This window comes from Bos taurus, chromosome 20 (assembly GCF_002263795.3).
Source record: "Bos taurus isolate L1 Dominette 01449 registration number 42190680 breed Hereford chromosome 20, ARS-UCD2.0, whole genome shotgun sequence".
NCBI lineage: Eukaryota > Metazoa > Chordata > Mammalia > Artiodactyla > Bovidae > Bos > Bos taurus.
In genome coordinates, this window is record NC_037347.1 from 32984045 (window position 1) to 33272402 (window position 288358).

Here is a 288358-nt window from a genome sequence, read left to right on the forward strand (position 1 = left end):
GTTGACAAATCATGAAATCCAGAAGCATAGAAGTTAAGCTATGTATGTATACACAAAATACGTAGATAATTTTCCTAACTGGTAGAGCTATATGTCTGACAGATTCTGCAACTCTTATTAGTATTCTGGGGCACACACGCTTGAGATCTGGAGCTATAAAGCTAAGGAATACCCTAACTTACATAAAGAAGTCTAAGAAAGATCCTTTGTCAGGAAAGTGGGACCTGTTAGAGGTGGACCTCAGCTCTCTGGTTGTAAAAAAATAGATTATTCTTCTTTTCATTCAACACAAACTCTCCCTCATCGTCAATAATTTTTGACTTAGCCCAGTGTGAGATTTTTCTCCCTTGTATAAACACCGGTCTGATTTTACAGGAGAAATCTATTAAAGAAGGTAATTTACAGAACTGTGCTATACTTGTAGAAATGCTTAATTCTACCATTCTGTGAATCTAGCTGCAACTTAATCATAAAGTAAGGATGTGAGTTTTATCAATGAGCCCAGCTATTCTGGACTGAAACCTCACAGAGGAAGAAGGGATGATTAATTGGGCAAGTAAAAATTTCCTGCTCATGGCATCCTCCAACTGTGTGTATAGCAATCATTATATTTTAACATGCTGGGAATACTCGACTTGATTGAGTGTTAATCAATAAAAATTCCCTTTAAAAGGATTGCTGCTGTGGGGTCTGCTCTTGTTTCCTGGAGCTGCAGAGACATACTGAGAATTCAAAGTAAAGCATACTGCACAATATTTAATAAAGTGCTAATAAAGTACTCAAGGGGCACCGTCCCTTGTTTGCTAAAAATACAGTAAATTTTCCTGAAAGTCATGTTATTGTTTCCTCTTTGAATATTTCCATTAGATCCAAGGTAGACTGACATGATAGAAATGATGAAGTGAAAATTATAGTTATCCATTGGATATCAGAAGAGAAAGAAGATAAGAGATTTACAATAAAAATAAAACTCGAATTCAAACTCATTCCATTTTCAATTAAAGCACACATTTAAGCATGAGGTTATGCAGCCTTAGCAGATGAGTTGAGCTAACTTATAGGTATTTAATCAATTCCACAAGGTAGAGTCCCCTGTTGTTGTTTTGTGAATGTAATTTACATTGATATGTAATGTAATATAATTTACATTGATAATCATAAGGCTAATTTAAAATAATAAAGGAGACCTACATGAATACAGTAAAGCCAATTCTCTCTCAGACTCCAAATGGTCCGTATCAGATTGTGAAAACTGACCCTAGTATTCATCAACAACTTTACCTGGGACTTCAGGTGGTAGGTGAACAGGACAAAAAGAGAGGAAAGAAAAATGTAGCAAAATGTATTTTTTTTGTTTTCTTTGGGTGAAGAAATCTAGAATGTCCTATTTCCTTTTTATCATCCTGGCTGAAAGCAACATAGAGCCAACTCAAAACAGCATCTCGTCTAAAAGACATAGACTGCTGACCAAGCAGTGAATTCCTCAATTCATATTAAGCGATGAGGGTGAAAGAGGAGACTGAAAAAAGCTGCCTTGAAATTCAACATGAAAAAAACTTAGATCATGGCATCTGGTCCCATTATTTTATGGCAAATAGAAGGGGGAAAAGTGGAAGTAGTGACAGATTTTATTTTCTTGGTCTCCTAAATCACTGTGGATGGTGACCGCAGCCTGAAATTAAAAGACGCTTGCTCCTTGGAAAAAAAGTTGTGACCAACCTAGACAGTGTATTAAAAACCAGAGACATCAGGTTGACAAAGGCCCATATAGTCTTTGCTTTGCATAGAAAAGCTATGGTTTTTCCAGTAGTCATGTATGGATGTGAGAGTTGGACCATAAAGAAGGCTAAGCACTGAAGAATTAATGCTTTTGAACTATGGTGCTGGAAAAGATTCTTGAGAGTTTCTTGGACTGCAGGAGATCAAACCAGTTAATCCTAAAGGAAATCAACCCTGAGTATTCATCAGAAGCACTGATGCTGAAGTTAAAGCTCCAATATCTTGGCCACCTGATGAGAAGAGTTGACTCATTGGAAAATACCCTGATGCTGGGAAAGATTGGAGGCAAAAGGAGAAGGAAATGGCAGAGGATGAAATGATTAGATACTATCACTGACTAAATGGACATGAATCTGAGCAAACTCCAGGAGATAGTGGAGGACAGAGGAGGCTGGTGTGTTGCAGCTCATGGGGTCACCAGGAGTCAGACAAAACTTAGGGACTGAACAACAACAAAATTTTTTTCAGTTCTCATGCATTTCTCCCACCCCCAGCACAGACACATATTTTTTTTTCAAAGTTAAAGGCCATCACATAACTGTTTTTCCTCTCTTTAAGAGCTGACTATAGAGTTTGCTCAAGGATCAGCCCACACAAGTGACAGAACTGAAGGATTATGGACATGTTTCTGATCTCCCAACAGCAGGGAACAACTTTATTGAGTTCAGTGAGCACTTTTCTCCTGGAAAAAAAAAATCTATTAAACTCAAACTTCTTAGAGGAAGTGATGACCGCGTAAAAAGAGATATTTGTTAGCTAACAATATTTACTGAGCACCTAATTGACAGTGTCTGTACAATTTTCTCTAAGCTCTATCCTGCCTGTCTTTGAAGAGGGAAATAGAAAGTATCATTTTCTTAATTGTCATGAGTTAAAATTCTGATTATGAAATATAAGAGAAATGTTTGGTAGATTAAATACATTTTGAAAAGAATGAAAACTTCATTCACTACTCAGCAGTGTATACTTAAAATCCAGCACCTTATTTACTGCTGTTCAACATCTTTAAATATTTCTCTCAGTCTTCTACTTCTTTCTGTCTCCTCTTCTGACTCTGATGCTCCTGTACTCCTCCTGGACCCAGCCAGATAACTCAAGATAATCCCCTCATCTCATCCCCTTAACAATGCATACATCTGCAAGGTCCCTTTTGCCATGTAAAATAATATATATACAGGTTTCAAGGATTAGGATGTTGATAATTTTGGAGGAGCCATTATTCTGTCAACCGCATATGCTAGTTGCTAAGCTGTTTTTCTTTGGTGACAAACCCACTTTTCCATTTCTTTGATTAGAGATAATGGAACTTTGCAAACTGTGTTTTTGCTTTAGTAACTGGTTCTATGTTAGGTTATGCCAATAGGGGGCATTAAAGGATATTGGAAGACCAGAAGAAGGGACTGAATTCTTTCTGTGCATCTTGATGCTGTCACTGGCATTGCGCCAGCAATGGTCCTCACTGGCAATAGCAGATGATACAGAGCCCAGCCTTTCTCCAGATTCCCAGAATGGCCACACTTTCACAGTCAGTCTCATTACCTCAGACTACCCACAGAAGTTGGGCAATGACCTCTTGAGCGATTGAAATCTCCACTCATTACAGCCACTGCTCCAAACATCTGCGTTCTCTGATAACCTCAAATTACTTTATTTGTTTCTCCAACCCTAAAGATGACAGCAGTTTCTTGCAATAATTACCATAGCATTCATTTTTAGACTTTTCAGTTCTCCAACATCTGTTTAATCATTTCCCTACATTAAAATCTCTTGGTTGGAATACCCAATATACTTTTGATTCCCTGATACATTTGCAGTATAATCAGATTTTCAAACCTCCTAACAAATGGGTACAAAATTTAAGAGTGATAATAGCCTTAAAAGAAATGAATAAGAATAGCTGTGAGGGAAGACAAATGTTCTCAAGTTTGACTGATGCTGATTGTTTTGTAGGATACATTATAGTAAAGAAAGAAAAGTCTATCTTCCCAACAAAATCATTTCACAACATTATAAGGTTAACATTTTCTTTTTAATATGAAGCAACCAAAATCCAAAAGTCATTCACACTGGTTTAGATTTATTTGAAAGTGAAAAATCATTTAAAGAAATACAATACAGGATTTATAGAAAGTCTTGATCCATCTTAAAGCTTAAAATATGCAAAAAAAATGGTTTAGTTTGGCAAGATTTAATTCAATACTTATGTGATTTTTAATACCAGTAGTTTAATGATTCTTCTCAGTGAAGTTACTAATAAAATTTCACAGGCACACATATATTTGTGCACACAGGCATGAAAAAGAGAGAGATTTATAAATTATAATGTCTTATAGTCTTGAAACAAGCTGCCAAAAGAAACAATCCATTTGAATTTCTAGATTGTATTATAGTAAAACCACACTCACAATTTATGACCTCATTTACATTATCATATGTTTGAACATCCTTTAGATTACACTCTTGCCAGAGATAAATGCACTTGACATAAAATAGTAATGTTTCAATCATGGAAATGTGATCTTAATCCTGTTTAAATCTGCTTTTTATACTCTGACATTAATTAGCAATCCAGAGCCCCTTCTAAGCCTCCACACCCAGTCTTTGAAGCGGTTATTTATCAGATAGGAATGATGTTTGTCTAAGAGTGCACTTCTCTTAATGGACCTAATATCATTATTTTTAAAATATCCAGATCCTGGCCATTTCCCCTCTCTCCCCCACCCTCTGCTCACCTCAATGGCCTGTTTAGCTCTTTGAAGTCATTGAGACACTGGGAGGAGATGAGGTGATATCAATCTAACAGAAGTCAAAACAATCCAGTGCATATGCAATAAAAAGACAATACTCTGGGGGCTGGGTGGAAGGAGTTTGGAACCTAGAGCCAGTTCCGTGGAGGGCTACCATATATAAAGATGGGTTACATGAACAATGGAGTTTAAGGGAAAAAGTATTTCCCAGAAGGAAAAACTGAAGTGGCGTGTGTATGTATGCATGTTTATGTGTGTGTATAGACCAGACCTTTTAGAACTAACACCCAAAAAAGATGTCCTTTTCATTATAGGGGACTGGAATGCAAAAGTAGGAAGTCAAGAAACACCTGGAGTAACAGGCAAATTTGGCCTTGGAATACGGAATGAAGCAGGGCAAAGACTAATAGAGTTTTGCCAAGAAAATGCACTGGTCATAACAAACACCTTCTTCCAACAACACAAGACAAGACTCTATACATGGACATCACCAGATCGTCAACACAGAAATCAGACTGATTATATTCTTTGCAGCCAAAGATGGAGAAGCTCTATACAGTCAGCAAAAACAAGACCAGGAGCTGACTGTGGCTCAGACCATGAACTTCTTATTGCCAAATTCAGACTTAAATTGAAGAAAGTAGGGAAAACCACTAGACCATTCAGTATGACCTAAATCAAATCCCTTATGATTATACAGTGGAAGTGAGAAATAGATTTAAGGGCCTAGATCTGGTAGATAGAGTGCCTGATGAACTATGGAATGAGGTTCGTGACATTGTACAGGAGACACGGATTAAGACCATTCCCATAGAAAAGAAATGCAAAAAAGCAAAACGGCTGTCTGGGGAGGCCTTACAAATAGCTGTGAAAAGAAGAGAAGCGAAAAGCAAAGGAGAAAAGGAAAGATATAAACATCTGAATGCAGAGTTCCAAAGAACAGCAAGAAGAGATAAGAAAGCCTTCTTCAGCGATCAATGCAAAGAAATAGAGGAAAACAACAGAATGGGAAAGACTAGGGATCTCTTCAAGAAAATCAGAGATACCAAAGGAACATTTCATGCAAAGATGAGCTCGACAAAGGATAGAAATGGTATGGACCTAACAGAAGCAGAAGATATTAAGAAGAGATGGCAAGAATACACAGAAGAACTGTACAAAAAAGATCTTCACGACCCAGATACTCACAGTGGTGTGATCACTGACCTAGAGCCAGACATCCTGGAATGTGAAGTCAAGTGGGCCTTAGAAAGCATCACTACAAACAAAGCTAGTGGAGGTGATGGAATTCCAGTTGAGCTATTCCAAATCCTGAAAGATGATGCTGTGAAAGTGCTGCACTCAATATGCCAGCAAATTTGGAAAACTCAGCAGTGGCCACAGGACTGGAAAAGGTCAGTTTTCATTCCAATCCCAAAGAAAGGCAATGCCAAAGAATGCTCAAACTACCACACAATTGCACTCATCTCACACGCTAGTTAAGTAATGCTCAAAATTCTCCAAACCAGGCTTCAGCAATATGTGAACCGTGAACTTCCTGATGTTCAAGCTGGTTTTAGAAAAGGCAGAGGAACCAGAGATCAAATTGCCAACATCCGCTGGATCATGGAAAAGGCAAGAGAGTTCCAGAAAAACATCTATTTCTGCTTTATTGACTATGCCAAAGCCTTTGACTGTGTGGATCACAATAAACTGTGGAAAATTCTGAAAGAGATGGGAATACCAGAACACCTGATCTGCCTCTTAAGAAATTTGTATGCAGGTCAGGAAGCAACAGTTAGAACTGGACATGGAACAACAGACTGGATCCAAATAGGAAAAGGAGTTCGTCAAGGCTGTATATTGTCACCCTGTTTATTTAACTTCTATGCAGAGTACATCATGAGAAACGCTGGACTGGAAGAAACACAAGCTGGAATCAAGATTGCCGGGAGAAATATCAATAACCTCAGATATGCAGATGACACCACCCTTATGGCAGAAAGTGAAGAGGAACTAAAAAGCCTCTTGATGAAAGCGAAAGAGGAGAGTGAAAAAGTTGGCTTAAAGCTCAACATTCAGAAAATGAAGATCATGGCATCTGGTTCCATCACTTCCTGGGAAATAGATGGGGAAAGAGTGGATATCATGTCAGACTTTATTTTTTTGGGCTCCAAAATCACTGTAGATGGTGACTGCAGCCATGAAATTAAAAGGCGCTTACTCCTTGGAAGGAAAGTTATGACCAACCTAGATAGCATATTCAAAAGCAGAGACATTACTTTGCCAACAAAGGTTCGTGTAGTCAAGGCTATGGTTTTTCGAGTGGTCATGTATGGATGTGAGAGTTGGACTGTGAAGAAGGCTGAGCGCCGAAGAATTGATGCTTTTGAACTGTGGTGCTGGAGAAGACTCTTGAGAGTCCCTTTGACTGCAAGGAGATCCAACCAGTCCATTCTGAAGGAGATCGGCCCTGGGATTTCTTTGGAAGGAATGATGCTAAAGCTGAGACTCCAGTACTTTGGCCACCTCAGGCGAAGAGTTGACTCATTGGAAAAGACTCTGATGCTGGGAGGGATTGGGGGCAGGAGGAGAAGGGGATGACAGAGGATGAGATGGCTGGATGGCATCACTGACTCGATGGACTGAGTCTGAGTGAACTCCGGGAGTTGGTGATGGACAGGGAGGCATGGCGTGCTGCGATTCATGGGGTCGCAAAGAGTCAGACACGATTGACTGGTCTGGTCTGACCTGATAGATTAGAAGGTGGATATATCTTCCCTAGAGCTCAGTCAGTAAAGAAACTGCCTGCAATGCAGGATACCTGGGTTCAGGTATTCTGCATTGGGTTTGGGAAGATTCCTGGGTTGGGAAGATTCCCTGGAGAAGGAAATGACAACCCATTCCAGTCTTCTTGCCTGGAGAATCACATGGACAGAGAAGCCTAGCAGGCTAGTCCATGGGGTCACAAGCGTCGGACATGACTTAGTGATTAAACCAAACCACCACCAATATTCTTGCATTCCAGTCTGAGGTCTAGTGCTAGTCGTAAGAGACCCGGGGACTGTAACAGAGGTTCAGCTGTATAGATTATTTCCCACTGGCTGCTGCTTGAGGCACTGCCCAACCTTGAACTGCACCCTCCTCCTTAAAGCTCAGAGCCTCACGGTTAACAGAGTTTTCCTTACCAATAAGAGAGGCTTGTTTACTGAGAATATAATTGGGCTTCCCTGGTGGCTCAGAAGACAAAGAATCTGCCTGCAGTGTGGGAGACCTGGGTTTGATCCCTAGGTTGGGAAGATCCCCTGGAGGAGGGCATGGCAGCTGTCTCCAGTATTATTGCCTGGAGAGTCCGCATGGACAGAAGAACTGGGGGCTATAGTCCATGGGTTCACAAAGAGTGGGACAGGACTGAGAGACTAAGCACAACATGATAAGAGAAGTTATTCCATCGCCTAAAATATTGACCCACCATAGAAATGACTTGACAGTCTGATACTATGCAATGTAAGGGATTCATAATGTATACTAGTTAGAAAAGAAAGGAGAAGTTGTATGGATAAATATTAATTTTAGTTTGAAAATATAAAAGTAAGAAAAAAGACTGTCCTTGGAGTTTAAACTCTGGAGGAATAGTTTCAAACTTGAAAATATCTGGATTCAAAGGATGAATCAAAAGACTGAAGAGCAAAACCCATTACAAATTAATTTTAAGTTTATAAACCAGAGCCACGATTCAAAGCTATAGGTAAAGGTCTAACTGCCAAGCTTGGTGCTGGGCCCAGATTCCAATAACTCCTTCACCTTAATATTATAAGACAGTGAGCATGGGAAAAATGAAATTATTGGAATAATATTTATTAAGGGATATAAAAAGGCTATGGTTGTGGAAAGAAGATTTGAGGATAATTATAGCCAAATGAAAAGTCATTTTGAATGGTTATTAATTTATTCATTGAAATTTTTGCATTTCTCTGATGACTCAATTGAAAGTTCAGGCCTACAGAGGGGTCCTTGGGCACTGATGGGTTAATGCATTTTAATCTTCATGTGAGAATCTAACAGAATCACATACATAATGTGTCACTTAGCCTGGTGCCTACAGTATGTACTAAGGACTCAGCATGGGTGCGTGCTAAGTTGCTTCAGTAATGTCCGACTTTTTGCAACTCTATGGACTGTAGCCCACCAGGCTCCTCTGTCCATGAGAGTAACTGTACATAACATTAGTGTGTCTGTAGTAAATAGCAACCCACTCCAGTATTCTTGCCTGGAGAATCCCAGGGACGGGGAAGCCTGGTGGGCTGCTGTCTATGAAGTCACACAGAGTCGGACACGACTGACGTGACTTAGCAGCAGCAGCAGTCTTCTCCGGGAGTGATTTTCAGAGAGTAAATGATAGGGAGCCTGAAACACTGAGTGAAATGTAGTTGATGAAGTTCTCTTAACTATTGCCAGATGAAGGTATATTTTCCAACACTATTTTTAAAAAATTTTTATTATTTTTAAATATTATCTTTCATTCTCTCTTGCCCTTGTATGTGTCTTTGGAGATTAAACAAAAATTTACCTCTTGTGTGTGATTTCTGTTCCATATATATACTGCCAGAATACCTTAATGAAAAAAGAAAAAAAAATTAAACCTTACTAACAGAGGCAAAACATCTGAATAATTGAAGGAATCACCCCATTTTCATCTGGGTGTTGTATTATATGGTAGTTTTAGGCACAGCTACACAATAGAAAGTGAAGAGGAACAAGCTAATTTGTGTTGTCAAATAAACAGAAATCTAGAGGTGCCAAATTTGGTATCTTCATCCAAATAATCAGTCAGGGTTTTTACAGTCATTGTATTAACTGATAATTTTCAAATTTCATCTAACTTTTGTTTGTCTCTTCTTTGCTTTCCCTACTTTTAGCACATAATAGTTTCTGCTTTTCTTCTTCTCTGCTCATTGCTTGCAGTATAGATTATACAGACTTGTCTATAGCCTAGACTTCAAATGGTTAATATTTATCAGTGACAAATACTTAAAATTATCCTATGTTAGTCTGAAACCATTGTGCCATATTACTAATAAGCTGTCCTGACAATATTTACTTCACATTAAAGCTATCTGCATAATTTCTAAATCATTTATATTTCAATTACCCCTATAACTATTAACTCCAGCAAATATCCTACCATCAAATCAAACCACTAAATAACTGGAAGTGGAAATGTGCTTATTTCATATTGCCTTACTATCATTTCCAACAGATATTTTGTATAGTTTAATTTAAAATCATTTTTAACTAGGTTAAGGATTCCCAATCTCCTTTAGAGCAATTGTAATAAACTGTAGACCATTCAAATGCAGTCTTTTAAAATGCTGAATTTTCCAAACTCTGTGTCTCTTAGGTATAAACTAGGAGCTGTATCTCAGGGTTTTGTTTTGTTTTTTAATATTGGTCAAATAAAATAAGAATGGCATGAATAATCATAATAGATGTATTCTTTTAAATCTTAGTAATAAAATTTAATAGTGAGGAATAATGAGTAATATCTTTTGGGAAATTATACCAACAATTGCCATGTGTGAAGAATTTAAGTTTTGTAACTACACAGAGTATATGATAATGCTGGGTTATAATTTCCTTGCTATAAATTCTTTTAAGTAGAAAGTAACTTACTTCCCTATTGCTAGCCCATGCACACTGGGACATTCTTTCTTAACAGCCTGCAGGTGTCCACATTACTTAGTCATAACTTTATTCATTTTATTGAAGTATACTTGATTGATAACATTGTGTTAGCTTCTGGTATATAGCCAAGTGATTCAGTTATACATGCTACTGCTCAGTCGCTTCAGTTGTGTTCGACTCTTTTGCGATCCTAGGAACTGTAACGCACCAGTCTCCTCTGTTCGTGGGATTCTCTGGGCAAGACTACTAGAGTGGTTAGCTATTCCCTTCTCCAGGGGATCTTCCCAACCCAGGAATCAAACCCAGGTCTCCCGCATTGCGGGCAGATTCTTTACCAGCTGGGTCACAAGGGAAGCAGTAGCAGATGAGATGGTTAGATAGTGACACTGACTCAATGAATTTGATCAAACTCCAGGAGATAGTGACCAACAGGGAAGCCTAACACGTGGCAGTTCATGGGGTTGCAAAGAGTCGGACACGACTTAGTGACTGAACAACAACAGTTTATATCTGCTAATCCCAAACTTTGGAGAAGGAAATGGCAACCCACTCCAGTGTTCTTGCCTGGAGAATCCCAGGGACGGGGGAGCCTGGTGGGCTGCCCCGTCTATGGGGTCACGCAGAGTCGGACACCACTGAAGTGACTCAGCAGCAGCAATCCCAAACTATTAATTTATCCTTACCCCATCTTCCCTCTTTGGTGACCATAATCTTGCTTTCTATGTCTATGAGTCTGTTTCCATTTTGTAAAGTTCATTTGTATCTGTTTCCTTAGATTCCACATATAAGTGATATCACATGGTAATTTGTCTTTCTCTGTATGATTTGCTTTACTTAATATGATCATCTCTAGGTCCATTCGTGTTGCTACAAGTGGCATTATTTCTGTTTTTTTAAATGAAGAAGTGATATTCCTTTGCATATAAGAATCACATCTTCATTATACATTCATCTATTGATGGACATTTAGGTTGCTTCCACACCTTGGCTATTGTAAATAGTGCTGCTATGAACATATAAGTGCATAAATCTCTTTGAATTAGAGATTTTTTCAGATATATGCCCAAGGGTGGGGTTGCTAGATCATATGGTAATTCTATTTTTAGGTTTTAAAGAAATTTCCATACTGTTTTCCATGGTGGCAGCACCAATTTATATCCCCGCCAACAGTATAGGAGGGTTCCCTTTTCTCCACTCCTTCTCCAGCATTTATTATTTGTAGACGTTTTGAAGATGGTCATTCTGACCAGTGTGATGTGATACCTCACTGTAGTTTTGATGTGCATTTCTCTAATAATTAGCTGTGTTAAGTATCTTTTCATGTGTCTTTTGATAATATGTATGTCTTCTTTGGAGAAATGTCTATTTAGGTCTTTTGCCCATTTTTAAAATTGGGTTATTTATTTATTTTGTTATTGAGTTATATAAACTCTTTGTATATTTTGGAAATTAATCTCTTGTTCGTCACTTTGTTTGCAAATATTTTTTCCCAGTCTGTGTGTTGTCTTTTGTTTCATTTATGATTTCCTTTGCTGTGCAAAAGCTTAATAGTCTGATTATGTCCCATTGTTTATTTTCAATTTTACTTTTATTGGCTTGGGAGGCTGTCCTAAGAAAACATTGTTACTATTCAGAGAACGTTTTGCCTGTGTTCTCTCCTGGGCATTTTACGGTGCCATGTTTTATATTTAAGTCTTTAAGTAATTTTGAATGTATTTTTGGGTATGGTGTGAGGGAATGTTGTAATTTCATTGATTTAAATACAGCTGTTAAGTTTTCCTAACACAACTTGCTGAGACTGTCTTTTCTCCATTGTATATTCATTATATTTTCAGTCATAAGTGTGTTCCCTTCGGTAGCTCAGCTGGTAGAGCGGAGGACTGTAGATGCCTGTCTGTGGCCATCCTTAGGTCGCTGGTTCGATTCCGGCTCGAAGGACAAAGGTTTTATATTTATCAATGGAACAGAATAGATAGCCCAGAAATAAACCCACATACCTCTAGTCAATTAATCTTTGACAAAGGAGACAAGAATGTACAATGGAGCCACAACTTTAAATACTGCATTTTTGAATTTCCATGCATGATTAGTCTTATGACTCTTTGTGTCTGCAACCCAGCATTATTTACTTTGAGAACTGTGCCATTTTTCAGTGTTCTGATTCCATGGGTTTTCTGCCAAACCCATTAATTTGGAGGTTGCATGCTTATTAATTTTTCTATTTTAGGAAGGTAGCTCCATAATTTCCTCATCCCCCAGTGATATTTATGTGGGGTGTTCATTTGGATTGTATTTCTTAGCTCCTATTCTCTTCTTTGTACTTTACAAATTAATCACTCAACCTGGGAAATAAGGAATCCAGGTATTTGTAGTGTCCTTTCAGAATTTTTTGTCAGTTGCTATGTGATTTATTATAGATTTTGGCGTTCATCTCTTCTTGGTCCACAATTGTCTTTGTTGGGCCAGGAAAGACATTTTGTGTTTGGCTCCTTAGCCATTTTGTGTTAATTATAAGTTTGTTTGTATTTGATATAGTATACATTTTGTAACACTTTCTGTAGGGCATGTAAAGGCAAGTTTATATGCATGTTTTTCATACAAGCTATCAAAGATACTCTGACTCCATATATAGCCATTTAGTGCTCAGTACAAATATTATATAATTATTAAATAGCATGCATTCTTATATCTTAGAACTATGCTATTTATCTATAGTAACTAAAAAAGTCCTTATATGTATTTTCAGAGATATCTGAAAATGTTCTTAGTATTTTGGTCAAATGACATTTCCAAACTATATGTAATAATGAAATGAAATTTTATTATTGTCTATATGGGAAGGTAAAAAATATGTCTTGTACAAGTGTGATACATAATAAAGTAATTAGTCATCATTTGGTTTTACTTAGTGTATAGTAGCAGAGAAGGCGATGGCACCCCACTCCTGTACTCTTGCCTGGAAAATCCCATGGATGGAGGAGCCTGGTAGGTTGCAGTCCATGGGTTCGCTAAGAGTCGGACATGACTGAGAGACTTCCTTTTCACTTTTCACTTTCATGCATTGGAGAAGGAAATAGCAACCCAGTCCAGTATTCTTGCCTGGAGAATCCTAGGGACGGGGGAGCCTGGTGGGCTGCCATCTATGGGGTCGCACAGAGTCGGACATGAATGAAGTGACTTAGCAGCAGCAGCAGTGTATAGTAGATAAAATGAGGCCTAGGTCTTAGGCTTGACTTTTTAAATCAAAGAAGTATGCATTTTCATTTGCTTTTTCCAAAAAGACTAATGTTTTGATCAAAAAAAAAAAAGAACACAAGCTTCAATCCTTTTAAAATATCTTTAGGCTATAAAGAATAAATTCAGTGATTATAATATATATATAGATTCAAGGAAATCAATTTTATCTTCAACATTGTATTCACATAGTAATTGCAGAACCAGAGGGTGTGGTTACCTTTAACTTAGGACAGTATATGTTTGTGAAGTTTTAATTTCATTTTTTACAATTTCCTTACAAGTTGTATAAATAAGTGCATATATATTTCCCTACATACAACTTGAGTTAAGAAACAGAATTTAAAGTATTCCATTTATGCTGTATCTAGGATACTAATCAGTAAGTTGAGAAAATCTCAGTTCATTCATTAATTGGTGATTTTTAAAATCTGAATTGATTGATTGACTATATTAGATATTAACTTAATATATCAAAATATTTTGTATTAAATATTATCATACATGGAATTTGCTCTAAAATCATTCAATTTGAAATAGCAGTGTGTAAAAAACAAAAGTTTCCCTTGAACTGATAGTTTTTGAGTCTGAATGATGATTATGTGAAGGTTTATTTACTGTTCTCTACACTTTTGCAAGTGTGTGAAATTTTTCTTGATAAAATATATTAAAAGACATCAAGTAATAAGATAGCTGTGACTGCAAATTACCAAAATATTTGTTGTTTACCACCTGAGAAGTATAGGTTTACAAAAGCTGGCCATCATAAACATACACTCAGGGCAAATTATGAATCTGTTCACGTTCAGCACTAGAGTTGTGGACAGCTACTCTGAATGTAGTTTATAGCTTAGATACAGGATCTTGTAAGTTTATGCATTTAATATGCAGGTCAGGAAGCAAGAGTTAGAACTGGACATGGAACAACAGGTTGGTTCCAAATGGGAAAAGGAGTACATCAAGGCTTTATATTGTCACCCTGCTTATTTAACTTATATACAGAGTACATCATGAGAAACGCTGGGCTGGAAGAAGCACAAGCTGGAATCAAGATTGCTGGGAGAAATATCAATAACCTCAGATATGCAGATGACACCACCCTTATGGCAGAAAGTGAAGAGGAACTAAAAAGCCTCTTGATGAAAGTGAAAGAGGAGAGTGAAAAAGTTGGCTTAAAGCTCAACATTTAGAAAACGAAGATCATGGCATCTGGTCCCATCACTTCCTGGGAAATAGATGGGGAAAGAGTGGAAATCATGTCAGACTTTATTTTTTGGGGCTCCAAAATCACTACAGATGGTGACTGCAGCCATGAAATTAAAAGACGCTTACTCCTTGGAAGGAAAGTTATGACCAACCTAGATAGCATATTCAAAAGCAGAGACATTACATTGCTTACAAAGGTCCGTGTAGTCAAGGCTATGGTTTTTCCAGTGGTCATGTATGGATGTGAGAGTTGGACTGTGAAGAAAGCTGAGTGCTGAAGAATTGATGCTTTTGAACTGTGGTGTTGGAGAAGACTCTTGAGAGTCCCTTGGACTGCAAGGAGATCCAACCAGTCCATCCTAAAGGACATTAGCCCTGGGATTTCTTTGGAAGGAATGATGCTAAAGCTGAAACTCCAGTACTTTGGCCACCTCATGCCAAGAGTTGACTCATTGGAAAAGCCTCTGATGCTGGGAGGGATTGGGGGCAGGAGGAGAAGGGGACGACAGAGGATGAGATGGCTGGATGGCATCACTGACTCGATGGACGTGAGTCTCAGTGAACTCTGGGAGATTGTGATGAACAGGGAGGCCTGGTGTGCTGCAATTCATGAGGTCGCAAAGAGTCGGACACAACTGAGAGACTGAACTGAACTGAACTGAACTGAAGACAAATACAGGATTTAGCCAAAGGTGTAGTCTTAAATGATGCTAGAATGGTAGTCAGGAAAGTGAACAAAAGCACAAATAGTCATTGAGTCTAATTCTTTGTTTTTCTGTGCTGAGCATTTTTCAGAACTCCTAGAACAGCTAGATACTTGTCCTGCCTGTGTCTCACACTGTGTCCAAATTTCTGACACTATCTCCCATTGCTGATCTGTAGTTTTAGGGCTGAGGCTAGACTGAGAGCTCATTATCTGACTTTTCTTCTCAGAATCTCTTTCTCTAAGGTGTTACTGGTGTCCCACAGCATTACCTTTGCCTGTCAGACAGCCCTAGATATAGATGATTGCCTTTGGGGTTTGCAAGAAGAAACTGAAAAGAAATGCAAATTGAGTGAGTTATTCTGCAGCAGGGATTATCATTACTTCTGTGTACCTTGAGAACTATTCAAGAATAGCAGGATAGAAAAGGTTTTGCAAGGCATACATGTGCACGAACACTCATGAGCTTGTGCATGCAGGCATAAAAATTGCTTTATTGCATCAATCTGTTCATGCCATAAAATGTAAGTGAAAATTTTACTGATGAAGAGTACATATCAAAGTTGTCAATGTCGTTAATCATTTGCAAAGGTCTACTAGACTAGTACTCTTAGAGCTCCAAATAAATTAAGTTGGGCTGTGTCCTTCTACTTATTGGTGGGAAAGAAAAATAGTCCCTGACATGTAGGATTTCTGGTAGTATCAGCCATGCCTTGGTGTTCACCTGTTAAACATAAACACACTCATGGAACATTGACACTGGACAAGGCCACTCCAAGACCTTGAGCAACCGCAACAAATAAGAACATGAACCCTCTGTAATCATGTCTGAAAACAGATAAAACATTATTAGTGCATATGTCACAAAAATGATCTGATATACCCTATTCTAATGAGTTACTCTTGCTTCTTTATTTCTTATAGCTCTAGCCTTAGTCTAGTATCTCCTCCTTATAGATAGGATTTATGAAGATACTCATTGAATTACTCCCTACACCTCTTCCTGACAGAATCCAAATCAAAGCAAAGCCCAGCTTCCTTAAATCTTTCCCAAATCTCCAAATATAAGAGAAAGTCCTATAATATGTACTTTCTAACACCCTCTTACTTATATGGCCCAGGGTTCCCGTGATGTGGATTCTTCCTTACTACAAAAAGCTATAAATCCAACTTGTATAATTTCAGGTATGTTCTTGGCAATCATTGGCTAGAGGATAAACTATTATTAAGGGGTTACAATGGGAACCTTATAATTGGTGAAGCAAGCATGGTTCTTCTGTCCAACCATCATTTGTCATTAGCTTTTAAAATTGTGACAAAATATACATAACATAAAATTTACCATCTTAATTATTTTTAAGTGTAAAATTCAGTGGCATTAAGTGCTTTCACATCTTAATGGTAGCAGTTGTGCAACTGCTACCATTATCCATCCATCCAACTTTTTAATGATCCTAAACTGAAACTCTGTATCAGTTAAACAGTCCTCATTCTCCACTCTTCCAGCCCTTCATAGAACAGTTCTACTTTCTGTCTCTATGACTTTGATTATTTCAGGTACTTTACATAAGTGAAATCATAGAATATTTGCCCTTTTATGTCTGGCTTGTTTCATTTAGTATAGTGTCTTCAGAGTTCATCTGTGTTGTCGCAGGTATCAGAAGTTCCTTCCTTTTCCAGGATGGGGACTTCCCTGATAGTCCAGTGGCTCAGAATCTGCCTGCCAATACAGGAGACATGGGTTTGATCCTTGATCCATAAGATCCCACATGCCTTGGAGTCACTAAGTCCATGCTCTACAACTACAGAAGCCTAGAGCCTAGAGCTGAAACAAGAGAAGCCACTATAATGAGGAACCTGGGCACCACAATGAAGAGAAGTCCTTGCTTCCTGCAACTGGAGAAAGCCTTCACACAGCAGTGAAGATGCAAGGCAGCCAAAAATATATAAATTAAAAATAAAGGCTGAATAATATTTCATTATATGATTATACTACATTATATTTATCCATTCATCTGTAGATGGATATTTGAGTTGTTTCAACCTTTTACAATTGTGTATAATGTTCCTATGAACACTGGTATAATTATGGTCATATATATATGTATATATATATTTTAGTAATAAAAAGTAGAATAGTTTCAGGATTTTTTTCTGACTCTACATGTAAACCTAAAGCATTCTCCCTCTTCCTTCTCAGGCTAACCTCTACCCTCAGCAATTTGCATGCTCTGGGAAATCAAACATTTTGAGTGATGACCCTTGGAAATCTAGAAGTGTACATCATGTTGTTTTCAAGTGTGACCACTGACTTTACCAAGATAGAGATAAGGATGGAAAAAATTAGAGGAAAAGAGTTTAGAGAGGCAAAACAATTTTTATTTCAAAATATATTTCAAAACTAAGTTATGATGGAAGATGGCAGATGAGTAAGATGGGGAGATTGCTTTCCTCCCCACAAATACATCAAAAATTCATTTGAATATGGGACAATTCCTACAGAACAACTTCTGAACAACAGCAGAAGACCCTAAACTTCCAAAAAGGCAAGACAATCTCCTTAGAATGAGGCAGGGCAAAAGATAAAGACATAGAAAGAGACAAAGGATTTCAGGATGGGGACTTGTTCCCCAAGGGAGAGAGTTGTGAAAGAGGCAAATTTTCTGCGTATTCATAAACCCCCTTATGGGTGGGGATGGGGAGAACTTTGGAACCTCAGAGTTAAGTGAAACAGTGGGGGCTCAAGGGCAAAACAGAAAATGCATCACAGAAATCGCTGCTGAACAGCACTTCTTAGCAGAGAAGTGGCTTGCGAGTCTCAACCTGCTGCAGAGGCTGGGGGTGGGGTGCTGAGGCTCAGGCACAGGTGTCAGATCCCAGGGAGAAGTTTGGGGTTAGCTGCCATGAGGATACTCTGTGCGGGTTGCTTTGATGCAGTGGAGGGAGTCCAAAGAAAAGACTGAGTGTCTCAGAGTGGCAAGAAGTCATTGTCGCCAGGATACTAATGCCACACTTGCAGACAGTGGCTGAGTGCCCACCGGCAGCCACCAAAACCCAAAATCAAAACTGGTCAGAGCACCAGTTGCAAAATTAGATGTAACTGCCACTTCTAAAGCCGATGCAATCCTGACCCCAGAGGTGGCAGATACCACCAAGCTGTGAGCAGGCACAGGTTACTGCCCACACCTTCCTGGGAGCTTAAACAGCTAGATTCTTACTAGGGTTCCACAGCCCAAGGCCAGTTCCTCTGGGAGAGCACAGGACCTGCCTCAGATTGTCACAGCATCCAGCAGTTCTCTAATGCTGCAGGTACATCCCAATTGTGCCACAGGTACATCCCAATTGTGCCACAGGTACATCCCAATTGTAGCTACCATATTCTCCCTTTTCCCCAGCTCAAGTGAAGAAGTGAAGCTTAGTAAGTCTTCGCCTTAGCCCCCTTGTATCAGGGTGGGGAACAGACTGTGGACTTTAGGGGCAACTGTGAATTTTAGGAGCAAGTACAAGCTGGAATAAGGCCAGATCTGAGACTGAGCTGACCCCGGCCTGCCCACAACAGGTCCGGAGACCTTCCTAGAAATATTGGAGGATGTTGGTGTGAATCTCGCTAGTGTTCTGGACTGTTGAGTATTGCCTTCACCAAGAGTCTTGGGGTTTTGTCTTCTGTGCTGCGTGGTTTGAGAGGTCTTGGAGCCACAGTAGAGGTCAGGCATTAACGCCTGAGGTGGGAGGCCTGAGCTCAAGACTGATCCACCAGAGAACCCCTGACTCCAGGGAACATTAATAGGTGAGATCCCTCCCACAGGCCTTCATCTCAACTCTAAAACCTAGCCCCACCCAAAGGCCAGCAAATTCCAGTGCTGGATGCCCCATGCCAATTCTTCAGCAAAACAGGGACACAACCTTGCACATTAGCAGACAGGCTGCCCAAAGCCATACCAAACCCACAGACACCACAAAACACACTACTGGACATGGCACTGTCCTTCAGAGAGATACGATCCGGCCCCAGTCACCAGAACACAGGCACAAGTATCCCCAACCAGGAAACCTTCACAAAGCGCTGGTCCAACCCCACCCATGGAGGGCAGATTCCACAATCAAGAGGAACTACGACCTGCCAGCCTACAGAAAGGAGACCTCAAATACAGTAAACTGAACAAAATGAAAAGACAGAAACATGCAGTAGATGAAGGGACATGGTAAAAACCCAGCAGACCAAACAAATGAAGAGGAAATAGGCATTCTCCTGAAAAAGAATTCGGAGTAGTGATATTAAAGATGATCCAAAATCTTGAAAATAAAATGGAGACATGGATAAATAGACTGGAAGCATGGGTCGAGAAAGAAATGTTTAACAAGGATCTAGAAGGATTAAAGGATAAACAATCAATAATGAACAACATAATGTCTGAGATAAGAAATATACTAATACTAATATATAATACTAATACTAATATATAATACTAATATACTATACTAATACTAATACTGTTGGAGAGAACCAACAGTAGAGTAACTGAGACAGAACAGGTAAAGGAGTCAGAAGATAAAATGGTAGAAATAACTGAAGCAGAACATAATAAAGAAAAAAGAATAAAAAGTAATGAGGATTGTCTCAGAGACCTCTGGGACAACATTAAGTGTAACCACATTGACTCATAGTGATCCCAGAAGAAGACAAAAGGAAAGGGCATGAGAAAATATTTGAGGAGACTATAGCAAAAAAGTACCTAAAATGGGAAAGGAAATAGTGACCCAGATCCAGGAAGCCCAGAGAGTTTCATACAAGATAAACCCAAGGAGAAGCACACCAAAACAAGTTTGATATTAATCAAACTAACAAAAATTAAACACAAAGAATAAATATTAAAAAGCAGCAAGGAAAAAGCAACAGATAACATACTAGGGGGTCCCCGTAAGGCTAATAGCTGATCTTCAACAGAAACTCTGTATGACAGAAGGGAATGAAAGGATACACTTAAAGTAATGAAACAGGAAGATTTACAACCAAGACTACTCTACCCAGCAAGGATCTCTTTCAGATTTGAACAGGAAATCAAAAATTTACAGATAAGAAAACTTAAGAGAATTCTGCACCACCAAACCAGCTCTACAACAAATACTGAAGGAGCTTCTCTGGACAAGGAACACAAAAAGGAAAGGCATACAAAACAAATCCCAAAGAACTGGTCAACCACTTGTAAAAGAATGAAACTAGAACACTTTCTAACACCATACACAAAAATAAACTCAAAATGGATTAAAGATCTCAACCTAAGACCAGAAACTATAAAACTCCTAGAGGAGAACATAGGCAAAACACTCTCCGACATACATCACAGCAGGATCCTCTATGACCCACCTCCCAGAATATTGGAAATAAAAGCAAAAATAAACAAATGGGACCTAATTAAACTTAAAAGCTTCTGCACATCAAAGGAAACTATTAGCAAGGTGAAAAGGCAGCCTTCAGAATGGGAGAAGATAATAGCAAATGAAGCAACTGACAAACAACTAATCTCAAAAATATACAAGCAACTCCTACAGCTCAACTCCAGAAAAATAAATGACCCAATCAAAAAATGGGCCAAAGAACTAAATAGACATTTCTCCAAAGAAGACATACAGATGGCTAACAAACACATGAAAAGATGCTCAACATCACTCATTATCAGAGAAATGCAAATCAAAACCACTATGAGGTACCATTTCACGCCAGTCAGAATGGCTGCGATCCAAAAGTCTACAAGCAATAAATGCTGGAGAGGGTGTGGAGAAAAGGGAACCCTCTTACACTGTTGGTGGGAATGCAAACTAGTACAGCCACTATGGAGAACAGTGTGGAGATCCCTTAAAAAACTGGAAATAGAACTGCCTTATGATCCAGCAATCCCACTGCTGGGCATACACACTGAAGAAACCAGAAGGGAAAGAGACACGTGTACCCCAATGTTCATCGCAGCACTGTTTATAATAGCCAGGACGTGGAAGCAACCTAGATGTCCATCAGCAGATGAATGGCTAAGAAAGCTGTGGTACATATACACAATGGAGTATTACTCAGCCATTAAAAAGAATACATTTGAATCAGTTCTAATGAGGTGGATGAAACTGGAACCTATTATACAGAGTGAAGTAAGCCAGAAAGAAAAACACCAATATAGTATACTAACGCATATATATGGAATTTAGAAAGATGGTAACAATAACCCTGTGTACGAGACAGCAAAAGAGACACTGATGTATAGATCAGTCTTGTGGACTCTGTGGGAGAGGGAGAGGATGGGGAGATTTGGGAGAATGGCATTGAAACATGTGTAATATCATGTATGAGATGAGTCGCCAGTCCAGGTTCGATGCATGATGCTGGATGCTTGGGGCTGGTGCACTGGGACGACCCAGAGGGAGGGTATGGGGAGGGAGGAGGGAGGAGGGTTCAGGATGGGGAGCACGGGTATACCTGTGGTGGATTCATTTCGATGTTGGGCAAAACTAACACAATATTGTAAAGTTTAAAAATAAAATAAAATTTAAAAAAAGAATAAAATAAATCATAACAAGATCATACATATTGATAACTACCTTAAATGTAAATGAGTTAGGTGCTCCAACCAAAAGACAGAGATTGGCTGAATGGATACAACAGTAAGCACCCTATATATGCTGTGTATAAGAGATCCACATCAAAACTAGGGACATACACATACTGAAAGTGAGGGGCTAGAAAAAGATATTCCATGTTAATGGAAATCAAAAGAAAGCAGGAGTTGCAGCACACATATCAGATAAAATAGATTTCAAACTAAAGATGGTTACAAGAGACAAAGAAAGACACTACATAATAAACAAGGAATTAATCCAAGAAGAAGATATAACAATTATAAATATATATGCAACCAACTTAGGAGCACCTCAGTACATAAGCCAAATTATTGAAGGGTAAATCAACAGTAACACAATAACAGTGAGGGACTTTAATACCCTACTCACGTCAATGGACAGATCATCCAAAGAGAAAATTAATAAGGAAACACAAGCTTTAAGTGATATACTGCACAAATTAGATCTGCTGCTGCTAAGTCGCTTCAGTCGTGTCCAACTCTGTGCGACCCCATACACAGCAGCCCACCAGGCTCCCCTGTCCCTGGGATTCTCCAGGCAAGAACACTGGAGTGGGTTGCCATTTCCTTCTTCAATGCATGAAAGTGAAAAGTGAAAGTGAAGTCGCTCAGTTGTGTCCAACTCTTAGCGACCCCGTGGACTGCAGCCTACCAGACTCCTCCATCAATGGGATTTTCCAGGCAAGAGTACTGGAGTGGGGTGCCATCGCCTTCTCCGAAGTTAGACCTAATTGAGATCTACAGGCATTTCATCCAAAAATAATAGCTTTCACTTTTTTTTTTTTTTTTGCAAATGGAATATTCTCCAGGAGAGATTACATCCTGGGCCACAAATCAAGCCTTGGTAAATTTTTTAAAAGTGAATAATTCAAGCATCTTTTCTGACCACAATGCTGTAAGGTTAGATATCAACTATAGGGAAAAAAACTATTGAAAAACACAGACACTTGGAGGCTAGACAATACACTTCTGAATAACCAGCAGATCACTGAAGAAATCAAAGAGGAAATAAAAATATTCCTAGAAACAAATAACAATGGAAACTTGACAATTCAAAACCTATGGGATGCAGTAAAAACAGTGTTAAGAGGGAGGTTTCTAGCAATATAAGCCTACTTCAAGAAACAAGAGAGCCATCAAATAACCTAATCTTACACCTAAAGCAAGCAGAAAAGAACAAAAATCCCCCCAAAGGAGAAAGGAAGAAATCATAAAGATCATAGCAGAAATAAATGGAAAGAAATGAAGGAGACAATAGCAAAGATCAATAAAACTAAAAGCTGGTTCTTTGAGAAGATAAACAAAATTGACAAACTGTAAATCAGACTCGTTAAAAAAAAAAAACTCAAATGAATAAAATTAGAAATGAAAAAAGAAAAGTTACAACAGATAACACAGAAATACAAAGGATTATAAAAGACTGCTATGAGCAACTATATCAATAAAAATGGACACCATGGAAGAAATGAACAAATTCTTAGAAAAGTATAACCTTTCAATACTGAACTAGGAAGAAATAGAAATTATGAACAGACCAATCACAAGCATGGAAATCAAAACTGTAAAAAAAATCTTCCAACAAACAAAAGCCCAGGGCCAGATGGCTTCACAGGAGAATTCTGCCAGAAGTTTAGAGAAGAACTAACATCTATGCTGCTCAACTCTTCCAAATAATTTCAGAGGAAGATAACTCCCAAACCCATTCTGTAAGGCCACCATCACCCTGATACCAAAACCAGACAAAGATACCACAAAAAAAAAAAAAAAAAATTTACAGGCCAATCAGTGATGAACATAGATGCAAAAATCCTCAACAAAATTCTAGCAAACAGAATCTAACAGCACATTAAAAAAGATCATACATAATGATCAAGTACGCTTTATCCCAGGGATACAAGGATTATTCAATATATGCAAGTCAATCAGTGTGGTACACCATATCAGCAAATTGAAAGATAAAAAACATATGATCATCTCAATAGATGCAGAGAAAGCCTTTGACAAAATTCAATACCCTTTTATGATAAAAACTCTCCAGAAAGTAGGCATAGAAGGAACATATCTCAGCATAATAAAGGCCATATATGACAAACCTACAGTAAACATTATCCTCAGTGGTGAAAAACTGGAAGCATTTCCTCTAAAATCAGGAACAAGACAAGGGTGCACCCTCTCACTACTATTATTCAACATAGTTTTGGAAGTCCTAGCCACAGAAATCAGAGAAGCAAAGGAAATAAAAGGAATCCAGATTGGAAAAGAAGAAGTAAAACTCTCACTGTTTGCAGATGAAATGATTCTCTATATAGAAAACCCTAAAGATGTCACCATAATATTACTAAAGGTAATCAATGAATATAGTAAAGTTGCAGGATATAAAATTAATAAACAGAAATTCCTTGCATTCCTATGCACTAACAATGAAAAATCAGAAAGAGAAATTAAGGAAACAATCCCATTCACCATTGCAACAAAAAGAATAAAGTACTTAGGAATAAATTTACCTAAAGAGACAAAAAGACCTATATGCAGAAAACTATGACACTGATGAAAGATATCAAAATGACACAAACAGATGGAGAAATATATCATGTTCTTGAACTGGAAGAATCAATATAGTGAAAATGACTATACTACACAAAGCTATCGATCTATAGATTCAGTGCAATCCCTATCAAACTACCAATGGTATTTTTCACAGGACTAGAACAAATAATTTCACAATTTGTATGAAAACATAAAAGACCCCAAATAACCAAAGCAGTCTTGAGGAAGAAGAATGGAGCTGGAGAAATCAAACTTCCTAACTTCAAACTGTACTACAAAGCTACAGTCATCAAGATGGCACGGTACTGGCACAAAAACAAATATAGACCAATGGAACAATGTAGAAAACCTGGCGATAAGTCCATCCATGCACCTACTGGCACCTTATTTTTGAAAAGGGAGGCAGAAATATACAATGGAGAAAAGACAGTCTCTTCATTAAGTAGTGCCAGGAAACCTGGTCAGTTACATGTTAAAGAAGGATATTAGAACATTTCTTAACACCATGCTGCTGCTGCTGCTAAGTCGCTTCAGTCGTGTCCGACTCTGTGCGACCCCATAGACGGCAGCCCACCAGGCTCCCCCGTCCCTGGGATTCTCTAGGCAAGAAGACAGGAGTGGGTTGCCATTTCCTTCCACAATAATAAACACATAATATATTAAAGACCTAAACATAAGGCCAGAAACTACAAAATTTTTAGAGGTAAACATAGGCAGAACACTCTCTAACACAAATCACAACAAGATCCTCTATGACCCACCTGCTAGAGTAGTGGAAATAAAAACAAAAATAAACAAATGAGGCCTAATTAAACTACAAAGCTTTTGCACAGTAAAGGAAACTATAAACAAGGCAAAAAGACAACCCTCAGAATAGGAGAAAATAATAGCAAATGAAACAACCGACAAGGGATTAATTTCCAAAACATACCAGCAGCTCATGCTGCTCAATACAAGAAAAACAATATCAAAAAAAAAAAAAGAAAAGAAAGAAAGAAAGAAAGAAAAACAATCAATCCAATCACAAAGTGGGCAGAAGACCTAAACAGACATTTCTCCAAAGAAGACATATAGATGGATAATAAGCACATGAAAAGATGCTCAGCATCGTGCATTATTCAGATCAGATCAGATCAGATCAGTTGCTCAGTCATGTCCGACTCTTTGTGACCCCATGAATCGCAGCACGCTATGCCTCCCTGTCCATCACCAACTCCCGGAGTTCACTCAGACTCACGTCCATCGAGTCAGTGATGCCATCCAGCCATCTCATCCTCTGTCGTCCCCTTCTCCTCTTGCCCCCAATCCAGAGAAATGCAAATCAAAACTAGGATGAGCTATCATCTCACACCTGTCTGAATGGCCATCATCAAAATGCCTACATGTAGTAAATGCTGGAGAGTGTGTGGAGAAAAAGAAACCTTCTTGCACTATTTATGGGGATGAAAATTGATACAACCACTATGGAGAACAGTATGGAGATTCCTTTTAAAAAAACTAGGAATAAAACTATCATATAACTCAGCAATCCCACTACTGGGCATATACCCTGAGGAAACCATAATTGAAAAAGACACATGTACCCCAATGTTCATTGCAGCACTGTTTATAATAGAACATGGAAGCAACCTAGATGTCCATTGACAGATGAATGGATAAGTAAGTTGTGGTACATATATATAATGGAATGTTGCTGCTGCTGCTGCTGCTGCTAAGTCGCTTCAGTCGTGCCCAACTCTGTGCGACCCCATAGACGGCAGCCCACTAGGCTCCCCCATCCCTGGGATTCTCCAGGCAAGAACACTGGAGTGGGTTGCCATTTTCTTCTCCAATGCATGAAAGTGAAAAGTGTAAGTGAAGTCTCTCAGTTGTGTCTGACTCCTAGTGACCCCATCGACTGCAGCTTACCAGGCTCCTCCATCCATGGGATTTTCCAGGCAAGAGTATTGGAGTGGGTTGCATGTTATTCAACTATAAAAAGGAATGCATTTGAGTCAATTCTAATGAGGGGGATGAATGTAGGGCCTATTACACAGAGTGAAGTAAATCAGAAAGAGAAAAAAAATTGTATATTAACACACACACACACATATATATATATGGAATCTAGAAAGATAGTACTGATGATCCTATTTGAAAGGCAACAAAGGGCATGCAAACATAAAGAGCAGACTTTTTGACACAGTGGGGGAAGGAGAGGGTGGGATGTTTTGGGAGAATAGCACTGAAACATATACATTACCGTATGTAAAATAGATAGCCTTTGGAAGTTTGCTGTATGATGCAGAGAACCCAAAGTTGGTGCTCTGTGACAACCTATAGGAGTGGGATGGGAAAGGAGGTTTGAGAGGGGTTCAAGAGGGAGGGGACTTATGGCCGATTCATGTTGATAGATGGCAGAAACCAACACAATATTGTAATTATCCTCTCAGTAAAAATAAAAATGAAAAAGAAAAGATTTAATGAGATCCTCCATCATAAAATTGTCCCAGCATTTTGACAGCATCCAATTTATAAGAAATTCCTGCTTCCTTAGACCTTACCCCTAAATCTCTCAATTAGATCCTGAATCTTTTATTAAGTCCTTTCTAGCATCTTATTATTGAGACACTCTGCCATTCCCTTTTCCTGCTCTCTTGGGTTCTTCCTCTAGGTAACTTTAATAAATTCCACTTGTTCAAAACAAAAAACAACTAAGTTATAACTTGTTTGCTACATTGTGAAGTACAGAAAAACAGGGATGCTAGAGGAGGGCTTTTGACATTGAGGCCAGAGATCCAGCCAAGTAATTTATTTATTCAGTCATTAAGATATCATTTGCCCCTTTCTGCCTGGAACATAAACTCAGTGAGTTCTGTCTTCTCTAAGACAAAGCACTTAATAGACACTCAATAAATATTTATGAAATAAGTAAGTGAATGATTATAATGAGTCCTTATTGTGTCTTCAGTTCAGTTCAGTTGTTCAGTCGTGTCCGACTCTTTGCAACCCCAAGAATCGCAGCACGCCAGGCCTCCCTGTCCATCACCAACTCCCGGAGTTCACCCAGACTCACGTCCATCGAGTCAGTGATACCATCCAGCTATCTCATCCTCTGTCATCCCCTTCTCCTCCTGCCCCCAATCCCTCCCAGCATCAGAGTCTTTTCCAATGAGTCAACTCTTGGCATGAGGTGGCCAAAGTACTGGAGTTTCAGCTTTAGCATCATTCCTTCCAAAGAAATCCCAGAGCTGATCTCCTTCAGAATGGACTGGTTGGATCTCCTTGCAGTCCAAGGGACTCTCAAGAGTCTTCTCCAACACCACAGTTCAAAAGCATCAATTCTTCGGTGCTCAGCCTTCTTCACAGTCCAACTCTCACATCCATACATGACCACAGGAAAAACCATAGCCTTGACTACACGAACCTTTGTTGGCAAAGTGATGTCTCTGCTTTTGAATATGCTATCTAGGTTGGTCATAACTTTCCTTCCAAGGAGTAAGCGCCTTTTAATTTCATGGCTGCAGTCACCATCTGCAGTGATTTTGGAGCCCCCCAAAATAGTCTGACACTGCTTCCACTGTTTCCCCATCTATTTCCCATGAAGTGGTGGGACTGGATGCCATGATCTTCATTTTCTGAATGTTGAGCTTTAAACCAACTTTTCCACTCTCCTCTTTCACTTTCATCAAGAGGCTTTTTAGTTCCTCTTCACTTTCTGCCATAAGGGTGGTGCCATCTGCACATCTGAGGTTATTGTGTCTTAGGCACTGTGAGAGGCATCATAGGGTATCAAGTATCACTATTCTCTCCACTTAATGCTTGAAGGTGAGCTAGGGAATTAGAATCACACTCCAGGATAGCTATAAGCAAACTGTAATGGGTGTGTAGGAAAAGGAGAAGCTACTTCTACTTACAAATAACAGAATTTCTGAAGATGAATTAGAATGGAAAGGATTTTTTCAGGTGAAAACATGGAAGTGTATTCCATGTGGAGTTAATAGCATGAGCTAAGGCATGGTGGTTGCAAGAAGCATAAACTATATTTTATTGAGCTTCCATTCTGTTCAATACACTTTAGATTCTTCACTTAATTTAAGTTTCATAGCACCTTCCATTTCCCACCTCCAGGAGGGAATAATCATTATCCATACTCAATTAAGGAAACTGAGAAACACATAGTAAGTAAATAGGGAAACCTGAATTTGAATCCAGGCTTTCAGATCCCAAATACCAGATGGTATTTAGTGAGCATTAATCAGCTTATTTTGGACTGGCATATAAGATGTAGATATAGGGGAAGAGAGTGGGGTACAACTGAAAACTCTAAAGGGTTAAAATGTAGTGAAAGTTATCACTCTTTTTTCTATTTTGAATTTAAGTGTAAAAAGTAAGTATTTTTATATACTTTAAATACAGCTAATTTCTGCTGAAATATCGGTATTTCATGATGTAGAGAATGATTGAGAAGCATTGATTATTAGTAGTTTTTACAAAGATTCTTTATTCCCCTTTTGTATGTTTCTTTAACTGTAACTCTATAAATACATATTTCTGAACACCATGTTTTTTAATGATTTGACTGAGTTATTTCAAACAGAGCCCCTCTTTTTAAACATTATTCATCTGAAAAGTGTTCTAAAATTTTCTGATCTATAAGAATTCTTCTTTTGAGGAACATAATTCAACATAAAACTATATATCACCAACAATTGAGAAATATGAACTAATGAAATAAATACATAGTAAGAGCCATGTATTTTTAAGGATAGAGGAGGATATGAAATTAAAAAAAAAATGTTCCAAATGAGTAGCATGTTTATAAACTGCATAGTGTGGTTTTGATGGACAGCTGAGGATTACATAAATAAGTTTTAATAGGGTCAAGAAACCACAGCAATGTCATTCTCCTCTTTCCATTTATGCTTAAAAATGCTTAAGGTTGTCTACTCTCAATACTACAATTAAAAATGATTAGCATTTTTTCATCTCTGTTGTAATGGTAAAAATGTTGATCCATACCTTGAATACTCTGAGTTAAAAAAAAAAACTAAATATTTTCGTTCCTCCTTTTGCTATTACCAGCAACTATATGCACGAGAAATAATCATAAAAGAAGTAGAATGGTGGAATAATAGAGACAAAAGAGAAGATCAGTACAATTTCTAGTTTAGTTTGTCACTGGGTGTGATGGTTAATTTCCTGTGTCAACTTGGCTAGGCTATGACCCTCACTAGTTTTGTCAAACACTAGTCTAGATGTTGCTGCAAAGGTATTTGTGGATGGAATTATTTGCATGTGCAATTATTTGACTTTGAAAAAAGCAACTTACTTTTTATAATGTGGGTGGGCCTCATCTAATCAGTTGAAGGTAGTAAGCGCAGACAGGTTTCCCAAAGAATTTTGTTTCAAGGCTGAAACACAGAAATTCTACCTGGGCTCCCAGCCTGCTGACCTGCCTTTCAGATTTGCCAGCTCTCACAATTATATGAGTCAAGTGCTTAAAATAAATCTTTCTATACATCCTTATGTTAGTTGGCCAGTTAAGGCCAACTCTTTGTGACCCCATGGACTGTAGACCTCCAGGCTCCCCTGTCCATGGAATTCTCCAGGCAAGAATACTGGAGCGGGTTGCCACTCCCTTCCCAGGGGATCTTCCTGACCCAGGGATTGAACCTGGGTCTCCTGTATTGCAGGCAGATTCTCTACCATCTGAGCTATACATCTGTATCTATATTTATATCCATATTTCTGTGTCTCTTGGAAACCCTGACTAATACAGTGGGCAAACTAGAGAACAGAGAAATTATATGATATTCCTAATATCATTTAGTAAATAATGACAGAGGTATAACAGAGAGATGGGGAAACTGGGTCATAAAATTGCCTAAAATACTGACTGTAAGTCTGGGAAAGAAATTCATAAGCTATCCACTTTCATCACTGTTTTTTCTAGTGGATTGCATGCAGTGAAATGTGGAGTTTCATGGAAAACCAATACATTAGAAAAAATCTGAAGTTTGAAGCAGATGAAATAGAGGAGGGATTGCTTATTTGCTTTACAAAAGATAAAGTGTACTTTTATAAATTTATTTTTTAATTGGAGGAAAATTGCTTTACAGTGTTGTGTTAGTTTCTGCCATACAACAATGCAAATCAGCCATAATTTTACATATATCACCTCCCTCCCCTCCCCCACCCCACCCCTCTGCATCATCTCAGAGCCCAAGGCTGGACTTGCTGTGTTATATAGCAACTTCTCACCAGCTATCTATTTTACCATTCTTGAGAGAGGCAACTTTTCTCAACATTTAAGGTGGTTTCATGTTTTTTTTTTTTTTTTTTAATGCCAGGTTCCTCTGTCCATGGGTTTCTCAAGAATACTGGAGTGGGTTGCCATTCCCTTCACCAGGAAATCTTCACAACCCAGAGATCAAATCTGGGTCTCCTGCATTGCAGACAGATTCTTTACCATCTGTGCCACCAGGGAAACTGTAATAAACATAGATCACACATTTTACATGACGCTTTGCTGGTAACAAAGCTCTTTCATATGTACTCTTTTCTGGAAGCTTCACTGCAAATCTCTGAGTTACTGTCATCAGTTTATGATGGAGACAAGCAAGGCTGACAGAAACTAGGGGACTTGCCTAAATGACTCAGAGCAGCTGATTCCCAGATCTGAGCTCACCTCCTTGTCCGGCAATGATGCCTATGGAGCATCAGCATTAACCTGAAGGGTGATGTTTGTAGGTCTCTTGACCAGGAATTCCATAGTGAGCTGAATTCTTACACTAATCAAAAGGATATGTGAGTTCTACTGCGCTAACAGGAACATTAAGATTTACTTTGGAAGAAAAAAAATCCCAATATATCTTCCTCATTCTTAAAGATATCCCTATCACATCCTTTCTCAACTGTGAATTGATTCTAAGGCAGAATAGAAAATCTGATTTTTTTTCTTTTTAATGCTATCTAGTTTACTGAAACTGTTTATTCTCATGTTTTATAGCTCTTTCTCCTACCTGGGTTTTCATTTTCCCAACTTAACAGAATGTACTTTAAGAAAAGGACTTTGCATCACTGGATCAAAGAACAGAGGCATCTGTATTACATCTACATTTACTGGGCTGCTAAGACCCCACACATTTTCAGTCTGTTGCTTATCATACCTACCCAGGCCACCCCTGGATTCATCACATTTGTAAGATTTGATTTCTCTCCTGTTTCACATCTGAGAGCAGGTGGACCAAGACAGTTCTTTGGAGGCTCGACAAGTGATTTCTCTTGAGAGAGGTGCCTCTCTCTAATCTGCCAAGGAATAAAAATTCAGACAATCACATAGATCATTTTGAATGGTGCCAAATAAATTCCACCAAACGCAGTAGTATTGCCAGTAGGCAATAATTACAACATGTCACTGGGAAATGTGGTGATTTTCTTCTAACATCAGGCTTTAGTCTTATCCTCAGTGTCACAAAAATGACAGAGAGAGGACATAAACAGTTTTCTCCATAGATATAGCACGCATTTCTCATATTCAGGGAAATGGGGGTGAAGTGCTTCTTTACCTTGAAATGACTGGAACAGGATGCCAGGGATTGAATAGGTACCACCTAGAACTTAACTGATCTCTTCTGACAGCACACTTGTCAACTACTCCAAAAATTAAGCAAAGTGGTGAAGAAAGACCACCATTTTGTTGTCAGCAAGGCTCTCGGCCCCGGCTGAGGAAAGAAATAACCTGTTGTAGCTTACGAAAGGAAAAGCTCTTCAGTAAGAATGGAAAGTCCTGAAAGCAAGTATGAGAGTCTGCTCGGGGGAGGTAATAGCATCCCAAAGTCTTCTAGGATTTTAGCTTCAACCAGAAGATTGTCTTTCAAACATAAGCAAGACCAGGAAGTCACATTAAAGGGCCGAACAAGATCGTGGGCGAAACAGCTGTGTGAACCAAGTTTAAAAAAAAAACAACACATAATAAATAATAAGAAGCCAAGGAATGCTGTAGAAATGGCGAGAAAAGACAGAGACGCATAGGAGGGATAAGAAGGGAGGAGGGAGTCGGGGAGGGAGCGGAGAGAGGAGAAAGCTGAGCGCGGACGTCAGGAACAAAAGCTCCAGCGGAGTCTGGCGGAGGCACTAAGGGAGCATGGGGTGTTTTGAATAATTATTAAAATTAGCATGTGTCTGCGCCATCCTGTGGGTGTGGCGCACAGCGGAGTGTAAACTCTAGCGGGGCTGGGAGCAAACACTGGATTAGCGGCAGCAGCCTGCCAGCCTGCCCGAGGAGTGTGAGGACCAGCGCGCGGCACACCGACCGCACGATGGCCTCGTCTCAAGGGAAGAACGAGCTGAAATTCGCCGACTGGATGGCAACTCTGCCGGAGAGCATCCACAGCATACCCCTCACCAATTTAGCCATCCCAGGTAGGCGCTCAGAGGCTGCCGCCGGGGCGCTCGGCGTCCGCTCCACCTGCCCCGCCCTGCTTTATCTGCCACTAAGTGGTAACTTGCCAAGATGCCCACTGGAGGCAAACTCGTCTCCACGGGTGGGTCTCGGACCAGGCGAGCGCGTGCCCGGGCGCCTCCGGCCTCCCAGCGCTTTCCCAAACCTCTGGGGACCGTGGCGCGGGGAGTCAAGGTGACTGCTTTTCCATGGGTTTTTGAAGCAGGTTGTGTTGAGAGGGCTGGAGCAGGGGAAAGGCTTGGCTCTACGATGGCCCCTCGTACCCCAGCGCCCCGCCTCCACAGTGTTCCCCCCGGAGACGGGTCTGGGGACGATTTCTGGGGCTGTGGGATGATGGTGGTCTGCGAGCGCGAGCCGCTGTCCTAAGGGCTCGGCTCTAGCCCGTGGACCTCCGACTCCATCTCTGTCACGGGATCAAGAGAATTTGGTGGATTTCTCGGTTAGAAGCTACCCGAGTCATTAATATTCGTCCCTAGTCTCCTTTGAAGAGACAAAGCGCTTCCCGAAGAGTGATGAAAGTTCAGGGACCGCAGGCTTGATCGATGCCCTTGACCTGGAGCTGAAGGGGGGAGAGGAATGTAGGGAGCCGTTTCCTGATCTGCGTGGACCTAGAGGGCCTGGCCGGGTGGTCACCATCTGGACTCTGGTCCAAGGGCAGTGAGCAGCGTCCAGCGCGCGGGTCAGGAAAGCAAACCCGCGTGGACCGTGCATTTGTTGCTCGGGACAGAAACCAGGCAGGGGAACCTGCGTGAACTGCGGCGGAGGGGTGGGCTTCACCGGCAAATCTTAGGAAAAAGATGATTGCGCTGGTGTCCAGAGAGGCTAGAAAGAAGGAAGCCTCGGCAAAGCGAGGAAGAGACTGGAGGGGTCGGACGCTTCAACGTGAAGCGCGCGACTTGGACCAGAGGACTGGGCAGGTTTCTGGGGGACGGGGCCGCAGCAGACCCTAGTTCGGATGTGCAGGGGCAGGGTGGTTTCAGGACGGTATACCACGGTGACAGCTGGGTTCACAGCCATACTTCGTTGACTTTTCGCTTGGGCTGAGAGTGCAGAGTATCTCCCTGACCCGCCTGACCCTTCCAGGATTCGGCTAGAGGGCAAAAGACCGACAGGTAGTTCATCCCTCGCCTTGAGCTATGCCTGGTTATCAAGTTCAACCTTCTGGTCTACCTTCTCTAGCTCTTACCCATCCGGCGCCCTCTCTCAGCCACTGGGGGAAATCATGCTTAAAAATTTTTTTTTTTTTTTTTTTTAAGGGGAAGATGGGTTTTCTTGAAAATCTCTAACCAGTAGCACTGGAATTGATCAGTAACTGAAATCAATGGTCTTTAGTCAAATGGATGTTTGGCGGTTATGACAGACACAGGCTCTGAGTGCCAGCCCTGGAAGGGAAGGGTTTGTCCCCTCTTGCCCTTCTTCAGGAGGGAATTTCCCAAGAGCCCAGGTGTCTCTAAGGAAGAGAACAAGCCAGCTTCTCCGTTCTGCATTTACCCTCCTCCCGGGTGAGCCTAGGGATTGCTCTTTTGAAGGAGACAGTAGAAACTACAGAACTTTGTTGGCAAAATTCCACTCTCACTTCCACAGGCATTGCTATCCACTTTTCTTCCTTTTTATTTGGTCTTTAGACGGGTACTTTCACATGGTTTTACCTGAGCATTTATGGAGGCCTAAAAGGTAAGAAGGGCAAGGAGTCTGATGCCAGCTTCCTGACAGGTGACTCTCCAGAGACACAGGGAGGTTAAAAGCTCAAGCTCACATTGCAAGTTCTGAGGGATGGCATGATATCATGTCTGAATCTAACATACATTTTTATAATACTTCACTTTTCAAAGCCCTAACATATAACCCAGATAACAGAATCCTTCCCCAAACCTTGTGAAGCAAGTGATGCTGATAAGTATTAACTCCATTTCACAGATACGAAAGTTGCATTTCAGTGAAGGGAAATGACCTGCTATCAGTTCAGTGATATGATCTTTAAATATGGTCCTTAGAAAAAGTATCTAGGAATTTTGGAGAGAAATGCTTTGCGGTTTGGATCTGGGTGATTCCGCAGCAACAAGTACTAATCAGGCTGAAAGGACAAGGAATTAAGGCATTGGCAGGAGTGAGAGGAATTTTCTTTTCTTCCCACAGGACAAGGTGGAAACCTGTGTTCAGAGGCTTCGATATTCTGATAGTTCTACAGTAGAGACACAATGATAATAGCACTCGACACAGTGGGAATTTCCACTGCTTGCCTAATTCCTCTTAGTTTTATACTCAAAGTGGATCCCCTGCAAAGCTTTCCATTCTCATCCGCAATAATTCTGAGATAAAAACCCTATTTTGCCCCTCTCCATCCCTCAATTCCCCTGTGATTTTGTAATGTAGGTTTGGCAGATCTACACATGTAAATCCAGGTTTAAAAATGGCTTTGGTACCTTACTGTATTACTCAAACTGTGAGAATTTTTGGAGGAAAAAAAAAAGATGTTCAAACTTCTATAGTCAGGGAACACTAATTGGAGACTATTAAACGCTAATGGAATAATTGCCTTAAAATCATGCTAATAGCTTCCTGGCTGCTACATGTTTACTTGGCCAGTTGCTACAGCTTGAATTAAGTAATTATCTCCACCATTTAAAACCACTTCTGATGTACCACACAAGGGTTTCTGTAGAAGGGAAGGGCTGCTCAGTCATCCTCTAAGCTTCAGGTTTTCTTAGGTGGAGCAACTGGAGAGTGAAGAGCTGTCTAATTATGAAGCCATCTTCTTGGGTCAGCTGACCTGCATTACCCAGAGCTAGTGCAAAGAACCGTCTGCAGGTGTGTGATATTCCCCCAGGTGTGCAGTTCTGGCATCTTTAAACTGTTTCTCAAGATGTCTGCATATTGAATACTTTCATAACCGAATTTCTGTGTCTGTTTTGCATTTAAATGGCATCATGATTTGGTATTGACTGGCCTAAAGAATTCAGTTAGTAATCGGTATTAGTAGTTTTACTTTGATTTTATTTTTCAGAGGAATGGTACTGTCAGAACGCCCTGACAGTTACTCAGATTTCAGTCTCATTTGTCTTTTCTTCCTATCTCTGATGACTCCAAGCTGAGTTTTCATTCGTACATGCTTGCTTAACAGTATTCTGGCATTTTGGACTATGAATGATGCATCCTCTTACCATAAACAGGTTAGAGAGGGTAAACAGGGATGGAAGCTGGGAGACAAAGTGTCAAGTTCAGGTGAAGGTGAGTCTGATGAATTTCTGGCATCTTCAAAGCCGAGTTTAACTTTTATAATCACGGTGCTGCCAGAACCATTGTAAAAGATCCATCATGGGAGCAAGCAAGCTGTTGCTTAATCTGGGTAAGTTGTTGCTGATCTGGATCTATGACAAGGAGTCATTCTGTCTGAAATCTAAAAAATCAGGAAGGGTTTTTATTTTAATGGGAAGGGTCTGTTATGCATTTGCTTATATGTGATGAAAGTCTTCTTCACATAATACAGTAAGTTGACCATGTAATACTGAAAGACTGGCTAGTGTTATGGGACTAGAACCTCAGAAGGAGTGTATGTTTCCTTGGTGTCAGAGTTGTTTACTGAGTTGACCACCAGTTGGCCTGTGAGCAGGACCTGGGCAGTCAGTTTGCTTACCCTCTCCCCTGTCCTTGAAATGCACTTTTGGCCCATCATTTCCACAGTGGGAGCCATTTTCAAGGAAGCAGCCTTGAGAGAGCAATGTGTTATTGAGACCATCTGGCCAGTGTATGTGGCTGAACCTTGTTAAGGCCTCCGTATAAACTTTTAAATAGGCACAGAGATCCACTTATCTTGCAGCTGCTTCCAAACAAGCTTCCTATGTAAACTCCCTGATTATGAAACTTACCTACCAATCTGGAAGTCATCTGCCTGCCTTTGGTGTCTCCTTGCCAGTTTTCAAACCAAAACTTGAACAGCAATTGTTGACTATACTTTAGATAAGGAACACAGAAACGCTTCAGAAATCAATGTTCTTGCAGATTTTGTACACTCTTTCAGGAAATGCTAACACCAATGAAAAAGGGCAGTGTTACTTAGGGAAACAAGATGTGTTTAAAATAGCTCTGACTTCTGTGATCCTGTGTTGGCTTTTATTAGTTTTTAATTTCTTTCCTCACAGTGATCTCTTCTTGTTGTTCCTGGAGCCAACTGTTTTCCTTTTCCTTGTCATTTACTATTTCTATTTTGATTAGGACGGGATAAGATTGTCAGGGTAAATCTGGAACTGGGTCTAATTGTACAAGTTTCTTTTAGGAAGCAAGGCATTTCCCCCCATCATTTTAGTCCTTATAGTGATATGGAAATTAATCTTATTCAAAGCAACAAAATTGTTTAAAATGACTAGCTTTCTTGTGCTGCCTGTTCAATTCCCAGTTTTGTTTTTGATTTTGCTAAAAAGAAAAAACTTAAATATCTGGAACATAAGTTTTACACTTTTGAAAATTTTTAATTGGAGCATAATTGCTTTACAATATTGTGTTAGTTTCTGCCACACCTCAACATGAATCAGGCATCAGATCAGATCAGTCACTCAGTCATGTCCGACTCTTTGTGACCCCATGAACCACAGCACGCCAGGCCTCCCTGTCCATCACCAACTCCCGGAGTTCACCCAGACTCATGTCCATCAAGTCAGTGATGCCATCCAGCCATCTCATCCTCTGTCGTCCCCTTCTCCTCCTGCCCCCAATCCCTCCCAGCAGCATCAGAGTCTTTTCCAATGAGTCAACTCTTCGCATGAGGTGGCCAAAGTACTGGAGTTTCAGCTTTAGCATCATTCCCCCCAAAGAAATCCCAGGGCCGATCTCCTTCAGAATGGACTGGTTGGATCTCCTTGCAGTCCAAGGGACTCTCAAGAGTCTTCTCCAACACCACAGTTCGAAAGCATCAATTCTTCGGCGCTCACCCTTCTTCACAGTCCAACTCTCACATCCATACATGACTACAGGAAAAACCATAGCCTTGACTAGACGAACCTTTGTTGGCAAAGTAATGTCTCTGCTTTTGAATATGCTATCTAGGTTGATCATAACTTTCCTTCCAAGGAGTAAGCGTCTTTTTTACATATGTCCTCCTCTTCTTGAACCTCCCTCCCATCTCACCTCTCCTAGATTGTCACAGAGTATCAGGTTTGAGCTCCCTGTATCATACAGCAAATTCCCATTGGCTATAAATTTTATACATGGTAATGTATATGTTTCAGTGTTGCTCTTTCAATTCATCCTTCCCTCTCCTTCTTCCATTGTGTCAACAGTCTGTTCTCTATGTTTACATCTCCACTGATGCCCTGGAAAAAGGTTCATCTGTACTATCTTTCTAGATTCCATATATATGTGTTAATATATGTTTGTTTTTCTGACTTGCTTCACTCTGTATAATAGGCTCTAGGTTCATCCACCTTATTAGAACTAACTCAAATGCACTGCTTAATTTATCCTATTGGGGCTCTTCTTGTTGAATTGAACTGAATCATCACCTATTACTAACTAATATAAAGTGATACTTGTGACATTTTTGAGTTTGCAAAGTGTTTTCTCATGAACACACATGCTTTTCACATGTTCTATCAATAATCTCCTTGCTACTCAAGGCCTGAGGAGATTATTGATCCAGGGGCCAGCAGCATCAGCGAACATGGGTAGAAATACAGCATCTCAGACCCCAGCCCTCAGACTGATTTAATCCCAAGCTGTATGTTAACAAGATCCCCAGGTGACTGCATACACATTTAAAGTTTGAGAAACACTGCTTACCGTATCTCTAAGGGAAACCTTTATGTAAGTGGCAGAACCAAATTTAAATATGCTTCTTTGATTGAGCTCTTTCTAATGGACCATGAAGTCTATCTGTGAATGTTCAAATTTACATTTAGGCTTAGAGCCAGAGCCCCATATCTGACTCAAGGCTAATGGCCCAGGTTGGGAACATTTCTGATAACTGACATTACAGTTCATCATGCACCTTGAACAATAAAAATGAGTTAATTGCTATTTAAGTGTTCAAATTGGGTCACTGTGATAAATGTAAAACCTTCCTCCCCATTTCCTTAAAGTCCTGATGCTCTTTGATACCAGCCATCAACAGCACTTAAATTCAGCCCATCTGGCAATGCTAGTGGTCACTAATGACAATTTAGGAGACACTCTGTATTGGTTCTTTGTCCATTTGGTATCATTTTTGTTGTGTCATAGGACCAGCTACTTTTGTTGTATTTATAGGCCGCAGGTTTGTTCACCTTATCTATAAGCTTCCGTGGTGGCTCAGACAGTAAAGAATCTGCCTACAAAGTGGGAGACCTGGGTTTGATCCCTGGGTTGGGAAGATCTCCTGGAGGAAGGCATAGCAACCCACTCCAGTATTCTTGCCTGGAGAATCCCTTGGACAGAGGAGCCTGGTGGGCTACAGTCCATGGGGTCGCAAAGAGTTGGACATGACTGAGAGACTAAGCACAGCACAACACAAATTTCAAGCCCCTTTGAAGTAATAGTGGCATCATAAATGCAAACTGTAGTAATAATCAGCACCAGACAGCCATCAAACACAAAGGTAAATGGTGAATTGTTTTTTAATAGGAAGAAAATGATCAGTCTTTGTATTTGTAAACCATACCTCATTTATTTAAATCATGATTTACGTGGATTTGAAACATGCATAACTGTGGTTGTAACTCACTTGATTTTAATTATTTAGCATAATCCAGGCTCTGAAAGAGTTAAATTTTAAAAAAGAAACTTCAGCTTGCTAAAATAGATACATTTATATGTTACAGCTCACACACTTTACTCATATGAAGATTTCTCATATCCTTATGTAGAGTTTATTTTCTCCTGTGTAATTCTAACCCTGCCTAATCAAAATAGAAAGAGTAAGTTACAAAGAGGAAGAGTAAAGCTGTTGAGTGACATATATTGGCTATAAAAATAGGCAATATTTTTGAAGGAAGACTAATAAATAAGGATATAGGTATCCTTACATAAAAGGTAATGTTCCCTAAATTCTAAAATTTCCAAAGTAAAATCAGAGTCATGTTAATTGTCAGTTTTGATCCCTTCCAAGTACCTCCTTCATGGACTTCTGAATAGTTCTAGAAATCTCTGGACAAATTCTTAAATTGTTTTTTTAAACCAGTTTCGTGGGCTATCGCACACTGCAATTTTCCTTCTTTCCTGTTTTGGGGAGGTTACGGGGAGTTGTCATTTTTGCTGCTCTGACATGTAGAGGAACTGTACTTCTGTAGTTTTACACTCAGAACTCCACTGCTGTTGGCAGTCCCACCAGAGCCTGTGCTGTGTCTGCAAAGGCCCAGCGTTGAGGATGTTAATGTGTAAAAAGGGCCTTGGATAGGATTGCACTGTGGTCAAAGGCTCCCAGAGCTGGGTCCCCTGCTGTGGAACATGTAGGTGCCAATCCTACGGCTGACTCTGGCTGCCATCTCCACTGAAACCATGAGTGCCAACACTGCCGGATCCTATCAGTCCTTTTGCTTTGTATGGATGCCAGCAAAAGAGTTCTTTGATTTATGTTGATTCTTTTGGTGCTGCCACCTTGCCCTAGGACTTAGAAATGAGTTTATGAGAGCCAGGCAGAGGACAATATGTAGGATACATTTTATTCTGTACTGTACATCACTCTCAGTGTTAATTCACTCTCTGCATGCACATATACATATGCATGTATGTGTGTGTGCACGCCCATAGGTGTATCAACTTTCTGTTAAGATAACTTCTTTTCTGAGAACCTTCTGAATAGATCCTGTAAGTGGGCCTCTGGGCCTACCTAATTAATCATTCCTCCAGGCAGATCCAGGGTAACAACACAGCTGGATCCATACTGTCCCCAGTGAGCAGCCTGGGACAGTGTAAATAGAGCCAAATCATCTGATAGACCTAAAGTAATTACTAACACCTCCATTGCTTTAAAGCACATAAATAAGTAATCGATGCACTCTGAACCTTCAAGAGAAGGTTAAGTCTCATACACACATAGGCATGCATTTTAATTATCAATGGTTAAAGGGATCAGCTCCGTTAATATGGATATTTCACCTATTAATGTTACCACCAATGAGACTTATCCATTACTATTGCCCATGTACACTCAAGGAACTTCTGGGTACAATCATGTAATTTATTATCCTCAAGAAGCTTATAGATTCTATTACCTGTCTCTCAAGGGTTAGGATCAGTCTCAGAAGATTGAGGACCGGGAAAATATGTAAATCATATACTCTAAAAGGCAAGAAAATGTGAAAGAGAAATTTACCCTGGTTCAGATGATATCCGGCAACCAGACACTTTCTACAGTATCATATGCTTTTATTATGCTCTGTTAAGAGAGGAAAATGGGTCAGGAAGACAGGCAGGAGGAGATAGTTAAACGTCCTTGAGAAACTGCCAGGATTAGTCACCTCCGGAGATCAGGTACTGAAACAGATGGCCCACTGCTTTGTTAGATGTGCTCTTGTTTTGTGTCTATTTTTCATTATGGATCCTGGGAGTGGACAACTCTTAGACCACTCCATCTTTAACGTCAGCTAATTTTATGTTTTACATAGAAGAATTCTTCTTTTGAATTAATTTTTATGAAGCAGTCATGTTTATCCTTGGTCAACATTGTAAATGATGGTTGTGTTCCTTGATTCACTTGGAGAATTTTTATTTCATGAAAGAAAGTGGACTCCAGTGAATGAATGACAGTCTTAGTTGCCTGGGAGGCTTTCCTGTAGGTCTCCTTTGACTTCTTGGCTGGTGCAGAGGAAGATGTACTTGAAGGAGTCCTCATGGGCAAATGGGAACCTATCTCAATGCACATCTCTGACTATACTTCTCTGTTACCATGTGGAGGAGGAGGAGGAAGGAGGAACTAGGCTGCCTTAGTACAGAATTAATCCAAGCACCCTCCTGCTATGACCTGCCCTGGGCTTTTCTGAAAGAAAAAAAACTGGTCGAGGGGTTGTAAAGATTCTACTTTGAGAGTTGCTAGAAGGGTAGGCTACATAACTGTCACCCCTCGTGTTCTCATTTCCCAGCATTAGAGTTTCACTCTTGAAAATGTCCTTAATTCTCTTGTCTTACTCTTTTCTGTTCTGCTTCCTTGGAAAAAAGTCCAACTTAGTCAAACTTTTTTTTTTTTTTTTAAATCTATTCCAATCCTAGAAAACTTCAATGGTTAAATATTACTGAAGTACACAGCCTGGATGGTTCCACTAACTAGAAATTTCTCACCATGAATCTTACACATCAATAGTAAATTCAGATTTTTACTCTCTGAGATAATAACTTCATACTTCTTCTTACTTCTCAAATCAGTATCTCCTTCCCACCCCACTTTAAACTTATGACTTCACCTCTTATTTTACAGGAAAAGAAATAGATTCAAACAGACATGAACTTTCTCAGTTTCCCACCATTAACCCACCAACCTACTTGCATCTATTTCTGCATATTCTGCATTTTCTTTAGGTAAGAAGTCATGGATCTTTTTCTGCCTGAATCCATCTTTTCTACTTGTGGTCTGGATCCCCTTCACTCAGATCTCCTAAGTTTTACCCCCAGTTTATTCCCTCCCCTCCATAATTATTTTTCTCTACCACTTCTGGATCATTCCAGTCACCACACAATCATACTTTATTACCCTTCTTAATGAAAAAAAAATCTCTCTTGACTCCACATCTGTGCCTCTATCCACTGCGCTATTTCTCTAGTATTTGTGAAAGCATTACCTCTGTCTTCAGGTTGTTATTTCCTTTCCTTGCCTACCCCATATTAATGTTATTTCACTACCACTGCACTAAAATTGTTTTTTATCAAGGTTGCCAGTGATTTTTTTTTTTTTTTTGGATAAAGCTAAGGAAAGTTATGACCAACCTAGATAGCATATTCAAAAGCAGACACATTACTTTGCCAACAAAGGTTCGTCTAGTCAAGGCTATGGTTTTTCCTGTGATCATGTATGGATGTGAGAGTTGGACTGTGAAGAAGGCTGAGCGCCGAAGAATTGATGCTTTCGAACTGTGGTGTTGGAGAAGACTCTTGAGAGTCCCTTGGACTGCAAGGAGAGCCAATCAGTCTATTCTATCCTGGGTGTTCTTTGGAAGGACTGATGCTAAAGCTGAAACTCCAGTACTTTGGCCACCTCATGTGAAGAGTTGACTCATTGGAAAAGACCCTGATGCTGGGAGGGATTGGGGGCAGGAGGAGAAGGAGTCAACAGAGGATGAGATGGCTGGACGGTATCACTGACTTGATGGACGTGAGTTTGAGTGAACTCCGGGAGTTGGTGATGGACAGGGAGGCCTGGTGTGCTGCGATTCATGGGGTCGCAAAGAGTCGGACACGACTGAGCAACTGAACTGAACTGAACTGAGTGAGTAATTAATTCTTTATCATTTTATTTGACTTTTCAACATCATTTGATATGACTGACTGCACTCTTCTTGAAACGTTTTCCTCTTTCGGCTTCTTAAGACACGTGTGTATGAGTGTGTGTGTGGTTAAAAAACACATGACATAAGATTTACCCTCTTAATGATTTTTTAAATGTTTAGTATTCTTAGTTCTAAGCACAAAGGTATATAGAAAATCTCTATAACATTTCATCTTGCATGACTGAAATGTTATACCCATTAAACAGCAACTCATCATTCCTCTTCTACTTTTTACTTTGATGAAATAGCTACCTACGTCATATAAGCAGAATAATGTAGTATTTATCCTTTTGTGACTGGATATTTCACTTAACACGGTGTACTCAAGGTGCATTCATGTCGTAATATATAGCAGAAATTCCTTTCCTTCTTCACAGATGGGTAAGGTCCCATTGCACATATACACCGATTTTGTTTATTCATCTTTCAGCGCACTTTGAGGTTGTTTCTGTATCTTGACTATTGTGAATAATGGTGCAATGAACTTGGGGGTGCTAACATCTCTTTAATAGCCTCTTAAAATTCTTTTGGTTAAATACCCAGAAGTAGGATTGCTGGGTCACATAGTAGTTCTATTTTTAACTTTTTGAGGACACTGCATTATTTTTTTCTGTAGCAGCTACATCATTTTACATTCCTACCAATAGCGAAAAGTTTCCAATTTCTCCATATCTTCACCAATACTTATTTCTGTTTTTTTTTTTATAATTACCATCCTAATAAGTGTGGATTTATATCTCAGTGTAGTTTTGATTTTTATTTCCTTGATGATTCGTGACTTTGAACAGCTGTTGATGTACCTGTATTTGTTATCTTGCTACTTGGTGGTAAGACTTAATGATGTATTTTGAAAATTAATCCCTTATAGATATATGATTTGTAAATATTTTCTCCCATTTTATAGGTTGCTTTTTTACTCTATTGATTGCTGCTTCCTTTGCTCTGCAGAAGTTCTTTAGTTTCATATAGTCCTACTTGTCTATCTTCTATTTTATTTCTATGCTTTTTATATCATATTCAAGAACACAACATCAATGTCAGAAGCTTTTCCCTCATGTTTTCTTCTAGAAATTTTACAGTTTTAGGTCTTACATTTAGATCTTTAGTTCATTTTGAAATTATTAGTGTATGGTCCAGTTTCATTTTTCTGCATGCAGTTACTCATTTTCCCCAACACATTTGTTGAAGAGATGAACCATTCATCATTGTGTGTTCTTGACACTTTTCTCAAAGATCAGCTGACTGTGTTTGTGTGAGTCTACTTCTGTGTACATTTTGCTCTGTTGGTCTATATGTTTGGCTTTGTGCTAGCATCATACTTCTTTGATTGCTTTATCTTTGTAATATGCTTTGAAATGCGAAATGTGATGCCTCCAGCTTTGTTCTGTCTCAAGACTGTTTTGTTTATTTGGAGTCCTTTGTGGTTCCACAGTAATTTTAGCATTGTTTTTTTTCTATTTCTGTAAAAATAAAATGCCATTGGGATTTTGATAGGAATTGCTTTAAATCTATTAGATTACCTTAGATAATTCGGGCACTTTAACAAAACTAAGTCCTCCATCCACCAACAAGGGGTTTCCTTTTATTTGAGTCTTGTTTAAATTCTTTCATACATGTTTTCTGAGAACAAGTCTTTCACATCCTTGGTTAAGTTTATTTTTAAATATTTTATTCTTTTTGATGCTACTATATCTAAGATTGTTTTCTTAATTTCCTTTTGGAGTGCTGATTTTTAGTGTATAGAATAAAGGTGATCTTCATATGTTGATTTTGATCCTGCAACTTTACTAAATGCATTTATTATAACAGGTTTTCATTGTTGTTGTGTGTTAGTGTACAGCGTGAAACGAACAAATGATAAAGTGAAATAAGAACAGTGAATTTAGGCAGAGGAGATCCTTTAAAAATGCAGGCTCTGGTTTCAAATACCTGAGGTTTGTAGCCTAGCTTTGACATTTACTAGCTATGTGCCTCAGTATTCTCAGCTAAAACATGAGGATAATAACAGTACTTCATAAGCTATTATGAGTACTTCATGGGTATAATACTTCTTAAGTTGTTGTAAGGATTAAATGAGGATATGTATAAAGTATCTAAGAAGGGCTGGCATACATGATGTTACCTACTCATGTTTCACTTGTGATTTTCAATCCCAATGAATAATCTTCAGAGCAAAATAGAAAGTGAACATGAAAGTCACTCAGTCCTGTCCAACTCTTTGTGACCCCATGGACTTAGTCCATGGAATTCTCCAGGCCAGAATACTGGAGTGGGTAATGTTTCCCTTCTCCAGGGGATCTTCCCAACCCAGGGATCGAACCCAGGTCTCCCACATTGCAGGTGGATCCTTTACCAGCTGAGACACAAGGGAAGCAGAAGAAAATAAAGAAGATTGTAATAAAAAATGTTGTCAAATGTGTGTTCAAGCTTTTGTGCCAAGGCAATGTATATCTCTAGGTACTAAAGAGGGGAGATGATAAAATATTACAGAACTGAGCAATCATTTCTAGAGATTGTGAAAATGGAGATATAAAAATAATGCAAATGTCACAGTGTCCAAAAGAGGAAAAATAGACCCCAAGAAATTCATATGGTAATATCCAAATGATGTGTAAGTGAATAAAAAAGGAAGTGATGATAAGGGCTCACCCTTCCTGTGAAAAGTGAATCAGTTGGGAGGCATGGGACCCTGACTGCCGTCCTGGATCCGCGACCAAGTGCTGGACAAGTCAGTTAACTCTGCTGGTCCTGTGGTGTTAACATCTGTAAAACTGCTCAGCAGTTAATGTTGTGGACAAACTTGCCTCAAACCATGGCTCTGCTGTTTACCAGCTGACTCAGGGGAGCCACTGAAAACCCTCTGAGTTACAATTTCCTCAGTTCCAAAATAGAGATGATAGTACCAACCTCACATCCTCTGTTGTGAGGAATCAATAAAATATATAGTATACTTGTCACCGGAGAAGGTGATGGCACCCCACTCCAGTACTCTTGCCTGGGAAATCCCATGGACGGAGGACCCTGGAAGGCTGCAGGCCATGGGGTCGCTAAGAGTCGGACACGACTGAGCGACTTTCACTTTTCACTTTCATGCATTGGAGAAGGAAATGACCACCCACTCCAGTGTTCTTGCCTGGAGAATCCCAGGGATGGGGGAGCCTGTTGGGCTGCCATCTATGGGGTCGCAGAGTCAGACACAACTGAAGCAACTTAGCAGCAGCAGCATACTTATCACAGAATAAATGGTCAATAAATATAACTCTTTTTTTTTTGTTGTTATCATTCCATCATGTATAATTCACTTCATTTATTTGCTAACAAGGTGGTTCTTGTCTTTGTAAGATCCTTTTCCCTCACCTCCCTTTAGTCACAGCTTGTTGACTTTTTCCTTTGTAGGCTCAGCCCTGCCTTAGGCTCCAGACCCAGTCCAACCCTTGGATAAGGGAATGTGAAGAGGACTGTTTCATTTCACCAGTTTTCTTCTTGCATCTAGAACTCAGCTTCTGATACAGCTGGATACTGAAAAATCAACTGTCATGGGAGGGGCACACATGAGCAGCCCAGAGCAAGGAATGGAACTTCCCACAGGTGGAGATGTTGGCCAGGTAGACTCAGTGGCAAGTTATTGGGAGAATATCCATATCCAGAGAGGACAGTGATCAGCAATACTTTTGATCCCGCACAGGGAAAAGGGTCTAATATATGGACAGAGACCCTTAAGAAACCTACAAGCAGATATCTCAGAAACACAGGGAAACCTCAGACACACTGAACTTCCTCATATGAAGTTTACTTATCCAAGTCAGAGCTTTGGACACCATCTTAGACTTTCGCTCTAAGATTAAGTTCTTAGTCCCAGGCTATACCCAGATCCTAGGAGAAAAATTCTGTATGATTCTTCCCAGTCCCACCTGGTCCCTGAACACCTTGTGCCTGACTGAGCTCTCTTTCACTATGATTGATGAGAAAACTCCCGGTTGTTACAAGTTGATACATTATTAGGCAACAGAGCCTAAATTTTAAATTGATTTTTAAACATGAAGATTAATTAGAGCTATTTTGACAAGCTTTAACAAGAGTGAAACTAAAAAAGTTTTGAAATATAAAATATGTAAGAGCAGGTCCATAGAAACTTGACTTAACTGTGGTCTGTGAGAAAAAGACCTAGGGCATGTAGTCAACAGGGAGCTGTCAATCAGTGGCAGAGCACACAATAACGTGTGTGCACAATTGGGCTGCTGTGCCAGATGTAGTTCACAGAGCAAGGGGTGTAATAGCCTGGCTGACCCTATACTGGGCAGAGCCATCTGCAACATGGAGCTCTGTTCTGGGCTTCAAACTTTCATGGATACTGTGGAAAGTTGCAGAGTTTTGGGGGAGCAAGGGGTTGGGATTGTGGGGAGGGTTTTACCAAGCCATTGACTTTGAAGTTTCTGGAAGCCACCTTACATGGGAAATATAGCCAGCTCTCTTCAGGCACACGGAGAGGTCTATGAAGTTCTAAATTAAAGCAACCACAAAATAGAATTTAAAGGGATGACGCTTTTGGAAAGCTAAAAGATAAGGAGAAACCTTTTATCAATGTGATTTTTAAGCAGTGAACTTAGCCTCTCTAGGAGAGGTGTGTAAAAAGAGGCTGATTGGTTATCTTCCAAACATCTGCTTTTATTAATACAAACCATTTGATCCGGATGACCTCTAAGGCCTTTTCTGCTTCTATGACACTGTGATAATGGATAGGTTGTTGTTGTTTAATTGCTAAGTCATGTCTGACTCTTTTGAGACCCTGTGGTCTGTAACCCTCTAGGCTCCTCTGTCCATGGGATTTCCCAAGCAAGAATACTGGAGTGGGTTGCCATGCCCTCCTCCAGGGGATCTTACTAACTCAGGATTGAACCCACATCTCCTGCATTGCAGGCAGATTTTTTACCCCTGAGCCACCAGGGATGCCCCACGGATAGGTTACTTAGTGTCTCATAACATCAGTTTCTTATATGAAAACAGCAGTAAGAATTGTATTCATTTTTATGATTGTATGAATCAAGTCACTGATCACTATTTCTCCCTTAACCCATTTTCCACATGTAGCATGTTTCTGGTCTTTTCCCTTCATTTTTCATAAAAATTTACTTATTGTTTTAGTTGCCTAGTAGAATTTAGCACTCTCTCCTAGCAGACAGGATATAAACTGAAAATTGAATATAGCATGAAGAAAGCCCTATTTAACACCTGACTGTTATTTCCAGGGCCATTAGATTAAGAATAATATTTTGGCATATCAGTAGATAGAACTGATTTTTCTCTAGTGTCAGTGTAATTACTTAAACTGACCGCCTTTGACAGAGAGGTGCAGACTCCCAGCTGCAACCATTCCATTACCCTTACATAGATTGGGATCCCCCAGGCCTTTCCTGAAGTCAAGATGCCAGAATGACCCTAAGGACCTGACTTCCATCAAAGCTCTTGAAGGCGAAAACAACAAGCTTGAGATACAAAAAGGTTTTAAAGAATATTTTTTTCCTTAAAGCTAGCTCACTCTCCGGGCATTTCATTATGTTAACGGACTGTTCATCTAAGGACTGTTTCAACGATGCAGTGGGGCGCACTATAGAATATGGCAACGGTAAATATCAAAGAGTAGAATAATGGTTGCCAGGAGCTAGTTGAGAGGAGGGAACACTGGAGAGTTGTTTAGTGTAAATAGAGTTTTAGTTTTTCAAGATGAAAAAGTTCTGGAGACCTTTTGCACAGCAGTGTGAATATGCTTGACTGTATTGAAATGTACAGTTAAAAGTGGTTAAGACTGTAAGTTTATGTTTGCTTGTTTTTTTTTTTTTTTAACTACAATTGAGAAAAAAATTTGCACAGTCAGATCAAGTTTTATAGTTTTTGACATAAGTGCCTGGAGGCTTGCTATACAGTTTTCTGCAGTGTTTGTAATTCTTTAAGGCTCTAACATCAAGAAAAAGCATTGCTCCTGGCTATGAGGCTAATAATCTTGTTTTTCCCTCTTTGTATTTCATTCATGATTTCACTGATTGAAGATGGCCAAATCATATTAACTTCTTAGGTCTCTGTTTCTTTAGTGTGATATTAGACTAATGCACTTTGTCCTCTCAGGTACCCTGCTGGTGAGGGTTAATGAAATAATATATGGATGCTTTCAAATTCCTTATATTGGAAACATCTTCCTGGGTTTGTGAAAATTTAGGATTCACATGGCCCAGAGTTACCTGCCAAGGTCAGTTTCTCTTCTTGGATGGAATCGGTGGTACCATATTTTAACTTGGACAAGATTAGGATTCATTCATTCAGAAATTCATACTAAACACGGAATATGTTCCAGGCTGTTCCGTTGTTTTTCATTGTCCAGTTGCTAAGTCCTGTCTGGTTCTTTGTGACCCCATGGACTGCTGCATGCCAGGCTTCCCTGTTTCCCAGAGTTTGCACAAAGTCGTGTCTGTTGAGTTGGTGATACCATCCAACCATCTCATTCTCTGTTTCCCCCTTTGTCCATAGAATTCTCTAGGCGAGAATACTGGAGTGGGTAGCCATTTGCTCCTCCAGGGGACCTTCTCAACCCAGGGATCGAGTCCAGGTCTCCTGCATTGCAGGTAGATTCTTTACCATCTGAGCCATGAAGAGGGACACCAGTGGTTTGTTATTGTTGCTTAGTCACTTGGGCATGTCCAACTTCTTGTGACCCCATGGATTTTAGCCCTCCAGGCTCCTCTGTCTGTGGGATTTCCAAGGCAAGAATACTGGAGTGGGCTGCCATTTTCTTCTCCAGGGAATCTTCCCTGAGCTAGGGATCAAACCTGCATCTCCTGCACTGGCAGGCAAATTCTTTACCACTGAGCCATCAGAGAAGCCTTTCCAGGCTGTTCTAGGGGCTGGAAATAGAGGTAGGACAAGCTTGACTGGGCAATTACATTCTAGTAGTAGACAGGAGATTGTAAGCAGCCCCAGAGAAAATGACCCTTTTGTAGGATTTACCTAAACCAGAGGAATCATATTGATTTTTGTTAAAACATCTGGGATCTAGGTTGTAATAAGTTCCCTTGGAGGACTCCATTTTTTGTTTTCACATTAAAATGTGGATAACGAGCACAATCGTGGGGACCCATCCTATACTCCCGAAGTACTCTTAGGCTATTGTTCACATGGAGTGAGAGCCAATTAAATGGTGTAGATTTCAGGGTTTATTCTAGAGAGTCTCTGTAGCAGATGAAGGCCTGACCTTACCATCTTCCACAGGGATGTTTTTGTAGACTTATTCCCTTCTCTCCATGCCAGAACATAGGAGAAGGGAGGTGGGCTGTGGCTGAGGAGCTCATCGTAGAAGTATTTCTCTCTTCCTTTAACCTTGTTCCACGTGCCTCGTTTCTTATACCACCTCCTTCCAGGCCTCCTGAATTTGCTTGCAATCATATTACACTCTTGACTTCCTTTCAGGCTCAGTTTCAGGCACTGACCGAGGTAATAAAATAGTATTTATCCTTTTTCCTGGCCCTTTGAGAAGCTGTTGATCTAGTTGGGGAGCATTTGCTGAATTTTAAGGTCACTCTGCATCATGGAGGAAGTGAGAAAGTTCTTTAAGAGGTAAAAGATAGTTGTTGGTTTTGCTTTTTACCTGTGAATCCAGAAGTATAATCCAATTCATTTTCAGTAGGCTGAAAAGCTCTCCCACAGGCAGAACTACAGTTTCAGGAGATGCAGCTGAAAGTACTATTCAGTAATATCATAGGAAAAGATCATAAGAATAACTACCATTTATCAAAGGCCTGTCTTCTGACAATAACTTACACATATTAACTCTAACTCTTATGATAACCCTGTGCAGTCAATACTGTTCCCATTTTACAGACATGTGAACAGAGAGATTAAGTACTTGTGTTCAAAGATGTATTAGGTGATGAATACAGAGAGCTGTCAGGTTTTAAAGCCTAAGAATTTTTTTTTTAATTAGGTCTTATATCCAGAATAAAACTCCTAGGTCTTGAGTAGCAGTCTTCATTTTTCCAAGATTCTCTTCACTGACAATTATAAATGATCTTTTTCTCTGTTCTTTTTATTTAAGCACAAATTTATTTGAGCCCTTTCAAAAACAATTGGTATTTGTGGATTTAAATGTTTTAACTTACCTTTCCATTAGGCAATAAACTTTAAAAATGTACTCAGATATTTTCTTAAACACTTAAACAAGTGTTAATGTACCCAGATATTTTCTCAAACACTTAAACAAATAAAATACCAAGACTAATGGAATTCATTCACTCATTCAGCAAGGTGAGATTAAATATTTGCTTTATGCTTAAACCCCAAGTTGTGTTTTCCCTTCACACCTTACCCCTGTAAAATGTCATCATACATTTTCCTACAATGAGAAAAAAGCAAATCCTGTAAGTGGAAAAAAAAAAAAAAAGTTCAATGAGCCACAACAGACTCTTAAAGGCCTAAGTGGGGCTTCAAACCCCAACGTTGTATTCGAAAGGACACCGCTGAAGGCCTCCCAATGGGTGAGACACAGGGCCTTGACCCTGGGAGATGGCATTTTGATTTTGATTGCTTTTCTATTGAGAGTTTAAAGACATTCTCAGCATATTGTTTTCAAGGGATTTTTCTTGGCTCATGTTTGGGTAAAAATTATTTTTGTTCCTGCTGAAAGGCCTCTTTTCTACCAGAATTCAGAATAGAATATGACAAAGCTTTGGCTCCTGTCTGTTTGTGACATTGCTGACCGTCATAACAAATACACTTTCCCAAACTTTATGGCATTTTAATAGGAAGTTAAATGAAAGAAATCCATTTTACTAGATTTTTTTCTTCATTAAAAAGGATAACTTGTGGAGACAACAGTTAACAATTGGTTTCTATAATTCTAGGGAGGGTGTTAGATGTTTTAGCAAATATTGGCTAACATTTATATTAATGCACTCATGGCGTCACTTTTTTAAGTTATAGAATTTGTCCCTCTAAAGATAATGCCATGATTAATTTCAAATATTTTGAACAGTTGTTTAAGGACCGTATTTTTTCTCTCTCTCTCTTTTTTAGCAGAGTACTAAGGACCTGTATAATTTATCCAACTTATGATACAGGATTATGATTATCATTAGCATCGTTTATTAAACTACATACCATACAGAGATATTTAGAAGAAGCCATTGGTATGTTCACAGCTGTTGGTGCATATCCCTGCTGGACCGGACATCTATATTTTTAAGTTTTTGTGTTTGATTTTTAGGGTTTTTTTTGATTTTTAATCTTTTAACACGACATTAAAGTTACCATTTTAACCATTTTTAAGTGTATAGTCTGTAGCATTAAGTAAACTCACATTACTCTGCAAACTATCACTACCATTCATCTACAGAGCTCTTTCCTCTTCCTAAACTGAAGCCCATTAAACACTGACCTCCCCCTTCCCCTCTCTTCCCATTCCCTGGCTATCGCGTTCATCCTACTGTGTCTATGCATCTGACTACTCTAGGGACTTCATATAGGTGGACTCGTATAATATGGTCCTCTTTTGAATGGCTTATTTCACCTAACACAATGTTTTGAAGGTTCGTCTATGTTACAACATGTGTCAGAATTTCTTTGCTTTAGAAGGCCGAATCGTAATGCTTTAGATTTATATACCACATTTTGTTTATTCATTCATTTGTTGGTGAATACCTGTGTTGCTTCCACCTTTCAGCTATTGTGAATAATGTTGCTATGAATATTGTTGCACAAATATCAGTTCATGGCCCTGCTTTTGCTTCTTTTGAATATATTCACAGAAGTGAATTGCTAGTTTCTATGGCTAGTTCTATGTTTAATTTTTTTGAGGTATCTTATTCTTATAGTTTTGATCTCTCACAGCCTTTTTATTATTCTTATTTTCAAGAAACTTTACCTAAGTAGTTACACCTCTTTCTAGTTTGCTGTTTATTTTCTTTTAGCTGAAGAGGGATTTAGCTAATTTGATTACAGTTGTGCTAGAACAGAAGTAAATAGACTCTGAGGGACATTGAATTCAAGTTTATCAGCTTTAGTATATAAATTTTATCATATATACTTTATCACTGAAAAGTTTTATATACATTCAAAGTATATAATTGAGAGTGTTACCAATGGCATTTTAGATAATTAAAATAGTAGAAGTGGTGATTTCTAGATAAGTAAGATGCTATAGTCACTTGAATTAAGATGTCTTAATGAAATTAAAAGATGCTTACTCCTTGGAAGGAAAGTTATGATCAACCTAGATAGCATATTAAAAAACAGAGATATTACTTTGCCAACAAAGGTCCGTCTAGTCAAGGCTATGGTTTTTCCAGTGGTCCTGTATGGATGTGAGAGTTGGACTGTGAAGAAAGCTGAGTGCCGAAGAATTGATGCTTTTGAACTGTGGTGTTGGAGAAGACTCTTGAGAGTCCCTTGGACTGCAAGGGGATCCAACCAGTCCATCCTAAAGGAGATCAGTCCTGGATATTCACTGGAAGGACTGATGCTAAAGCTTAAACTCCAATACTTTGGCCACCTCATGTGAAGAATTGACTCATTGGAAAAGACCCTGATGCTGGGAGGGATTGAGGACAGGAGGAGAAGGGGACGACAGAGGATGAGATGGCTGGATGGCATCACTGACTCAATGGATGTGAGTTTGAGTGAACTCTGGGAGTTGGTGATGGACAGGGAGGCCTGGCGTGCTGCCATTCATGGGGTTGCAAAGAGTTGGACATGACTGAGCGACTGAACTGAACTGAATCTAGATATTTGGCTTTCCTGGTGGCTCAGTGGTAAAGAATCCACCTGCCAATGCAGGAGACTCAGGTTGGATCCCTAGGTCAGGAAGATTCCCTGAAGAAGGAAATAGCAACCCACTCCAGTATTCTTGCCTGGAAAAATCCCACGGAGAGAGAAGCCTGGTGGGCTACAGTCCATGGGGTCACAGAAGAGTCATGACTTAGCTAAGACATGACTTACCAACTAAATAACAACAAATTTAGATACTGTGTGTGGTTATATGTTCCAGTAATGAACCAAACATTGGATGATATTCATAGCAGAACTTCCTTGGAAATTCATGAATTATTACTAGTTATAGATGCTTATTATCTATCTGTGTGAGTCCCTAAGCACAGGTCTGGATTAACATGTGGGAATACTGAGTGAGTCTAGATATTGAGTATAAAATGGAAATATAAGCCTTTGTGCATCTGTCAAAACCCAAACAAAGCATAATTTACTGGTAGTACAAATGGCCTTAATAATAGCCAGTGATTTCACTCAAAATAAATAAATATTGATAAATACCATGGCCACATGGAAACGGAATATAATCATCAGTTTGTCATGATTATCAAACATCATTTTTAGCCATGATATATGTAAGCCATGATATATAAGAAATTAGAGAATTTCTCAATGGTGTGGTCTTCATCCTCAGACTTTTGAGAAATTACCATTACTAATCACTGCAGCATTTCAGCAAATGGTCTTCCCTGAGTCCTTGACTTTTCTAGGGAAGCCAGACCCACCCAGCCATTTCCTTCATACTCCAGCTCAGATCAGGACATTTATCTTGGCTCCTGGTTATTTTCCTTCACTCTCACACTCCCACTCATGTTCTGGGTCCATTTTTCCATCCAGAGTCTACTTGGATTCTAACCCATTTGGCTTTATCTCTCATTTCCACTTGCCTCTCATACTTGATGACAGAGAAAAACAGATCTCTGCAAAATAATACAGGAAGAATGATCATTATCTTCATTAGAAACTTCATAGAAAGCAAAACCAAAATAAAAAAGGTCTTCCTTCTCTTGAAATAGAGAAGCTACTTTTTTGAGGAGTAATCACAGAAAATCAGTATGTCCCTTCTCCCTTTACTCATTCAATGACCACTTATTTACCTTAAAGAGCTTTATTAGACACTGCTAGGTTCTGTGCCCACAAAAAATAAGATCACATCTATTCCTAAGTAGTTCATAGTTTCTTGGCAAAAGCACACATATTTAAAATAATGGTAATACAGTATGAACAACACGAAAGTAGAGATACACTTAGCTTCTCTGAAATGTATTAATGTAAGTAGTGAGGAGAGTAGACAGAGAAGATTGAACCATAAGAAGCAATACTGAAATTGAGTCTCAAATAATTTGTTTTCTTGGTACAAAAGGAAGTTCGGGGCAATTCCAGGCAGGAAGGGTCAATATGTGCAAAAAGCATCAAGTTGTCAAGTAATATGGCACAGTCAAGGAATCATTAGTTGTTTGACGAAAGGTAATTTGGAGATGAAATAAAGCTGTTAACAAAAGCTCAAGGAGAATGAGAGCTTCAGCTGGAGGTGAGAAAGAAGCATCTCTGCATTTATGCCCAGTTAACAATTAAAAGGTAATATGAAAATATCACAGGGTGCAAAGAGCTGCCATAGAAGACTTCATATTAGAATAGTACATTACCATGTGTAAAGTAGAGCTACTGGGAACCTCTTATAAGCACAGGAAGCTGAGCTCAGTGCTCTGTGATGACCTAGAGAGTGGGATGGGGGAACGTGGGAGGGAGGTCCAAGAGGGACGGGATATATGAATACATATAACTGATTCACTTCACTCTACAGCAGAAACTAACACAACATTGTAAAGCAATTATACTCCAACAACAAACAAATAGAATGGCTGGAAGTCTTGGGAGTCCCATATCACTGTGTCCTTTGATCTTTGTTGTGGCATGCAGGATCTAGTTCCCTGAGCAGGAATCGAACCTGGGCCTTCTGCATTGGGAGCTCCACGTCTTAAACACAGGACCACCAGGGAAGTCCCTTGCATTCTTTGATCTTTGGAACTGGGACCTCTAAGGCTCCCCTTTATAGTATGCCCAGCTCCAGGTACTTCATCCAGTGCTGACTCTGAGCAATAAGCTATTGCTTAGTTACTTATTTTTAATTTAGCTTCATTTTCTTGTGTACTGATTTTTTCAGTGTAAGAGTGGCTTTGGATAAGTTTCACAGTCCAATTGGTGACCTCACTCCAACTTTTTATATGAGGTATAAAAAGTCTTCTTAATACAGAATCCCAGAGTTAAACTGGCTTACCCTCAGGAACTCCAAATGCCATCCCCTGGTAGAAAGGGATGCATTAATACGTTCTCTGGTAGGCTGGGGTGTCCACTGGGAATTCTAAATGTGATCATCATTCCTGCACCCATCATGGGAAGGACTGCAGAAGTACATGGAAACAGGCCCAGAGCCTCAGAAGTGAGGGAGGAAGTTTTCTCCTCCCAACACTCCCTACTCAACTTACAGCTTCATGTTTCCCCCTAATCTTCCAAAGGACTTGCTATGCCTTGAATCATAGTTCTCATGATCCATCCTGCTATCCAGTTAGACACCAGAATACTACATCTATCTCAGCTTTCTTTTCTTGTTTTCTATTTAAACTTCCCCCTATTACCTTCTGGTTTGTCTCAGCTTCATAACTTGTCAACAAAGCCTAACAGTCAAATATTGTTTATGATGGGTGATTTCATTCAATCTAAGCTCTTATTCATTTAGAGGGAAGATCATGGTATGCATGATTCATCAGGATACCAAAACATGGTTTCCTTGGGCTAGCTGCTATTTAACTTGTCTGATATTCAAATTCATGTCTTTGAAATTTCAGAGTTGGACTAGATGATGCCTAGGATCTGGGAGACTGTTTTATCCTATGACTCTGTAGTAGCTTGAAATGTTGGTCCTGGATCTTCACCCCCTCCTATATCCACTTGGCATAGTTTCATATGAATAGAGAATACTTTCTTACCCCTTGATTTCAGAATTGGCCATATGACTTCCTGAGAAAAGGAACAGAAGGTACAGTATTCCAGTTCTGCGTCTTGAAGAAGCCTCCTTTTTCAAATTGGCCAAAATTTTGTTCAAGTTTTTCCTTCAACAGCTTATGGAAAAACCCAAAGAAACTTTTTGGCCAACCCAATATTTCTGCCATTGTTGTGATAATAGTTTTCCCTGGGTAACCTGCCGGTCCCAAGAGGAAGCAGAGAGATATGTGGGGTATAACCACACAAGCCACTGCTGTCTGAAGTTGAGGCTTCTCAGCCACTTGACATTTGTGAACAAGAAGTCAATGCTTATTGTTGTGTGTCACTGAGATTTTGAAGTTGTTATGAAGTATTATTATGGGAATACCTAACAACTTCAGCCTCCATGGTAGGAATGTTTTGCATGTAGTAGACTTGATAAAGGCAATAGCACCCCACTCCAGTACTCTTGCCTGGAAAATCCCATGGATGGAGGAGCCTGGAAGGCTGCAGTCCATGGGGTCACTGAGGGTCAGACATGACTGAGCGACCGACTTCACTTTCACTTTTCACTTTCATGCATTGGAGGAGGAAATGGCCACCCACTCTAGTGTTCTTGCCTGGAGAATCCCAGGGAGGGGGGAGCCTGGTGGGCTGCCATCTATGGGGTCGCACAGAGTTGGACACGACTGAAGTGATGCAGCAGCAGCAGCAGCAGCAGACTTGATAAGTACTGATTGAATGATATTGTTACTGAGAATTGTTTCATTGTATCTGTTTCACATGAAACATAAAGGTCAAAGTAAAATGTCTTCTGGATTACAAATATTATCTATCTAAAGTGCAGTGGCCAGGGATTCTTAAAGCTTTTCTGTAAGGGAAAGTGGAGTAGTAAAAATATATTTTGCCAGACGTTTCCTAAAGTACTGTTATTCCTGCAACCACACCCAACCCCATGCCTAGCCAGCACATGTCTGTCACCAATTCTTAGAGACTCCACTCCATGCAAGTCCCTTCAGAAGTTTTTCAAGTGACTTTGTAATTTTCCCAGCTGGTTGTATTGGGCCATTCTGACCTAGCTCATTTGTGGGAGAAAAGAGAGGCTACTAAAGAGATGAGGCTTTTAATGAGACTCTTTCACTGGAGTCTTCACAAATTAGGTCAGTTACAATCTGATAAAAGCAAAAGTTAGTCTGTAGTGGATAATTAGGAAATTGCACTGAGATATAGTACAGCCTCTTCAAATTGACTTCTAATACCTACACAAGTTTTTTTTTTTTTTTTTTTTTGAGCAAATGACAATGTTGAATAACCCAGAGTTTAGAAGCTGTTGTGGTACAAGGAGGCTGGGTATTAGGGATCATGGAAGAGACATCTTGATTGTGAGTTCCATTTCAGACCAAGGATCTGAGAAAGGATGTACCTGATTCTTTGAAGTGCCCTTCAAGGAGAAATGGGTAATGTCACAGGTGTGTTTAGCAATAAGGATGCTGAAACTCAGAAAAGAGAAGAAATTGGCAGAAATTCTCCCTATACCAATCAGTAACATGCTGGCTACTTTCTATATTACAGTGCGAAGAAAGTATTTTTTTAATTGATCAGCTATAACAAGATCTGTACTATACTAAAAGATTAAAGGATGGTTGAATATTATAGAAACTACTACTAGTAGCAAGTATGATTTCATGAGTTCTTATCATTTTCAATCTATAGTATTTCATTTAATTTTCATAATTTTACTATGATTATAATATTTTTTCCATTTTTCAGATAAGGAAACTGAAGTCCAGGAGGAAAAAAGTGATTTTCTTTCACATTCACAGGAACAGAGACATCAAACATGTCTCTGTTTCTAAAGCGCTAGCTTTTAGAAAAGGGAGTTTTCTCAGGATAGCTGATTGGAAAAATGATATGTGGGAGATGAGAACAATATAAGTGGCATAAGGTCAGCTAGGAGAGGGAAGACTTGACCTTGAAGGGTCTAGAGGGGGAGTCTCAAACTTTTTCTATAGAGGGTTTCAAGGACTATATAATCTCTGATGTAACTACTCAACTCTGCCATGCAGTATGAAAGCAATCACAAAAATGGACATGGATGGTTGCAATGAAACATCATGTGCTCAGACTCTCAGTCATGTCTAACTCTTTGTGACCCTATGAACTATAAACCACCAGACTCCTCTGTCCATGGGATCCTCCAGGTAAGAATACTGGAGTGGGTTGCCATACCCTCCTCCAGGGGATCTTCCTGACCCAGGGATTGAACCTGTGTCTCCTGTGACTCCTGCATTGCAGGCAGATTATTTACCACTGAGCTACTGGGGAAGCCCAAAGCATCATATGTGGACACCTAAATTTGAATTCATCAGAATTTTAATATCTCAGAGTATTATTATTATTTTTCCTTTTTAAAACTAAAAATATAAAGCCATTTTTAGGATGCAGGATGCACAGAAACAGGTGGCGGGCTCAATTTGTCTTGTGATTTGCAGTTTTCTGACTCCTGGTCTAGTGTCTAGCAGTACATTAGTGTACATATGTATATATTTAATGAGTGAATTAATTAAATTTCTCTAGTAAGAAGTGGAAAGTACATTGTCACTGAATACTAGTTAAACAGGGAAAATCAATGGAAACTATATTTTGTATCTGTGTCAGAATCAGTAGAAGATAAGGGTATGATGCACTGTCATATCCTACAGAATAATTTTTGATCTTTACTAAAAGCCTTGATGAAAACTTTGAGATCTCCATAATCTTTTTTTAATATATTTTATTTTTATAAATATTGTTTGATGTGGACCATTTAAAAAGTCTTTTCTGAATTTGTTCCAATATTGCTTCTGTTGTTTATATTCTGTTTTTTTTCTCTGCAAGCCATGTGGGATCTCAGCTCCCCAACCAGGGATCTAGCCTGCAGCCCCCCTGCCTTGGAAGATAAAGTCTTAATCGCTGGACCACCAGGGAAGCCCCTGAGATTTCCTAAATCTTTGTGTTCTTTAGTTTTCTCCTGATGTAATGTGGATAATGAGAATACTTACTCTCTGTGTCAGGTTCCCTGAGACTAGTGTGTTAGTTGCTCATTCGTGTCTGACTCTTTATGGCCCCATAGACTTCCTCTTCCATGGAATTCTCCAGACAAGAATACTGGAGTGGGTAGCCATTCCCTTTTTCAGGGGATCTTCTTGACCCAGGAATCAAACCTGGGTCTCCTGCAGTGCAGACAGATTCTTTACTGTCTGAGCCACCAGGGAATGACAGGACTCAGGATATGCTCATCCTCACAGCTATAATTTACTCTGGTAAAAAGACACAAAGTAAAATCCTAAAGGGAAAAGGTGCATGGCACAAAGTCTAGGAAAACCAGGCACGAGCTTCCATTTCTCTCTCCTAATGGAGTCACACAGGACGTGCTTAATTCTCTCAGCAGTGAGTTATGACAACACATGTGAGAAGTTGCCCACTGGGGAAGTGAATAAGAGCCTCAGTACCTAGGCTTTTAATTCGAGGTTAACATAACATGTAGATGTCCTCAGCCTGGCATGCATCAAGCTCCAGACACCCAGAAGGAAAGCAGATATTCCACATAAACAGTATTGCATAAGCAATTCAGGCACAGTGAGCTACTCTTACCAATTCTGGAAATAGTGGGAACCCTCCTAAAATCCAAGTTCCTAGGTGCCAGTCAAGAGTGAAACTTATAGGTAGACCTTTCAGAGAATAACAGTCAAGAAGATGCCTAGTAAACTCTTCCACATACTCTCCCAAAGTGGGGAGGATTATGTGAAATAATGTATTCTGCTTAAATTATGCTTGGCGGAGAATGAACCCACAAAACAGCGTATTTTACTCTCAGCAGATTGACAAGGAGGTAAAGAGGGGGATAAAGAGAAAGTTTCACAGAATTGCAGACATGGCAGGATCTTTTGTGGATATATTTGTGTATTATGAATTATTACACACCCATATAACCACATGGGAAAATGTCATTAATTCCACCTGTCAAGCTGTAGCAATTAAGATATGACCTCCCTAGGAATCTCTTGAGCATTATGCTTTATTGCCCAGATACTTAGGTTTACACACAAGAGACAATGTCATCCTGATGTACAGAATTCCCGTGACAGTAGAGGATACTCATGCCCCATGGACTTCTATAAATTTGAAGATTTGTTTGAAATTAATGAAGAAGAAGGAGCCTCTTGCTCTAAATTTCCACTGAAGGGAGCATCCAAATCACTGTACAAAAGTGATTGACAAGTTTACTTCTGTGGGCTCTTTCTGACTATGTACCTTTCTCTCTACCAAGGAAGGCTGAATATGGAATGGCTGTACTACTGGCTCAGTCATTGTATTGCTCATACCTGGCACCAAGAAAGGATACAGATGTACTATTACACACTTATTGTGCTTTGTATGAGGGACTAAGCCAGTACATTGTTTTGTGCTATAGAAAGTCCATTGATTCTAAATTGATTCATTAAAGGCCCAAGATATCAAAGTTCCTCCTTTATTCTGTTGTGATATTGCTAATCCTCAATTACCCGCCAAGGCATTTTTCAATTTATGGCTACATTAGATGCTAATTTTTGATATCAGGCAGATTTTCTCCTGCCATCAGAATATTTTCCGTCATGTTCAAATTTTTTTAGACAATAGAAAATGCTTTAGAAAGTAAAATATTTAAAAATAAAGATTTGGCATAAAATATCATGCAAATCATTAACAAGATAGACAGAAGAGGCTTATAGTTTTATTTATTTATTTTGATTATCCACCGTCTTGATGCTGATTTTTGAGTCAACCATGAGTTTTTTCTAAAAACAGGCATTCTTAAAGGAAAACAAAAAAATTCTGTTCTTTACACTTAATAAACCAATTATCCTTTAATAACAGAGATGTAACTTAAGATTACATTAGTATTTGCAATGAACAGTTTTTCCTTCTTTGGTCAGCTAACGAATCTCCTAAATGTTGAGAAATTGATACCAAACTAAAGATCATCAGCTCTCTAATAATCCAGTACATTTCTGACAAAACTGTTAATTTCCACACCTTCACTGCTTCTTAGAAGGCAGAGCTTTAAGCCACTGCACTGTTACCTGTCAGAAAGATAGCAATATGGTCCTCCTGTCCTGGATGAGATTTTGTGTTGTTTTATTAAATAACAATTATGTTCTAGATTGCTAATTATTTTCTTTTTAAGAGCCTGCTTTAATTATTTATGGACTTTAAAAAAATCCACTTGAGTGAAGACTCAATAACATAGCCATTTCTAATGCTATGATGTACAATTTAATGTAGTTTACATGCTTCTTCATCATCTTAAATCTCTTACTGAATTGTAGGCAAGGAGATCTAATCATCAGAAAAATAATATTTGATTAGACAATGAAGAGAATAAATTATTTATCCAATTCTTAGACTATACTCTACTTACCAGATGGTTCAAAAACCAGTCAGGGCAGCTTGGATACAGCCAATAATGCTTATAGAAATAACTACTTGTTCCTGACATGTACAGAATGACAGAAGCAATGCAATTTGAAAAATTAAGAAGCAATAAACAATAAATCTTTTGTAACCAGATAGGGCATCCTTTAAGCAGAGGCCTGCATATGCATATCATTTAACTTGAAAATTTCAGTTATGAACTCATTATATTTAGCAACTTACATTTTAAGTGGGAAGTAGATCCAGATTTTAACCTTGTGACATTGTTCTGAGATTGGTCTAGGGACTTGGAGTCTTGCTTGTCAAGGGAGTAGTGAAGGAGATGTGATAATCATTCAAACCCAGCTGTATAGAGAGGGCAATAGGAAGTAAAGCAATGTGAAATGGATGTGCCCTTGGGTGTAAGAAAATAAATTATATTTTAGCTTTACTGACAAATATTTCTATATGTAATAATAGGAAAGGTCATTTTGGGGTTTGACAAATGATCATATCAGTATTTAACCTGGGTTATAACTGACAGATTAAATCCCATAGGCAAATTGAAGGTCAATTTCAATACCAAAACCTTGGTTAGTGAAGTAGAGAGTGGTTTCATTTATCTTCAAAGATGTACTTAATGAAGTGTTCCTAGCTTATTGATTTAACTAGATTCAAGATCAAACTCATTTTATTAAAGTCCATGTAGGTTTGTTGCAAATGTTCACTTAGTTATCCAATTAAAATCTGACATTAGGTTATCTGTCACTCTCAGCATGAACACTCAAGACTTGCTTTTACTAGAAAGTCCACTTTTCGGAACATATCCTGATATGCTTGCACATTTGCGAAGTGGTATATGTAGTAAGATGTTTCAGTGTTTGCAGTAGTAAATGACCGAAACGTGTGGCAGGAGAGGTCTGTTTAAATAGTTCATGGTGCAATGAAATACTCTTCCAGCATTAAAAAATACTTAGACAGCTCTATATGTCCAACATGGAATGATTTTCATAATATTTTAAGTGAAAACTATTATGCAGAAATCTGCCTTACATTCAGCCATTTGTGTTCAAGTCTATTTTAACACTTATGTATGAATATATACATGCTCAGAATGCATAGAATATCTTTAGAAAAATACACAGTTATTGGTAACAATTATTAGCCCTTGGGAGGTGAAAAGTTGTTGAAGACCAAGGAAGACAGGGAGATTGAAATTTCACCATATATGTTATTTTAGCTCTTTTGACTTTTGTAATGTGTATGTATTATCTATTTAAAACATTGTTTTAAGAAAATTTACCTGCCTGGGAAGAGCAAATGGACTTGTCACCTGTTCTCCAGAATACTTTCTTCATATTTGTATCACCACATTTACCAAACTGTCTCCTGTTAAGGATTTTCTGTTGAATCCCATTGCTAGTGTGTGAGCCTCTTAAGCCTAGAATTGTTTTATGCATTTTAGCACACTCAGGATCTACACCATCTGGCATGTGGTAGGGGTTCAATAGTGTCTGAATGAAGGTATGAATTTTTATATGCCTTGGTTCTCTTCAGTTACTGTTTTTAATTTTTATTTTATTGTTTTATGATAATTTATAAACAAAGTTAGAGGAGGAAAGGACAACCCACTCCAGTATTCTTGCCTGGGAAATCCAATGGACAGAGGAACCTGGCAGGCTATAGTCCATGGGGTGGCAAAAGACATGAGCAGACATGAGCAGCTAAATAACAACATAAAGTAATAGCTTTAACTTATATAGTACGAAAGCATATACCGAAAAGCAGAAGTCTTTTATGGCCATTCTGTCCCTTCTTGTAGAGAAAACCACTCTTCCTTTTAGCTATATATTCTGATATTTACCTCCATATCTCTAAATAGTAACCTTATACTGATGCTTACTGATTTGCGAGTTTCAGTCACCATCTGTTGACTTCTTGGTATAGTACTTGAGGACTACTTACTCACTGACTCCTACTGATTCCCATCTCCACCCCTTTTTCTCATTATAATTATATTACTGTCTTCAGTTAAATCAATTAGTTGCTATTTACATTCCTATGACTGCTGCTGCTGCTGCTGCTAAGTAGCCTCAGTCGTGTCTGACTCCCTGTGACCCCATAGACAGCAGCCCACCAGACTCCCCTGTCCCTGGGATTCTCCACGCAAGAATACTGGAGTGGGTTGCCATTTCCTTCTCCAATGCATGAAAGTGAAAAGTGAAAGTGAAGTCGCTCAGTCATGTCCGACTCTTAGCGACCCCATGGACTGAAGCCTACGAGGCTCCTCCATCCATGGGATTCTTATGACTACGTAGCTATTTTTTACTATGGAGTTAAGTAATGATATGATTATATTTTACACAGTTTTTATTTTTTACTAAAGTTAAATTATTTTAGTTTGCAGTTTTAAAAGTTGTTTTTCTTTATGCTTATGGATATTATATTCCAAATGCAAAGATTTTGTCATCTTCTTATAATAATTTTTCTAAATTTTCACAGTTCCAAATAGTGCATCAGATCTATTTCCCCCTGGACACCTCAATCCTGAGCCTTCCAACCTCCTGCCCTAGTATGGATTACTCTCTAGATTTGATGTGCAGCTGTCATCTGAATTTATGCTTTCTGACCCTGTGTAGAATTTCCTATATCCTGGATAATAAGCCCATATCTTCCATGATATTCCATGATGATAATGATATTCGGCACTGTTTACATGCATGGACTCACTGAATGCTTGTGAGGTAGGTACTATTATTATCTCCATTTTACAGATGAGGAAATTAAGGTATATAACAGTTAACAATTTTCATGACACACAGCTAGAAAGTGGAAGAGTCAATATTCAAATGCAGGATTCTGATTCCAGGATCTATGCCTTGTATCATTTTAACACGCTGGCTCTCATTCTCAAGATATGTCTTAACTACATATTAAAGAGCATTTAGAGGGTGTATGTCACCTCTAAATACTTTTTGAATCCCTGCATGTCATAAAATGTCATTATATTATGCACATGATTGATTGATATATTAACTGAGTATAGAATTTTGTTTTGACTCAGAATTTTGGAAGTATTATCATTTAGCATCAATGTTTCTTTTAAGAAATAAAATGCCACTGACTCCATGTGTATGACCTGTTTGTAAATAATCTTTGTAACCTCTTAGAAACTCCTGTTTATCTCTTGAGTTTTGAATTCTGATGATGATTTCCCTTCATTCATTCATTTTTTTGGGTAATTAGTGGCGCTTTCAATCTATAAACTTTATGTTTTGGGGCCTCTGAATTTTTCCTGTATTTATTTATTTATTCTATTTACTATTTTCTTCCCTGTTCTTTTAATTTAACTCTTTCTTCATAAAAAGTTTTGTTAGTCTATGTCCTTAGAGATTCCTTTTCTTATTTGTTTGAGTCCTTCTCTTTCATGCTGGAGGCTTTGTTCAAATGTCTGATGATCTTGGATGTCCATTCATATTTAAGGGTGAAGGAACAGATAGAGGTTTATTGGAAGTTCAATGATGATGATGATCATGATGCTGATATGTACTGAAGGGGGCTTAGGGATGAAGCTTATCAACCCTTAGAATTTACTCCAAGGTGCTCAGTCTATTCACTAAGGTAGATGCCTCCCATGGTGCTTTTGTGGAAGAATTTTTTCCTTTTTTTTTTTCAGAAGCTCTGCAGGTTATCTGGAGAATATTCTAGTCTTTTGTCTGTTTAGACTCCTAACACTAAGGGGATGGGCTCAGTAAGGGAGCTGGGATTTCCACTGTTGAGTGACATTTACCCACCTTCAGTTTCTACCATATACATGCCCTTTCCTGAATAAATTTCTCCAGAGAGTAAATCTTTCTTATTCTTCCACTGAGGGAAGGAATCCTTGCCCAGTTGTATGAGAGAGGAAGAGACCTAACTACTCTGATTCATAGACTTTTGACTAATGCTCCCCTCATATCCAACTTGTCTCCTCATTGCATCTTCCATGATTCTTGCACTTCTAAATCTTATACTTTTTTCAGAGTTCTGTGGAATGATTGTCTTTTTTTCATCAGTATCCTCTCTTCAGGACCTTGGGTTTCAGCTCCCTCTGCTCTTTTAAGTTATCTATAATTAATTAATTCATTTACTTTTAGTCTTCCAGATACATATTGATATCTCAGTTTCCTTTCATATTCTCGTCATTATTATAGTTTAAATCTCTCATACTTTAGGTTGGGATGGGGATAGAGATCAGCACATATATTTAATATAAATCATTTCACATCATGTATTTTTAAATGATGTCTTGGCTAGCAGAGTCATTAGAGCTACTGGTATGGATCACACGAAAGAGGCCATTGTTGAACTCTTTCCAAACTAGCTCTTATCAGCCCATTATCACTTTTGGCCCCATTATTCTCATTCTTCATCTTACTCAAGAGAAGCAAAGTGTTTAAGAAGATAGAAACTGTGGATAAACTCTGCTGGTGTCTAAGACCTTTCAGTTAAGTAAAAGAATATGGTAGGTGAATTTATGACTCACATCACTGAGAAAAGTAATGAAAACAACATATGTTCTAATACAAAAAGAACATCTTCCTACCAAAATGATAAATTAGTATGGCACAGATAAAAATACACCCTAATTTCTTCTCACTTGCTATTTCATCGATGGTACATTTTTTTTAATGATCATAGTTTCATAAAAATGAAACTATAGTAAAAATTTTATGGTACCTATGGTTTTTCTTCCCATGTTGCTAGATTCAATTATGAAATTTGTAAGTATTTTTAGTTGTGCTATTTCTGTCCAGTGATCAAATTTCTTATATATTTGAAAATACTTTTATATGAAATCTTTAAAAACAATTTTGTGATCCTTAAAACATTTACATAGTATTTTAAGATCAAATTCTTATTAAAGTTTTCATTCAATGTGGGGATTACAACACTTTAGAAGATTAGAAAAAGTGAGCATGAAAGAGAGCAGTATTTAAGTGTTGGCTAATGCGATTGAAGAAAGATGAAAGAAATTAGTTCCTTTTTGTGTCTATAGAAGGATGAGGGGAGAAAAGGAAGGAAAATCTTAATTTGTTAGTTTTTTTTTTTTTAATTCAAGGTCTTGATTTTGTGGGATAGGAAAATTTGGGGCTTAAAAACTCTTAGCCAATTTCATAGCAGATATATTTTCAAATTGAATTGAGGGGAAAGGTCTTCTGAGGTTAGTAAGAAGCATCCATAAGTGAGCTGAGACAGCAGCTTTTACCCCAGGCTATTTCAAAAATCAAGAGCAGAGCTAAGAATAGAGGTTCGTAATGGCCAGTCCAGTTTTCCGACCACAGGCACATGCCCTCTGGTCCCCAAGTCTGCTTAGAGCATCATTTTAAAATATGCAGTGGTTGAATATCTCTAAAGAGACTGTGAGTCATTTCCATACTCAACCACAATTTTTTTTTTAATTCCCCTGGTTGATTATTAGATTGAAAGCAAAGCTGAGGCAAAGACCAAGGACAAGGTTTCTGATTCAAGGTGAATAGAGAATTGAGTACATGTCAAATCCTCTCCCATCTGGTCCAAACTCATTAAAAAATACTGGATACTTATAAAAATTTAGAAAACACATAAATATTTCAAACTCTGGGAAAGGGAAATCTCCAGAGACCACAGGTAGAAATGTTGTTTTAAAAAGAGAGCAATCTATGGGAATAAGTAGGAACTGAACTTTAGAAACATTAAATAGCCTGAGTTTCCCTAACAGAGCCTGAATACTGGGTGCCACACCACCGATGCTGGGGCCTCCACGAAACTACTTCGGATTTACACAGATGATGATCTCTTGGGTTCCTGAGAAGACTTAGGAATCTACACTTCCCAACACAGGAATCATTGACCAATCTGAAAAAAATTAAAGCAAATACTTTTCATATCTTTTAAAACATAAAGAATTGAATGGGAACACCAGAAAAGTACAGGGGATAATAAAACAAGAAATAGTGAAACAAAAAGCAGGTGTATTGAAAATTGCCATTAAAGTTCTTAGAGCTTAGTAAAACAGTTATTGAAATAAAAAGGAATGCAGTTATATGCATTGAATAGTAGACTGGAAACAGTTGTGAGAAGAGGCTAATGAACTAGAAGAACGTAGTCCAAAGATATAGAAAAGAAAATGTGAAAGGAGACACAGATTTAGAAAGTCCACCATACATGTGCTGCAAATTCGGAAAGGAGGAAATATAGAGAATGAAAGAGAATAGTACTTTAAAAGATTATGGTTGAAAATTCCCCAAAATATAATATATAAATCTAAAACTGGAAGCAACTTCTGGGTACTGAGCTAGAAAAATGGCCAGCAAGGCTAAAGGAAAAATTTTTGAAAGTAGAGACTAGAAATAAACATGATTTTACCCATGCTTTTTAAAAAATTTCATGGTTTTACCTCTATTTTTAGCATGTTGTTTAGAGCAAAGCCTATAGCATAATTGCTAATAAGACATTTATATTAAAGTGTTGTCACTGATTTTGTTGAGTTCCCAAGGATTTAGGAAGTCTAATTCTCTTTGACAGGACAAGTATCCAAAGAGGAAGGTTACTCTGAAAGTGAATGCTATGATGGGTGAAAAGAAGAAAGCCCAGGGAAAACCATACCTGAGAGTGGTTAATGCCAATGCACAATTCAGAGAAGCTTGGCACCAATAGTGCAGCAGCAGTAGAGACACCTGTCATAGTCAGGAATATAAGCCTTGAGTTATGGTACTTTAATTCGGGGGAAAATATGGAGTCTGCATCCAGATAGCAAGCTCTGGAAAGAAGCATAAAATGCTGCAAATATATATTTGAGATAGAAAGCTAGCTAGAACAAAGACCAGAAATGTGAATCTCCTAGTAGCAGCAGAATCAAGTACAATATCACAAATTTTTTTTTTTGAGGTGGGATTGGTGTTTAAGTGAAACCACAGTTGTTTTGAACAATTGGTTTTAAGACGCACAATATATAAACTTTCCTCAAAGACAGCTTAGCTCAGAGTTCTACGCACATGCTGTTTCCTGACTTTGACTCTCTGTTCTTTTTCTTACTCAAATCAGTCTGGCTGATGTCCTCACCATTCTAATTCACCAATAACTTTTAAAATCAGCATCTCAACATCACTTCACAAAGTTGAGCACATCGTGTTTATTTAAGAGGACCCTTTATTCTATAGGCTTCTGCTACATGGACCTTTCATCGATTTTCCTCCTACTTATTGAGCCATTATTCCTCAGCCCTCCTCTACCATCTGATTTTATTTGGCAAGTATATGTATATACTACTAAACTATAGATAGATATATAATTATGTATATAAAGCTCTTATAGATATGGCACATAAATGCAATGTCAAATTCAGGAAATGTATACTGTCTAAAGAATGTGTTTGGTATATAAGTTCTTTCTTGAGATGTTAGGATAGCAGCTGAAAACTCTACAAAAGGAAAAATGATAGGGATATACAATCTATGAATTTTAGAAAATACGGGGAAAAACCCTTAACATTTTATTCAGGAAATGTTACTTTTAAATATTCTTACTTTAATCAATAAATATTAAATCCAAGCTGAAAACTCATGTCATATAAGGTTTTGCTAACATATTCAAAGGGCTTCCCTGGTGGCTTAGTGGTAAAGGATCCTCCTGTCAATGCAGGAGACACAGGTTCAATCCCTGGGTTGGGAAGATTCCCTGGAGGAGGAGATGGCTACCCACTCCAGTATTCTTGCTGAGAAATCCCAAGGACAGAGAACCATGATGGGCTATAGGTCATGGGGTTGCAAAGAGTTGGACACAACTTAGCAACTAAACAACAATAGCATATTCAATGTCACAACCTTTCCTAAGTATTAGATTTGGGCTTTGTCCTGGATCCCTCTTCTCTCCTCACTCTGTATTCTCATTCTAGATGAGACTGTTGAACATTACCTATATATAAGTAGCTCCCCAATGTATATTTCCAGTCAAGAGCTTTCATCTGAGTTCCAGGACTGGCCAGCTACCAACATGCCATCACCATTGAATTGTCTCACAGGTGTTGCAAATATGTTCAAAACTACATTACTGCAGTTAACTCACTTCCCTTGCTGTGTCAGGATCTGACCTGTGGTTAACTTGCTAGCTTTGTTCCACTGGTAACCTGATCAGGGTAAAATGTCAACCAGATTTTTAGGCAGAATTGCTTATGATAAAAAGACCCTGGCCTCATGAGCTGGCTCTTGCTAGGGGCAACTCTACATACATACATGATGTGGACATCAAAGCTTTGGGTGATCCTATTATGATGATTCCTGTAACTGGACATGTCCCCTGCAGGACTGTGGCATCTACTGCCTGGAGTTACCACATGTGACCCTGAAGCTCACAGGCTTCTGGGAGTTTCTAAGGACTGCAAATACAACAAAATTATCAAATATGAAGCACTTACTTCTTCAGTGGATTTAGTACCTAATTTAATATTGATTCTGTTAACAGAAAACAGAAATATGGGAGATTAAATTATCACAATTAATTTTCTCACGAGTTGTCCCTCTGATGGGAATAGGATGCAGACATGTTGGTGTCAGCCTAACTGGGTGTTGATGTGAACCCCGCTGGGTTCTGACCACAACCCTGAGTTGGTCAGCTGCCATCCTTTGGGTACAGAAGACGCTGCTTCATTCTCTCACATGTAAGCAACTGCTGTGACTGGTGTCACCATCCCTTTTTCTCTCTCGATTGTCTTATCACTTAATCATTTGAAAGGTGATCAGATACCTCTGAAATACTGTAAAAAAAAAAAAAACACAGGATCAAAATATAAATATCTGTGTAGGTTAGCAAGTAAGGCAGTCATGAAAAATGCTTCTGTAGTCTAGTGCCTTTTTTGTTGTTTAGTCACTAAGTCATATTCCACTCTTTTGTGACCCCATGGACTGTAGCCCACTAGGCTTCTCTGTCTATGGGATTTCCCAAGCAAGAATACTGGAGTGGGTTGCCATTTTCTTCTCCAGGGAATCTTCCTGACGCAGGGATCAAACCTGCAGGCAGATTCTTTATTGCTGAGTCACCTGGGAAGCCCCAATGTAGTGTCTTAGAAAGAAAGAAACCACCATGGTTTTTTTGTACATTTTATGGAGGAGAAAAAACTAAAATCCTCAAATATATGTGAAACAGATTTCAGTGATTTAGTGGAGAGTTATTACTTTAAGAAAATCACATTATTCCTCCTTCTCTTTTACAGATTTTTGAGGCAGGAGTGATAACTTCCTGATCTTTTGTAAGATATAGAAAAAAAAAGGAAATTATTTCAGTCATGTGTTACACTGTTCCTCCAGGCTTCTCTAACAGAATCCTAATCTCTTCATTCTCAATCCATAACACACTTATATATTCTTTCTGGTTTTGTCTGTTGAGTCAATTTATGGCAAAGTCTGTTTCAATATCTGGAAGAAATATTTTTCTTTAGTTTATTTACTAATAAATGAATATAGTATACATCAAACTTAATTAGATTATACATTTCAGTCTCAGATGTAGTCCAGATAACTTTTGGTCCTTTCAGAAAATAACAAGTCAGTTGTTAGAAGACAAAGAATTTATACTACTGAGAATATTTTGAATGTATTTGCTGATTAAAATATTTAAAAAATTAATCATATACCAAAAATGAAACCCAGAACTTATTATAATTATTTTGATCAAAGACAAAATATTTAGGCAATGACAACAGCAACAAGGGAAAAACTTAACAATACCTAAACAATCAAAGGACACACTCATAAATGAGTTGCAAATTACTTCCAGATACAGACTGTAAGCCGTGTGCTAATAATACATAAAATCTAATTATCAGAGATTTTTAAATGAAATATTACTTTATAAGTACATAAAATATATACTTTATAAATACATAAGCAATATAATTTTATAAATACATTATAAACATTTTATTTTATAAATTTTTCATAAATATAGCAATGAATCTTTCAATTCTTGCAGAGTCATGAGAACTCACTAGGTGGAATTATTTGTGTGGAAACACGTTTATTTTCTTGGTTACCCAGAGTAAATGGCACTAAGGTAGAAGCATGCGTCAGTTGCTTGTTTTTTTCCATGTGCCAGAAGGTACTTTGGTCCAGGTGTTGATGAGTTGAAATAAAGCCTGGAATTTCCATGCTGGGATTTCATAGCCCTCACTCCAAAGTTTCTTCAAGTTTAAAAAAAAAAAGTAATGATGAACCTGTCTTAGTCCATTAGGGATGCTATCATAAAATATGGTAGACTGGGTGACTCAGAGCAATTTAGTTCTGGAGGCTGAGAAGTCCATGATCAAGGTGTTGATCTGACAGACCTTTGTCAGCCAAGTGATGTGTCTGTGTTTTAGTATACTATCTAGGTTTGTCAGAGCTTTTCTTCCAAGGAGCAAGCATCTTTTAATTTCATGGCTGTAGTCACAGTCTGCAGTGATTTTGGAGTCCAAGAAAATAAAATCTACCACTGTTTCCACTTTTTCCGCTTCTGTTTGCCACGAAGTGATAGGACCAGATGCTATGGTCTTAGTTTTCTGAATGTTGAGTTTTAAGCCAGCTTTTTCACTCTCCTCTTTCAGCTTCACCAAGAGACACTTTAGTTCCTCTTCATTTTTTGCCATTAGAGTGGTATCATCTACATATCTAGGAGAAGGTAATGGCACCCCACTCCAGTACTCTTGCCTGGAAAATCCCATAGACGGAGGAGCCTGGTGGACTTACAGTCCACGGGGTCGCTAAGAGTCGGACACGACTGAGTGACTTCATTTTCACTTTTCAGTTTCATGCATTGGAGAAGGAAATGGCAACCCACTCCAGTGTTCTTGCCTAGAGAATCCCAGGGATGGGGGAGCCCGGTGGGCTGCCATCTATGGGGTCACACAGAGTCAGACATGACTGAAACGACTTAGCAGCATCTACATATCTGAGGTTTTTGATATTTCTCCCAGCAATCTTGATTCCAGCTTGTGATTCATCCAGCCCAGCATTTCACATGATGTTCAGTTCAGTTCAGTCGCTCAATCGTGCCTGACTCTGTGACTCCATGGACTGCAGTATGCCAGGCTTTCCTGTCCATCACCAACTCCTGGAGCTTGCTCAAACTCATTTCCATCAAGTTGGTGACTCTTCATATAAATTAAATAAGCAGAGTGACAATATAAAGCCTTATCATACTCCTTTTCCAATTTGGAGCCAATCTGTTGTTCCATGTCTGGTTCTAACTGTTGCTTCTTGACCTGCATACAAGTTTCTCAGGAAACAGGTAAGGTGGTCTGGTATTCCCATCTCTTTAAGAATTTTCCTCAGTTTAGTGTGATCTACACAATCAAAGGCTTTAGCATAGTCAGTGAGGCAGAAATAGATGTTTTTCTGGAACTCCTTTGCTTTTTCCATGATCCATCCATCTTGGGTGTCCCTGCAAGCCCCTTCACCATTACAAGGCTGTGATCCATGAAGAGGTTATCTATACATATCTTTGTTGGGAAATAGAGGCTAATTAAGTCTTCTAAACTGTAGTTGCTTTTCTCTCTGCACTGCATAGTTAAGCTCTTTGTTATATGAGCTTGAACTGGGATTGTTTCTTAAAGCTACATCTTGACCTTTAACATTAGCACTTTGCAAAGATTTGTGTTGATGTATCTAATCATTCTTCCTTCCTTTCTTTTCCATGACACTGTAGCCTGATGATAGGCACAGAATAGATGCTCAGTCAATACTTGTCACTTACTTGATTGTATACTTGGAAGTAAGCCTTAAATTGGGCACAAAAGAAGTTGCTTGGTTATCTATTTTATACATAATACCAATAGTTTATCTTTTCACATGTTTATTGGCCATCTTCATGTCTTCCTTGAAGAAATGTATTTTTAGGTCTTCTGCCCATTTTTTGATTGGTCTGTTTGTTTTCCTAATATTGAGCTGAATGAGCTGCTTATATATTTTGAAGATTAATCCTTTGTCAATTGTTTCACTTGCAATTATTTTCTCCCATTCTGAGGGTTGTCTTTTAATCTTGTTTATTGTTTCCTTTGCTGTGAAAAAGATTTTAAGCTTAATTAGGTCACATTTGTTTATATTTATTTTTATTTCCAGTACTCCAGAAGGTGGATCAAAGAAGATCTTATTGTGATGTATGTCAAAGTGTATACTGCCTATGTTTTCCTCTAAGAGCTTTATAGTTTTCTGGCTGTACATTTAAGTCTTTAATCCATTTTGAGTGGTTTTGTGTGTGTGTGTGTGTGTGTGTGTGTGTGTGTGTGTGTGTGTATGGTGTTAGGAAGTGTCTTAGTTTTATTCTTTTGCATGTAGCTGTCCAGTTTTCCCAGCACCACTTATTGAACAGGCTGTCATTTCTCCATGGTATATTCTTGCCTCCTTTGTCAAAGATAAGGTGCCCACAGGTGCATGGGCATTATCTCTGGGCATTCTATCTTGTTCATTGGTTCATATTTCTGTTTTTGTGCCAGTTCCATACTGTATTGATGACTGTAGCTTTGTAGTATAGTCTGAAGTCAGGAAGGTTGATTCCTCCAGCTCTGTTTTTCTTTCTCAAGATCGCTTTGGCTTTTTACAGTCTTTTGTGTTTCCATGCATACTGAAATTTTTTGTTCTAGAGGGGAAAAAATGGGATGAATGGAGAAAGTAGCATCAGTATATATATACACAATCAGGTGTAAGATGGATAGCTGGTGAAAAGTTGCTGCGTAGCACAGGGAGTCCAGTCTGGAGCTCTGTGATCACCCAGAGGGAAGGGATGAGGGGAGGGGAGGGGAGGAGGGGAGGGAGGGAGGAGATGTATGTATGCATGTATACTTGCATAAATGCATGTATAATTGTGGCTGATGTGCATTGCTGTATGGTGAAAACCAACACAACATGGTAGAAATTTGAAAAACAAACAGAAAGAATAAATATATAGCTGAGTCACTTTGCTGTACACAAGAAACTTGCATAGCATTGTAAATCAACCATACTTCAATAAAATAAAATTTTAAAAATAGTGTATATAAGATAAGTAATGAGAACATAATATATAGAGAACTCTACTTAATGTTCTGTGGTGACCTGAATGGTTAAGGAAATCCAAAAGGGAGAGGATATATGTACATGTTTGGCTGATTCATTTTGCTGTACAGGAGAAACTAACAATATTGTACAGCAACTATACTCTGCTGCTGCTGCTAAGTCACTTCAGTCGTGTCCGACTCTGTGCAACCCCATAGACGGCAGCCCACCAGGCTCCCGTCCCTGGGATTCTCCAGGCAAGAACACTGGAGTGGGTTGCCATTTCCTTCTCCAGTGCATGAGAGTGAAAAGTGAAAGTGAAGTTGCTCAGTCGTGTCCGACCCTCAGCGACCCCATGGACACAGCCTTCCAGGCTCCTCCATCCATGGGATTTTCCAGGCAAGAGTTCTGGAGTGGGGTGCCATTGCCTTCTCTGAACTATACTCTAATATAAGTTAATTTTAAAAAAGAAATTGTAAGGAAGAGATCAGGATCTGACAGGTAGACTGAGAGTGATGACTGAAGATTCCAGCAGAGAAAGAACTTAATGGTAGACTGAGAACTTGTACTGGGGAGTCTCTGATGGAATGCAGTGGAATGTGTTAGGAAGCAGTAAGAGATAAAGCCACCTAACCGATTGGCAGTCTTGAAGCCAGGGGCTATGAAATTTTGTTATTAACCTTACAGATGTGGTATTTTAGAAATATTAACTTGACATTTGTGTGCTAAAAGGACTTGAGTCATGTGATGCTAATTGGACATGCTCCATTCTTTCAAGAATTTACCATTCTTTGAAAATTATCATGATCAAGATGAACTTAACAGTATGTATTCATCATGGCATTATTATCTGGTCCCAGGTTGTGTTGATTGATTCCCCCCCCTCCATTTATAGCACTGGAATGTAATTGAAGGGCTTTTAAGCAAACTACTCTGCCATATTGATGTGGGTAAATTTTTATAGCATTTCTGAAATCCTGGAGACTATTTTTTCCCTTTTGTCTAGTCTGAATGTCATTTACATTTGGAAGAATCCAGACACAAAATCCTCCTAACCTATTCAAACATGAAAGTGGCTGCAAATGTATTTTTGTCATTTGTCTTCTTAAGGCATATTTTCTCCATAGCCTTGAACCTAAGTGAAGAGACTCAGAAAGAGAAGAGAACATTTAATCAATAACTTTACTATTTTTCTATTTAATCATTTGAAAAAGTACTTGGCCTTTAAGGGAAAAATTCTTCTTAAGAAAAATTAGTTAAGAAAGCAAGAAGAAAAATCAACCAATACTCTTTGGAAATGTCTACAAAAAAGATTTTTTTTAAATAAGGAAATAAGTTGTAGGACAGAAACTCTGAGCAAATATAAATATACCTTATGTGAATACTAAAATGTGGTCATACGTTGCATGTGTCTACATAATACCATTCAATGTTTCCATGTAAATTACCTTACAGGGTCAGATAAGGTACTTTCCCTGTTAAATGTGTGTATAGTTCTTGAAATAAGTGCAATTTATGTAGATGCCTTTGAACATTCTTCCTCAGAACCCTGGGTTTTCACTTTAGCCAATTCTTCCAGCTTTAGCTTTCTCTGGCCTCACAGTGCAGAGAAAAGCATACTGATTTCCAGGGGAGTTCAGTGTTACTCTGAAATGACCCAACCCTTGGCTCTGGCCATTTGCTTTATTGCTATAGAAGTAGGTAGGTAGATAGATAGATAGATAGATAACTAGGGGGTAATTACTTTACAATATTGTGATGGTTTTTGCCACACATCAACATGAATTGGCATTGGGTATAGGTATGTCCTCTCCCTCTTGAATCCCCCTCTCACCTCCCTCCCCATTCCACCCTTCTAGGTTGTCACAGAGCACTGGCTTTGGGTTCCCTGCATCATACATTGGGGGCTTCCCTGATAGCTCAGTTGGTAAAGAATCTGCCTGCAATGCCGGAGACCTCAGTTCGATTGCTAAGTCGGGAAGATCCATATCAAATATTGAATTTCCACTGTCTATCTATTTTGCATATTGTAATGGTAGCTCAAATGGTAAAGGATCTGCCTGCAATGCAGGAGACCCAGGTTCGAACCCTGGATGGGGAAGATCCCCGGAGAAGGGAATGTCCATTTGCTTTAAATCCACTGTTTTGACTGCCATTTCAGTTCAGTCGCTCAGTTGTGTCCAACTCTGCGATCCCATGGACTCCAGTATGCCAGGCTTCCCTGTCCATGATCAACTCCCGGAGCTTGCTCAAACTCATGTCCATCAAGTTGATGATGCCATCCAACCATCTCATCCTCTGTTGTCCCTTTCTCCTCCCACCTTCAATCTTTCCCAGCATTGGGGTCTTTTCCAATGAGTCAGCTCTTCACATCAGATGGCCAAAGTATTAGAGTTTCAGCTTCAGCACCAGTCCTTCCAATGAATATTCAGGACTAATTTCCTTTAGGATGAACTTATTGGATCTCCTTGCAGTCCAAGGGACTCTCAAGAGTCTTCTCCAACACCACAGTTCAAAAGCATCAATTCTTTGGTGCTCAGCCTTCTTCACAGTCCAACTCTCACATCCATACATGACCACAGGAAAAACCATAGCCTTGACTAGACGAACCTTTGTTGGCAAAGTAATGTCTCTACTTTTTAATATGTTGTCTAGATTGGTCATAGCTTTTCTTCCAGGGAGCAAGCATCTTTTAATTTCATGGCTGCAGTCACCATATGCAGTGATTTTGGAGCCCAAGAAAATAAAGTCTGTCACTGTTTCCATTGTTTCCCCTTCTATTTGCCATGAAGTGATGGGACCAGATGCCATGATCTTAGTTTTTTGAATGTTGAAGTTTAAGCCAGCTTTTTCTGTTTCCTCTTTCACTTTCATCAAGAGGCTCTTTAGTTCCTCATCACTTTCTGCCATAAGAGTGGTGTCATCTGCATGTCTGTGGTTATTGGTATTTCTTCTGGCAATCTTGATTCCAGCTTGTGCTTCATCCAGCTGGCATTTCGCATGTACTCTGCATATAAGTCAAATAAGCAGGGTGACAATATACAGCCTTGACATACTCCTTTCCCAATTTGAAACTAGTGCATTGTTTCATATCCAGTTCTAACTGTTGCTTCTTAACCTGCATTTCCAGCAATTAGCTCAGTGCCTGGCACAAGACTGGCATTCAATTAACATTTCCTTCTCCAGGGGAAATTCCTGATCCAGGATTCAAACCCAGGTGTCCTGCATTGCAGGCAGATTCTTTACCATCTTAGCCACCGGGGAAACCCAGTTAGTTAATATTTACTGATTGAAAATTTTTAGAACTCTTTATATTTGGTCCAACTTTCTTTGTCACTGAAAAATTTTGCTCTTCAAGGTAAAATGACTATTTAAATGTATTATTCATCTTGGTCACATTTCGCCTTCTCTCTTAGTAACCAAATAGTGTTTTTATTACTTTTGGTTTTATTTTCAACTTTATAGTTTCAGTTTCTAACCTATAATTTTCATTTAAGCTTCTCGGGCCGTTCACCAAATCTTTTATCCTTCTATATTCAGTTCTTTAAATTAAATCCTTAAAGTTTCATCTACTTGGATCATATCTGAATCTGTTTTTAAAAATATGACACTCACCCCTCTACTCACTCACCTCTGACCAAACTCATCTTTACCACCATGAATGTTCTGTAGAACAGGGTGAGGGAGGAGAAGCAATATATGTGATTAAACATCATTCCAGTGACAATTCATATTTATTCTCTCCCTTTTAAAATTGTTGCTGTTTCTCAAACACATTGCATGTGTAATGATGACTGATTTTTTTCCCAAGTTAAATTTGCTGCTTCTGTTGGTTCTTTCCACTCATCTAGCTACACTGGCCTTTCTTTGCATCCATATACAAGGAGCCCTATATTTCTGTGGTTTATGAACTACTTTCTTTCTTAGAACTACAGAACATTATGGGCAGGTGGGAGAATGAGCTGAAACACAATGGTCCACAGAGGACGGGGAAGACACAGTCTTCTTGCATCTCCTTTCCCAACTTTGTCATGTCTCAGGGGGTAATCTGTTATATCATGAGTTTTCACGTGCCTCCTAAGAGACCTAGTCCCATGAGAGAGTTCTGAAACAAAGATAAGTAAAAGGAGTTTATGTGACTTGTTTTTTAAAGGGCACCATTTTGAAAATTTTCATACTTTTCTGGGACCAAAATTAACTTGAACATAGTCAGCTTGGGTTATCAATGTCCTGCCTATATTACACCCAGGGACAAATACAAATTCCCCAGGAATAAGCTATACCAGAGAAGGCACACTCCTGGGTTCCCGTTATCTGAGAGGAGACTGGGCACTCCCTTGACCAAGACTAAGCCCTAGTGTCGGCTTCTCTGAGTGACTTGCCATCTCCCAAGTGTGTGAGCTTCATGTAGATAGCTGATTACATCCACTACTGTCACTTATATGTACAAATATCTCCCTCTATTATTAGTAGGCTATTGTGATGTTGCATTTAATTTTCCTGTCATTTAAAAAAGCCTAATGTTCTCAGAGTGTCATACCATACAGTTTCTAATGACTGTCTGATGAGTAGACAAGGATAGATACCAGGCTATACAGGTGTCAGTAGGCCCTTAAGTTGGTTATCCAATGAAATTGAATTATATATTTCAAGTATTTATATGGGTTTTACTTACTTTTATGCTTCTGAAATGGCAAAAGCATTCCCCAAATTCATTTTTGCAGAAAGTTCTTGTGTCTTATTGATTTGTGTTGCTGGGTATGCACATTTTATCACTAATGCTAATGTGTTCTCGTAGTACACCATCCACTTTTCTCAGACAATAGAAAAGTAATCTTCCTTAATAAAATGTAAGCCACCTGGGCTTCCCAGGTGGTACAGTGGTGAAGAATCTGCCTGCCAATACAGGAGATGCAAGAGACATGGGTTGGATCTCTGGTTTGGGAAGATTCCCTGGAGGAGGAAATGGCAACCCACTCCAGTATTCTTGCCCAGGAAATCCCATAGACAGAGGAACCTTACAGGGTACAGTTCATGAGGTCACAAAGATTCAGACCGACTGAGTAACTGAGCACACAATATACCATCCACTTTTCCAAAACAATAGAAAAATGATCTTACTTAATAAGATGGATAACTGCCATTTTTGAGAACTCTTTTTTTTCAACATGAATGGCCATTTTATGTTTCATTTATCCTTAGAAGAATTTTTTCATCCTGAATTTCTTTCCTTTAGAAAAAAATCACTTATTGCATGAAAGTGAAAGTTGCTCAGTTGTGTCTGACTCTTTGAGACTCCGTGGATTATACAGTCCATGGAATTCTCCAGGCCAGAATGCTGGAGTAGGCTTTCCCTTCTCCAGGGGATCTTCCCAATCAAGGATAGAACCCAGGTCTCCCACATTTCAGACAGATTTTTTATCAGCTGAGCCACAAGGGAAGCCCAAGAATACTGGAGTGGGTAGCCTATCCCTTCTCCAGTGGATCTTTCCAACCCAGGAATTGAACGAGGGTGTCCTCCTTTGCAGGCACATTCTTTACCAACTGAGCTGTCAAGGAAGCCCATTATTGCATATCACTGTATTTAATACTGAGAAACACATCGCTTATTTTGGAACAATAGGTTTTAATGACTATCTAAATTTTTGTTTGCTAGGTAATTATGTACAGAGATCATAAAAAGAATCAGGCAGCTTCCACAAAACTAAACAGAACCTGGGATGCCAGGAGAATTCTAGGGTTATTGAGGACAATAAACAACTGTTTATTGTCTAACTACAGGGATAAATCCAGTACTTCTTTCAGATCTCTGCTCAAATATCACTTTCATTATGAAGCCTACCCTACCATTCCATACAAAATTGAGCCACTCTCCCTCAGCTCTTATCAATTCTATTTATGTCACGCTACATAGCTTAATAAGTGAACAGTAGGATTTGAGTCTCTATTTCCCTGACTCTAGACCACATGTACCTAGCTGCCTAGTTACCTAGGAGTAAAAGACTGGGCAAGTAGCAGTAGTAATATCTCATATTTTAAATCTTTTTACAGTTTGCAACACATCTTCACATGTATTATTTTTAAAATGATGATACAGAACAGTAACTTTATGTTTCTCTTTCTCTCAGGACCTGCACTGTTATATTTGAAACTGTAGTAGAGGCAATATAGTTCCTGAGATTCCCCTTGTGAGCTTATTATAAGATTGATAATGATTCAAAATGGTTTTTGAGAATCTGCTAGAAACAAATATTCTCAAAATATGAACAGATATTTTAAGACAGGCATTGTATCTTTTCAGAATGCATGAACTCTCGTATGGCAGGATTGTGCCCTTTTGTACTTAGATTTATTTTCTGGAGTCTGTATTCCTGCACTTTAATCCCTGCAGGTCTCCACCTAACTTTTCTCCTTCCGTTTCCTCTTCCCATCAGAGTTGTTTCTTTTCTCTTCTGATTTTGGACTCTCCAGTGCTGTTCAGCCATTGCCTTTATGGTTAAGGCGTGCCCCTTACCTTCTGCCTGACATTTGATTTCATTGTCCTTCTGGGAGAGCTGGACTAGGCTTCCTTATTTCATGTCACTTGTAGTTTTCAGTCTTGTTCAAACTGAGAAAATGGTGGTTTAGGCTGTTGATATTGGGAAAAGAGAGTCAAGTCATAGAGTAATAAGGAAAAAAGAAAGACTTCATGGATTAGATTCCTAGGGTTGCTGTAACAAATGACCACAAACTGGATGGCTTAAAGGGGGCTTCCCCCAGTGACTCAGAGGTGAAGAATCCACCTGAAATGCAGGAGATTCAGGTTCAACCCCTGGGTTGGGAAGATTCCCTGGAGGAGGGCATGGCAACCCACTCTAGTATGATTGCCTGGAGAATCCCATGGACAGAGGAGCCTGGTGGGTTACAGTCCATGGGGTTGCAAGGAGTTGGACACAACTGAAATGACTGAGCATGCACACATGAGTGGCTTAAAACAATAGAAATTTATTATTTTCTGTCCTGGAAGCTAGAAATCTGAAATCAAGTTGTATGCAGGAGTGGTTCCTTCTGAAGTTTCTGAGGGAGAATCTGTTCCATATCCTTCTCCTATATTCTGCTATTCCTTGGCTTGTAGATACATCACTCTAATCTCTGAGTCCATCATCGCATAAATGTCTTCCCTTTGTGTGTATCTCTGTGTCTTTACATGTGCTGTGCTTAGTTGCTCAGTTGTGCCCGACTCTGCGACCCCATGGACTGTAGCCTGCCAGGCTCCTCTGTCCATGGGGATTCTCCAGGCAAGAATACTGGAGTGAGTTGCCATGCCCTCCTGCAGGGCATTTTCCCAACCCAGGGATCGAAACCAGGTCTCTGCATTGCAGGCAGATTCTTTACCCTCTGAGCCACCAGGGTTGTCTTCACATGGTCTTCTTATAAGGACACCAGTCATGGTTTTAGGCTCACCCTAATCCAGTGTTTCCCCTGATTCTGGGAAAGATCAAGGGCAGAAGGAGAAGTAGATGTCAGAGGATGAGATGGCTGGACAGCATCACCAATGCAATGGACATGAACTTGGGCAAACTCTGGGAGATGGTGAGGGACAGGGAGGCCTGGCATGCCGCAGTCCATGGGGTTGCAAAGAGTTGGACACGACCGGGCAACTGAACAACAATCCAATGTGATGTCATCTTTATTTAATGATTTACATCTGCAAACACCCTATTTTTGAACCACTCAGAACCACATTCTGAGATTCGGAGTAGACATGAATCTGGGAGAGTAATTATCTAACCTAGTATACATGGTGATCTGTTTCTGGCTTTCAAAAGAGTGCTGGTATTATGAGGTGTTCCTATCTGTGATTGAGCAGATGCCTTGGAAGTCTATACCCATGCCAATAAAGATATTTTTCTCTTGTCAAATGGAAATAACATGTGCAGATTTAGGTATTTGGAATATGGAAACATAGAAGCCTAAAAGTCATGATCATTGTTTGGATAAAGCCTATGAAGGACGCATAATCAAACCAAGCCTTGTGTATTATAACTGAATTTTCTCATTGTCAACAGCAGCACATAGAGTGAATCAGGAAACATGATGAATCAGGAATCTAGGAACTAGAGACCAGCTGAATGACTCTGGGCAATTCAATGGATGTGCCTCTCTGAGTGACTGAGACAAACATTTCCTGCATATGAACTTATTCTCCTGTCCTTAGAGTCTGAGGTTATACAACTCTGTGCAGAAACAGCATTTGTGTTTCATTGAAGAAATATATCTAGCACCTGCTACATGCTGGGTCATATGATGGATTCTCTATTAAATGTAAGTAACTCGTTTATTTCTCAAAACAGAGGTGTATGATACTTATTACCCCCATTTTACAGATGAGGCAAAGATACTGAGAAAGTTTAAAAATATACCCAAGATAAATAGTCCTAATGAGCCACTGAGCCAGAATTTGAGCCCACATCTGTCTATGCTTATGTCATACAACAGAAGCAAAACCAAATGGATAAACTTTGGGTGAGTGGCTGGTTGAGGGGACATGCTTATGAAAGAATAAAATTATCTAGCAGAATAGTTCCCACATGGTACAGAAAAGAAAATAGGAAATAGTCAGCAGAGTTGCAAAACATCCAGTCAAGAGTTGGTGACACTTGCATCAGTTCTTCGGCATAAGAATATTGATTGTCTTTGTTGTTTAGTTGCTAAGTCATGTCAAACTCTTTGTGACCCCATGAACTGTAGCCCATCAAGCTCCTTCTGTCCATGGGATTTCACAGGCAACAATAATGGAATGGGTTGCCATTTCCTTCTCCAGGGGAACTTCCTTCCCCCCGGACTGAACTTGTGTCTCCTGCATTGGCCAGCAGATACTTTACCACTGAGCCACCAGGGAAGCCTAAGAATATTGATAGGCTGTTTCAAAAAATGAAATAGCACATGGTTTTTGAGATCGGAGTTAGCTATGGGAGCATGAAAAGTGTGTGTGTTCCTTTACATGCAAATACTTTTACATTTCTGGTACTGGCTGGGCTGGCCAGCATTGTTCAAGAAAATCACTAATCGTTGTTTAAATAAATGTTTGTGCCCACAATGACCTTGAAGTAGACTATACATGGATGTCTGTGCGGGCAGCAGTTTGAATGTGTATCACTGCTTGTGTACGTGTATGTCTGCTAGCTTTTGAGAATTTTCATTTGGAGGTCATATTTGACACTATCTTTTGTTTGTTTGTTTGCTCTGCAGTCTATGGCATGTCTCCTTATCGGCAGTTACCCAGGGCTCTTGGACTTGGTTTCACCTGCTCTGGGAGATCACTGCCTACTTATTTTAGGTGCTGTCTTGGATGACAGCCTTAGAGCCTCTATTTATAAAGTTTAGAGCCTTTCAAGCATGTCGTCTAAATTTGGCAAAAATCTAACCAGCCTCATTTTATGTATGCAGATTATTTTTCTTAGATCATTTCTCCTTTGCTCTTCCTTAATACTTATGAAAATTCTGCACTTTGAAATCCTGATGGTACAGTGCTAAATAAAACCAAAGGAAGGTCGTCTTGTCCAAACTTGGACAAATGATTTAATAGGAGCCAACATCTGCGATATTAGAAAGAGAACACCAAGGGAAGGACAAATTTGAGAGACAAAACCAGGGCGGCTCAGTTTGATTTTCCCATCAGACTCCTCCTTTAGGAACGGATACCTAAGATATTGGTTGTATTTCAATAAGGATCATAATTCCCATGAGAAGAAAGGAAAATGTGGCTGACAATGTGACAATCAGGATATCACCTTTGTCCAACACAGCCACAAAAGTGTCTTCATCAGAAAGTTGGGTAGATATTCTACTCCAAGTGTCCAGAGTCAGGCAGGCATTGGGAAGCCTCCATAGCAACAAGAAGATGATATTTTATCTTACTGTTCAGTGAATCAGTTGATTACATTGTTTAAAGAAAATTGCCATCTGAAGGCTCTTGAATAAAGTGACAAATGTAAAAAAAGGAAGACCTCCCATGCGGAGTCAGCTTCTAGGGCACAGACTCCCTCCAATGTCTTTCATTAGGTGAGTTCATCTGGTCCTTTGCTGACAACAAGGATTTGGAGTTGATGCCCGGGGAAAAATAAGCAGAACCCAGGTCTACCTGACAAATAATCACTTTTCCTATTCTGAGGTGTTTCTCTCAAATGTCTTTGGCCAAGAAGTACTTTATTCCCCCCTGTATAAGCGTTTGGAGCATGTCACCTCTGTTATCTCAGTGGTCTGTACTCCCCTTTTCTGCCCGACTCTGTCCTTCATGGCATCAGTAATGATTTTGTGCTCACTTTTGCAAAAATAGGCACATGGATGTCTGTCAAATTGAGTTGTAAATACAATCCCACCATGTCCCCCCTCAAGCAGAGATCTTTATAACATTCCCTAAAGACCATCAGATGGCAAATATTCTGTGCATATGTTTTTTTCTATCTAGAAATTTCACTAACTTTCAAAATATTCTATGTGTATAGCTCAGGAGACAAAAAAAAAAAACAAAAACAAATTTAGATTTACATTTCTGCCTTTAATTGAGATGTCTCAGGACACCTGAAGGTGTTTGGAACCCTTGCGCCTTCTGTATCTCCTATTTATCTGTTTAGCAGTGCTGGGTCTTGGTTGTGGCATGTGTAATCTTTAGTTGAGTCGTTTGAACTCTGAGTTGCAGCAGGTGTGGTCTAGTTACCCGATCAGGGATGAAACCCCTGCCCCCTGCACCGGAATCAGAGTTTAAGCCACTGGACCACCAGAGAAGTCCCCTTTCCTCAGTATCTTCTGAAGTCTCCCTTAGAGTAAAATTCTGTTCAATATGTACTGAAAGAATGTTGCTTTTCCAGATTCCATTAATTTCATCTGAAATATATGTAAGGATAACTGCTCCTAATATGGAGATCTCCTCTAGACCAGAGATGAGGACACAGAGCTGACTCCAGGGTCCCAATAATTTGGCATAGAGGCAGCAGGAGACTCCAGCTCCAGCTTTCCTAATTGACCTCCTATTCCTTTTCATATATATATATATATTTTGTCTCTGTCCTCCCCACTGTTTGCTGCAGCTCATCTGTTTAACCCTCTTCTTATTGCCCCCATTCTCTCTGTTCATCTCCATCTGGGAGATCCCTTGAACAACAAAGAGAGATTCAGTTGCTGTCAGACCCTCTACATTACTCATGGAGCGGGATCTGTGTGTTGGTATCAGAGGTATCCTGCATGTAGAAAATGTGTCACTGATAAGGAAATTCTGTAGAAAGTCTTAACAAGTAAAGCATTCTTAGGAAGACAAGGGTTAAATGGGAAAACAGTAAATTAGCCTCTCTCTCTGTGCTGCTGGAGAGACCTGAAGTTAGGTATGTCTTTTCCAGAAACTTGCATCCTGCTTCAATCAGTGCTGTCAGTCTTGTGAGCTATGTGTAAACTACCAGTCCCTCTCTTGACAGCCACCTTTCCTAAGCACCACCCAGGGGAGCTTCATCTTTAAACTATTGATGAATAGAAGGTTAAATTTTAATTCTCTGTCATTTGCAACTTGCTAATTAAAATTCCATGTTCTTTTATCTCAGAGACCTTTGAAAAATGGAGTATAGAAGCTTGTCTAGAGATAACATAACTACCACCTGACTTGAAGCTTTTGTGCCTAAGATGCTATAAATGTTAATTTCCTATCAATTGAAACTTGCAAAGAAAATCAGCAGGTTTTCTGCTCTCCTGGCATCAATTATTTTTTATACGGCATCTTTCCAGGGCGTCCTTTGTCCCTGCTTCCATCAGCCTCCTCAACATTTTGATCCTGGGGAAATCAAGCTAAGACCAAAGGCAGATTTGAATTTGGAAGAAAGAATGAGGTGCCACAGGACAGAATCACTTTCTTTTCTTTCAGCTTGTTTTCAGGGTACCATTTCTATAAGTAGACACACTTACTATATTGTTGCTGTCTTGCATACTTCTCCAAAGAATGCCATTGACATATCCTTTAGGATTAAAATATAAAAGTATTTGGTTTCAACACCATTTCTCTGGTGAGGCTTGTAATTATGCTTTAAGATATACAGTAGAGCAGGCACTGTTGGTGTCCTTGGCACTCCCCATTCCCGTGCCTGCCAATGGCTGCTAAACACAAGGCAGAGGAACAAAAGGAAGTTGATAGATAAATATCCCAGCCTCCTAAACCCCTGGTGAAACAGCTCTGAGGCATATTCAGTATGATACCCTAGACATTCTCACTGGGAGAAAGCCCCAAGTCTCACAGTGATGTCCTGCTCATTAAGCCTTGCATAGGCTTCTCTCCCTTTCCTGGGTCACTTGCCCAATATCCTACTGGTGCTTCAGGGATCGCCTCTCAAAGAAACTACTTGCATTAAAATCTTAGGCTCAGCATCTACTTTTGGGCAAGCCAAACTAAGCCACAGACAGAAACAGTTTATTTTATTCCTTGAACATGAAAATGTATGGTGTCACTGATAAATACAAATATCTGCATACAGTTTAGAAAATTAGAAAGTTATTTCAAAATTAGACCAGGGCCTATGCTCTAAGATTTCTGTGTTATAATCTCAGCACAATCTTGATTAGTCATTCATTTTAAAACCAATTTCTGAGTTCTGATAGGAAGGGCATTAATACAAATTGCTATGAGGATAACAGGAAATCTTTTAAAATAGAAGTCTTTTTCTATTTATAAAAATATTAGTTCATTTGAAGAGAATAGGGGAAAACATACAAAGATAAAGATAAAGATAATAGATAAAGTACTATGCAGGTTGCCAAGCAGGAAATGTCAAAATTTAACATGAAAATGGAGACAATATATACTGGAGAAGTTCAGAAAAGAAGGCATTTTTAGGAAAGGGTCCTGGAGAATGAGATAGAAAAGGCTCTCTGATGGCTAGAGGAGTTTTACAGGAATAGAGAGGACAAGGTGTGCACGTGTGGCATTCTGGGTCTGCCTGAAATGGAAGATTCTTTTAGGGAAGCATTAAAGTTAAAGACATGAGGTGATACTGTCCTTAGGTTAAAATCAATCTGAATGTCAGGCTAAGGAGTTTGGAAGGTAAATATAATTTTCTTTTTTTACCTTTTTTTTTTGTTGTTGTTGTTGTTGTTGGGAGGACAATTGCTCTACAACATTGTATTGGCCTCTGTCACTCAGCAACATGAATCATACGCAGGTATACGTATGTCCCCTCTTTTTTTTTCTTGTTTTTTAACAAAGTACTAGCATTCATTCATTCTCTCATTCATCTGTTTCATTAAACACATACTAAGATCCTGCTCTATTTAAAGGCAATATACTGGGTGTTGTTACCTGGTGAAAAAAAGACAAAGAAAAGGAAAAGATGATGACGCAGAAGGGGGATGACTGAAAAGTTAGGGAAATTAAGGCAGAATTGATTTTGGTTTTAGAGAAATTATGTATTTATTTATTCAATTAACTTCCAGAAATATTTAAGGCAGGCCATGCAGAACCCATATATCAGCCCTGAATGGTTTTACCCAGTGAGACATCTTACAAAATTTTATCTGATTCTAACCATTTTCTCAGTTACTTAATTGGTACCAATTCTCAAAGCAGTATTTCAAAAGGATTACTGTATTGACTAGTGGCCAGTTTGTGAGGTGGGAAGTAAGAAGACTCCAGCCCAGCTGGTAAATGCACCCCAAGGTTGACCCCAGACCTCCTCTATTCAAGGGTAGGTGGTCTTTTCATCCTTGGCTCCTAGAGGTCAAAAGGATTCCTGGTTTGGACCAGTTCTGCAGGCTCCAGGAGTGAGGGGAGAAATGGGCTCCAGGTGCCAGGCAAGCGCATTGATTTCATCAAGTCTTTGATGTCTGTTTTGGTCCTGAAGATCTGGAGAAATATGATCTTAGAGTTGATGTTCCAACTCTATATGGCATTTTGAGAACCATTTATGAGGCTTTCAGTTACAGCTGCACCAGTGTCTGAGTGTTTTACAGTAGCCTTTTCTCTTTCCTCCTCCTTTCTGCCCTATTGTTTTGGTGTATGAATGATCGGTGGTGTTTGTACTGTTAAACTGCGTATCAGCCAACAACAGCCAGAATGCTTCTGAAAACGAATTTAATTTATTCACAGCACAGTGTGCAGCCAGATGATGATGGCAAGTTAATGGGCTTTGCCTTAATGAGATAACTGTTTGCCGCCCAGGTTTAGAGGTTTATGGTAGTTTTATTTGTCAGTCTTCCCTGAGTGCAGAGAAGGAAAAAATTGTAGCTTTATGCTGATATATTGTCAGGTCCATTTGCAGAGAGAGACAGATGTTATGACCTCCTTCTGCTTCTGTGTTCTTTGAGCCATTTCAAGTTTTCTTCTCTATTCTTGGCAATTAAATGCAACATCCCTTGTTGTTCACCCATGTGGCTTAGATGAGGAGGCTGTTCAAGCGGCATAATCCATGGAGGTGCATCTTCATTCTAGTATGCTGTTATCAAACAGGGTCTGCCAGTGTACTGGCTCTGGCTCTTTGCTTCCTTTCTTCTTTGCTCCTGATTTCCCTCTCTCTTTTAATCCAGCAGGTTTTATGATCCTGGAAATAATATGGCATGAGAGCCTAAGCTTCCCAAAGAAAGAGAAATTAGCATGACACTTTGGCTTTTTCAAATATTTTGGCCTAGTCCTTTTCCTCTCAAATTCTTTTTCTCCATTCACTTCAATTACCACTGAATCTTTAACCCTGGCTAGCAACCACCTCTTTTCCAGTCTGCCTTTCTGGTAACTTATTAGTGTTTAGCAATGAGAAGAAAAGGGCAACGGTTCTATTAACACAACCAAATTGATTCATAATCAGTCATGAACCAGGAGCTGGGTAAGGCTTTTTTACAAGCACTAAAGGTTAATAGAACCATTCTCCAGCCCATTTTCCAAACCAACCTTCATGAAGTATTCTGACCTCCACCTCCAGACATATAGCCATTGCATAAGAGCTTTTGGCATGGGTGGCATGTAGGTGGAAGTTATTTATGAACATTAATAGCTTTTTCAACTATTGAGCAATTATTAGACCACCCCTACAGGTAGCCCTAGCTAAGTTCAGAATAAAGTAATTATATAGTTAATTTAGCATTTATCTGGAAGACGGACTTTCAAATTAAAAAGCTTGTTCAGTTGAAACTAGCATTTATTTATTCTATGGGGATTTTTACACAGGCTCTATTTGCCAGTATGAAACACCCATGTGAAGCTCGTTTTCAGAATTGACTAGTTGAGTCAGATCACAGTCCAATCAATTTGAGAATGAACAGCCAGCTGGATAGAAGCCATACTTTCCATTACTGGTTAATTGCTTTGGGGTGAATATGATTGGCTAATCCAGCCTCTAAAGCCAAGGAGACCTTAAAATAGCTCATGGCTGCTAACTCACTGGTAGGAAGGAGCTAGACAATAGCACTGCCCTCCCTGCCATACACTGTTCTCTGACTGTCCTAAAAAATAGTTTCACCTTTCTCCCTCTCCTCCCCAAATATAATTTATCTTTCATCTAAATTTTGGGGTAAATTATTTAATTGATCTTTTCCTCAGAGTTGTTGTTGTTCAGTTGCTAAGTCATGTCCAACTCTTTGCAATGCCATAAATTGCCACATGCCAGGCTTCCCTGTCCTCCAATATCTCCCAGAGTTTGTTCAAACTCATGTTCATTGAGTCAGTGATGCCATCCAACCATCTCATCTTCTGTTGCCCCCTTCTCCTCCTGCCTTCAATCTTTCCCTGCATCAGTGTCTTTTCCAATGAGTCGGCTCTTTGAATCAGGTGGCCGAAGTATTGCAGTTCAGCTTCAGCATCAGTCCTTCCAATGTATATTCAGGGTTGATTTCCTTTAGGATTGACTGGTTTGATCTCCTTGGAGTCCAAGGAACTCTCAAGAATCTTTTCCAGCACCACCATTCGAAATCATCAATTCTTTGGCAGTCAAAGAATTGACTACTGGCAATTCTGGCAATGACTACTGGCAAACCCATGGCTTTGATTATATGGACCTTTGTTCTGGCAAATACTGGCAATGACTACTGGCAAACCCATGGCTTTGATTATATGGACCTTTGTTCTGGCAAAGTGATGTCTCTGCTTTTTAACATACTATCCAAGTTTGTCAAAGCTTTTCTACCAAGGAGCAAGCGACTTTTAATTTCATGGTTGCAGTCACTATCTGCAGTGATTTTGAAGCCCAATAAAAGAAAATCTGATATATTTTGAAGCCCAATAAAAGAAAATCTGTCACTGTTTCCACTTTTTCCTCATATATTTGCCATGAAGTGATGGGACAGGATGCCATGATCTTAGTTTTTTGAATGTTGAGTTTTAAACCAGTTTTTTCACTCTCCTCTTTCACCCTCATCTTTCACTAAAGAGCAGAGGCTCTTTAGTTCCTCTGCTTTCTGCTTTTAGAGTGGTGTTATCTGCATAAATGAGGTTATTGATATTTCTCCCAGCAATCTTGATTCTTGGGATTCATCCAGCCTGGCATTTCCCATGATGTACCCTGCATATAAGTTGAACAAGCAGAGTGACAATATACAACCTTAACGAACTCCTTCCACAATTTTGAACCAGTCTGTTGTTCCATATCCAGTTCTAAATGTTGCTTCTTGACCTGCGTACAGGTTTCTCAGGAGACAGGTAAGGTAGTCCAATATTCTCATCTCTTTCAGAATTTTCCACAGTTTGTTGTGATCCACAGAGAAGACCCTGCTAATCAGTTTCAGAGAGGGATTCAAGGAAGTCTTTCCTCTTTGAATTCAACCGTCCCTTCCTTGTGAGAATTGGCAGCATCATTGCCATATTCCCAAAGAAGGAGACCTGAGGATTTTCCCAATTCTTCCCTTCTGAATGACTTGCTTTTTGAAATCCTGTCATGCGCTTGAGGTATGATACTAGTTTTCCTTTGACTCACTGGGTAAAAGGTGGTATAGTAAGGATGTCCCGATCGGCATAATTCCTAGGTTGAGAAGCACTATGTGCCTTTCCTTAATGAGAGACCCTGGACACTGGATATGAATAAATTGCTACTTGAAAATAGTCTGTCACCAGGAATGACTCCCCACAATGCAATAAACCAGCCTTGTTGTGAATGCAGTTGGCAGGATCCTCAAAGTCACAAATCAAAATTGACCTTCCTCCTGTTGACTGTGCTCGGCACATTGAAGAAACAGGTTTCTTTTCAGGGCCACGTACTTAGAGTCTTAGCAGTGGAGAATTATTTTTGGAGCTACATTCAGGGAGAGCATATTGCATATTTACACATTATTACAAGCTGTCTATGTGACAAAAGCTTACTGGACAAGCTCTTTCTCATCCTTTCACTTCAAGAAGATGAACCAGTGTTTTACTTCCTTCTCTCCTTTTCTTTTTTAAAATATAATACGCCAAAGTACTCGACTCATTCTATTACTTAATTCATGCCAAAATTAATAGCCATCCTAACAACAAATCCTTACATAGAGCTTACTATATGCTCTCATAATCAGAAAGCCTACCAGGTGCTAATAAAATAAATTTGGCACAGCTTTACTATGATAAATTTGCGCGTGTCTGTTTGCTTTGATGCACAGTTAATGGGCTTCAGCCTACGATACCTATTTAAAATGGAACTGGCCATTTGATTATTCACTTTTATTAATATCATTATCTTCGGCTCTGAAATTGCTGCTTAAAATGTGTCATCTTTTATTAATTCATGTATTATTAACCTTCCAGCATGTATTACAGCTTAACTGCTATTATAGGACTTGAGTCATTTGTTTAAGTAATTAGGACAAAACAAGAATTGGGCTTATATTTTAGCAGGAGGAATTGAGTTCAATTATAGATAAACAGGCTAATCTTGGCAGACAAAGTTGATGCTACTGCTCAGGTGGAAGATGTTGCCTGATGTTTCCTCTACCCCCAGCCAAAACTGCAACTCCAACTGTTTCTCTTGGCACCTGAAGTGCTGTCCCTAGGATTTCTCCCCTTTGACTCTAACTTTGCTATCCTCAGGCAGAATAGTTACCATATTGATACTCCTAAGGTTGAGGAATCCTGGAGACATATATGAATAAACCCTAAGCTGAGGGTGATATCTATGTGTAGACTTGGGATATAATGTTTAAAACAGCAGACAAATAACCACATGACTGTTATGTGAGAACTTTGGTTGTAATCACTGTTCAAATTAAGGCCGCTGATTATTTGCTGTGTAGTTGCTAAGTTGTGTTGGACTGTTTGAGACCCATGGACTATAGCTCGCCAGGCTCCTCTGTCCATGGGATTCTCCAGCCAAGAAATCTGGAGTGGGTTGCCATTTCCTCAGTCTTGTGTATCTCCTCCATTGGCAGGCAGATTCTTTACCACTGTGCCACCTGTGACGCCCCTAGAGATGAGTCATAAAACCCAAGAAAAAAATATATCTACAGACTGATTTGTACTTCATTGATCTTCTCATTTAAAAGAATGACTACAATAATTTAACTAGGGAAAAACAGAGGCAGATTCCAGCTTCTTACCAACAAAATAACTCAGAAAAAGTATCAAGACAGAGCCGAGTTTAAAAAAAAAAAAAACAAAGATGAGGAATAGTATACATGGATTCTCAGACAAATTTGTTACTCTTTGAGCACACTCACAGTTCTCCTAGTACTTACACTTAAGTCTGGTCTGTCTGTGTTTCATCCAGTCTGCCCTGAAAAGCTTGTCAAGAAAGGTAATCATTTTAACAATACATTCCAAGTTTCCTAAAGGGGAGACTCAGTTTAGATTTCTTCCCTTAGACAACTAGCCTTCTCAAGATTCTTGAAAATGTTATCAGCCCCATTCTTCTATATTCTAGGCTGTGTCTCTCACATCATTGTCATCATTATCATTATTATCAACATCATCATCATAATGACAATATGTTGCCTGTTTACTAAACCTTAGATCTTGTAATGACTGATTGTTTCTATCTACTTCAGTTCAGTTCAGTTCAGTTCAGTCACTCAGTCCTGTCCGACTCTTTGCGACCCCATGAATTGCAGCACACCAGGCCTCCCTGTCCATCACAAACTCCTGGAGTTCACTCAGACTCACAGCCATCGAGTCAGTGATGCCATCTAGCCATCTCATCCTCTGTCATCCCCTTCTCCTCCTGTCCCCAATCCCTCCCAGCATCAGAGTCTTTTCCAATGAGTCAACTCTTCACATGAGGTGGCCAAAGTACTGGAGTTTCAGCTTTAGCATCATTCCTTCCAAAGAACACCCAGGACTGATCTCCTTTAGAATGGACTGGTTGGATCTCCTTGCAGTCCAAGGGACTCTCAGGAGTCTTCTCCAACACCACAGTTCAAAAGCATCAATTCTTCGGTGCTCAGCTTTCTTCACAGTCCAACTCTCACATCCTTAAATGACTACTGGAAAAACCATAGCCTTGACTAGACAGACCTTTGTTGGCAAAGTAATGTGTCTGCTTTTGAATATGCTATCTAGGTTGGTCATAACTTTCCTTCCAAGGAGTAAGCGTCTTTTAATTTCATGGCTGCAATCACCATCTGCAGTGATTTTGGAGCCCCCCAAAATAAAGTCTGACACTGTTTCCACTGTTTCCCCATCTATTTGCCATGAAGTGATGGGACCAGATGCCATGATCTTCATTTTCTGAATGTTGAGCTTTAAGCCAACTTTTTCACTCTCTTCTTTAAATTTCATCAAGAGGCTTTTGAGTTCCTCTTCACTTTCTGCCATAAGGGTGGTATCATCTGCATATCTGAGGTTATTGATATTTCTCCCGGCAATCTTGATTCCAGCTTGTGCTTCTTCCAGCCCAGCATTTCTCATGATGTACTCTGCATATGTTAAGCAGATAAGCAGGGTGACAATATACAGCCTTAACGTACTCCTTTTCCTATTTGGAACCAGTCTGCTGTTCCATGTCCAGTTCTAACTGTTGCTTCCTGACCTGCATATAGGTTTCTCAAGAGGCAGGTCAGGTGGTCTGATACTCCGATCTCTTTCAGAATTTTTCACAGTTTATTGTGATCCACACAGTCAAAGGCTTTGGCATAGTCAATAAAGCAGAAATAGATGTTTTTCTGGAACTCTCTTGCTTTTTCGATGATCCAGTGGATGTTGGCAATTGGGTCTCTGGTTCCTCTGCCTTTTCTAAAACCAGCTTGAACATCTGGAAGTTCACAGTTCACGTATTGCTGAAGCCTGGCTTGGAGAATTTTGAGCATTACTTTACTAGTGTGTGAGATGAGTGCAATTGTGTGGTAGTTTGAGCATTCGTTGGCATTGCCTTTCTTTGGGATTGAAATGAAAACTGACCTTTTCCAGTCCTGTGGCCATTGCTGAGTTTTCCAAATTTGCTGGCATATTGAGTGCAGCACTTTCACAGCATCATCTTCCAGGATTTGAAATAGCTCAACTGGAATTCCATCACCTCCACTAGCTTTGTTCGTAGTGATGCTTTCTAAGGCCCACTTGACTTCACACTCCAGGATGTCTGGCTCTAGGTCAGTGATCACACCATCGTGATTATCTGGGTTGTGAAGATCTTTTTTGTACAGTTCTTCTGTGTATTCTTGCCACCTCTTCTTAATATCTTATGCTTCTGTTAGGTCCCTACCATTTCTGTCCTTTATCGAGCCCATCTTTGCATGAAATGTTTCCTTGGTATCTCTAATTTTCTTGAAGAGATCTCTAGTCTTTCCCATTCTATTGTTTTTGTCTATTTTTGCATTGATTGCTGAGGAAGGCTTTCTTATCTCTCCGTGCTAGTCTTTGGAACTCTGCATTCAGATACTTATATCTTTCCTTTTCTCCTTTGCTCTTTGCTTCTCTTCTTTTCACAGCTATTTGTAAGGCCTCCCCAGACAGCCATTTTGCTTTTTTGCATTTCTTTTCCATGGGGATGGTCTTGATCCCTGTCTCCTGTACAATGTCACGAACCTCCATCCATAGTTCATCAGGCACTCTATCAGATCTAGGCCCTTAAATCTATTTCTCTCTTCCACTGTATAATCATAAGGGATTTGATTTATGTCATACCTGAATGATCTAGTGGTTTTCCCCTTTCTTCAATTTAAGTCTGAATTTGGCAATAAGTAGTTCATGATCTGAGCTGCAGTCAGCTCCCATTCTTGTTTTTGCTGACTGTATAGAGCTTCTCCATCTTTGGCTGCAAATAATATAATCAATCTGATTTTGGTGTTGACCATCTGGTGATGTCCATGTGTAGTCTTCTCTTGTGTTGTTGGAAGAGGGTGTTTTCTATGACCAGTGTGTTCTCTTCTCAAAACTCTATTAGCCTTTGCCCTGCTTCATTCTGTACTCCAAGGCCAAATTTGCCTGTTACTCCAGGTGTTTCTTGACTTCCTACTTTTGCATTCCAGTCCCCTATAATGAAAAGGACATCTTTTTGGGTGTTAGTTCTAAAAGGTCTATCTACTTATCTATCTTTGTATCCTCTCTCTGCTGGACAAATATTAGATCCCTGGCTCCACTCCTTCTCCTCCTCCTCACAATTAGGAGAATCTTGACTTTAGTGCCCTCATTTTCATAACTTGTGTGGGTTGGAGTAAAGAGTGAAGGAAAAGACTAAAACAAACCACAACAAGTTGACTGAGTCACTTTGGTAGATACCGACAGAGAAGAAGAGAGAAGAGACAAGGAAGACGAGAAGACGAGAGTCATCCAGTCAGGCTTGATTTCAGGTGTTTGTGCAAGGTAGTGGGGATTAGGGGTATCTAGGAGATGGGGGAAGCAGACTGTGAAGTTTCTCCTGTGTGGTGAGTGGAATTCTCCTCTGGCATTCTTTTGCCACTGCAGAACCATTTTTTAAAGATTGCTTAGTTTAATTATTTGGGGATATTGAAAAAGTGTCATTTCTCAATGTGCCTTGTGCTCAGGGAAACCATAAAATACCTCCATGATTTATTATGTATGGTTTAACACATTCATGATCACATTTAATCCTCACAATAGTGACTTTTGTTTTCCTACTTTATGGATGAGTTAACAGTGGCTTATAAACATAGTGATTTGGGTAAGATGGCAGTGGCCTAGTCCTCATATATATATTTAGCATTATTTTAATGTGTATTTTGGAGAAGGCAATGGCATCCCACTGCAGTACTCTTGCCTGGAAAATCCCATGGATGGAGGAGCCTGGTAGGCTGCAGTCCATGGGGTCGCTAAGAGTCGGACACAACTGAGCAACTTCCTTTTCACTTTTCACTTTCATGCATTGGAGAAGGAAATGGCAACCCACTCCAGTATTCTTGCTTGGAGAATCCCAGGGACGGGGGAGCCTGGTGGGCTGCCATCTATGGGGTCGCACAGAGTCAGACACGACTCAAGTGAATTAGCAATGTGTATTTAATATGTAAAGGGTTGGGATGCACCAACATTCCAGAACATATTAAAGAATCTCTTTGGTGCTGGAAACTGTTCAGTGAACTTGGAAGAGTGTAGAATATTTTCAGCTAAATGATATAGCATGCTTACTTTGTGCACTCACTTAACTGTAAGTTAATACTTGAGTTGTTTGTTCATTATTACATACGGATTTAGAAATGAATTTTTTATTATCCTGGAATATGCAAAGTTTGCTCTTTTTAATATTAATAGTATTTCTGTCCATAGGATGGAATGATTTTTTTCCATGGAATGATCAAAATTTCAGTGTGATCATATTGTAACACTCCAAATCTTTGCTGATCTACATAATATTTCTTAATGGACAGCAAAAATTGAGTCAACTTAGGGGAGAATCTATAGTGATCTGTTACTCAAATCTCAATTTTGCTTTTCAAATATGGTAATACTTTTCAAAAAACAGTAATTTAAATTTAGACGCTGAGACTCCCCCCAAAATTAGCCCTCATATAGATTTAAACTGTTTTCTGATTGTTTAGAGAAGATCAAAGCAAGGTTCTATGACCTATGTGTGGAGACACTCTAGGTATTTGCAGTTATAGTATGAACCATGTTTTATTTTCATCTACGGGCAGGAACTTGAAATATAGGGAGGCAAGATGATCCTTTAATGTTCATTTCACAATTTGTTGTTGTTCAGTTGCTCAGTTGTGTCCAACTCTTTGCAGCCCCATGGACTGCAGCACACCAGGCTTTCCTGTCCTTCACCATCTTCTGGAGCTTGCTCAAACTCATGTTCATTCAGTCAGTGATGCCATCCAACCATCTCATCCTCTGTTATCCCCTTCTCTTCCCACCTTCAATCATTCCCAGCATCAGGGTCTTTTCCAAGGAGTCAGTTCTTTGCACACGTGGCCCAAGTATTGGAGTTTAAGCTTCAACATCAGTCCTTCCAATGAACACCCAGGACTGATCTCCTTTAGGATGGACTGGTTGGACCTCCTTGCAGTCCAAGGGACTCTCAAGAGTCTTCTCCAACACCACAGTTCAAAAGCATCAGTTCTTCGGCACTCAGCTTTCTTTATAATCCAACTCTCACGTCCATACATGACTACTGGACAAACCATAGCTTTGACTATATGGGCCTTTATTGGCAAAGTAATATCTCTGCTTTTTAATATGCTGTCTAGGTTGGTCATAGTTTTTCTTCCAAGGAGCAAGTGTCTTTTAATTTCATGGCTGTAGTCACCATCTGCTGTGATTTTGGAACCCAAGAAAATAAAGTCTGTCACTGTTTTCATTGTTTCCCCATCTATTTGCCATTAAGTGATGGGACTGGATTAGCCCTAAGACTTGCCCAGGACTTATCATCACCACAGGTGGTATGAGAGACACCCAGGGAGACAAAATAATCAAGAAACTACTTTAGAGTGCATGATGAGGTCCAGAACATGTAAATCCACCTAGAGAAGTGGTGTTGCATGTGGGCAAATTGGATGCTCTGGAGAAATCTCTTGTGATCCACTTTGCATTTCCTTCCTGGAGAGAGGTTTCCCTATGAGGGTGCTTAGGGACACTATCGCAGGTGAGAAAATTCTATTAGCCATCGGAAGAGAAATTGGCTTCTCGTGAGAATGCGAAGGGTGAAAATCAGGGCAATACTAATGAGTTTGGATATATTTGTACTCTTTCCTGTGAGAAGTAATGATCTTGTAAACAGTAGCAGAAGGGACGCCTTGTTTCTGCTAGAGTTGCATTACCTTTAGTGAGTAATGACACTGACAGGGTATAAGTGAGTTTTTGAATCCAATTCTCCTCTGTGTCTTTGCTAGTGCTATTCCTTTTTACTCTCCTTTCATTGCCCTTATCTTTAAGACTTTAGTTTTGGGGTCTCTTTTTTTTTTCAGGTCCAAAAACCCAGCTCTAACTATTTTAAGCAAAAACTAAATAAATAAATGAATGAGGAGACAAATGGACAGAATTTAGTGGCAAGATGTTTGGGTAGATCACAAAATTAAAGGAAATACTTTTTAACCAGATAGCTCTGAGTCTGTGGACCTGGAATATCATCAGAATTGTCTGTTTCTGTTTCTGCATCTCTCTGTATGTTGGCTTCCAGGGTCACCCCTAGGCATCCTGTTCTGACAGTCCAGTCTTCTGCTATCCTGTTACAGTACCACAGTGGGCAGAAGGAGCATAAAATAGGGCTTGGGCATAGGGCTTTGGGATGATCATATAGTCACAAATCCTGGAGTTTCTCAGAGCATCTGGTCACCCTATGTGCGGGACTAGTGGGCCTGGGAGAACAACAGAGGGATTGCAAAAACAAAAGAATCATTGCAACAACTCTATAAATTGGGTGTTATTTCCTCTACTTTATGAACCAGAAAACTAAGGCATGAGAGATTATATAATATGCTCAAGGCTACATAGTTCGTAGTGGAAATAGGATCTGAACTCAGATGGTCTGGCTCCTGAATCCATAGACTTAGTCACTGTCCTCTGCTGCTGCTGCTGCTAAGTCACTTCAGTCGTGTCTGACTCTGTGTGACCCCATAGATGGCAGCCCACCAGGCTCCCCCGTCCCTGGGATTCTCCAGGCAAGAACACTGCAGTGGGCTGCCATTTCCTTCTCCAATGCATGAAAGTGAAAAGTGAAAGTGAAGTTGCTCAGTCGTGTCTGACTCTTAGCAACCCCATGGACTGCAGCCTACCAGGCTCCTCTGTCCATGGGATTTTCCAGGCAAGAGTACTGGAGTGGGGTGCCATTACTATCCTCTACTATCCCATATATGTCCATGATACAAACCAAGCCCACATCCCACCTGTCTGTGAATCCTTTCTCTTCTACACCTGCCCTGATTGACTTCTCCTTTCCATTTAAAAGTCACAGTCACTTCTATCTAATTTAGAAAAGTTATTATTCTTTTTACTCTTTATTCTCTAAATTTTGCCTGCTCAACTAGTCTGAGAAAATGTATAAAGGAGCCAATGTTATATGCTTCTTTTGTGTCTCTGGAGAACCTACTATTGATAAGGGGCCAATGTATAAGTCAATGGAAATGAGATATTGAAGGTTTTAGAATTTAGGTTTAAAATATATAAGACTGTCAATTTAGAAGTGAGTTTCATTGTATATTGCAGAATCCAAATAATAGTAGCTTAAACAAGATGATTTGTTTCCTCTTACCTGAAGGAAGTTTGGAAGAAGTTAATCCAGTGCTGAAATGGTAGTTTTATGACATATTGATCATAAAGATAAAGGTTCCTATCTTTGTACTCTGTCATCCTTAGTTCTCGGCATCCATCCAGGTCATCTCTGCTATCTAGCCATCTCATCCTCTGCCACACCTTTCTCCTTTTGCCTTCAATCTTCCCCATCATCAGGGTCCATTCCAGTGAGCCAGCTCTTCACATCAGATGGCCAAAGTATTGGGGCTTTAGCTTCAGCATCAGTCCTTCAAATGAATATTCGGGGTTGATTTCCTTTAAGATTGACTGATTTGATCTCCTTGCAGTCCAAGGGACTCTCAAGAGTCTTTTCCAGCACCACAATTCAAAAGCACATTCCCACTAGGGTGAATCTATTAAATGAAAGATAAAATGGAAAAATACAGAAGCTTTTTAAAGAGAGACTGGACCAGAGGGCTAACATTTCAATCAGAAGTTCAGATTGTACATCACTCCCCTTTCTAACATCATGAGATCCTGTGATGAGACTTGTTCATATGCTGCTTAAGTAAAAGAGCTTCCCAGAAGAATTAAGGTGACACACCAAGTTCACACTTTTTCCTTCACTATGCTAAATACCCCAAAGTACAGAATCCATGAAATAAAATAACAGGATTTTGGTTGAATTCTATAGATAAGTTATTTTGAATTTTAATGCACCAAGTTTGGTTTTAAGAAATCTATTCCGAGGTAGGTTTATATCTTTTGTCCATTACATCCCAGAGAAGTGTGAAGTAGCTTTCTTGTAGGCTCTGATTTGGCTCTCTCTACCCTCTTGCGGGGCACCTGCTAAGTAAGTGCTTAGTGAGAGGGGTTGGGTAGTTTAAATTGAAAGATTTCATGGTTTCTTGTCATGCTAGGTGGTATTGGAGGGTCACAACCTTCTACTTTGGGATTTATAAGTAGAATGCCTGCTGATGCTGTTACCAAAAAATGTCTAGTAACTTTTCAAGATAATTTGGCGATAGTAAGAGCTAGCATTTATTGAACATGTTAAGTAGAAAACTCTGTACTTGTGTATCTATTTTTTTTAACCAAGTTTTTGGTTGGAGATGTCAATCAAGGCTTGGAGACATTAAGTAACTTGCAAATGATTTACAGCTGGTAAGAAACAAAGCCGGACTCTGAATCCAATTTAGTCATATAACAGATCCCATTCTCCTAAACAATACTGAAATGCTCATATTAGTGGGCATTACAGAGAAGGCAATGGCACCCCACTCCAGTACTCTTGCTTGGAAAATCCCATGGATGGAGGAGCCTGTTAGGCTGCAATCCATGGGGTCGCTAAGAGTCGGACACGACTGAGCGACTTCACTTTGACTTTTCACTTTCATGCATTGGAGAAGGAAATGGCAGCCCACTCCAGTGTTCTTTCCTGGAGAATCCCAGGGATGGGGGAGCCTGGTGGGCTGCTGTCTATGGGGTCGCACAGAGTAGGACACGACTGAAGTGACTTAGCATAGCATAGCATAGTGGGCATTTACAGGGACATTGTTCAGTGACACATAGGAAATCCTATTCCAGATAATTGCTAAGGTAACTGTCAGTGTTGACATTTATGAGCCTAACCAGTCATAATATTCAAAATATCAAGCAACTGGTCAGAGTGGATAACTAACTAGTCTTAAAGGATGCCAGCACACTCTGGTTTCTCATAGGATATTTATCAGAAGGTGACTTACAATAGCCAAACTTGAAAAATAATCTCCATCAACGTGGGACTAGTCATATAAGTTGTGGTATAACCATTTAGTGACATCTACCATTTTTATAAATAGAATGACAACGTTGTACACTTGTTGAATTGAAGATGCCCAGGAAATATCAAAAAGTGATAAAGGCAGCTTACAAAGTAATGTTCTCAATGTGACACCATGTGTACCTTTGTGCGTGTAGATGCTGCTGTTGTTCAGTCACTAAGTCATGTCCAACTCTTTGTGATCTCATGGACTGCAGCACACCAGGCTTCCCTGTCCCCCTCTATCTCCTGGAGTTTGTTCAAATTCATGTCTATTGAGGTGGTAATGCTATCTAGCTATCTCATCCTCTTCTGTTCTCTTCTCCTTTGGCCTTCAGTCTTTCTCAGCATTAGGGTCTCTTCCAGTGAGTCAGCTCTTCACACCAGGTGGCCAAAGCATTGGAGCTTCAGCACCATGTAGACATATGTCTGTGTGTAAAAAAAATATCTAAGACCCTATATATCAAAATACTAACAGACAATTCTTTGAACGGTGGCATTGTATGTAGTTTCTGTTTTATTCATATACTTTTTATACTGCTGGAAACATTTTATACCATTAAAATAAAGAGGGAAAAGCTATGAAGCTACTTCCATTTAGGAAAACAAAACATTAGGCCTCTCCCCTCTTTTTCCCATTTACCAATTCTAATCCCACCCACTTTCTCCTAGTGAAATACCTGTAACACCAGCTGTAGGCATGACACCAGGGGCTCTCTCTGGAGAGTTCCTTCTGTCCCTTCAGGCTAATTTTCACCCAGGTCCTTGACAATAACTTTTCTGCTTTTCAGTGCAATGCCCACCTCTTCCCTTTTTACCTTATTACCTTTATCCACCAAAATTCTATCCATCTGTCAAGGTCCATTCCAAGATTCACTTTTGATAATTCAGATTTTGATACCTTTGAAATCATCCTATCAGTTGTGTTCTTTTTTCTGCTCTTACAAGACTTCCTATCACAGGGCAAGATAAGGACCTCTGGGCTTGTTGTACCCTGCATAAAGGGATGTGACTGCAGGACTGAAAGGAGAATAAAATCCAGGTTGATATCTGGTCACCAGGCTGGTCTTCCTGACCTCCTTAATGGGTTAAGTCATTGTTATTAACTGTTATTAGTCATTGTCCCAGTTCACAATCATACATCATCCATGCCCATCTCTTCATTACCCAATGAGGAGAGGGCTCAGGTCTGCTTTTGGCCACCACTGTACCCCCAGCCCCCATACAGTGTCTTGCACATAGAACGTGAAGTTGCTCAGTCGTGTCTGACTCTTTGTGATCGCAAGGACTGCAGCCTACCAGGCTTCTCTGTCCATGGAATTTTCCAGGAAAAAGTACTGGAGTGGGTAGCCATTTCCTTCTCCAGGGGATCTTCCCGACCCAGGGATCAAATCTGGGTCTCCCACATTGCAGGCAGACACTTTACCATCTGAGCCACCAGGGAATCCCACATACTGCTAAGTCACTTCAGTCGTGTCCGACTCTTAGCGACCCCATGCACTGGAGCCTACCAGGCTCCTCCGTCCATGGGATTTTCCAGGCAAGAGTACTGGAGTGGGGTGCTATTGCCTTCTCCAGAATCCCACATAGAAGGTACTCAATAAATGTTCATCAGATAAATTAATAAATGAATGAAAGGTTGAGTGACTTGGCCAAAATCATACACACACTGGAGGGGTGCTTTGTAATATAGCAGCATGGTTTGCAGCCACTAGGGCAAATGGAGGCAAGTAAAGATATGTGGAAGAACCACAGGGTTTACAAGCCTCAGGATCTTTCTGCAGTGGCTGTGAGAGCATCTCCTGCTGTTTCCCTTTGCAGAAGGAGAGAGGTGAATGGCTCAGGCGCTGCTGGTGAATGTGTTTGTCCTGCATGCGTGCATCACCTGTCCTGAAACCTTGCATCCCATTGGCTGCAGTCAGATCATATCACATGGCAGTTACTCGAGCGGTCCATTCATTTTTCCCTTCCCACCTCCAGGCTTTTGGGGGAAGGAGATTAGAGGAGGGGGGAGGGGGAATCGTATCACCTCAAGGGAGAGGAGTCGTATTCCCCGCCCCCCACCCCCGTGCATTAAGAATCAAGTCATGAGGTTTTAATGGATTACTTAATATTGCAGCAATTTTCTCTCCCTACTGTGAGGGTGCTGATTAGATCAACAGAGCTGAGCAAGGCTGTGTTTACACCACTTTAATCATTCTTAGGAGGAGCATTTTATTTGCTGTTTTTTACACTCATCTTTTCAAGTCAGTAATAGGAGAAACACTTTGACACCAAGAGCTCAGGTCTCATTTCTCCTGTGCCTGAGCAAACATGGAAAAATCTATAAAATTGCTCTCGGAAGTTACTGAGAAATTAACCTAGCTGCCTCCATCTTGAGACTGAAGAAAGGTGTGTTGGCAATGATTAAATGGGATTCTTTAAAATAGGGAGGATTGGGGGAGCCAACTTCAGGCCACTTTTCTGACTTTCTGTTTAGTATTCCTTAGTAGATAATGGGGCTTCCCTGGTAGCTCAGAAGATAAAGAATCCATCTGCAGTGCAGGAGACCTGGGTTCAGTCCTTGGGTTGGGAAGATCCCCTGGAGGAGGGCATGACAACCCACTCCAGTATTCTTGCCTGGAACATCCCCATGGACAGAGGAGCCTGGTGGGCTACAGTCCATGGGGTCACAAAGAGTTGGATATGACTGAGTGACTAAGCACAGGTACAAAATAGGTGGGAAGCAGGCAAAAAGTACAGATATAAGTATCACTTAAAGAATACTGGGCATTATAAGCATTAGGTACTTACTATCATATTATCTTCAAACAGGGCAATGAGATTGGTTTGATTATTTTTACTTATGGTATGGATTCTGAGGCTCAGAGGAGCAAAGAATTTGCCCAAAGTTACCTGGTTGTTAAGTAGTCCAAATTCTCATCCTGGTTTGGCTCCAACAGAGGAGCAGACACATAGGCAAACAACAGTCTGGTGCTGTGCAGATTACCTCTGAGTTCCTCTTTCATGCAATGATGAAAGCCCTGCTCTCAGGCTGACTGAATAGAACTTCAGGAGTGCAATGTTCTGACCTCACCATCACCACCAGCTTGCTGCTCCAAGACCTTCAAAATAAGGTCAAGTTCCTTGTAAAATAAGAAAATAGTTCTGGACCAAAAGAAAACTACAGATTGAGATGTGGACAGAGTAGGCAGCCCTTTCTGTCCTTTCACAGGAAAAGAAAAGATGCAGCAGTTCAACTTGTGAGCAGATCACTTCAACAAAAATGTTAAGAGAGCCACTGGAGCATGGCTATTTATTTGAGACACAACAACTGGTTGATTACATTTTTTTCATCTGTGAGTTGTGTTATTATATTAAAATAAGCAGCATCTTCTTGCTTCCATGTATTTGCTCAACAGATATCCTTCCTGCACTGACTGTGGTAGACTGTGCTGGGTGCTCAGGTATCACAGACAGCATCTCTTTCCTCTTAGAACTTGGTTCTCTCACTTGCTTTTTGCTGGCAAGTTGTGCTCTGGTGAACTGTGGTGTTGGAGAAGACTCTTGAGTGTCCCTTGGACTGCAAGGAGATCCAACCAGTCCATTCTGAAGGAGATCAGTCCTGAATATTCATTGGAAGGACTGATGCTGAAGCTGAAACTCCAATACTTTGGCCACCTGATGTTAAGAACCAACTCATTTGAAAAGACCCTAATGCTAGGAAAGATTGAAGGCAGGAGGAGAAGGGGACAACAGAGGATGAGATGGTTGGATGGCATCACCGAGTCAATGGATAAGAGTTTGAGGAAGCTCCAGGAGTTGGTGGTGGGCCGGGAGGCCTGGCGTGCTGTTCCGTGGGGTCGCAGAGTCAGACATGACTGAGTGACTGAATTGAACTAAACTGTACTCTGGAAAGGAGAGTTTTAAAGTAATTACTGGATAAGTAGGCATTTGAAAACACAACATGCAGCTTACCCCTGAAAATTTTAAGACTTTATTAGATAAATAAGGAATTAATTATTATAATAAGGAATTAATGATCTTGTTTCAATATATCTACTCTCTCGTCTTTACTTTATTCCTTTCCTCCCTTTCTCTTCCATTCTTACTCTCTCTTACCTTTTGAATAAACTCACACTGGCCACCAGAAACACAGTGGTAGCCAAAGAAATGGGAGTCTTTCAGCTTTGATAAATTTACCCAAATTTCACAATTGGAACATTTATAAAGGAACTCCTCTACTTTTAGTACCAATATGACAATTGCGCTTTATGCATAATTGTTTGTATTTTAAATTACAAAGTAAAAGGGGCTTGAAATATTCAGTCTGGATTATATTGAGCAGGTATTCATATCTACATGAGATTATAAAGAAATTTTAACAATTTCACAGCATTCGAGAGCAAGAAACCAGGGAGAGTTGGGTCATTTGTAAGTGGATACTAGGTAGTTGGAAGTCTCTCTCATGTTCCAGACAGAGGGATCTCTTACCTCTGCTTCGTCTTTCTTGCTCCATCTTTCTGGCTTTTCTCTCTTGCTCATCCCATGTGATTGCCCTGGGCTTTTCGCATACAAGTTTCATGGACCCTAGCACCCATCATGCACCATTTGTAAGAGAGTGACTTGAAATTGGAGATAATCACATTACTGTTCCCCTCCTAAATTTCTAAAAGCAAAGTGTTACCTGAAATCTGAAATTTTGTGCTCTTGCCTTCAAAAACCTTGTTTCTAGTAGAGATCTGTGAATAATGGCTCAGCAAGACAGCCAGGTCAATGAGACCTCCCTCTGTGGGATTTAATGTAAAATACTCCCATTTAGTCTGAAAACAATCAAACAAAAAGGATGATTAGACTTTGTTCTGCTAGTTTTCTTTTTAAGTGAAGAACAGAAGAATGAAATACACAGATAGGCAATCAGCCCTTTAATGTAAAATCTAGCATTTCCTTCCCTATTCACGTTGTATAATTTTTAGAACCTCTCTATAAAATTAGCTACCTTGACAAGACAATTTAGGATAAATTTTTACAAACGTGTATTACGAGAATAAACCTATAACCTAATACAAACGTCACCACCAAGTAATATGCAAGAACTTATAAGTTTAAATATCAAGAATTTTATGGTTATCTTTATGACACAGATTGTGGTGTTGGTTTCACAGATGTATACCAATCTCTAAACTTATCAATATGTAGATATTAAATATGTACAGCTTTTGTATATCAATCATATCCAGTAAAGTGATGTGAAAAAAAAGATCCTATAAAAAAGGTATATCTTATGTACTTGGTATGCTTTTGTTTTTCGCTTTTTAAAATGTTTGCTCATTGTATTTATTTGCCTGGGTCTTTGTCGCTACACAGGCTATTTGTTGTAGTGTGTGGGGCTCTAGTTGCTCCAAGGCATATGGGATCCTACTTCCCTAACCAGGAGTCAAACCTGTGTCCCCTGCATTAGAAGGTAGATTCTTAACCACCAGATGACCAAGAAGTCCCTATACTTGGTGTGCTTTTTACCTTTACAAACTCTTAGCACAATCTCTTGTATATTGAGAAGAATATACTGAAATAACTATTTTTTCTCATTCCTGTTCAAACCAGAGAATAGGCCAGGAGTTCTATCAAGGACCATTCTTTAATTAAATAAGGTTTTGGGCCATAACCCCAAATCTAGGGCTTGGAATTCAGGACATCAGTGAGAGGTTAAATCCCTACATGGAAATAGACTGATGATTTCCAGTCGAGGGTATCAGCATGGATCTCCTCTAGTTCTGATGTTTTGTGCATCTGTTCTGTGACTCTTGCCCACAGAGCTCCTCACTAGAGAGTTCCTCTTTCACATATTTCCAAGTGAAGGCAATTTGGTCAAATACCCATTAGAGGACAACCAATTGGTCAGCCAAAGCTGAGAGAAAACAGTCGTTCCTAGAGCCAGTTTGGATGAGCAGCATATGGAAACACTGTAATGGGCTGAGGGGACAGACTTCTGATGAGCCCAAATTTTCCTCTGTCTTTCACTGGAACATTTCTATTTTCTTTACATTTAGTATATTTTTTAAGGATGATTTTATAATTTAAATATTTCATTCCCCTTCCCAAAGATTTTGGATAATCTATATCTTCAAATGATGAGAGCCTCAAGGATGACTCTGGCCCCCTTGAAGGTGTCCTGGAGAGAAACTAGGGAAGTCATTGAATAAGTGAGTGCTCCCCATACCACCCAGCACATAGGACACACAGCAGGCAGGTCAGAGAATCCTCCTGTAGGCTTACTGAATTAAATTTACTGTAATTGTGTGTGTGCTCAGTTGCTCAGTCGTGTCCGACTCTTTGTGACCCCATGGAGTGGAGCCCGCCAGGCTCCTCTGTCCACGGGATTCTCCAGGCAAGAATACTGGAGTGGGTTGCCATGCTCTCCTCTAGGGGATCTTCCCAACCCAGGATCAAACCCACATCTTGCGCATTGCAGATGGATTCTTTACTGTCTGAGCCTCCAGGGAAGCCAAAGAATACTGGAGTGGATAGTCTATCCCTTCTCCAGGGGATCTTCCTGACCCAGGAATCGAACTGGGGTCTCCTACATTTCAGGCAGATTCTTTACCAACCATGTAACCACCACCCAAATCAATAAACAAGCACTTCAAATTTTCCCTTATCTAGTCACTCAAACCTCATGGGTAAGACTATCCTGATATCTATAAATTAATGGTGCTCATTTTTGTATTTTATAAATGAAATTATGCATTCAAAATTTACATTAAAATACTTCATATATACTCTACATGACATGATTAAATTATAAAGAAATTTGTATATTCTAATCCACTATAATTTATTCATTTCATTTGCAATGATTTTAAATTTATTAAAGTGAAGAAAAAAGGGGAAAAATTGGGGCAGGTAAAGGCTGAGCAGAGAGGAAAGTGAAAACCTAACCATGTTTGTGAAGCATTTTGTGTCTTTCTTATATTTCTTGCCTCATGAAACCCTATTATTGAAGGAAGATGTAGAGATTTTTGCTGCTTCAGGATAAGACATTTTCCACAAATTGAATTCCTGCTGTTCCCATATTTAGCCTTGTAAAATTATAGACAGTCCAATTTCTTTATAAGTTCACTATTTTGTTTCTGTAATCTAGTATTGGACTCATTTCAATTTAGCAAATCTGTTTTTGGTTCATTGTTTTCTCATGGAAAACAGATTAATTAAATATGTGTATTTACTTTATTGACAAACATTTCTATAGCATTTGCTGTAGTCTAGGAAAAGTTAAAGTGTTTTATAAAGATTAACTCATTTAATCTTTAACAACCTTATGAGTGAGTAAAAGTTGCTCAGTTGTGTCCAATTCTTTGTGACCCAATTGACTATATACTCCATGGATTCTCCAGGCCACAATACTGGAGTGGGTATCCTCTCCCTTCTCCAGCAGATCTTCCCAACCCAGGGATCAAATGAGGTCTCCCACTTTGCAAACAGATTCTTTACCAGCTGATCTACAAGGGAAGACCCAGAATACTGGAGGGGTAGCCTATTCCTTCTTCAATGGATCTTCTCGACCCAGGAATGAACTTGGGCCTCCTGCATTGCAGGAGGATTCTTTACCAACTGAGCTATCAGGGAAGCCCCATTATTATGTCCATAATAATATAAAAGCTATTATTATTCATATGATAGAAGAGAAGCAACTAAGGCGCAGAAGTTAAGTAACTTGCTCAAAGCTGCATGGTGGGAAACTAGCATTCAAACTCTGACAGTCTTGCTCCAGAGTATTCTCTCTTGATTTAGATCACTGGAGATCCCTTACCAACTTGGCATTGGCCCCATCTTTGACATTTGCTTTCCTCTGATATAGACATCAAAGTTGATGAGAGACTGCTTATTTTTCTAATATTATGATACTTGTAATTAATTGGTAATTAATTGTAATTAATTGATAAGAGCATCAAACATAAGTTAAAACTTTAACTTATCTGACTCCTCAAATGACTTTTGGATCCTTTTGGATGTGAATAGATGTTAACTTTTATGGAAAAGTCTATGTGACTTCCTTCCTCATTCCTATTTGTCTCCTTTTTTTGTTGTTTTTTTCTTATCATCCTTCCTTATCATATTTTCTTGTTCCTCTTTTTCATAGGCATTTATTTCCCAAAGCACCCACATAGTCACAGCATCCAATAAACTTGACTATGGCTTTTTTTTTTATTATTTGAAATCATATTAACACATTCATGTTCAAGATGATTGGGAACTCAAGTTCTGTGACATTAGAAATCCCAGTCCTGTAAGACCCTGCTTATTTAATTTATATGCAGAGTACATTATGAGAAACGCTGGACTGGAAGAAACACAAGCTGGAATCAAGATTGTCGGGAGAAATATCAATAACCTCAGATATGCAGATGATACCATCCTTATTGCCGAAAGTGAAGAGGGACTAAAAAGCCTCTTGATGAAAGTGAAAGTGGAGAGTGAAAAAGCTGGCTTAAAGCTCAACATTCAGAAAACAAAGATCATGGCATCCGGTCCCATCACTTCATGGGAAATAGATGGGGAAACAGTGGAAATAGTGTCAGACTTTAGTTTTTTGGGCTCCAAAATCACTGCAGATGGTGACTGCAGCCATGAAATTAAAAGACGCTTACTCCTTGGAAAGAAAGTTATGACCAACCTAGATAGCATATTCAAAAGCAGAGACATTACTTTGCCAACAAAGGTTCGTCGAGTCAAGGCTATGGTTTTTCTGTGGTCATATATGGATGTGAGAGTTCGACTGTGAAGAAGGCTGAGCGCCAAAGAATTGATGCTTTTGAACTGTGGTGCTGGAGAAGACTCTTGAGAGTCCCTTGGACTGCAAGGAGATCCAACCAGTCCATTCTGAAGGAGATCAGCCCTGGGATTTCTTTGGAAGGAATGATGCTAAAGCTGAAACTCCAGTACTTTGGCCACCTCATGCGAAGACTTGACTCATTGGAAAAGACTCTGGTGCTGGGAGGGATTGGGGGCAGGAGGAGAAGGGGACGATAGAGGATGAGATGGCTGGATGGCATCACTGACTCAATGGACGTGAGTCTGAGTGAACTCCGGGAGTTGGTGATGGACAGGGAGGCCTGGCGTGCTGCGATTCATGGGGTCGCGAAGAGTCGGACACGACTGAGAGACTGAACTGAACTGAAGACACAAATCCACAAAATTTTCCTTAAATCATTCGGCATATACTCCTGTTTAATCAATTCAGTTTGACCAGGTAGTTGTTAAGGTAACAAGAGATAACACCATTAGTATTTTCTTTCTTCTCCTCCCTTCCTCCTTTCTTCCCTCCATCCCTCCATGCTTCATTCACCACAACCCCCTGAAGTAGATTATCTCCAGATATGAAGCCCACCCCCAGTGTCCATCTTCCCACCCCCAGTAGTGGGATCATTTTTGTCTTATTTCTTTTAGTTTTCAGTCTCATTTGTTCCTAACTCCATTGGACAGTCGCTTGGTCTTTCCTAACCAAGCCCTAGTGGAAAACACATCATGAGTCCAGTGGCTTCTCTGAGTGGTGAAAGTTTTCACTAGGTAATATTGTGTAACTGTTTTGGTGATTGGCAGTATGCCTAACACGATAGACTCAATGAGTCATTTTCCTTTTGAATGAAATCCCAAAGTTTGTATTGCTTGGATAGCCTGAGTAATATAGACATAGAGAAATTTTCTAGAAAGCTGGAATAATTCTGTACTTCTCTAAGGAAGAAACACTGTCTTCCAGATCTCCCAAGTCTGTCTACAGTCTGACTATTCCAGTTTCTGGAAATGGCCTGAACTTAGGAAGTCTTTGAAATACTATATGACTAAAACCAGCATTTGTTTTACCTCATCCCATTTATCTTACTGTGACATCAATTTTTTAAAACTACCTTTCCTAATCAACTGTTTGGTTTTAAATAACACATGAGGCTTCTATAAAGTATTTTCTTTGTGTAGAAAAATGCAGTAACTCTTATGCAGTGGTAGCAGGGAAGATGATGGTATTGATTTTAAAATATAAATAATTTCTGAAAAATATCAGAGTAGACTAGGATGAATGAAGATTCTTATGCTAAAGCACTACATTAGTTTGCTAGCTGTCATGACAAAATGCCTCAGACTGAATGGCTTAAAAAACAGAAATTTATTTTTTCACAATTCTGAAGACTAGAAGTGCAATGATCAGGGTGCCATCAGATTATGGTTTCTTCTGAGGCCTCTCTCCTTGGCTTACAGATGGTCACCTTCTCTTGATGTCCTCATATGATCTTTTCTCTGTGTGTTCACACCCCTTGTATCTCTTTTATGTGTCCAAATTTCCCCTTCTTATAAGGACACTGGTCAGATTGAGTTCATGGCTCTAACAGCCTCATTTTAACTTAACAACCTCTTTAAGCTTTGTCTCCAAATGGTCATTCTGAGCTTAAAGTTTAGAGGTTAGAGCTTCAACAGATATATTTTGTAGGGGACACAATTCATTCCATAACAAACACTGAGGAATGCTGGTTGAAATATAATTTTTTAAATATATGTCTAAACTTAGAAGACACATTTTAAAATATATATTTTATTCTTTTTAAAATTTTAAAATATATGTATAAACTTAGAAGAAAGATACAGAAATTCCTGTGAGCCAGAGATGGAGACAGAGCTAAAAGCTAAAGGAACTATCTTCCGTTTAAGCCATGACAAATTGGGATACAGGTGTTGAGGAAGGGATGAGGCTTAGACTTGAACATCTTCCTGGAGATAGAAGACAAAATATCTGACCCAAAGAGATCACATAGAAGGTGAAAATATCAATAGATATGAGACTTCTGATGAGAGATCAAAAGGTTCAAAGATTACTATCCCAAGAAAAGGGGACTGAAAAGATTCACAACTTGGCTTGGGAAAAGTGCAAGATGTTTGTTTCTTTTACTGTTTTGAGTGGATTAAAAAAAAATGTGTCCCTTATTCCCTTAGTGAGATTAGAGCCCAAATTTATCCTACCTAAGTGTTACTTCAAACCCTAGGCTAAGGACATGGGCATAAAAGTTGTTTCCATGAGAATTGTATTCATGGGGTGAAAGGAGGATGAAAACACCAAATTGTTTGAGAGCAACAGTTCAACAAGCCAGACACCTGGAGGAAAGGGAGTCAAGGTTCCCTTAGGAAAAATAGTGCTTGCTTAAAATGATTCCCCACTGAAAAGTTCCTAAACATACCTGGATATTACCATAAACAACAGGCAGCAGATAATTAATTTGTAAGGCTGGCTAGAGGATTAGCAACCACTTGAGATAATAGACAAATCATCTGAAAGAGACATTCATGTAAGTATAGCTAAAATTTTTAAAGATTAAAATAAAATTTGGAAGCCAAAAGAAAAGAGTTTGGTATTATTTATAAGAATAAGAAATATATGAAAAATAAAAACAAAGTAAAGCTAACAGAATTTCTGAAAGAAGTAAAGAGACTAGAGACTGGGCAATATTCAAAGAAATCAGGACTAAGAATTTTTCAATTTGATTAGCAACATGAATCCTCATATTTAAAAAAAATCATAGATCCTGAATAGGAAAACAAAAAATAAATCTACATGTAAGCATATTGTGCTGTAATTGCAAAACAACAAAAGTCTTAATAGCAACAATAGAGGAAAGATTAATATGTTATAAAAAATAAAACCAACTACCAGAATTCTCAGTAAAATCATTAGTGATCAGAAAAGAGTGAAGTAGTACCTTCAAAATACTGGTAGCAAAATAATCATACTAGAATTGTCTATTCAGATAAATTATTTAAATGAGAGCAAAATTAAAGACATTTTTAGAAAAGCAAAAACTCTCACAAAACACATCTCACTAAAGGCTCCAGGTAGCCCAATGTTGAGGAAAGAACCAGTTCAGGGACTTCTGACTGTGAGAGGCCCTAGAACACTGAGACGTCTGGCTCTGGAGTCCTGCCCTCTATTTGCACATAGAGCTGTGGAGCCCCCACCTGAAAGTGGCTGCGGTTCTGAGCTGTCCAGCTGACTGTCCCCTGGCTCACTTGCTCTTTCCCATTCATGCCCGATTACTCAAAGACCCTCATTTAAGTGAACTACTTTAAAAAGGAAAGGGATGAAATTATAAGGACAAAGATGCCAGAAGTAAATCTGAATAAACATTAAATGCAAAACTATTAACAGTGTTTATTAATTTGGACAGAAAATTGAAATCAAGGTAGAAATAAGATTTTGAAAATAATGACTTATAAAGTGGGAAGAATATTCAGTTTTCTAATTTTATTATGTTTTTCAAGAGAAGAATAGAAACATTGATGCTAGACTGTAGAGTAAGTATGTTTGTTTAAATCTTAAGGATAAGGAATAAAATATAAGTATTAATAGAATGCGTAACTTCCAAACCACTAGAAGAAAAAGAGATTAAAGCAAACTTGATGACACAAAAGAAGGCAAAAAATAAAATAAGACAGAAAGAAAAAGTTTAGCAAACTGAATGTGCAAATAAGATGGTGAGAGCAAATCCAAATTCATTAATAACAACAAATAGAAATAAAAGACAATTAAGAAACAACACTGTGGCTTAGACAGTAAAAGAATCTACCTGCAATGTGGGAGACCCAGTTTCAATCCCTGGGTCAGGAAGATCCCCTGGAGAAGGAAATGACAGCACACTCCAGGATTCTTGCCTAGAGTATTCCATGCACAGAGGAGCCTGGTGGGCTACAGTTCATGGGGTCCCAAAGAGTCAGACATGACTGAGCAACTACACTTTCACTTTTTTTTTTAAGAAACAACTCTATTAAAAAGTGCATCATTGGAAATCCTAGCTACAGCAATCAGAGAAGAAAAAGAAATATAAGAAATTCAGATCAGAAAAGAAGTAAAGCTCTCACTGTTTGCAGATGACATGATACTATACATAGAAAACTCTAAAGATACTATCAGAAAATTACTAGAGCTAATTAGTGAATTTAGCAAAGTTGCAGGATACAAAATCAATACACAGAAGTCACTTGCATTCCTATACACTAACAATGAAAAATCAGAAAGAGAAATTAAGTAATTAATCCCATTCACCATTGCAACAAAAAGATTAAAATATCTAGGAATAAACTTACCTAAGGAGACAAAAGAACTGTACAAAAAAAATTATAAAACACTGATGAAAGAAATCAAAGATGACATAAGCAGATGGAGAGATATTCCATGTTCCTGGGTAGGAAGAATCAATATTGTGAAAATGACTATACTACAAAATGCAATATACAGATTCAATGTGATCAAATTACCAATGGCATTTTTCACAGAACTAGAACAAAAAATTTCACAATTCATATAGAAACACAAAAGACCCCAAATAGCTGAAGCAGTCTTGAGAAAGAAAAATGGAGCTGAAGGAATCAATCTTTCTGACTTTATATTACACTACAAAGTCATCAAGACAGTGTGGAACTGGCACAAAAAAACAGAAATATAGACCAATAGAACAAGATAGAAAGCCCAGAAATAAACCCATGCACCTATGGGTACCTTATTTTTGACAAAGGAGGCAAGAATATACAATGGGGCAAAGACAGCCTCTTCAATAAGTGGTGCTGGGAAAACTGGACAGCTTCATGAGAATGAAATTAGAACACTTCCTAACAACATACACAAAGATAAACTCAAAATGGATTAAAGACCTAAATGTAAGACCAGAAACTATAAAACTCTTAGAGGAAAACAAGCAGAACACTTGATGACATAAATCAAAGCAGGATCCTCTATGACCCACCTCCTAGAGTAATGGAAATAAAAACAAAAGTAAACAAGTGGGACCTGACTAAACTTAAAAGCTTTTGCACAGCAAAGGAAATTATAAGCAAGGTGAAAAGACAGTCCTCAGAATGGGAGAAAATAATAGCAAATGAAACAAATGGCAAAGGATTAATTTCCAAATATACAACAACTCATACAACTCAATACCAGAAAAACAAACAACCTAATCAAAAAGACCTAAATAGACATTTCTCCAAAGAAGACATACAGATGGCTAACAAATACATGAAAAGATGCTCAACATTGCTCATTATTAGAGAAATGCAAATCAAAACTACAACAAAATATCACCTCACACTAGTCAGAATGGCCATCATCAAAAAGTCTACAAACAATAAATGCTGGAGAGGGTGTGGAGAAAAGGGAACCCTCTTGCACTGTTGGTGGGAATGTAAATTGATACAGCCACTATGGAAGACAGTATGGAGATTCCTTTAAAAATTAGGAATAAAACCACCATATGACTCAGCAATCCCACTCCTAGGCATATACCCTGAGGAAATCAAAATCAAAAAAGACACATGTATCCCATGTTCATTGCAGGACTATTTACAATAACTAGAAAATAGAAGCAACCTAGATGTCCATTGACAGATGAATGGATAACAATAACCTTGTGTACGAGACAGCAAAAGTGACACTGATGTATGGAACAGTCTTATGGACTCTGTGGGAGAGGGAGACGGTGGGAAGATTTGGGAGAATGGCATTGAAACATGTAAAATATCATGTATGAAACGAGATGCCAGTCCAGGTTCAATGCACGATACTGGATGCTTGGGGCTAGTGCACTGGGACGACCCAGAGGGATGGTATGGGGAGGGAGGAGGGAGGAGGGCTCAGGATGGGGAGCACATGTATACCTGTGATGGATTCATTTTGATATTTGGCAAAACTAATACAATTATGTAAAGTTTAAAAATAAAAAAAAAAAGAAATTGTGGTACATATACACAATGGAATATTACACAACCATAAAAAGGAAGACATTTGAGTTAGTTCCAATCAGGTGGATGAACCTAGAGCATATTATACTAAGTGAGGTGAGTTAGAAAGAGAAAGATAAATATTGTATGCTGCTGCTACAACACACATATACAGAATCTAGAAAGAAGGTCCTGAAGAATGTGTTTGCAGGGCAGCAGTGGAGAAACAGACATAGACAATGGACTTATGGACATGGGGAGAGGGGAGGAGAGGGTGAGATGTATGGAGAGAGTAACATGGAAACTTACATTACCGTATGTAAAATAGATAGCCAGCAGGGATTTGCTGTATGTCTCAGGAAACTCAAACATGGGCTTTGTATCAACCTAGAGGGGCGGGATGGGGAGGGAGATGGGAGGGCGGTTCAAAAGGGAGGGGATATATGTATACTTAAAGCTCAACATTCAGAAAACGAAGATCATGGCATCTGGTCCCATCACTTCATGGGAAATAGATGGGAAAACAGTGGAAACAGTGTCAGACTTTATTTTTGGGGGCTCCAAAATCACTGCAGATGGTGATTGCAGCCATGAAATTAAAAGACGCTTACTCCTTGGAAGGAAAGTTATGACCAACCTAGATAGCATATTCAAAAGCAGAGACATTACTTTGCCAACAGAGGTCCGTCTAGTCAAGGCTGTGTTTTTTCCAGTGGTCATGTATGGATGTGAGAGTTGGACTATAAAGAAAGCTGAGCCCCGAAGAACTGATGCTTTTGAAGTGTGGTGTTGGAGAAGACTCTTTTTTTTTTAAATTTTATTTTATTTTAAACTAATACAATTATGTAAAGTTTAAAAATAAAATAAAATTGGAAGAATAAAAAAAAAAAAATAAATAAATAAATGCATTTATTTAAAAGGAAAAAAAAAAAAATAAACTTTACATAATTGTATTAGTTTTGCCAAATATCAAAATGAATCTGCCACAGGTATACATGTGTTCCCCATCCTGAACCCTCCTCCGTCCTCCCTCCCCATACCATCCCTCTGGGTCGTCCCAGTGCACTAGCCCCAAGCATCCAGTATCGTGCATCGAACCTGGACTGGCATCTCATTTCATACATGATATTTTACATGTTTCAATGCCATTCTCCCAAATCTTCCCACCCTCTCCCTCTCCCATAGAGTCCATAAGACTGTTCTATACATCAGTGTCTCTTTTGCTGTCTCGTACACAGGGTTATTGTTACCTTGAGAGTCCCTTGGACTGCAAGAAGATCCAATCAATCCATCCTAAAGGAAATCAGTCCTGGGTGTTCATTGGAGGGACTGATGCTGAAGCTGAAACTCTTGTACTTTGGCCACCTCATGCGAAGAGTTGACTCATTGGAAAAGACCCTGATGCTGGGAGGGATTGGGGGCAGAAGGGGATGACAGAGGATGAGATGACAGGGATGGCATCACCAACTCGATGGACATGGGTTTGGGTGAACTCCAGGAGTTGGTGATGGACAGGGAGGCCTGGTGTGTTGTGATTCATGGGGTCGCAAGTAGTCGGACACAACTGAGCGACTGAACTGAACTGAACTGAACTGATGGCTGATTCATGTTGAGGTTTGACGAAAACAACAAAATTCTGTAAAGCAATTATCCTTCAATTAAAAAATAAATGAAGTTTTTAAAAAAGTACATCAAAGACGTTAACAGACACCTCAGTAAAGAAGATGTACACAAAACAAGTAAGCATTTGAAAAGATGCTCCACGTGATATGTCATTCAGTTCAGTTCAGTCGCTCAGTCGTGTCCGACTCGTTGTAACCTCATGAACTGCAGCATGCCAGGCCTCCCTGTCCATCACCAACTCCCGAAGTTCACTCAGACTCACATCCATTGAGTCAGTGATGCCATCCAGCCATCTCATCCTCTGTCGTCCCTTTCTCCTCCTGCCCCCAATCCCTCTCAGCATCAGAGTCTTTTCCAATGAGTCAACTCTTCACATGAGGTAGCCAAAGTACTGGAGTATCAGCTTTAGCATCATTCCTTCCAAAGAAATCCCAGGGCCGATCTCCTTCAGAATGGACTGGTTGGATCTCCTTGCAGTCCAAGGGACTCTCAAGAGTCTTCTCCAACACCACAGTTCAAAAGCATCAATTCTTCGGCACTCAGCCTTCTTTACAGTCGAACTCTCACATCCATACATGACCACAGGAAAAACCATAGCCTTGACTAGACGGACCTGTTTTGGCAAAGTAATGTCTCTGCTTTTGAATATGCTGTCTAGGTTGGTCATAACTTTCCTTCCAAGGAGTAAGCATCTTTTAATTTCATGGCTGCAGTCACCATCTGCAGTGATTTTGGAGCCCAGAAAAATAAAGTCTGATGCTGTTTCCACTGTTTCCCCATCTATTTCCCATGAAGTGGTGGGACCAGATGCCATGATCTTCATTTTCTGAATGTTGAGCTTTAAGCCAACTTTTTCACTCTCCACTTTCACTTTCATCAAGAGGCTTTTTAGTTCCTCTTCACTTTCTGCCATAAGGGTGGTGTCATCTGCATATCTGAGGTTATTGATATTTCTCCCAGCAATCTTGATTCCAGCTTGTGTTTCTTCCAGTCCAGTGTTTCTCATGATGTACTCTGCATATAAGTTAAATAAGCAAGGTGATAATATACAGCCTTGACGTACTCCTTTTCCTATTTGGAACCAGTCTGTTGTTCCATGTCCAGTTCTAAATGTTGCTTCCTAACCTGCATATGGATTTCTCAAGAGGCAGGTCAGGTGGTCTTGTATTCCCATCTCTGTCAGAATTTTCCATAGTTTATTGTGATCCACACAGTCAAAGGCTTTGGCATGGTCAATAAAGCAGAAATAGATGTTTTTCTGGAACTCGCTTGATTTTTGGATGATCCAGCGGATGTTGGCAATTTGATCTCTTGTTCCTCTGCCTTTTCTAAATCCAGCTTGACCATCTGGAAGTTCATGGTTCATGTATTGCTAAAGCCTGGCTTGGAGAAGTTTGAGCATTACCTTACTAGGGAAATGTAATTAAAACACCAAGATATCTATCAGGTTGGCCAAAATCCTGAACTATGGTGAGACTGTGGAGCAACAGGAACTCTCATCCATTGGTGGGAGAAATGCAAGATGGTACATCCACTTTGGAAAACAGTTTGGCAGTTCCTTATAAAACTAAATATACTCTTAAACCACCACCCAGAAACTGTGCTCCTCAGTATTTACTCAAAGGAATTTAAACTCAAGTCCATACAAAAACCTGTACTTGGATGTTTATAGCAGCTTTACTTATAATTACCCAAACTTGGAGACAACTAACATGTTACCTTCAGGTCAACAGATAAATAAACTGTGATATATCCAGACAGTCAAATAGTATTCAGTACCATAAAGAAATGATCTATCAAGCTATAAAGAGGCATGAAGGAAACTTAGATGTGTATTACTGATAGAAGTCAACCTGAAAATGCTTCATACTGTGTGATTCCAACTATGTGACATTCTGGAAAAGGCAAAACTTTGGAGATCAGTGGCTTCCAGGAGTTAGAAAGAGGTCGAGTCAATAAGTAGAACGTGGAGAATGTTTAGGGCAGTGGAATTGTTTCTTTTGATAATTATGCGTAACAAGAATATGCTGTAAAATGTACATACCACTCTGGCGGGGGAGGTTGACAATGAGGGAAGCTCTGCATGTGTGTAATGGCAGGGGATGTGTGGGAAATCACTGTACCTTCCACTCAATTGTGCTGTGAACTTAAAACTGCTCTAAAAAATAAGATCTAATTTTTAAAAAGACAGGAGACATTTTCAAAAAAATTCTGCTTTTATGATCTTCATGAGAGAAATGAGGACAGCTGAGACATAAGGAAATGCCAAAATGAGACAAAAGGACACAGAAAAGTTGAAAGTGAAAGGGTAGAAAATGTATATGAGGTAAATATGAATAAAAGAAGTTGATTTAGCTATGATAATATCACACAAATCAGACTGTAAGGCAGCAAGCATTGTTATGAAAGGAAGACAGTTACTATACAATGATTAAAAGAACAGTTCACCAAGAAGCCTGACTAGCCCTAAAACTGCATATACCTCACAAAATGGCCTCAAAATATACAAAGTAAAAGTTTATTGCACTTTGATAACAAAATTCACAATATTAATTGAGGGCATTTTTTAGCATGGGCTTCCCTGGTGGCTTAGGCTGTAAAGAATATGCCCGCAATGAAGGATACCTGGGTTCGATCCCTGGGTCAGAAAGATCCCCTGAAGAAGGGAATGGCTACTCACTCTAATATTCTCGCCTGGGGAATTCCATGGACAGAGGAGCCTGGCAGGCTACAGTCCATGGCGTTGCAGAGTCGGATATGACTGAGTGACTAACACTTTCACTTTTAGCATAATTCTCATATTGTGGGCTAGACCACAATAAAATGGTAATTAATAAAATGGTAAAATTATACATAATATGACAAGAAAATTGGGACTGCCCTGGTGGTCCAGAGGCTAAGACTCCACACTGCCAAAACAAGGGAACTAGATCCCACATGCCACAGCTGAGTTCTCATGCCAAGACAAAGACCCAGCACAGCTAAATACATAAATCATAGTGTGTATTAGAGTTTATTGCACTTTGATAAAAAAACTACAGTTTTAGCTGAGGAATATTTTTAGCGTAATTTTCATATTGTGTGCTAGATCACAGTTAAAAAAATGGTAAAATTATGTGTGATTTGACAAGAAAATAAACAAGCTTGATATAATAGGTACATAAAATTGTGTTCTCTCCAAATTAGAGTACTTATTTTTTAAGCACATTTGGGATATGTTTGAATGTTAGCTCCATATTAAGCACATAGGTAGATCGCAACAAATACTAAGATTAAATATAAAATTTGTATACACCAGGTTATGTACAACGCAAAAAATAGAAATAAATTAAGAAAAAGAAAAATAATTTAAAGAAGTATTAAGGAATTAAAAATTAAAATATTTTCTAGGTTGAAGAAAAAGTAAAAGTTAAGTAGGTATTAAAACTTGCAAAATGAAGTTAAATTGATTCTGTGAAATTCAGAGCCTTTTATGCATACATTAGAGAAGAAAAAAGTGTAAATAAACTAATCAGTTGATTTAAGAAGTGAACAAAGTAAAAAAGAAATTAAGCTGAAATAAAGGAGGAAAAAGTAATAAGAGACAAATAGGTTAAATAAAATCAGAAAATATAAAGACAACAATATAGTAATAAAAATGTTTCTTCTCATGACATAGACTAACCTCTAGAAAAATTTATCAAAGAAAATATAGAATATAAAAATAAATAATGCTATAAATGAAGTCATAACTATTGGTGCAGTAGAATTTTAAGAGACATCCACTTTATGCCAATACACTTGAAAAAGTTAATGTTTTAGAAAGTAGAGCTTACTAAATATAATTTAATCAGAAATAGAAAACCAAAAAGCCTATATGATTAAGCATAAAAAAACTTTAAAAATCTATTCTAACTGACACACGTAACATTTCAGTTCAGTTCAGCTCAGTTCAGTCGTTCAGTCGTGTCCGACTCTTTGCAACCCCATGAATTTGGACCAGAATATATTCCAAGCATAATCTTCCAAGCCATCAAAAAACATGTAACTCCTATTTCATATAAATTGTTCTGGAGCAGAACCTAAGTCAAAGTCAAATAGGACTTATGCCAAGAATGCAAGGATATTTTGAAATTAGAAAATCTAAATGTTAGGGAGGCCTGGTGTGCTATGATTCATGGGGTCCCAAAGAGTCGGACAGGACTGAGCGACTGAACTGACTAACTGAAATGTTATTTACCACATCAAGAGATGAAAAAAGAAAAAAAAATGACCATCTCAGAAATATACAGAAGGCATTTGATAAAATTCAACACCAATTCATAATTTTTTGAAAACACACTTTTTAGCAAACTAAGAATAGAAAAGAGATTCCTTACTCTGATAAAGTGCATCTACCAAATATATAAATTTAGCATTCTATTGAACAATAAAAGTGACTATTTCTCTTTAAGTTTAGAAACAAGGCAAAGATGGCTGCCGTCTATGGGGTCACACAGAGTCGGACACGACTGAAGCGACTTAGCAGCAGCAGCCCAGCAAAGATGCCTACTATCCTTATTGCCAACTAAGACTATGTTGGAAGACTAGCTAGTATGAAGAATGAATTGATTAAGTTAAGAATTGATTAAATTAAGAAATAATTGATAAAAACACATATTGGAATGAAAGAAAGGAAACTGCTACTTTTGTGGCCAACCATACTATGAGATGCCTGAAAATGAGTCTAACAAAGGGGGTATAGTCACTTCATGAACAAATTATAACGCCTCATTGAGTAAATAAAGAGAGAATAATGTTGGAAGGTGGGAAGAGTTCAAAATAATAAAAATTACAATTATCCCCAAATTGTCTGATCAATTAATGCCATCCCAATCAAAATCTCAATAAGTTTTTTCAATAGATCCAACTAATATATTCTGGAATTCATATGGAAGTATGAAATGCCAATATTAGCCAAATCAATTTTGACTATGAAAGGGAAGAGAAAGGGTGAAACTCTTTCTACCCAGATCACCAAAGACAATGGATGATAAATTTCTCAAGACTGCAGAATTTAGTAAAAAGGCAGAGTGAAGGTTAAACCATGGCTCATGTTGCTGCCAAGTCCACACTCTTACACACAATGTCCTCCAAGGACATTTAAGTTATAACTTAAGGTCATTTCTGGAACTGATAAAATGGGGAGTGTGCATGTGAAAGAATCATGAGGAATAACAGATTTATTTATAAGAAAGACCAAGCTGATTAATTTGGCTCCAGACCACACTGAATATACATTATGAATAATTATCAAGAGTGTAGAATTCTAAAAGCCTTTAAATAGTAATATATACTTTCTATTGTCTATAAAGACAAATATGGATAAAAATAAGCATGTTAAAAATACATATATAAGTAACTCTTAAAAGCAAAGTTGATAGCTTTTTATATGCATTAGAAAATACGTATATTTGGAAGAACCTAGGTCGTTTATCATTTTACGAGTGACATTGAGAATTATGGTAAATATGTGAAGAAAAGCATGTGATTACATCCAATTTGGTTTTTTAATGGGTATATAGGATATGAGATCTCACTGCTCAGGACACCTGAGTAGACATGAATCTGAATTTTTCTTAAAGTCAGCTGAAATTAGAATGTGCATATATTTAAGCTTTGCATTCATCTTGTTTCTGCCAACTAGTATTTTTTTTTAAGATCTGTTAAACATCCAACACTATAATACTCTGTAGACTATTAAAAGAAATATAATTCATGGACCCTCCCTACCCTCATATTCTTTGTATTTCAATTAGAGAGATATGGTGCAGAACCCAATTAAAAAGGTATCAAGGGTTGAGAAATGTGAATCTGATGAAATTTTATGAAAGAGATGCACAACAGAAATATAAGCAAGGAAGAATTTATACATACTGTTTGGGGTTGATATTAAGCATATTTTCTCCCATCTTTAATATTACCTAAAAAAAACTTCCTTAGGACTCCAGAGATCAGATTTGTTACTGGCAGGGTCTTCTGTTCACCTTGGGAGAGCAGAAGGGGATCAGGTTTCTATTTGGAGATGAGGATTCAACAGAAAAAACATAGAATGCAGCAGGGAGAGATGTCCTAATTTATGAGCTTAATGAATGGTTGCATTTGATTACCTGTAGTTTTACATAATGGAGTTAACTGACCACATGATTGCAGAGAGAAGCTGCTTGAAAGAGTACAGTGAAAACAACTAATAGCTTACAGATAATACAGAGGTGATGTGACAAAATTAAGGGGTGGGGGAAAGACTAAAAATGCAGAAATAATGTTCCATGGCCTGGCCTATTGTCTATGATTATCCTGCTGTGCAAAGATAAATTCTTTACTGAGCATTGGTAGGGTCACTTGCCACAGAAGAGCAGGAGAAACTGGATTGCTAAACCTGGCGGTTTTGGCAGAAATCCAGCCTGAGAGATATAACCCACTTGCAGCTAGCAGGAAAAGGAGTTTGGTAGGTAGGCACACTTAATTCCTTTGCATCTTGTTACCCTTTGCTTTTTCTTAAAAAAAAAAAAAAAAAAGTAATTATCATAATCTTGTTTCATGTGGCATCTGAAGTTGGATGTTTCCGAGGATGAGAAACATTTCAGTTCAGTTCAGCCGTTCAGTTGTGTCTGACTCTTTGCGACCCCATGGACCATAGCACACCAGGCCTCCCTGTCCATCACCAACTCCCTGAGTTTATCCAAACCCATGTCCATTGAGTCAGTGATGCCATCCAACCATCTCATCCTTTGTTGTCCCCTTCAATCTTTCCCAGCATCATAGTTTTTTCAAATGAGTTAGGTCTTTGCATCAGGTGGCCAAAATATTGGAGTTTCAGCTTTAGCATCATTCCTTCCAAAGAAATCCCAGGGCTGATTCCTTCAGAATGGACTGGTTGGATCTCCTTGCAGTCCAAGGGACTCTCAAGAGTCTTCTCCAACACCACAGTTCAAAAGCATCAATTCTTCGGGTCTCAGCTTTCCTTATAGTCCAACTCTCACATCCATACATGACTATTGGAAAACCATAGCCTTGACGAGACAGACCTTTGTTGGCAAAGTAATGTCTCTGCTTTTGAATATGCTATCTAGGTTGGTCATAACTTTCCTTCCAAGGAATAAGCATCTTTTAATTTTATGGCTGCAATCACCATCTGCAGCGATTTTGGAACCTAAGAAAATAAAGTCTGACACTGTTTCCACTATTTCCCCATCTATTTGCCATGGAGTCATGGAACCGGATGCCATGATCTTAGTTTTCTGAATGTTGAGCTTTAAGCCAACTTTTTCACTCTCCTCTTTCACTTTCATCAAGAGGCTCTTTAGTTCTTCTTCGCTTTGTGCCATTATGGTGGTGTCATCTGCATATCTGAGATTATTGATATTTCTCCTGGCAATCTTGATTCCAGCTTGTGCTTCATCCATCCCAGTGTTTCTCATGATGTATTCTGCATATAAGTCAAATAAGCAGGTTGACAATATATAGCCTTGACGTAATCCTTTTCCTATTTGGAACCAGTCTGTTCTTCCATGTCCAGTTCTAACTGTTCCTTCCTGACCTGCATACAAATTTCTCAAGAGGCAGATCAGGTGGTCTGGTATTCCCATCTCTTTCAGAATTTTCCACTGTTTATTGTGATCCACACAGTCAAAGGCTTTGGAATAGTCAATAAAGCAGAAATAGTTGTTTTTCTGGATCTCTTGCTTTTTCGATGATCCAGCAGATGCTGGCAATTTGATCTCTGGTTCCTCTGCCTTTTCCAAAACCAGCTTGAACATCTGGAAGTTCACAGTTCATGTATTGCTGAAGCCCGCTTTGGAGAATTTGGGGCATTACTTTACTAGCATGTGAGATGAGTGCAATTGTGCGGTAGTTTGAGCATTCTTTGGCATTGCCTTTCTTTGGGATTGGAATGAAAACTGACCTTTTCCAGTCCTGTGGCCACTGCTGAGTGTTCCAAATTTGCTGGCATATTGAGTGTAGCACTTTCACAGCATCATCTTTTAGGATTTGAAATAGCTCACTTGAATTCCACACCTCCACTAGCTTTGTTTGTAGTGATGCTTCCTAAGGCCCACTTGACTTCACATTCCAGGATATCTAGTTCTAGGTGAGTGATCACACCATCATGATTATCTGTGTCGTGAAGATATTTTCTGCACTGTTCTGTGTATTCTTGCCACCTCTTAATATCGTCTGCTTCTGTTTGGTCCATACCATTTCTGTCCTTTTTTTTTTTTTTTGAGGTGATAAATTTTTATTTTATTTTATTTTTTTCTCTAATTTTATTTTATTTTTAAACTTTACATAATTGTATTAGTTTTGCCAAATATCAAAATGAATCCGCCACAGGTATACATGTGTTCCCCATCCTGAACCCTCCTCCCTCCTCCCTCCCCATATCATCCCTCTGGGCCGTCCCAGTGCACCAGCCCCAAGCATCCAGCATCATGCATCGAACCTGGACTGGCAACTCGTTTCCTACATGATATTTTACATGTTTCATTGCCATTCTCCCAAATCTTCCCACCCTCTCCCTCTCCCACAGAGTCCATAAGACTGTTCTATACATCAGTGTCTCTTTTGCTGTCTCGTACACCGGGTTATTGTTATGATCTTTCTAAATTCCATATATATGCGTTAGTATACTGTATTTATGTTTTTCCTTCTGGCTTACTTCACTCTGTATAATAGGCTCCAGTTTCATCCACCTCATTAGAACTGATTCAAATGTATTCTTTTTAATGGCTGAGTAATACTCCATTGTGTATATGTACCACAGCTTTCTTAGCCATTCATCTGCTGATGGACATCTAGGTTGCTTCCATGTCTTGGCTATTATAAACAGTGCTGCGATGAACAATGGGATACACGTGTCTCTTTCCCTTCTGGTTTTCTCAGTGTGTATGCCCAGCAGTGGGGTTGCTGGATCATAAGGTAGTTCTATTTCCAGTTTTTTAAGGAGTCTCCACACTGTTCTCCATAGTGGCTGTACTAGTTTGCATTCCCACCAACAGTGTAAGAGGGTTCCCTTTTCTCCACACCCTCTCCAGCATTTATTATTTGTAGACTTTTGGATCGCAGCCATTCTGACTGGTGTGAAATGGTACCTCATAGTGGTTTTGATTTGCATTTCTCTGATAATGAGTGATGTTGAACATCTTTTCATGTGTTTGTTAGCCATCTGTATGTCTTTTTTGGAGAAATGTCTATTTAGTTCTTTGGCCCATTTTTTGATTGGGTCGTTTATTTTTCTGGAGTTGAGCTGTAGGAGTTGCTTGTATATTTTTGAGATTAGTTGTTTGTCAGTTGCTTCATTTGCTATTATTTTCTCCCATTCTGAAGGCTGTCTTTTCACCTTGCTAATAGTTTCCTTTGATGTGCAGAAGCTTTTAAGGTTAATTAGGCCCCATTTGTTTATTTTTGCTTTTATTTCCAATATTCTGGGAGGTGGGTCATAGAGGATCCTGCTGTGATGTATGTCGGAGAGTGTTTTGCCTATGTTCTCCTCTAGGAGTTTTATAGTTTCTGGTCTTACGTTTAGATCTTTAATCCATTTTGAGTTTATTTTTGTGTATGGTGTTAGAAAGTGGTCCAGTTTCATTCTTTTACAAGTGGTTGACCAGATTTCCCAGCACCACTTGTTAAAGAGATTGTCTTTAATCCATTGTATATTCTTGCCTCCTTTGTCAAAGATAAGGTGTCCATATGTGCGTGGATTTATCTCTGGGCTTTCTATTTTATTCCATTGATCAATATTTCTGTCTTTGTGCCAGTACCATACTGTCTTGATAACTGTGGCTTTGTAGTAGAGCCTGAAGTCAGGTAGGTTGATTCCTCCAGTTCCATTCTTCTTTCTCAAGATCGCTTTGGCTATTCGAGGTTTTTTGTATTTCCATACAAATTGTGAAATTATTTGTTCTAGCTCTGTGAAGAATACTGTTGGTAGCTTGATAGGGATTGCGTTGAATCTATAAATTGCTTTGGGTAGTATACTCATTTTCACTATATTGATTCTTCCAATCCATGAACATGGTATATTTCTCCATCTATTAGTGTCCTCTTTGATTTCTTTCACCAGTGTTTTATAGTTTTCTATATATAGGTCTTTAGTTTCTTTAGGTAGATATATTCCTAAGTATTTTATTCTTTCCGTTGCAATGGTGAATGGAATTGTTTCCTTAATTTCTCTTTCTGTTTTCTCATTATTAGTGTATAGGAATGCAAGGGATTTCTGTGTGTTGATTTTATATCCTGCAACTTTACTGTAGTCATTGATTATTTCTAGTAATTTTCTGGTGGAGTCTTTAGGGTTTTCTATGTAGAGGATCATGTCATCTGCAAATAGTGAGAGTTTTACTTCTTCTTTTCCAATTTGGATTCCTTTTATTTCTTTTTCTCCTCTGATTGCTGTGGCCAAAACTTCCAAAACTATGTTGAATAGTAATGGTGAAAGTGGGCACCCTTGTCTTGTTCCTGACTTTAGAGGAAATGCTTTCAATTTTTCACCATTGAGGATAATGTTTGCTGTGGGTTTTTCATATATAGCTTTTATTATGTTGAGGTATGTTCCTTCTATTCCTGCTTTCTGGAGAGTTTTTATCATCAATGGATGTTGAATTTTGTCAAAGGCTTTCTCTGCATCTATTGAGATAATCATATGGTTTTTATTTTTCAATTTATTAATGTGGTGTATTACATTGATTGATTTGCGGATATTGAAGAATCCTTGCATCCCTGGGATAAAGCCCACTTGATCATGGTGTATGATCTTTTTAATGTGTTGTTGGATTCTGATTGCTAGAATTTTGTTAAGGATTTTTGCATCTATGTTCATCAGTGATATTGGCCTGTAGTTTTCTTTTTTTGTGGGATCTTTGTCAGGTTTTGGTATTAGGGTGATGGTGGCCTCATAGAATGAGTTTGGAAGTTTACCTTCCTCTGCAATTTTCTGGAAGAGTTTGAGCAGGATAGGTGTTAGCTCTTCTCTAAATTTTTGGTAGAATTCAGCTGTGAAGCCGTCTGGACCGGGGCTTTTGTATGCTGGAAGATTTTTGATTACAGTTTCAATTTCCATGCTTGTGATGGGTCTGTTAAGATTTTCTATTTCTTCCTGGTCCAGTTTTGGAAAGTTGTACTTTTCTAAGAATTTGTCCATTTCTTCCACGTTGTCCATTTTATTGGCATATAATTGTTGATAGTAGTCTCTTATGATCCTTTGTATTTCTGTGTTGTCTGTTGTGATCTCTCCATTTTCGTTTCTAATTTTGTTGATTTGATTTTTCTCCCTTTGTTTCTTGATGAGTCTGGCTAATGGTTTGTCAATTTTATTTATCCTTTCAAAGAACCAGCTTTTGGTTTTGTTGATTTTTGCTATGGTCTCTTTTGTTTCTTTTGCATTTATTTCTGCTCTAATTTTTAAGATTTCTTTCCTTCTACTAACCCTGGGGTTCTTCATTTCTTCCTTTTCTAGTTGCTTTAGGTGTAGAGTTAGGTTATTTATTTGACTTTTTTCTTGTTTCTTGAGGTGTGCCTGTATTGCTATGAACTTTCCCCTTAGGACTGCTTTTACCGTGTCCCACAGGTTTTGGGTTGTTGTGTTTTCATTTTCATTCGTTTCTATGCAAATTTTGATTTCTTTTTTGATTTCTTCTGTGATTTGTTGGTTATTCAGCAGCGTGTTGTTCAGCCTCCATATGTTGGAATTTTTAATAGTTTTTCTCCTGTAATTGAGATCTAATCTTACTGCATTGTGGTCAGAAAAAATGCTTGGAATGATTTCTATTTTTTTGAATTTACCAAGGCTAGCTTTATGGCCCAGGATGTGATCTCTCCTGGAGAAGGTTCCATGTGCGCTTGAGAAAAAGGTGAAATTCATTGTTTTGGGATGAAATGACCTATAGATATCAATTAGGTCTAACTGGTCTATTGTATCGTTTAAAGTTTGTGTTTCCTTGTTAATTTTCTGTTTAGTTGATCTATCCATAGGTGTGAGTGGGGTATTAAAGTCTCCCACTATTATTGTGTTATTGTTAATTTCTCCTTTCATACTTGTTAGCATTTGTCTTACGTACTGTGGTGCTCCCGTGTTGGGTGCATATATATTTATAATTGTTATATCTTCTTCTTGGATTGATCCTTTGATCATTATGTAGTGACCTTCTTTGTCTCTTTTCACAGCCTTTGTTTTAAAGTCTATTTTATCTGATATGAGTATTGCTACTCCTGCTTTCTTTTGGTCCCTATTTGCATGGAAAATCTTTTTCCAGCCCTTCACTTTCAGTCTGTATGTGTCCCCTGTTTTGAGGTGGGTCTCTTGTAGACAACATATATAGGGGTCTTGTTTTTGTATCCATTCAGCCAGTCTTTGTCTTTTGGTTGGGGCATTCAACCCATTTACATTTAAGGTAATTACTGATAAGTATGTTCCCGTTGCCATTTACTTTATTGTTTTGGGTTCGAGTTTATACACCGTTTTTGTGTTTCCTGTCTAGAGAATATCCTTTAGTATTTGTTGGAGAGCTGGTTTGGTGGTGCAGAATTCTCTCAGCTTTTGCTTGTCTGAAAAGCTTTTGATTTCTCCTTCATACTTGAATGAGATCCTTGCTGGGTACAATAATCTGGGCTGTAGGTTATTTTCTTTCATCATTTTAAGTATGTCTTGCCATTCCCTCCTGGCTTGAAGAGTTTCTATTGAAAGATCAGCTGTTATCCTTATGGGAATTCCCTTGTGTGTTATTTGTTGTTTTTTCCTTGCTGCTTTTAATATTTGTTCTTTGTGTTTGATCTTTGTTAATTTGATTAATATGTGTCTTGGGGTGTTTCTCCTTGGGTTTATCCTGTTTGGTACTCTCTGGGTTTCTTGGACTTGGGTGATTATTTCCTTCCCCATTTTAGGGAAGTTTTCCACTATTATCTCCTCAAGTATTTTCTCATGGTCTTTCTTTTTGTCTTCTTCTTCTGGAACCCCTATGATTCGAATGTTGTAGCGTTTAATATTGTCCTGGAGGTCTCTGAGATTGTCCTCATTTCTTTTAATTCGTTTTTCTTTTATCCTCTCTGATTCATTTATTTCTACCATTCTATCTTCTAATTCACTAATCCTGTCTTCTGCCTCTGTTATTCTACTATTTGTTGCCTCCAGAGTGTTTTTAATTTCACTTATTGCATTATTCATTATATATTGACTCTTTTTTATTTCTTCTAGGTCCTTGTTAAACCTTTCTTGCATCTTCTCAATCCTTGTCTCCAGGCTATTTATCTGTGATTCCATTTTAGTTTCAAGATTTTGGATCAATTTCACTATCATTATTCGGAATTCTTTATCAGGTAGATTCCCAATCTCTTCCTCTTTTGTTTGGTTTGGTGGGCATTTATCCTGTTCCTTTATCTGCTGAGTATTCCTCTGTCTCTTCATCTTGTTTAAATTGCTGAGTTTGGGGTGTCCTTTCTGTATTCTGGCAGTTTGTGGAGTTCTCTTTATTGTGGCATTTCCTCACTGTGTGTGGGTTTGTACAGGTGGCTTGTCAAGGTTTCCTGGTTAGGGAAGCTTGTGTCGGTGTTCTGGTGGGTGGAGCTGTATTTCTTCTCTCTGGAGTGCAATGAAATGTCCAGTAATGAGTTATGAGATGTCTATAGTTTTGGGGTGACTTTGGGCAGCCTGTATCTTGAAGCTCAGGGCTGTGTTCCTTTGTTGCTGGAGAATTTGCTTGGTACGTCTTGCCCTGGAACTTATTGGCCCTTGTGTGGTGCTTGGTTTCAGTGTCGGTATGGAGGCATTTGATGAGCTCCTGTCAATGAATGTTCCTTGGAGTCAGGAGTTCCCTGGAGTCAGGGTTTGGCTTTTCTGTCCTTTATTGAACCCATCTTTGCATGAAATGTTCCCTTGGTATCTCTAATTTGTCTTTCTCTTTCTATTGTTTTCCTCTATTTCTTTGCACTGATCACTGAGGAAGGCTTTCTTATCTCTCCTTGCTATTCTTTGGAACTCTGCATTCAAATGGGTATATCTTTCCTTTTCTCCTTTGCTTTTCGCTTCTCTTCTTTTCTCAGCTATTTGTAAGGCCTCCTCAGACAGTCATTTCGCCTTTTTGCATTTCTTTTTCTTAGGTATGGTCTTGATCCCTGTCTCTTGTACAGTGTCATGAACCTCCGTCCATAGTTGATCAGGCACTCTATCAGATCTAGTCCCTTAAATCTATTTCTCACTTCTACTGTATAATCATAAAGGATTTGATTTAGGTCATATCTGAATGGTCTAGTGGTTTTCCCTACTTTCTTCAGTTTAAGTCTGAATTTGGCAATAAGGAGTTCATGATCTGAGCCATAGTCAGTTCCCAGTCTTGTTTTTGCTGACTATATAGAGCTTCTCTATCTTTGGCTGCAAAGAGTATAAGCAGTCTGATTTTGGTGTTGACCATCTGCTGATGTCCATGTGTAGTCTTCTCTTGTGTTGTTGGAAGAGGGTGTTTGCTATGACCAGTGCATTCTCTTGGTAAAACTCTGTTAGCCTTTGCTCTGCTTCATTCTGTACTCCAAGGCCAAATTTGCCTGTTACTCCAGGTGTTTCTTGACTTCCTACTTTTGCATTCCAATCCCCTATAATGAAAAGGACATCTTTTTTGGGTGTTAGTTCTAAAAGGTCTTGTAGGTCTTCATAGAACCGTTCAACTTCAGTTTCTTCAGCATACTGGTTGGGGCATAGACTTGGATTACCATGATATTTAATGGTTTGCCTTGGAAACGAACAGAGATCATTCTGTCTTTTTTGAGATTGCACCCAAGTACTGCATTTCAGACTCTTTTGTTGACTATGATGGCTACTCCATTTCTTCTAAGGCATTCTTGCCCACAGTAGTAGATATAATGGTCATCTGAGTTAAATTCACCCATTCCAGTCCATTTTAGTTTGCTGATTCCTAAAATGTCAGTGTTCATTCTTGCCATCTCCTTTTTGACCACCTTCAATTTGCCTTGATTCATAGACCTAACATGCCAGTTTCCTATGCAATATTGCTCTTTACAGCATCAGACCTTGCTTCTATCACCAGTCACATGCACAACTGGGTCTTGTTTTTACTTTGGCTCTGTCTCTTCATTCTTTCTGGAGTTATTTCTCTACTCATCTCCAATAGCATATTTGGTACCTACTGACCTGGGGAGTTCATCTTTCAGTGTCCCATCTTTTTTGGATTGATTGGTTTAATCTGCGTGCTGTCCAAGGGACTCTCAAGAGTCTTCTCCAAACATAGGAGAAGAGGGAACTAATAATGACATAAAGTAACATCCACTGTCCATTAATCATGGCCTCAGTCACTGCCCCAAGGTGGCAGAACCCAGAACTCTCTGCTGCCCACAGTTCAGTCTTGGCCCCTCTCTGACTCTTCTGCTTTCCATACACAAGGCAACTTTTACGATGAACAGTGTAACCTTTCGGGATGTAATGGTTCATCATTTTGTTGGGTATCATAGGAAATGACAAAATTTTGGGGGGTCAAATTCTAACAGAGAGTGTGAATGACCTAGTGTCACTGTCAGAATAACAAATGGTTCAGATAGTTTATGAATGAATGTGTTTTCAGCTGGAAGCTGGGGTGGAAGATGTGGGGAAGGTATGTGACAGGAAGAAGAGAGGGAACAATAAGATATTACGTCCACTTTAGGAGCCCTTGATCTAGTTTAGTCATAAACTGGAGGACTTTAGGATATTGCCTAGGCTACCACCAGGCACACAGTAAATATTGTTTGCCGAAAAATAAAACTCATATATTTTTTGTCTTCAGTTTCCAAGTTTATAAAAGACTTTGGGGGTTCTTTCTCTCTGCTTCCGTGTAGAACTTTACATCACTAGAATTCCTTAGAGCTTTCCATCCAGGTACTTCTAATAGCTGTATATGGCCCACATCCCCTGAACAGAGGGATGTGGGTCTGTGTGTTGTTTAGAGTAGCTTGCCACAGAGAAGACAGTTTTGGAAGCTTCATGTTTTATCTTAAAACGAGAAGCAAATTTTGTCCTGTTCTCCTTAAAATATATGTCTGTATGTGTGTGTGTTTGATGAAAATAATCTCTTCCTTCTTTAAATATCAGGTAAAGCTGAAGTTCTAGAAATAGATGCCATGTTTATGCATTGGCTTCTAGAATACTACACTGCCATATACCTTTATTACCATTTGAAAAGACTACCCTGAGTCAGTCAGGACATTTTCCCCCTAATAATGAAGAGGCAATTACATTTGTTGTCTGTTTGATAGAGCTCAAGTTTGGAAACCTTAATGTGCTATTTGAATTCTAAAAACCAATCCATAGATAATTCCAAACTGTTAGTAAGTAGTGAGATGAAACAATACTTGAGGTTCTTTTCTTTTCTCTATCCCATATATCCTAATCTCCAAAACCCTGCTCAGTCTGTTCAGCTAGTCTGATGTGCACCAGATCAGGCTCCACTGTGGGCAAATTTCCCTGGCCAACCTCCCCTTGTGCACAGAGTCACCTTATCCAAATATCTGTGGCTTCCTCACAGAAGTCCAGTCATCACAGTTCTGTATAGTACAGATTTGTGCCATAGCTTGACAGCTTTGTGATGACAGCACTCTCCTAATCATCAGGGAAAAGGTTGGTAAACTCATTTGCAACAATTAACTGCTAATCAGGGAGTAGTTAATATTAATGTATTATTCTGTTCCAGGATTTTTTTTCTTCCCTTGGGATTTCTCCAGGGATTTCTCAGAGGCCTGATTGCTGCTCTCCTGTTGATTCTTCAGTCACTCGCTGTCTTTTTGCCTTGCTAGCTAGAACAAGAACAAAGGAGTATTCTTCATGGTCTAATCAAACAGCACCCTGAACCCCTCTCTTGGTATTGAGCTAAGACTTATTATATTCTGCTTCTAGCTACTAGTTCCTGGGGTGGAAGGAGGAAACTACTCACCTTTTCCAACTGACTCAGGATTTCAGCTGGAACCCTGAAAAGGCATGCTTCATCACCTTATCTACCCAATTGCTATGGGAAAACTCACGTTGTAATGCAGATATCAGCAATGGAACTGTTCTTCAGGGTAATAGCTGTCCTAAGGGGTAGAAATGGATATGCCTTCCTGAGACCCTTAGACAGCCCACAAAATGGGTAATAATAACAACTGTTACATGTAGAAAGCCCTATAGCTTAAAAAATGTTATTTTGTTCTTTCATTTGACTATTGTAATAGCCCAATGAGATATGTGTAGAAAGTAAAAATGGGTACCATTATTATTAAATACAGATTAGAGAAAGAAAGAGGAGTAGTAGATATCTAGTATTAATATATCATCCGAAATGATACCACCATTATTTTGTCATGCCCATGCATATTATTGTTGCCTTTATTTTTTAATTTATTTTTGATTGAAGTATAGTTGAATTGCAATGTTGCATTAATTACTGCTGGACAGTAAAGTGACTCAGTTATACATATACATATACATATATATATATATATATATATATATATATATATATCTTCTTTTTTATATTCTTTTCCATTATGGCTTATCACAGGATATAAATACAGTTATCTGTGCTATACAGTGTGTGTTAGTCACTCGGTTGTGTCCGATTCTTTGCAACCCCAGGGACTGTAGCCCACCAGGCTCCTCTGTCCATGGAATTCTCCAGGCAAGGATGCTGGAGTGGTTTGCCATTTCCTCCTCCAGTGCTATACAGTAAGGCTTTGTTATTTATCCATTCCATATATACCAGTTTGTATCTGCTAATCCCAAGCTCCCAATCCAAACCTCTCCCAACCTCTCTCCTCCTTGGCAACCAGCAGTCTCTTCTCTAGGTCTCCGATTCTGTTTCATAGATAGATTCATTTGTGTCATATTTTAGACTTCACAGATAAGTGATATCATATGGTATTTGTTTTCCTCCTTCTGACATACTCCACTTAGTATGATAATCTCTAGCTGCATTCATATTTCTGCAAATGACATTATTCCATTCTTTTTTATGGATGAGTAGTATTCCATGGTATACATGCACCACATCTTCTTTATCCATTCATCTGTCAGTGGACATTTAGGTTGTTTCCATGTGTCAGTATTGCAAATACTGCTGCTGTGAACATAGTGCTCAGTTGCTCAGTCGTATCCAACTCTTTGTGATCCTATAGACTGTAGCCCACCAGGCTCCTCTGTCCATGGGATTTTTTTCAGTCAAGAATACTGGAGTGGGTTGCCATTTCCACCTCCAAGGGATCTTCCCGACCCAGGGATCAAACCCTCAACTCTTGTGTCTCCTGCATTGTAGGCAGATTCTTTACAATTGAGCCATCAAACATAGAAGTGTACGTATTTTTTGAATTATAGTTTTGTCTGGATCTAGGCCTAAGAGTGGGATTGCTGGTTCATATGGCTACTCAATTTTAAGTCTTTTTGAGGAAACTGCATATTGCTTTTCACAGTGGCTGCACCAACTTACATTCCCACCAAAAGGGTAAGAGCGTTCTCTTTTCTAGGAGAGTTGCCTTTAAATCTGCAAAGAGATGTGCATCTACTCCTGTCTTCTTGAGGCAGGAGGCAGATGGGCCTCTCAACCCAGGGTAAAGTGATTGGTGGTTCATTCCCTGTGAATCGAAACTCCACAATGAGAATAGCGGGACAACTAAGGAAGAAGGCTGGGTCCTGGCCTGACCACACATTTCTTTTCCCAAAATCAAGAGACCTCCTAACCACACATGCATAGAAAAGGCTCCTTGCAGACTAAAGGGGGAGTTAAATCAAGGGATATTCTACCCAGATGCCTTTTCGGTAAAATCCATCTTGGCTAAGAGATGTGTGTACTCACATAGGAGGATCCTGAGATATACCAAATATGGACTGTGAACCATGCAAATCAAGATCATCCAAAGGAAACCCAGAAGAAATACCCCATAAAAGAAATTCAAACCGTCACAAGGGTGTGACTCAGTGACTCACTCTCTCCCTAAGTCTGCCAATGGGCCTATCCACATGCACTGTATTCTTTTTCCTCTTAATAAACACCTTACTTGTTTTACCACTTTCCATCTTTGTGGGAATTCTTTTCTGCAAAGCTGAAGGCCCTTGTCAGTGACCACTGATCTAGTGACTAGGATCTGGTGCTCTCATTGCTGCGACAAATCCCAGTCTCTGGCTGGGAACCCAAGCTCCACTCCAAGATGTTGCAGGCCGAGGCCACCTGAGATCATTCTGGAGTTTGTTCCACCTCTGACTGGAGCATGGGTCATAGATCAGTGTAAAGGACCAATGGTTCTTGAACTTTTTCAACCTATCCGGTCTCTTCTCACGTGGAAAGACACTTCCTAGCGTTAACTCTCAAATTCTGAAAACTGACATGTCTCTTTTAAGCCAGATCAGATCTGCCTTTGGCTATGGTCCCACACTTCACACGGTGTCCAGCCTGCCATATGCTAGGCTGTGTCACTGTTTAGCAGAAGAGGATGCTGAATGGATCTGGTTGTTTCGAACATTCTACTCACTTGGCCCTGGGCTTCCCATCTGTTTCTGAGTACAGTTCTTGGTTTTGACTCCAATTCTGACAGTAGGAGATGGTAGAAGACTCACCCTCACTGGGCTGTGACTCAACATTACATGCCCAGTGCTTCCTTCTTGTTGGGAAGTTATCATTCAATTCAGTAACTCAATGCATTTAAGCATCTTGAGTAATATGAGAAGTATGTTCTAGTTGATAGTGGACTTAGAGTTAGGAGAACTCTATTACAACCAAAGCTATATGTCCCAAATAATGTTTCTTTTTCCCTCCAGATCTCTCCACCATCCTTCACCTTGCCCTTTGCTTCAGAAGGCTCACTAGTATGGAATTCATTAATGGGTTTCTATGTTCTCAAGCTTACAGTTGGGCCTAACCAGTGAAAGTACTTCAAGTGGCTATAGGAAAGTGATGTTGGGGCATTTATTCCTCTGCATCCCTCTCTGAGCTTGCTTTGGGACAAATAAGTCCCTTCACTGAAGGTCCTTATTCCTCTCAAGGCAGCCTTCATTATAGCCCTCTTCTACCAGTTTCTGGTAAAACTCCTGTCCTTATTCTTTGCAGCCCAGAAATGGTAATGGTTTTTCATATATTACTGGCCTTGAGACCGGAGAAGGCAATGGCACCCCACTCCAGTACTCTTGCCTGGAAAATCCCATGGATGGAGGAGCCTGGTGGGCTGCAGTCCATGGGGTTGCCAAGAGTCGGACACGACTGAGCGACTTCACTTTCACTTTTCACTTTCATGCATTGGAGAAGGAAATGGCAACCCACTCCAGTGTTCTTGCCTGGAGAATCCCAGGGACGGCGGAGCCTGGTGGGCTGCCATCTATGGGGTCGCACAGAGTCGGACACGACTGAAGTGACTTAGCAGTAGCAGTAGCAGCCTTGAGATACTACATTACAATCCATGGTTTCTCTACATTGCATCTGCATAATCCCTTTATAAGTAAATTCTCTTTGAATTATCCTAATTGGATTTTTCCATCTGTTTTCTGTTGACATTCTGAGAGATACACTGTGTGATTTCAGGCAAGTCACTTCATAGGACTAGTTCCTCAAATGTAGTATGAGAGGTGTCAAGCAGATTCCATGCCCTCCAGCTTTAAATCTGTTTGACAATGCAGGGATTGCAAAAGAAATATCTTCTTCAAGTCTCATTGAAGAGATAATGCACATACCTATGAAATGCAGAATGAAACTAAGTGTACAAGTGATGATGATGTAGAAGTGCACTAAGAATTAAGAGATGGGCAAGGTCAGTATAAACTGAATGGTTAAAGGAAACATGTGGATCTGCCAATAAAGTCTGCCCCAGCAAAGAACTCCAGAAAAACCCATCTATGTAGGCTTTCTAACTTAGATCCATGATGGATTGTGTATTCAAGGCTGTACCCGGCAGAAAGCCTGTTATGGAGCTGTACTGAAGAGCCCACACAGTGCAGTCAGCCCTCAGTATTCATGGAAGAATGGTTCCAGGGCCTTCTCCCATACCAAAGTCCTCGGATGCTCAAGTCCCCTACGTAAAATGCAAAGTGCAGTCAGCTCTCCAGTGAGTTCCAGTGGATTCAATCAACTGCAGATAGATGCAGAACCTGAAAATACAGAGGGTTGACTGTGTTAGTAAATCTTAGATGAAGCCTGCTGGAGATGATTTATTCTTGAAAGTGGACTCAGTCATATCTCTCAATAAAATATGAAGCTTCTTGAATTGAAATATTCTTTTTAAAAAACATATAGGAAGGCAAGGGGATTAAGAGTTTTGAAGAGGCTACAGGTCTAATTTTACTTGTCATTAGTTAGCTGTACCTTTGTGCTCGGTCGCTTCAGTCATGTCCACCTCTTTGCAACCCTGTAGAGGTAGTTCTCCAGGCTTCTCTGTCCCTGAGATTTTCCCAAGCAAGAATACTGGAGTGGGTTGCCGTGCCCTCCTGCATGGGATCTTCCCAACCCAAGGATTGAACCCTCATCTCCTCAATTGCATACTGGCTGTTTACCACTGAGCCACTGGGGAAGATGTACCTTTAAATGCATTTTAATCTGAAAACAATGCTATGTTTAATTAGGTATAGGCTCCTTTTCTTTGATTCAGAGATATTGAGGACATACACACTTATATGAGAATAATAGAATAATCACCTTCATATCCACTGTACAAGTTAAGAAATAAAATATTACTCATACAATTGACATCCATAACATATCCTCTCCTGTTTCGATACAACTTTTCTTCCACCAGAGATAATTTCTTGTCCCTGTCTTCCTCCAGCCCTCCCAAACTAGAGCCAAGGCCAAGACAGACAAATTGCTTAGCCAACTCCCTTTGTGAGCTTCCCTGGTGGCTCAGATGGTAAAGCATCTGCCTGCAACGCGGGAGACCCGGGTTCAATCCTTAGGTCGAGGAAGATCTCCTGGAGAAGGAAATGGCAACCCACTCCAGTATTCTTGCCTGGAAAATTCCATGGACTGAGGAGCCTGGTGAGCTACAGTCCATGGGGTCACAAGAGTCCGACATGACTAAGTGATTTCACTTTCACTTTTGTGTCGAGTAGCCTCATTTTCATTGACAGTATAAGATTACCCTATAGCCTCAGAGGATTTTAGATTTATGTGAACACTACTTGCTCAGGCCCAGGCCTTTTTCCTGCATACCAGTAAAAACCCCAAACCTTGGGTTTTTCTATCAATATGTGTCTACATCTCATCAGCTTCTTGACAACACAGGTTGACTTGGCCTAATGGATTTTGTCTACTCTCTGGTTTGGTTTTAACCATTAAAGATTTTCCTTATTTCCCTTATTAGCTTAATTGTGCATTTTTTAAATAAAATACTTCTGAAATATATTTTCACATATTTCTCTTGTGGTAGACTTTTTAAAAAGTCTAGTCAACCATATTTTAAAATTCAGAAACAAGGCACTCTACTTAGATTCAAAGACCACTCATCATGGAGTTTGAAAACTGCTTTCATCTCGTAGGCAAGTTGTGTGCACGAGTGCTCAGTTGCTGAGTCGTGTCCCACTCTTTGCATCCCCATGGCCTGTAGCCCACGTGGCTCCTCTATCCATGGGATTATCCCAGCAGGAGTACTGGAGTGGGCTGCCATTTCCTACTCCAGGGGATCTTTCCCATCCAGGGATCAAACCCAAGTCTCTTGCAGCTCCTGTATTGGCAGACAGATTCTTTACCACTGAACCACTTGGGAAGCCCCGTAAGCAAGATGATTACTGCCTAAACTAATTATAAAAATATACCTATGGCTGATTCATGTTGATGTTTGACAGAAAACAACAAAATTCTGTAAAGCAATTATCCTTCAATTAAGAAATAAATAAACTTTAAAAATAACTTTTATTCATAAAGAAAAACTTTTATAGCCAGGTAGCTAATTCAGCTAATTCAAATCTGCTGCAATTCAAGTACATTGACAGTGAGAAATGAATAGTGGAAAGTAAAATCATAGTCTTCTTGGCAGTATTCTATAGAATGTTTTTTCAAAGTTTCTTAAAGGTAAGGACCATTCTTTTAAAAATATTCACTTCAGCTTATTGGAGCTAGAACTTGTCTTATTTATTTTTTTCTCTCTCAGGGTGTTTAGTATGTTTCCTTTCACATTGCAGGTTTTCAAAATGTATTTGCTGAGTTGATCTGAATTGACTCCTCCAAGTCCAGCGTAAAAACAAAATGGCCTTAATATTTCCTCTTGTTCTGATGCATAACTTGAATCAACTTACAGCAATCCCTTCCTTATGTTGCACAGAATCTGTGACTTTCATTATCTAATCTTGGGCTTATTCACTTACAGAGTATTTGCTTTGGCTTGTGTGAAATAAATAACTTCTAACTAGAGAGTTGTTTTTTAATTATTTGCAATCTTCTGTGATCAAGTATTAACTCCCTAAGTAAACTTAAACTCTAGCAAGTGTAATACTGTAAATAGCAGGGTTTATTATGATTCCTTTTTCTTTTTTTTTTGTTGTTGTTTTATATCAATCTTAGATCACTAGGAAATGACTGGTTACCATGGGAAATTCTTTCAACTTTCATTTGCCAAAAGCGGGTGATAGCATGGAGTAGTTATTTTGCTACAATTTAATTCCAGTTTGAACAGTTCCTACCAGAAGACAATACAAACAGTCTGGCACAATAAAAAGGTTTTTCAAATAAAATAATTTCCTTAAGAAGTAAAAGAGGAATTTATCTAACGGTCTAGTGTTTAAGACTTAATGCTCCTAATGCAGGGCATACAGATTCAATCCCTGGTCAAGGAACTAACATCCTGCAAGCCACATGGCTCAGGCCAAAAAATTAAAAATAAAAAAGCAAAACAGCTGTTTGGGATCTGTTTGTTTCTGTGTGTGTTCTAAATAGTGTGCTTTCCAATACAGATAATATCAAGACTTTGGGGCATGAGGAGATCTTTGAAGTGAGATCTTGAGTGGTGAGATACTTTAAGTAAGGGCTGACAAAAAGGAAGACAAATCAAGAAACAGAGATGTGAGGCATCAAAACTGAAGCAAGAAGTACCTGCGTCCTAGGGGGTACTGATGGAGAAAGGCATAGATTACAAGAAGGTCATTATCAGAAGCAAGTGGAAAAGGAGGTCATTGCCACCATAATTTCCCCAGCTCATAACTCTCATGACTTCCACAGCCAGTTCTGAGAGTCCTTTACTTCTCTTAAGGTTACACAACTCTGGAAGGATGCAGGAAGAAGTGATAAAGTAGGGGAGAAGGACAGATTTTTAAATAACTCCGAACATAAGACAACTGAGTTTCTGAAAATTTATTGTAAAAAAAAGGAAGAAGTTTCCTTTATAGAATTTATATGAAAGGGAACTCAAAAATAAATACTAATAGAAGAATTGTTAAAGTATGTATCATCATGTGCAATTTGATGCAATCATTTAAACAATGATTGAAGACTGTAATACCGCTGACAGCCTTGATACTATAATCCAGTGTGCTTGGTATACACCAATCAAATGATTAAAATATGAATGCATGTGAACACACACTAAAAGTGGATGATTTTCTCTATAGTAGCTCTCTTAGGGTAGGAAAATTCCATATCATTTTTATTTTTTTAACCTATCTCTTGATATCACATTTGCTTTGCAGTTAATAAAATCAACATATAATGTTGGCATATGGAAGAGGGGATGAAGGAAGCTGGTAGAAAGCAGGACCAGTCCCTGAATAAGACTGGTGCTGTCATTGTTGCCAAGTTTCCTTTGTTGTCTTATTTTTACTGTGAGAGACTAAGAAAGATCTTGAATGGCACAGAGCAACTATCTCCTTTCTATATGCATACTAGCCTGGTATAGAACATATATTAGGTGCTTGTGAAATACTAAGATTTCAGTTAATACATTTTGAGTGTCATTGAGTATTTTTTTCATTTCACAAGGAGAAACATCCATTACCCATTTTAGATACATGGGTTTTTCGTTTGAAAGCAAGATAATTCTGTATATCCCTGATTAACCCTCTATATAACCAACACTATTGCAAAAAACAATGTGTGTGCCATGCTTAGTCGCTCAGTTGTGTCCAACTCTTTGAAACCCTGTGGACTATAGCCCATCAGGCTCCTGTATCCATGGGGATTCTTCAGGCAAGAATACTGGAGCGGGTTGCCATGCCCTCCTCCAGGGGATCTTCCCAATCCAGGGGTCAAACCCAGGTCTGCTGAATTGCAATTGGATTCTTGACTCTCTGAGCCACCACGGAAGCCACCAAAAACAATGTTTTATAACAAATAAGTACTCCGGGGTAAGTGGTTTGGGAATGATTATATAGCATGTAATACATATGTGTGTTCTTGGACTTATGGAATGAAATATCATGTAGCGTTGAAAGAAAAAAGTGAAGTCACTCAGTCATGTCTGACTCTTTGCGACCGCATGGTAGCCTGCCATGGCTATAGCCTGCAGGTAGACTGCCAGGCTCTTCCATCCATTGGATTTTTCAGGCAAGAATACTGCAGTGGGTTGCTATTTCCTTTTCCAGGGGATCTTCCCAACCCAGGGATCAAACCTGGATCTCCCACACTACAGGCTGACTCATTGCCATCTGAGCCACAAGGGAAGCCCATGTAGCATTAAGTTGGTGCTATTCCGAATTCTCTTTGGTCAAATAATGGCCCTGGTGGCTCAGATGGTAAAGAATCCACTGGCAATGCAGGAGGCTTGGGTTCGATTCCTGAGTTGGGAAGATCCTCTGCAGGAGTGCATGGCAACCCACTCCATTATTCTTGCCTGGAGAATCCCATGGACACAGGAGCCTGGCGGGCTCCAGTCCACGGGGTCACAAAGTGTTGGACACCACTGAGCGACTAAGCACAGGGCACAGCACATGTTTAGCGTTATAAACCAGTGTGTCTGTGTGCACCAGATTTACAGACCTTGCCTATTATTCTAGCTTTGTGATGAGTTTTAAAAGTAAGAGGAGGTATACTTTTCATGTCCAAACCTAAAAGCTGGAGGAAGACAAAGGGAGACTGGAAGGAAGACAGGAGGAATAAATAATCCCCATGCCTTAAACACTTCTTTGATAGTAGAAAGATCCAGCTGTTGGCAAGTGGTGTTTTATGGGGGCATCACAGAATCAAAGGCTTATATTTCAAATAGATGTTCTTTCTGTGGTACAGACATGATGAAGGGTAATGTGTTGTTTCAGATTTTCATTATTCATACAAGAAAAACCAATAGTGCTAGACATGTAAGAACAAAGCTAAATAGGTTTCAGAGGCCTTCTGGCTCTCAAATCTAAGAGAATGTAACAAATAGACTATTTATTTACCATGTTTTATATTTGTTTTCTTCTTAGAGGGAAAAACACAATAGAGATTGTTTATTCAGAATAGTTGATTTTAGTAATAAGGATTTGGCTTTATCTTGGTTTTATCTAATCTGCCTCCCTTTCTCCAGTTCATTTCTTTCTCTGTCCAGGTAACCAGATTGCTCCAGTGCTTACAGATATTCAAATATCTGCCCCAAATTCTGGACTCTGCCTCTGTAGGGAGGTTTTAGTGGAGAAACAAGGGAAGGAGGTGGCATTAAAAAAAAAAAATCAACATCTTCAACAGTCAGTTCCTAAAGAGAAGTGGGAAGACAGGGCTGACTGTGTGGCAACCACATCTCTTTCCCCAACATTTTTCCTTTCCCTGGCTGGAGTAGATCCCCTGGAGAAGGTAATGGCAACCCACTCCAGTATTTGTGTCTGGGCAATCTCATGGACAGAGGAGTCTGACAAGCTACAGTCTATGTGGTAAGACTTTGGAATGGCATGTTGGTAAGGAAAAGAACCTTCCGGAGATGGTGGCTCTTGGCATTGCTTCATTTGGTACAGGAAAGGGAACTCATAGACCAGGGAATCAATAAGGGGGAGGACTTTAAACATAGATATATATCTAAAGCACTCATCAATGATTGCCTCATGATGAACCACTCATCCATTGAGTGGTTCTAAGAATTTATGGCAGCCATAGTGTTTAGAGCTTTTCTGTCCAATTCTCATTCATTGGTTTATCCAGAGAACCTACTATGTGTCAGGTATTTAGTGCTCAGAGTTAATAGTGCAGAAATAATAGTGATAATAAAAGCTAGTATTTGTGAAGTATTTTCTGTGATCCATGTCTAGTGGTTACATTTATTTTATCTTATATGTAGATGGCATCATCAGTCCATTTACTTATTAGTAGATACTGAGGTTTATAGAGATGGAAAGATATTATTTCATACAACAAATATTTGAGTATCTTTTATGTGCCAGTGCTGTGCCCTTTGCTAGAGATGCAACAGTGAACAAGACAGATTAGATTCTAATTCTTATGGAATTTAAATTCTAGTTATGGAGGGGAGAGATAGACAAAAAGCAAATAAGAAATTAAATAAAATAAAATTCTAGTTATGGAGGGGAGAGATAGACAAAAAGCAAATAAGAAATTAAATAAAATAAAATTAAAATAAAATAAAATAAAATAAAATAAAATATCACTTGAAGCTAGTGATAAATACAATGAAGAAAATAAAATTTGATCATATGATGAAGGCTGGCAGGCAGCAAGGGAGGGTGAGTTGAGTTAGATACTTTAGATACTAGAAGGTTCACTTTAGAAGATGATATTTAAATGAAGACTTGGATGAAAAGGTGCCAGTCACACAAACAACTGGGGACAGAGCGGAGGGAAGAGTGCTCACAGGGGCTCAGTTGAAATGAGCGTAGTGTATTTGATTAGCAGAGAAAAGTCCAGTGTTGCTGGAGTGCAACAAGCAAAGGGGATCTCATCTTGAGTGGCCTTAGGACCCCAAGTACATGTTATTAAGGCTTCTGGGAGTTCAATTTCTTTTGACTTCATGGAGCATCTTTAGGGAAGTGAATGGGGAAAGAACCAGCCTGTCTACAGTTGAAAACAGATTTTCTTACATTTCCTTTTATGTAAAGCACATCTCTCTCTTAGGTACAGACTGGGCCCTGAGAGTTGAAGCAGAGTAGAATATCAGGAAAAGTATGGTTTCCTTCTGGTTCTCTCCCACATTATTCACCAGCAGACCAAAGTCCCTTTGGAATTCTTCTCTAGGCTCTACTAAAGTAGCCAAGGCCAGCAAACTATGCCATTTTCTCCCTAATCTTTACCACGGTTCCTTCAGGAACACCACCTCCCATCTTTCTGATTTAGTCATCCTTGATTCATTCTTCTCTCTGACTCATTGCATCTGGTAGAGTGGTCACTATGAATCTGGAAATACAGACATTTGAAGGACAGCAGCTCAGTGTCCTCAAGGATAAAGGAAATGAGGCTTTCTTGTGTTCTGATCTGCTACTGCCTCATTCTTGTGGCCAGGGACTTGTGTTTGGCTTATTAATTAGGATGAGTAGATTGACTTCACGTGTAAGTGATCTCAGAAAACTTACCAAAATAAATATTTTATTATAAAGATTATTAATAAATGCTGTGAAGTATTGAAAGTGTTAGTCACCCAGTCGTGTCTGACTGCGATGCCATGGACGGGAGCCCACCAGTCTCCTTTGTCGATGGAATTCTCCAGGCAAGATTACTGGAGTGGGTTGCCATGCCCTTCTCCATGGAATCTTCCCAACCCAGGGATTGAACCCAGGTCTCCTGCACTGAGGCAGATTCTTTACCATCTAAGCCACCAGGGAAGCAGCAACTTAATAAGTAAAAAGATCAATGCAGACTTTCACCTGAGTGACACAGCAAAGTATTCAACCAATAACCCACAACACAGGTGCTTATGACACCTCCCCAAACTTGGAAATCACACAAGCAGAAGTGTGTGCATCAATGTGTATGTATTTATGCATATGTGTGTATGTGTGTGTGTGTGTGTGTGTGTGTAAAGAGATGGGAACTAGGAGTTCAGAAGAATAGGAGACTGAGGAGAGAAGACAGTGTAATGGATATGTAATTGATGAGCAAGAGAAGCTAATATTACATTAATTACTCACTATTCAGAAATGGCCCTTTAAGCCACAGCATTGGTAATACCTGGGAGGTTATTGCAAATACAGACTTTTATGCCCCATCCCAGATATTAACAAGTTCCTCAAGTGATCCATATGGGCATTAATATTGGAAGGTATAGCCTTGATGATTGGGGTATTGTTCTCACCCTTTATCTTTGATTGTTAATGATCTCTAGAAGATGATGTTCAGCTCAGGACTGAACTACTGTTTCATCAAAAGATATTACATATAGTTATTACAGTATTTATCACACTTTATAATAACAGTGCTTTTCTTGGCTAATTCACCCTACTATGATATGAATTCCACAAGAATGAGCAACATGGGTTTGAACTGTTTGGGTCCACTTAGATGTAAATTTTTTTCAGTAGTAAATACTATGGCACAGTATGATTTGTGATTGAGTTGGCAGATGCAGAACTGAGAGTGCAGATGAACCAAATATACAGAGTTCAGTTTAGTTCAGTTCAGTCGCTCAGTCGTGTCCAACTCATTGTGACTTCATGAACCGCAGCACGCCAGGCCTCCCTGTCCATCACCAACTCCTGGAGTCCACCCAAACCCATGTCCGTCGAGTTGGTGATGCCATCGAACCATCTCATCCTCTGTCATCCCCTTCTCCTCCTGCCCTCAATCTTTCCCAGCATCAGTGTCTTTTCAAATGAGTCAGCTCTTCACATCAAGTGGCCAAAAGTATTGGAGTTTCAGCTTCAACATCAGTCCTTCCAATGAACACCCAGAACCTATCTCCTTTAGGATGGACTGGTTGGATCTCCTTGCAGTCCAAGGGACTCTCAAGAGTCTTCTCCAACACCACAGTTCAAAAGCATCAATTCTTCGTCACTCAGCTTTCTTTATAGTCCAACTCTCACATCCATACATGACCACTGGAAAAACCATAGCCTTGACTAGGTGGACCTTTGTTGACATAAACAGAGAAGCAACTATAAATTATACGCAGATTTTCAACTGCACAGAAGGTCAGCATCCCTGGTCCCTGCCTTATTAAGGACCAGCTGTGTACTCTTTTATTTCCATATCTTTGACTCAATGTATGACATGTAATATATACCCAATAAATAGCTACCAAATGCTCGATACTATAGAGCAGGACATAAGGAATACTTAGCAAAAGAAACCCACCTTCCCTTCTTTTACTTGGTAAGTGATGTTATTTTAATCTCCCGACTGCTCACCTCTTCTTAGCCACACACAAAACTCCTTTCACTGTGTCTTGCACACAACAGGTACTTGATTTATTAAACAAGTTGAATAAGAACTAGACAAATCTAGTCCCTACAAAACTCATGCCACACAGAACTTTCTGCAGTGGAGATGGAGATCAATGAATGAAAAGTACTTATCTGCATGGTTTAATTTTAGCCTGAAAGATTTACTGATTATCTTGAGAAAGAACAGTTGAAAGGAATTCTAAAGAAAAATCAAGAGATTGGTAGAAATCAGTGTCTAAGCCACATAGTCTGATAAGGGTTTCAAACAAACTCAAAAGCAATGCTTCATGTGTGATAGTTTCAGTTGCTCTAAGTATTCAGAGCAACTTCAAAGTAGAATGGCACAATGAAAAGCTTGTGAGTGATGAGTTTTGCTGTGGGAAAATATGTGTGCGGGTGGACAGAGGCAATTCAGTGTTTGTTTTCTATTTCTGGAAATTAATCTGCCTGTACAGTTTCCACTAGAGCAGGCTTTCTCAACCTTGTTACTACAATAGTCTTCCTTATTCAAGGTTTTGCTTTTTGAGGTTTCAGTTATCTGGGATTGACTCTGGTCCAAAAATATGAAATGGAAAATGCTAGAAATGAGCAATGCGCAAGTTTTAAGTTACTTGCTGTTCTGAGTAGTGTGATGAAATCTCATGCCAACCACTCTGTCCCATCTTGTAATGAACCATCCCTTTGAGTAGGATATCCCACCCGTTGGTCACTTAGCCATCTTGGTTATTAGACTATCTCGGTATTGCAGTGCTTATTTTCAAATAACTGGTTTTACTTAATAATGGCTTCAAAGTGCAAGGGTAATGATGCTGGCAATTCGGCTATTCTCTTAGTGTTTAATTTGTAAGTTAAACTTTCTCATGGGCATGCACATACAGGAAGAAACATAGTATACATGGGCTTCCCAGGTGGCGCTTAGTGGTAAAGAACCTGCCTGCTGATGCAGGAGACACGAGACATGGGTAGATTTCTGGATTGGGAAGGTCTCCTGGAGGAGGTCATGGCAACCTACTCCAGTAAACTTGCCTGGACAATCCCATGGACAGAGAAGCCTGGTGGGCTAAGGTCCATAGGGTTGCAAAGAGTTGGACATGACTGAAGTGACTTACATGCACACATGCACTATTTATGGTTTCAGGCATCCACTGGGTGTCTTAGGACCTATCCCCTGCAGATAAGGGGAACTACTGTATAGACATTTGGGGCTGGGTGATTCCTTGTGTGGGAGCTCTCCAGTGCATTGTAGGATGGTCAGCTGCATCCCTGGCCCTCTACCCACTAGATGGCGGGAACACTGCCCCTTCACTTGTAACAGTACAAACATTTGCAGGAGCTGTCAAATATCTTCTGGGTCAAAATAAACTCTAGTAGAGAACCACTTGTCTATGGTAACAGATGGGTCTATTGGCCTTTCTGATTACCTAACAATAAATACTGCTGCTGTACTGATTGTCTTCTTAAATTTTTACATTTCATGCATAGATTTTTGCTTGGTCCCAGGACCTTCCCATTTAAGAAGCTGCCCTCCCTAGGGCTGTGTTGGTGGATGTAGAAGTTTTGGGATACTGTTATCCTTGGCTTAGCAGCTCCTGTACACAGTAGGACCTCAAAGAAGGATTCCATTTGACTTTTTGCTGAGAAGTGTCCAAACAGAGGCTGCAGTGGAGAGGGAACTGATTTATGTGAAGATAGACAGTAATTTAGGACTTCTTTATTTCTTAGGGTCTCTTTAGTTTTTCAGATAGCCCTACTGATAGTCCTTAAAAGGAAATCCATATGACAAAGAGGCTTAGTAGTTTCAGTAAGAGGGCAGTTGGAGCAGCTCTTTTTCCTGCTCCTTGACGGGAATGCTGCTGCTCTAAACTAGTCACTGCCGGCTCATCTATTGGTTTAAAGAAACAACCCAGCAAGTTTAAAGACATTCTGATGAATATTGAACTCCTCTACTGGGAGGCATTAATGTAATAGGGCTTCTCAAATTTGGCAACTGGGATCCTGGATCAAAAGACTTACATAAGGAAACCAACCTCCTTTACTTCAGCTTACTGTCTCTGAGATGCACTGAGGAAGAAGGCTTTATACAATATTAAAGGCATAGATTTACCCAAGGAGAAATATCACAGAATGGTCATTTTGATTTTTCCTTTACAAAAGGATTAATCTCAGTGTTCTACCAGATATGTTGGGTTTAATTTAATATTAAAAATTGTATTTTCTATATGTTAATGTCAAGTGAAGCACAAATATTGAACTACCAGTATGTAGTTTTTTAATTATATGCTCAATTTTAGAAGTGTTTTGGTTTGTGATACATATTGTGCATTTTCTCTGATGACACAAAACCTCTTGTATTGTCCTCAAAGCCCTGATCATTTGTTGGAGGTCTGAGGTAAGATTACATGCCAGGAATAAGGAGCAATCCTTATTCTTCAAGATTTGGTCTTTGCTGCTTAAAAATCCAAATAACCAATCAATTTAATCAATGGAGTAAAGAAAAATTAATGAGATTAATTGTAGGGTGTCAAATAATAATGGATTCTGTAGCTCAGTTGGTAAAGAATCTGCCTGCAATGCAGAAGACCTGGGTTTGATCCCTGGGTCAAGAAGATCCCCTGGAGAAGGAAATGGCACCCACTCCAGTATTCTTGTCTGGGAAATCCCATGGACAGAAGGAGTCTTGTGGGCTTCAGTCCATGGAATCACAGAAAAGTTGGACATGACTTAGCAACTAAATAATAGCAACAAGGCCAGAATCCACACCAAGAGCTGTGTTTGGGGATGTAGTACAAGGTAATAGGGAATGGAGCTGGCTGATTAGTACTATGGAGTCAGTGATACTGAAGAAATAATAACAGGCAGACAGACTCAACATGTAACCAGGTTCTACTTACCAGGGTAATATTTAGTGGTGAAATTTTAGTATTCTAATGATGGGAGGGGGTCATAAGAGCAAATAATTCCTGTAGAAGACTTAAATACTAGATAATTTATCAGAGTAAAATTCCTGTTAATGAAACTGAGGCAGAAAGTAAGAGGAATTTGTTCAATCATGCCACTCTATTGGCTGGAATCAATTCTCTATCCTTTTTTCTAAGGTTAAATCCACTCTAGAGACTGAGGCAGAGTAATGCCTATAGAAGAGGTTTGGATGGTAGTAGCTAGGATGTTTATTAGGGATATTAGGGATATATCAGGAACATTACCTGAAAGCTGTGTCAGTGGTCCCAACAGGAAACCAGGCCATTAGCAATGGAATGGAATGGAGATGAAGAGGCCATGTCTGAGAGAGAATTTGGAGGTCAATATGATGGGACTGGAAGACTGATGAACATGAGGTTTTGAGGGGTGAGTTAGAACTCAAGATGAATCCAAGATGAGATGGAAGGAATATGAGATAAGTATGATAGGTACCGGAGCCTGGTAGGCTGCAGTCCATGGGGTCGCCAAGAGTCGGACACGACTGAGCGACTTCACTTTCACTTTTCACTTCCATGCATTGGAGAAGGAAATGGCAACCCACTCCAGTGTTCTTGCCTGGAGAATCCCAGGGACGGAGGAGCCTGGTGGCCTGCCATCTATGGGGTCGCACAGAGTCGGACACAACTGAAGTGACTTAGCAGCAGCAGTAGCATGATAGGTACACTGATAAAGGAGCTGGTTTGAAAGGGAGGATATGATAGTTCATCGTTTTAAGTTTAAGGTTCCCATGGAGCAATAAAATTTAGTTACCTGATAGGCAGACTAGAAATCTGTAATGCAGGTCAGATTAGATGGTATCAATTTATTATGTATCTATTATAAGGTATGAGGCCAAAGAGATGAATGAGATCACCCAAGGAATAATCATGGAGCAAGTTGAAGTCTTGACTAGAACTTTGGATAATACTCTCATTTAGGAACTGGAAGGGCAGCAAGAGGCAGCAAAGGAGGCTGGGATGGGACAATAACAAGAAAGTAGCAAAACTAGGAAAGAGTCATGTCTAAAAAGCCAAAGGGGAAAAATATTTTAAGAAGGAAGAACAGCAGTATCAAACATTCCAGAAAGGCTAAGCACGATTCACTCATTCATTTATTTGACAACTGTAATGAAATGCCTCTAAGTTCTGTGCTAGGATTTAGGAATGAGGACACAGAAGTCTGATGAGTATTTTTAGTTATCATTGAGGCTGTTTCACAGGGGTTTTATATTAGTTACAATCATGATAGTCTGATTTCAGCAGTTAAAAATGGAACTAGAGTTAAGGAGAGAGAGCCAAGTTGTGTAGCCTAATTTTCTGAGAGATCTAAGAGGAAATGGTAAAGAAGAGAGGGGTCAATAATGACCTAATCCCATGTGAACTCATTTTGACGCACTGACTTGAATCAAATGTTTATTAATAAAGCTGGATATAGTAGTGAGCACAGGAGATGATAGGGTTTTTTTTTTTTTTTCGCTTTTGAGGAAGGTTACAATCTAGATGTACTTTATTTTCTTGAGCTCCAAAATTACTCAGATGGTGACTGCAGCCATGAAACTAAAAGACACTTGCTCCTTGGAAGAAAAGCTATGACAAACCTAGACGGCCTCTTAAAAAGCAGAGACATAACTTTGCTGACAAAGGTCCATATGGTCAAATCTGTGGTTTTTCCAGAAGCCTTTTATGGATGTGAGAGTTGGACCATATAGAAGGCTGAGCACCAAAGAATTGATGATTTTGAAGCCTGGTGTTGGAAAAGACTCTTGAGAGTCCCTTGGACTGCAAGGAGATCAAACCACTCAGTCCTAAAGGAAATTGACCCTGAACATTCACTGGAAGGACTAATGCTGAAGCTGAAGCTCCAACATTTTGGCCACCTGATGTGAAGAGAGAGCTCATTAGAAAAGACCCCAATGCTGGGAAAGATTGAAGGCAGGAGGAGAAGGGGATGGCAGAGGACGAGATGGTTGGATGGCATCACTGACTCAATGGACATGAATTGGAGCAAGCTCTAGGAAATGGTGAAGGACAGGGAAACCTGGCGTGCTGCAGTCCATGGAGTCACAAAGAGTTGGACATGCCTGAGAGACTGAGCAACAGTGAACAACAATCTAGATGAAAATTAATGTGTATGTTTGTGAGGGGATTGCAGGTGGAGAGCAAGATATAAAGATTGAATAAAAATTCAATGAATATAATGAACATTAGTAATATTGTCAAATAACAATTATTAGTTGATTAAAAGGAGCTATAGACTAACAAACTGTGAATTCAGGGGGAGGGAAGATTACCACAAGTGCCCAAATGTTTTGCCATAAATAAAGAAATACATGTAAGTTGCAAAAGAAGACTGCTGCTCCTGCTGCTGCTGCTGCTAAGTCGCTTCAGTTGTGTCTGACTCTGTGCGACCCCATAGACAGCAGTCCACCAGGCCCCTCTGTCCCCGGGATTCTCCAGGCAAGAATACTGGAGTGGGGTGCCATATCCTTCTCCAATGCATGCATGCATGCTAAGTTGCTTCAGTCGTGTCCGACTCTATGAGACCCCATGGACAGCAGCCCACAAGGCTCCTCTGTCCACAGATTTCTCCAGACAAGAATACTGGAGTGGGTTGCCATTTCCTTCTCCCAAAAGAAGACTAGGAGTAAGACTTTAATGAAGGGAAGACAAGAGGGTAAGTTTAACTCCAAAACGGTCTCTTCCCATAGAAAGTGGAGATGCTGCCATCTGCCTATATTCTACTCTAGAAAAGGGAATTTGCTCAGTCATGTCCGACTCTTTGTGATCCCATGGACTGTAATCTACCAGGCTCCTCTGTCCATGGGATTTTCCAGGCAAGAATACTGGAGTGTGTTGCCATTTCCTTCTCTAGGAGATCTTCCCAACCCAGGGATTAGAACCTGGGCCTCCCACATTGTAGGCTGACGCTTTACCATCTGAGCCACCAGGGAAGTCCACCAAAAGGGGCCGCAAAAAATAAATCTACTCTTCTTTACTCACTCAGCAGTCTCCTTTTGGCTCACAGATTGCTGGTACATATGCTTCGGTACTCCTGTGGTGTTGGCCTTATCATCACAAATGGTACCAAGATATCAAATATCCAGGAAACCTGTTCGCAGAAAGCAGGAGTCTTAAAAACCTTGCTGCTGCTGCTGCTGCTAAGTTGCTTCAGTCGTGTCCAACTCTGTGCAACCCCATAGATGGCAGCCCGCCAGGCTCCCCCGTCCCTGGGATTCTCCAGGCAAGAACACTGGAGTAGGTTGCCATTTCCTTCTCCAATGCATGAAAGGGAAAAGTGAAAGTGAAGTCACTGGGTCGTGTCCGACTCCTAGCAACCCCACGGACTGCAGCCCTCCAGGCTCCTCCGTCCATGGGATTTTCCAGGCAAGAGTACTGGAGTTGGGTGCCATTGCTTAGCCCTGTACTCAATAAAACAGGCACAGAACAAACAAGAAAAGAGAAATACAGAGTGTCGTGCATAAGCTTTGCAAGCAAGTTCAGTGCCCTGCAGAGGCCAGGAGGGGAGCAGTTCTTGTATTGATGGAGTCAGAGCCTGAATTCTAAGGTCAGGATATAGATATTAAAACTGCACACTCATGGGCACATCAAACCTTAGCCATATGGGCCTTTTTGTTCTGAAGGTTCACAGGTGAAATTGACTTGATACATTTTCTTTGATGTTTATTAAACCATAATTTTGTAGAATTTGAAATGGAATGATGGCTAAACTGAGAAACCAATCAGAAGTTCAGCTCAAAGAACTTTAATAGAAAATACTGGAAAGATACTGGAAAAGAGGTAATACTTATTAGATCAATTTTCTTAACATGGCAGAATGTAAATATTTAGGTGCTGTTCATTAAAATTTCAAGTTAATATATTAGACAGTTGGGTCTGTAGATGTCAAATCCTCTCATTAACCCCCAAAAGTTGTTATAGTCTGCATTAGTTAGCTATTGCTATGTAACAAATTATATGAAAATTTAATCACTTAAAACACAGTCTTTGTGGGTCAGGAATGTAGGCAAATATTCACCATATCCTAAGATCTCCCAAAGGCAGCAGTCAAGATTCCACTGGGGTAGGATGTACTTCCAAGCTTATTCATTGCCTGTTTCCAAGAAACAAAAGAAAATAACTTCTTTCATTCCATTCACTTATTCAGAGCTAGAGCAAAGGTTCTTGATTGAGCAGGGTTCATAATGGGAGTGGCCAGCTCTTGTCTGACTAAAGAGGACAGATCGAACCCAAAATTGAGAGGGTAAGTTCAGAATCATAGGTTCAACATTAAATATCATGTCCAAAGTATGAGTTGGAACTGTAGATGAGAAAAGAATAAGAGGACAAGAGGATAGGAATACTGAGCCAGTGTAGAAGCAAAATATTAGACCAGATAAGGCAGACAGGTTGTAGATTTCAGGGCTTCCCCAATGGCTCAGCAGGTAAGGAATCTCACTGCAATGCAGGAGACGTGGATTCAACCGATTTAGGCATCAACAAAGAAATAGTGCTTAGCACTGTTTTGCTCATAGGCAGGTTCCTGGTTTTAAAGACAAAGGGCTGGGCCAGAGGTTTTCTCTGTTATTAAAAGTCATAAAGTAGTATTGCTATACTTTTGTTTTATGTTCAAATAAATAGAAAACAGTCTAGAGGAAATGTTGAAATTTGCGAGGAACTACTACTCCAAATGAAATTAAAAGCCCTGAAAATATTATTTCTTAGCCAACATTAGATTATGTATTTTCTCCCAAAATGCACAGGTAATGTTTTGTATTGATTGATAATTTAATTCTCCTCCCTCTTCAAACAGTATTTGCATCTGGTGATTTTTTTCTCTATGTCAGAGTCATCTAACTTAGAACAAACACTGGTGGGGGTGCCGATGGTTTCTTCTTCTGTTTGCTGTTTTTAATTTTTATCTTTACATTACCTTATTTTGATCTTAATAATAATTCCCAGATAGCTCAGTCGTAAAGAAGCCACCTGCCAATGAAGGGGACTTAAGAGACATGGATTTGATCCTTCAACTCCTGAAGGAGGAAATGGCAACTACTGCAGTATTCTTGCCAGGATAATCCCGTGGACAGAGGAGCCTGGCAGGCTACAGTCCATGGGGTCACAAAGAGTTGGACACGACTGAGCAACTGAGCACACGTACACACAACAAATTAATATTTTTATTAACATGTTGCAAACAAACAACAGCTCATTTCTGAAAGAACAAATCTAGTCATATTTAATTCCCTTTTTGCTTGCTTCCAATTATGACTTCTACCAGATTACAGAAGTAATCAATTTCTTTCATCCACCTTTTCTTCACATGCCTGCAAATCAATTATTAATTTTTTTGATTTTATAAATTAACCCTTATTTTGAGGGCTTATTAATTTATTTGTACCTATTTCAATCTTAGATCATTTCATTATAACTGTTCTTAAGCTTGCTTTTTTATTTATTTAAACATATTCTTGCTGTATATTAAACCACAGTACAATTTAGTTTCATTTATATTAGCCATTGACTGAACAACAACTAATAAGTCAACATGCAGTAATTTAAATCTCTATTAAAATTTGTCAATGGCAGCTCCAAACAGACAGTTTTCTTTATTCAGAAAGTGTTGACATTTTCTTCCCATACCATCTACTAAAGATAAATAGATCAGATAGTTTCAGATGAAATTAAATGCGGAATTTCTATATTTTTGGTACCATTCATTGTTTGAAAAATTCCATTAATTCTGAGGAGTTTTCTGTTCCAAATCTTAAAGGTAATGATTTTCAGGATATCAAAGTATTTTTCAAAATATTTTCTCTAACAACCTATCATGGCATTTGAAATTCATACTCTTGTGATTCCTGTGGGTTGTTTAATGCTAGCCAAAGATACATGTAGATGCCTGTAGGTACAGATTGACATATATATGGAATATAAACAAAGACAAGCATTGCATCACGGATAAAATGTGCTTTAAATAGCTTAGTAAAGGCCCTGAGGTGATGATAATACATTTAGAGATGTGTGTGTGTGTGTGTGTGTGTGTGTGCATGTGCACATTTTGGGTTGGAAGAGTGAAAAATCTAGAAAAAGCTGTACCTCAACGCATGCAGGTTAAGAGTGGGCAACCATGTATGAGAAAGCCTGAGTAACAGATGGGGAATAATAATATCTGCCTTTTTTAATGCGTGTAAAGTCCAGAATATATTAATTTTACCTATTTGATAAGTCATGTCCAAGAATTAAAGGAGGCTTTAAATATAAAATTGAAATAATTTTTCTTTTTTGGTTCCAATAATATTTTAAATGGCAATCTGTACTTACAGATAAATCATACACGTGTTCATTGCTACATTTATGGAGGTTTAATATTTGCAACTGCTAAAAATAAATAATTAAATAGGTTCTCCCTAGGAAGAAATTCTACTAAATTTGGAAGTAACTCTAAAGAGAGCTGTCACTGTTTTTGAGAGGAAATATCTGTGAAGAAAATAGTCTATTAGCTAATTATTAAATACTATTAATTGTGTTAACCTGCAAGAAAAAGTAATTGTTCATTCAATGTGTAAAGTGTACCTGACTTCATATACATTCACAGTTGCCCAAATGCAGGGTCAAGAATAATGTTAAAATACCAGTACTGTACTTTTCTCTTACCTTATTTCTCTCTTCCTCTATTCCTATAACCTCCTGTGCTTTCCAAAGTACAGGTGGTAATACTGTTCGTCTACTTATGAAACAGGCTTCTTTATTCATTGAAATAAGCCCAATAGGCTTAAAATCAACCCAAAATAGAAGGAAAGGAAAAGATTTAGATAAAGCATTTGGGAAGTGATGAGTCCCTATTAATTCTACTGTATGGTCACTTATGCCACCTACGTGGAAAACCAGTTTTTGGACTTCTCTGGTGGTCCAGTGTTTAAGACTTTGCTGTCCAATGCAGGGAGTGTGGATTTGATCCCTAGTTGGGGGAGTTAAGATCCCATGTGCCTCATGCCTTCAAAAACCAAAGGTATAAAATAGAAGCAGTATTGTAACAAAATAAATAAAGACTTCAAAAATGGTCTGCATCAAAAATCTTTTTTAAAAAGAGAAAACCTGTGCTAATTAGTAGAGGAAATTCTTGGTTTACAGAAGTAGAAGATGATCTTTTGAATTTTAAAATATTGATTAAATGGGATTTTAAAAATTATTGTACAAACCATTTGGTCTGTTGGACTCCTCTGTGTACTATTATTGTTGAGTCACTAAGTCATGTGTGACTCTTCGCAAGCCCTCTTTGCTGGACTGCAGCACGCCAGGCTGCCCCGTCCTTCATTCAGTTCAGTTTAGTTGCATAGTCATATCCAGTTGTTTGCGACCCCATGGAGAGCAACATGCCAGGCTTCCCTGTCCATCACCAACTCCCAGAGCTTGCTCAAACTCAAGTCCATAGAGTCAGTGATGCTATCCAACCATCTCATCCTCTGCCATCCCCTTCTCCTCCTGTCTTCAATATTTCCAAACATCAAGGTCTTTTCCAGTGAGTCAGTTCTTCACAGCAGGTGGCCAAAGTATTGGAGTTTCAGCTTCAGCATCAATCCTTCCAATGAATATTTTGGACTAATTTCCTTTAGGATGGACTGGTTGGATCTCCTTGTTTTCCAAGGAACTCTCAAGAGTCTTCTCCAATACTACAGTTCAAAAGGATCAATTCTTTGGGGCTCACCTCTCTTTGTAGTCCAACTCTCACATCCATACATGACCACTGGAAAAACCATAGCTTAGAAGGACTTTTGTTGGCAAAGTAATGTCTCTGCTTTTTAATATGCTGTCTAGGTTGGTCATAGCTTTTCTTCCAAAGAGCAAGTGTCTTTTAATTTCATGGCTGTAGTCACCATCTGCAGTGATTTTGGAGCCCAAAAAGTCTATTACTGTTTCCACTGTTTCCCCATCAATTTGCCATGAAATGATGGGACCAGATGCCATGATCTTAGTTTTCTGAATGTTGAGTTTTAAGCCAACTTTTTCACTCTTCTCTTTCACTTTCATCAAGAGGCTCTTTAGGTCTTCTTTACTCTCTGTGATAAGGGTGGTGTCATCTGCATATCTGAGGTTATTGGTATTTCTCCCAGCAATCTTGATTCCAACTTGTGCTTCATCCAGCCTAGTGTTTCTCATGATGTACTTTGCATACAAGTTAAATAAACAGGGTGACAATATGTACCCTTGATGTGAGCCTTGATGTACTCCTTTCCCAATTTGGAACCAGTCCATTGTTCCACGTCTAGTTCTAACTGTTGCTTCTTCATCTGCATACAGATTTCTCAGGAGGCAGGTCGGGTGGTCTAGTATTCCCATCTCTTGAAGAATTCTCCAGTTTGTTGTGATCCACACAGTCAAAGGCTTTGGCGTAGTCAATAAAGCAGAAGTAGATGTTTTTTTGGAACTCTCTTCCTTTTTTTTGATCCAATTTGATCTCTGGTTCCTCTGCCTTTTCTGAAACCAGCTTGAGCATCTGGAAGTTCCCAGTTCACATACTGCTGAAGCCTGGCTTGGAGAATTATGAGCATTACTTGGCTAGTGTGTGAGATGAGTGCAATTGTGTGGTAGTTTGAGGATTCTTTGGCATTGCCTTACTTTGGGATCAGAATGCAAACAGACCTTTTCCAGTCCTGTGGCCACTACTGAGTTTTCCAAATTTGCTGGCATATTAAGTGCAGCACTTTCACAGCATCATCTTTCAGGATTTGAAATAGCTCAATTGGCATTCCATCACCTCCACTAGCTTTGTTTGTAGTGATGCTTCCTAAGGCCCACTTGTCTTCACATTCCAGGATATCTAAGTGAGTGATCACACCATCGTGGTTATCTGGGTCATGAAGATCTTTTTTGTATAGTGCTTCTGTGTATTACTGCCACCTCTTCTTAATATCTGCTGTTTTTGTTTGCTCAAATTCATGTCCATTGAGTCAGTGATGCCATCCAACCATCTCATACTAGGTTACAAAAAAAAAAAAAAGACCCTTCTAAGACACTTGGATGTACTAGGTAAACGTTCCTTAGTGTTTCCTTTGGCTCATTTGAGGCAGAAATATGGACTCGGCAAGAGGGCAAGGAGTTGGGTAGGACAAAGGACTGAAATGTAACCATGTTGTGCCTTCTTATTCTTCTAGGATCTCATGACTCCTTCAGCTTCTACATTGATGAAGCCTCTCCAGTGGGGCCTGAACAGCCAGAAACTGTCCAGAATTTTGTCTCTGTGTTTGGAACTGTGGCCAAAAAGCTGATGCGAAAATGGCTAGCCACTCAAACCATGAACTTTACTGGTCAGCTAGGAGCTGGGATCCGTTACTTTGATCTTCGAATTTCCACCAAGCCCAGAGACCCCGACAATGAACTCTACTTTGCTCATGGTTTGTTCAGTGCCAAAGTCAATGAAGGTCTTGAGGAGATCAATGCATTCCTCACAGATCACCATAAGGAGGTAGTATTCTTGGACTTCAACCACTTTTATGGGATGCAGAAATATCACCATGAAAAACTGGTCCAAATGCTGAAAGACATCTATGGAAATAAAATGTGCCCAGCGATCTTTGCCCAGGAAGTGAGTCTAAAGTACCTGTGGGAGAAGGATTACCAAGTGCTGGTCTTCTACCACAGTCCGGTGGCTCTGGAAGTGCCCTTTCTCTGGCCTGGGCAGATGATGCCAGCACCCTGGGCCAACACCACAGACCCGGAAAAATTGATCCAGTTTCTTCAGGCATCCATCACCGAGAGAAGGAAGAAGGGATCGTTTTTCATATCTCAGGTGGTGCTGACTCCCAAAGCAAGCACCGTGGTCAAAGGGGTGGCCAGTGGTCTCAGAGAAACTATCACAGAAAGGTAAGTGTCCTTAAGTTCTCAGGGGAAATGTTTAGGCAGTTTAATCCAACATCAAAGAGCTGTTAAGTGATGGAGCGGATTCACACCCGTGTATGTTAGTTTCCCAGGGCTGTCACCACAAAGTGCCACAAACTGGGTGGCTTAAGACAGAAGAAATTTACCACCCCTCAGTTCCAGAGGCTAAAAGTCTGAAATCAAGGTGTCAGCAGGCTGGCTCCTTCTGAGGGCTCCGTGGGAGAGTCTTTCCTGTGCCACTCCCCTAACTTCTGGTGACAGTTGCCATCCCTTGTGGTCCTTAGCTTACAGATGCATCACGCCCATCTCTGCCTCCATCTTTACATGATATTCTTCCCTGTTTCTCTGTCATCTCTTCTTGTAAGGACACTAGTCATATTGGACTAGGGCCTGCCCTAGTGACTTCATCTCAACTTAATTACATCTGTAAATGTCCTATTTTCAAATAAGTTTACACTTAACAGATGTTGGGAATTAGGACTTCAGTATGTCATTTTGTGGGCTTTCCTGGGAGCTCAGCAGTAAAGAACCCACCTACAGTGCAGGAGATGCAGGTTAGATCCCTGGGTTTGGAAGATCCCCTGGAGAAGGAAATGGCAACCCATTCCAGTATTCTTGCCTAAGAAATCCCATGGACAGAGGAGGCGGAAGCTGGTGGGCTACAGTCCATGGGGTGCAAAGAGCTGGACACAATTTAGCAACTAAACAATAACAATAACACCGTGTCATTCTGTGGGACATAGATCAACCCACAGGAACATGGATTTTTGTCTTTGCTTTTGCTGTACCACATGGCTTGCTGGGTTTTAGTTACCCAACCAGAGATCAAACCTGGACCCCTTGCAGTGGAAGTGTGGAAACCTAACCACTGGCTCATCCAGGGAATTCCCACATTATGCATTTTGACCCCATATCTAGTTATCTTTTCATAGCACTCCTTTTCATATGTGCTTAGCATTATATAGATAACAAAGCTCTTTCTCTACTGTTTTCAGAGTATTTTCACATACCTGATTCCATTTGACCTGCATAATAATTCTGGAAAGTAGATACTATATTACAGATAAAAATTAAACTTCAGAAACATGAAATGTTTTGCCTAAAGCCATCTGGACAATGAATAGTGAACCAAAGACTCAAACCCCATTTTTCCCAAGTTGTGTTCTGTGTCTTTACACTTTATCCAAAGCAACACTCAATCTCCAGAGAATAGGCTTTCCACTGGTCAAGCCCAGACACACCTGTAGGGCAGTGGTCATCTGTGAGCCACAATTAGCAATCACTAAAGACATCTGTAACTCATTCCCCAATACAACATCTATCATTGTACATATTGCTTATTCTTTTGAGTTAAACTATTAAACAAGGCAAACATTGAAAAGCAAACACGGTTCCTATCACAGCCTTTAACTTTAATTGGTATTTTGAATTATGGTAAGGAGACAGAGAATGAATGTTTTGCTTAAGGTCTTGTAGGGAAAGACAAGAAAATTAAAAGACTGGGAAGTGGAAATGCTATGGATGTCCTTTAGAGGTGAAAATACTAAATGGTGGGAAATGGCAGGTGAAATTAGTAATGGGGCAGAAACAGATTTGTATGAAGACTTTTAGGCAGGCTACAGGGAATGTCATCCTATGAGCCATGGGGAGCTAGAAAATGATATTTAACAGTGGAGTGACTCGATCAGGTCTGCATTTGCAGTGGATAATAGGTGAAGCATGGGGGGTAAATGGAATGGAGAGACCTAGCAGTTAAGAAGCGCATGGAACTGTTTTAGCAATCATATGAAAGCTCAAGTGAGGAAGTAAGAAAATGGAGAAGGGGACAGTATGCCACAGCAAAAGTTAGAATGACTATTTAGCTATGTGGTGTGAATGAGAGAAAAGGGAAGTAGAATGAGTGATGGATGCATTCACAGAGGCAAAAATCAAAGATACAGGGACTTGGTAAAAACATGAGGAAGATCCGATCAGGATTGTGTTAAATTTGTTTGCTCAGTCCCTCAGTTGTGTCCAACTCTTAGGGATCCCGTGGATTGTAGCCCATCCATGGGCTGCTTGTCCATGGAATTTTTCAGGTAAAAATACTGGAATGTGTTGCCATTTCTTCTTCCAGGGAATCTTCCCAATTTAGGGAATGAACCCACATCTCTTGTGTCTCCTGCATTGGCAGGTGGATTTTTTTACCACTGCGCCACCTAGGAAGCCCCATGCTAAATTTAAAGTCCTAGAAAGACATCCAAGTAGAGGTGGCCAGTTGATCATTAGGAATATAGGTTAACATTTTTGGGAAATACTATATTTTTTGGCAATGACAGGCACAGGACCTTGGAGAGGACAAATTCCTCCATACATAATTATAACTTCCTTCTGTTATTCAGATATTTGCTAGGATCTCCTTGTTCCTTTGATACAAATAAGATTCCCAACCCTTCACTGTACACTGTATGCAAATGTAAAGCTTTCCCTAAAATTTCTGCTGATGTCTAGATTTCTTCCATTCATATAGAATGAGCCCTTGCTCTACTGGATTTGTGTCATTTTATGAATTGATTGTCCAAGGTGGCCTGTCCATGTTCCACCCTCTATACCCTGAGACGCGAAACTTGCTTCTTGCTTAATTTCTATATAATGGTTTATTCAGACTTTACTAAGGATCTGAGCAGACAAGGGAGGTTTTATAATCATAATGTAGATGACTTAAAGTTGAACTTCAGATTCATCTGGAATTATGAATCTCCTGGCCTGGAATATCTTTTGATGACATCTGTACCACTTTTCACCCTAGACTCAAGTCCTCTGACAGAATCTTCTCCTTATCCTTTTCTCACCTGCTTTCTCCCCTTACCCCCAGATTGCAGTGGAGACACTACACTCGCCTCTAGATTACTACACCAAACTATCCACCTGTCTCCCTGGCCCTAAGCCTACATTCAGTTAGTCATCAATGTGTTCAGCAGAACAAGAAAACCATTTCTTTAATAGAACCACCTTCTATAACAATTAATTGTTCTCATAAATAACAACTTACCACTTATCTTACCTATTTAAAAATGAGGGCATTATATACACAGAAGAATGTGTTATTTTCAAACTTACCCCATAGAGCCCCAAGATTTTAAGAAATCCCCACTAGAGGTGGGGAAGGGGCAGGAGAGGGTGACTGACTCTAATTTTCTTCATTCTTGCTGTAACTTTAATTAAGAAAAAGAATCTTTACTTCCAACATTTACGTATTGGGCCTGAAAGGAATCTTCCCTTCCAGCTTTACCTTCTGCTGTTTTAGTCTATGCTTAGGAAAACACTTTTCCATACAATTTGCCTACTTTGCATTTGGCCAGGAACCACACCCCGATTCCATACTTGTGTAAGGAATAGTCTTTGGGAAGCCGAGAAGGAAAATCTACTCAAGGAACAAATGACTTTCATTTTTCTCTCTTATGGACTTTCATGCAGTGTGGGATTTTACAAGTTATAAATTGAACAGCTCTCTGGTTACATATGCTCTAGTACAGCATTAACAAAATAGGATTTATAAAGATTAGAAAAGTTAGGAGAGTATTGAAAATATTAATGTATATCTACACAACTGTCCCCAAAGAATCACAATGCACATTAGCATATAAAAGGCACTAGCCAGTATTTTAGTGAATAATCCTATTTAAATTTAACTAATACAATTTTTTCCAAGCACTTAATTTTTTTCCAGATAACACTTATTAACACCCCATGGAATTAATTTGGACAGAATGTCCTCAGCCATCTGCTCTGATTCAGAACTTCTCATTGGCCTCTGGCTTATATGTCTGATAGCAGAGCTGTTTCAGTAAAAAGGGAGCTTCCCCGGGTAGTGCTAGTGGTAAAGAATCCACCTCCAGGTAGATGTAAGAGATGTGGGTTCCATCCCTGGGTTAGAAAGATCCCCTGGAGGAGGGCATGGCAACCTACCCCAGTACTCTTGCCTGGAGAATCCCATGAACAGAGGAGCCTGGAGGGCTACAGTCCGTAGGATTGCAAAGAGTGAGACCTGACTGAAGCAACTTAACATGCACATCAGTAAAAAGAGCTTCCCTGTTGGCTCAGTGGTCCCTGGGCTGGGAAGATCCCCTGGAGAAGGAAATGACAACCCACTCCAGTATTCTTTCCTGGGAAATCCCACAGACAGTAGCCTGGTAGGCTACAGTCCACAGTGTCGCAAGAGGCAGCACGACTTAGCATTTAAACAGCAACAACAGCAAATCAGTGGAAAGAGGGAGTGGAAAAAGAGTTTAAAAAGTAGAAATGAAGACTCTATAGGTAGAGTCAACCTTTTGTCTCTAGAATTATGCATATGACTTGCAAATGATTTGTGAATATGTCTGAACCTTGACCATAATACTTGTGCTATAAGCATTCTCAGTGGAGTTTGTCTCAGTCCTCAAAGACCTTCTTTTAAACCAACTGCAAAGCCTGTGTTTGCCTATGGTGTTAATGTGATATCCAGAGGTTTAGTTTGGTTTGGACATATTTCAGCTTTCTGGGTATGCCTAGGATAGAGCTTCCCTGGTGGCTCAGACAGTAAAGAATCTGCCTGCAATGCAGGAGACCTGGGTTTGATCCCTGGTTGGAAAGATTCCCTGGAGAAGGGAATGGCTACCCACTCCAGTATTCTTGTCTGGAGAATTCCATGGACAGAGGAGCCTGGTGGGCTACAGTCTATGGGTTCACAAACAGTCTGACATGACTGAGCAACTGACACTTTCATTTTCTATAGGGAAATATCACTGTCAGTCCTCAGATGATGCCTTGCAAAGGTGACTTACTCCTGAAACAGTGAAAGAATACTTGACTCTCCAAAAACATGTTCCTTTCTCGTCTCACCAAGTGATGAAGCCCACAAAAAAGACTTTTTCTGCACTTTTCTTTTGCTATTGTGCCAAAGCTGCTCATTCAGAAAATCTTTTGCCACTAAAGAGGAAGTCTCTAGGCAATGTTAAGACTTCTCTGGACCTTGGTGTATTTTCATTTGTAAAATTTGGAGTTTGAATTCAATTATCTCCAAGATCTTTCTGAGTTCTAAGATCCTACATTTCTGCACCTGACAGGTTTCTCTATAATTTTTCATTATGTCTAATATTTGGGTTAACAAAACTCTGAGCACATCAATTTAGAAAACAGTGTTTTAAGATGTGGGTGGCTTTCAGGGAAACTAAACCCGTCTTGGATTTAGGTACCGTAACTTTCAATCTGGCCACTGGTTCCAAATACTGCAGATGCGTTCTCTACATTTTAGTAATGCCAACAGACACAGATTTTAATTTCTTAAAGACCTATTTTTAATTTATTTTTCAAACACCAGCTTTTGCACCTCACCCCCACGGAATTCACACCTTCTTAAAAAGAAGGTGCATAACTTGAGTCAAGTCCTTCTCTAATTTGTGGAAGTTTATTAAATCATAGGTTTTTTAGTTAAAAAAATTCATTAGACCACCTGTCAGAATATTTAAGGAGCAGTGCATTTTTGTAAGTAAATTGATGCTGGATTAATTTAGACAGTGTTTATACAAGTCAACAATTTAGATGATGATGATGAAGATAACAGTAATAGTAATGATGATTTATTAAGTACTCTCTATGGTGGCTCAGTGGTAATGAGTCTGCCTGCCAATGTAGGAGACGCAGGTTTGATCCCTAGGTCAGGAAGATGCACTGGAAAGAAGGAAGGAAATGGCAACCTGAGCCAGTATTCTTGCCTGGGAAATCCCATGGGCAGAGGAGCCTAGCGGGCTACAGTCCATGGGGTCACAAGAGTCAGACACAACTCAGTGACTAAACACACACACACACAGACACACACACCTATTTAATACTAATTGCCCTGCCCATTTATTCTCATGATCACAGTCATTGCCTTGAAGGTAAGGCAGAAGGATGTGGATAGGTTTTAATAAGCTCCACTTTCATCCAGCTGAGGAAAGGAAGACAACTACATTTGTTGAGCCCTCTTTCTGTGCCAGGCACTGTGCTAAGTATTTTACATGACTTGTATCCATTTAATCTTCCCTGTAGCCTTACAAAGTAGGCATCACATCCATAAGAGATGGAAAACCCAGCCTGAGAAATGTCTAGCTTCCTCAAAGTCCCATATTAGTTTACAAAGCCAGGATTATTTTTTGGATTGGACTCCAAGTCACATGTTTACTTCTATAAATTAGGTGAGATTCACATTTCTTAGCAGTGAGTGCATATACTACATCATTTGTCATCTTGGAGGGCAGAGTCAGATCTGAAGTGTTGGGAAGGTAAAGTGTACTGGAAGTGGAGTGGGCAAGGCTATGAAAGAGCAGATATTAAGTGTAGGCTTTGCCTCAAGATCCCATGCTGCCAGGGGTCCCCCAGGGATGCACTGCTGTTGAATAATAAAAAGGAAGGGAACTTTGAGGTGAGCTGGCTCTGTCCTCCTTGCTTTGTGCCTATTGCTCCTTTGACTGTTTTCCATTTAGTAAGGAAACTGAGGCTGGAGGAACACTAAAATGTAGCCCAAGGTCACAGAGCTGTTGGCAAAAATGGAATCATAATCCAGGTCTCCCAGCTTGCAGACAGAGTTCCACCCTCCACACCTCAGGGAGGAATGTGGACAGAAAATGGACAGGAAGACCAGGATAGGTCAGTGGCCATCAAGCTGCAGGAGACAACATGGTAGAGAGGACCAGCTCTCAGCCTGCACTGTTCCCAATAAACCACGGTGCTCCGGGGCCTTGAATGGAGGGGTGAGAGGCTGGGCCTGGGGTGCTGACCTTCATGGGGCCCTCTCTTTCTGCTGCGCAAGCACAATGGACTTTTTTTCCATTCAGTGGAGACACCCCAGCTCACAACAGCTCCCCAGAGAACACTCCTGCTGTGTGATTTACTCTGTCAGTGCCTGGGCTCAGCAGGTCTGGGCTGGTCTCTGAGAAGTTGTTCCCTTGTAGCACCACTCAACATAGCAGTTCTGGGGAGCAGAGAAACACCTCACTGAAGGAATGGGAATCAGAATGGTTCAAAGGCTGCTACAGGTGACATCAATCTTCATGAAGAACAGCTTTCTGGCTCCACCTCCAGACCACGTGGCCAAGTATGTCAGAACATTAGTTGTTGTTCAACCACTCAGTCATGTGTCACTCTTTGTGACCCCATGGACTGCAGCACACCAGGCCTCCCTGTCCATCACCAACTCCTGGAGTTTGCTCAAACTCATGTCCATTGAGTCAGTGATGCCATCCAACCGTCTCATCCTCTGTTGTTCCCTTCTCCTCCTGCCTTCAATCTTTCCCAGCATCAGTCTTTCCTAAAAAGTCGGCTCTTCGCATCTGGTGGCCCAAGTATTGGAGCTTCAGCTTCACCATTAGTACTTCCAATGAATATTCAGGGTTGATTTCCTTTAGAATTGACTGGTTTGATCTCCTTGCAGTCCAAGGGACTCTCAAGAGTCTTCTTCAGCACCACAGTTCAAAAGCATCAATTCTTCGACGCTCAGAGCTTTGGTAGAGCAGATCTATTATCAGTCTATTCTGTAAAAGGGAAAGCTGCCTTCTCAGGCTACATATGCCTAAGGAGAAAGAATATCAAGGACATTACGTAAAATTGGCACTAGAATAATCATTGTTTATAAGATGCTAGTATCATGTTTCACTTTTCAACATATATTTATTAGAAGCTTCATTTATTCAACAGATGATATTCCCAGTTTGCAGTTTAGAAAACTAAAGGTCAAAAAGGCTAAATAATTTGTTCAGATGATGGTGTGAGCTAGTGCTGGGATCAAATCAGAATCTGGTCTTTTGAAAAAACTTTAATTCGCAAAGATAGACTTGTGTTCATAGCAGCACTATTTATAATAACCAAGACAAGGAAACAGTCCAAGTGCCTGTCAAAAGATAATTGGTTTAAGAAAGGTAAGGGATGTGTGTGTGTGTGTGTGTGTGTGTGTGCGTGCATGTGCACGCACACATGTGTGCTCGCAAGCTCACTTGAGCGAATGTGCTCAGTCATATCAGACTGTTTCCAACCCTATGGACTGTAGCTTGCCAGGCTCCTCTGTCCATGGGATTTTCCAGGCAAAATAATGGAGTGGGTTGCCATTTCCTCCTCCAAGAGATCTTCCAACCCAGCAATCAAACTGTGTCTCCTGCATTAAGGACAAGTTCTTTACTGCTGAGCCAGTGGGGAAGCCATATATATGCACAATGGAATATTACTCAGTCATAAAAAGAATGAAATGTTGCAATTTACATCAACATGGGTGAACCTAGAGATTATCTTACTAACTGAAGAAAGTCCCATAGAGAAAGACAAATATATGATATCACTTATATGTGGAATATAAAAAATAATACAAATGAACCTATATGCAAAACAGAAATAGATTCACAGACATGGAAAACAAATTTATGGTTACCAAAGAGAATACAGGGAAAAGAGAGGGAAGGATAGTTGGAATTGGAAGTATGGGGATTAATAGGTATAAGCTACTATATATAGATGGGGAAGCAGTGGAAACAGTGTCAGACTTTATTTTGGGGGGTTCCAAAATCACTGCAGATGGTGACTGCAGCCATGAAATTAAAAGACACTTACTCCTTGGAAGAAAAGTTATGACCAACCTAGATAGCATATTCAAAAGCAGAGACATTACTTTGCCAACAAAGGTCTGTCTAGTCAAGACTATGGTTTTTCCAGTGGTCATGTATGGATGTGAGAGTTGGACTGTGAAGAAAGCTGAGTGCCAAAGAATTGATGCTTTTGAATTGTGGTGTTGGAGAAGACTCTTGAGAGTCCCTTGGACTGCAAGGAGATCCAACCAGTCCATTCTGAAGGAGATCAGTACTGGGTGTTCTTTGGAAAGACTGATGCTAAAGCTGAAACTCCAGTACTTTGGCCACCTCATGCGAAGAGTTGACTCATTGGGAAAGACTCTGATGCTGGGAGGGACTGGGGGCAGGAGGAGAAGGGGACGACAGAGGATGAGATGGCTGGATGGCATCACCGACTTGATGGACATGAGTCTGAGTGAACTCCGGGAGTTGGTGATGGACAGGGAGGCCTGGCGTGCTGCGATTCATGGGGTGGCAAAGAGTCGGACACGACTGAGCGACTGAACTGAACTGAACTATGTACAAAACAGATAGTGAAGTGGAATCACTCAGTTGTGTCCGACTCTTTGCAGTCCCGTGGACTGTAGCCTGCCAGGCTCCTCCATCCACGAGATTTCCTAGGCGAGGACATTGGAGTGAGTTGCTATTTCCTTTTCCAGGGGATCTTCCCAACCCAGGGATCAAACCCGGGTCTTCTACATTGCAGGCAGATTCTTTACCATCTGAGCCATCAAGGAAGCCCAAAGCAACAGGTATTTACTGTGAAGCACAGGGAACTGTATTCAATATATTATAATAACCTATAATGGAAAATAATCTGGAAAAAATATATACACAATGGAATCACTTTGCTGTACACCTGAAACAACACAATATTGTAAATCAATTATACTCCAGTTTAAAAAAAGAATCTAGGTCTTTTGAACCACTAGAAGAAGGAATCTGGCTTGTAAATCAAAGGAAGCTCCAGAAAGCAAATTTTCTTCTAGCCCAGGGCTTAGCAAACTGAGCAGTGCTATGCTACCCTCTGAGGTTATGATTCATGAGTCTGATGCTCAAAGAGTTTCATTTCTAACACATGAGGCTCACTTTGAGTAACACTGCTCTTGTTTGCAGAAAATGTGTGCCTCAACTGTCCCTACCCACAGATGCACTTGGTTTTAAGCAATCTAAAAGAGAATAAACTCCAAGATTTATCTATCAGTCCCTCCCCACCCCAGGTTCAGGTATTTCTTCCTTAACTCTAAGCTATGACTCCTCTAAGTTCAAATTTTCTTGTCCTATCACTAGGGTAGAGCTGCCCATCATCAATTTCCAAATAATTGTTGTAGTTGTTGTTCAGTCGCTAATTCATATCAGACTCCTTGTAACCCCATGGACTGCAGCACATCAGGCTCCTCTGTCTTCCACCATCTCCTGGAGTTTGCTCAGATTCATGTACATTTAGTCAGTGATGCCATCCAGCCATCTCATCCTCTGTCACTCCCTTCTCCTTTTGCCTTCAATCTTTCCCAGCATCAGAGTCTTTTCCAAAGAGTCAGCCCTTTGCATCAGGTGGCCAAAGTATTGGAACTTCAGCTTCAGCATCAGTCCTTCCAATGAATATTAAGGGTTGATTTCCTTTAGGGTTGACTGGTTCAATATCCCTACAGTCCAGTGAACTCTCAAGAGTCTTTTCCAGACCCACAATTTGAAAGCATCGGTTCTTTGGCACTCAAGCCTCCATCATGATCCAAATAATGGTCCTCTGCTATTCTCTCCCTTGTATCTTCTCTCCCACGTCATGGATGATTGTGCTTCAAAAACACAGGCAAAGTCTCCTAGGAGGGATTCTTTGCTCCCCTGGGCTCTAAAGCACACCTCATGGAAGAAGCCTTAGTAACTTCCAGACTCAGTGTCTTTCACCAAAACCAATTAACATTTCAGCACCAATTAACACCATGGCTCTTTGCAACCCAATGGCCTCCCCAGCCCTGATTTCAAACAGTAAAAAAAAAAAAAAAAAAAATTCTGTAACAGCTTCCAGCCATGAGGCTCTGTGACAGAAGAGTGATTTTAGCCCAGGTCATGCTGGGGTATGGAAGGAGGGAGGGCTGTCTGTAACTCTTTCTTAACAACTTTGACCCAAGAGTTTTTGAAGCAGGAGTGCATATAAAAGCTTTTTCTCTCCTTCATTCTGCTGATGTTGTAAGATTAAAGTACAGGCAAATGTAGATAGGCACCTTTCATTATCTGTGGCAGGAGAGCCAAAGACTAGAGAGAATTGCCAAGCTACTGAGAAGTTGGATACCCATTCAGTGCCTGCTGAGTGTGTGTGTGTGTTTGTGTGTGTCTGTGTATGTGTGGAGAAATTGCCAGCTGAGTGTGTGTGTATGTGTGTGTGAGAGAGAGAGACAAAGAGAGAAAAAAACATACTTTTCTCAAAAACACAGCTTAGGATAGAGGTCTACTCATTCTAGGACTTCCCTGGTGGCTCAGACGGTAAAGCATCTGCCTGCAATGTGGGAGGCCCAGGTTCTATCCCTGGGTTGGGAAGATCCCCTGGAGAAGGAAATGGCAACCCACTCCAGTACTCTTGCCTGGAAAATTCCACGGACTGAGGAGCCTGGTAGACTACAGTCCATGGGGTTGCAAAGAGTCGGACACGACCGAATGACTTCACTTTTTACTCTAATAAATCTCTCTGGAGCTCTGTTTTCTTAGATGGAGTTGATGGAGTTTAATATCTAAAGAAAAACAAACCTAGTGTATAGCTGGCACTCACAAAGAGGTAAGAGCAGGGGGATTGATGGGGGTAGAAGGAATAAAGAGGAAATGTCCAGGCAGCAGGGATGTCAGCCAGGTCAAGGCACAGTAGGGTGGACGTTCAGCGAGCAACTAAGGGGAGGGGAGGCTTGTTTGGGACTTGAAAAGAACTGTGATATGAACCATCAAGCAGTTGAGCAAGTAAGAGGTTTCTGATTCAAGAATTAAAATGGACAATATCTGTACCACATTCTGAGACTGTGAGGAGGCGGCCTTTGGCAAGACACACACCATGGAAACCATGAACATCCCAGTAAGAGAGGGTAGGAAGGACTCGTTGGTGACTTGAGGGAAGGTTTAAAGGAAGCAGAGGTCCTCGCTAGGTTGGAAGCTGTCAGAACAAGCCTATAATTGGCTATCTCAATATGTCTTGAGAAGATACACGAGAAGACTCTACATATGGACATCACCAGATGGCCAACACCAAAATCAGATTGATTATATTTTTTGCAGCCAAAGATGGAGAAGCTCTATACAGTCAACAAAAACAAGACCAGGAGCTGACTGTGGCTCAGATCATGAAATCCTTATTGCCAAATTCAGACTGAAATTGAAGAAAGTAGGGAAAACCACTAGACCATTCAGGTATGACCTAAATCAAATCCCTTATGATTATACAGTGGAAGTGAGAAATAGATTTAAGGGCCTAGATCTGATAGATAGAGTGCCTGATGAACTATGGACTGAGGTTCATGACATTGTACAGGAGACAGGGATCAAGACTATCCCCATGGAAAAGAAATGCAAAAAAGCAAAATGGCTGTCTGGGGAGGCCTTACAAATAGCTGTGAAAAAAAGAGAAGCAAAAAGCAAAGGAGAAAAGGAAAAATATAGACATCTGAATGCAGAGTTCCAAAGAATAGCAAGAAGAGATAAGAAAGCCTTCCTCAGCGATCAATGCAAAGAAATAGAGGAAAACAACAGAATGGGGAAGACTAAAGATCTCTTCAAGAAAATTAGAGATACCAAGGGAACATTTCATGCAAAGATGGGCTCGATAAAGGACAGAAATGGTATGGACCTAACAGAAGCAGAAGATATTAAGAAGAGGTGGCAAGAATACACAGAACTGTACAAAAAAGATCTTCATGACCCAGATAATCATGATGGTGTGATCACTGACCTAGAGCCAGACATCCTGGAATGTGAAGTCAAGTGGGCCTTGGAAAGCATCACTACAAACAAAGCTAGTGGAGGTGATGGAATTCCAGTTGAGCTATTCCAAATCCTGAAAGATAATGTTGTGAAAGTGCTGCACTCAATATGCCAGCAAATTTGGAAAACTCAGCAGTGGCCACAGGACTGGAAAAGGTCAGTTTTCATTCCAATCCCAAAGAAAGGCAATGCCAAAGAATGCTCAAACTACCGCACAATTGCACTCATCTCACACACTAGTAAAGTAATGCTGAAAATTCTCCAAGCCAGGCTTCAGCAATATGTGAACCGTGAACTTCCAGTTGTTCAAGCTGTTTTTAGAAAAGGCAGAGGAACCAGAGACCAAATTGCCACCATCCACTGGATCATGGAAAAAGCAAGAGAGTTCCAGAAAAACATCTATTTCTGCTTTGTTGACTATGCCAAAGCCTTTGACTGTGTGGATCACAATACACTGTGGAAAATTCTGAAAGAGATGGGAATACCAGACCACCTTACCTGCCTCTTGAGAAACCTGTATGCAGGTCAGGAAGCAACAGAGAGAACTGGACATGGAACAACAGACTGGTTCCAAATAGGAAAAGGAGTACGTCAAGGCTGTATATTGTCACCCTGCTTTTTTAACTTCTATGCAGAGTACATCATGAGAAACGCTGGACTGGAAGAAGCACAAGCTGGAATCAAGATTGCTGGGAGAAATATCAATAACCTCAGATATGCAGATGACACCACCCTTATGGCAGAAAGTGAAGAGGAACTCAAAAGCCTCTTGATGAAGGTGAAAGAGGAGAGTGAAAAAGTTGGCTTAAAGCTCAACATTCAGAAAACAAAGATCATGGCATCTGGTCCCATCACTTCATGGGAAACAGATGGGGAAACAGTGGAAACAGTGTCAGACTTTATTTTTTGGGGCTCCAAAATCACTGCAGTTGGTGATTGCAGCCATGAAATTAAAAGACGCTTACTCCTTGGAAGGAAAGTTATGACCAACCTAGATAGCATATTCAAAAGCAGAGACATCACTTTGCCAACAAAGGTCCATGTAGTCAAGGCTATGGTTTTTCCTGTGGTCATGTATGGATGTGAGAGTTGGACTGTGAAGAAGGCTGAGCACCAAATAATTGATGCTTTTGAACTGTGGTGTTGGAGAAGACTCTTGAGAGTCCCTTGGACTGCAAGGAGATCCAACCAGTCCATTCTGAAGGAGATCAGCCCTGGGATTTCTTTGGAGGGAATGATGCTGAAGCTGAAACTCCAGTACTTTGGCCACCTCATGCGAAGAGTTGACTCATTGGAAAAGACTCTGATGCTGGGAGGGACTGGGGGCAGGAGGAGAAGGGGACGACAGAGGATGAGATGGCTGGATGGCATCACTGACTCAATGGACGTGAGTGTGGGTGAACTCTGGGAGTTGGTGATGGACAGGGAGGCCTGGCGTGCTGAGATTCATGGGGTTGCAAAGAGTCGGACAGGACTGAGCGACTGAACTGAACTGAACTGAACTGATGTATCTTATCTCTAGGATAGAGTGAGGATAACCGGTAAAGAAGTCATAGTAGTTTGTTTTAGTCTAGAGAGGTCAATGTTTCATATTTTGTGAGTGATGTTTCTGTGTTGAGACAAAATTACAAAATTAAAAAATCTCACTTTCTCGTGATCTTGAGTAATCTTGTCTGCGATGGGTATTCTGGGAGAGTATGTCCAACAGAAAGAGAACATGACGTCGTTGTGAAAGTCAGGTCAGCTTCCAGATGTCAGGGCTTGCTTTTAAATTTCTTTTCACTTACCCCCTTTGCATGCACTTATTCCCATTTGGTTCAAAAACCTCTGATGTGAAATAGTCTTTATATGTGCTTTTTTTATTGTTCTTTTTTCCACTAAAACAGCTGAGACTGTATCTGTGCAGATTCGCAGACCATTTTGACAATGAGTTGGTGAAAAACTAGCCCAAGGCTTATCTGTTGGAATGCAAGTTTATCAGATTGAGTCATCCTGAAAATCAGCATTCCCCGTGGCTTAGGTTTCTGCCTATCTGTTTGGACAGGGATTGGAAATGACTGATGATGAGTATAAGGAATCCCAGGTGGTAGAGGCCAGAGAGATTGAAACTGGAAAAGAAATGTGAGCACACAGCATTTTGTAAAGGGAATTGCTGATTCTTTGATATTGGTGAACATTCCAACTTCTTTCTCAAGGTATTACAACTTATTCAGGGAAGAAAGAAGCAGAAGGTGAGGTGGCCAACAGTCATATTTTCAACTGAATATTTGTCTTGCCCTTTTTGGCAGGGAGAAGCTATATTTTTCTCAGTCTTGGTTGAATGAGTGCCCCTGAAGGCTTGTTTGTGTTGGGTGTACTTGGAAGACACAGCTTTGGATGCTGTTGTTGAGTCACTCAGTCCTGCCTACTCTGTGCAACCCTGTGACCTGCAGCATGCCAGGTTTTCCTGGCCTTTACCGTCTCCTGGAGTCTGCTCAAATTCGTGTCCATTGAGTTGATGATGCCATGCAACCATCTCATTCTCCATTGACCCCTTCTCCTCCTACCCTCAATCTTTCCCACCATCAGGGACTTTTCCATTGAGTTGGCTCTTTGCATCAGGTGGCCAAAGTATTGGAGCTTTAGCTTTAGCATCAGTCCTTCCAATGAGCATTCAGGGTTGATTTTTCTTTAGGATGGACTGGTTGGATCTCCTTGCAGTCCAAGGGACTCTCAAGAGTCTTCTCCAGCACCACAGTTCAAAAGCATTAGTTCTTCGGCACTCAGCCTCTTTTGTTGTCCATCTCTTACATCAGTACATGACTACTGGAAAAACCATAACTTTAACTATATGGACCTTTGTCGGCAAAGCAATGTCTCTGCTTTTTAGTACACTGTCTAGGTTTGTCGTAGCTTTTCTTCCAAGGAACAAGCGTCTTTTAATTTCATGGCTGCAGTCATTGTCTGCAGTATAGCTTTGGATGACTGATCTATTAACTGCCAAGAGTGATTCCAACAAATAAAAGTGCTTATTTAAGTGAGACGATATAAGCCAAATCTTTCCTGCTAGAAGTGGGCTCCCCCTAACAAAATTGTTAAATAATCTCTAATAACTTGCTAACATCACTCTAGGCAATGATGTTTCAGCTTTTAACTTATATTCAATTGACAAAATGTTTTCTTTCATAATGTTTTCAATATAACAGCAATTTTTTAAAAGTTGGATATATGAAATTTTCTCAGTTTATCTGGCCTGGGAGGACTTCAGAAGAAAATACTACACATATCAACTGAAGACACTAATTTTGGCTTTATTATATGAAGTGCAAATCTTCTGGCTCTTGCCCTGTATGTCTGGGATTATAGCCTGTTTCTAATTAACTTATTTTAAAGTACTAAAAATAATTAGATAGGACTAGCTAGAGACTTTCTTATCATAATTGACTTTTTTCCCACAGAAATTACAAGTATAGCTTGAATTTTGGCTTTAAAATATTCCGTCCTCCCACCCACTCATCACTTATTTCCCTGTGGCCTCAGCTGTTAAAAGAAAAGAAGCTTACAAGTTGTTTCTGGAGCTGTGGCATCCTATCCTGAAGGAGCAGTATGTGGAGGTGAGATTGTAATGTGTGATTTCATTAGTAGATGCTAAAAGCACAGGCTGCCCTTTGGAAATGTATGTGAGATTTGGCCAATGTAAAACTGAGCAAATTCAGCAAATAACTGCTGCTTATCTAGAATACTAAACACAAAAGCTGTTGCTCTTATGATTTAGCTCAGGTTCAAAATTTAGCTCAGGTTATGAAAATAACTAACGCCATAACGCCACAAAAAGTGATTCATGAAAATACATCTTTAAGATCTTTGAGATTCATTTTGTTTTTTTTTTTTTTTTTTTGGATTTTTTTTTTTTTTTTTTTTTTTTAATTTTATTTTATTTTATTTTTTTTTATTCTTCCAATTTTATTTTATTTTTAAACTTTACATAATTGTATTAGTTTTGCCAAATATCAAAATGAATCCACCACAGGTATACATGTGTTCCCCATCCCGAACCCTCCTCCCTCCTCCCTCCCCATACCATCCCTCTGGGCCGTCCCAGTGCACCAGCCCCAAGCATCCAGCATCGTGCATCGAACCTGGACTGGCAACTCGTTTCCTACATGATATTTTACATGTTTCATTGCCATTCTCCCAAATCTTCCCACCCTCTCCCTCTCCCACAGAGTCCATAAGACTGTTCTATACATCAGTGTCTCTTTTGCTGTCTCGTACACCGGGTTATTGTTACCATCTTTCTAAATTCCATATATATGCGTTAGTATACTGTATTTATGTTTTTCCTTCTGGCTTACTTCACTCTGTATAATAGGCTCCAGTTTCATCCACCTCATTAGAACTGATTCAAATGTATTCTTTTTAATGGCTGAGTAATACTCCATTGTGTATATGTACCACAGCTTTCTTATCCATTCATCTGCTGATGGACATATAGGTTGCTTCCATGTCTTGGCTATTATAAACAGTGCTGCGATGAACATTGGGGTACACGTGTCTCTTTCCCTTCTGGTTTCCTCAGTGTGTATGCCCAGCAGTGGGGTTGCTGGATCATAAGGCAGTTCTATTTCCAGTTTTTTAAGGAATCTCCACACTGTTCTCCATAGTGGCTGTACTAGTTTGCATTCCCACCAACAGTGTAAGAGGGTTCCCTTTTCTCCACACCCTCTCCAGCATTTATTGCTTGTAGACTTTTGGATCGCAGCCATTCTGACTGGTGTGAAATGGTACCTCATAGTGGTTTTGATTTGCATTTCTCTGATAATGAGTGATGTTGAGCATCTTTTCATGTGTTTGTTAGCCATCTCCAAACCCTGACTCCAGGGAACTCCTGACTCCAAGGAACATTCATTGACAGGAGCTCATCAAATGCCTCCATACCGACACTGAAACCAAGCACCACACAAGGGCCAATAAGTTCCAGAGCAAGACATACCAAGCATATTCTCCAGCAACAAAGGAACACAGCCCTGAGCTTCAAGATACAGGCTGCCCAAAGTCACCCCAAAACTATAGACATCTCATAACTCATTACTGGACATTTCATTGCACTCCAGAGAGAAGAAATACAGCTCCACCCACCAGAACACCGACACAAGCTTCCCTAACCAGGAAACCTTGACAAGCCACCTGTACAAACCCACACACAGTGAGGAAACGCCAGATAAAGAGAACTCCACAAACTGCCAGAATACAGAAAGGACACCCCAAACTCAGCAATTTAAACAAGATGAAGAGACAGAGGAATACCCAGCAGATAAAGGAACAGGATAAATGCCCACCAAACCAAACAAAAGAGGAAGAGATAGGGAATCTACCTGATAAAGAATTCCGAATAATGATAGTGAAATTGATCCAAAATCTTGAAACTAAAATGGAATCACAGATAAATAGCCTGGAGACAAGGATTGAGAAGATGCAGGAAAGGTTTAACAAGGACCTAGAAGAAATAAAAAAGAGTCAATATATAATGAATAATGCAATAAGTGAAATTAAAAACACTCTGGAGGCAACAAATAGTAGAATAACAGAGGCAGAAGACAGGATTAGTGAATTAGAAGATAGAATGGTAGAAATAAATGAATCAGAGAGGATAAAAGAAAAACGAATTAAAAGAAATGAGGACAATCTCAGAGACCTCCAGGACAATATTAAACGCTACAACATTCGAATCATAGGGGTTCCAGAAGAAGAAGACAAAAAGAAAGACCATGAGATTCATTTTGGAAGGGTTTAATTTATATTTCCCATTTCTCCAAATAAAATATTTATAATAATTACTTTGTCATGAATAGACTGTAGGGAAACTACGTCAAGAGCATGGTTCAATCTAAGTTCAATCTGTTAACAAAGACTATATGTGGATTCAGGGAAGACGTGGTGGATCTGTTGCTAGAAAATAGCCAGGAAAATTAGTGCTATTCCTGCCCTCAGTTTTAAATTTATTGGTGAGCAGTTAAGGGAGTTATTTAATGAACTTGATTCTTACTGCTCTTCACAGGCAGAGCAGGCTACCTCGTGTATATCTGCATGCTTCAACATGACATGAATTTATTGGAGAACTGAAATTTCACACCTTTCAAGCACACACAACTCATTGACCACTGTGTTGTACTTCAATAATGTGTCCAAGCATCTTCCAAATAGATATGGCCACAGATTCTTGAATCTGATAAAGACTGAGAGACTCCTTAAAGCCATAAACCATGTTCAGGGGCATCTTGATGTTTCTATGACATGAGCTCTGTATATAAAGGCTGTTTCAAGGAGTTACTGTTTACTGCTCCAACTGGCACCAGGTAGACAGCTTTAGACCTAGAAAGTGTATGTATGTTGAAAAGAGAGAAGTGTAAGTAGCAATGTAGTCTTCTCTCAGCCTCTATGAGAATACATCACTTTACTCCTGCTCATGCAGGAAGTTGTTTTTTTTTTTAATCGAAGCATAGTTGTTTACAATGTTTTGTTAATTTCTGCTGTACAATAAAGTGAATCAGTTATACATATATATACATACATTCGTTTTAAATATTCTTTTCCATTATGGTTTATCAGAGGATATTGAATAAAGTTCCTTGTGCTATACAGTAGGACCTTGTTGTTTATTCATTCAAACAATAAATGCTGTTTATTAATAGAATGAATAATCCCAATATCTGCTACTCCCAAACTCCCAATCCACCCCTCCTCCAGCTCCCTCCCCCTTGGCAACCACAGTGTTCTCTATGTCTACGAGTTTGTTTCTGTTTCATAGATAAATCCGATTGTATCATATTTTAGATTCTACATATAAGTGATAATCATATGGTATTTGTCTTTCTGACTTACTTCACTTAGTGTGATAATCTCTAGCTCTATCCATATTACTGCAAATGGCATTATATCATTCTTTTTTTATAACTGAGTAGTATTCCATTGTATATATGTACCACATCTCAGGAAGGAAGAGTTTTACATCCAGTTTTTCTTTATCTTCCAATTGAGGGTAGAGAAAAAAGTGCTTAAATGCCCAATGTGGAACTTTATGACCTGGTTTCATGATTGCCTCGGAATGAGCATTTACATTCTTTTACTTGCTCTAGATCTTGTATCGGAGAAGGCAATGGCACCCCACTCCAGTACTCTTGCCTGGAAAACCCCATGGATGGAGGAGCCTGGTGGGCTGCAGTCCATGAGGTTGCTAAGAGTCGGACACGACTGAGCGACTTCACTTTCACTTTTCACTTTCATGCATTGGAGAAGGAAATGGCAACCCACTCCAGGGTTCTTGCCTGGAGAATCCCAGGGACGGGGGAGCCTGGTGGTCTGCCGTCTATGGGGTCGCACAGAGTCGGACACGACTGAAGTGATGCAGCAGCAGCAGCAGCAGCAGCAGCAGCAGCAGATCTTGTATCTTCTTTGGTGTTTTTCTTGAGGGATTTCTTTGGTCTGTACTTGGGAAAGTTTTTTTCTTCTCCAAGAGTGCATGACTTATCTCTGTGACATTTGGGGGGTTTTTCCTTCTGCAATCGTTGCTAAAAATTCAGATAAAATTTACACATGGTGAGGTGGAGAGGGGGAAAAGTAGTATAACCAATTGGTGACTAGGATGTTATTTATGCTATGCCTTTAAAGAATTTTAATTTTTCTTTTTAAAAATCAACCAAAGCATTTCCCCCCAGTGCCCCAGCATAAGAATCCATCCATTTACTGAGTCAGCCAGTACCTCAACAACAAGAATGTAACAAGACCATGCTGTGGGCTTAGAATGGGGGCAGGAGAGGCATGGCATAGAGTCAAAACACTTTCCTCTTGATTCTTGTCTTTGATTTGCAGGGCAGTCTTCTTGGAATGTGAGATTTATATGAGACACAGTTGCAGAATGGTACAAGACAGATTGCAACAGAGTACCAACATTTTGACTTGTAGACATCATACGCTGTTGGCATTCAAAGAAAGGAAAAATGGCAAAAGTGACTTATCTAATATCTCAGGACAATAGTACCCTGACCTTCCCTACCCTTTACCTTTCCTCAAACCATTGTAATGTTTTGCTCAAATATGAAGAGCACATCTATTTTCTCTATTTAGATGTGATCTACTTTTGTAGATCCAGTCATGGATCCATGTGGATTCAGTGGTCCAGTCATAGACTACTTAAAATAGTAAAAAGCATCTCTTCTAAGGTGGAAAGTTGTGCTTGGTTTGGGGATTGCCTGTAGACAATAAAGTTCAGATTAGGCCAATGAGTGAGAGTTTCATGGAGGTTTGAAAGATCCAGCAGCAGACATTCAATACTTTGTGCTGTCACTGGTGTTAATGACAATTGCTTATGTGAGGGGGGGGTGGGGAGCAAAACATTAGGTGAAATGGTTCTCTTTTTTATTAATTTTTGATGGAATATATTTGCTTTACAATGTCGTGTTAGTTTCTGTTGTACATCAAAGAGAATCATATATATACACACATTTATCCCCTCTATTTTGGACTTCCTTCCCATTTAGGTCACCACAGAACACTGAGTAGAGTTCCTTGTACTATATGGTAGGTTCTCAGTAGTTATCTGTTTTATACATCAGATCAGATCAGTCACTCAGTCGTGTCCGACTCTTTGCCATCCCATGAATCGCAGCACGCCAGGCCTCCCTGTCCCTCACCAACTCCCGGAGTTCACTCAGACTCACGTCCATCGAGTCAGTGATGCCATCCAGCCATCTCATCCTCTGTTGTCCCTTTCTCCTCCTGCCCCCAATCCCTCCCAGCATCAGAGTCCTTTACAATGAGTCAACTCTTCACATGAGGTGGCCAAAGTACTGGAGTTTCAGCTTTAGCATCATTCCTTCCAAAGAAATCCCAGGGCTAATCTCCTTCAGAATGGACTGGCTGGATCTCCTTGCAGTCCAAGGGACTCTCAAGAGTCTTCTCCAACACCACAGTTCAAAAGCATCAATTCTTCGGCTCTCAGCCTTCTTCACAGTCCAACTCTCACATCCATACATGACCACAGGAAAAACCATAGCCTTGACGAGATGAACCTTTGTTGGCAAAGTAATGTCTCTGCTTTTGAATATGCTATCTAGGTTGGTCATAACTTTCCTTCCAAGGAGTAAGCGTCTTTTAATTTCATGGCCGCAGTCACCATCTGTAGTGATTTTGGAGCCCCCAAAAATAAAGTCTAACACTGTTTCCACTGTTTCCCCATCTATTTCCTATGAAATGGTGGGACCAGATGCCATGATCTTTGTTTTCTGAATGTTGAGCTTTAAGCCAACTTTTTCACTCTCCACTTTCACTTTCATCAAGAGGCTTTTGAGTTCCTCTTCACTTTCTGCCATAAGGGTGGTGTCATCTGCATATCTGAGGTTATTGATATTTCTCCCGGCAATCTTGATTCCAGCTTGTGTTTCTTCCAGTCCAGCGTTTCTCATGATGTACTCTGCATAGAAGTTAAATAAGCAGGGTGACAATATACAGCCTTGACATACTCCTTTTCCTATTTGGAACTAGTCTGTTGTTCCATGTCCAGTTCTAACTGTTGCTTCCTGACCTGCATACAAATTTCTCAAGAGGCAGATCAGGTGGTCTGGTATTTCCCATCTCTTTCAGAATTTTCCACAGTTGATTGTGATCCACACAGTCAAGGCTTTGGCATAGTCAATAAAGCAGAAATAGATGTTTTTCTGGAACTCTCTTGTTTTTTCTATGATCCAGCAGATGTTGGCAATTTGATCTCTGGTTCCTCTGCCTTTTCTAAAACCAGCTTGAACATCAGGAAGTTCATGGTTCACATATTGCTGAAGCCTGGCTTGGAGAATTTTCAGCATTACTTTACTAGCGTGTGAGATGAGTGCAACTGTGCGGTAGTTTGAGCATTCTTTGGCATTGCCTTTCTTTGGGATTGGAATGAAAACTGACCTTTTCCAGTCCTGTGGCCACTGCTGAGTTTTCCAAATTTGCTGGCATATTGAGTGCAGCACTTTCACAGCATCATCTTTCAGGATTTGGAATAGCTCAACTGGAATTCCATCACCTCCACTAGCTTTGTTCATAGTGATGCTTTCTAAGGACCACTTGCCTTCACATTCCAGGATGTCTGGCTCTAGGTCAGTGATCACACCATCGTGATTATCTGGGTCGTGAAGATCTTTTTTGTACAGTTCTGTGTATTCTTGCCATCTCTTCTTAATATCTTCTGCTTCTGTTAGGTCCATATCATTTCTGTCCTTTATCAAGCTCATCTTTGCATGAAATGTTCCTTTGGTATCTCTGATTTTCTTGAAAAGATCCCTAGTCTTTCCCATTCTGTTGTTTTCCTCTATTTCTTTGCATTGATCACTGAATAGTAGTGTATATATGTCAATCCCAATCTTCCAATCTATCCCAAGCCCACTTACCCTTTGGTATTGGTACATTTGTTCTTTATATCTGTGTCCTTATTTCTGCTTTGCATAAAACGATCTATACCATTTTTCTAGATTCCATATGTGTATGTTAATATACACTGTTTTTCTCTTTCTGACTTACTTCACTCTGTATGAAAGTCTGTAGATCCATCCACATCTCTGTAAATGACAGGATTTTGTTCCTTTTTATGGCTGAGTAATAGTCTATTGTATATATGTACTGTTGCTGCTGCTAAGTCGCTTCAGTCGTGTCCGACTCTGTGCTACCCCATGACGGCAGCCCACTAGGCTCCTCCGTCCCTGGGATTCTCCAGGCAAGAACACTGGAGTGGGTTGCCATTTCCTTCTCCAATGCATGAAAGTGAAAAGTGAAAGTGAAGTCACTCAGTCATGTCCGACTCTTCAAGACCCCATGGACTGCACCCCACCAGACTCCTCCGTCCATGGGATTCCCCAGGCAAGAGTACTGGAGTGGGGTGCCATCGCCTTCTCCGATATATGTACTACATCTTCTTTATCCGTTCCTCTGTTGATGGACATTTAGGTTGCTTCTATGTCCTGACTATTGTAAATAGTGATGTAATGAACATTGGGTGCTTGTGCATTTTTGAATTATAATTTTCTCTCAATGTATGCCCAGTAATGGGATTGTTGGGTCATATAGTAGTTCTAATTTGGGTTTTTTAAGGAACCTCCATACTGTTCTCCAGAGTGGCTGTATCAGTTTACATTCCCACCAACAATGCATCCAGGTTCCCTTTTCTCCACACCATTTCCAGCATTGCTGTTTATAGTTTTTTTGATGCTGGTTATTCTGATTGGTGTGAGGTGATACCTCATTGTAGTTTTGATTTGCATCTCTCTAATAATTAGCGGTGTTGAGCATCATTTCACATGTATGTTGGCCATCTACATGTCTTCTCTGGAGAAATGTCTGTTTAGGTCTTTTGCCCAGTTTTGAGTTGAGTGGTTTGTTTTTTAGATATTGAGCTATTTGAACTGTTTGTATATTTTGGAGATTAATCTTTTGTCAGTTGTTTCATTTGCAAATAATTTCTCTCATTCTGAGGATTGTCTTTTCATCTTATTTCTGGTTTCCTTTGCTGGGTAAATGCCTATAAGTTTCATTTGGTCCCATTCATTTATTTTTGGTTTTGAATGGTTTCTCTTTTGACCATAAAATTCAGCAAGTCCTCTGAGAAATTTAGATAACTACATGTTACATGTTTTCATTTAAAAACCTGAAGTGGAAAAAAATGCTTTTAGGCTTGACATTCTGTCCTATACAATGCATATGCCAAGACAGATTATTTATTTTCAAAAGTACGTATCCAGTGAAGTGCATTCCTTCACTTATTGAATAGACAAAAGGGAAACCACCTTTGGAACACCCGAAAGACAGCTGTGAAGCAAGCTTTTGCCAAGTGTGGATGGCCTTTGCCCTGTTTTTTTCCTGTCTTCCTTCTTAGTTTTGCAGTGAGAGGGGACAATTTTATAGTAACTTGATGAAAGGCAGAGCAAAAAGTCCCAGCTGCTCTTGCCCCAGCTGTCTCTGAGATCTAATAATATAGGGTGGGAATAGCACATCTCTCCAAAGAGCGCACACATTTTAAGTTGCTTTAATTTTCCTGCCAATTAGACTTTTAAGATGCCAAATACATCTCCAGGCAACCTCTCTGACAATTTAGTACTCTTTGGTAAAGGAGCCAAAGGCAGAGAGAAATTTTCAAGTGGCAAAACAGCATGGAAAAAAATTATTCCTTCATCACCAAAGAAAAATTCACGTGCATGCTTTTATTTAGGGAAACATGGAGACATGGGGATTCTTTTTTAAAAGTTTTTTATTAGAGTGTAGTTGACTTACAATGTTGTGTTAATTTTAGGGATACAGCTAAGTGAATCTGTTATACGTATATCCGTTCCTTTTTTTTAGATTCTTTTCTCATCTAGACTATTACAAAATATTCAGTAGAGTTCCCTGTGCTATACAGTAGGTCCTTCAGTTCAGTTCAGTTCATTTCAGTTCAATTCAGTCATTAGTTGTGTCCAACTCTTTGCGACCCCATGAATTGCAGCATGCCAGGCCTCCCTGTCCATCACCTACTCCCGGAGTTCACTCAGACTCACGTCCATCGAGTCAGTGATGCCATCCAGCCATCTCATCCTCTGTCGTCCCCTTCTCCTCCTGCCCCCAATCCCTCCCAGCATCAGAGTCTTTTCCAATGAGTCAACTCTTCCCATGAGGTGGCCAAAGTACTGGAGTTTCACCTTTAGCATCATTCCTTCCAAAGAAATCCCAGGGCTGATCTCCTTCAGAATGGACTGATTGGATCTCCTTGCAGTCCAAGGGACTCTCAAGAGTCTCCTCCAACACCACAGTTCAAAAGCATCAATTCTTCCATGCTCAGCCTTCTTCACAGTCCAACTCTCACATCCATATATGACAACAGGAAGAACCATAGCCTTGACTAGACGAACCTTTGTTGGCAAAGTGATGTCTCTGCTTTTGAATATGCTATCTAGGTTGGACATAACTTTCCTTCCAAGGAGTAAGTGTCTTTTAATTTCATGGCTGCAATCACCAACTGCAGTGATTTTGGAGCCCCTAAAAATAAAGTCTGACAGTGTTTCCACTATTTCCCCATCTATTTCCCATGAAGTGATGGGACCAGATGCCATGATCTTCGTTTTCTGAATGTTGAGCTTTAAGCCAACTTTTTCACTCTCCACTTTCATTTTCATCAAGAGGCTTTTGAGTTCCTCTTCGCTTTCTGCTATAAGGGTGGTGTCATCTGCATATCTGAGGTTATTGATATTTCTCCCGGCAATCTTGATTCCAGCTTGTGTTTCTTCCAGTCCAGCGTTTCTCATGATGTACTCTGCATAGAAGTTAAATAAGCAGGGTGACAATATACAGCCTTCACGTACTTCTTTTCCTATTTGGAACCAGTCTGTTGTTCCATGTCCAGTTCTAACTGTTGCTTCCTGACCTGCATACAGATTTCTCAAGAGGCAGGTAAGGTGGTCTGGTATTCCCATCTCTTTCAGAATTTTCCACAGTTTATTGTGATCCACACAGTCAAAGGCTTTGGCATGGTCAATAAAGCAGAAATAGATGTTTTTCTGGAACTCTCTTGCTTTTTCCATGATCCAGCGGATGTTGGCAATTTGATCTCTGGTTCCTCTGCCTTTTCTAAAACCAGCTTGAACATCAGGAAGTTCATGGTTCACATATTGCTGAAGCGTGGCTTGGAGAATGTTGAGCATTACTTTACTAGCGTGTGAGATGAGTGCAATTGTGTGGTAGTTTGAGCATTCTTTGGCATTGCCTTTCTTTGGGATCAGAATGAAAACTGACCTTTTCCAGTCCTGTGGCCACTGCTGAGTTTTCCATATTTGATGGCATATTGAGTGCAGTGCTTTCACAGCATCATCTTTCAGGATTTGAAATAGCTCAACTGGAATTCCATCCTTATTAGTTCTCTATTTTATATATAGTAGTGTGTGCATGCCAATCCCAGTCTCTCACTTTACCCCTTCCCTCCGCTTACCCCCTGCTAGCCGTAAGTTTGTTGTCTGCATCTGTGTCTCCACTTCATATTAATATTGATACCAGCAAAGGCTCCCAAAGAACCTGGGAGTCAAAATTCTCAGCCTAGATCAGGGTTTCTCAGCTTCAGCATGTTAACATTTTGGGCAGGATAATTCTTTGTTTTGGGGGGGCTTTTCTATGCACCATAGGATGTTCAGGGGCACCCCTGGTATCACCTGCTGAATGCCGGTAGCACTTCCCCCTCTCCCCAGTCATTACAGTCAAAAATGTCTTCAGATATTGCCACATATTCACGCTCTAAGGCCATGTGTGAGAAAAAAAAAAAAAAATCCCTCTGGTTGGAAACCACTGGCCTAGAGAAGCCAGCACACAAAAGGTCTTGTGACAATCACTTTTCCTGGTGCTCAATTTCTTTTTTTTTTTTTCCTGGCGCTCAATTTCTTTCCTTGTAAGATAGATGATACCAACTGCCCAGGGATTAAGGAAACATAAAATATTTAGTTGTATGATTTATTTTTTGTGTAAATGAATATGCCAAAATTTATTCATCTTTAGTCTCTGCTGCTTTCAGATTAGTCACCCTGGGAATTTATTCATCCATCCAAGTGATCCTGAAGCAATTTTAAGAATAGTTTTAGCGAGGGGTAAATCGTGATCCTTTCCAGGTGAATTGGTTTTAGAAGCAGCCTAAACTTATTCAGAGCCAAGTAAATACGGTGGGTGAGCAAAACAGATGAATGCTATTTGGAGACAAAACACAAGTGGAACAGTAATGAGATTGATTTTTCTAATGTGCCTTGTGAACACACCCTGAAGGCAATCTCAACAGAGGAGTCATAAAAAGCTTTTGAGTCATCCTGCCACTGATGGGTTCAGTGAACAATCATCTCCACAGGTACCAATTCTGAATGATGGCTCACTTTCAGCCTGTACGTTTGGGGGTGTTTGTTATAAAAAGAAAATCCCACTACTTTAGAGTCCTACTTCATAGAAAAAGCTTAAGAGAAAATGTTCTTGATTTTGGGGAAAAAAATGTCTTTCCTTAAATATATTTATTATTATTTGTGTTACTTAAACAATAGATATTTACAGAACTTTTATTACTGAGTCTGTGCTAAGTGCCTGAACTTCGAATTGACTACAATGCAGACCCTCACTGATTCTCAGGTTGGTTACTTTCTAATAGGGGGACATTGTAATAGACATTTTAATTAGACATTCTAATAGGAACAGTTAATTTCAACAGAGTGCAGTGAGTGCTAGGCTAAATCAGAAGCAGGCGTTTACCTGATTTCTCAACCCAGCACTGACACTGAATAAACTGAAGGAAGTCAATTGTACCTGCCTTCAGTTTCCTGATCTTGTGCAGAGAACCATTGCTAACCTTTGTCCTCTCTTCTAGCATCCATAATCTGAGCCTATGGCAACCGTGACAATTGCCAAGTGTGTATGTATTACAGTGTTTTGTAAAGGAAACCTTATCAGATGGTATCTAAATATTAACCATCAGTTCCATTTGAATCATTACCAAAAGAGGAAGAAATGCCCTGTAAGATGAACACTGACTGTCAAGAGACATGGCCTGTTACTAATAGTTCATTATTAAAGAGTGATCATGAGCCAAATGAATTATGCTGACTTTCTTCTTCCTGGATTATGTAGGATTATAATGAGCTATGTGTATCCTTGGTGGACCAGAAGTTGCTGTATCCTAGGAAAACGGCAAGAAATGAGAAGTGAAGTAAAATGTCTGTATTTAAAACAATCCACAAATTCTTTGTTAAATTAATGTATAATATTGGCAAAAAATATAATTTGCATCTATCAACCTAGGTTCAAGTTTTTATAGCTTTCAGGATGTCAGTTTCTGACCTCAACAGAATTCTCCATTCTCAACTGTAAGCCGAAGAGATTGAGATAAAAAATAATATATTCTAAGTAGCTACAATAGACATATAAAACACATTCTCATTTTAGACCTCCTAACAATTGAGTGATGCAGATATTTTCACTTCTATTTTGTATGTGGAAAAAAAAAATGAGACTCAGCAAAGTAAACCAACTCACCTTGCCTTATACAATGTCTATGGCAGAATATGTTAGTCGCTCAGTTGTGTCCGACTCTGTGCAACCCCATGGACCGTAGCCCGCCAGGCTCCTCTGTCCATGAGATTCTCCAGGCAAGAATACTGGAGTAGGTTGTCATGTACTTCTTCAGGGGATCTTCCTGACCCAGGAATAGAACCCAGGTCTCCTGCATTGCAGGCAGATTCTTTACCATCTGAGCCACCTGGGAAGCAGAGCAGGAAGTCAATCCTATGTCTGTCTGGTTTCAGAATCTTTCTTTTTTTTACCCCCATACATCCCTCCACCCGTGGAGTTCTCTCCAATTCAGTTCTGAAATTATATAATTCTTTTCACAAGTAATCTAAAGCAATAGTGTGAAAATATCCCATATTTACTAACTGCAAGATAAAGAGAAGAAAATGTTTATATTTACCTCCAAATTCAGGGATTTTTAAATGACGAAGAACGTAAGAGTACCTGCATTTCCCCAACAAGTGAAAACAACTTCCAAGGTGCTGGGGTCCAGCCCCGGCTGATCCAGGGAGTTCAAAGGGGAGACGACATCGGCAAGTTCACTGGCTTTTATTAAACATTAACCAAAGATATAAAGAGTAATAGAATGAGGATAGCTCAGTAGGAAAATTCAGTGGAGAAAAGAGGCTGAATAACTTGGTTTACGTGGAAAATCAATATAACCTGTGACATCAGGTTAGCTCTGACCACGGAGGCTGCAGGCGCCCTCTGGAATAGCAGAAGGTGCCCCACCTTAGGCATCTTCTCGAGTGGGTCTTAGAAGCCCAAGCAAATAAGTGGTCGCAGAGGACCTCCGCGCTCCAGATGGGTATTCAGCCAGAATATGAAAGAAAGAATAACATGGGGAGACCAAGCTTTGGTGAGCAAGGCCCGTAACTTTATTTTCAACAGGGGCTTTTATACCAAGTTGCACATAGAGAATAATAGGGGGTATGAAATTATGCAAAGTCAGCAGTCTTTGATCCTTATCGAAACCAGGGTTTCTTTTCTGCAAATTTATCGTATACAAATGGTTTAGGTGATTTACATCATCTTCTGGCCAGAAGGCCTATTAACATTTTATGACTCTGACAAAGGTTTGTCAACCAGAAGACTTATTTTCTCTAAGAGTAATTGTTTTAAAGTTTGGCGCCATCCTCCAGAGGTGTTAGATAAAGTTGCATTCCTATAGGGCAGAGGTGCAGTGGGTTTACAACAAAGGAAAGAATTTATTACCTTAAGGGTCTAAAGTTGCTAACACCAAGGCCACTACTTATTTTTTCTACATACCAACTATATTAATTAATACACATTCAAGAATACAAAACACGGAATGTGGAACCTTGGCAGCAAGCATTGGCTCATCAATGAAATCTTTTACTAGTTTTATTCTGACAGTTTCTAACTCTCTGAGAGGCTCTAAGCTATTTGAATATCTTAAGCTTCCCGTGCCTCTCGAGGCTGGGAGACTGTAAACAATCGTATGCATAACTGTAGGAGTCCGGGTAAACTTGTCAGGCAAGTTAGAGAGCCATCTGAGGGGTTTGGATTTAAACACTCCTATTACGCCCAGAAACTTTATTAACTGGAGCTGTAAGTTTACTCCTTTTCAGAGAGAGCGGTGGGGGACAGCCCCCGTAAAGTCAGAGGTGAGAGCACAAAGCACTAAAGTAGGTAGACTCTGGTTTTGGGGGAGATGCTCGAGAATTTCCAGGGGGACTCCTGAGGCTCGATCCCGCCTTTGCGTATGCCAAGCCTCCTTCCTCATGACCTTTGCTGGCTCCCAGCACCAAGGAATGTTGTTAATTCTTATTCAGAATATTTTGAATTTCCAGTGCTTCAGGGAAAGGGGGCTGAAGGTTATCCCTTTGGTCAGTGTACTACCAGACAAGGTAACATGAAAATAAGTGTGCTATGCTGTTTGATGGCTGCCCACTTCTATCTCTAGTTTTTAACTTTCATTTGTGAGAGCCTTGTATATATTGTTGGTGGTGTTTAGTCACTCAGTCGTGTCCCACTCTTTGCAACCCCAAGGGACTGTAGCCCACCAGGCTCCACTCTCCATGGGATTTTCCAGGCAAGAATACTGACGTGGGTAGCCATTCCCTTCTCCAGGGGATCTTCCAGACCCAGGGGTCAAACCGGCATCTCCTGCATTGGTAGGCAGATTCTTGACCACTGAGCCACCTATGAAGCCCTTGTATATATTACAGTCATGAAATCAGTTCAAGGTTATAATAGCCAATTAAGTGAAATAGTCCATTTTAACTTTAGTACCTTTGGGTTATATTGTAGTATGTAAAATTGTAGAGGATTGTAGGGCAGGAAATTAACTGATAGCCCTGAGATGTGGCTTTTAGCAGAGATCAAAGTAGTCTGTCCATTCATTTCTTCCTTCCCTTATTTGTTCTCCCTCCTGGGAGTGAGTAATGCAGAGTCTCCTGTTCTTCCCATTAGGCATCTCATTCATATTTGCAGTAGAGATGAAGTAGCGCAGAGCATTCACTCTGGAGACAGTGCTGGGCTTGCCCTGACTCTGCCACTTGACCGTGATGTGATCTTCAGAACATTCCTCAACCTCTCTGAGCCTCAGTTCCTTCTCCATAAAATGGAAAAAAAAAAAAAAAAATACGCTTGTTTCACAGGACCATTGTGAAGCATATATTATATAAGACAATCACTCAAGGTATTTATCTCAGTACCTGGCACACAGCGAGTGATCAGTAAGTGTTGACTTTCATTATTATTATTAACAACAATTTTGAAAGTACACCTAACAGTGCTCTTCTAAATTAAAAAAGTAAATATGCCTTTTTGAGAGCCTAATTTCCTAGGAAGAGACTTCATTATTGAGACTAATTAAGTTTACTTTAGATAGAACTTTATTGTAATAGAGATTATTATGATGATTTGGATTTTTCAATAGATGTGGGTACATATAACAATTCCTTACAGTAACTGTTAGATGTTGTGTGGCCAATTAGTGAGAGATATCTTGGGATTTTGTTTCTAACACTAATATAGATTTCTACTATATTTATTATTATCTTTTTATCTTGGTATAATCATTTTGAGAACTAAGCTGAAATGTGATAACAGTGATTTTGTGCATCAGAATTACCAGTGAAATTTTACATTCTATTATGTATCCTTGCAGAAATGGACCACCACCTTTTCAGTTTTGTACCCCTAAAGTGGCTTAAAATAACTATTACATATTTTGTGAGTAGTTTTGGAAGTCAGATGCTGTAGAATATGATAAAAGAGAAATTGAATTACATTTTCTAAACAGAAACAAAGTCTTCATGTTTTAAGAAATGAGTTAATACCTGACAAATTTTTAATTGGCCAGTGCTACCTTATTCCATGGACAGAGGAGCCTGGTGGGCTACAGTCCATGGGGTCACAAAGATTCTGACACAACTGAGTGACTTTCACTCCCTTTGCTCACCTTAAAATAAGACAATAACAATTTTTTAAGTGACAACATTGTTTTCTAAAATTCAATCTGTAATATTTTTCTGACATCTATATTGATTTATTCCAAGAAGCAAAGACTAGTCATATGAATAAATAGTTTAAATACCTGTTCTTCAGGGATCTCTTGATAGGTTGGACTGACTGAATAATGTTGACAAAGCAGTGTTCTGAGGAAGACATGTTGTTGTCATTAATCACATTTCCTTTATTTAAATATATAAACAAACCTAGCAGATTTTGTTGCAAGTAAGCATGTGTCTGGTTCCGGGGAGACATCAAGCGTGTCTGCATACACAGGGTTGTTAATGGTAAAGCTGAAAATGGTTCATTAAGTTGACTCTAGGATCTCTGTCACCATTGGTGACAACTTGGTGTGACTGGGGTAATTGTGCAGCTAATTTGGGGAGCTAATGTGGCCCCCCGGGATGTATGAATTTCCTGTGTTCCCATGCAGCTCTCCCTGTTTGTCATATAGCTTTCAGTAATACCATGTGACCCTCCAGATGGCATGGCTACTGAGCCGTTACCATTTTGGACCCATCAGCAGAAAGATGGGAGAAGAGAGAGATTTCTCCTATCTCTGGAGCTGAGTCCCCAAGAAGTTTTGGTAAGGGTTTATAGCCTGTGTTTCAAAAATACATTAATAGCATAAAGATTTGTTCAGATGTGATACTCTGTAAACTGGGTTATATGTAAATGGAGGTAAAGTGAGACGACATTTTCATTCTTAAAAACAGGGATCTATGTAACTTGGTAATTGTTGATATGCTTAATGATAAGAAGCTTAACACTTATGCTAATGAAGGGACAGTTAAAAGTTGTGACCCAAAATTCAGTTAATAGTAATAGTATCTCAATAATTGCTGATGTCTTGGAAGCAACCTAAATATCCATCAACAGTGGCGATGGATAAAGAAGGTGTAGTACCTGTATACAATGAAATATTACTCAGCCATAAAAAGGAACGAAATTGGGTCATTTGCAGAGACCTGGATACCCCAGAGTCTGTCATACAGAGTGAAGTAAATCAGAAAGAGAAAAACAAATGTCATATGTTAATGCATATATGTGGAATCTAGAAAAATGGTATGGGTGATCTTATTCATAAAGCAGAAATGGAGACACAGATGTAAAGAACAAATGTATGGATACTAAGGAGCAAAAGAAGGCTGGCATAGATTGGCAGACTAGGATTGACATATATACACTACTATGTGTAAATTAGATAACTGATGAGAACAGACTGTACGGCTCAGGGAATTTTACTGGGTGCTCTATGGTGACCTAAAAGGGAAAGAAATCCAAGGAAGAGGGATATTTGCATATGTGTGGTGGATTCATTTTGCTGTACAACAGAAACTAACACAATATTGTAAAGCAACTATGTTCCAAAACAAAAAAATTATGATGCCTATGTTTTTAGATCCACACACATGTAAAGACTTACCCAGGGTCACTTACTGATTTTCACCTATTAACATCTTCTATAATCATGCCTAGCTTTCCTACCACAAGACCATCTTTTGGTTGTAATGCTCATTATTGTAGTAAATCTGACAAGGACATCAAGATGCTCAGTGTTCTGGAGAAGTGACTGGGTAGCAAAGATAAATGGCTCAATTTTGCAAACAATCATTTCATATAAGTTAAAAATTGAAGCCAAAGGAAACTATTTTATGTCCAAAGGAAAAAAATAATCTAATTGGAAAATAAATAAGCCCTGAAGTAGGATGAGCGGAAGTTATTTTCTTCTTCTCCTGATAAGCTCACCTGTCCCAGTCTAAGCTTCAGGCTGACCAGCACGCCCCCACGCTCACTCTCCATGTCTTACCTGCAACCCACTCTTGTGAGATGGATGCATGGATGCAGAGGAAAACATCATTTGGCAAATGAAAACAATGCAAAGATACTCATTTCCTTACTTTGTGTCAAAGGAATTCAAGACAATCCCTAGGCAGTCTTCCAGCTGCCCCAGCTGCCAGTGACATTCTCCCCAGGGGTGGCAGGGAAAGTTTGGACAAAGTATAAATGGACATTGATAGTTCATGGCATGACTTTGTTAAGAGTACAAAAAAAGATGGAGCTTCAGGCAGAAACAGGAGCATGGATGTTGTAGTAGATGTGGGTCGTGATGTCATTATTTCAAATAAGTGCTTTATTGCCTAGGAAGATAATTATGCAAGCTGAAAAGTGTTCTAGGGTACATCATCCCTGTTGTGTTTGGAAAGGTGTTGCTCCAGGTGCTGTGTGGCTCTTTGTGGCTCTGTGCATTTTAAAGTACAATCTTCATGGGGATCCCTGGTGGCCCAGTGGTTAAGATTCGGAGTTTCCAAAGCAGGGGACTTGGGTTTGATTCCTGGCCAGGAAACTAAGATCCCTCATGCCATGCAGTATGGCTAATAATAATAATACAATCTCCGAAGACAGAAAAATAATTTACATCACATAATCAAATATTGGATTAGGAACTGTGATATCCAGAACTCCAAGGGTATTTTCTGTCTGTCTTAGTTGTAAGAGGTTTCTTGCTTCTATACTCTTAGTAGACTGATACCTGGAGTCAGGCCAGTGTTAGGGAGGGAATAGATGGTGGTGCAGTCAGGTCTGTCTGAGAGTAACCCATGAACACAATTTGCATATCAGAAGCTTTGTGTGTGTCTGCCTGTATTCTGCTGGGAATTTTTTCTTTAGACATACAGACCTGCATGTATCTGGAGTTAAGAGAATGTACACAGTGCATTAAGAAAATAGCAAGGGATTCTATAAAGAAATGCAAAAAGGCAAAATGGTTGTCTGAGGAGGCCTTGCAAATAGCTGAGAAAAGAAGAGAAGCTAAAGGCAAAGAAGAAAAGGAAAGATATACCCCTCTGAATGCAGAGTTCCAAAGATTAGCAAGAGAGATAAGAAAGGCTTCCTCAGTGATCAGTGCAAAGAAAATAGAGGAAAACTATAGAATGGGAAAGACTAGAGAGCTCTTCAAGAAAATTAGAGATATCAAGGGACCATTTCAAGCAAAGATGGGCACAATAAAGGACAGAAATGGTATGGACCTAAAAGAAGCAGAAGATATTAAGAAGAGGTGGCAAGAAGACACAGAAGAACTGTACAAAAAATATCTTCATGACCCAGATAACCATAATGGTGCAATCACTCACCTAGAGTCAGATATCCTGGAGTCCAAAGTCAAGTGGTCCTTGGGAAGCATCACTAGGAACTAAGTTAGTGGACGTGATGTAATTCCAGCTCAGTTATTTCAAATCCTAAAAGATGATGCTGTTAAAGTGCTGCAATCAACATGCCAGCAAATTTGGAAAACTCAGCAGTGGCCACAGGACTGGAAAAGGTCAGTTTTCATTCCCATCCCAAAGAAAGGCAACACCAAAGAATGTTCAAACTATTGCACAATTGCACTCATCTCATTCACTAGCAAAGTAATACTCACTATTCTTCAAGCCAGGCTTCAACAGTACGTGAAAAATTCCAGATGTTCAAGCTGGTTTTAGAAAAGGCAGAGGAACAAGAGATCAAATTGTCAATATATGTTGGATCATCGAAAAATCAAGAGAGTTCCAGAAAGACATCTACTTCTGCTTTATTGACTATGCCAAAGCCTTTGACTGTGTGGATCACAACAAACTGGAAAATTCTTGCAGAGATGGTAATACCAGACCACTTGACCTGCCTCCTAAGAAATCTGTATGCAGGTCAAGAAGCAACAGGTAGAACCAGACATGGAACAATAGATTGGTTCCAAATTGGGGAAGGAGTACGTCCAAGCTGTATATTGTCACCCTGTCTATTTAACTTCTATGCAGATTGCAGCATGCAAAATACCAGGCTGGATGAAGCACAAGCTGGAATCAAGATTGCTGGGAGAAATATCAATAACCTCAGATATGCAGATGACACCACTCTTTTGGCAGAAAATGAATTACTAAAGAGCTTCTTGATGAAAGTGAAAGAAGAGAGTGAAAAAAATTAGCTTAAAACTCAACATTAAAAAAACAAAGATCATAGCATCTGATCCCATCATTTCATGGCAAATAGATGGGGAAATAATGGAAACAGTGACAGACTTTGTTTTTTGGGGCTCCAAGATCACTGCAGATGGTGACTGCAGCCATGAAATTAAAAGACGCTTGCTCCTTAGAAGAAAAGCTTTGACCAATCTAGGCAACATATTAAAAAGCAGAGACATTACTTTGCCAACAAAGGTCTGTCTAGTCAAAGCTATGGTTTTTCCAGTAGTCATGTTGGGATGTGAGAATTGGACCATAAGGAAAGCTGAGGACTAAAGAATTGATGCTTTTGAACTGTGGTGTTGGAGAGGACTCTTGAGAGTCCCTTGGATTGCAAGGAGTTCCAACCAGTCCATTCTAAAGGAAATCAGTCCTGAATACTCATTGGAAGGACTGATTCTGAAGCTGAAGCTCCAGTACTTTGGCCACCTGATGGGAAGAGCTGACTCATTGGAAAAGACCCTGATGCTGGGAAATCCTGAGAGCAGAAGGAGAAGGGGGCAACAGAGGGTGAGATGACTGGATAGCATCACCAACTTGATGGACATGAGTTTGAGCAAGCTCCAAGAGTTGGTGATGGACAGGGAGGCCTCGTATGCTGCAGTCCATGGGGTCACAAAGAGTCAGACATGACTGGGCAACTGATCTGAACTAAACTGAAGGGATTCTGCATACTCTAATACAACATTTGGGGTTAAAACAATAGACACGTCTAGAGAAAGAAAAACAGTGCATGTTATTAAAGGCTTTCCTTTTATTTCATGTTAAGAAATTTGAGGATTTTCTTAAGAACTAATTGATGCATTTTATGTAGAGATGTAATCTGTATGCAGGTCAGGAAGTAACAATTAGAACTGGACATGGAACAACAGACTGGTTCCAGTAGGAAAAGGAGTACGTCAAAGCTGTATATTGTCACCCTGCTTATTTAACTTCTATGCAGAGTACATCATGAGAAACCCTGGACTGGAAGAAGCACAAGCTGGAATCAAGATTGCCAGGAGAAATATCAATAACCTCAGATATGCAGATGACACCACCCTTATGGAAGAAAGTGAAGAGGAACTCAAAAGCCTCTTGATGAAAGTGAAAGTGGAGAGTGAAAAAGTTGGCTTAAAGCTCAACATTCAGAAAACAAAGATCATGGCATCTGGTCCCATCACTTCGTGGGAAATAGATGGGGAAACAGTGGAAACAGTGTCAGACTTTATTTTTAGGGGCTCCAAAATCACTGCAGATGGTGACTGCAGCCATGAAATTAAAAGACGCTTACTCCTTGGAAGGAAAGTTATGACCAACCTAGATAGCATATTCAAAAGCAGAGACATTACTTTGCCAACAAAGGTCTGTCTAATCAAGGCTATGGTTTTTCCTGTGGTCATGTATGGATGTGAGAGTTGGACTGTGAAGAAGGCTGAGCGCCGAAGAATTGATGCTTTTGAAGTGCGGTGTTGGAGAAGACTCTTGAGAGTCCCTTGGACTGCAAGGAGATCCAACCAGTCCATTCTGAAGGAATCAGCCCTGGGATTTCTCTGGAGGGAATGATGCTGAAGCTGAAACTCCAGTACTTTGGCCACCTCATGCGAAGAGTTGACTCATTGGAAAAGACTCTGATGCTGAGAGGGATTGGGGGCAGGAGGAGGAGGGGACGACAGAGGATGAGATGGCTGGATGGCATCACTGACTCAATGGACGTGAGTGTGGGTGAACTCTGGGAGTTGGTGATGGACAGGGAGGCCTGGCGTGCTGCGATTCATGGGGTTGCAGAGACAGACAGGACTGAGCGACTGAACTGAACTGAACTGAAGGCATTGTCTCTGCCTTCAGGATCCCAGAGGTTTTAGAAAAACTCCATAGAGAAAGTGATTTTTGATCTAAGAATTTTTCAGATGAAAAAGAACTTTTGAGGCAGAAGGACTACTATGTGCAAATTGTATAAGGTATTACATATGTTCATATTCAAGACCCACAGGTGTTTAATGGGTCTTGAGCCTAAGTTCATGTGGGAGGGGCCAGATGAAGCAACTAGAGATCAGACAATGGGGTGGTTCCCTTGTTGGTCAAGCTTTTAAAGTGACAAGAAGACATGATTTTGTATTTTATGACTTAAAATACACATATGCATAGGGAGAATGTGTTAATATCTATGGTTATAGTACATACTGTGACCAGTTTTATTATCAGTCAAGTGCATTGATTAACATTCTCAGGATCTGGCCATTTTGGGGAACAGGCCATTTCTGGCCTCATTAAACCCACATAACTTAATGTTGCAGTAGATAAATTAGGTAAAAATGCCCTAGTTCTGAAATCTAATAATCACCATGAAATGTAATATTCATCATGCCAGAACACTGCAATTATTTTGCTTTTTTTCCCAAATGTTCCCTCAAGAAAATAAATGGCATATTTCTCACATGTTTAAGAACACAATAACTAAGGAATAGTGACTAGTATGTTACAAATGAAGTCACACTGATGTGAAATCGAAAGCAACAAGTGAGTTGAGTGGGAAAATGTATGACCTAGTGAAAGCATTTGTCAGAGGGACTTAGTGAGTCAGATTATTTACCCTGATTTTGTTGTTGTTGTTTTTTCTTAGAAAATCAAGCAAACCAAAGGTTAAAGTAAGTTTCTTCAAAAAAAAGTATCTTCTCTGAATTCTTGGGATTTCTTTGATAGTTTATGAAACATATCATCACCTAATTTAGATTTTTTCCAATCTTTGCCACAAGCAATATTATAAAGTGTGGTTTGGTGAATTTTGCCCACTGCAAGAGCAGGAATCACTTCTTTGCAGAGCTTTTCATTTCAAGATGCTGTTAAAGGTATAAATAGTAATCAAAACTAGATATAGATATTAAAATAAAGATAATATCTAAACAGGAATTCAAAGAACAAGAGATTTTGATTTGTTTGTGCAATATTTTTATCATACTTTAAGAAGCAACTTTCTGGGGAAAATAATATTGTCTATAATTGTCCTACTTCACAGATCTCTGGCCTTTTTGCATACTGAGTCTTCTAAAATAACCTAGAAAAATTGTACTGACCTTCTCTTTAGACAGGATTGCATCTGATTTTCCTTATATGATGTTACATGCTCAGAGCATTGTTATTGTATTCCTTTAAGCATAATTTAAGAAAGATGAAATTTGTGTTTAGTTACCCAATTCTCCACTGCCTCAACAGTCTTTCTAATGGAATTTATCTAAACCCTAAGAAGACAAAATCCCATGAAAATTTATAGAATCCTCTGCGTAATGGAGCTAGGACCTATAGCCTAGGATTAATCCCCCTACTTAAGCTTCAGGTGGAGATAAAAGAAAAAAATAGAGAAGAGCAAGTGAAGAGAGTCTTAAAAAGAGCAGGGGTGTGTAGCAAATGATTTCCCCGGTGGTCCAGTGGTTAAGAATCCACCTTGCAATGCAGGGGGTGTGTGGTCAATCCCCCATCCGGGGAACTGAGATCTTACCTACCATGGAGCAGCTAAGCCTGCGCCACAACTGCTGAGCCTGCACACCACAACCAGGGCTGCACACCACAGCCCTGCAACAGAAAGATCCCGCATAATGCAACTGAGACCTTAAGTAAGTGAAGTCACTCAGTCGTGTCCGACTCTTTGCGACCCCACGGACTGTAGCCTACCAGGCTCCTCTGTCCATGGGATTTTCCAGGCAATAGTACTGGAGTGGATTACCATTTCCTTCTCCAGGAGAGGATCTTCCCAACCCAGGGATCGAACCCGGGCCTCCCGCATTGTAGACAGATGCTTTACCATCTGAGCCACCAGGAAGTCTTACGCAGTCTAACTAAGACCTTACGCAGCCAAAGAAATAAATAGATTTTTTTATAACAGGTTCTCAGGTGATGAGAACTGTAGTAAACAGAGTTCTCCCAGGATCTTTCTTATGGAGTTTGCTGTAGAATTGCCTGAAATCAACCATGCCTCATGCTTCGATGAATAAACAGAGAGGAGAAGCTAAAAGAGTAAGAGAATTAGGCTTTTAAAGAGAAGGGAGTGGAAGAGAGGCGAAGCCGGGCATAAGGTGTTTCAAGCCTAGATTCTTACTGTGGAAATGACCTTGAGCATTTTAAAGCAAGGCTACCCAAGCAGCATGTTGCAAAACCACACGCTGAGCTGTCAAATTTTGATCAATGTGTAGAATTTATTTAGGCTTTGTTGTGAAAATGAAGCAGTCCGCGGATTGCCCCTGATGTTTAGTACATGAAGAAGAAAACACACAGCAGATACTCAGCACAAAGCAGAATGACTTGGCTTTCCAAGCTCCTTGGTACCTTAAAGTTAAAAACGTTCTACGTAGAACTACTTAAAAACCTGAGCAAGTGAGAGATATGTGTCATGTATCTTTCGTGACACAGGGGGCACTGGAAACTTCTGGTATGGGAGGTGAGCAGAGTCTTCATCAACTTCAGCCATTGTGAGGTCATCTGAGCACCGGTCTTAGCCCCACTGCACAGCCTGGGAGCATTGGATAGAGCTGGATACAGTTCTCTGCGACAACATGGTGTGGAGCAGAAAGGAAAGAAAGAAAAATTGTGTGCTCACCAGGACACTCCAGCTTTGGCTTGGGGAGTTCACAGGTTTAGCCGGGGCAGTAAAGCAATAAACACAGAACTGAAGGACCACCAAGGGGCTAGTGAGTGCTCCATAACCCTCGGTGATTTATATGCACTGTGCTACATGCATTTGTGTTGTAATAATTACTCATCTGCTTAGTGCCTTTTTGAGTCTGCTAATCTCCTCAAGTGTGCAGCCAAAAATATCTAGCATTTTAAAGTGTCATTTAAATCTCTGAAGGACAAGACTCACTGCTTGGTCCATTTCATGTGGGAAAAGTACGGGATGTTTTTGACAATCCCTCACCTCCATCTCCACAATAGCCATGGAGTGGGATGTGCCCTGGTGGCTGCTGCTTAAAAGAATATTGATTTCTCCAGGATACTGTCCTTCCATCACACTGTGTGGCAGAATTTAGTACAACAAAAGGTTAAAGAATGCCATGCACTTTTCCTAGCAAGAGGACTTGACATCTCTGAATTTGGGAAAAGTAATTTCCCTGAGAATGACAACCCTCCTGAGATGTTTGATTCTCAAAATGACATTTTTTTCATCCAGACACAACACTTTGAACTTCTGATTGCTCCTTGGTGCCTAATATCATGTTTAGTGTTCTAATGACCTTTAATAAGCCCAGCTATCCTTTTAAAAAATGAAGTTTGCTTTGGAAATACTGGCTGCTTAAATAACTCCTGGAGAGAGTTAGGAGTTTTCTTGCAGATGCCAGACTGGTAAAATGTAAATATCTAGAATCCCTAATACTTTGCATTTATTTATTTATAGTCATTGTCTGTTGATGGATATTGTCAATAATTCATAGGAAAGATTAGCAAATCACATTACAGTCATCTAGGGATTTTGAATTATATGGTTTAGAGCCAGTTAGTGCATACTTGGAGCAAGTACTTGAATGTGTGATTATTATTTGACCTGGTTAAACCTTGGCACTTTACACTATCCTGGGTAGACTTTGTAGAGCTTAGTGTTTCTGTGCTTTCTCTGAAAGTGAGGGCTTGTTCTCATTCTCAGGCAGTTTAAAGTCTCTCTTCTTCCCTGCCAAGTACTCTTGGGTCAACTGCAGGTCTTGATCCCAATGCCTTTCTACTTAGTGAGCTTGCATTGTGCAGACTGCCAACCACCTAATGTATTCACCATCACCTCTGGTCCAATGGCTTTGGAATCTAAAACCAAACCAAAGCTCCTAGTAATTTGTTCTATTTTCAAGTCATTATTTTATATGACGGTTATGACCTTTCCAGAAAAAAATCTGTTGCAAAGTTGGAAGACCTTTTGTTATATTTGCAAAAGCCACCTTACCTTGTTAATTAACTGGTTAAGCTAGAGTAGTAGGTAGTGACATTGCACCTGGAGAGGATGAGGGGCAAAGGGAAAGAGGGAGAAAGCCAGCAACTTTTTATTTTTAGTGGACTACTTACCCCTTTGGGGACTATTTTGTTTTTTCTCTCTGTCTTTTCTTTCTTGCCTTTACTTGATTTTTTGAGTAATAGTACCTTTACTTGATCTAGTTTTAGAACAGGAAGAGGCCACAACTGCAACTCAGGGCAAAACTGTTAGAGAGAAGTTAGTGAGGCTGAGGCCAGCATGGATTTGAGTTGACCTCACATATCCTCTAGGCTTCCCAGGCGGCGCTAGTGAATAAAGAACCCGCCTTCCAAGGCAAGAGATGTAAGGTTCAATCCCCGAGTCAGGAAGATCCCCTGGAGGAGAGCATGGCAACCCACTGCAGTATTCTTGCCTGGAGAATCCCACGGACAGAGGAGCCTGGTGCCTACAGTCCATCGTGTAGCAAAGGGTCAGATGCCATTGAAGCTACTTAGCATGCACACATGTGCATGTTCTCCACTAATATCTGTCATAATCAGGAACAACTCTAAACTGATGACCACCACATAGAGACTCTGTGCTCAGCACAGGGCTGCAGACTCATGTACCTCAAGTTTTCTGCCTTTAGAACCTCAAAGTCCAGTGAGAAAGAGTGACATAGCCATAGATGCTTCTGGTGCAGTATGATAAGCAAGTACTATAAGAATGAACAGTGTGCTGTAAGCACTCAGAAAAGGGATCATTCACTTCATCTTGAACTGAAAGGTTGCTAAAGACCTAGAAACTGATCTAGTAAATATCTAAAGCAGACCACCTTTAGAGTGGCAAACTTTGCCAGTAATGGATCAGAGATGATTTAAATAGGTGGAGCATTTTCTTTTACTGTACTGAGGATTCTTTTCGGCATTGTAATTTGGAAAGTTCTAAAATGTCCATTTATTAAAACAGTAAGATACCACTACATATCTATTAGGATGGATAAGATCCAAAATGCTGACAACACCAAATGCTCCACCAAACTTGGAGCAAGAGGAACTCTCATTCTTTCTAGGTGGGAAAACAAAATGGAACAGCTATTCTGGAAGACAGTTTGACAGCTTCTTAAAGCTAAATCTAGTTTTACCATATAATCCAGCAATCTCATTCCTAGGTATTTGTCAGAATGAATTGAAGATATGTCTACACAAAAACCCGCACATGGATGTTTATAGGAGATTTATTCATAATTGCCAAAACTTGGCAGCAACCATGATGTCCTACAATACCTGACTGGATAAACAAACTCGGATGCATGTATGTGTGTGTGTTTGTGTTGGTCATTCAGTCGTGTCCAACTCTGTGACTGTATGGAGTGTAGTCTGCCAGGCTACTCTGCCCATGGAATTCTCCAGGCAAGAATACTGGAGTGGGTAGCCATTCCCTTCTCCAGAAGATCTTCCCAATCCAGGGATTGAACCTGGCTCTTCTTCATTGCAGCAAATTCTTTACCATCTGAGCCAGCAGGGAAGCCCAATACATCAATACAAGGGAATAATATTCGCTATGAAAAGAAATGAACCACAAAAAGGCATGGAGGAAATTTAAGTGCTTAGCAATAAGTTAAAAAAGTCAGTCTAAAAAGGCTACATGTTGTCCATTCCAACAACATGGCATTTGGGGAAAGAAAGAGAGACAGTTGAATAGTGGTGATGCTTGCAGTGTGAATGTACTTAATACCTGCTGAACTGTACACTTAAAAATTGTTAAAATTGTAAATTTTATATTCTGCATATTTTACTACACACATACAAAACAATATGTATAGTAAAAGATCAGCGGTTGCCAAGGGTTTAAAGAAAGGGAGGATAAGCTGAATAGGTGGAGCACAAGATATTTAGGGCAGTAAACTATTCTGTGTGGTTCTGTAATGGTGGATTCAGGACATTTTTCATTTGTCAAAATCTATAGAACTGCGGGAGTTGGTGATGGACAGGGAGGCCTGGCGTGCTGCGATTCATGGGGTCGCAGAGAGTCGGACACGACTGAGCGACTGATCTGATCTGATCTCTGATCTAACAGAACTGACTGGCTTCCCAGGTGGTGCTAGTAGTAAAGGACCCACCTGCCAACGCCGGAGAAATAAGAGATGTGTCTTCGATCCCTGGGTTGGGAAGATCCCCTAGGGGAGGGCATGGCAACCCACTCCAGTATTCTTGCCTGGAGAATCCCCATGGACAGAGGAACCTGGTGGGCTGCAGTCCATGGGGTTGCAAAGAGTCGGACACGACTGAAGCAAGTTAGCAAGCACACACAAAGAACTGACACACAAAGAGTAAAATATAAAGTAAACTATGGGCTTCAGTTAAAAATAATGTATCAATATTGGTTCTTTGATTGTAACCAATGTACTGTACTCATGTAAATTTTAGTAATAGGAGAAACTGTGTATGTGGAGAGAGAATATATATGGAAGCTCTCAGCACTCTCTGTGTATTTTCTATAAATTTAAACTTCCATAAAAACTACAGTTTATTGAAAACATCCATTTGGATAAAGTCAAATAAGTATACAGGAAAAATGATATATAAGATCGGCCATGAATTAATTTCAATTTTGATTTGAGCAAAAGAATACAAGTCTATAGAGGTTAGTGACTTTAAACCTAAGGATACATATGCATGCACACACACACACACAATTTAAGGAAAAGAATGAAGCATGATAATTAACTGGAAACTTACAAGATATCTGGTTGTATGCATAGCTATAGTTTTCTTTCAGCTGTGGCTTGAGCTGAGTGACAGATTTTGTTCAGAAAGTAATTGTTCCTTCATGAATATTCTCATTTTCTAGGCTTTCTTACCATATTGCTATTTCAGTTACTGCATCAGTGCATTAGATAGCATTAGGTAAACCAGATGCAGAGTGGTATGGATGAGAGGCTTGCACGCTGGATAGGATTTTAGCATAATGGGGTTCTAATTTCATCTCTACCACTGAGTGGAAACAAACAGGCAAGCTATTCACCCTTCCACAAACATAGTTTCCACATCTATCCAATAAGAGGGTTGGACGACAAGTTCTCTGAATTCCATTTTTGCTCTCAAGTTCTTTTGTCTTGTCTGGTTAAATTTAGCCAAGACATAATTTGGAGAATCTCAAACAAAGCCCATGTCTGCAGAGATAATTTCATTTTGAGACAAATCAAATGTTGACTTACTTCATCAATTACTATTTGGACTTTAAAAAACAAAATACCCACGTCAGTATCCTGACTACTCTGACTGGGTCAGAGTCACCCTTTTATATGCTCTTATAGAACCATTTAACTCCCTTCTATATCTCTTACCACAGTTTTTAATTAAACCTTTATTTTTATGATTACCTTTAATGCCTGCACACATGCACACCCACCACTAAACTGTGAGCTATACAAGAGTAGGCAAAGATTTTATTTTATTCACCATTAATTCTCTAGTCCCTGGAGCCCAGAGTAAGTGGACAATGCAAATATAAGTAAATAAGTAAATGAATGAAGATATTAGCTTAATGTAACACAAACATAATTTTCAATTTATGTGAATAAAAATAAAATTATGATTTTTAAGGCATGCCTTACTCTACATGAATTAGGAAGCCTTTCCTAAATGATATCTAGCATAGATTGAAAACTTAAGCTGAAATAACAGCAACTGAGTAATTTTAATATTAGGGAATCAGCAGTAATTTCTTTCGGAGAAGGCAATGGCACCCCACTCCAGTACTATTGCCTGGAAAATCCCATGGATGGAGGAGCCTGGTGGGCTGCAGTCCATGGGGTCGCTAAGAGTCGGACACGACTGAGTGACTTCACTCTCACTTTTCACTTTCACGCATTGGAGAAGGAAATGGCAACCCACTCCAGTGTTCTTGCCTGGAGAATCCCAGGGACAGGGGAGCCTGGTGGGCTGCCGTCTATGGGGTCGCACAGAGTCGGACATGACTGAAGCGACTTAGCAGCAGCAGTAATTTCTTTTACTTTATTGATCTACTACTAATTATGTGAGTCACTGGCATCAGTTACATTTATACATTTTTCATCTAAAGTAGTTTCTAGGCAAATGGATGAATTAAAATTGTCATAAGAGAAAATCAATGAGAGTAGAGGAGCCTGGCGGGCTACAGTTCATGGGGTCACAAAAGTTGGACATGACTTAAGAGACTAAACCACCACTACCATGTTCAGTATAAATGTTAGAATAAAAGTAACAAAATGGAAATAGATTTTTCATTTTAAATTCAAATATTTCTTCAATTGATGATTTGGCCACTTAGAATTTACATTTTCATTTGCTGTGAAAAAAGAAACTGAAAAAAATGTAAAAAAATAAGTCCTATTATTTTATTTGAATAATAGCTGAAGAAATCTGAAATCTTAATTACTTAGTCTACCCTTTCTAAAAATAAGTTACATCTCTGCATGGTTGACTTGGTACTTCTTTTGGTCAGATACATCAATAAGCTATTGGGCGGACTATCTTTTGCTTTCTTCTATCCTGTGTTCATGGAGATGATTCTAAACACCAGTTTAATGTTTGCCCTTTATGGCCAATTTATTATTTCATGTTTTAGAAGTCCATCTAAAATCATCCCTTTAATTCATTTAATAACATGCCCAATAATTCAAAACATCAATTTACAAAGATTATTTGTTTAGTCCAAGAGAGTGTTCTATGGCAAATGGAGAACCATAGATTTAAAACTTAGAACAAATACAAGATTGTAAAAACACAATACAGTTTTTTATGACTTATCTGAAATTGAAATAGATGCCTGAGGTGTAAAGAATTTTTCAAACAAACAAATCATCCAGTTCAACTTAGGCAAGTAAATAACACAATTAATGAAAACGTTTGCCTTGAATATATAGCAAATATAGACCTTGGCTTTGGGGGAAAATGTTTTAATATGACTGTGACTTGACATTGGAAAACATTTTCATTAAGATCAGAAAAATGTCAGAATATGCTATTAGCTGATGTCATTCTTTATTTTCCCTAGGTTTAAGCATATTGGATTTTCATTGTGACTGAAAATATTCTCAGTCTAGATATGTATGGTGGTTTTAAATTATTTCAATCTATTGTTCAGGCTGTAGATACACATTGACCTTAGTGATTTTTGTAGTAGTCCAACATAGAACCACCTGCTGGGGTTAGAAATTTTTACTTTGAAACTAATTCAGCCATTTATTTTAGCTGAAATGAAGGCGCTTTGTATATAAACAAAGTTCATTTTCTTTTGCCTAACAGTAATTCATTTTCAAAATACTCATTGGATACTTGGAGATAATTTGTTTTTGCTTTGGATTTTTTTTTCTGCATATATAAAATATTTTTGAAACAAAACAATAGATTTCAAGTAACATAGAATCTTCAGATCACATAATAAAGGGTAGCGCTGTTTGAAGGAAAGAACATGCTTTAAATACCTTTGGTCCAGTTTCTCTAAATCATTGTGGCATATTAAGTATTTCCATACCCTTAGAAGCTCAGTAAGTGGAGGGTGCAGGGCAGCAAAAGATCGAGCTACCTGGGTTTAACGCTAAGAATCCTACAGCTTGTGTGAAGTTGAAGCTGCCTTGACAGCACAAGTGTGTTGATGAGTTAATTATCATTAAACTTTTACATGCTTCTAATGAAAAGAATTTAACCTGGTGGTTCACCAGTAGATGGATCCACCCGTAATTCAGGAGATTTGGGAGATGTGGGTTCAATCCCTGGGTCAGGAAGACCCCCTGAAGAAGGAAATGGCAACCCACTCCAGTATTTTTGCTTGAAAAATCCCATGGACAGAGGAAACTGGTGGGCTACAGTCCACAGGGTCACAGAAAGTCAGTCACAACTGAGCAAAACAACAACAATGAAAGGAATATCCATCTTCATTCTATATTCACATTCAGATAAGTATAAATCTTTGAAGCTGTCACATTTCCAATTCTAAGAACATGAAGACTTCTAGGACCCACCCAGTCATCCATCACTATTCTTAATTTTGTCCAGATGATATCCTTCTTAGATAAAATGGGGGGGAGGGGAGCCAAAAGAAAAGAGGGACACCATTGCTCATGTTTTTCTATATGTGAAGCAAGGGTATCAGCTCATTGAAATAAGTAACTACAATCCAAAATCTTATATATGTGAATTGGGGACGAATCAGCTACTTCTTTCCTATTGATTTACATTTATTTTTATGCTGCACTAGGGTGTTTCACTTCTGTTTTGAAATCAGTTGACTATTGATATCTTTAAAGACAAATAAGAACAAGATGCTAAAATTGGTAATAGAATACTGGCATTAAATGTACAAGCCATTCTGGATATCTTTTATTGTATGTTTAGAAAAATATAGTTTGTGAAGCTTCATCTTAAATCATCAATCTACCTTTTGGCTCAAACTCTTTGGTATCAAACTTTTTGTACCGTCATTAGGGAATTTGGTGAACAGAGTTAATAACATCTAACTACTGCACAGATGGTAAAGCTAGGGCCATTTCTTGAGTTTATGTTCCAATGTTTGGTTTAAACTAGAAACCAAACGTTAAGGCCTTATCTTCACATACTCTTCTGAGCTCACTCTTCAGCGCCTGGAGTGATGCATCCATCACCTAGCACAGTGCCTGGTGTGCAATAGCATTTGGTTTGACCGGAGCAAATGAAAACTATGGCATCATTAGCCAGAATGATCCAAAAGTGCTATACTCTGGTTGAGCTGGTATTACCATGCCTTGATCAACTGGAGGATATATGGATTACTCTGTAAGGGATGGTGCCTTCAAAGTCATATCTGCTTGCTGCGGTGCCTCATTTCCAAAACAGACAGATTTCATCCTGGCTACCTAGGTTTATTCTTAAGTAGATAGATGAGAAGACAGGAGTTCACCAGACCTCAGCCGCATAATCAAGTCTCATTTACTGCAATTGCAAGAAAGCCTTCTTGTGGATGGTAGAAACTGAGAGGGGACTGTGGACTATCTTAAGCAAGAAAATATGACAAAGAGTGTGCCCCATTGCTTCCCAGTTGAGTTACTTGGTCTCAAAGCATCAAGCTAGAATTTCAGTTTATAATCTTTAGGTACATTGTAGCAGATGACGCCAACTTCATTTTAGATTCTAATCATTTGAGATCACCAATATGGGCAAGACTCCAAGAAATGTAAATATAGTGATAGAAACTCTTTTCTTCCGTGACCTTGACTATTTTCTGCCATCCTTCATGACCTCTAATAAGGTGAAAGGATTGATACATAACCAACGCAGGTTAGGTGAATAAACACAGAAAACTCAATGGCAGTCCAACCCATTTACAAGTGAAAAGTTCAGCTGAGGGCAGAAGGATTTTCATTTTACATAATTTCAAATATGTTTGTTTAATTAGAAAACCTTAAATTTGTAAGGCGTATTGTCATTTTTGAGATTTGTTCACAGTCATGAATATATCTGCTGCTGCTGCTAAGTCGCTTCAGTCGTGTCTGACTCTTAGCGACCCCATGGACTGCAGCCTACTCCATCCATGGTATTTTCCAGGCAACAGTACTGGAGTGGGGTGCCATTGCCTTCTCCGTAAATATATCTGAGCTACCCAATAACAATAACCCTGAGGTGGAGTGATCTATTTCTATTCTTCACTTTGCACAAAGTCCATGACTTGCAGACATGGTTAAAGCAGGCTTGCAGTCTTGGTTTCAAGACTGACTTTTTCATAGTCAGGGAGAAAGCCTGGACATCGATGTCACAGACTGCTGCTGCTGCTAAGTCGCTTCAGTCATGTCCGACTCTGTGCGACCCCATAGACGACAGCCCACCAGGCTCCCCCATCCCTGGGATTCTCCAGGCAAGAACACTGGAGTGGGTTGCCATTTCCTTCTCCAATGCGTGAAAGTGAAGTCACTCAGTCGTGTGCGACTCTTCGCAACCCCATGGACCACAGCCCGCCAGGCTCCTCCATCCATGGGATTTTCCAGGCAAGAGTACTGGAGTGGGTTGCCATTGCCTTCTCCATGTCAGAGACTAGAGATGTGAAATTGATGCTGTTGTCTTTCATGGATAGCCTTTAGTAGTAGAACCAGGTTGAGGATCAAAGATTTACAGTTCTCAAGTCAATCTTCATGATTTTGTTTTCCACTCAATTCTGCTAGATGTAATCATATAATGTAGCTGAGACATGGATCAGCAGGCATGCATAGTCGTGTTCGACTCTTTGCAATCCTATGGACATGTAATTTGAAACCCCATAGCCTACTAGGCTCCTCTGTTCATGGGATTTCCCAGAAAAGACTACTGGAGTGGGTTGCCATTTCCTTCTCCAGGGGATTTTCCCAACCCAGGGACTGAACCAGAGTCTCCTGTATCTTCTGCATTGCCAGGCAGATTCTTTACCACTGAGCCACCAAAGTAAATCATCATTATGGACCTTTATGAAAATAGTAATGAGTGTCATTCAAAAACGAGGAGTATTTTAGCAGCAGCACCTTTTACATTTATGTAAAATGCCTTACTTTGGTGGATATTATCGAAGGTTTCTGTTTGTTTTTTAAATAGCAAACCCTTTTCATCCCCTAAAAAGGAACTGAATACCAGGAATAAAACCTGTTATAAACTATATTCTATTATTAGTGGCTAGGAAAGCCACACATTTGAAGATATTTTCAATTAATTTCTATTTAATGACTTCCAGTGAGACATGAATTCCTAATAAAATTAGAAGCAACATTCTTTAGGTTCTTTCCAACAGATTTCAACTTTTAGTTGAAAAGTATTCATTAATTCTTTAACTTAAAATAGCATGGCCCTCTGAAACAGTTCCCTATCAGAGAGATTTTTACACCTTGGAGAAGATTCTACTCTGTCTTAGCCTGTCCCCCCGAGGGCAGAGCTCACAACCCTGAGGAGCAGCTGGCCCATAGAGCCCTCTGAGACAGTGCCCATTGCAGGGACTTCTGTCCAGTTTCCCAGTGACTTTCCTTTGTGGGTTCCTTTTCAAATTTGGACTCCAGTTGTTTGAAAGACAAGTTCCCAGTCTAGAGTAGAAAACAATACATTCAATCTTTGTACTTCTAGCCTAGAACTGAGAGACTGAGAACATTTGGCATTCGTGTGATTTTATGACTTTCAGATAATTGATATGTACTATCAATTATATATCATATATTTTGTTGCCTCTAGGGTAATTTTGATATTTCAGTATATTATTTATTTAATTAAGTTGTTTCATAAGATCATGTCATCTGTTTTCAGGACACTGTGCAGTCATTTTCAAAATTCAGTTGCAGGCAAATACCTTGATGTAAGGTTGACTGTGGTGCCTGCTGGTCATTGCATTCTCTGAATGAGTCTACTTCTACTTTTAGTATTTATTTACTTGGCTATTTCTTTATTTGGCTGTTGGGTCTTAGTCACGGCATGCAAACTCTTAGTTGCAGCATGTTGGATCTAGTCCCCTGACCAGGTATTGAAATGGAGTCTTAGCCCCCGGAGCACCAGGGAAGTCTCTGTATCTTAGTATTGATATCTCACAGAGGTACTGCTGACAGAAGGATTTAGGAGAGCAGCATCTATATAAAAACATGCAGTTAATGCAATTGTACATGTGACTTTATAGAATTTTGGAACTTGAGGTTCCAGAAAACACATGCACACACACACCAGAGCCTCTTTTCTGCATTTCGAACAGCTCTACATGTGCCCACCTGAAGGCTCCTTTGGCCTGCTTTATGGCCAGCGATTTTCCTTCTGTTCCAGTCAGAAGCAATCCTATAACAACTTGTAAAGACCTAACCCTGAAAACCTCCCATGAGATCATCCAGGACTGGATATGGTCTGCCATGAGGGAGCATTTCATTTCACCTTTCTAGGAATTATTTTGATTGCATTCTAGATAAATGTGAGGGAGATTTTAATTAAGAAAAAAAAAGCATAGCAAGTGCTTTTAGGACCACAGTGTCAAACGCTGCCCTAAAATATAACCAGACACAGTTGCAAATAATGCTCCCCTTACGTGGTGCATTCTATGCTCAATGACTTTAGAATCAATAGCTAGGTAATTAATGACTTAATTAAAACCGCAGTGAGGAAGGGCAGCATTATTGTCATATGTCACTTGACCAGACCCTGCTTCTGTACTCACTAAGTGCAGATTCAAACAGGCAGTAAGATAAGTTACATGGCCCAATATTTACATGCATACATGACTTCAAGTTTCAGAGAAAAATACATTTCTGTGTATTCGTTCCATCCTTACTCTAAAACAACCCAGAGGAGACTCACCTGGATGTCTAACATCCCCTAACAACACCATTGCTACTGCCAGCTGGAGCTACTTCCTAGAAAATCCAGACTTCCATATTTCTCATCTGCTGTATTACTTTAGTCTCCAGCACCATCTAGTCTCAGACAACTCTTGAAGGCTTTTCTTACATTTCTAGTGGGACCATACCTCATGCACACTTGGTATCTTTTTTGGTGACAGAGAGATTTCTTGAACTCAAGAGGAAGAAGAATACATAAGAAAACAAGCTGGTGTTGACTCTTCTAGAAGTAGAGCTTGAGGGGTACTGCCTAATACATTCCTGCTTGCTTCAGAAGAAGCTGTTAAAGAATTCCCAAAAGATGATGATGGAATGACTGGGAAACATGAATAGAGAAATAGTCAAAAGAATCTTAGGTGGTAATAAGAGAGCCATAGTACCCAGAATAAGGGTGGAGATACCTGTGATACTCTCTACCCAAGTTAGAAAGTTGCATGATTTTCCAGAAGAACCTTTTTGGAGGGAGTATAGACAAAGTGAAATGTTCAGAAGGGAGTGAAAGGACCATAATAAAGTTCTTAACTGATCATCTAAAGGAAAGAAAATGAGATGTTAAAGATGGAGAAGGGCAGATGCAGATAGTCGGGCAGGAGGATCCCAATCATTTGCAAATATTTAAAGGAATACCACATCACAGAGGGATAATCTTGTGCTGGGTGAACCGAAGAAAGACTAGTGGGTGGTCAGAAAGAATTCTAATAGTGGGAGCAGGCCAAAGATGGGAGGGTTTTACTTAAGAGGCTGTGAGAATTTCAAGTCCCTGAAATATACGGCAGACTTGAGCCTTTCTTTGAAAAGCATGCTCTCCTACAATAATTCCAGGACAGTGTTTTGTAGAACACTGGGAATGATAGATGTCTCTTGATAGTTTGTGGGAAGAAACGAAAAAGGTGTGTTTGTGTGTGCATGCCTGTGTGTTAATAGTTTTGAGACTATTCTTGGGTCAAATAAGTTTCGAAAATGCCACTTTGATAATAGGGAAATACATTCTTATTTCAATAACATCTCCATGTCCTTAGCATGGTAATATGCTTAATATGCTACTCTGTCTATTGTGAACATCAAAGAGGCTTTAATATTACCTAAATTTATTCTACCAAAAGAGTATTTATTTGTCTTAGGAATGTCTTTCATTTAGCTTATGAAGTATTGTAGCATGGAACTCTGGGTAACATTTTTAGAGAATGTAGTCACTGATTATGAACATCTTAAGGATATTTTCAAATTGGATATCCTCTGGTGCTTTTCTAAATGTGGCAAAGAGGAAATATACAAGGAAAAGGGCAGTACATTAACAAATAAGATGCATATATGGCACCAATATGGTTTGGCAATATTCATTGTATGTTATTAAGTTCCTAGGAATTTTCCATGTTGTGAAAGAATACTAAAGCAGAGTATTTTTAAAGTGTCAGGTAACACAGTTTCCCAAAAGCATAGCCAATAGATAACAATGGAAAACACTCTTCTCAGCCTAATTGACTCAAGATTTTGCACTCTTTTGGTGCTATTAAAAGACTCTGACTTTGTAAGACCACTGTCAGGAGGAAATTAGAGAATTAACAGCATAATGAATCTTATTCTCTTGCAGAACAAATGACATATTCCTCTACCCTTTGCACCTGCAGTTGTCACCGATTAAAAGGGAAAGGCCAAAGAAATCACCCCCTCATAATTATGCATGATTACATGGGTCCATAGGCACACTGACACATTAGCACCTGTGATTTTATGATCAAATTAAATTCTGTTTGTGTTCATTCTGCCTGTTAGCATTTTCTCTAAGGAATGAAAAATCTCTGAATTTGACTTAAAAAAGAATTGAACATCTGATTTGGAAGCTACATTCATCTTTGAAAGAACATGTCAGGGAGATGCACAAAGTACAATATACGAAAGGCTGCAATAATGTAATAAATACCAGGTTTCCCCCCACCCCAGCTTCTGCTGGGCAATTTGGACTTGAAAAACTCTCCCATTAGACTGACCATAACAATTGTTTTCTTTAGAAGTAAGTTTAGATCTTCTGAGCTTTTGATACATTATTCTTAGCATAATGGTATCCAGAGGGAAATCCTAACAGGTGACTGATGTAAGACTATGTGGTCACTATTTTTAAGTAGTCTAGACTTGGTGGCCTTTCTGCTGTGCCAGAGGATATAAAGGTTCCACATGACTGTGCACAGTACGTGGCCCTAAGCACAAAGGAAGCTTTCCTGAGATGATCCTCTCCCACACTGCCTCCAAAAAAATACCCTCAACCAGCCTAAGAGCTACCCTGTTGGCTTGAGAGAAGTGGAAATGTGATTTTAGTTTCTCTCTCTCCTTAAGGTTACCAAAGTCTATTCCTGATTCTTATTTGGGTGAGAGTCTACTGATTCCAGAATTTCTTGCCACCTAAATTGTAGACTTAGAGATTAAATTTCCCAAGAAATAGACCCTAATTCTCTGAGATTTGTGTGCATTTTTATTCTGGAGTTCCCTCGGAATCCATCCCTATGGGCAAGTGAAGGGAAGAGGATTGAGTAGACGGAGAGCTGGGCTTTGATACAGTCACCACAAGGTCTTAGCCAAGCCTATAGGAAGCTCTGGAGCTGGGATGAACCTTCTGAGTTGTCCTGCCTTAAGGCAAGTGCTTATATTGCACCCTTCCCACAGATCAGTCATTAGATGCTGCTTGTCCCCAGAGAGTGCTGTGTGACCTTGACTGGTATGATTAACTCTTTAGCAGCGGGCAATTCTCAGGCAGAAACTCAGCTGAGAGCTGACAGTAAACAACATTCCTAGCACTTGTTGAAATGAGTACTCTCAGTCTGAAAAGGAGTTTCTGGGCAACTCTTCACAACAGGCACCACACATCTATTAACTTTTCCAGTCATTTGCCTTCGATAATCTAAATGTAGGAAAAATGCAGTTTGCTAACTTTTATTTACAGTCTACAATGTACTAGTTACTTCAAGCATGAACACTAAGAATACAGTAACAGCCGTCATTTATTGAGTTCTTATATCTCAAGTATTATATTAAATGTTTTTTTAATGTTGTTCTATTTAACCTCCACATTAATTTATGCTTCTTGGAGAAGGAAATGGCAACCCACTCCAGTATTCTTGTCTGGAAAATCCCATGGACAGAGGAGCCTGGTAGGTTACAAAGAAAATAGGGTCACAAAGAGTCAGACACGACTAAGTGACTTACACTTTCACTTAATTTACTCTTTTCATTCCCTTTCACAAATGAGGAAGCTGAAGCTAGAAGAGTTTAGGTGACTTGACTAAAGTTACACAAATGGAAGTGAGAGTGTCAGGATATGAACTCAGTCTTCCTCAAAGTCCTCTCTCTTAATGTCTATTTTCTACCACCTGTCCATCTTGTATTGCTTTGTTTTATTCTTGTGAAAATCCTAGGATTTACATACCATTTTTATGTATGTAAATATATACATAATACAAATTATGTATATATAATACATATACATATATACATATACAAATTATACCATTTGCAGTGAAGAAATTGAGCATCAGGAGATTACACAGCCTTTCTCAAGGTCACATATTATTAGTAACTCAAACAAGGCTCTAATTCTAAAGCTCTTATTCTTTCTACTGCCACTGTATTGATTATAGGCAGTTCATCAAAACTTGAGGAGAGGGAAATGGCAACCCACTCCAGTACTCTTGCGTGGAGGGTCCCATGGACCGAGGAGCCTGGTAGGCTACAGTCCATGGGGTTGCTAAGAGTCAGCACGACTGAGCAACTTCACTTTCACTCTTCATTTTCATTGGAGAAGGAAATGGCAACCCACTCCAGCATTCTTGCCTGGAGAGTCCCAGGGATGGAGGAGCCTGGTGGGCTGCTGTCTATGGGGTCTCACAGAGTTGGACTCGACTGAAGTGACTTAGCAGCAGCAGCATCAAAACTTGATAAATACTCACTTAACTCACTTATGAATCCTTAAAGAGTAGAGTTTACTTAGCCTTATGAATTTATAAGATTCCATAAACTATTTCCATTTGGAATTGTAAAGTGTGCTAAGAAACAGGCCAGCAGCCAGTTCATGAGGCTGAACAAGGCTACACGGACATTATTGTCCAATGTTTTCATGCAAGTCTATTCAGAGCAATTAAGCAATTTCTATTCATAACAATTCAAGTACTTCCAGAATTAGTCCCATAATTAAGGCAGGGACCATGTTGGTTTCATCCCTGTACCCACCTCAGCAAATGCCACATGCTTGGTACCCAGTAAAATTTATGAAAACTGAGAGGGAATATATGAACATAATGAGGACCAATAGTTTTCAGGACTTCGTCATCAAGAATCTCTACAGATGGATGGATAAAGAAGATGTGGTGTATATTCAATGGAATATGCCATTGTTGTTGTTCAGTCCCTAAATCTTGTCCAACTGTTTGTGATCCCATCGACTGCAGCAAGCCAGGCTTCCTTGTCCTTCACTATCTCCCAGAGTTTGCTAAAACTCAAGTCCATTGAGTCAGTGATGGCATCCAACCATCTCATCCTCTGTCACCCCCTTCTCCTTCTGCCCTCAGTCTTTCACAGCATCAGGGTCTTTTCTAGTGAGGCAGCATTTTCTTTCAGGTGGCCAAAGTATTGGATATTCAGCTTCAGCATCAGTCCTTCCAGTGAATATTCAGGATTGAATTTCCTTTAGAATTGACTAGTTTGATCTCCATGCAGTCCAAGGAACTCTCAAGAGTCTTCTACAGCACCACAATTCAAAAGCGTCAATTCTTTGGCACTCAGCCTTCTTTATGTCCAGTTCTCATGTCCACACATGACTACTGGAAAAACCATATCTTTGATGAGACAGACTTTTGTTGGCAAAGTGATGTCTCTACTTTTTAATATACTGTCTAAGTTTGTCATAGCTTTCCTTCCAAGGAGCAAGCATCTTTTAATTTCATGGCTGCAGTGGCCCTCTGCAGTGATTTTGGAGCCCAAGAAAAGAAAATCTGTCACTACTTCCACTTTTCCCCCTTCTATTTGCCATGAAGTTATGGGACTGGGTGGCATGATCCTCATTTTTAGAATGTTAAGTTTCAAGCCAGCTTTTTCACTCACCTCTCTCACCCTCATCAAGAGGCTCCCTAGTCCCTCTTCACTTTCTGCCATTAGAGTCGTATCATCTGCAAATCTGAGGTTGTTAATGTTTCTTCTGGCAATCTTGATTCCAGCTTGTGAGTCATCCAGCCCAGCATTTTGCATGATATACTCTGCATAGAAATTAAATAAGCAGGGTCATAATATTCAGCCTTGATATACTCCTTTCCCATTTTTGAACAAGTTTATTGTTCCATGTCCAGTTCTAACTATTGCTTCTTGACTTTCACACAGATTTCTCAGGAGGCAAGTAAGGGGGCCTGGTATTCCCATCTCTTGAAGAATTTTCCACAGTTTGTTGTGATCCACACAGTCAAAGGCTTTAGCATCATCAATGAAGCAGAAGTAGATGTTTATCTGGAATAATCTTGCTTTTTCTAGGATCCAGTGAATGTTGGCAATTTGATCTCTGGTTCCTCTGCCTTTTCTAAATCCAGCTTGAACATTTGGAAGATCTCAGTTCATGTACTTTTGAAGCCTAGTTTGAAGGATTTTGAGAATTAATTACCTTGCTAGCATGTGAAGTGAGTGAAATTGTATAATAGTTTGAACATTCTTTGGCATTGCCCTTCTTTGAGGTTGGAATGAAAACTGACATTTTCCAGCTCTGTGGCCACTGCTGAATTTTCCAAATGTGCTGGCATATTGAGTGCAGAACTTTCACAGCATTATTTTTTAGGATTTGAAATAGCTCAACTAGAATTCCATCACCTCCACTAGCTTGATTCATAGTAATGCTTCCTAAGGTCCACTTGACTTCAGACTCCAGGATGTCTGGATCTAAGTGAATGACCACATCATCATGGTTATCCATGTTATTAAGGCCTTTTTTGTATAATTCTTCTGTGTATTCTTGCCACCCCTTGTTAATATCTTCTGCTTCAGTTAGGTCCTTTCCATTTCTGTCCTTTTTGGTGGAACTAAACACTACTTGGCCATGAAAAAGAATGCAATTTTTTCCATTTGCAACAACATGAATGGACTTACAGAGTATTGTGCTAAGTGAGGTAAATAAAACAAAGAAAGACAAATACTGTATGATTTCATTCATATATAGAATCTAAAAAACACAAGTTACTTGATATAATAAAAAAGGAGCAGACTCACAGATATAGAGAACAGACTAGTGGCTACCAGTGGGGAGAAGTAAGGGGAGAGGAGCAATATAGAGGTGGGAGAGTAAGAAGGACAAACTACTATGTATAATATAAGCTACGAGGATATATTGTACAACACAGGAAATGTAGCCATTGTTTAATAATAACTATAAATGGAGGATGGGCTTCCCTGGTGGCTCAGTTAAAGAATCCACCTGCAATGCAGGAGATGTGGGTTTGACCCCTGGGTTGGGACGGTTCCCTGGAGAAGGAAATGGAAACTGAACCCAGTACTCTTGCCTGGGAAATCCCAGGGGCAGAGAAGCCTGGAGGGCTACAGTCCAGGGGGTCGCAAGAGTTGGAAATGACTTAGTGACTAAACCACCACCGTAAATGGAGTATAACCTTGAAAAACTGTGAATCACTATATTGTACACCTGTAACTTATATAATATTATACATCAGCTACACTTCAATTTTAGAAAATAGTCTTGTATACCATTTCCCCTCACAGAGACCATCTTCTCTTAATAAATGTACATTTTATGACTAATAACATGTCTCCATTGTTAAAAGCATGCAGAATTCCACTAGAACTTCCAATAAACCACAAATAGTCAATAGTAAATCTGAACTGATAAAATGATTCTGCCAATAAAAAAGGGCAACATTTCAGTGAATGTGTGTGACCACAGTTCATGGGTGACCAATTTCTTTCGTGGCTTTTGACATTACTATCTCTGCTATCCTGAGATCCTGGAATCCCAAGTCGGGAATGGTTGAGAGTGAAGGGATAAACCTAGATAGTCCTTGATGTATTTGTTCCAGGCAAAATCAGAAACGCTAAAACTTCCTTTCTGCACAAATTCAGCTGCAGCTTTTTCTTAGCAAATGGAAATCTTTCCAAAGGGGAGAAAGGACAGGCGGGTGCCAATAAATAGAAACTGTAAACTTTGAATAAAGTAAATCTCTTCTGAGCTTTGAGTCCCTGAATTCCCCAAGCATTGGCGTTGAATGAGGGGCTATGTGGTTCCCAGGAAGAGTCTGTGAGGTGAGAACACTTGATCCCACACACAAGTCTTCATTATATTGAAATACTACCCTTGAAAGAAAACCCACTATCTGCCTCCTGGCAATCTAAATCTTGTCAATACACTTAAGGGACTCTTTGTTTAGAGTGTACAAAGCTTTCTTTCTTCCTTCTCTCCTTTAGAAAATCAGCAGACAGAATAGTCCCCTGGCAGCTGGGGCTCCACTGAGGGCTGACCGTGCTCACATTCGTTTTTCTGGTTTATGACTCCTTCTGAAACAGGGACTGGAGTGAACGATGCTCCTGAGGACACAGCACACTTTGGGAACTCTAAACGCCCTTCTTCTTGCGGTTTATATGATCTTATTTTAATTGAAAATGGCTTTTTAACGGTTTTCTTCCCTGCTACAATAAAAAAAGTTGCCATCATCAAACGAAACGGATGGCATCTTTTGCTTTGATTTGACTGCATTACTTTTTGTTAAACAAACACAAAATCAAATTAAACTAACAAGCCTCCAGGCAAGGGAGGAAGGGGAGATGGTTCCCCTGTCTTCCTGAGGACTTGGAATCTGTCCCTTTGAAAACTGGAAGCAGCTTGAATGGTTAGGGTGAAGGCGAGGGTCACTCAGTCCTCCAATATTCCTGGTGTGATAGCAGCTCATGTGCTCTTCATGCAGGTTACCGTCTCTGAGACACACCTGTCTGTCTCAGTTCAGTTCAGTCGCTCAGTTGTGTCTGACTCTTTGCGACCCCATGGACTGTAGCCTACCAGACTCCTCTGGCCATAACATTTTCCAGGCAAGAGTGCTGGAATGGGTTGCCATTTCCTTTTCCAGGGGATCTTCCCGACCCAGGGAATCTGCATAGAAGTTAAATAAATAGGGTGACAATATACAGCCTGGACATACTCCTTTCCCAATTTGGAACCAGTCTGTTGTTCCACGTCCAGTTCTAACTGTTGCTTCTTGACCTGCATACAGATTTCTCAGGAGTGAGGTAAGGTGGTATTCCCATCTCTTCAAGAATTTTCCAGTTTGTTGTGATCCACACAGTCAAAGGCTTTGGCATATCAATAATGCAGAAGTAGATGTTTTTCTGGAACTCTTTTGCTTTTTCGATGATCCAACAGATAATGACAATTTGATCTCTGCCTTTTCTAAATCCAGCTTGAACATCTGGAAGTTTTCAGTTCACATACTGTTGAAGCCTGGCTTGGAGAATTTTGAGCGTTACTTTGCTAGCGAATGAGATGAGTGCCATTGTGCAGTAGTTCGAACATTCTTTGGTGTTGCCTTTCTTTGGGATTGGAATGAAAACTGACCTTTTCCAGTTCTGTGGCCACTGCTGAGTTTTCCAAATTTGGTGGCATATTGAGTGCAGCACTTTCACAGCATCATCTTTTAGGATTTGAAATAGCTCAGCTGGAATTCTATCACATCCACTAGCTTTGTTTGTAGTGATGCTTCCTAAGGCCCACTTGACTTCCCACTTCAGGGTTTCTGATTCTAGGTGAGTGATCACACCATCGTGGTTATCTGAGTCATTAAAATCTTTTCTATATAGTTCTTCGGTGTATTCTTGCCATCTCGTCTTATTATCTTCTGCTTCTGTTAGGTTCATACCAGTTCTGTCCTTTATTGTTCCTGTCTTTGCATGAAATGTCTACCTGAGGTTGTTTTGAAGCCCTGTCTGGGATTTAAACCTACAGATGCAAAGGCCTTGCCTTTTATCACTGTATGATTCAGTGCATGAAATGCCAGCCTTTTGGGGAAAGAGTTTATTTTTGTTTCATCTTTCTCTTTACATTTTCAAGTGAAATTTCTAAGCTTTTAGAAATGGCCAGAATGACAAGAAATCACATTTTAAAATATGTCTGACTTGATTTTAATTAGTTGGTCCTGGGTGACTCAGTTGCCCAGGGGAAGAAAGACCTGTTATCATTATTTTAAATTTTGCAGATCAGGGAGGCCTCCATTTCTCAGCAGAGGCTGGGTTTGGGAAAGGCAGTAACAAGGCTCTGACATTTTCATTGTAATCTTTATTTCCAAGGGCATCAGAGAGTTCTGTAAAAATGGTGTGTGGGTGTGTGTGTGTGTGTGTGTGTGTGTGAATCACTCAGTTGTGTCTGACTCTTTTCAACCCCATGGCCAGTAGCCATCCAAACTCCTCTGTCCACAAAATTCTCCAGGCAAGAATACTGGAATGGGTTGCCATTTCCTGTACTTTCTGTAAAAATTAATAATTTAATTCAGAGATTCTATTCATTCCAACAAAAGAAACATTTCATTGAAACTTAAATATATTCTAATAAAATTCACTGAAAGATGCATGTGTTTTATTATCCACAATTGTTCATTCATAACCACAAAATACAGAAGTTTAGAGAATTTAGAGGAGTAGTATATATAAAATGCATTTGTTGTAAAAGTATTATGTATACACATACACACACACACGCACACACACACACTTGAATATGAATTTGACATGGATTCCTAACACATTTAAATCTAATTAAATGATAAGAAATTAAAACTAATAATTTAATAATAAATTGATAGTACATAAAGAAATCTGATTAAGTTTAATTCTAATAAACTTTATCCTTTGAAAGATATTTCTAAAAATAAAACCTATTATTCAATATGTATTTATTGAGTACTTAGTCTATGCCAGGTGCTATGCTAAGCTCTTGGGCTAAAACAGTAGGAAAACAGAGAATCTTTGTCCTCAAAGTCATTGCTGTCTAATTGGAGAGAGGTACTGATCAAACACATAAATATAATTACAATTTTGTCTAGTGCTTTGAAGCAGTGACATTTAAACTATCTCCTGAAAGAGAAGTGAGTGAGTTGATCAAGTGAAGAGGCAGGAAAGATAAGGTATTCTTGGTGAAAAAAAAAAATAGCAAACTAACAACAATCAAACAGCATTTACAAAATTCCCTGGGGAAAATTAGTCTGGTCAAGATAAGCAAGACTGAGGATGTGTCTAGAATTCCGTGGGGGGAAGAGTGACAGAAATGAAAGCACAGGAGCAGCCGGCCATTGTTCAGAGCCAATAGAACAGTTAAGAATTTTTATCTTTGTGCTAAAAGCAGTGATTGAAGCACCCTAAATAGGAAGCTCACATGAATTAATAAGACAAGGTCAGCACATCGAGGGTTACTGAACTTAGCACCTCCAATTTCTTTATTTTTTCCTTTAAGTCTTTTCAAAATCAGTTCTCAAAGCCAGCACATCAGAAGACCTCTGGCTCCCACCCCGCTCTCCTCCCATTGCTTCCTTGGAGGAAGGTTTTCTGATTCCTGTAGACTTGCCTGTTTCTAAGGAGCCTGCAATCTGTTTGAAGATGCCTTTCCTCAGGAGAGCTCCATATTCCGGAGAAGAGCTGTGAGGCTTCCTGTACCAAATTTTGGTTCTGGATCTGTTCTTTTGCTAACCTAAATTAGAATCTATGATGGGGAAAGTGTACTTTGTTTTTTTCCTATAATTGTGTGCCCCAAAGAAAGCACTTCCAAGGATACTTTCCTCAAGTCTCATCACCAGTCTTGCCCTTTTACACCAGGCCATCTCCCCCACCTGCTTTCTGTCATTGTTAGAAAAAGGTGAATGTTGGGGGGGAAAAATCCCATAGGCTCATTTTTACATCCCCCTGTACTGTGGCTGAATGCTGCTCTCAGAATTCCCTGCTGACTTCTTTCTTTGAGACTCTGGAGCAGTGCATTGCCTTGGTTGTAATTCTGTGGAATATTCAACACATGGCCACTTATAGAGAGCTAGGCATTCATCTAAGCGCTTTATATGCACTAACTACTTTAATCCTCATTAATATGCCCATTTGATAGATGGTAAAACTGAGGCTTAGAGTGTTAATCAACTTGCTTATAATTAATGCTGATGCTGAGACTTGAGCAGAAATGCTCTGGCTCTATGTTTAACATTAGGACTATGATTTTATTTATATTTTTATTTATCTTGAAGTGATGTGATTCTCCTGGTAGTCAGTGAGGCCTTGTGAATAAGCAGTGTAAATCCACAGTATAAATCCAGAATCTAATGAAAATGAGAGATTAAGAAAAAGAGAGGCATTTAAAAGACAGCACTGCAATATCTGCATAGTCACATTTTTCTATGTGACTATAGGAAACCAAAAGAGACTATTCCATAAATAGATCCTGAAATATTAACATACAGATTCAAAGAGAATTTAGTCATCTCTTCAGGCTGCATAATTTGACTAAGAAATATTTTCATTCATAATATTAGTGAATGCTATTCAAATTTCTGCTAGCAACTTTTTGGTTATAATGGTGGAGCTAATGTGAATTAATGAATGAATGAGTGAATGAGGGCTTTTTAAAATCTCATAGCAATCTGAGAACTTCCTAAGGAAACTTCCTGAGGTCTTGAATACTAGTTTCAGTGTCATTAGGCAGTAGACTTACTATGGAATTAATATTAGATTCTTCTTTGCATGAGAAAATCAAAGAACTCTTCTTTGGATGAAATCAAGAACAAACCTGAGAGCATGTAAGAGGAAGCTCTGACTCCACAGGTCAAAGGAGGCCCTAACTATCTCGCCCAAACACCTTCCTGTTCTTCCCCTTCTCCAGTCACCCCTCTAGTGTCCCCACACCATGGCACCTACTCTCTGGTCACCTCATCCTTCTTAATCATGCCATCTCTTTCATACCCATATACTTAAAAAAAAAAAAAAAAAAACACTTTATCGAGGTCTGATAGACAGATAAAATTGGTATACATATTTAATGTATATAACTCAATGAGTTTGGAGATAAGTATGTATACCCATGAAACCATCACCATTAAGGCCATAAACATACCCATCCCCTCTCAAAATTTCCTCCTGCACCCTTTATTATTTTTATTATTGTTTATATATATGTGTGGTAAGAGTACTTAACATAGAATCTACCTTCTTAGCAAATTTTAGGATACAGTACTTATTTGTTAGGAGGGCATTATGCTAAGTGAAATAAGCCAGACACAGAAAGATAAATACTGTATAATCTCATTTCTATGTGGAATCAAAAAATAGTCAGTTTCATAGAAGCAGAGAATAGAATGGTGTTTACCAGGAGCTGGAGAGATGGAGAAATGAAGTAATGATTAAAACGTACAAAGTTTGAGTTACACAAGTAGGTTCTGGTGATCTACTCTACAGTCCATGTTCAACTGCGTGTGCTGTTCCTTTTTCTTGAAATACTTGGCTTCTTTATCTAAAGAGTCTTGACCAAGCTCAACATGTCACCTATTTTGTGATGCATTCCTTAAATTTCTCCCAAGTGAAATAAATTATTTTACCTACATGCTCCCATAGGCTCCTATGCTCATGTCTGTTGTGCCATATTGTATTATCATGATTGGTTCACCTCCACTTTGCTTGTTGGACTTTGAGAAGCTGGGACCAGGATTTCTAGTTCAATATCTGAGTTCAATAAATGTGCTATTTTCCTTTGGGGTTCCAGGGATTGTGGTAGGTACAGAGGATCTATTGATGACTACAATATGATTTTTGTTTTTTGAAAAGGGTGCAAGCACTGCTAGAAATAGGCATGGAAGTGGAAAATCTGAACGCCATGTGCAATGTATAGTTAGAGACTGTGCTTGAGGAGTATAAAGCATCAAGAAGAGAGCTCTTCACCCAGATTTGAACTGAAAGGATGGAAATACTGCCTCAGCCAAGTCTTGAAGGGCAAGTGGAAGTTAGACCAGGAAGGGTACTGAAGAAGGAATGGTATTTCATATAGATAGAAGTCTTGAAAAAAAACTGAGGCATGAAACCACAGGATGTGTTTGGGAGAACACAGAATTTCAGTATTACCAGAGAATAAATTAGCCCAGAGGCTGAAGAGAGGTGTGTGTGTGGTTAGTGTGTGAAGGAGGCTGCAGGGACTCACCCTGACTGATTCAAAACTGAGTGTATCTTCTCGATGAGAGGAGACTGCAGTTGTTTATGTAGGAGAATAATGCCCTCAGTTCTAAGAAAGGTTATTGTGACTGCAGTGTAGAAAAGTCGCAGAAGAAGAGTGTGGGGGCAGGGCTACAGCAATGTTTTCTTAGAGAGAGGTGAGAAAGGTTCAAACCCCAAAATGCTCTAAGGAGCTATACCTAGAACACTGTCTCCTGCAGGTACAATATATCTTTGTTGAATGAATGAATGAAAGTGAAAGGGGCTCAGTCATGATCGATCCTTTGAAATCCCATGGACTATACAGTCCACAGAATTCTCCAGGCCAAAATACTGGAGTGGGTAGCCTTTCCTTTCTCCATGGGATCTTCCCAACCCAGGGATCGAACCCAGGTCTCCCCCATTGCAGGCAGATTCTTAACCAGGTCAGCCACAAGGGAAGCACAAGAATACTGGAGTGGGTAGCCTATCCCTTCTCCAGTGGATCTTCCTGACCCAGGAATCGAACCCAGGTCTCCTGCATTATAGGCAGATTCTTTACCAAATGAGCTATCAGGGAATTCCAGATAAATGAATGGGTGATTTTAAAACATTAAAGTTTAACCAGTTTGTTTTTTCTTTAATTATTTTCTTAAATTTTATATTGGAGTATAGTTGATTAACACTGTTTTGTTAGTTTCAGGTTACAGCAGCAAAGTGATTCAGTTACACATTTGTGTGCTAAGCCTCTTTAGTCATGTCCTGCTCTTTGCTCCCCTATGGACTGTGGCCTGCTGGGCTCCTCTGTCCATGGGATTCTCTGGGCAAGAATACTGCAGTGGGCTGCCATGCCCTCCTCCAGGGGATCTTCCTGACCCGGGGTCAAACCCCTGTCTTTCATATGTCTCCTCATCGGCAGATGGGTTCTTTACCACTAGTGCCACCTGGGAAGCCCTTACAGATACATGCATCTATTCTTTTTCAAATCCTTTTCCCATTTAGATTATTAAGTATTGAGCAGAATTCCCTGTACTATATAGTAGGTCTTTATTAACCAATTTGTCTTATACAGTGAATATTATTGCTTTGAGACAATATTTTATTACCACCAGAGTAGGCTTTTCAATTTATTTATCTAATATAAGAATTGATTCTCAGGAGGGCAAATAAAACACGTGCTCTTTTTATGTAAAAAGTACAGGAATATACAAACAATATATAAACATATTTAAAGTCTATCTGTGGTATTAAAACTTTATTGAGAAAGAAAGTGAGGAAGGAAAATATTTTTAAAGGTTCTATGGTGGGAAAAGAATTTTAAAAGTTTAAGAAATGCCACTCTAAATAATTATTGTAACTTCAACAGCATTTGTTTGTTTTAATCTAGAACACTGAGTCTTTTTGTTTAATGTAATTCTACTTAAGTTCATCTGAGTATTTGAGATTCAATTTGGTATTATTGCTTATTTTGTTTTTGGTATCATATTGACTTGAGAAAAGTATATCTGAACAGAAAAAGACAAATATTCCCATGACTCAGAGAAGTGGCATTTTAAATGTAAAACTCATTTCACCTGACGACTACAAGCTATTCCAAAATGATATATCATCAATCCTCAAAGTAATCTATTTTATAGCGAAACAGAGAAGAGCACTCCTAACATCTCTCCATGGGGATAACAATTAGTTATTCTAAATTCAGGCCCAGGAATATCAATCTTAGAGTAGTAGCAGGCATCTGAGTTGCTGTTTTCATGATGGTCATGGTTCTCAGATGGGAATTTTGTTGCTCAAGAACCTTCCATAACCTAGTACCCTAGGGATCTGGCAAACCAACTACTCGGTTAAAGCTAATACAGAATTGGCACTGGCCTCAGTCTCACTCTTCACTACCTCTCACCTCTCAAGGTGAGTGTATCTGCTAAGCAACCATCTTCCCAGGAAATGAACTGGTTTGATACTTTTTCCAAAGAGTGTCTGCTTTTTATGAAATACCGAGGTGATACTGTGTTCACAGCAGAGATATGCCATCTGTCCGAGCAAGCCCAGAAGAGGAAGTAATGGAATTCAAACCCGAGTGGCTGCACACACACTGCCATGGCATCTGTCTCTCTGATGAACTTGAATACCCCTGTGTCTGTGCTCTAGGGATCCACAGTTTTTTAATTCAAGATAGAATTCCCTTCAGAAACTGTTGCTATGAAAACCAAATTCCTCCACCTGCCAGTATATTTTCTGACGGCAATGGGTCCACGCTATCCTCTTTCAGAAGCACTTTTTGGGTTCTCTATCTGAATCTAACAAACAAAGGTAAATGCTGGAAAACATGGATCAGAATTTTTAAGGTACTACCTGCAGGATTAATGTAGTCCAAGGCAGTTATTTCAGTTTTGCCTGGATGGGTCAAGTTTGGCTAGATGTGCTTTATGAGATCTGGATAAAGGCACTGTATTACATTCTGTACTTCAACCTCACAAACCAAAAGGAGCATGACTTTCTTTTCTTCTGATTTCATGACACAATATGCTCCTGATTTTCATCCTACTTTTATACCTAATTCTCCCTTTTTTAACTGAATCAACTTTTCTGCCCATGTAGCTGATATTCAGATTTTCTCTTCTCGTCCTTCTCTATACAATCTTCCCAGGTAATTTTATCCACTCTCATAGCTCTTTTATTTTTATGTGATAGCCCTTGACCAGCTCTATGTCCTGAATATATTAGACCTGTACTTAATCAATTGAAATCTGAATTCATGTGTCCCAAAGTCACCTCAGAATCAACAGGTCTCGGACTGAACTTCGTACATCCACTGGGAAGCCCTCAGTCCTATCCTTCCAAAATTAGTAGATGATATGCTCACCTGCAAGAATACTGCTAGAAATCTAGGCAGCATTCATGGCCTCTTTCTTCATCTCCATCATATCCAATCCCACACCAGTCAAATGTTGTCCTTTTATCTCCTTGTGTGTGTGTGTGTGTGTGTGTGTGTGTGTGTTCAGTCACTTCAGTCATGTTCAACTCTTTGCAATCCCATGGACTATGGACCACCAGGCTCCTCCGTCCATGGGATGCTCCAGGCAAGAGTACTGGTGTGGGTTTCCATTTCCCCCTGAGATCTTCCTCACCCAGGGGTCAACCCTCAGCTCCTGTGTCTCCTGCATTGGCAGGTGAGTTCTTTACCACTAGTGCCACCTTTTCTCCTTAGTTCCTTTCAAATATATTCATTGTGGCCACTGCAATGTAAGTTCCCCTTCTCTCTGGTCTAGATTCCTTCCACAGCTCTCTGGTTGTTAGCGCTGATCCTAGTCTTGCTTTCTTCTCTTCATTTGCTCACACTGAAGGCAAACCACACTCTCTGAATCACAAATCTAAGCATGTAGTTTCCCTGGTTAACAGCTTTAAGTCGATTTACAGTCTGAAAACCATCTGTCTTCTGGTCCCTTCTTATTTCTCCAGCACTTTGAGGCTTCCTTAAATTTTATAGCTTCTTTGAGATTCTTAATTTCATCACGATCTCTCCACCCACACCTTTGTATCTTTCCTTCTCTCTCCATCCCATCCAGGAATTTGACGTTCACGTGGACTTCCTCACTCTTTCATTGTTATTGCACTGTCATCTCTAAGACCTCAGTTCATTTATCCCTTTCTCAACCTCCCTTCCTGCCTGCTTAAGTCATAGTGGTTTCTCTTCAATGTGCTATCATAGTATATGGCATCCTTATTAATAGCTGGATCTGTCTGTCCAAATGCCCTAGTCCTAAGCACACCGTACCCCTGTTAATGAATGTAGAAATGCTATTTTCTCTGTCTGAAAATACACCACATCATCCTCCATCCCCCATTCCCACCTTCACCCAGCTAAGTCTTCCTAATCTCTCAACATTCGGGGAATGCTCTTCTGAAAAGTTTTCTCTGATTTTGCAAATGAGGCTAGGTGACTCTCCACTGTGCTCTTGTGGTAATGAATCATCTTTTATAATTAAGTCAGATCACAACACTATTCTGGTCAAGATCTTCCAAAGACTCCCCATTTCACTCAAAGTAACACTCAGAACCCTTGTCATAACCTACAGTGCCATACAGCATCTGCCCCCCCTTTCCTTATTATTCCTCTAACTTCATCTTTTAATGGTCTCCTCTTTCTTTTACCAAGTTTATTCATGCTACCCATTTAAGGCTATGGCAGCAGCTGAAATGTTTTCCCTGGCTATCTACGTGACTAACTCCCTTGTCTCCTTCAAACCCTTGCACAAATATCCCCTTGTCAATGCACCTGTGTGAGCACCCTGTTTTAAGTTGCAATCTGCTCCACTCCTCTCTATCTGCACACTTCAAATCTTCCCTTTTTAGCTGCATTTTAATAGCACTTCTTCCTTCCTATCAAACGGTGTAATTAATTTATGATTATTATTCATTATTTGTCTTTCCTTATTAAACTGTAAGCTCCTCACAGGTGGATATTTTTATCTGCCATGCTTACTCAAGTTTTCCAAGTGCCTTCAGCAGTGTCTGGAATAGAAGAGGTGATCAGTAAATAAGTTTAAAGGATGAGCCCTGATTGTACTATATTAAAATTGTCTTCCTTGCCCATCTGTCCACCACCAAACTATGCACTCTTTAAATGCAGGGAGTTTCACTAGTATGTCCATTTATAATATCTAGCACATTTCCTGAAAATAGTGGGTTTGTAACAAATGTTTGCTAAGTGCATATACTCATCCCTGGCCTCACTAACCCATAGTTCTCCAGGGTTTGCAATCACACCATATCAAACTAGAAAATGAGTGCAAGAATGTTGTTTCCTTAGTGGAGAAATTTCACTATAAATTCTCATGGCATCTGAGATCTCCAAAGATGGAGTCCAATATTAATTGATATAGTGACTACAGTCAGCCCTCCATATGCTTGGGTTCTATATCCACAAAAATCGATCCTCAGTTGGTTGAATTCATGAATGCAGAAACCATGGATAAAAAGGACTGACTTTACAACTTCATTTTATGTAAGACACTTGAGCTTTCACAGACTTTGTTATCTGTGGTAATTCCTAGCACAAATCCCTCATGGATTCCAATGTGTTAGTCTCTTGGTCTTGTCCAGCTGTTTGTGATCCCATGGACTATAGCCCACCAGGCTCCTCTGTCCATGGAATTCTCCAGCAAGAATACTGGAGTGGATAGCCATTTCCTCCTCCAGGGGATCTTCCCGAACCAGGGATTGAATCCGCATCTCCTGCATTGCAGGCAGACTCTTTACCATCTGAGCCACCCTCCAAGGATGACTGTATTTCTCCTGCAGAGTCACTTAAGAGGTTAAGAATTTACCATAGTCCATTTCTTTTTTTTTTCCTCCATTATGTATCTGTAATTGGGGCATTTATTTTAGTAAGTTAGAAAACTAAAGGAAGTCCTAGGGATTGCAAGCTTGAAAAATAATATATTTCCTTCTGTAACATCTCTTTTTCTTTCCTTTCTCAGAGCTCTTCCTGCCATGATGCAGTGGGTCCGCACACAGAAGCCAGGAGAGAGTGGCATCAATATTGTCACTGCCGACTTTGTAGAACTTGGTGATTTCATCAGCACTGTCATAAAGCTCAACTATGTCTTTGAAGAAGGGGAAGCCAACACTTGATGGTACTGTTTGGAGTATCAGTGAATAAGAAGGAGAAGATTCACTGTATTAGATGTATTGTCTATAAACACTCTGATCTTCCTATTCCACTGAGTTTCTGAAGGGATAAGGGCTGAAAGTGGGTGGGAAAGGGGGAAACCATTTCTTCAGTGATTATTACGTACTCTTCATTACTATAAATATTTCATTTCCCATTTGATAAGCAAAACCTACTTCTAGTGTTAGGGATTAAAAAAAGACTAGTAAATTTTGTTTTTCAGAATTAGTCTTTGTAACTTATGGGTGTTTACTTGATTGTGTTTCTGATTTCAACTTAGGGCTCCTACACTTTCCTCCAAATGAAACTTTCTGCTCCCTCTCTCGCTCGCTGTTTTTAATCTGATGCTGTATGGGACTTAAAAGTAATTGAATGCCCAGCATAATGTGTATTACATTGTTGTACTAAAATTTACTTGTTTTGTAGGATTTGGTATAATATTCTGTAGCCTGCAATCTTGCTAACTTTTGGTCATAGATAATATGCATCAAATTGATTTCCCTGCATCAGTAATACTGGAGGCCATAATCAGTAAATTTTGTGTCATCTAAAAACAATAGTGTTTCACAGTATTTCTATTGAAGGCAGCTATAAATACAGAATAAAAAACTTTTGTGGAAGAACAATTAGTGCCAACTCCATATTGAAAAATGGAGGTGGTGAGGAGATGGATGTCACTTTAATTCAGAAATCTCTTAAATATTGTCTTGAAAATGCCCAGTAAATGAAAAATTATGTGTGTTAAAATCAGAAAACTGCTGGACTTGGAGATGATCATACTGAGTAAAATAAGAAAGAGAAGGACAAATAGCATTTGATATCTCTTATATGTGGGATAAAAAAAAGATACAAATGAACTTAAAAAAACAGAAAAAGGCACACAGACTTAGAGATCGAATTTATGGTTACAGGGGGAAGGGTGGGGACAAGAGAGATAGATTGGGAGTTTGGGATCGACATGTACACACCACTATATTTAAAATAAAATGACTTTCCATGAAAAAGTAAATAAAAGTAAAATTATAAAAGAAAAAATTTAAAAAATGGACTCAGAAAACTCTGAAAAGAACACTTACAAAAGTTCTTCTAACAATTAACTTGACTAAAAAAATTAAAATAAGAAAAGAAAGAAAGATTGTGCAAGCTTTCCTACCAAATTAAGATTTCCCAACATGTCATTCTACATCCCAAATTTTGAGGAACATATTCTGAGAAGCTTCAATTTGAGTTTTTTTAAAATTAAAGTTGAGGGGAAGGGTCACAGAATGAATGAGAACAATGTCTTTGAAACTATGACTGTGACCTCTCAAGGATCCATGAAGCATCTTCAGGAGATTCTTAAGTATATGTGATCTGAGCAGATTTTGAAAATCACTTTGGGGTTCCGTCCATCTCACCCCAAGGTTAATTTTGAGGCAGAGGCCAAAGTTTCACAGAAAGTTTCTGCCTTCTGCCATGTGATAGTCCACATGTATGAGGAAGAAAAATGCAATACAACTTTAAGCATTGCTTCCCCTTGGTGTCTTTGCAATATTTGACAGCTCCAAATAACCTTAAAAGAGCACAATAACCCTTTCCTATATGCCTCACAGGACTATTTTGAGGCATTTATAAAAATATATAAAATTTGCTGAAATTTGTACAATTCTGAATTATTTTATCTTCATGTTTAGAAATAATCACACCTCAATAGTTTCCTGGGGGGAAACAACATAATCCATGTAAAGTGGGACCATAGAGAAATAAACGCATGTTCTCAGTTTTTAATTAATTTAGACATACAACATGTGGTTTACTCTCTGAGTCTTAGGTAAGGGATTTGATTCCAAGTTTATGTACATTAAAATTATAAATGATCAAGAGTTTATTAGAAGATTATACATACTCATTATCAGAAAATAGTATTTATTAACCACTGAGGGGAAGGGAGAGAAATTGTTTAGATGGAAGAGAACATTTATGGAAAGTACACAGCTGTGTTTTGTTGACCAAGTAGCGTGCATATATACAAGCAACAGATATATTCTCCATTCCAGTTGTGTGTATTTGTATCAACAAACAAAATAAACCAATCTGTACCTACTCCTTGCAGGCGGACAGATACAAATACACACAAACACACACAGTCACGGACAGACACAGTGACAATTCTTCTTTTCAAGTGAAAACTTTGATGATATTAAATACTGTAGTTTTAAGACCAAAACCCTTAACAGTGTCTGAAAAAGAGTTGATGAGAACTTTGAAAGTAGAGTAACTGATTATATTCAAATATTTTTGTATGAATAGATAATAGTATCTACAAATATAGTTTTCTTTCCGCTTCCTCTCTCCTTGCAGTTTTACTGTCTTTCTATATCTTTCACCTGCTCTTTATGTGCAATGGAATATGATTCTGTAGCTTCTTGAAATTAATGTCCTGTGAAGTTGTTTTTTGGGCAGGTTTTCTCTGACTATTCATTATTCATCCCTCAGGAGGACCTTTAGCCAAGCAAACTTACAATGACACAAGGATTTAACTTATAAATGTATGAGAAAACAGATCTTTCAACATATTAATGAAAAATGAGTAAAATATAGAGGTAACTATGTTGTATTTTCTTGAACTTAGATGCTTTCTTATAATATTCGCTTAGATTAGCTTTGTCATATTTGTCATTTGGGTGCTGGAAAAAAAACAAACATGCTGAAGCATTAGATTAATTGTGCAGTTTTTCAACTGGAGAAAGCATTTAATTGCAATTAATAATCTGCACATAGAGACCTTGTTTGACAAGAGATATTTCCAAGCCAATGTTTGGTTTCCATGTGGATATACAGTATTTAAGTAGCAGGCACTGAGAGTACATGGACTTGCCTTAATTTCTAAAGGAGGGAACAGGTAGATGTGAACCCTGGGTCCTCCAGCTAGAGGGAGAGTTCACTAGAAGGGATTCCTTTGCAAGGAGAATAGAGAGAAGGTGCCTTTGGCTGTCTTCTGTCCATTGGCCCTGCTCTGGAACACACTTGGGGAGCAGGCTGTGGGCCTTAATAAAGAGGTGGGGTGAGGACTAGCGGGATGTGATTAGAGTTTACCATCAGCCTAAGCTCCTTTGTCTTAGTTACGCATTGTGTTTCCAGAGCATTTGAGCACAAGGGCTACAAATAAACCCCCAAGTGGTAGGAGATATGTCTTGGTGCACATTTTGTTTTGCTTAGTTCTTAAGACTTTTCCATCACTAGTCCTGCAAGGAAGAAAAAAAAAACAAAACAGAAACAAAATCCAACTTTTACCCAATTATAGCAGGAAATCAAAGGGGTGAGTGGCTGATGAGGGAAAATATGCCAGGAGTATCATTTTTTGGTTGCTTTCTTGTCTGTAATTTTGAAGGTTTGAAGGCACAATATGGTGATGACTCCTGCCATTTCATCCTTTATGTCTCCCTTATTACTACACAGTCATATGAATGCAGAGAATGAGGAGGCATCTTTTAAAAGCCTTAGGATACTCTATATGATGACCTCAATATTCACTTTCAGCCATACTAGGAAAACTTACTTTTCATGGAGCACCACCTAACAGTGAATGTATTAGAGCATAAAGTGTTTGGTATGTATGCACCTATGTGTGTACACACATAAACACACACACACACACAGCATGAACATCTCACACATTATTCAAGTGGAAACCACTCTAATCAATCAACCTGATTCTATGGCAGTTTTAACTCTTAAAATCGATATCTCCTACATAAGTAGGCACAAACATAATTCAAATATTTAAATATTTAAGAGGAGAAAAATCACTAGAAAACCAGTGAAAAATAAGACCATCATAAATAAGAAATGCCTAGCAGTGATAGTCTTAACTATGTTGTCAGTAACACTTCAAGCTGGAGAATCAAAGATGAACTTAAAAATAAATCATAAACAAGCAAACACACATCTTCTCTTAATGTTGTTTTAAGTTCTTTGAGGCTCTAAGATGTTTTAGCCAATGTTACCCATTCAGGATCTCCCCTGTTAGGACTCCAGACCGGAAAGTTGGAAGTCTCAGGAAATGTATGTTTTCGTGAGTTTTTCAGTTCTGCAATTTTAATGATCCAGCGACACAAACTTCTGACCTTTGGTTGCTCTCTAGATCAGAGCTTCACAGGTGGAGTGCTGCTTTCTGAATCGCTAATAGAAAATAATGCATAGTGTCCCTCAAGATATGCTAAACAAGGTTTTTAAAAGTATTTTATGTTATAGCACTTTAGTCTTTTCAACTAGATTTCAGTGACACAATGGTGTAAATGCTGTATTTGCCATAACTTACTGGTGGCTCCTGTGTTACATACGGTTTTAAATAATGCTCTAAATTGTTTGTTTTCCCAATGACAATGATAAAATGTTCTGTGGAATTTGTAAAACGTGTTGATTAAGTCTATTGAAAATTGTGCACTTTTTATTTCATTTGTGATACTCTTTTATAGTTATTAGTTCTAAATGTGTATTTGTATGAGTCAGAAGTATGTGCTTGTATGTGGTGTGTGTGTAAGTGTACTATATCTTGTACAAAATCAAACTTATCCTAAAGAAAAAGGGCACATTATGACCAGCCTTAATTCATTGACATTTTTGTTACTGTTGCAATTTGGGATTAAAATTTAAAAGGAGATTATGTTTTTGTTAAAAATAGCCTTTTTTTTAACCACATGAGGAATGTGCTTTAGTACTTATTTGAGTTCCCACAAGCAAATGATGCAGCCTGTGGGATACCCAATGCTCTTTAAGTTTCAAACATCAATTAATTTATTAACTTCATTACTGTGCAAAGAAACTAAATTCAGACTCACTTCCATCCACAAGACAGCCAGTGCACTTCTAAAGTTGTTCTTCCAAACATGGAACCCATTTTTCATGGAACCCATTTTTAGGGAACCCAAGTTTTCTTTAAAAAAATGTTTCTCCAAAACATTACTTAAAAAAAAAAATGATTCTTCTCAAATATAATGAACTGCCTTGGCTCTGTGAGAGTCACAAAAGACCCATCAACATTAAGTGGTACCAATGTGATTCCCTTTGCAAAAAAGCAGGAAGCAACACTCCTGAATTTTTGTTATCTGCCTAAGTGCATTCAAATACTAATTTAAGGATCTGCACTGGTGGTCATGTTCAAAGCAAAACTCTGTAATCTTTAGGTCTGGGATCTTGGTACAGGATATTAATCTACCTTCTTTTCTTTTACTCCATCTTCAGTTATGTTTGTCCCATATTTAAGGTTGCTAGATAGAATACTGGACACCCAGTGAAACTCAAATTTCAGATACACATGAATATTTTTAGAATAATATTTCCCAATATTTCATGAGATGTACTTATACTAAAAATTATTCATTGTTTATCTGAAATTCACATTTAATTGGGCATTTCTGCATTTTTTTTCTAATCTTAAATCCCTATGCATCCTGTCTTTTACAGTAGGGCTACCTATAGGGGATAATATCCTACCTCTTTCCACACTCCTGTGTTAAGACAGTTCATGAAAATCAGTAGTCTTAATACCCCTCATGAAGGAAAATATTGGCCCATGCCAAGTCCCAGAAATGTGTTATGAAGGGCCAACTGAAGTACAGGAAGAATAATCAGGCAAGAACTTTCATAAGATCAATGCCACATTCACTTTTCTATTGTGAGATCCAAGTCTCTCTCCCCACAATTAATCCCTAATGTAACATTCCCCAATAATTTGGGACAACCTGAAACATACCCATACATTAAAAATGCCCCTGGAGAAAAGTACCTTCTAATTCATACCAGGACCACTTTAAAAATTTGTTATCTTTTTCTTTCAGAGAGGTAACAAATGAATCCATTACTCTTCTTATTAACAACTTAGCACAAATGATTTTTATCAGATTAGACCTGGTCATCTATGGAACTGTAGAAAATTTGACATAGAAAGGAACTCTCTTGACTGCTGGAGGAAGAGAGGAGTGTCTGAGGTGTGGACACAGCTCTGTCTGTGCCTATTCAGGAGATTGGGTGGAAGAGACAGCAGGTGGGAATGTAGTTCCTGACCATGAAGCCGCACCTGCCAGAGAGACTCGTCAAAGCAGATTATCATAACCAACACTTTTTCTAAGGAATTGGAAACCCAACCCATCCCAGAGTAAGAACCGTGAGACCTAAGGCCATTTTCTAGACAAATTTGCAAAGCGTAAAATGTGTTGGAATTCCTAAAATAGAGTTTTCAAATATTTCTGAATTCAACAGTGACTCCTTGGCAGGGTCTGAATGGGGATGGAGTTTCAGGACATTTGGGTAGCTGCCTCCTCTCTTAAAATTTATATAAGTGATAGGAAAATCCAAATCTCTTAATGTAACATTTCCATCTCATGGCCCCTGCTTTCACACATTTCTGTTGATTTACTTCATGTCTAAAGGATGGGAATTTGCAGAGCTGGTGACATTTCCTTCATTAAACACGAGAAATTCACCAGCGGGAGACAGACCTGTGCCTTCTCTTTTTAGGATCTGGTCATTGATACTTTAATAAATGTGATGTAAAGAAAATACATGCCTACAGTTCTGTTTAGCAAATGAAATTTTTTTGATAAGATTGTGTTCTTAATGTTAAAAAAAGTTTCTTTGTATCCAGTGAAAAGCCTAATAAAGTCCTGATACCAGTTGTCTTAATTTTTTTATTTCATATTCATCAGCACTTTATTACAGCCCCAAAGTGGATCTGTTAAATAAGACATGACTCAGAGCAACAGAAAATGTCATTCTTTTTAAAAAAGTATAAATCACCATATTAGGATTTCCTCTATGAAAGAATATATCCTTCACCAAAAAAGACAATGCTATGATTGCTTCCATTGCATCAAAGTTAGGCATCTTCAAAGTCTGATGCTTTTAGCTTCTGGTATTGCCACAAAAGCCAATATCACTATAGCAATATCATACTGATGAATATCATATATTAGTACTATAAAACACCATCTTGACACCGTGTATAGGATGTTGTACATAAGCATGGGTGCGGTATCATATCTGTATCACAAAAACAGTAAAAAACTGAGGTCCCATTCCCATCCCTTCTTTTTGCTCCCCTCACCTCCAGAACTTCAGATGAAGCAGAGGCTGACCTCATAAAGTAAAGTGAAAGTGTTAGTCACTCAGTCATGTCCAACTCTTTGCAACCCCATAGACTGTAGCCAGCCAGGGTCCTCTGTCCTTGGGATTCTCCAGGCAAGAATACTCGAGTGGATTGCCGTGCCCTCCTCCAGGGGATCTTCCCAACCCAGGGATTGAGCCCAGGTCTCCTGCAGTGCAGGCATATTCTTTACCTTCTGAGCCACTGGGGAAGCAGAGCAGGCCCCAGAAATTAAAGAAGTATGTCCTTTCTACAGGTTAAAGATGTTGGCACTTCCAAGATGAAAGGAGTATGCATATCACTTGGCATTGGAGCAAATATTTCTCTTTTAGTGAAAAGTAATATTGTGGCATGATGGCACCATTTCAACATTGGCTGTCAATATATGGTTCAATGTTTGTCATCACAGTAATAATGGCCTCCCTGGAATTAAGTGGTAGGGGGTGAACTTAAATGTAACTGGGCCTCTTCTACCATGTTCATCTTTCAGTCCTGTGGATAGAAATATTAATATTCCTGGAAACATCTGGCACTTTAGGCAAAGGTGAAACATGGTAAAAACCACATTAAATTCTACAAACTGGGATTTAGTGCCCTTGGTGAGAAGCCCAGGAGGCCGGTGGAGAATGCCAGTGCTAGCAGTTCCAAGCATTCGTTGGCAAAACTATTCTCCTCCGCTCACACTTTTTCCCTCAGAGGAATGTGGAAGCTTGGCCTCTTGGGGTTTCACTGAGAAATAATGAAGAAAAAAAAATATTTTGCCTCAACACAACTGCTAAGCTGTTATTAAACTGTACTCTTTCATTACGGAAAAATAAAAATGTGCCTGCAGACCCGTTTCTATTTTGGCATGGGGAAAAGGCAGAAAATATTAATTTTGAACCAATAACTCTTTTCTCATTGAACTAAAGGTTATAAATCTTTGATTTCAGCTTTGAAAGTAAGGGGCACATGTTCGCTATTTTTGTATCCTCAGGGGATAGCAGTTATTAAAACATGTTTGAAAACAATGAAATGAAACTATGATGGGTTATGACCCAATTGAAGGGTAGACAAGTGCTCGATCAGGCTGTGCACATGTGGGACACTGTCGAATGGTGATGAGGCATCAAAAAACTAGCAGGCAGTATGCTCCACCTCTTGTAGTCCTTGGAGAACTACTGAAAACACTGGGAGAATTTAGAGGAAAATACACTGCATGGTGTTCTCTTCAAACACTAAGACCTCTTACCTTAGCTGTAAAGTCAACTCCAAATCTTTGTGCAGAATATGTGCCCAGGGGAACTTGTGTTATGATTCATCTGTTTAAAAGTAGCTGAGAAAGGGTATGAGAGGGATTACATTTTGAACTTCAACAAACCTCTTGTTAAGTGTTCCCATTCCTCATCCATTTGCAGATATAAGTGGGGTTGCATGAATACATTAACTAAAATTCCACAGGCTCTTCTTTCCACACAAGAGATCCGGTCACACACCCTTTGGGAAGACTGTCTCCTTCCTTACACTTTCCTGCATCCCCAGAAGGTGTTTTCTGTGTGCCAAGCAGAAATCCAGGGCCTCTGGTTACTGGCTGCTGCTATGCTCTGATCGCATGCCCTCTACAGTCTCCAATCATGGCCCTTTCTCCATGTGCTGTGCTGTGCTTAGTCACTCAGTTGTGTCTGACTCTTTGTGACTCCATAGACTGTAGCCCACCAGGCTCCTCTGCCCATGGGACTCTCCAGGAAAGAACGCTGGAGTGGGTTGCCATGCACTCCTCCAGGACATCTTCCCAACCCAGAGATCGAACCCAGGTCTCCCGCATTACCGGCAGATTCTTTACCAGCTGAGCTACCAGGGAAGCCCCCATATCTCCATCAGAACCAACAATCCTCCCAGTGCGCACTGCTTTTCCTGGGCTGAGCATCAGATGTTGGAGAAGACTCTTGAAAGTCCCTTAGATCAAACCATTCAATCCTAAAAGAAATAAATTCTGAGTATTTTTTGTTAGGACTGATGTTGAAGCTGAAGTGCCAATAGTCTGGCCACCTGATGTGAAGAACGGACTCATTAGAAAAGACCCTGATGCTGGGAAAGATTGAAAGCAGGAGGAGAAGGGGACAACAGAGGATGAGATGGTTGGATGGCATCACCGACTCAATGGACATGAGTTTGAACAAGTTCCAGGAGTTGGTGATGGACAGGGAATCTGGACATGGAACTGCATGCTGCAGTTCATGGGGTCGCAAAGAGTCAGACATGATTAAGCGACTGAACTGAACTGAACTGAACGGAACAGAGGCAAAGTCCTCAGGTGCTAAAGCAGTGAGTGGTCTGCTGCCAAGCAGAGAGAGATGAGGAAATGCTTCTCTCTTTACGTTACATTCTTGTGTTCCAATAATTCCCCAAGATCAGAGGCAAAGAGCTTATTCAACTCCCTCTCTCTTTCTCTCTCTGTCTCCCTACTCCCGCCCCACCCCATGGACTTATGACAGAAATTAATTCCATTGACAGCCACCATACTGTTCTCAAAATCTCTACTCCCCTCTGAGCACCAAGGCATTTGTCCTGGTTAAATTTATCTTCCTGGTTTTTCCTTCTCTCAATAAGTCATCTTATGGTTTTCCTTAGTTCTTATACAAATTGTCCTCTGATAGACCCACTCCCGATTCTGTTATTTAGTCTCATTCTAGGACCCTACATGCATGTGGCCTAAATGACCAGCAGCTCCTGCTTGTAGTCATCTCTGTTAGATGAGCAAATGGCCAAGCTGGGCAGGGGACTTTGTGTACAGATGCCTAGCTTCTCCTTACTGGCGTGCTTCCTTCTCCTGTCCACTCCAGAGAAAACTTATTCCCTCACAATCTAATGAACTAATTCACAATGAAATCTTCATGGGGGTGAAAATAACAGTTGTCAATCTTTTTTACCTTAAAGATGCACTTACAGATAATTGAAACTCCAAAATTGTATGCTAGTGTCCATTATTTGTTTTCATACCTTATTCAAGATTACACATTGTATTTAGTTGCACTGAAGCAGGTTCAGCTACAACAAAAATGCTGATAAATTCTCTTTCCATTTTTTAAAAATTACTTACTTGATTTTTGACTGCACTGGGTCTTCAGTGTTGCTCTGGAGATTTCTCTAGTTGTGAGCAGGGGCTGTTTCTTTGTTTCTGTGCATGGGCTTTTCGTTTTGTGGCTTCTCTTGTTAACAGAGAACAGGTTCTGTGTGCATGGGTTTTGGTAGTCGCAGCACGCCGACTCAGAAGTTGTGGCTCTCAGGCCCTAGGCCATGGGCTGCAGTAGTTGTGGTACATGGCTTGATTGCTCTGTAATTTGTGGAATCTTCCCAGACCAGGGATTGAACCTGTGTCTCCTGCACTGGCAGGCAGATTCTTATCCACCGTACCACCAGGGAGGTCCTTCTTTACATTTTTATTCTGTCACAAATGTTTTCTAATTTTCCTTGTTATAGCTGCTTAGATTGTTGCTTGCTCAGTCACTAAGTTGTGTCCAACTCTTTGCAATCCCATGAACTGCAGCATGCCAGGCTTCCCTGTCCTTCATTATCTCCCAGAGTTTCTCAAATTTATGTCCATTGAGTTGATGATGCCATCCAATCATCTCATCCTTTGTGGCCCTCTCCTCCTCCTGCCCTCAATCTTTCCCAGAATCAGTCTTTTCCAGTGAGTCAGCTTTTCATATACAGTGGCCAAAGTATTGGAGCTTCAGCATCAGTCCTTCCAATGAATATTAAGGGTTGATTGACTGGTTTGGACTAACTTAATACATGTAGAAGGATTTATAAGAGTGTTTGGCATTCCGGGTGCCCAAAGGACTCTCAAGAGTCTTGTCCAGCACCACAGTTAGAAAGCATCAATTCTTTGGCCCTCAGCCTTCTTTATGGTCCAACTCTCACATCTGTACATGACTACTGGAAAAACCACAGCTTTGACTATATGGACCTTTGTTGGCAAAGTGATGCCTCTGCTTTTTAATACAGTCTAAGTTTGTCATAGTTTTCCTTCCAAGGAGCAAGCATCTTTTAATTTTGTGGCTACAGTCACTTTCAGCAGTGATTTTTGAGCCCAAGATAATAAAAGCTGTCACTGTTTCCATTGTTTCCCCATCTATTTGCCATGAAGTGATGGGACCAGATGCCATAATCTTCACTTTTTTTTTTTCAATAACATCTTTTTTATATATATATTTTATTTTTTAACTTTACAATATTGTATTGGTTTTGCCATATATCGACATGAATCCTTCATTCTTTTCTTTCACCTTCATCAAGTGTCTCTTTAGTTCCTCTTCACTTTCTGCCATTAGGGTGGTATCATCTGCATATCTGAGGTTGTTGATATTTCTCCTGGCAATCTTGATTCCAGCTTGTGATTCATCCAGCCCAGCATTTCACATAATGTACTCTGCATATAAATTAAATAAGCAGGGTGACAATATACAGCCTTGATGTACACCTTTCCCAATTTTGAACCAGTTCATTGCTCCATGTCTGGTTCTGACTGTTGCTATAGAGAGAGGTAAAGTGGTCTGGTATTCCCATCTCTCGAAGAATTTTCCAGTTTGTTGTGATCCACACAGTCAAAAGCTTTAGCATAGTCAATGAAGCAGAATTAAATGTTTTTCTGGAATTTGCTTGCTTTTTCTATGATCCAAGGAATGTTGGCAATTTGATCTCTGGCTCCTTTGCCTTTTCTAAACCCAGCTTGTACATCTGGAAGTTCTCTGTTCTTGTATTGTTGAAGTTTGGCTTGAAGGATTTTGAGCATTAACTTTCCAGCATGTGAAATGAGTGCAATTGTATCACAGTTAGAACATTCTTTGGCATTTCCCTTTCTTGGGATTGGGATGAAAACCGACCTTTCCCAGCCCTATGGCCATTGCTGAGTTTTCCAAATTTGCTGGCTTATTGAGTGCAGCACTTCAACAGCATCATCTTTTAAGATGTGAAATTGCTCAGCTGGAATTCCATCACCTTTACTAGCTTTGTTCATAGTGATGCTTCCCACTTGACTTGACTTCACACTTCAAGGCCCACTTGACTTCACACTCCAAGATGTCTGCCCATGATTTAAAAGTATATATTTAATTTCTAAATATATGTGATTTTTAAATTATCTTCTATATGAATTTCTCATTTTGATATTAATTTCTCATCTAAATGCTTTCTTCTCTGCAATCACCTTCTTTTTTTTTTTTTTTTGTCTTTTAACTTTATTGAGGCTTTCAATAGCTAAGTTAAAGATCTCTCTTGGTAATTGTCACATTACACTTGAAAATATGTATGTTATTTTCAAATAGCTTTTGATATTGATTTCTAACAGAATTCCATGGTAATAAGAACAGACTAGATGATTTCAAGATCTTTAGACCATGAAATTTTTGCACCTTGCTTTATGTCCCTGGATATGTTCCAGTGTCTCCAGATTTATAGTCTATGGGCATTTGAATAGAATTTGTATCTTGCTGTTGTGTGAAAATTGTATAAACCTTAATTACATTGAATTGGTTCATACTGCTTTTCAGATCTATTACATTGTTCTACTTTTCTGTCTATCCACTGTATTAATTTTTAAGAGTTTGATATTGAAACTCCAATTAAACATTTTTATTTATCTACTTAAAAAAAAGAAAAATGAAACTCACAAAACAGTGTATTACAGATGGCTTTCATAAGGGAAAGGCCAGTGGTTTTGTGTCTCCCTTCTATGAGATCTCCTTGGGATCCCTAGAGAAATTTCTAGGGCTCCCCTGACCTGCACTTCTCAACCTTTATTGTACACGCAATTACCAGAATCTCAATAAAATGCAGATTCTGAAAAAGGAAGACAAGGATAGGGCCCCAGATTCTAACTTTCAGACAAATTCCCTAATTCTGCTCCTGCTGCTATGACAGGCAGCCCCCTGTGAGTAGCCAGGCTATGGAGCCCAACTTCAGAACACCTGCTAAGCCTTGGCTTTTCCATGAGATTTATTTTGGGGAAGAGTAAATGAACAATTCTTTCATTTTAAACAAACAATTTGGGTAGAGAAATTATTATTAGGAAAGAAGAAAACCAAGCTAGTTAACCTAAAGTGAAAAGTAGTGAAAGTGTTAGTCGCTCAGTCATGTATGACTCTTTGTGACCCCATGGACTGTAGCCCACCAGGTTCCTCTGTCCATGGGATTTTCAGGTAAGAATACTGGAATGGGTTGCCATTTCCTTCTCCAGGGGATCTTCCTGACCCAGGGATCAAACCCAGGGATCGAATCTCCTGCATTGCAGGAGGATTCTTTACGGTCTGAGCCCCAAGGGAAGCCCTAAAGCCACCAGTAACTACTTGTAGCCTGCTGCTGCTAAGTTGCTTCAGTCGTGTCAGATTCTGTGCGACCCCATAGATGGCAGCCCACCAGGCTCCTCTGTCCCTGGGATTCTCCAGGCAAGAATACTGGAGTGGGTTGCCATTTCCTTCTCCGGTGGTCTGATGAAGTCAGGTTTATTTATCCATCACAATAAGAAATGAAACATAGATTATCTCACCAAACTAAGGAAAATAGAGAGTTATTATAGAGTTCTGTGTAAGGGTAGAGTTTAGGTGAAATTTGACCACAAATTTAAGCCTATGTTGATAGGCTGGAAGAAAGGAAAGTCTGTGTCAAGGATCTGGACTGCAAAACAAGCCGAAGGTCTTGTTTCCCTTGACCCTTCAAAGTTAAGATAGCTGTGGAAACCTAGGTGCAGAAACCCTGGATCTGAATTTACGCTCCCAGATTGTGAATTGAGGCTGCTTTCCTGTGTCAAAGTGACTTAAATTCTACACACAAGAGTGGGATGTTCCATTCTTACCATTAGAATTTCAAATAGCCATAGTCACTCATAAAGGGGGTTATTATGACACTTTAGAGCTGCAGTGTGTCCTTGGGACAAGTATTTCCTGTTAATTTTGCAGAACTGACTTTATCTATGCCTGTTATTCCAGCCTGAGGAATAGCCAGACAGCTTTTACTTTCTTAGCCCAAGCCATTTTTTCTTTTCACTTTCCCACTGTAAGTGATAGAAATCTAACTCAAGTTAATTTCAGCCAAAAAAAAAAAAAAAGAAGGGTACTTTTCAAGCTCATTGAAACCAAAAAAATAAGTAGCTTTAGGGATAACTGGATCTAAGCTCTCACAGAATATCATTAGAGCTTGATTTTTTTTCTCTATCTCTGTTTAACTTGCCTCTGCATTGACTATATTTAAGTAGTTTTTTCACACTGAGGCAAGATAACAAAGGGTGTTTCATTTTCCCAATAATTTCAACTTAAAAAAAATTTTTTTTGAGTCTCATTGGTCTGAGTTGGGTCTGAAGTCACCTTCCCAGTCAAGTGCTACACATGTAAGAATGGATGGAGAATGGGAGAGCGGTGGCTTGCAAGGAAACATGAAGTTCATGACTAGAAGATGTGAGGAGTCAATTACAGATGTCCTTTACAGACATTCACAACACCCTGAAATCATGACCTGTAGGGGGCACTGCTTTCCTTTACTCAAAGGTTGTTCTGGATTGCTTTGACTTCAGTTCTGAATTCCAGAGACAAGAAAGTAAAAATTAACGCTAAGTAGATTTTTAACTTTAATGTTATGGGGTCTTTCTAAAAACATTTTTACAGTAAATAATTTCAAACTTCCAGAAAATTTTCAAAAGTATTGGAGAAAACTTGCACGTATATTTTCCTTTTAGTCATTTGTTAATTAATGTTTTTCAAATTTCTATAAAATAGTATTTTAAAATATTATTCATATTCCAGAAGCAATTAATATGTCATAACTGAAAACTTTAAACTCTACATCCTTGAAGACATTCATATAATAAAATGCATTCAAAATGCACAATATTCTAAAACACCACAGGGAATATAAAAATACAACCAATAGCTCATATAAAAAGAGGAGAAAAGAAAATATAAAAACATATAAATGATACATACCTAAGATGTATCTGTGGGAGGGAGTAAGTTATGCTATTTAGTTTGGATAATATGCAGAAATTCTTACTGTGAGGGAAGTGACAAGCAATTCTTCTGAAAAATGTGTTCATCTGGACATCAATTTCCTACCTTGCAAACTGAATCTATTGCTTAATGAAATGTTCTAGACTAACAACTTTTCAGTTCAGTTCAGTTGCTCAGTCGTGTCCGACTCTTTGCGACCCCATGAATCGCAGCACGCCAGGCCTCCCTGTCCATCACCAATGCCCAGAGTTCACTCAGACTCACGTCCATCAAGTCAGTGATGCCATCCAGCCATCTCATCCTCTGTCATCCCCTTCTCCTCCTGCCCCCAATCCCTCTCAGCATCAGAGTCTTTTCCAATGAGTCAACTCTTCGCATGAGGTGGCCAAAGTACTGGAGTTTCAGCTTTAGCATCATTCCTTCCAAAGAAATCCCAGGGCTGATCTCCTTCAGAATGGACTGGTTGGATCTCCTTGCAGTCCAAGGGACTCTCAAGAGTCTTCTCCAACACCACAGTTCAAAAGCATCAATTCTTCGACACAGCCTTCTTCACAGTCCAACTCTCACATCCATACATGACCACAGGAAAAACCACAGCCTTGACTAGACGGACCTTTGTTGGCAAAGTAATGTCTCTGCTTTTGAATATGCTATCTAGGTTGGTCATAACTTTCCTTCTGCGGAGTAAGTGTCTTTTAATTTCATGGCTGCAGTCACCATCTGCAGTGATTTTGGAGCCCCCAAAAATAAAGTCTGACACTGTTTCCATTGTTTCCCCATCTATTTCCCATGAAGTGATGGGACCAGATGCCATGATCTTCGTTTTCTGAATGTTGAGTTTTAAGCCAACTTTTTCACTCTCCACTTTCACTTTCATCAAGAGGCTTTTGAGTTCCTCTTCACTTTCTGCCATAAGGGTGGTGTCACCTGCATATCTGAGGTTATTGATATTTCTCCTGCAATCTTGATTCCAGCTTGTGCTTCTTCCAGTCCAGCGTTTCTCATGATGTACTCTGCATATAAGTTAAATAAACAGGGTGACAATATACAGCCTTGACGTACTTCTTGTCCTATTTGGAACCAGTCTGTTGTTCTATGTCCAGTTCTAACTGTTGCTTCCTGACCTGCATACAGATTTCTCAAGAGGCAGGTCAGGTGGTCTGGTATTTCCCATCTCTTTCAGAATTTTCCACAGTTTATTGTGATCCACACAGTCAAAGGCTTTGGCATAGTCAATAAAGCAGAAATAGATGTTTTTCTGGAACTCTCTTGCTTTTTCCATGATCCAACGGATGTTGGCAATTTGATCTCTGGTTCCTCTGCCTTTTTTAAAACCAGCTTGAACATCATGAAGTTCACGGTTCATGTACTTTTAGCAGACTTTTATTTCTTAACGAGATACTGTAGACCTCTAACTAACTGTTAGAGAGAAGAAAGAGGTTCTCTAAACTATATAAATGCTCAGGGAACATGGTAACACTGCTGGTAAGTCGCGTCAGTCATGTCCGACTCTGTGCAACCCCATAGACAGCAGCCCACCAGACTCTGCCGTCCCTGGGATTCTCCAGGCAAGAACACTGGAGTGGATTGCCTTTTCCTTCTCCAATGCGTGAAAGTGAAAAGTAAAAGTGAAGTCGCTTAGTCGTGTCCGACTCTTAGCGACCCCATGGACTGCAGCCTACAAGGCTCCTCCGTCAATGGGATTCTCCAGGCAAGAGCACTGGAGTGGGGTGCCATTGCCTTCTCCAGCGGTAACACTAGAGACCAAAACCATTCCTATCTGATGTGTATAACACTGCAACATAGTGTCCTGCGATGCTGCGATGCTTAAGCTCTTATAACATTTTTACCTTTAATATGAATAACATTGAAATCATTACATAAAATTATTATTTTTAATTTAGAAATCTAATTGGTGTTACAGCTACTTTAAATTATTTCTTCTTACCTCACGCTTCTTTTGATCTTTATGACTACATTGTTGTTTTTTGATAAATGTTGACACTAGGAAAATTAAGCCTGTATTAAATTTTTTGTGTACTAGTGCTTTCTTTATACCATCTTATTTAGTTGTAGTTGTCAAATACCTACCTTGGAGTTTAAGTTTTATTATCTCTACTTTCTTTATTTAAAGAAACCAAGACTTTAATAACTTGCCCAAGTTCACACAAGCTAATAGAGGACTGAACCAGAATGTAGATGCAGGCATTTCTGGATCAAGGACTTGTCAGACCCCTGTAAAGCCCTCTGAATAAAATAATATTAGTGATAAGAAAGATATAAAATAGTTGTGCCATTGCTACTGACTATTTAGCGCCCCTCCCCTGCAATAACAATGGCAGAGAACGTTAGCGCTTCTTGAAGAGTTAGATTAGAGAAAGAAGATCAGGAATGTTTATTGTTTAATACATCATTGTTCAGAAACAGTGTTCATAAGCCTTCTTCTGTTATCATTGTTTGACTCACAGGGATCCCTGTTAACATGTGGGAGAGGGAAAAACAAGTAATAGGCTTATCTCTCATCCTTGCAATTATTTTCATAGAGATTTTTTTGAAAGATACCATGGCTTGTGTGCTTCATTTAATAACAATTTTTTTTAAAAAAGTGATCCACATGGATGGATATGGATTCAGTTCATTTTTCCCCCCAGGAGCAAGATTTTATTTAATTTATACATATATCCACTCTTTTTCAGGCTTCCCGGATGGCTCAGTAGGTAAAGAATCTACCTGCACTGAAGGAGATGTAGACAGACACAAATTTGATCCCCAGGTCAGGAAGGTGCCCTGGAGGAGGGCATGGCAACCCACTCCAGTATTCCTACCTGGAGAATCCCAGGGACAGAGGAGCCTGGTGGGCTACGGTCCATAGGGTCGCAAAGAGTTGAACATGACTGAAGTGACTGAGCATGCCACTCTATTTTTAAGATTCTTTTCCCACATAGGCCACTACAGAGTACTGAGTAAAGTTCCCTGTGCTATTCATAGGTTTTTTTATACTTATCTATTTTATATATACTAGTGTGCATATATCAGTCCCAGTTTCCCAATTTATTCTTCCCCTGTCCCTTATCCTCTGATAACCATCATTTTGTTTTCTATATCTGTGACTCCTGTTTTGTAAATAAGTTCATTTACACTGCCCCTTTTTTTAGATTCCACATATAAGGAATATCATATGTTATTTGTCTTTCTGTGTCTGACTTGCTTCACTTATTACCATAGAGATTTAATGGAACAGATCAAAAAAGGAAATTATTAAAAGGCAACTTGGAAGAATAAAGAATCTATGCAAGCAAACATCTTGTTGATGACTGGACATTAATGATTCTTCTCAGCAATTCAGCAATTTGCTTTAAGACCCACCTAGGAAACACCTCCATCCTATTTTTTAATGCTTAGAATATTTGATTATTTGACAAAATAAACACGTGACCTATGCTTTGATTAGAATGTTGAATATGTTTTATTCATGTGTATCAGGAAAGCTTGCAATTTCAGCTCACAAACTTTAAGCTCTAGGACAGATTTCTGTTTGTGCTTGCTCAGTCTCATCTGACTCTGTGACCTCGGGGACTATAACCTACCAAGCTCCTCTATCCATGGGATTGTCCCAACGAGAATATTGGAATGGGTTGTCATTTCTTCCTCCAGGGGACCTTCCCAACCCAGGGATCAAACCCTCAACTCCTGCATCTCCTGCATTGCAAGTGGATTTTTTACTGGTGAGTCACCAGGGAAGCCCTTCGTAGTGAGGAGACTTAAATTAACCAGGGAAGGAGGATTTGGAATATTTGGTGACTATAATTTTAAATGGGAAATTGAGAAGAGTCTCACTGAGAAGGTGGTATCTGAGCAAAGACCACATTTACTCAAGAGTAAGGCTAGCATGGCAATGTCTGAAGAAAAGTGCAGGGTTTTGCAGACATCTCTTATGCATCCCTGAGATTCTCTTGGCCTCATTCGTGTCTTGTTACAGTTCTGAGGGGACTCGGACTGATTTAACTTCTTTCCTTCTGCCCCAGGGCTTCCTGTTTTCACTACTGCAGACCCTGGGGCACCTAAACCTACACATGTGCCGTTTGAAAAGGTGCTGTGGAATTGCTACCCAAGGGGGTAAATTTCAACTAGTGCTAAAGGGAATTCTGTGGATAAATTCTTCTCTCTTTGGGTCCTCCAGGAACATGGCTGCTCAAAGTGCAGTCAGCGAACTGAACAGCTGATAGCACTAAATGGAAACCAGCTCACTGTGTCCTTGCCTTGGTTCTCCCCACTTCTGAGCATGTCTGGACACTCTGGTTATCACACAAGCTCTACACCTCTGTTTTTAAAGCTAAAGTTAAGATACAAATGGAAGTAAAGTATTACAAATGGAAGAAGTACAAAATCCTGGGGCAGAAATCCTTTTGGTAAGCTAAAGAACAGCAAGAAGGCCACTGCGGTAAGACGAAATGGGGCAATGGGAAGACTAAAAGGAAATTAAGTCAACGAGGTAATGAAAGGTCAAGTTCATAAAAGGTCTTATAGTCTCTGATGAAACTAGGCTTTGGTTCCAATTGAGGTAGGAAGTTATTGACATGCTGGCTTAAGATTTAATAGGACTCCTGTGGGTACACTGTGAACAGGAGACTGGAATGAATGAGAGTGAAAGTGAAAATACAGTAAAGAGTTCTCTGTCACAATTCTGGTAAGAGATGATGGTAGTTTGGGCAGCAAAGATGAAGGAGATGTGTGGGATTCTGATTATATCTTGATGATCAGGACTTTATGGAATGAGAAGGAAAGAAGAAGCAAGGATGACTCCAAGGAAAAGTTGATTTGATATGATTTGATTGGAAGAAAACAAAAAAGAGTAGGTATGAGGGGAAGCTCAGGGATTCATCTTTGAACATACTAGTCCAATAAAACCATAAACTCCCAGTGAAGATGTCATGGAAGAAGAGGCATATCTGCATCTGGATTTCTAGGGAAAGCTCCAAGGCAGTACTCATCAAAGTGTTGTTAGGATTTAAAGCTATGAGACTGAATGAGATCACCAAAGAAATCAGTGTAACTAGAGAAAAGAAGAGGCACAGTACTGAGCCTCAGGACACTCCACCATTAAAGTGAGGCAGATGGAGAGGAGTCAGCAACAAAGCCTGGCTGTTGCTTTGTGGTCAGTGAGGATGACGACAACCGGGAGAGAATGGTGTCCCAGAAACCCAGTAAAGAAAGCACTTCAAAAAGAAAAGAGAAGAAAATGAAAGAAAAGAAATGTGATTTATTTGCTGAATAACTCTGAAAGAATAAATAGATGAGTACTGAAAACTGACCTTTGGATTTAGCAACTGGAACTTAACTGTTGAAAACAATGATATTTATTGGAATAATAGAGCCAAAAGCATGACTTGAGTAGGTTTAAGGAAGAATGGGAAAAAAAGAATTAGAGGGAGTAAAGACCATACTTTCAAGGGTTTTTGCTGTAGAGGAGAGCAAAAAAAAAAAAAAAAAATGGAGTGATTACTGGAGAGAAAAGTGAGGTAAAGAAAGTTTATTTAAGATTGTGAAATAATAACTTATAAGGAGATAATGGGATTAATCTGGTGGGAAGGTAATTTAAATTAATGGCATAAGAGAGGAGTATTTCTGAGGCAATAGCCCTAAAAATGTGGAGGAGAATAGAATCTGATGGGCAATTGAAGAGATTGTTCCTGGGACTTCCCTAGTGGTTCAGTGGTTAAGAATCTGCCTTCCAATGCAGAGGACATGGGTTCAATCCCTGGTCCAGGAACTAAGATCCCACATGTCTCGGGACAACCAAGCCAGCGTGCCACAACTACAGAGCCCACACTAGAGAAGAAGCCCTCATGTCAAAAGGAGAGATCCCACCTGCCACAACTAAGGCCTGATGCAGTTTAAATAAATAAAACACAGTCACTATTAATGTTGAATAAAAGAAGAAGAGGTTGTTCTTATGAGAGGCACAGATGTTTCATCTATAATAGCAAGAGGGAAGACAGAGCATAAGGATGCAGGTGCTGGTCAGTGGATAGATGTAGTGTGGGAACTTGTGGACCTTCTATGATTGCCACTCACAGAATCTGACAGCAAATTCATCAGCTGAGAGTAAGGATGAGTGGGGAGGTGTTGAAGGTAGAGAGAGAAAGGAGAGGGCATGAAATAGTCATCAATCATCCTTTCTGTTTAAAAGTTTAGATTTCTTTTAGTCTAAGACATTGCTTCCTATCTCATCTACTCCAATTACCAAGGCTTAGTGGTAACCAGAATAAATCAGAACAGAATAATTCAGGGAAGGGTATCATAGAGAGCAGAATCTGGTGAAGTAAACCACTGCTTAATCAGTTCCTCTATTTTTAATGGGCCACTGGGTTGGGACTAAGAGTGGGTTCTGTTTCTATCACTTAAAATGTTTTTAGTAACAGCTCATCCAACCTCAAGGGCAATTCCAGTGGTCTAATAGCCAGCAGATCAGTTCTGGGGTTAGGGGTTGGGCTGACCATTTTTTCTTGCTTGAGATGGCCTGTCTAAGAAAAAAGATAAACCAAATTTTCTTGGTAGACAGACATTCAGGGGATTCTGGATATACTGATGATGCTGGATTACTCCTAAGTTTTCTCCCTTCCTTCCAGGGCATCTACCAAAAAAGTGTAATGGCTATGCCATAGGAAATTTTAAATTGATTAACTGCAGACATACAGCATACAGATGAAAGAGCCTACACTCTTCAGTCCATGGAAACAGACCCTTCATCAGTAAAGACAGAGGAGAAATTTTTCACTAGCTGCTAATGTGTTTAAGGATGGCTTAAATTTTCCTAACATATAGAATTCTGGAGAATCTTCAAGGCAATATTTTAGCCATCCAATATTCTGGGAATTAAAGACAGTCACCCCGATCCTCAAAGACCAGGAAGACCAAGATGAAAGAACTAAAGTAAAGAATAAGAAAGGGAAAAACAGAGGGCTGATGTGTGGGAAGAGAAAATTAACATTTACCCAGCTTCTACTATCTGCCAGCCCTTTCTACATGTTGTTTATTTCAACCTTGACAGCTGTGAAGTCGAAGAAGCAGGACCTCTCAAAAGATGATAATGTTCCAAGCATTGCAAAATTTGTGAATAGAATTTTAACCCAGGACTGCCTGACACCAAAGTTCATGTTCTTTACACTAAAATAGAAGTCATAAGAGAGAAAGCACAAAGTTTATTCTATTCCCAAGAGTCCTGAAATACTTACTAATAATAAGTTTATAGTAAATGTATATATGCTAAAAACACATTTTACATGCCCTAAAAAACGGGCCAGACAATGTGAATTCTAACTCTTCATGCAATTGCTCTTAGCCATCCTTGTTGAATTGATTTGATTGTCCTGCATTTTCCAGGCAGCTGCTTAGTGGTGGCTCTCAATGATTATCCACAATGTGTGTCTGTCCAACAAGATATAAACACATGCTTATTGAAGCACTCAAACAAAACGAGAAGGTCTGACTCGCCAGAGATGTGCCAAGCTACACAATTAACTAGCACAAGTTCAGAATCACAAGGCCTCTTCTTGTCTTGAGAAACGCCCAGTAGAGCCTGCTGTCTTCCTGTACAAGATGTTTTCAAGTGTGAAGAGCTTCTTACCACGGCAGTTAAAAAGAAGACAATTTTGCCAAAAAGTAATGTGTAGTCCAACATTTTCCCTGTTTTTATCAGTTTAGAGATATCAGTCATACACCCAAGCATAAATTAAAAATCTAAAATCTCAGTAAGTAGCTGAACCCTCAAAGTATAGACATAGTCATTCATCTATTGAATTAACCAATCAAAGAACACCCCTATTTTCCTAGTACTCTTCTATATCCTATAAAGTTACCAAATATAAGCCTGCTTGTCCTCCCAGGAAAAGGTGACATATAGCAAGGGCAACTAAAACTAAGTATTACATAAATAGTTACATAATCACAAGTGGGATACCATATATGAGTGAAAGTAATGATCTTAAGCAAATATACATACAAAGGAATTACCTGACTTAATCTGGACATCATGGTAGGCTCCTAGAACTGATGCTTTCATTGAGTTCTCAAGGGTAAGTAGGTGCTGGCTAGGTAAAGAGGAATAAAGTTTCAGGGAAAGCTTGGGGAGAAGCATGAAATGCTTGGGTGTCAGGAAGAATTCCAGTGAAGCTCATAAAGACTGAGAAGGAAGGTTGAGATGGAACTAAAGAGGTTATACAAGGTCTTCTGAACTGAAAGAAGCATCATTCCAGACTGTATTTTAAAGGCAGTCTCATGACATTATAGGATTTTAAGCAATAATCATATTTGCTTATTAAAAGACTTCCCTGGAGGCTATATGGAAAGTAATTGGAAGAACTAAATAAAAACATTTTGGAAGAATTCAGGAAAGAGATGATAATTATTTGGACTAGAATAAAGGGAGTGGAGGTGGAGAAAAGTAGGTGGGTTTAAAGACACAGGATTTGGTCTTTGATTCAGTATGAGGGTCAGAAAAAAGGGGGATCTAAGAGTACTCTCATGTTTCCAGCTTGAGAAAATCAAGAGATTGTTGTGCTGATTATGAAAATGGAAGTGATTCTAAGACACACACATTTGGAAAATTGTTTCAAATTTGGGGCATAATGAATTTTAGGTACTGTGTGATGGAGTGGGTAGCTCTTGAGAAGGCAGCTGATAAACTGGCTGAAGACATAAACTGAAGAACAAAGTGAACTTCTCTAGATGTATTTAGGAATGGAACCTGGATTGAAACAAGGCTCCCTGTCAATCATTAAGGCTGTATTGAATGATGACAGCAGAATACAGACATGAGCAAAGGAGATAATACCATTAACGAATATCCTTTGCAACAAGTATTCTCCTCCCACATGGGACCTCCAGTTAACTTTCCTAACCAATGTTAATCCACCATCATGTAAGTGGTTTCCTTGTGTTTCAGTTCTACTGGAATAGGATTTGAGCAATTAGCAAGTAGGAATGAAGAAGCGAAAGCAACATTGTCAAGAACTTTATTCTCCTAAGAATTGGTAAAGGCTAAGTTTTTAAGTATAGAAGAACATATTCATAGATGAAAATTTCACAACACAAATTAAACAGAAATCAGGGGCTAATATCAAGGAAGATAATACAGCTCATCAAGTATAAATTCTCAATACTGACCTAGCAGTCTATGGGGTACTTTTTAAATGCATGATAAGGATGTACTCTATAGCATAGGAAACTGCTCAGTACTCTGTAATTGCCTACCTGGGAAAAGAATCTAAAAAACAGTGGCTATAAGTGTATGTACAACTGGTTCACTTTGCTGAACACCTAAAACTAACACAATATCATAGATCAACTATACTCAGATAAAAAAAATTTTAAATCAATAAATAAAATGTCTGCTATACATCATGTTTATGAGTAATCAAAGTTAATGATACATAGATGGAAGATATTTAAGTATTAAATGATGCAAACTTAAAAATCAAGAGATGTTCAAACATATGGTGTAGATTATTTGTTCAATCAACAAACACTTGCTAAGAAACTCATTTGACAGACTGTGTTGTATCTGTATCTGAGGATACAGACATGAACAAAGTTATTAGTTTCATTACAGAAAGTCAAGTTTGGGAGGAAAAACTAGATGAACTCAAATAATTACAAGAGTAATAAATATGCACTTCTATGGGAACATGTAGATAGGATCAATTATATTGGTGGTGGCAAGGGATATTAAATGGGGAATGTGCCAAATGGAAAATGGTGGAAGGGTTTTACAAATGTAAGGCATAGCATGACAAAAGAATGAAAGAATCGTAGGATGAAAGATTGTGGTGAGCTCAGTGACTGTCATGCAGGTGTATGGTGGGAATTGGTAGAAGAGTCCAGAATCATGGATTGGAGTTTTGGGTACTGGGCCATGGGGTCTATCCTGCAGCTTATGCGAAAGGATGGGTTTCCCTCGTGGTTCTGTGGTAAAGAATCTGCCTGCCAATGCAGGAGATGTGGGTTAAATCCCTGGGTCAGGAAGATCCCCTGGAGAAGGAAATGGCACTCCACCCCAGTATTCTTGCCTGGAAAATCCCATGGACTGAGGAGCCTGGTGGGCTGCCATCCATGAGGCTGCAAAGGGTTAGGCATGACTTAGGGACTAACCAACAGCAACAGTAAGGGAGGACATGACCTGTTCCCAAGAGGGAGATGAGGGATATTCTATCAGGAGACTTAGGTCTGAATCCTGGTTGAACAGAATGCTACCTGAGTAGTCACAGGACTATAACAAATTATGTTCAAAAGAGAACACAGCTGCTCAACATTAACAAACACAAATCTATCAAGTGTGAGGAGTAAGTATGCTAAACCAAGTCAAGAATATCACAAGGCAAGTGGTTACAGGAACAGATGAATAACAAAAAGCAAGAATAGGGTAAAAATCGAGTCCCAAGAGACTCAAGAGAACCAAGGATTTGTTTAATTGGCCTCCTGCTAGGACATAGGTGAGTCTGACAGGTTAAAGGGAATCTAGATGGGGAGCTCTCACATAGGGAGACACTGACAGTTGTTGAGAAAGAGGCTATCATAATCAGAGGGTATTTCAGAAGGATTGCCCTGGGAATGATGAAAGAAGGAGTGGAGAGAGTATTCTTTCATGACAGCGAAAGAGAGAATTTGATGAATTCTGAGGTAGGGCAGTGGCCATGAGCTGGAGTAGTTTGATCAGGAAGGGGAAAGAAAATATGATGCCAGGGTGGTTGCTCAGACTTCAAGGTCATTTGCAGAGTGGGTAGAATTTAGCTTGAAATTGGAAAATGGGAAAGGGACTCTGTATTGGAGGAAAGACAGCAGAACTTTTTCCAGGAGAGCAGATTTGGCAGACTCCCAAGCCTGACCCCATCTGGCATTCCGATACTCATATCAGATTCCTGGTATGAGCTCCGTCTCGTGGAAAAAATTTATAAGTGGTCCACAGTGCTGTGCTCTGCTTAGTTGCTCAGTAATGTCTGACTTTGTGAGAATCCATGGACTGTAGCCTGCCAGGTTCCTCTGTCCATGGGGGTTCTCCAGGCAAGAATACTGAAGTGGGTTGCCATGCCCTCCTCCAGGGCATCTTCCCAACCCAGGGATCGAACTCAGGTCTCCTGCACTGACAGGTGGATTCTTTACCATCTGAGCCACTGAAGTATTGGTTATCGTCAATGGCCTCCTGCATCTGTCACCTTTAAGTTTTAGCACAAAAGCCTGGGTTGGACACCAATACAATAAGAGTTAAGCTATGGTCTCAAGTTTATGTAAGCATCTACAAAGAAATTTCCTGAGGTTCTCACTATCCATTCTCCTCATCTCCACAGGATATGAACTTTTCTCAAATGTGGCTGACATTTTGTACAGGATTATGCACCGTGGTGTATTAGAAAGAACTTGAGCTTTGACCACATATTAGCTAAATGACTGATGGAAATTACCTTACAACAGCAGAAGATGGCTGTCTGTCAAAAGAAAAAATGATATGGCTTAAGTATCTGCACCTTGAGCTTCTGTGGCTTCTGCAGAGATGTTCTGCAGAGCGGTCACTGCTTTTTAATGATTCCATTGACGTCAGACGGTGTCTAGTGCAACCAGCTATTTTTATATACCAATTGAAAATGCAGCAACTATCTCTCCTCTGAATTAGATCACAGAGCAGCAATGAAATACATGCTTCTGCCATAAGGTAGATGAACAGGCACGTCTGGGTTATGTTAGAGAGAATATGAGTTTTTCTCAATCTGCCCTGGAGCAATGATTGCCATTGTCAATTGTACAAATCACTGAGTGCTTTTTCCTGATGTATTTGTAAGGAAAGAAGAAAAGGAATATTTTGCTCTGTTGATCTGAGAGTAACTACAAAAAACCCTAGCACAGTACACATAGCAAACCAGAAAGTGCCAAGATTGTCAATGCCAGACAAGAAAAGGAGTGAGCACGGTTCACATCCCTTTCCTCTTCCTACTGCTGTGTCCCTTGATGAAAAGGAAAATGGATGATTAGGCTCAGGGCCAAGAAGATTATCTGGTCCCCAAGACTCTGAGGGGCACCTTCTGTGACTTTGAGACTATGGTTCTTGAAGCTGATCTGAATATATCCAACTGGATGTATTCTGATGCAGACATTACTGAAAATAACCTCTGCTGTTACCAGATAGTAATCTCTGGACTAGGAAACCTTACGCATAAACACAGCATAAATGGCAGCAGCAAGACCACCATTGGTATTCTAAGCAAAATTCCCAGAGTAGCTGTGAAGGCATTTTCACATGCTTTCATAGTTTGAGTAGAAATAAAGCAAACGATGATCAACAAACATCACATGATGCATTGTCAAGAAAAATCTCTTAACTATAATAATAGAGGTCCTATAGTAGATGTTTAGATTTCCCTATATAAAATCTGTCTCTTGTATATGGAATTCTGATGGTTGCAGAAGATAGCAGCTCATTATTTTCTAAAATTGGGGGGTGAGGCGAGGAGGGATAAATATTCAAATTCAAAATCATCAACTTTTCGTGATTATGTTGCTTTCCCAGATAAGAACAGACGTTTCAGCAAGACCCTTTGTTTGCTGGCCTCTATTATATGACAGCACTTTAGAAATTCTGAATTTTAAAACGCAGACGATAATATCAGCTCCCAAATGTCAGGCATCATGATGAATTGGCTTTTCAACTTTTCAAGCCATTCACTTTCCTTGCTTCCAAAATGTCAAATACAAAGGCTTCTGATAACAAAGCTGGGCGAAGCATGTGATTATTACTTTTTGCAACAATCATAGTATTTAATGGACAATACTTTCAAAGCTTGTTTTATATGTAAAAGCCTGTGTTCTTTGCCTGATATTCTAATTGCTCAGACCGAGTCAAGTTTTAAGTAAATTAATCAATAAAATTCAACACCCTCAATTTAACACTTTGAAATGATTGATTTCCCCCACTTCTATAGTATTAAATTTTTTTTAATGTCAATCCAATCCTTAATTAATCTCTTATTTAATTTGTCTTTTGTTCCAGACACACAGGTGTTAATTTGCCCTTTTGGAAAGTGAAGGTAGGGTAACTAAAAGAAAAGAATTTCAAGGCTCATGAAATTTTCTTCATTAATATCTTAATTTAGCAAAACTGACATGAGAATTGCACCTTATAGTTCATGAAATGTTGTTATAAAGAAATCTTAAAACTGGACTATTATGCCTTCTTTTTCTATTTTCATCAAAGCTCAAATGGAAATATTCATTGTTGAAAAGTACAGAAATTAAATCATAGATTGTTCGATGGGTGGATGATTTATTTATAAATGTACTCATCTATTTATTAATTCAACACAAGTTTATAGAGTAGACAGGTAAAGAATCTGCCTGCAATGCAGGAGACACAGGCTCGATCCCTGGGTAGGGAAGATGCTGTGGAGAAGGGAATGGCTACCCATTCTAGTATTTTTGCCTGGAAAAGTCCATGGACAGAGGAGTCTGGTGGTATAAAGTCCATGGGATCACAAAGAATCAGACACAACTGAGCGACTAACCCTACCGGGTTCTAAACATTAGGCTAGGTAAGAAATACAAGGATAAATAAAGCACCCTTTATGGCTTCAAAGAGTGGAATTTAAGGTGGGAACAGGTTATACCATAGTCATAGACAGCAAGAGTTCAATAGGTCCAAGGCACTCATTTCTTCTTCTGGACATGACTTCAAAATGATGTTCCTAAATTTCTGAAAATGAATATAACACAGTAATTACTGAAAAACTTACCTAAACTATAATCCAGCACAGTTCTGAAGGAGACCCCCTTTTTGCTTAGGTCACATTACCTTTTCACTTTTACCTGTGTACTCAGTGATACCTCCCACATAAAAGTACTCAGGGCACAGAGATCTTATGTTTTCCATAATGTAGACAAATACAAATTCTTAACAATGACCCTCCTTCATGAAAAACGAACTGCATGTATTGCTCTTTTTTTCAGTAAAGGAAAAAAAAAAACTTCTCTAATTTTTGTATTATCTTTCAGGAAAATGAGCTGGCCTTCTAGTCAATTCTAATGGTCCTGAGCTTGCCTGTTATTTTATGGACGGAGCATATAGACTTTTAGATGGCATAATTGATAAGCAAAATCTTCAACACAGTAGACTCAAAAATCCTTCCTCCATATTGACAACAAAAGAATAAATATAGTCATATTATAGATGGATCAAATATCTCTAGAAATATACATAAGAAAATGGTAATATCAATTGCCTCCTGAATTGGGACCTGGATAAATTAGAGGTAGAAGCTGTAGGAACATTTTTACCGTAGGTAGAGACCATAGGGACATTTTCACAAAGACACATGCATAATACAATGCAGAAATGCTAGAGATCAGGAACTTCTCAGATCCACTAAACAGAATATTCTTGCTTAGTTTCAAGATCCTTCATTGATCTGCTGCTGCTGCTGCTAAGTTGCTTCAGTCGTGTCCGACTCTGTGTGACCCCATAGGCGGCAGCCCACCAGACTCCGGCAGCCCTGGGATTCTCTAGGCAAGAACACTGGAGTGGGTTGCCATTTCCTTCATTGATCTAGCTCCCCTCTAAACCAGAGATCCTGAAATTCTGATTTCCTCTTCCCAGTCAAGCCAGCATTCTCTTTTTCATTCCATTTTCCTTTTCTGCACCACCTTCTCAGCATCTGAAATGCCTACAATTTCCAGATTTCCATTTGCCATACCCCTCTGCTCCTACCCCTTCTCTCCTCATGCCCAGGATAGTTTAAAGTCTCTGGGCAGCTGCCTTTGTTAACTAAGTTGGGGGGAAAATATTTTTGAGAACTAGCAGATGGTATATGGACACTCATTCCTCCTACCTTGTACTCCTGATCCTATTCTCCATATAGAAATATATTTTTCTTATAAGATAATTTAAGAGGGAAGGGATGAATTGGGAGATTGGGATTCACATAAACACACTACTACTTATAAAAAAGATAACTAACAAGAACCTACTATATAGCTTAGGGAACTCTAGACCTATATAGAAAAGAATATAAAAAGAGTGGATATATGTATAGCTGATTCCCTTTGCTGCACAGCAGAAACTAACACAGCATTGTAAATCAACTATACTCTGATAAAAATTAATTTAAATAAATAAAAGTTAAAATACAAGTGAATAAGTGAAAAATATATGAAATTTTGTCAATTCTTATCTGACTTTCACTGGAATGACCAGTGAGCTCAGTGAGGTCACATATCTGTGAGCCTCTCAAGTGCCAAGATCACATAAAATGCACATTGTCTTGAAAAGAGAGATCAGCCTTGCTCACCTGCCCCCAACATGTCAGAAAGGAAAGATGCTCTCTTCTTCCTGGTTAAGGAATTTTTGAGGACATGTACTCTATTCCCCATCTCCAACAACCAGTGAGTAACCTAAGAAAGCATTTTTTCCTTTCTACATTAAAAAAGAAGTACCTGCGTTTTTCTTCCTGAAGTTCCTTTGAAAGAGAATACTGCTATCTTTACCTGATTGAATCCAGATACTTAACTATTACATCTAAAATGACATTTTAAATGAAATATTAGTCATATATTTCAAGAAACAAGTGCCTTTCTTTTAAGTGATACTGTATTTTGAGTAAGTGCCAGAAATAGCAAATGTAGAATATACAGTAAATCTGATATAATAATCCTCAAAAAAGAGAAAATATTGCAGCTTATACAATTCATGACCGTGTTACCTTTTCAGATGTCATTCTAAAAGAAGACGAATATACTTGCTTGCTTTCCTTTAAAAGAGCACTGGTTGATATCTTCTGTTAGAATTTAGGCTGCAGCTAGAAAATTAGTGAAGTGAAAGTTGCTCAGATGTATCCATCTCTTTGTGCCCGCACGGACTATACAGCCCATGGAATTATCCAGGTCAGAATACTGGATTGGGTAGCATTCCCTTCTCCAGGGGATCTTCCCAACCTAGAGATCGAACACAGATCTCCTGCCTTGCAGGCAGATTCTTTACCAGCTGAGCTAAGGACAATATAATTGTATCACTAAACTGGTTCTGGTGTGATTTAACTGTCAAACCTCTTAACAGGACATGTCATGGATATGTATATAGAAAGTTTTGAAATTCTTACTTAAACTATGCATTGTATATTTTTATAGCTTGTCTCCAAATATGCTACATGCTCCTTCAGAAAGGGAGCCAAAGTTTATTGAATCCACAGCATCCATCTCAGTGTCTGACAGATAATAAGTCTTCAAGAAGTGGTTGACTAATAAATAATTTGAGAAACTAGAGTCAAGAAACCACAGGGAGGGAACAAGATACAGCCTGAAGGAGAAACATTTGGACCAGGATGAATAAACCATTTTCCTAAGGATTAGAATTCTCAAAAGGAAAATCAATTGACTCCAAAAAAAAAAATGTTTTTCTTTATTTAGAGATGAAAATATTGTCTGCTTCAAAAAGTGGAAATGGTTATTTATTAAATATGTGTAACTAATTTGAAGGAAAATAAAGTATTGTAGCTCTCAACTCTGTAAAGAACAATATTGCATAGGAACCTGGAATGTTAGGTCCATGAATCAAGGTAAATTAGAAGTGGTCAAACAGGAGATGGCAAGAGTGAACATAGACATTTTAGGAATCAGTGAGCTAAAATGGACTGGTATGGGCAAATTTAACTCAAATGACCAGTATATCTACTACTGTGGGCAAGAATCCCTTAGAAGAAATGGAGTAGCCATCATAGTCAACAAAGGAGTCCAAAATGCAGTACACGGATACAATCTCGAAAACAACAGAATGATCTCTGTTCATTTTTAAGGCAAACCATTCAATATTACAGTAATCCAAGTCTATGCCTCAACCAGTAATGCTGAAGAAGCCGAACAGTTCTATGAAGACCTACAAGATCTTCTAGACCTAACACCAAAAAAAGATGCCATTTTCATTATAGGGGACTGGGATGCAAAAGGAGGAAGTCAAGAAATACCTGGATTAACAGGCAAATTTGGCCTTGGAGTACAGAATGAAGCAGGGCAAAGGCTAATCAAGAGACTGCACTGGTCATAGAAAACACCCCCTTCCAACAACATAAGAGAAGATGCTACACATGGACATCACCAGATGGTCAATACTGAAATCAGGTTGATTACATTCTTTGAAGCCAAAGATGGAGAAGCTCTATACAGTCAGCAAAAACAAGACTGGGAGCTGGCTGTGGTTCAGATGATGAACTCCTTATTGCCAAATTCAGACTTAAATTGAAGAAATAGGGAAAACCAGGTATGACCTAAATCAAATCCCTTACAATTATACAGTAGAAGTGACAAATAGATTCAAGGGATTAGTTCTGATAGACAAAGTGCCTGAAGAACGATGGATGGAGGTATATGACATTGTACAGGAGGCAGTGATCAAGACCATCCCCAAGAAAAAGAAATGCAAAATGCTTGTCTGAGGAGGACTTACAAATAGCTGAGAAAAGAAGAAAAGCTAAAAGCAAAGGAGAAAAGTAAAAATATACCCATCTGAATGCAGAGTTCCAAAGAACAGCAAGGAGTGATAAGAAAGCCTTCCTCAGAGATCAATGCAAAGAAATAGAGGAAAATAATAGAATAGGAAAGACTAGAGATCTCTTTAAGAAAATTAGAGATACCAAGGGACCATTTCATGCAAAGATGGGCTCGATAACAGGCAAAATTGGCATGGACCTAACATAAGCAGAAGATATCAATAAGAGGTGGCAAGAATACACAGAAGAACTATCCAAAAAAAAAAAAAAGATCTTCATGACCCAGATAACCACAATGGTATGATCACTCACCTTTAGAGCCAGACATCCTGAAATGTGAAGTCAAATGGGCCTTAGGAAGCATCACTACAAACAAGCTAGTGGAGGTGATGGAATTCAGTTGAGCTATTTCAAATCCTAAAAGATGATGCTATGAAGGCACCGCACTCAATATGTCAGAAGATTTGGAAAACTCAGCAGTGGCCACAGGATTGGAAAAGGTCAGTTTTCATTCCAGTCCCAAAGAAAGGAAATGCCAAAGAATGCTCAAACTACTGCATAATTGCACTCATCTCGCATGCTAGTAAAGTAATGATCAAAATTCTCCAAGCCAGGCTTCAGCAATACATGAGCTGTGAACTTACACATGTTCAAGCTGGTTTTGGAAAAGGCAGAGGAAACAAAGATCAAATCGCCAATATCCACTGGATCATTAAATAAGCAAGAGTTCCAGAAAAACATCTATTTCTGTTTTATTTACTATGCCAAAGCCTTTGACTGTGTGGATCACAATAAACTGTGGAAAATTCTGAAAGAGATGGGAATACCAGACCACTTGACCTGCCTCTTGAGAAACCTATATGCAGGTCAGGAAGTAACAGTTAGAACTGGACATGGAAAAACAGACTGGTTCCAAATAGGACAAGAAGTACGTCAAGGCTGTATATTGTCACCCTGCTTATATAAGTTATATGCATAAGACATCATGAGAAATGCTGGGCTGAAAGAAGCACAAGCTGGAATCAAGATTGTCAGGAGAAATATCAATAATCTCAGATATGCAGATGATACCACTTTAACGGCACAAAACGAAGAACTAAAGAGTCTCTTGATGAAAGTGAAAAAGGAGAGTGAAAAAGTTGGCTTAAAGCTCAACATCCAGAAAACTAAGGTCATGGCATCCAGTCCTATCACTTGGCAAATAGATGGGGAAACAGTGGAAACAGTGGCTGACTTTATTTTGGGGATTCCAAAATCACCACAGATGGTGACTGCAGCCATGAAATCAGAAGACGCTTGCTCCTTGGAAGAAAAGCTATGACCAACCCAGACAGCGTGTTAAAAAGCAGAGACAGTACTTTGTCAAGAAAGGTCCATGTAGTCAAAGTTATGTTTTTTCCACTAGTCATGTATGGATGTGAGAGTTGGACTAGAAAGAAAGCTGAGTGGGAAAGAATTGATGCTTTTGAACTGTAGTGTTGGAGAAGACTCTTTAGAGTCCCTTGGACTGCAAGGAGACCCAACCAGTCAATCCTGAAGGAAACCAGTCTTGAATATTCTTTGAAAGTACTGATGCTAAAGCTGAAACTCTAATACTTTGGCCACCTGATGTGAACTGACTCATTGGAAAAGACCTAATGCTGGGAAAGACTGAAGGCAGGAGAAGGGGACGACTGAGGATGAGATGGTTAGATGGCATCACTGATTCAGTGGAAATGAGTTTGAGTAAGCTCTGGGAGTTGGTGATGGACAGGGAAGCCTGGCATGCTGCAGTCCATGGGGTGGCAAAGTGTTGAACTGAGCTCTCAACTCATAATCAATTAAAGCAAAGGATGTTAAAAGGAAAAGAATTTTAAAAAAAATGAGGGAGGGGGAGAAAAGCAGAACAGGCTAAGGGAGAAAATGAATGAAAGGAGTAAGATACAAAAGAGTACAGGACAGATGTGAAGATTCAAAGGGGTTATTTCCAAGATGTTGGTTTGTTGAACATTTATTGTTTATTTGGGTTATGAAGCTCAGAATAAATTATTAATCAGCTTCATGATAAGTCGCTTCAGTCGTGTCCAACTCTTGCAACCTGATGAACCGTAGCCCACCAGGCTCCTCTGTCCATGGCATTCTGCCGGCAAGAATACTGGAGTGGGTTGCTATTTCCTCCTGTGGGGGATCTTCCTGACCCAGGGATCAAGTCTGCACCTCTTAAGTCTCCTGCATTTGTAGGCAGGTTCTTTACTACTAGCGTTACAAGGGGAACCATATCAATCAGTTTGGTCAGCTATTTGATACCTTAGATGTTAGTTATTACATTTCCTTAGTGATGAATTAGTTTTTTGACTGCTGTCCAGTGCTCACGTGCTTGACTATTGTATGCTTAGCTGCTGTTTTCCACCACTGTTATATGGTAACAGAGAAACACAGCCAGTGTTTCTATGAAATCACTCCAAGCATCATCTTATCCTGACAATTAGCAGAATATGACCCCTGACAGTTTCCTTCCCCAAATCCAGATTCTAGAGGCTCCTATGTTTGAATTAAAATGATTTTGCACTAAAAGAATAGAAAGACTCCACATTTTTCTCAGTGAGAAAAGCAGTATCAGTTGAAGATTGCTACCTTAATAATAGTAATACCTAATACTTATTAAATGACTATAATGTATTCACTAATGGATGCTGTGATTTCCCTTATAGTCATCCTTTCATTTTCACTGCTATGATCCTAAAACCAGGCCAGGGGCCAAAGGAAACCCAACGCAGGTAAGATGCCTACAAACCCACTACATGTAACCACAACTGTGTCCAGCTGTGCCATTCCATGGAACTTGAATATACAAGTTCACCTTGAATATGCAAGAGTAAACTTGGGAATAAGGACCAAAGAGAGCTTTATGTCTCCGTATTCAAGAGCCAAGAATCCAGCAAAGTTGTGTGTGGCTGAAAAGGGATTAGATGAAGTAGAAATGAGAATGAGGCCACCAAGAAACTTCCCCCAGCAGTGTGATGGCTTGTTGTTCAGTCACTGAGTTGTGTCCAACACTTTGTAAACCAATGGGCTACAGCATGCCAGGCTTCCCTGTCCTTCACCATCTCCCAGAGTTTGCTCAAATTCATGTCCATTGAGACAGCGATGCCATCCAACCATCTCATCCTCTGTCGTCCCCTTCTCCCGCTTTCAATCTTTCCCAGCATCAGGGTCTTTTCTAATGAGTCAGCTCTTTACATCAGGTGGTCAAAGTATCGGAGCTTCAGCATCAGTCCTTCCAATGAATATTCAGGATTGATTTCCATTAGGATTCACTGGTTTGATCTCCTTGCTGTCCAAGAGACTCTCAAGAGTTTTCTCCAGCATCACAGTTCAAAAGCATCAATTCTTCAGTGTTCAGCCTTCTTTGTGGTTCCACTCTCACATCCACACGTGACTACTGGAAATAAACCCACAGCTTTGACTTTATGGACCTTTGTCAGCAAAGTGTAAAGGTCTCTTATCCCAGAGATATCTACAGGCTAATTGGAACTTGTTCATGTGTATATGATGTATACCCTGACACAACCCAGAAAAGTCCTACTCACACAAAATTACCTTGTGTGGGAATTTGCGCTTTTTTGTTGGTTTATTTGGTGGAAAAGACTTGTATTTTTTGTGTATGTGAAAAATAAGAAAAATAACCTCAGAGGTTTGACACAATGGGAGAGGAACAACATGAGCAAGAGAGCAAGCCGATTCATAAAATTAGCGCAGGTATCTCAAGCCAGAGGTGACCAAGAGGATACAAGTTCCCCTGGGCTCATGGCCATCTTGGAAAGGGCTCTGGTCAACCACAGTCCAGGGAATGAGGCCCAAATAATTCTTCTTTAGATCTGAAGGGATATAAAGGATTCTAGATACACACAGAATACATAAACATTTGCTTTGAGTAAAGCACTTTCCTTACAGTTACATTATTGTACAGACCACAGGCAAAAGTTTTGTGAATCTTATGCCTGTTAGAAAGCTAAAGCAATAGAAAGCTATGTATTCATTGCATCTCCTTAATAAAAATGAGATTTCTGTTTTTCCTATAAGAACTTTATTTTTCTTAAAGTAGGTTGGTCCCTAGAGAACTGACCACTTGAACCAGAGGCACCTGGTTTAATATGTAATTATTTCTCTGGAGTTTCAGCATTCATTTCTCCTGAACTTCCAGAGACTTGGGCTAAATGGGTGTATATGTACCCATATTTTGTGATCAAAAGACTTTGTTCCCTTGTCTCTGATAGCACATTTCTATAAAAATTCTATTTGTATTTTCTGTAAAATTGTCATTGAAAACATTGTGCATTTTGTTATTCTCTGTCTGTGGCAGAGATGACCAGTTAGTTGTCTCAAATATTTTTAGCAGTATTCATTACAATCCAGAAAAAGACACATTCTGGATTCATTACTATCCAGAAAAGGCTTGAGGTGACTAAATTCTAGCCAATAAAATACATAAGGAATTGTTCTGTGAGACTTTCGGAAAGTTTTCATAAATAGAAAAGGACAGTTTGGGCCTTACTCCTTGCTGACAGCCTGAAACTCAAATGTGATGGATGGTGCCCCATAGCCATCTTGGACCAAAAAATGGAAACTGCACATCTTCAGGATCATAGATCAGAAGACAGGAGCCTGAGTCTTCGGTGACCCCATGAAGATTCTCCAAAGAAGCTTGGGATTCACTGTCTGATCTTGCTTTACATAGGAGAGAAATAGCTGCTAATTTGTTTAAACCATTTTTATTTTGGCTGTTTTGTCTGTTTTATGTAGCAAATCTAACTGCCTGTCTTCTGTATAAGTTTCTTGTAGCCTTACTATCAAGAAAGACTACTTCTCTAATAGGTTTACTTTGTATCACACCGCCTTTGCTTCTTCTGGCCTGGTCTACCATGGACTGCAAGGAGATCCAACCAGTCCATTCTGAAGGAGATCAGCCCTGGGATTTCTTTGGAAGGAATGGTGCTAAAACTCAAACTCCAGTACTTTGGCCACCTCATGCAAAGAGTTGACTCATTGGAAAAGACTCTGATGCTGGGAGGGATTGGGGGCAGAAGGAGAAGGGGACGACAGAGGATGAGATGGCTGGATGGCATCACTGACTTGATGGACGTGAGTCTGAGTGAACTCCGGGAGTTGGTGATGGACAGGGAGGTCTGGCGTGCTGCGATTCATGGGGTCACAAAGAGTCAGACACAACTGAGCGACTGAACTGAACTGAACTGAACCATGGGGTTACAAGAGTCAGACACGACTTAGTGCTTAAACTACCACCATGAAGAGCAGAGGTGGATTTAGTGGGTTTTTGTAGTCATGACTTTTGCCCTAGGCTGCTGGCATAATGACTGCCATCCTTTCTCTACACCCTAGACTAACCCATTCCCACATTACAGTTACATTTTTTAAAATAAACTTCTAGAAAAGTGTTTTTTTTAAAACATAATTACAGGATTCAGTATAGTTTGCTGATTAGGCGACAATGCATTTTTAAAAGGAATAATATAGGAAAGGGCCATTGTGACTTAAATCATTGACACTTAAATCTTAAAACCACTTAGTCTTTCTTAGTTGAAACAATTCAAACCCAAACAAAAGCTAAAAACTCTCTTACTTTCTCTCTCTCTCTCTCTCTATATATATATATATGGAAATATGTATATATATTTACAAAAACAATTCAGATTATACTCTCTCTCTCTCTATATATATATATATATATGGAAATATGTATATATATTTACAAACATAATTCAGATTATAAATAAACATATAATTCTTATGCCATTGCTTCCTTTGTACACATAGAACTGATGAATCTGACAAACAGCTACAGGTACTAAATGAATTGGTGTTGGATATGAACTTTTATGGGACGTCCCTGGTGCTTCAGTGATAAAGAATTCGCCTGCAATGCGGTAACCACAGGAGATATCAGTTCAATCCCTCGCTCAGGAAGATCCCCTGGAGGAGGGCATGGCAACCCATTCCAGTATTCTTGCCTAAAGAATCCCATGGGCAGAGGAGCCTGGCAAGCTAGTGTCCATGGGGTCAAAAAAAGTCGGACACACCTGAACTTTTATAATAACATCTGGTAAGTGACAGAACCAGAATCCAAACCCAGAACTGTGTACATCTCAAGCCTTTGCTCTTTGTACACACTGACTCCTATGTGTGGAAATATTATTTATAAGGCACAGTCTCAAAAAAAAAGAAAAAATCCTAATCTGTTAGGAGCCATCATCTCCTCCCCTTTCCAAAGACTTTTTTTTAATTAGAAGAATGGATAACAGAAAATAAGGCTCATAAATCCCACAGCTACACCCTTGCCTCCCTTCTGAGTTTCGAGCATCTTGAAATCAATGACTTTATGTCGACACAACTCCTGCCCCTCCTCTACCTGTTCTTCTACGTCCTCTGAGATGTGGTAGATGCTTCTCAGATCTGCACGGACTTGCTAAAGGTGCAAACACACTGGAGAGAAGTGTGGGGTGTTTTTCACCACATTATAGAAATAAATGCAGAATATAGAAGCCTTGTTTTTATTGAAAAGTAGTTCTGACTGTAATCTCTTTTGTGAGTGGATAAAGTTGTACTCACAGTAGATGATTTGGTAAACCTGCTGTCAATAGGAGAAGAAAATATTATTTTCTCCCAGCAATTTCCTACTTAAACACAAAGATTTTCTTAGGAAAATTATTTGGAAAATATAACTCAACAGATCAATGCAAGGGTATATTTTTCCTTAAGAAATATCCTGAAATAACCTTTTAAAAAGCTCAGAGAGAGAATTGGCTTAACTGCTTCTGGATATAGGTTATAGCTTCCAGGATTGTATTGATCCCCTCTATTCACTTCTTGGTCAGTACGTGCCTTAGGATAGTGATGCTGCGTTTGTATCCATTGGTTCCCCACTGTTGACTCCTAGGGCAGAGACTACAGCATGGTGCCAGAAATCTGGATAGTGGTTACTTGACAAATGCCAAAAATGAAGTGAGTTGCTGATTTAAGTTCCTCTTGCCAGTTCCTTGTTCTTCCCAGAGAGATCTGTTCATACTGTGCTGTGCTTAGTCACTCAGGTGTGTCTGACTCTTTGCGACCCTGTGGACTGTAGCCCACCAGGTTCCTTTGTCCATGGGGATTTTCCAGGCAAGAATACTGGAGTAGGTTGCCAAGCACTCCTCCAGGAGATCTCCCCAACCCAGGGATCAAACTCAGGTCTTCCGCATTGTAGGCAGATTCTTTACCTCTGAGTCACCAGGGAAGCTCGTACTCACACTTAATCTATTCTCTTTCGATCCCCTCTACACTTATATGCAGAGTACATCATAAGAAAACCTGGACTGGAAGAAGCACATGCTGGAATCAAGATTGCCGGGAGAAATATCAATAACCTCAGATATGCAGATGACACCACCCTTATGGCAGAAAGTGAAGAGGAGCTCAAAAGCCTCTTGAAAGTGAAAGAGGAGAGTGAAAAAGTTGGCTTTAAAGCTCAACATTCAGAAAATGAAGATCATGGCATCTGGTCCTATCACTTCATGGGAAATAGATGGGGAAACAGTGGAAACAGTGTCAGACTTTATTTTGGGGGGCTCCAAAATCACTGCAGATGGTGACTGCAGCCATGAAATTAAAAGACACTTACTCCGCAGAAGAAAAGTTATAACCAACCTAGATAGCATATTCAAAAGCAGAGACATTACTTTGCCAACAAAGGTCCGTCTAGTCAAGGCTATGGTTTTTCCTGTGGTCATGTATGGATGTGAGAGTTGGACTGTGAAGAAGGCTGAGTGCCGAAGAATTGATGCTTTTGAACTGTGGTGTTAGAGAAGACTCTTGAGAGTCCCTTGGACTGCAAGGAGATCCAACCAGTCCATTCTGAAGGGGATCAGCCCTGAGATTCCTCTGGAAGGAATGATGCTAAAGGTGAAACTCCAGTACTTTGGCCACCTCATGTGAAGAGTTGACTCATTGGAAAAGACTGATGCTGGGAGGGATTGGGGGCAGGAGGAGAAGGGGATGACAGAAGATGAGATGGCTGGATGGCATCACTGACTCGATGGACGTGAGTCTGAGTGAACTCTGGGAGTTGGTGATGGACAGGGAGGCCTGGCGTGCTGCGATTCATGGAGTCACAAAGAGTAGAACACGACTGAGCGACTGAACTGAACTGAACTGAACTGAACTACATTCTCCAGCTTCCCTGGTGGCTCAGACGGTAAAGCGTCTGCCCGCAATGCGGGAGACCTGGGTTCGATTCCTGGGTCTGGAAGATCCCCTGGAGAATAAAATGGCAATCCACTCCAGCACTCTTGCCTGGAAAATCCCATGGACGGAGGAGCCTGATAGGCAATAGTCCATGGGGTCGCAAAGAGTCGGACACGACTGAGCGAGTGACTTCACTTTCACTTTCTACATTCTCCATGCCAAGCCATCCATGTTTGTTTAAATATGTAATCCTTTCCTAGTTTGATGTGGTTCTTGGTCTTTTGACTGCTCCCCCTCCCTTTATGAATGGGGAACGACCTCTTCATCAATAAACCAGAAGTAGTTGCAACAGCAATGACTCTAGGGTATGCTGATTAGAATGTCAAAAAAGATTCAGTAGGCTGGCAGAGACAGCTCTCTCCCATGAGACCTTGTCTACCTTGAGCCTAAACACTGACTTCATGATGCACTAGACATCCTGCTACATGGTGAGCGTAAGGCCTAAGTTTTTGTTATTAATCAATAACTCTAACTAAGAAAGATTAGTCTAATTAGTCCTTAAATGGACTGCCAATTTCTAAAGAATTTAAGCACAACAAAATATAATAAACAGAAAAAACATGTGCTTTTTTTTCAAAATCCAGAAATTCTATTAAGATTGTACATGGATCATTTTGCCCAGTCTCTGGAACACATAAAGTTCTCAAAACTGGAATCAGTTTTATATTAAATGGGAATTGTTATGCTCAGACATGTCAGTGAACAAAGTATAGATAAAATGTAAAAGCAAAGTTAAAGGAATTACCATAGAGCTACATATTGGTCAGAGACAGGAGAAGGTGTCTTTAATAGTAAAACTCACAGGTCAGTTAGGAAGCTTAAGATTATGGGAGTCAGTCTGTCTTCTGCCTTGTGCTCCTGTTCTCACCTCCATCCCCAAACCAATCTTACTTCCTTGCCAATCTCATTAAACAATTCATATTTAATCTACCCAGTATACCTTCTAGGAGAAGGAAATGGCAACCCATTCCAGTCTTCTTGCCTAGAGAATCCAGGGGACAGAGAAGCCTGGTGGGCTGCTATCCATGGGGTCACACAGAGTCGGACACAACTGAAGCAACTTAGCATGCCTGCATGCATTAGAGAAGGAAATGGCAACCCACTCCAGTCTTCTTGCCTGGAGAATCCCAGGGACAGAGGAGCCTGGTGGGCTGCCGTCTATGGGTGTCACACAGAGTCAGACACGACTGAAGCGACTTAGCAGCAGCAGCAGCAGCAGTAGCAGTATACCTTCTAGAACTCATGGCATAATAAAATAAGCAAATTCATATCTGAGACTAAATTTCAAGCCTAAGAATAGAAAGCTTATGTGTTCAGAATCTGAAATGAAGATTAACAAGTAGGAAGCTTATTAGGGAATATTCCTGAGATCAGGAGTAGGGAGAAAAAATAAATTAGTGTTGGATAGAGGGACCATTGTGGCTTTAATGCATTCACATCAAGACCTCAGCCAGCCCCACTGGAAGCTCCAAATTTAACTGGGCATCCTTAGTGAAAGTGAAAGTATTAGTCTCTCAGTTGTGTCCAACTCTTTGGGACACTGTGGACTGTAGTCCACCAGGCTCATCTGTCCATGGGATTCTTCAGGCAAGAATACTGGAATAGCCATTCCCTTCTCCAGGGAATCTTCCCAGCCCAGGGATGGAAGCTGGGTCTCCTGCATTGCAGGCAGGTTCTTTACAGTCTGAGCCACCAGGGAAGCCCAGGAATCCTTAAGAGTTGTTTCAAGTTGGGTCAATAGGCCTGGCTCTCTCTTCTCCAAGTCACCTCGTCAGTGGAGCAAGTTGCTTTGCAAAAGTGTTGTGACCTTGGGCAAGGTTGACTCTCTTCCCTCAAGGCAGTCAAAGAGGCAGAGAGCTCTCCCCAGCTGGGGAAGAGCTTTCATCCCAGACCAGGATCACAGTGGCAGAAACCAGCATCTGCAGAGGGTACACATTTTCTCCATTTAACTTTCCAAAGTCAATTGACATTTTTAGAGTTTTCTTCACTTGCTTTATGCATGTGTGCAATATACTGATGTTTCCTGACTGGAGTTTAATTACCAATTCTAAGTAATAAAAATACCATAACTTTGTGGATAATAAAACTTGAAAGCACTGAATTGGTTGTTATGTTCATACCTCCTTTTTCAAATAGAATATCTTGCCTTTCTCTCTTGCCCAGCTGTTGTTAAGTAATTTACAATTCAGGAAAGGCTAATGAAGGTATAAACAATGCACAGATGTCTGTCTGATTTCCTTTATTGTGTTCCTCAGGGAGGTCTTACGGAAATCATTCCTTGGCTTGGCCAGAGTTCCTTGAGGAGGTTGATGTCTTTTTTGAATTCTGATCAGAGAAAGTGATTGGAGTTGGGCATCAAGATGCCTTGGAAGTTGAACTTGTGGAGAATTGTTTCATAGAAAGCTTAATTATGATACATCAGCAACCATTTATGTCATAAACTGTGCAGAAATGTGATAGTGGCTGGTTGAATTTCTCACTTAATTACTTTATTTATTCATTCATCGACAAATTCCTGTGATCCCACGAAGAACCTTGGAGATACAGTAGTGAGTACAAAAACTACAGCTACTTGTTTCATGGAGATGGTAGAATAGTGAGGGAAATAAACGTGCTAACCTAGAAAATACAATGAAATTCCAGGCATCATAGGAACATAAGCAGAGCTTCTAATCTAAAGAATTTCTTTATATTTCCAAAAGGAAGTGACATGTAAGCTGAGATGTGAAAAATAAGTTGGATTTAGACTCTCAGAGAGGTTAAGGAAAGTGTTCTGAATAAAGGGTACAGTGTAAGAAAAGGTTCAGAGGAAAAAGAGAGAATGGTATACCTTAGAAAATAAAATAATATTGCATGTTTAAAGGAAATAATGAGAGAGGAGAAGTTAGAGGTCAAGGGAGAGAGAGATAGGAAATTGTGAAGAACATTAAACCATGTTAAAGGGCTTGGACTTTATTCTGAGGACATAGGGAATCCATTGAAAGATTTAAAGCAGAAAAAAGATATGAACATGAGATAATTTTATATAAATGGCTTTGGTAGCAGAGGGAGAGCCAGACTGGGAACAGAAACCAAGAAGGAGAAAAAGATGATGATGGACTTTATTCAGATATTGGGGATGGAGATATATGATTAGATGTAAGAGATATTTGGCAACTAGAATTATGAGCACTTAGAGACTGGGTGACAAGGGGAAGAGCTGTGGTAATAAGGGAGCACTCCCACATCTCTGATTTGGGCAACTTGGTGGAGGATATGGGATTGCACACAGTCAGACACGACTTAGCAACTGAACAAGTGCCATTTACTATGTCAAGGAAAGCTGGAAGGAGAGAAGATTCAGGATGGAGCTGACAAATTCAATTTGGCACATTTGAGGTTGAGGCTTATTTGAGATTCTGAGGGGATAGAGTTTCAGTAGCAATTTGACTTTGCTTTGGGGGCTCCCTAGGCTAGACATGTACATTAAAGCCACGAGACAGAATAATATTGACCAGGGAAAGTTTGAAGAACAAAAAGAGTAGCAGACTTCTAGTCAGGAGGAAAATCAATGTTGAAGGATTGGGCAAAGAACAAAGTCACAAACGCATCTGAGAAAATAGCATGCAAAGTCTTAGAAAGAAAACAAAAAGAGCTTGTTTGGCGTAGATTGATACCTGAGCACCAATCTGCTCCCTCTTTTTTCTGGCCTTTTTTTCCCAGCCTCCCAGGAAGTTCGGTCTTACCATATGATCAACCCATAATTAATGGAATGGGAGCAAAGGGTTGAAGGCCACTTTCAAAGTTGATGCATACACATCTCCCATAATGATCTCTCTCTCTTCAACAAGTGGTTCAATGTCAACATTCAGAAAAAGTCAGAAACCCTCCTCATTCTCTGAGGGAAAGCACTATCCCCAGGGATTGAACCCAGGTCTCCTGCACTGCAGGCAGGTTCTTTACCATCTGAGCCACCAGGGAAGCTCCTATTGAACTTAACAGGGAGAGAAATAAACTTCTTTTGTGCTAAGTCACTAGATTTAGTCAGAAGCATGCCCTTCACTCCCAAGTGTTGAATCATAGAATCCAAGGGAAGAGGCTATTTCGAAAAGAAGGGAGCATTCAATAACGTTAACTAATTTCTGAGAAATCAAGCAAGTTAAGTACTGGAAAGAGACTTTCAGATTTAGCAACAAATAGGTCCTAATTGACCTGCATGTATCAATATTTGCAACTGAAGATTTTAGAATAAATCTAAATACAGCCAGCATCTTGTTTTGAGGTTGTTTCTGCACTCATAAATCAGTTTGACTATTTTGACAAACTTTGTATGAGATGTCTTCAATGTCATTTTTCAGTCAAATAAGACTACAGAGATTGGCTACATGATTGGATTTTGATTTATTGACTTGATCCTCAGTTTTCAACTAATGGAGCAGATTATTTAACTCTGATTCAATTTGGATGACAACACAAAGCCTGTTCAAGCTGTCAGAGAAAAACTTGGGGTCTATAGTAATCAATCAACCAATCACTGAATCAATCAATCAATGGCTGTTTTACCTGGTTGAAATAATTACACCTACTGTGAATCCTTTGATTTTTCTAAATCAGTGGTTTAAACCTAAATTTTACACACACTAAATCTTAGTATGTATAAAAACCATGAAGACCAGGTTAAAGATGTAGAGGTCCAGAACCCTACATCCAAATATTCTAATTCTGAAAATAGGTCTTGGATCTAAGAAATCACATTTTTTGGACAAGCACTTCAGGTAATTCTAATAGGCATGGTCCTCAGCCCACACTTTGCTAAACATTGATCTACATCTATAGGAATATTTTAAAATCCAAATTCGTTCTCAAAAGAGGAATTACAACTAAGCCTAAGTAGTTGGCACAGGAAACAAAATTTGAAGAAAAAATAGGAGAAGCATTTCTGTTATAAAGCAGTGGAAGGGAGAATTATAAAAGGCAAAGTCATATTTTTATTTCCTTATAAATTTATAGGCATTATTTACTGCACTTTTATACAGTCTCTCCTCATTGTGAAATTTCAAATAAAATGTTAATTCAATGATGATATTTTTTTCTTTCAGAGCCTGGAAGGCAATTAGCAGGTGATACAGCAAACTGCTATAGTACGTTGCTGCATTATGAACACATTATGAAAACAAGAATAGTTTTAATCAATCTTCACATGCACAGAAAGGCAGCTGATGATAATATCACCTACTACATTCTGCTAGTGCCTGAAGCCTGTGCCTTAGGCAGCTCACAAATGCCTGTTTACCATTAAAATTTCATTTACTCTTATTAAATCAGTTTCTGAAGGAATTTCTCTATTGGCAGCAATTTCGTATATGGAAAACTAAGCAACTGAGCCTTTCAGAAGCTTGTATACAAGAGGTTTATGGGGACTCCACATTCCATGCTTGGCATTATTTTGTGAGAAGCTAACCACAGTAGCTAATCCAATCAATTTGTAAAAACGAAGGAGGGGAGGGAGGGAGGGAAGAAAGAGAGAAGGAAGGAATAAGAGATTGCAGTTGGTCAACTCTAGTGGACCAGAATAACCAGTATTAGTGATGTGAGCCTGTATAATGGCTACAGTCATCACACAGCTTTATTCCATATGAATATCTTTTGGCAATTTGAATGAAAGCTTGAAAAACTGAGTTAAAAGGGAAATTGGCTTTGCATACAAACATGTGGCAAAACTTGAAAGCAAATTTTCATCAAGTAAGGTTATATGCTATGTTTTACATGACAGCCTCATTCTAACAGAACCTTATTCCCCAGCAAACTCACCTTTTAAGATAGCCCTCGACTCCTATTCTTTATAACTTAAAGACTAGGACTTCCCCCTCTCTGCATCCAGATGCATATCTACTTTAAAAATTCATTCTCTTGCTTTGCATTATTCTCTCTAAATCTCAGTTTCCTCGTTTGTAAAGACAGGATGTGTGTGTAGGTGCTAAGTCCCTTCAGTCCTGTCCAACTCTTGCAACTCTATGGTCTATAGTCTATAGCCTGTCAGGCTCCTCTGTCCATGGAATCCTTCAGGCAAGAATACTGGAGTGGGTTGCCATTTCCTCTTCCAGGGGAATCTTCCCAACCCAGGGACTGAACCCACGTCTCTTAGGTCTCCTGCATTGGCAGGCAGGTTCTTTACCACTAGCACCACCTGGGAAGCACGAAGATAGGCTAGTAATAGAATTATCAGTTGGGAGACTTAAATGAGATAATGTATGGAAAATGGTCAGGAAAGTGTCTGGCGTTTTGTAAGTCTTACATAAATGTTGTTCAAGAAAAATACTAGGCACAGGTGTTTCTGCCATACCACCATATGTATCCATTTTTCACTTCTTTGCAAAAATCACACAGTAAACATATCAGCACTCATGGGAAAAATAGGGTCAGGAACAGATACCACAAAACCTAGGGCACTTTATAACCAGAACACTAACAAAAACTATAAGATTTCTGAAGATACTAGCAGAGTTATATCTCCACTGACCTTTGCCCTCACAATCTGAGTCAGTCTCCCCTTTGATGTCTTAAACCCTGGAACTCAAACTTCCATTTAGAGATATAGATCTTTAGCAACAGCCACTTTAAAAAAAAAAGTTATATCCAAAATAAAACATAATTCAGAAGTTTGTCCTTTTGTTGTGATTTTTTTGTGTTAACACACAGAAGTGTCTGCACAGGTTCTTAATCCGAATTTACAGTTTTCTCAGGTAACGTAACATAATGGACAGTAGAGCAGGTCTTCATGCCATTGAACCAGCCACTGTTTCTACTAAAGGAAAACATTTGGAGATTTCTCAGCTTTTTTTCTTGTTCAAATCTCTTCAAATATCATCAAAGTTTGTATTTTATTGCACTGTGAAAAAGTTGAAATTTAATCACTTCCAATGATGAACACACTAGGAAAAATCATGTTTGGTCCAATTTGTTTTCTATGTTATGCTGACATCATTCCCCTAATTACTGGTTGAATGTGAGTTGATTTGCATTTTAAAGTATATGCAGCAGCAGAACAGACTGTAGATGTAATTTTAAAAATCCAAAGAAGTCGAGCATGGTGCTATGATAAACAGAGCCTAAGAGGTGGGGGCTTCCCTGGTGGCTCAGTGATAAAGAATCCACCTGCTAATGCAGGAGATGCAGGTTCAACCTCTGGGTCAGGAAGATCCCCTGGAGAAGGAAAAGGCAACCCATTCCAGTATTCTTGCCTGGGATATCCCAAGGACAGAGGAGCCTGGTGAGCTACAGTCCATAGGGTCACACAAGAGTCTGACATGACTTAGTGACTAAACAACAGCAAACAACAACCTCCGAGGTCCAATCCCTGCCCCCCGCCATATTCTTTGCAGAACACTGTGGCACTCCATAGAGGGCACCGTTTAGTGTTGGTCACTCAGTTATGTCCAACTCTTTGTGACCCCATGGACTGCAGCCCACCAGGCTCCTCTGTCCATGGGATTCTCCAGGCAAGAATACTGGAGTGGGTCGCCATTTCCTTCTCCAGGGGATCTTTCTGACCCAGGGATTGAAGCCGGGTCTCCCAAATTTCGGGCACTCTTCACCAACTGAGCCACAAGGTAAGCACTGGTGCACTCTGGTGGTTAGCAAAGGATGGTCAGACTTGCTATATTTGGCTAATATATTAACCAAAGAAGGCAGTTCTATTTTTTTTAATTCCTTTATATTGTAGCCGGTAATAAACAAACAAATAAAACTCAACTCCAAGCTTTCTCAGAGGACATTCTTTTGTTGGTGGGTTTTTTTCCCCCATTCTTTTGATCATCATTCCTTGCTTGATTTCCCCCCCACTCTCATTTATCCTTCAAAACTGAGATGGGAAATAAGTAGATTGCTACTGTTATTCTAAACATAAGAGCTATTTTCCTAGATTTTACCTTCTAGATCCTTTGAGGGTAACTAATGGGAAATGTGATATTATAACAAACAGCCGTTCTCCAATGGCTTATGGATCCTCTCAAGATAACAGATGCTCCTCTACACTCCCTGTTACATCCACTCATCCTGCTCTTTTGGGGGAATGATATCACCAGAAGAAAGAACCAAGAATGGGCAAGGCATCAACTGCTGCACCAGCAATGAGAAAATAAGTTTTATTATGTTTTTGGCATTTGTTCTACTAAATATGAGGCCATAGCCTACAGAGAACACAGCTGCACTCTAAGGAACCCAGTAGTATAAAAAATCACAATGCAGAGCCCAGGTCACATTCACTCCATCTCTCTGCAGCCCTAGGCTACACAAGTTTCTTTGAAAGGTAAAGTTTCCTCAGGTCCTGCACCTAATCTTTTAATATATGCTGTGTGTGCATGTGTGTGCGTGTGTTAAGTCTCTTCGGTCATGTCCAACTCTGTGACCCCATGGACTGCAGCCCACCAGGCTCCTCTGTCCATGGGATTCTCCAGGCAAGAATACTGAGTGGGTTGCCATGCCCTCCTCCAGGGGATCTTCCCGACCCAGAAATCGAACCCATATCATAAGTACGCTACATTGGCAGCCAGGTTTTTCACCACTAATACTCCCTGGGAAGCCCACATATGCACAGTAGTCAGACTAAAGTGGGGGCTTGCTGAGTTTCACATGGATGAAGTGGATGGAACCTTACCCACATTTGTTGTGATTATGAACTATAAAGGAGACAACACATCTCAGGAGAAGGCAGAGCTCAATTCCTCCTCAAATTAGGAGATACCGAGTGGAGGAGAGGGGAGATCATCCACCTTTAATATACTTAGAGAGGCATGGCCTTTTTGAACATGTCTTGAAACCCGTCATCCTTGCAGGCATTACCCACAGCTCACCAGCTGGTTTAATGAATCATCAGCACCCAATTACACTGCATCTAGCTTATTTCACAGACCCTCCATGTAGACTCAGAACTCCTAGTAGTAGAGTCAAGTATTCTGGGTACATGTGCCCAGAAACTACATTCTTTCTGAGGTCTGTAATCATTCCCAAATCCAAAGGATAAAATCAAGTCCTCATTTAGCTGATGTTTGTATTATACTTGACCTAACTGTCCAGTCCCATACCCTCCTCTCAGAAGTGATCTTCTCCCCATGATACTTTTTTGTGGGTCTCCATCAATGACTTTCTCACTTTCACTCTGACGGCATGCTCCTTCATTTCTGCCTCTTTCAGCACCACAGCTCCATTTTCTTATCCACAGACTTTGTAAGGCCTGTAGTATTTCTGCTGCCCTGTAGCAAGCATCAACTTACTTGTGGCTTTAGTTTGCCATGAGATCAAAGCTGACCCCATGTCTCCTTGATCATTTGATCCAGTGTATAGTACTGGTCAGGCAGAGTCACAGGCCATATCTCTTAAGGCAGATGTCTGAGACAGAATCTGCTTGATCACAACCAAGCCAAAGGATGGACTGACTTTCAGTAGGTACACAATCTGGTCTAATCAGCTGTAGATGGTTATAAGTATGCTACCTACTCAGTAAGCCCCAGAGGAAGCACTGGGCAAAGGCCATCTGACTGTAAGTTTATAGCATAGAAGTTTTTCACTCTGTGCCTCCAGGCCATCTCTACTATAATCCATTATTTATCTCTTGCTCCCCCTGCCTTCTCCCATAAATCCTTGGCTACCTGGTAACTCAACTGGTAAAGAATCCACCTGCAATGCAGAAAACACTGGTTCGATTTCTGGGTCAGCAAGATCCCCTGGAGAAGAAATAGGCTACCCACTCCAGTATTCAAGGACTTCCCTGGTGGCTAGGATGGTAAAGAATCCATCTGCAATGTGAGAGACCTGGATTCAATCCTTGGATTGGGAAGACCCCCTGGAGGAGGGCATGACAGCCCATGCCAGTATTCTTGCCTGGAGAATTCCACAGACAGAGAAGCCTGGTGGGCTATAGTACATGGGGTTGCAAAGAGTCGGACGTGACTGAGTGACTAAGCACAACCCCTGCCCTCCCTCATCAATCCTTGGCTACATCAACGATGGGAGCTTTGCCTTTTTTGCTTTATTTTTTCAAGCTTTTGCAAATGTCATTCTCTCTGCCCAAAACATCCTCTATCATTTCTTTGTCTGCAAAATTTATTTCCTAAGATCTAAATTCACCTTCTCTGGAAGAATTTCCTTACCTTTGTAGGCACTGTAGTCATCTCTAAGTTCTCATTCTCCTTTGTACTTATTCCATTTTAGTACATTTTAGTAGTTACTTTAGCCTACGGGCCCTGTTTATGAACATGTCTTCCCTAATAGGATGCAAGCCCCTGGAGGGACATGTCTATCTCTTAGTCATCATGGCTTCTTCACCAGTGCCTGGAATATGTCAGAAGTGCAGTAGGGAGGCAATAAAGGCTTTTTGAAAGAATCCATATGTAAGTGAAGGAAGCATTTGGAATGAAAATAGAAACAGTAAATCAGAGATTAGTAAAAGCGGAAGAAAGAAAATGATAGTGCTCAGACTAGAAATGATGTGCGTGCTTAGTCACTCAGTTGTGTTCGACTCTTTTTGACCCCCTGGACTGTAGTCCGCCAGGCTCCTCTGTCCATGGAATTCTCCAGGCAAGAATACTGGAGTGGGTTGCCATTTTCTCCTCCAGGAAATCTTCCCGACCCAGAGATTGAACCTGTGTCTCCTACATTGCAGGCAGATCCTTTACCCGCTGAACCATCAAATGACAGTCATCCTCTAAAAATACTTTTTGCCAAACAAATACACCTGTGCAAGGCAAATTTTTGCTGCATCAGTTGACTTCTTTATAAAAGGTAAGCCTAGATTTATGGGGAAAGGAACTGAAATTATAGCTTATATATCATGAATACCATTTAAAAACTTCCTTTCTATAATATAAATAATAGCTTTTCTTAATGTTGACATCCTGCACAAATTCTGAAAATAGCAAAACTTGAAATGGTCAGCACTATTAAGTCTTTATAACTTGTGTTATTCTGGGATAAGAGTAGGAGATAAGAAAACTTTTCGTTTATGGAGAATGGAGAATTATATACTTTTAAAATAAGGAATTTTTTCACTTATTTATGGCTGCAAATAAGCTATCTCCAAACTAAGTGACTGGAAACAACCATCTTTAATTTTGTCTGCCATGAGGTCAACTAGGATTCAGCTGTGTCCTCTGCTCCATGTGTCATAGACTATGGTTGCTTTGTGATATTTAGCTTTCTAGCTAGCTGAGCTGTGGTGGATAATTCAACATGGCTTTCTCAGGAATGCCTCATGCCTGGGTAGGGGTGGCTGAGACACTGAATCCAGCTGGGCTCCTCCTGGTCTCCACGTAGTCCTAGGACTTCTTCAGCAATGAAGCTGCACTTTATAAATATCAGCTACAATCTCCAAGAAGCCAAGCTGAAAGCTGATCTCCTCCTAAATATCAGGACCAGAACTGCTGTAGTTAGTGCCCTCTTACCAAGCTCTATCGGTCAGAGCAGCAACAGGCTGGGCTAGATTCAAGGGTGTGGAGTAGACTCCATCTCCTGATGGAGTAGCTTGTGACACTACTCCATCAGGATTAGCAGAAATAAACAAAAGGCAGAGAAGAAATAAAGGTGGATATTCTGGGGATAGCTAAGCACAGAAATAAAATTTTAATTCTTTTAAGAAGATGGGTAACTTGATTCAGGCTTAAATCAGTCAATGATTATTTATTGAATATTTATTATAGGACTTACCCTCTGTTAAATTTTATTTGGCCTGCCTTAAAGCCCTTCAGTTCAGTTCAGTTCAGTCAGTCAGTCGTGTCCAACTCTTTGCGACCCCATGAACCACAGCACGCCAGACCTCCCTGTCCATCACTAACTCCCAGAGTCCACCCAAACCCATGTCCATTGAGTAGGTGATGCCATCCAACCATCTCATCCTCCGTCATCCCCTTCTCCTCCTGCCCTCAATCTTTCCCAGCATCAGGGTCTTTTCAAATGAGTCATCTCTTCGCATCAGGTGGCCAAAGTATTGGAGTTTCAGCTTCAACATCAGTCCTTTCAGTGAACACCCAGAACCGATCTCCTTTAGGATGGACTGGTTGGATCTCCTTGCAGTTCAAGGGACTCTCAAGAGTCTTCTCCAACACTACAGTTCAAAAGCATCAATTCTTTGGCACTCAGCTTTCTTTATAGTCCAACTCTCACATCCATACATGACTACTGGAAAAACCATAGCCTTAACTAGACGGACCTTTGTTGACAAAATAATGTCTCTGCTTTTTAATATGCTATCTAGGTTGGTCATAACTTTCCTTCCAAGGAATAAGCGTCTTTTAATTTTATGGCTGCAATCACCATCTGCAGTGATTTTGGAGCCCCCAAAAATAAAGTTAGCCACTGTTTCCCCATCTATTTCCCATGAAGTGATGGGACTGGATGCCATGATCTTAGTTTTCTGAATGTTGAGCTTTAAGCCAACTTTTTCACTCTTCTCTTTCACTTTCATCCAGAGGCTTTTTAGTTCTTCTTCACTTTCTGCCGTAAGGGTAGAAGTCCTCTTTACATGAAATAGATGTTATTGCTGATGATGCTTTTGGGCAAAATCATCTCAGTTTGGCCTTTGTAAAAAACACCTTCCTTGGGTTGAGTCTTAGAAAAGCAACATCTCATCCTAACTACCTGTGGGATTTGGGACAACTTAGCATGCCTTTTCAGAGTTTCTGTTTCTTTATCTGAAAAATTTATTTAACTAGTCTAGTATCTACTCTATATCTGTTCTGGTCTAAGTTTCAGTGATATAAACAAACACAGGATGATTCATGCCTCAAAGAACTCACAAGGAAAGGGGCATACTATGTGTAACTATAATGCACAGTTTTGTAACAGTACTGGTTGTTAAAGTCTATTTCATATCTAAACTTGTATGAGTCTATGAGTTTAAATTAGCTTATAAGTAATTTATATGTAAATGAATGTCCTTGTAGAAATTATTCCCTTAAGGATTTGAAATATGTATCTGTAGTGTTTACATTATTAATTTGTAGTTGACTGCATTTAAATCTCTTCTTACAGAGTCATAAGAATCTAGAACTGAAAGTGGTTAGGAATGCATGCACTCTAATCCCATCTTCTATAGACAAACAAACGGAGACACAGAGGGGTGAAGAGACTTGCCTTACATCACACAGCTTGTTGATGGCAAAGAGGCCAGGCCAATGTGTTCTGCCCTTCACAGACTTACTTGCCTTTAAAGACGTATTTTAGTTCCATTATCTCGTTGCCTACTGAGATGCTAAATCCTAGAGCTCTGCCAGTTGTATTGCATCTTGTTCACCTGCTCCAGAATTCTTGTATTGTTTTGATGAAACGAGCTTTAATCTCTCCACTTCAGAACTCCTGGAATTCATATGGTGATATGTTAACACTTCTTTGGCCACTGGGGGAGGTCCCTAACTATGTACACACTGAGACACATGGTTACCAAGTCTGCTTTTACTTGCACTGCAATTCCTAACTGGGGTGAGCTTAGAAAATATACATGCATGTGTTCTGTCACTTGAGTCATGTCCAACTCTTTGTGACCCTATGGACTGTAGCCAGCCAGGCCCCTCTGTCCATGGGCTTCTCCAGGCAAGAATACTGGAGTGGATTGTCATATCCTCCTTCAGGATATCTTCCCGACCCAGGGATCGAACCCCCCATTTCTTATGTCTCCTGCATTGGCGAGCGGGTTCTTTACCAGTAGCACCACCTGGGAAAGTGAAAGTGAAAGTCACTCAATGTCCAATTCTTTGTCACCCCATGGACTGCACAGTCTGTGGAATTCCCCAGGCCAGAATACTGGAGTGGGTAGCCTTTCCCTTCTCCAGGGGATCTTTCCAACCCAGGGATCGAACCCAGGTCTCCCACATTGCAGGCGGATTCTTTACCAGCTGAGCCACCAGGGAACCCCCAG

At 39.6% G+C, this 288358-nt stretch overlaps 1 protein-coding gene and 1 non-coding gene across 2 annotated transcripts; both read left to right on the forward strand.

The window, feature by feature from the left end:
- Positions 1–12039: 12039 nt before the first annotated feature.
- TRNAY-GUA (transfer RNA tyrosine (anticodon GUA)) lies at positions 12040–12128 on the forward strand. The gene is given in 2 exon segments: positions 12040–12076; positions 12093–12128. It is a non-coding gene; the product is annotated as a tRNA-Tyr (tRNA).
- A 20621-nt stretch (positions 12129–32749) lies between these two features.
- Positions 32750–234689, forward strand: PLCXD3 (phosphatidylinositol specific phospholipase C X domain containing 3). The gene is given in 3 exon segments (NM_001103304.2): positions 32750–32909; positions 161646–162354; positions 233388–234689. Coding segments are annotated over 3 exon segments (966 nt in total). The 5' UTR covers positions 32750–32806; the 3' UTR covers positions 233542–234689.
- The last annotated feature ends 53669 nt before the right edge of the window (positions 234690–288358 follow it).